At 43.2% G+C, this 243,793-nt stretch overlaps 5 protein-coding genes across 19 annotated transcripts; 3 read left to right on the top strand and 2 right to left on the bottom strand.

Annotated features, from left to right (window-relative positions):
• Positions 1-22,478: 22,478 nt before the first annotated feature.
• Positions 22,479-32,959, top strand: NRSN1 (neurensin 1). Its single transcript, XM_008164472.4, has 4 exons — positions 22,479-22,634; positions 24,567-24,643; positions 29,373-29,570; positions 30,508-32,959. The coding sequence occupies exons 3-4, from the start codon at positions 29,382-29,384 to the stop codon at positions 30,904-30,906; spliced, it is 588 nt and encodes a 195-aa protein (XP_008162694.1). The 5' UTR covers positions 22,479-22,634; positions 24,567-24,643; positions 29,373-29,381; the 3' UTR covers positions 30,907-32,959.
• A 13,707-nt stretch (positions 32,960-46,666) lies between these two features.
• Positions 46,667-183,051, bottom strand: DCDC2 (doublecortin domain containing 2). 14 transcript variants are annotated; one of them, XM_024102148.3, is made up of 13 exons: positions 182,348-182,417; positions 174,327-174,393; positions 164,268-164,628; positions 155,730-155,781; positions 141,663-141,677; positions 128,413-128,489; positions 128,169-128,300; positions 122,505-122,651; positions 120,308-120,362; positions 117,206-117,389; positions 77,635-77,735; positions 55,969-56,295; positions 46,667-54,533 (listed from the first exon to the last, which is right to left on the bottom strand). In XM_024102148.3, the coding sequence occupies exons 3-13, from the start codon at positions 164,558-164,560 to the stop codon at positions 54,429-54,431; spliced, it is 1,488 nt and encodes a 495-aa protein (XP_023957916.2). In that variant the 5' UTR covers positions 164,561-164,628; positions 174,327-174,393; positions 182,348-182,417; the 3' UTR covers positions 46,667-54,428. The 14 variants fall into 14 exon arrangements, 12 of the variants coding, with proteins under 12 accessions (XP_023957916.2, XP_042716416.2, XP_008162688.2 ...); XR_508289.4 differs by lacking the exons at positions 174,327-174,393; positions 182,348-182,417 and adding an exon at positions 55,179-55,287 and having other exon boundaries at positions 164,268-165,062; XM_042860482.2 differs by lacking the exons at positions 174,327-174,393; positions 182,348-182,417 and adding an exon at positions 182,962-183,051.
• On the top strand, positions 178,561-180,866 carry LOC135981025 (general transcription factor II-I repeat domain-containing protein 2A-like). The gene has a single exon (XM_065581980.1). The coding sequence runs from the start codon at positions 178,796-178,798 to the stop codon at positions 180,602-180,604; it is 1,809 nt and encodes a 602-aa protein (XP_065438052.1). The 5' UTR covers positions 178,561-178,795; the 3' UTR covers positions 180,605-180,866.
• MRS2 (magnesium transporter MRS2) lies at positions 182,399-198,704 on the top strand. The gene is made up of 11 exons (XM_008164464.4): positions 182,399-182,858; positions 184,833-184,906; positions 186,298-186,334; positions 186,961-187,073; positions 187,754-187,927; positions 190,005-190,135; positions 190,751-190,867; positions 193,391-193,543; positions 194,649-194,766; positions 195,665-195,778; positions 196,612-198,704. Exons 1-11 carry the CDS (start codon positions 182,399-182,401, stop codon positions 196,720-196,722), a joined length of 1,602 nt encoding a protein of 533 aa, XP_008162686.3. The 3' UTR covers positions 196,723-198,704.
• A 1,272-nt stretch (positions 198,705-199,976) lies between these two features.
• On the bottom strand, positions 199,977-237,411 carry GPLD1 (glycosylphosphatidylinositol specific phospholipase D1). 2 transcript variants are annotated; one of them, XM_005281397.4, is made up of 25 exons: positions 237,182-237,410; positions 234,018-234,073; positions 231,415-231,493; positions 227,288-227,385; positions 224,358-224,468; positions 224,001-224,049; positions 223,188-223,242; positions 222,044-222,151; positions 220,756-220,783; positions 220,521-220,660; positions 219,642-219,707; positions 217,585-217,705; positions 216,022-216,161; positions 214,620-214,806; positions 212,496-212,606; positions 210,847-210,921; positions 209,774-209,930; positions 208,111-208,252; positions 205,989-206,091; positions 205,799-205,892; positions 205,031-205,207; positions 204,544-204,704; positions 204,193-204,219; positions 204,012-204,062; positions 199,977-202,612 (listed from the first exon to the last, which is right to left on the bottom strand). In XM_005281397.4, exons 1-25 carry the CDS (start codon positions 237,297-237,299, stop codon positions 202,535-202,537), a joined length of 2,532 nt encoding a protein of 843 aa, XP_005281454.3. In that variant the 5' UTR covers positions 237,300-237,410; the 3' UTR covers positions 199,977-202,534. The 2 variants fall into 2 exon arrangements, with proteins under 2 accessions (XP_005281454.3, XP_065438051.1); XM_065581979.1 differs by lacking the exon at positions 199,977-202,612 and having other exon boundaries at positions 202,632-204,062; positions 237,182-237,411.
• Positions 237,412-243,793: the final 6,382 nt, after the last annotated feature.

The raw sequence follows: 243,793 nt of genomic DNA on the forward strand, positions 1-243,793 counted from the left end.
ATCTTGGGGGTTGCAGTGTTTCATTTCATTTGTCAGAAAATATGGAGAGTACAGAGCATCAAATAAAAGGAAAATGCAACAAATGTAGGATAAGAAAAGAATTCCCGTCTAGTTTCAAATACATTTGTTACAATATACAGATATTGGTAAAGAGGTGTAAAATTCTTGTTGGCCTTTTCGTAATGGATTTTGTTCATTAACAGAGTGTAATGTGATTATTGCTCAGTGTCTAACACTCAAGAGAATAAAAGTAATAAAAAGCTGAATGTTGAAGAGAAGAGAGTAGGGACTGTAGTGGGAGAAGATGGACAAGGTTAAAGCAAGAGGAGTTAGTGCTAAAGGTGTTTGAATGCAAGAGTCTTCCCTTGGCATGGACTTCTGGGAAGACTATTCTTTTGGGACTCTGACTATATCTGTAAAATGGTAGCAAGCTCTAGGGTCTTGCATTGCAGGTATTCTTGAGTCATTCTGTTAGCAGTTGTTTGAACCCTGTGTGAAGGTGCAGTTATTATTGCTGACTCATCCTAGTACTATTGTAGGTGGCTACAACTAGCTCCAACAAGGATGGAGAGATTAGAGCCTCTCTCCTAAGCCAAGGGAGGTCAAGGACAGAAGTACAGCAAGGAAATCCCCAGGAACAACTGAACTTGGGGAAAAAATTTGTTAGTCTCTAAGGTGCCACAAGTCCTCCTGTTCTTCTTTGAACTTGGGGAGAAAGCTTAGTCTGAAGTTGATGCTTTGTTTGATTGTTCATTGGAATGGGCAGCTCAAATTCATGCTGGGGAGGACTATTGAATATCATTACTCTCCAGATACAGTTAGAGAAGAAAGGGAAAGTGTTGCCTTGCCAACTCCACCTCCATCCCATCCCAACCCTACTGCTGACTTTGCTAAGTAGAAGCACACCGCAGGCAATAGGTTTAACTAAGTAGCATTATACAGGGCTTCTGAATTTGGGTTTAGATGGCATAATATTTAATACCTATTAACGGAAAGTCAAAGGCTGTAGCAATGTTAATCATCCATTGAAGAGGCCTTGAGCTACCATGGTAGCCTGTTTTAATTGGGTTTTCTATTAAGCCAGTTTTTCCTTTGTGATTTATCATACAGAAATGAAGCATTTATTATTTAGTGTGGTCTTAAGGGGAAAATAAAGTGATACATCCCCGGGAGAAACACTGAAAGCCCTGAAGAAACCCAGCTAACAATATATAAATTACTCTGCCTAAAATGCAAGCTCTGGGATAGCTCTCCACATCATTTATTTACCACTGGCAGCTCTACAAGTACCCTGTGGTAGCCCATCTGGCTGGTAAAGTACCTAGCATCATGCATCAGATGGATTGAGGCGTACTTCTGTGCCAGGTCTGGGAACGCTGAGGATCAGGTGCTGAACGAATCTCACTTCACTCAGCTGCTTTAACTGTGTAAACAAACCCCAGCCCTACAGCAATCTTACAGAGAGCTGAACCTTTAACCACATCATTTTTAGCCCCTCATGAGTAATTTGTCTTCAGGCAAAAGTAAACTCAGCTCTTATTCCACACAATTACCTTAGTATAACAAGCAGTTACCATTGAGGCAGTGGATGCAATTGTGGCCTTATTGACGCCAATGGGTGTTTTGTCATTGACTTCACTGGAGCCAGGATTTCACATAGAATGAAAGAGTTTTAGGTTTTAAGGCCAGGAAGAACCATTATAATAACATCATCTGACCTCCTGCATGACACAGGCCAGAGAACCCCAGCTCGTAACTTCTGCATCAAGCCCATAACTTATCTGAGCTAGAGCATATCTTCTAGGAAAAAAGCAATAGGGTGGAATTCACAAAGGGACTTGTAATTCTGCTATGCTGTGTCTCACAGCACTGACCTTTTAGGCACCTAAAAAACAAAATCACCACAGGAACAGCACTGTGATCCACAAAGCCAAGTTAGGTGCCTATTTCTCCCCACTCAATGTAAGGAGCCCCAGTGCCTGAGAACATGATCCATAAAAGGCACAGTGCTAGGTAGGGAGCCACCTCAGCTAGCCAATGGGAGAGGCTGACCAGAGGGTGTGTGCTAAGTCCCTCCCCTCTCTCAGAAATAGACACCTAAGTCCAGGCTGCAGAGAGGCACTTATTTCTGCTAGAGAGACACTAATGGGAACCAGCTACAGTGCTTCTAGCAGGAAAGAGTTAGGTGCCTGCCTTGCTTCATGCAAAACAGCTGAAAAAGGAGCCCACATCATTACTTCTAGCCCAGTGGGTTGAGCACTCACCTGAAATGTGGGAGAAAGGAGGCTGGGAGAGAGGATTTGAACAGAGGTCTTCCACACCCAGGTGAGTGCTCTACACACTGGACTGAGAGTCATTGGGCCAGAGGAGGGAGAGAGAATTATTCTGTAGTCCAGTGATTAGGGCACCCACCTAGAAGGTGGGTGACTCTGGGTCCAGTCACCCTGCTCCAGCAATTCTTCCATTATTCATCCAGAGTGGAACAGCATGAATGGGAGCGACTGAAAAAGCCCCATTGGAATGCCTCTTAGCTCTGTGGTTAGAGAAGTGGGATGCAATCTGGTAGGCAGCCTCTGAGCACATCTACCAGATCGGGCCCAGCACACGACTGAGGCGGACAAACATTTATCTTCCCTGGGTCTTTAACGGCTCTGGAGCTTCAGAAGGAGAGGGGCACCTGGGCATCTAGAGGCAGGCAACAGCATGCATGCCCCATCTCTAAAATATAATCACCTAGGGAATTTTTATAGTGGAAAGTTAAGCACTGAGTGAGTTTAGGCACCTATAAGCCAAGTGAGAGTCTCATAGATTGCAGTGGCCACACACAGGGGCTTAGGCACCTAGCTCTGGAGATGAGACACCCAAGTTGCTTTTTGGATCACACCCATAGTCTTGATTAAAAGACTTCAAGCAGAAGTAGTTCTAGTGGTTAGTTACCCTGGATTAAAAATGTGTGCCTTATGTGTAGCCTTCACTTCCAGCCATTGGACTTCTGTTATGGTGTGCACTCACCTCAGAGTACTCCCTGGAGTCCAGATACAACACTGAAGGGGTCTTCCACTCTAGCACCTCATTGCCCATCCTGGTTTGGGGGAAGTAAGCCACTTGTGGCCTACCTTTCTAGCAAGGTCACCTCTCAGTCCACTCCCCTTCCAGGGTTAACAGTAAAGTCCACAAACAGGAAAACCCAAAGTCTATTGGTCTTTGGCTCCCATCTGGGATTCATCATTCTTGGCCTCTTTCCCTCTTGAAACCAATACCTCCCCTTCGGATTGATCTTGTGGGGAGGCAGGGAACCTAGGCTCACCTTTACCTCTGGGTTCCAGCCCAGAGACCCTGTTTTAGGTGGCTAAGGACTCCTGCATCAATCCCTTTCCACTTCCATGGGCTGCTCCTACCTCTCCCCACTTGTCAGCATTTTCACTGGGTCTCTACAGACTCAGCTATTCCCACCCTAGGTTTGTGGCTCCTTCCCAGCTAGCTTCTGAAGAGCTCCTCGGAGACACTCCAAACCTCTATGGCAGCAGCTGGGCTGTATTTCAAGCAGTCCTTCTAGTTTCCCTCCTTAAGACGGGGTCTGTCCCAACCCTCTTTCTGGAGCTGTGGATGGATTTCAAACAGTCTGTCTCCTCCTTAAGGCAGGAGCCCCACACCCCTTCTTGGAGCTGGAGTTGTAACTTAGGCTAGCTGTAGGGCCTTAACCAGCTTCGCCTTCAGCTGGCCCTCCCTGCCATTAAACCCTTGAGGGTTCAGCAAGTCACACTTCTCTTGATGGCTACCTTGCTATGAGGGAGGAGTAGGCATATATGCTTGTCCCCTTCCTAAAACTCATCCCTGAGGGGGGGACAGGAGGAGGGACCTTGTCCCACCAACTCTGAGAGGTTCCTGTCCTAATCCCAGGCCCTTAAGGAAACCATAATGGGATTCCCCCCTTCCCCAAGCACTACTTACTCCCTGGACGGTTTCCTCTTTCCCAATGCTTCATAGGTCCTGGTATATTAGGCATTCCAAAATCTTAAAATGGCCACACCACAGGATGGGGTGGGCTGACCCGTAGGCATCATTACCATTAAAATATACATGCTCCAAGTCCTTCACTTAAAGTCCAACAGAAAATAGGGGGAAAAAACAACTGAATCTTCAGCCCAGCTGGTAGCCATCTTCCTTGCAGGCTAGCCCCAGCTTCACACTGGGTCCTAGGCTGCACAACACCTCCCTCCATCCTGAGTCTGTCAGACTTCCCAGGGTTTCAGGCAGGTTAAATGTCCTGATCAGCCCCACTCTCCCATCAGGCTCCCAGGGTTCTCTCAGCTCCCAGCCCCAGGGGCAAAGCTCCAAGCTATCTCTCACCGGAGTCTCCTCCCTGGCCCTCTTCTAGGGCCTGTGGTAGCTGCTGCTTGCAGGCTTCTCCCTTTCAGTAAGGGCTTCTGCTATGCCCTTACTCAGGCATTCTCGCATGCAATAGGTCAGTCTTCCCCTTCTGAGCTGTCTGGCTCCCTTTTAGGCTCCTCTTCCAAGAAGAGCAGCTTCTGCAGGTGCAGTGGGGTGGAGTCAGCTGGGCCCAGAATGGCTCCATAACCCTTCTGTCCCAGTGTGGAGTTTATACACTGCATTATAGGTGCCTAGAGAATGTAGGTACCTATGGGGTTAGGCAGAAGCTGAACAGTTTTGTGAATGCCATTGGTGCCTAAATGTTGGACTTAGCCACCGAAAGGGGCTGTTAGGCACCAAAGTCCCCCTTGTGAGTCCAGTCCTTGGTCTTTAGCCTCATGACTCAGAAAATCTGAGCTAAGTAGAACTCATGAGATAACCTCAACGTAGTGCTGCTAAACAGGTATGTGAATAAGGAATTACTCTCCAAGTCCAAAGCAAGATCTGTGGTGACACAAAGAACCTGATTCTCCTCACACTTATATTAATGTAAAATTAGTTATTCCACCACTGACTTCAATAGAGTTACTCCTGATTCACATCAGCATAAGTGAGATGAGAAACTGGTTCATAATACCCTGTGGATGAGGGAAAGGAAAAGCAGCAAAGAACCAGAGATTTTATTTGGGAGGGCAGTCTCCAGATGAGGCCTGTATGCATCCATTACATTTCTCAATCCAAAGACATTTTTAGTGTTGCATACCTTAGCAGTAAATGAAAAAAATATCATTCAGGCTAAACTGGAGAAAACTCATCTTCTGGGAGCAATATGGAGAAATCAATGATATTTTCTTTCTTCAAGAGGATTTAAAGAAAACATCAGAAAAGAATCTCCAGTGAATTTAGCTCTGTTGACTGTGCCAGTCATTTGACATATGGTTAAGGACAAACCTCAAAAGGGAGATTTTTAACCTCTGCAGGCACAGGCATAAGATTCACATCAGCCAGTTCATCCCCATGACATCTTCTCAAAAAAGTGAGCAATGTTTTAAATGGCAACCGGAGACAATGTCAGCAGGATGATAGTCTAATTGGAATCTCACTGTTTAATAAGCCAGACAGTGTGTGGGGGGAGGGGGAGATGGAAGGAGGACTTGTGCCCATTTACTGTATGAATGAAATGATACAGCTTATAATTGCTATGTGTTTGTCTTTGAACAGCATCAATTAATTAAGGGTGATAATTCTAGTACAGAACTTCAGTTATTGTTTTAATTCAGAAATAAGATATTAAATTCTCCTCTGCTTACTTGTATCGGTGTGCAATCCCATTGGGCCAATGCCTTCAGAAAGTCTATTGGGATAAAGGCTGAACAAAATTTTTACTATGCAGAATAAAAAGAAATATTGTTTCTCTCATCTCTTTGTTCAGACACCAGAGAGACATTTATTTTGTCATAACATCTATAAATCACATGAACTATTGGCATGTGCTTTCTTCAGCTGACAATACTTTTGAACAGAGGTTAAGTTCAAAAAAGTCCCTTAATGCTACCTGCACTGTCTTTTTTGTTTGTAATTTGACATGTTCTCTAGGAAGTAACCCGGTGTGTTGCGTCAAGGACTCATGCACTTTGTTCTGAGAGGAATTTTTCAAAAAACAAGAAGGAAAGAGACAAAAACAATCACACACTCAGCTACAGAAATTCAGTGGTATTATTGAACATGGTGTGTGTAATTAACAAAGGACTAATCAGTTATGGTACTGCAATTATACTGTAGTTGATATTACAATTGTAGTAATCATTACATCAATATGGCTATGCTTTTTAATCACTAAATACCAATAATTTGAACTAGCAGGCACTCTTTGGAGCAGGGACTGGCATTCTATAGATTTGTACAGAACCTAACATAATGGGACCCCAGCCTGGTTAGCCTATAGATGCTATCACAACATAAATGTTGATAATAATGACAGAACTGGAGTGCATTATTTTGTATTACCTTTTTGGTTTCATAATTAAGATATGTTTTTTAGAATCCATTAACATTAATTAAATTGTATTTGCACTGTATTTCACTCAGTTATGGAGGTAACCTTCTAGTTATAGGTAACTATAGGTATGAAAAAGCATAACCACAATATAATTACATTGCAGTTGCACTGTATTATAAAGTGTGGCCAGTTATCAAAAGTTGCTAGGTAATAGCATGCTGACTTCTGGAATGCTGATTAGCCAAAGAGTGTTCCGATTATGTAACATTTTGATGATTGTCACTAATGGCCAGGCTCTCAGCATTCACAGTTGGGACCAAATTTTCAAGAGCTCAGCTACCATTTAGGCACCAAAATAAGTGGACAGATTTTCAAGAGTTCTCAGCACATTATGTGTTGAGCTCCTTTGAAAATCCCACCTGAGAGCTACAGTGGCAGTTGCTGAGTACTTTTGAAGATCTGGCCCTAATTAGGTGCCTAAAGGGGAGCTGAGCTCTTTTGAAAATCCAGTGCTCATTGTATCCCTTATTGGGGGGAGGGGGACTTGCCGAGGCACACAACTCTGAAGACATTGTCACTGTGAAGCTGACCTGGAAAAACAAAAAGGGTCTCGTTTGACTGATTATCTTCTGCCTGAATTCAGCAAACCCAAGGGCCATGACTAACCAGCCGCTGTGCACAGTCACATCACTGAAATACTTCTTGTGCTCCTTTCTCAAGGCCCATTTGCATCAAGTCTAGCTCTCAGATGCTAACTCTCCGCCTTTCACAGGAGCTTACTGCTGTCCTAGATTTTGTTGTTTTTGTTTTTGTTATTAAATGAAACAGCTCAGCTGTGCAAGTTCTCTATCAATTTCTTAGATTGGTTATGCCACAAAATATTGCATAGGATCATGTTGCCTGCCCTAAGGGGCTCGAGGGGACAACAATGGTCCGTCGCCTGGTGTGCTTGGCACCAATAAAGACACCGAGGGGAGAAAGCAAGCCAAGTTTATTTCAGAGCTCTGAAATGGCACTAGGAGACCAGCATGTCTCAAATCCAGTGCCACAAATACAACAACTTTTACCTTTTATACTCCAAACTGTTTACATACATCTCTTTGTTTGGCTGTTCCCCCTTACCCCTCCCTTCCAGACAACTGTTACAATAAGCTCTACATAAGCTTGTGAGAAAACTTTCTCAGTCTTTGCGACCTTGAGTTAGACGCCTGCAAACTAACTACCCCGCTTCTTATCTCTATTATTTCTGCTAGTGTGAGTGAAACTGCGGCCATCTGCTAAAAAGCTGACATTACATTTCTGCTTCAACCTACTTCAGAGCATGTAAACAGTTAGCATAGAAGTAGGTGAGAGTTCCCAAGATGGAGTTTGGGGGTTCAGATAGGCCCAGAGCAAAAGAGCTTCATCGGCACTTGTGGCCTTCCACTCTCCCGAGTTACCTGGTAGCTATGCCTAGTGGACCCCAACAATCCCTCCTTTGAGAACACTCAACAAACCTTTGTCAGAGTTTTCTCATACTCTAAAGACAAAATGTGATTAAGCTCCATGCAATCAGGATTATCAATGAGAGGGTATAAGGGAACTTCTGGGGTATGGGAGGTACAAATCTTACGTATGAGCACTTTACAGCAAATGAGCAAAAGAACAAGAACAAAACATACCACAACACCTGTGAGCAAAATGCGAACAATGTTTCCCCCTATATCCCCTAGTTCTCCTAAACCAGGTATCCAACCCCAAAGGGAATCCAAAATAGTGGGTTCTCCTTCCTGGGCCTTCCACTGATTAAAGGCCCGTTCAGCTGACAAGATGTGCTTGTTAATGTCCTGTGAAAACTCTGGGACATAGTTACAACACTCTTCTCCAATAAGGGCACAGACAATTACAACAACCCAAATGCCCAGAAGATAAGAAGAATTGTTGACACTAAACAAGTCAAAAAATAACAAGACCAAATACATAGGCCAGGTCGGCCTTCTGTGAGAAAATAAAACCAATGCTCAGGGTTCTCGCGGGGAGTATGCTGTGACTGTTCAGAAAGATCACAACGCATTCCCAGTGACCCTTACTGTCTTTTGAATAACAGCTTAAGTCCCAAATCGTCGTTAGCAGTCTTCTCCGCAGGCTGGACAGTCCACTGTTCAGGAGTGGGCACTGCTTTCAGTCGAGAGTGATGAATCCAGTTCTTGTGTCCTTTGACCTTTGCCGCTGTATGGGTGACAAGCAGGACGGTGTGGGGTCCTTTCCACTTCTCTTGGAGAGGCTCGTCCTTCCAGGTTCGCACGAGAACGGAGTCACCAGGCTGCAGGGAGTGGACCAGAGTATCCAGCAGAAGAGGCTGTGAATCTTTGGTATACCTGTGAAGAGAAGAAAGAACAGCAGACAGAGAGCACATGTACTGAGACAAGAAACCACACCCCATTTCCCATTCCCCTGCCAGAACTGGGGTACCATTCATAGGCCATGCTCTTCCAAACATAATCTCGAAGGGACTAAGCCCTATCCTACCCTTAGGGAGAGCACGAATGCGAAGTAACACAAGGGGCAAGGCATCAGGCCACTTAAGAGAGGCCTCCTGACAGACCTTTGAGAGGTGTCGCTTGAGTGTCTGATTTGTGCGTTCCACTACTCCACTGGCTTGTGGTCGCCAGGGTGTGTGGAGCTTCCAGGGGATTTGCAGAGCACTTGATATCTTTTGAACAATTTGAGATGTGAAGTGTGTTCCATTATCAGATTCCATCCACTGAGGAAGGCCGAAGCGAGGAATGATTTCCTTGACAAACTTAAGAGCCACTGTTTTGGCAGTGTTGTTGCGACATGGGAAGGCCTCAGGCCATCCGCTGAATCGATCCACTAAGACGAGAAGGTACCTGTACCCTTGGGTCCTGGGAAACTCAGTAAAGTCTATTTGTCACACCAATCCTGGGCCTGGGGTAGGTTCCAGGGTGGCTGGTGGCACTGCTACTCCTGGTCGAGGGTTATTCTTTTGGCAGATTAAACATTCAGCTTGTACCTGTGATGCTAGGGGTTTAAGTCCGGAGGTTAGAAAATATTTATTCATGAGCTGGGTAAGAGCCTCTCTGCCTGCGTGTGTGGTCTGATGCAGTTTCTGCAACACTGGTCGAATCAAGCCCTTGGGCAGGAGGATTTTTCCCTCTGTGGAATAAAGCCATCCCTCTTTTTCCTGGAGACCGAGACTGTCAGCCAGGTTTCTGTCCTCTTGGGAGTACTGAGGGGCTGCAAGCTCACCCACTGATGGGATGAGGGCATGCATTTGGGCATTCTCCTCAGTTGCTGATTTCAGGGTAGCAGCTCGCTTAGCTTCCCTGTCTGCTCTGGCATTACCCTTGGTTACATCTTGATCTTCCCTTTGATGGGCTTTGCAATGCACCACTGCTACTGCTGAGGGGAGTTGTACTGCTTCTAACAGCCGGAGAATTTGAGCCCCATGCTTGACCGGGGAGCCTTGGGCTGTTAGCATTCCCCTTTGCTTCCACAGACCAGCGTGAGCATGCAATACCCCAAAAGCATACTTCGAGTCAGTAAAGATATTAACCCGTTTGTCTTTTGCCAGCTCGAGTGCACGAGTCAGGGCCACTAGTTCAGCAAGCTGGGCAGATATTCCTGCCGGTAAACTCTCAGCTTCCACGGTATCATGAAGAGACACAATAGCATAACCAGCCCTCCTTTGCCCATACACAACAGTACTACTTCCATCTGTATACCATTCCAAGTCAGCATTTGGGAGTGGCTGATCTTTCAGATCTGGGCGGCTAGAATACTGAACATCTATGATTTCTAGACAGTCATGTTCCTGCTTTTCTGTCTCTGGTAGCAGTGTAGCTGGATTAAGGGAGGGACAGGTCTCCAGGGTGACTTCAGGATTCTCTAACAGCTTCGCCTGGTACCGAGCAACCCGAGCCTGTGTGAGCCAAAGACCACCCTTAGTGTCCAGCAAGGCTTGGACCATATGGGGAACATACACTTGCACAGTTCCTCCCAGTGTCAGTTTTTCAGCTTCCCGAAGCACTAGAGCAGTAGCTGCGACCGCCCTCAAACAGGCTGGCCATCCCTTTGAAACTTGATCCAGTTGTTTAGAAAAGTATGCCACAGGACGTTTCCAGGCACCTAATAGCTGGGTAAGCATTCCCAAAGCTACCCCTTTTCGTTCATGCACATACAGTTGGAACGGCTTAGATATATCGGGCAAACCCAGGGCTGGAGCTTCCATAAGCTTCCTTTTCAAGATTTTAAATGCCCTGTCCGCTTCTGGGGACCAGTGAAAGGGGTCATGATCCGCTCCCTTAACACATTCATACAGAGGTTTAGCCCACAGTCCAAACTCTGGAATCCATATTCTGCAAAAACCTGCCATGCTCAGGAATGCCCTAAGCCGTTTACGGTTGCTCGGGATGGGAACTTGGCAGATAGCCTCCTTCCTTTCGTTTGAGAGCTGTCTCTCTCCCTGCCTGATGTGAAATCCCAGATATTGAACCTCTGAAAGAGCAATTTGGGCTTTGCTTTGAGATACCCTGTATCCTCGCAGTCCAATAAAGCTTAGGAGACTCACAGTAGCTCTGAGACAAGGGATTAGACCCACAGCAGCAATCAACAAGTCATCTACATATTGCAGCAGGAGGGCTCTGTCTGAATTATCCCACTCCTCCAAGTCTCTGGCCAAAGCCTGTCCAAACAGAGTGGGGGAATTTTTAAATCCTTGAGCCAATACTGTCCAACAAAGCTGCTTTTTAACCCTTCGTTTGTCTTCCTTATGCCTTGCAGTATTTTGCAGATCTCACAGTTGCTTGGGCACATTCAGGCCCCCCTTTCTCTTGGTTGTCAGCAAAGTCTTGGCTGTGAACAATGTCCTTGGATGGCCTGCTAGCTGTATTTTCCTCTCAGTTAACTCATTCTGTTCTCTTTCCTTCTCCCTTTCTCGTCTTCTTCTAACTTCCAAAGGAACCTTCCACTCTTCACTCATACACCTCTTCTCCAACCATTAACACATACTCATTGCCATCATACACCTTTCCCGTAACATAACTTCTGTACAGAGCTTTGAAGCAACAAACCAGGACGAGCACACTCACTTCTGAGGATTCCACTCGGTACAACTTCTGGTGTCCAATAGCTTTCCCTTTAAACCTTAAATGCCTTCTCTGTCTTCATCCTTAGATTCCGCTCCACTTCAGACAACAGGGTTCTCATAAGCATATTACAATCATCCCAGTCAGGCTTATGGCTAGCTAGACATCCTTCAAAGATAGAAATGAACTTGCTTGGATTCGTTGAGAATTCTCCTGCCTCTGCCTTAAAAGCAGCTAGATGTACAGGGTTAAAAGGTACATGCGAGTAGACAGATACTATCTGTGCTGGCCGTTCTTGAGTTTCTGGACGGGCTACCACACTCTCAGTAATCAACGGATACAATCCCACGGGGGGGGGGGTGTACTCTCTGAAGCCTGTGGGGGTGGAGGAGCCGAAGGGGACACCGATTCTGGCATTACAACAGTGGGAGGGTTCTGGGGTTTAGCAGCCATCACTACTGAGCCTGTCGGAGTCAAATGGCACTTGAGCAAAATATCAGTCCTATTTCTTAACACCATAAACGTATACGCATAGAGATGTTCATTCCATTTACCGGTTCTCTGACAAAACAAAAGCAATTGAAGGATCGTGTTGTAATTAAGTGATCCTTCCGGTGGCCACCTTTCTTGGCACTCTAGCTGGTACTGAGGCCAATCAACTGTACAGAACCTTTTCAATTTACTTTTAATCAACTGATCAGATCCAAACACCTTCCAGTTCACCAGAATGCATTCTAAAGGTGTACACTGTACCCTGCCGGCTGTACTCTGTCCCTGCCCCATACCAAGGGAGACTCTGGGCGTCCCCAGGTCACAACAGGCAGACTCTGGGCGTCCCCAGGTCACAACAGACAAGTCCCCACTGGACTGTTCCTACCTTATCCAAGGGTCCGGTTCTGCACCGTCACCGTCGCCCTATCAACGGGACCGGTTCCCCACCGTCGCCCTATCAACGGGACCGGTTCCTCACCGTCGCCCGCAGCTGCTTCTCCACTGTCTGTGTGCGTTGCACCGTTGTGCCCTCCGGGGTCGAGCAAACCACGTCTCCGCCGAGGCCCCCGATGAAGTCACCGGTGCGCGCTGGGCGTCGGTCGTTGCTGTAATCCGTCGGCCACCAGGAGGGATCCGGGCAAGGCTAAATTTCAGCCTCGAGCCCACCCAGGGACGCCAAAACTGTTGCCTGCCCTAAGGGGCTCGAGGGGACAACAATGGTCCGTCGCCCGGTGTGCTTGGCACCAATAAAGACACCGAGGGGAGAAAGCAAGCCAAGTTTATTTCAGAGCTCTGAAATGGCACTAGGAGACCAGCATGTCTCAAATCCAGTGCCACAAATACAACAACTTTTACCTTTTATACTCCAAACTGTTTACATACATCTCTTTGTTTGGCTGTTCCCCCTTACCCCTCCCTTCCAGACAACTGTTACAATAAGCTCTACATAAGCTTGTGAGAAAACTTTCTCAGTCTTTGCGACCTTGAGTTAGACGCCTGCAAACTAACTACCCCGCTTCTTATCTCTATTATTTCTGCTAGTGTGAGTGAAACTGCGGCCATCTGCTAAAAAGCTGACATTACATTTCTGCTTCAACCTACTTCAGAGCATGTAAACAGTTAGCATAGAAGTAGGTGAGAGTTCCCAAGATGGAGTTTGGGGGTTCAGATAGGCCCAGAGCAAAAGAGCTTCATCGGCACTTGTGGCCTTCCACTCTCCCGAGTTACCTGGTAGCTATGCCTAGTGGACCCCAACAATCAGAATAGTTCAAATCCATTAGCACCAACAACGGTTTCTGAAAGGACTTGAACCTAGCCATCTTTATAATGCATAAAATGGATTCAGAGAATATGGGAAACCAATGATTCCTACTCCGTATACTTTCAAGGCAGGATGGAAAAATGCTTGAACTTAGGATTTTGAATTGGCAGGAAAGAAAAGGCCGACTGTACTCTTAGCTCAGGAGTCACTATACACAGTGAAAAAGATGCCATGGTACTACAAATTATTGTACTAAGTACAAAGCTAAGTCATGTTTAACTTAATTTTTGCTAGCTAGAAATTTGTCAAGAAAGTGCCAACAGTCTCAGTGATATTTAAATAACATGCAGCCAAACTCAGATTTTAGTTAAAACTGCAGCTTATGCTATCAGTGATAGACTAGCAAGGGAGTCATTGGCAGTAATGCTCCCAGAGTTTGAGAAAATATCCTCCATTCATAAGTCACCTTTCATCCCAAAATGCTTTATAAACTAAATACTCTAAAGAAGACTAATTTAATGCCCTGAAGTGAAACCACCATTGGAGTAGAACACTGACTGTCCAATGAAAGCTCTGCACTTTCCTTAGGAAAAGGAGGTTGATACAGTCCTGGCACCATGAAGTCAGACAGATACAACCTTAACATTGCAGGTCATATGCAACCCAAGAATATGCAGGCCCACATAGATGGGAAGTGATGTGCAACCACTGGCACATATATATTGTATAAACAGTATCATTCAAAACCATCTACAGAGGTGCACAATAACAAAAGGAGCCTCACAACACCAATGAAACAGAAATATTGTGGTTACTATGCAGGACTAGACCCCCATATCTAAATAGAGTGGATCAGATTCTCCTTTGTATGGCAGCTTGTATAGTGATTTTACCTAGGCAAACTTGAGGGCAAAGTGGGTGTAAAGTGCAGCTACTGATGTCAGGGAATGGAGAATTCTGATTTGGTAGCATTCTACAGCCCCACCCCCACCCAGCATTCACTTAGCCCAGCTGTAAAATAACTACACAAAGTACAACGCAGTGGCAAATCAGGCCATTACAGTATGAAAAGATTTAGTGTAGCAAAAATGCAGAAGAGGGGATCACTTTGCAAAAGTCAGCATTGTGGATCTGAACCAAACGAAGTTACTCATATTACTGACCACCACATATCAAACACAAATATCTCTGCGACTACAAAGAGGGACGTGATATATTAGGGCAATGGTCAGAGATGTCATGTGGAAGACAAGCACATGTTGATACTTTCTCATGTTGACACCCGCACACACCTGGTCAAGCTCCTCCTACTGTACTCTCATCAGGCTGCTAGGCTCAGATTGGGCATGCTTTTGATCTCAGCTGGGTCTCAGCAGACTTTAGCCACAGTCTCTGGCCTCTCAGGCACAACTTCCTGGGAACAGACTCTCTTGTAGCACTTCTAGGGAATGGAACCCTGTGGTCCAACTGCATTAGTCCCCCAGGTCCAGTGTTGACTTCCCTCCCGCCACCCCAAGACACCACTGTCAGTCAAGGACACCCTCCCCAGAGCTCCTCCGGCTTATGTTTAACCCTTCAGGGACACCTGACAGTTGAAGCAGGAACTTTGCAAAAGAAATTTTAAACAGATCACTCTTTACTCACAGCCAGCACAAGCTATAAACAGATCTATGGAAAAATAATAAAACCTGTACTCAACTCCCTGCTGCTGGTTTCTCACCAGGCCAAGAATCCTTCGGGATTTGGTCAACGTCTGTTCAGGAAGCCCAGGATTCTATTATATCTCTTTCCTCTTTCATTCCTTCTGCCTTGCCTTTGTTTCCTGATCAATGACAGACAGCAATGCAGACAGGCCTTGTCCTTTCTCAATGTGCAGTCCCCTCTCTCAGGTGACCTCTCTGGTTAGCCCAAGCCCCTTTCAGGTGATCAAAATCTCCCATCAGGAGATCCATTGCTTGGTTACTAGCTACCTGGGAGAGATGGTTTCCTTGAACAGCAGCCAGCTCTTTGTCCAAGGGTGCATTGAATGATAGGTCATCAGGGTTTAACAACCCTCCATTGTTAGCCTTCTGCTAAGTGCAAGAATGTCTCCTGACACATCCTGAGTGTTCCAGCTCAATTTGGAGCGTACAAAGCCAAGGTGAAGGTGCAGAACAAGTTTACAATCAAAATGTCCTTCACAAAACAAAATGGAGTTTGATGGATTAATATATGTCTGCATGTCTCTCTATCACAGACATTTCAGTTAGGAAGCTGGAACAAATAAAGCTAGTATCAGAACGTGCAGTCCCAGCATGTTCTAAAACCAGCTTATAAAAATCTAATGGAGCAACAAGTGACTACAAAGGTTTACAATGTGGAGTGCTTGATCAAACTGGAGTGGCTGACAAAAAAATACCACACTGATCTGAGAATCTTGGGAATGCTCAGATGCCATTGCTAAGGGCTCAGACAAGTTTCACCAGCATTTCAGGTCTCAAGAAAGCCACCAGGCATATAGAAATGGGCCATCCAGCTGACCACACACTCTTGGACTGTAGAATACCTCTCAGCAAGGTAGCCAGCTCAAGCTATTGTTATTTAATATTACAATAGCAGCACCCAGAAAGCCCCAGTCAGATTTAGGACTCCATTGTGCTGAGGTCTCTACAAGCACATAGTAAAAGACAGTCCATCCCCCTCACCCCCAACGCACACACACACCTTGAAGACCTTGTGATCCAAAGAGATAAAGACACACAGGATTGGAAAGGAAGAGTGACAGATAAGCAAAGTGGTCCAAGTTGTTAGGTCCACTTCTTAGTTCTAGGTTGTTGTTTTGCTTTGTTTTAACTATTCCCCCGGCCCCTTCCTCATGCTCAGCAAGGTTGGCAGTGTCCACTTCATCCACCTACATTTCTTCTTCCTCCAAAACCTACTTCCTTACCATGGCCAAGGAGCAGGGAATGAGGGAGGTAGAGGCCAGAATGATCAATAAAAAACCATCCTCAAAATATTGAAAAGAAAATCAAAACCAAACATTTCTCCCCTACTTGGAGTTCTCCATTCCAGTGGGTGGGACTGTAGTGGTGGAGGTCTCCTGCATAGCCACCCTGCCTCCACTGGGTCTAAATAAATCCCCACTTTGAAGGAGGATAGAGCTCTCATTTCTGGTTGCAGGGGACAGGGAGAAGCTTTCTGTATAACTGCCCACCAGTTCTGAACAATTTCTGCTGCTTCTCCCCTGCTTGTGTGAGGAAGCCACTCAATTTCAGCTGGGGAAATGGATGGGGAGGACTCGGAGCTCAGAGAGTGCTCAGAGTCCTGCACAAAGGGAGCTGAACCCTACACCAAGCTACCTCTGTGTTAGACTAGTCAAAATGTAGACCATATTCTGCTAGGTATTTGAGAACTTAAAGCATTTCCGTTCATTTTTCTTTTGTAAAGGGATCCTCTGAGAACATGCTGGAATTTTTCAGAAAGCTGGACTATTATGGGCCGAATGTATTTCTACATTCACCTTCACCTAGAGAGCAAGGCGCATCAGAAAATCAAACATCAGTGCCAAAAATATTATTATGGCTGAACTGCTAATCCCTGGTGTGCCTGTTGAAATGGGATAATGGTCATTGGAAGCTTGCCATTGTCATTAAGCAGCAAATACTGACAGACATCTGCAATTCAGTGAACATGAATTTCATACCAATTGCAGCCTCTTGCTTAAGAAAGAAAGATGTTTTCAGGACCTGATGCTCCTGCTTATTGAACACAAGAAGGAACATAGGTTCACAGAAGTTAATAGGCTTCATTCACCAAGCCAGCAGTTGCAATCCCGTCACCTCTCAATACCAGAGATAGGCTTGTAAATGCCAAAACAGCAAATGCCAGTGGATCTAGCAGCAGTAGCTGCAGGGAAAACACTGCCTATAGATTTCTAAAGCCTTGACTACACTTGGGATTTACCCCAGTACAAACATTGGTGGCCAGGGCAAATCCCTAGTGAAGACAGGCAAAATTGCTATAAGCTGCAAGTTGCACTGGTGTAGTTTACTCCAGTTTCAAGCAAGGGAAAATTGAAGTGATGATAATTGTAGCCTGTTTGTAGTAGGGATTTGCATCTGTTCAGCTACACCATTGATGGGTGAATTCCCCAGTGTAACCAAGGTCTAAGCCTCAATGCTCAGTTAAAACTGAAGCCAGGAAAGGCTTGGCATTATAAAGTATTTTGTATAGCAATCAGCTTCCTTAAGTCATATCATGAATCAGACCATGGGTTTGGTTCTCATCTCCCGTTAGTTTTACACTGGGGTACTCCACTGAGTTCACTTTGTAAACAGTAAGGATATGTGGAGTTGCTTCTGAATTATACTGGTGTTACTGAAAGCTGAAATTGACCTTGTATGTACCTACGCTTAATAATAATAGCTGATTTTATAATTCTCCCATTTGATACAATACCAATAGCTGTCTTGGTTCACTGAGTGTTATTCATGTGTCAGAAAACAAATTAGTACTGCTAGTGACATAAGAATGGCCATAATGGGTCAGACCAATGGTCCAACTAGCCAATATCCAGTCTACCAACCATGGCTAATGTCAGGTGCTTTAAAGGGAATGAACAGAACAGGGCAATCATCAAGAGATCCATCGCTGTCACTCAGTCACAGGATCTGGCAGTCAGAGGCTTAGGGACACTCAGAGCATGGGGTTGCATCCCTGATCATCTTGGCTAATAGCCATTGATGGACCTATCCTCCATGAACTGACCTAATTCTTTTTTGAATCCAGTGATAGTTTCACTCTTCACAGTATCCCCAGCAATGAGTTCCACAGGTTGACGCTGCATTGTGTGAAGAAGTACTTCCTTTTGTTTGTTTTAAACCTAAAACCTATTAATTTCATTGGGTGACCCCTAGTTCTTGTGTTATGTGAAGGGGTTAATAACATTCCTAATTCACTTTCTCCACACCATTCATCATTTTATAGACTTGTATCAGAACCCCTCTGTAGCAGGTTGCAGACTCACTCCTGCAGCACCTCCTGCTGGTCGCTCCGAGAATTAGCTCTGTCCTAGCTGCAGAGCGCCCGCTGCAGGTGGTGTCCCACCCATTGCCTGCTCAGCTGTGCTGTCTGAGACCTGCATTGCTCCCTAGCTTGCAGTGTCCTCTTCTGGACACACCCCTTTCCAGGGGTAACGGCAGCCCTTCGGCTTGTACCTGCCTCAGTGGCCAACCACAACTGAAAGTCTAGCCCCTCACTTCAGGGCAAGTTGCAGTCTGTATCAGTCACACTCCTCCATGTCAGGTGCAGTACAAGGGGAACCCAGGCCCACCCACTACTCTGGGTCCTGGCCCAGGGACCTTCTGGCAGCAGCCATGTCCTGCCCTCCTTCTCTCCCCTCTACTGCTCATGCTCCCTGGGCCACTTCCATTTGGCCCTTACACCTTCTCAGCCCTTTCTTTCAGGAGCATCACCCTGACAGGTATCAGGCTGGAGCTTTCCCTCTACTCCCCTAAGCCTGCCCAACACTGCTCTATCTAAGGTGCTATCCCTGGGAGCCAGTCCTCCTCCCTTGCTTGTCAAGGAGAGACTCCTATCTCTTCTGCTTTGCAGCCTTTATATAGAGCCAAGCCTGGCCCTGACTGGCTGCCTTTCTGCCCTTCGCTGATTGGCTGGGTTGTGCATAGCCGCTCCAAGGGCTGCTATTAACCCCTCTTCTGCCAAAGTGGGGCAACTGCCCCACTACACCCTCTTAGCGGTCTCTCTTCCAAGCTGAAAAGTCCCAGTCTTTTTAATCTCTCCTCATATGGAAGCTGTTCCATACCCCTTAATCATTTTTGTAGACCTTCTCTGTACCTTTGCCTTTTCTAATATATCTTTTTTGAGGCGGGATGACCAGAACTCCATGCAATATTCAAGGTGTGGGCATATTATGTATTTATATAGTGACATTATGATTGTTGATGTGCAGTCACAGGTATTTCATATTTTCTTCTATTTATTCCCTTTTGTCAATAAAGTGAATGAGCAGAAATAGCTTGTTTTGTGAAAGTAGCATATGTACTTATTTATAGAGGACTAGATGACTCATAAGGTTGGGAATGGAATAGAACATCTTTCATTCCTAGGTCCAGAAAGGTTGGTAGTGAATGAAAGTCAGATTTTAGACCTACAGGACAAATAACCAGGAACTCTCTTCTTCTCTTATTTTGAAGATTAGTACTCTATTTCCTTTTCTCCTATTTGCCACCTTCCCAGATCTCCATGATTTTTCACAAATAATTGTCAACGGTGCAGAAATTTCATTAGGTAATTCTCTTAGGGTCAGATTGTGATACCATTACTCATGCCGAGTAGCACCTTGTTCTACCTGTAGCCCTGTTGTCTTCAATGTAACCATGAAAGGCATCACACTAATTTACAACTCATGACATCTAGGCCAGCTCATTTTTATACATTCAAATGTTCATTCCCTTATTTTCACATAATCAATAGCTATTTTAACAAGGACTTCCTTATTTCCAAACTATCCAAACTTCTTTTATCTTTCTTTGCGAAGACAGATTTTTAGAAAAGGAGTTTGGTGTCCCAGCTATTTTAAACTCATCATTAATCTCATTTTATTTCTCATTTATTAAAAGTGCTTAAATATTTATAAAATCTTCCTGCTTTCCCCTTGGCTAGCATTAATTCATTCTGTTTTAGTGTCCTTATATTTTTCCTAAAAGCCTTGGCTCACGCTCTGCATTCTTGTTTGGTTGACTACTCCCCCATTTTTCTGTTTCAGTATAGGTGGGCTTTTATAAACCTCAGATCCTTTAGCAGTCTTTTGTGACACTATATTGTCTGTTCTTTTTCTTTACGTTCTCATTTTTTCCCAGAGTAATGGTTAGTTGTATCTTAATTATGGCACATTTTTAAAATCCCTGGCTACCCATGGGTTTTAATGCTTCCTCTCTAACAGCTCGTTCACTAGATTACTTAATCCCCCCAGATTTCCTCTCCTGAAATCCTTTTGCTGTCAGATAATCCACTTCTTTTTGGGGTCACAGGTGCAAAGCTTCCCACATATTTTCACAGCCTCATTCCTTTTCTCCTTATCTGTAAGATAGTTATTTCAGAATGGATTCTCCATTAGTTGCAGTCTTCTTTTTCTGACTCTCAAAGCTATCTGCAATGTAATTTAGGAACCACAATGATGCTGCCCTTCTAGTGTTCTAGAAAAATGTTGTAAGGCATCAAGTTACAGCACTTTTAAAATATTACATTTGTGTTTTAAGTGCAGACTGTACATTCTCAGACAGGACTAAAGAACGTAGACCTTGCACATTCAGGCTGAGACAGCAGTACCTCCATTTAAACCAGAGACTGCTTCCCCATCCACATCACATGGTGACAGACCAACAGAAACACCAGAGACAAGATCTTCAGCAGGTGTAAACTGGTGTCATGCCCCCGAAATCAATGGACTTGTGCTATTTGCACTGATGGAGGGAGCAAGCAGAGGCCAAAAAGGATTATCAGGTATGAAAGGTGCTGTACAGGTGGTGAACTGGCACACTACTGTTCTCCTTTGCATTGTCAATGTCATTCTACAGAAGTTATCTGCCAACCAACCTGAAGACATGAAATCCAGACTAGGATTCTAATTAGTTGCCCCTGACAAATTCATTGCCACTATGGCACTACTAAGTCCTACGTCTGAGGTAGTGGCAGCTGGTGAACTTTGGGGCAAGTGGGGTGTAGCAGACAATAAAAATCATGGCCACTTACCCCTATGGCACCACCTCCAACCCTAGAGAAAGGGAGGATCAGCCCTAGGAAAGTTGCCTTCCTATGCTGGCTAGGGCCCTGGCTTAGCTGGGCCAGTCCTGGGACTGCCTGGACCTCCTTCGTGGGAACCTCCTCCTCTTCTCCCTCTTGTCACATCCCCCCTCTCCACTGCTGCCTCCTCCTACCCTGCCTGGTGAAGCCTCCTTCAGCAGCATCTCCACCTTCATTGCAGGGTCAAGGCCTCCCTCCAGTAGCTCTGCTGCCTTCAGTGCAGCAGTGAGCCACACAACCCCAGCCAGCAGATCCTGAGAGAATGAGCAAGAACCTACCACCAGAGCCAGTCCTAGCACACAGTGCTTCCCTGACACACCACTGTGGGGGTGGGAGCACTCTACAGTCATTGCAGCCTGTGGCTTGGATGGTGAAGCCAGAGGCCGAAATCCCAATACAGATTGCCACAGCTTTGCCTCCTATCAGGCCTTGACGGCATGTGCCACAGGGGTTGTGGAGAAGAATGCCCTACTACTACATATGATTCACACACAGCAAATCTATAGCAAGCTGTGATTCATACTTAAACACACACAGGTGGGGCAGTGCCCCAGCGCCCTGTATACACGAGATACCATTGGTCTGGGATCATTATTATAAAGACACATGATACAATTTCCTCTTGCTCACAAAATGGAAGCAGCCCTGCAAGCTTGGGCGTTGCTGAGCGTGGATTCCTTTGGGTTTAACACACCATAAGTGGACAATGAGATGGACAGATACACAACTTAATCATTTATTATTTATATTGCAGCAGTGCCTAGATATCCCCCCTCCCCGACGGGGACCCCATTGTTGTAGGCAGGCTATAAACTATAAGATCGTGAGAGCTAGTCCTGGCCCTGCAGATTTTACAGTCTAAGAAGACCGGCGGGACAAAGGAAGTGAAATAGGTGCACAAAAGGGAAGTGACTGGGCCAACATCACACAGTGGGGTAGAGACAGAAGCCAGGATTGGAACTCAAGTCTGCTGATTCCCAGTCCACCAAGGAGCAGGCCCCTGATCTTGCATTTCCCACTGAGCCCTAGCGGCTGGCTGGTGGCACAGGATGCTGAGTGACAGAGTTTGTCGGCGAGGGCTCCAGGCGAGCAGCCCCTCTTCTCCAGGCCCGGGGAGCACCTTTAAGGGCCCTAGCCAAAGCCAGACATCTTGTGTTTCAAATCCATGACCTGTGATCCTTCTGCACGGGAGGGAGAAGGGGGGAATCTCTGGCTTAGTGCCCCTCGTGCACCCTACCAGGGGACGGGGCTTTGCCCGGTTAGTTCTCACGCCTGCCGGGTTGTGAGGCGCTGTGAACAATGGGAAAGGAAGTTACAGCGCCTGTGGGGCAATGGCAGGGATGGGGAGGGGAGCGCCCACGCGCCGGGGAGCGGGTCTCCAGCAGCGGGCTAGGTTAAGCGAGCCGCTCGCTCAGCCCCGGCTGCGCCCGCCCTCTCCGCCGCGGCAGCGCCCGGGAGCGGCGGCTGAGTGCGCAGGCCCAGGGCGAGCCGGGCTCGGCGGGAGGGGACACATGAGACGCGGTGTCTGAGCGCGGAGCGGCTCAGAGCGGAGATGGGAGCCGCGCGAGAGATCTGCAGCTAGCCCAGCTGCACTTGCTCAGCCGGCAGCAGGGAGGCTCAGGTAACCAGCGCCGAGCGCGGGCAGTGCTGGGGGGCCGGGGGTGTGGAATGGGGGGGACCTCTGTGCCCAGGCTCTGTTGGGCCGGGCTTGTGCGGACGCACTTGCCCCTGGCAGTTTTGCAAGGGGGGAGGCTGAGCCGAGGAGGCGGCACGTTTCTGTGCTAGTAACCGGCGGGTCAGACCGCAGATCCCGCCGCCGGCTTTTACAGGACGGTATTGAACTTCCAGATTAGCCCCCTTCTCCCTGCCCCCAGAGAGAGGGCAGCTGCAAAACGCTTCGGCGTCGTTGCTAACCTAGGCGCTACGGCAGCCCTGCAATGGGAAAGGGGCTCTTGGGTTGGTTCCACAGCTGGGACTGGAGACCGCGCCGGCTAAAGTGCAGGACAAGCCCAGGGCGTTTTCGTTTCATATTTTGGTCTTTGGGAGCAGACCGTATTGGTCTGGCTGGGCGAAGGGTGCGTCGGTAAATTACCCCCCGCAGAACAAAGTGAAAACGAATCACCAGTTGCTGGGAGCCGGCTGCTTCGCGAGATGCTTTGGAAGCGCTTGACAGCAAATGGTGAGGCCGGCTCGCCTCCCGGGAGTCGCTGCTGGGTTTCAGCACCATGGAGAGCGCGCTCCAGGCAGCAGTGAAGGGCACTGAAGGCCACTTCCTCCTGCAGATCCGAAGCGTGCAAGGAAACCAGTTGCTCTGGGGGTTGCACTGCTTCCCTCCTTGTTGGTGCCATCGGTGGCACTGGGAGATTTACTCCTCTCCCTGCTCCAAAAACAAGTAGTAATTCAGGCGTTGTTTATGTCTTCTGTAGATTAACCTGAAGAGGAAAATATGGTCTTCTCCATTGTTGGAGGGCGTTCTGCAGCTGGAATGTTTATCAGCTAATCAAAATAAAACTAAGCCTCAGCCATCTCTGAGATTCTGCTGATACCTTAGTGAATATAATTATGGAAGGTGGAGAAAGTAGTAACTGAAATGTAAACAAATCTCTTTAAAGAGGGGCTAACCTGCCTTCCTGGGGCAGAGGAAGGGTAATGAGTGGGGATTGTTGATGTGATTAGAATGGGGGGTTGAATTCCTTTGCAACAGATATTCACAGGAGCTATACTATACAGTAAGTACATTGGACGTTTATCTGGGGGGATGCCATCGACCTTGTTTAACAAAGAAAAAGTAAAAAAATAGCCTTCCTTACTTGTTCCTAAAGGCGTGTAAGTATAGGAAACTTGAAATCATGATTACTTTCATTTACAGTATGGTGCATCATATTGTAATTACTCACCCGGATAAAATAGATTTAACCTGTTGCAAGAAGCATTATTTAAAAGTTGTGATGCACTAAGTGTGAGACTGTGGCATTACCATGAGCCCTTAGTAAAGAATACTGCCTAGTTGCACTGATCTCAGAGCAGACCAGGGGCCTCACATAATCACAATATGGTCTTTGCTTCCCCCTTCTTGACTAAGGGAAGTAATTTGTGCCATTTCTCTCGCTGGTGTAGTTTACTTCCTCCTTTGTGCTGCCTTAGCTGAAGTCAGGCTCCACCCACCTGCACAGACTGGGGAATAGCAGCTGTTCAATACCCTGAACACAAAAGGGTGTAGCCCATGCAGGAAATTAATGGGGTGCCTTATGTCCACATTCCTCTCTGTATGGCTGTGTGACAGAGCTCACAATTGACTCCTCAACAAGAAAAGAGGCTTGTACATAAAAGGCATGATGCAAAGCCCACTAAAGTCAATGGAAAGACTCCCACTGATTTCAATGAACTTTGGATCAGGCCCAGCCTGCCTTGCTTTGGTTTCTATCCTAAGGGAACATTAGGTATGGATATTAGATTTTGTAAGCATCAAGATTATCCCATGAATTATTATCCAGTATCTATGTTATTTACTCCAGAATTCACTATTTCTAGGGGGGGTCTCTTTTTCCTGTAGGTAAAGATTGGAAAGATGAGCCTTTAAACAGAAAGATCAGAGTGTCTAACATCAGAAAGAAGAGAAGGACTTAAAACGTAAGAACCCATTTTAATTTGTGTTTTACATTTGCAGGGTCATTTTCTTCAGTTTTAGCATAGCTTTCAAATTCAGTTTTCTAAAAGGTAAACATTTAATACTTAAAACAATTAATTTATCATGAAGCAGTTTGAAAATTCATTCAGTAGTTTCTCCTGAAATATGCTCAATGTTTTACCCATCTATTCACAAAACTGATCACTACCCTCATACCCCCTCGCCTGCTGTATCCGTGCAATGTAATAAAGTGCAAAATAAACACAGGATAGTCTTTCCCCATGGAATAAAGTTGCTAGGGGATTGCTACACTGCAGTTGCATGTTCTGAAGTTCTGATTGTAACTTCTCTGTATTTCTAGAGATGGATAATGATTACACTGGTCTGCTGTTATGCTGTGAATAATTCTAAATATGAACAGCTGTCCCTTGGCTTTATACAAGCTCTAAGCTCAGACCAAAACACTGATATAGGGTAACAATGTTTACCCCACTTTTGGGCCAAAGATCCCCAAGCATAGGCTTTTAGGCCCAGACCCTTCAGGGTATTTAGGCACCTCAATGGGAGTGAGGTGCCCAAGTACCTTTAAGGATCTGGCCCTTCATACCCACATCCACAAAAGTGAAGCCTATGCCAATACATTCAACACCCCAACACAGTAACTGTCATTTACATGGATCTGGTACAAATGGGTGCTTTTGAACACTCCCCCACCTATTTATTGTGGACTCCTTTACCTCACCTCCCTTCAGCACTCTGTTCAATTCCACTGCCTCATTCTCATATAGCAAGAGCCACATTCATGTTGCAGCTCAGAAGACAGACTACACCACTCCAAATCACCATTGGGGACTGAAAATTTCTGCAACCTCTCCTTCCTCTGTCTAGGAACTGATAGTATCTCTACATGAAGAACCAGAGGCCAGGATAGATTTGCCCACATGTAACAGCTTATTTGTCTGTGTGTTTGAGCAGTGATTAGGGTGAGTGGGGGGGAGGGGCAGGGGTTATAAAGGTGTTCATGAAAGCATCCAGTAGCACTGGCTAAATTGAATCAGATGTTTATTTCTTTTCATTCTAAAAAAAGATCATGATTTGATGAACTAGCTGTCACAACAGTAACACTATGCTCCACTCTTTTGACTAAAATTTTCTTTTTTTGTCTGCTACCCTTCATTCTGTGATACACTTATCTACATTTTAACTCATAAATAATCAAATGCAATTATAAACATTCTAGATTTCCACTCTAAACTTGTTTTAGTATAGAAAACAATCTACATATAAAATAAGTAATCCCAGATTGTGTGGTTATCATGGGTTAATCCCACAGTGAGGAATTAGATTTTACAACATATCTCCTGATACACAATGTGGTTAGTGCAAAATAACTATACAGTACCTTTTTTAATGTGGTACATAGTTAATTTATGCTGATCTTTACAAATTAGTCAATCTGTGCCATATTACCTTATGTTTTCTTGAATTAATTACAGTAAATTACAGAGGAGAATGAAGAGCACTAGAGATATTGGGCCAGATTCACTGATATGCTCCAGTTGCTTTGCATGATTCTGCTGATGCAAAGCAATTATCAGCCTAGCTTAACTTCCCCAGGAGACTGCTGTGCACAACCAGAGCAACACAAAGCAGCCAGACACACTAATCAAACTGACCCATTAGGCCTCATTCTCCCCTACCACTGACCTTGTGTTGTCCTTTACATCTGTGTAAAGTGCAAGTAAAATACTTCCATTCTGATCTCACTATGCACAAATTAAAAATGGTTGTACAAGTTGCAAGTCAGTGGAGACTCACACATACAGTTTATATGAGGATATAGTTTTGTCCTGCGATATATGGGACTTGACTGGGAATCAGGAAATTATTTGGTATTGGAGGGATGGCAATCTACTTCCTGCTCTGCCAGTGATGCTCTATATTGACCTTAGTCAATCCCTTAATTTGTGTGTGTGCACTTCAATTCTTTTGGCACACCCTCAGGTGAGCTCAAGACACTTTACAAATACTAATTAAGCCTCATAATAATTTGCGCATGCCTCGATTTTCCACATCTGATAATTGGGGATAATAATGCTTACCCCTCATTGCAAGGCAGTTTGAGGTATATTATAAGATATTATTGTGTCATATCTTTGAAGGAATATATCACAGTATGAATCTAGCTATGAAAGGGCTGTGCAGATAAGGAAGCTATGGTAATTCATACAGCCACTTTATAGTCTAGTGCGGTACACAGTCAAGTGCAGAGGATTAGAGGCCATGATTCCTGGGTCCATGTTGGATTCTACCATTAACTTATTCCTGCCCATTCTGGCTAATAGCCATTGAGGGACCTATCTTCCATGAATCTATCTAGCTCCCTTGTGAACCCCGTTATAGTATTGGCCTTCACAACACCCTCTGGCAAGGAGTTCCAGAGGTTGACAGTGCATTGCGTGAAAAAATTATCCTATTTGCAATGCCTGTCTAATAATGCTTTGCAGTTGCCCAAAAGGTTTGTAAGAAGACATCTTGATATCCTTGTAACTCTATCACCAGGGAAAGGCATGTACCTGTGTACCAGCTAATTTGCTTTCTGTGTTTCAGATGTGTAGTTCTCCCTTAAATCAGACAGGCAGGATAATGACCAATAATCATATAGAATTGTCTTGCTTTCTGGGGGCTGCCTCCAGCTTTATTATGTCTGATTTAAAGACATCTACCTTCCTCTTTAACTAAAGGGAGTCTCTTGTTGAAGACCGTTAGGCTGGGAGTCTGTACCATCTCAACCAATCAACAGAAAGAAAATCAGTCAGAAAAATGAGAATATTATTTCTGTGAGGAAACACCCTAGGGAGGAAGAACAAGAGTCTTGAGGCTGAAGGGGAAAAAAAGAGAATGGGAATCTTTGGACTCCCATCCCACTCCCCACAGGGAGAGCTTCTCACAGAAGCGCTGCTCTAAGCACTCTGAAGTCAAGGGCTGCATCTGCAGACATCTGGATGCTTAACAGAGAGGATCTAGGAATGCTGGGTGGCAGCTTTGCAAAGCTTGTTCACCAGCACCTCCACTCTCCAGTGCAGGAGGTGGTCATGGAGTGGGCTCCAAATCTCATTGGACAAAGAACTTCCACATGCTTCCAGGCCTCCTGGATACTGGATTTGATCCATTTGGCCTTGATATATCAGAATGCTTTGAGGCCTTTCCACAGAAATTCTTATGAAACTAGAATGGCAGGAATACATTAATACCCGGGGAATAGAAAAGCTACTACAATCAGAGAAAAGTGCATAAGATTCCTCAACACTGAGTCATGAAAACAACCAGGGATGAAAGCAACCAGTGGATTACAGGATTAGTGTCATAGCGATGCCAATTTCTGTACCTACCAAGAGCCGAATTCTGCCATTGGTTTTAATTAGCATGCTCCAGATTTTTACATAATTTCAGTGAGTGATGCAGTATTTGTCCATCTCATTTAACATAGAGGGAGCTGGTATTCTATAGTGAGTGAAATCATGTGCATTTGGGATATTGCACTAGTTACTGAAGGGGATAGAAGCCTATAAAATGCAAGAAAAGGGGGCTGGAGTGGGAGAACCTTGTTAAAACAAACAAGTTAGGTATGCTTGCATTGCACTGTTTTAAGAAGTCAGGTGTGTTACTTGAAGCTGATGTTAGGTCTCATTCATACCTTTTGGTTCATATAATCCTACTAAATCCATAACAAAAGCATTATAATACTTCTAAAATACTCATCTACAGATGTCATATTAAAGTGGCATACACATTTTTAAAAGGCCCGATTGATTTCACTTACACTCATTTTACACTACTGCAACTCTGCTGAATTCAGTGGAGTTACACCTGTATAAGTGAGGTCAGAGTCAGGCCCTGGATATTTAAAACAGAAAATCTTTGTTTTACTAGTACTTTATTACAATGGAAAGAATTTAGAACACTGCATTTACTTTTTGCAGTGGGTGAAATCCTAATCCTTGTGCAGTCAATGGGGCCAGACTTTACTTCACAAATTTACTATCTGCATCTAGTAAATTAAAATAGGCTTGTTAGTTTGTAATAATTTTTATTTTCTGATTTATAGATAATAGAACAAATGTTCCATCCTTGAGTGTATTTTTATTCAGAAAAACTAATTTTAAGGCTAGTCTTCATGACCAGGTCCCCCGTGGCTATTTATGTCACAGTTATATATAATCCCACCGTTATGTCTCTGTTTTACAGGCTTAAGAAAAAATGAAGCCATCGAGAAGAGTTTGTGAAATGTTCCAAATTAGCAGATAAAGCTAGCAAGCGATGCCTAACATGACTAATAGTAATGGCATTTGTATCAGAGATCGAGGCACTCAGCCCCGCAGTCATGCAATGTCTCTAAATTTACATGAAATTAAATGATGTTCCATCATGAATTATGGCACTGGAAATGCTACGTGTAAAAAACAACTTTGTTGAGTGTTCACGGATCCATCTTTAGGGTGTAATCCTGCAAGGTGTCAAGGGCTCTCAGCGCCTACTGACTTCAATAGGAGTTGAGGGCCCCCCACACCTGCCAGGAGTGCTCAGCACTTAGCAGGATTGAGCCCTTAGTTTGGAAGTGTGGGATGGAGATAACTCTACAGGGCTTCTTCTCTTTCTAGAGCTCATATCAAGGGATTATTTGCAGCCCATTTTGATTGAGTCTGTCTTGTGTGAAATCTCTCATTGCAGGTGAGAAGGATGAGCTCATATGCGGATATCTGCAGCTCCAAGCAAGCGCAGAGCGGCACGGAGGGAAGTTATCAACGCTATGGAGTTCGATCCTATCTGCATCAATTTTATGAGGACTGCACAGCTTCAATTTGGGAGCATGAGGAGGATTTTCAGATCCAGAGGTCACCTAGCAGGTGGAGCTCTGCATTCTGGAAGGTACAACTCATCACTCTACAGAAACTATTATTTGGTACAGGCCCAGTTTTCAGTAATTGCTGAGCATCCACCCTTTGAAAATGAGGCCCTTTTAACATATATATCCCGTTAAGCATCAAAAATTGAAGCACACAAAATCAAGTCACTTTTGAAATCTTAGCTGTAATTTGTAAAAGTGTGGAGAAATGACTCTCTCAGCACATTCACACATAGCTTTCATTGACATTCATAAAAGCATAGGTGCGTGTATGATCAAACTATCAGGGAAACAATAAGGGCTTGGTTTACTAAAAAGTTAGGGATCCTGTGGAAATCAATCTTTGCACTTATTATTTAAACTGGGAAGGAAATGCAACATTGTGACTTATTTCTACCACACCATCCTTTTAACCTCTGCAAGATAAAACATTTCATGGACAGAAAACAGGAGGTGGTCATACGTAATGACCCCACCATGGGTCCTCAGCAGGGTTTGAATCCAAGACTTTCAGTGCCAAAGCTCAGACCTCCACTACCTGCGCTAAAGAAGGAGCTTTGTCACCTAGTAGCAGTAATAGGTTAAGAACATAAGAACGCCCCTACTGGGTCAGACCAATGGTCCATCTAGCCCCGTATCCGGTCTTCAGACAGTGGCCAATGCCAGGTGTTTATTCCCTGTAAAACAGAACGGGTAATCATCCAGTGATGATACATGCTTACAGCCTCTACCCATGCTTATTTCTTTTTCCTGAAAGCTCCCATATATATGTTGATTTAAACAAAGATCAGTTGTAGAAACGATTCCAACATAGCAATTCATCCACATATTTGAATTCTATGAATCAGGGCTCAGAAGACAACGTCTGCTTCCTGGTAGGATTGACAAATATTTGTGTAGACAATGAAAATGTTACAAACGATGAGGCCACATTCATTTTTAACCCTGTTTGTTTTCCAGGTCGGACTCATCTCTGGGGTGGTTTTTATGCTGATCGGGTTAACAGTTCTTGTAGTAGGTTTTCTTGTGCCACCGAAAATCGAAGCCCTTGAAGAAGATGATTTCGTTGTTGTGGATAACCATGCCATTCAGTTTAACGGAGCCCTTGATATATGTAAGCTGGCAGGAGCGATCTTATTTTGTATTGGCGGGACCACAATGGCAGCATGCCTGTTGATGTCTGCTTTTGCTAAAAGCTACTCCAAAGAAGAAAAGTATCTTCAGCAAAGGTTTAAAGAGAGAATAGCAGACATAAAAGCCCATGCACACCCAGTCACAAAAGCACCAGCACCAGGAGAATCGAAGATACCTGTCACTTTGTCCAAAGTTCAAAACGTCCAACCTTTATCAGAAACCTGACATTTCCCTTTTTAATTTATACATCATTTAATTTGAAAAGGTCAGCCTTTGTGAGCATATGAATTTGTATTTACAGTACAGCTTCAAGTACTCTGCTCTGTAAGAGGGGAACTGATTGGAAACCTTATCTAGCAGAATTTAAATGTTGGCAAATGAGGGAAGTTTAGGTGATTAGTGCTTTGAATAATGTATACACATTCAAATATATGAATTGTGTAAACGAGTGCTCACCTATGTTGATCTAGGTCAACCTACGAACATGGTTACAACAACACTGGAGGGGGGGGAAAAAAGATTTTTAATTTCTTATCAGTTTGTGTCATTTGAGAAAAATGGGCATTTTTATACCAATTGTATCATGGCTATCCAAAATTATGCTCTGTTTAAAGTAAATGTGGTGTGTTTTTTTTTAGCTATGGTAGTTTTTAAAACTTTTTTTAGACTTGGTGTTCTTTCACTTTCCAGTCCTGCTGTACATGGGGTAATATCCTGCCCTCTTTACCCATGTTTGTAGTCCTGTCATTTTCAATAGTCTCTATAAAAATAAGAGTGTACATGTACACATTCTAGGTCTCTCACACAGAAGAAACTGTGCTGCCCCGATTTTGATTAAGGCACATCAGCCAACAGCGTTTCCATATGGGAAACAAACATAATTTTAGGCCCAAATTTGTCACCATCCCTCCTTTTTAAAATCACCAAATTTTATTAACAAATACAAAATAAGGAAAGCAAGATTATGAAACATCCTATTTTAATTAAGAAAAAGAACTCCACATTTCCCCATTGGTTGTTTGGTGTGGTATCCCTCATCATGAGTCTTTGCCAAACATTCTTAAAACTCATCACGCACATTTGGGCCTTGGCAGGATGGGAATTAGACTATGGTTTAAAGCAGTGGTCACCAACTGGTCGATCGCGATTTCCGGTGGCAGCACAGTATGGCTGCTTAAGGCTACCCTGCCCCCACACCTCTCCTGGAAGCGGCCACTGTGGCCCCGGGGGTGGGAGGGCAGGGGTCTCCCTCCCTGTGTGCTGCTTCTGCCTGCGAGCACCGCCCTTGCAGCTCCCATTAGCTGGGAGAGCTGTGGGGGGCAGTGCTTGCAGAGAAGGGCAGGGCGCGGAGCCACATGTCCTCTGCCCTCCCCACCCCAGGGGCAGCAGGGGCGCATTGGCCCCTTCCGGGAGCAGCGTGGGGGCAGGGTACGCATGGAGCCTGCCTTAGCTTCGCTGCGCCCACTGCTGACTGGGAGCCACTGGAGGCAAGTGCTGCCCGGCGGGAGGCCACACCCCAACCCCCATCCCTGAGCCCCCTTCCAGAGCCAGCACCCTGTACCCTCTCCTGCACCCCAACACTCTGCCCCAGCCTGGAGCCCCCTCCTGCACCCAAACTCCCTCCTGGAGCCTGCACCCCAACACTCCCTCCTAGAGTTTGGACCCCTCACACCCTCCTCCTCCACCCCAACCCCCTGCCCCAGGCTCAGCTCAGAGCCCCCTCTCACACCACAAACCGCTCAGCCCCAGCCTAGAGCCCACATCCCCTCCTGAATCCCAACCCCCTGCCCCAGCCTGGTGAAAGTGAGTAAGGATTGGGGAGAGTGAGCGACAGGGAGAGGGGGGAATGGAGTGGGGTAGATCTTGAGTTGTCCTTAGATTCAAAAAAGTGATCTTGGGGGTAAAAAGGTTGGAGACCACTGGTTTAAAGTGAAATTACTAGCCTGCTGTGTCCTGTCTCTACATAATCCCATTAGTTGACCTTAAAGAATCTATCTAAAGAAATTTTAAAATGTTGTTCTATTTTTATAGATAGTAGAGTAAGCTCTCCTTAACCGGAATACATTTGTCTGGCTGCTTACCTGAATATTTGTCCTTTCACTAAAGAAACTTAATTTTGTTCTCATATGAGGTAAATAGCTCATCCTCTTAATCTATGGATTTAAATTAATGATGTGTAAAGAATGATGTGACCTTTGTATTCTCTGACAATTCATTCCACCTTATAGTTCTGTTTATTTTTTGAATGGATTCAGTAAAGTTATATGAACAAGCCAAACATGAATTTTGTGGCGAGTCCTTTCAAGTAACTATTTTCCTTTCAAAACATAAAATATCAGTTTCAAAGATGAATCAGCAAATGAAGTCATATAGCTGCATAGCACAAGCGAACCTGTTTGTGTTGATGCCCTTTGTGCATGAAGCGCATTGCCAGTTTCATGCATAGTGTGGAAATTGGTGACAATGACATTGAATCAGATTCAGGATGGAAAACTCTGGCTATCCAGATTAAGTCTGGAGGTGGCTGTGCTCCATGCCTTGCTCATTCAAAAGTTCTGGATCTGCAAAGCCTTTCATGGACTTTGGAGGTGCAGAAACCAGAAGGAGGGTTTTGTGGGGTTTTCTTTGAGTTGAAACTGGAATAATTGTTATGAATGGTGATAGAAGTAAGAAAATTGTACTTGATGATGCTAAGAAAAATTTCAGCCAGACACAGCAAGGTAGATTACCATAGCAACACATATTTGAAATGCCTAAGGACCAACACTATGTAAGATGGACAATGATGACACCATCACAAACAAGAAATTGCACAGACTGAAACAGAATAAAATTCTGTGTATAACTGGCAATTTATTGGCACCCACAACTTAGAGTGCAAAAGCACATAGCAACCCATGTTCAAAACAAGAGTAGTTCACAGGGAGGAGAGGATGAGTGGGTAATAGGTGTGGGACACAAGGGCAGGAATCAGATGTATGTACCAGATGCAGTTTGGGTGCCACACTTTAAGAAAGATGTGGTCAAACTGAGAAGATTCCGGAGGAGAGCAAAAAAAAGATAAAATATTTAGAAAACCTGACCTATGAGGAAAGGTTTGTTTACTCTTGAAAAAGACGACTGAGTCTTCATGTATGTTAATGGCTGCTATAAAGAGAAGATTAACAATTTTCCATGCCCACGAAAGGTAAGATGAGAAATAATGGGCTTAATCTGCAGCAAGGGAGATTTAGGTTAATATTAGGAAAAAAACTTTAACTATAAGGCATGTTAAGCACTGGAATAGGCTTCCAAGGAGATTGGGGAATCTCTGTTAGGTTTTTAAGAACAGGTCACAAACACATGTCGGGATTATCTAGGTATACTTGGTGCTGCCTCAGCACAAGGGGCTGGACTAGAAAACCTTGAGGTCCCTTCCAGCTCTATGTTTCTATGATTATATAAAACAAGCAAAGACTGCAAGTGTTTCGTGGGGGTGGGAGGGGAGAGTTCTGATGATTGCTTATATGGTGTGTGATAAACACCACCAAAACACATCATTCACAGTTGCTTGTTCTTTATTCTATGCATTATAGCCAAGAGGTAGAACAGCAGCATAAGTCCTTATCTAGCTCTTTTCATGTCAGAAGGAGGCTTGTTTACTACGCCATTCCTTCACTGCTGTCAGGTTGTTAGTGTGTGGGCAGCAGGGAGACAGGACACTAACTTTTTCAACTTGAAGTTTAATTAAAGATTGTGAATAGTGAAAATGTGACATTTCAGGTCTTACAGTATAGCTCACTACAGGAGATTAAAATGATGGTTCTAATATCTATTAGCTACTCCTATCTCTACACTAACCTTTATCAGAATGAAAATCCAACTTTCAAATGAATTCTAGTTTTTCCAACAAGGGCTGAATGGACACAGAATGTTCTTAAACATGCACTTTTATCATCTTCTAACATTTTTGACTGGGAGGAGAGGTGATCAGCAGGCAATGAGCTCCATTCAAGATGGGTTGGTACAAACACTGAGCATTCTAGCATATTGCCCAGACCCCTTCTTGGGTTAATACATTTTGACACTTTAAGGATGAGTCACTGCAGCAACCATATGTTAGAAAAAAGCAGGCCTTACGGATATTACTGAAGCCTGCCATGCTGAGAAGCATGATTGGTACCCAGGAGGTGAAGGATATTCATAGATTCATATATTCTAGGACTGGAAGGGACCTCGAGAGGTCATCGAGTCCAGTCCCCTGCCCGCATGGCAGGACCAAATACTGTATAGACCATCCCTGATAGACATTTATCTAACCTACTCTTAAATATCTCCAGTGATGGAGATTCCACAACCTCCCTAGGCAATTTATTCCAGTGTTTAACCACCCTGACAGGAACTTTTTCCTAATGTCCAACCTAAACCTCCCTTGCTGCAGTTTAAGCCCAGTGCTTCTTGTTCGATCCTTAGAGGCTAAGGTGAACAAGTTTTCTCCCACCTCCTTATGACACCCTTTTAGATACCTGAAAACTGCTATCATGTCCCCTCTCAGTCTTCTCTTTTCCAAACTAAACAAACCCAATTCTTTCAGCCTTCCTTCATAGGTCATGTTCTCAAGACCTTTAATCATTCTTGTTGCTCTTCTCTGGACCCTCTCCAATTTCTCCACCTCTGTGGAGCTGGGGGTAGGGATAGCTCAGTGGTTTGAGCATTGGCCTCCTAAACCCAGGGTTGTGAGTTCAGCCCTTGAGGGGGGCCACTTAGGGATCTGGGGCAAAATTAGTACTTGGTCCTGCTAGTGACAGCAGGGGGCTGGACTTGATGACCTTTCAAGGTCCCTTCTAGTTCTAGGAGAGAGGATATCTCCATTAATTTATTTATCTTTCTTGAAATGTGGTGCCCAGAACTGGACACAATACTCCAGTTGAAGCCTAACCAGCACAGAGTAGAGCAGAAGAATGACTTCTCATGTATTGCTCACAACACACCTGTTGATGCATCCCAGAATCACATTTGCTTTTTTTGCAACAGCATCACACTGTTGACTCATATTTAGCTTGTGGTCCACTATAACCCCTAGATCCCTTTCTGCCGTACTCCTTCCTAGACAGTCTCTTCCTATTCTGTATGTGGGAAACTGATTTTTTCTTCCTAAGTGGAGCACTTTGCATTTGTCTTTGTTAAACTTCATCCTGTTTACCTCAGACCATTTCTCCAATTTGTCCAGATCATTTTGAATTATGACCCTGTCCTCCAAAGCAGTTGCAATCCCTCCCAGTTTGGTATAATCTGCAAACTTAATAAGCATACTTTCTTTGCCAATATCTAAGTCATTGATGAAGATATTGAACAGAGCTGGTCCCAAAACAAACCCCTGGGGAACCCCACTTGTTATACCTTTCTAGCAGGATTGGGAACCATTAATAACAACTCTCTGAGTACGGTTATCCAGCCAGTTATGCACCCACCTTATAGTAGCTCCATCTAAATTGTATTTGCCTAGTTTATCGATAAGAATATCATGCGAGACTGTATCAAATGCCTTACTAAAGTCTAGGTATACCACATCCACCGCTTCTCCCTTATCCACAATACTCGTTATCCTATCAAAGAAAGCTATCAGATTGGTTTGACACGATTTGTTTTTTACAAATCCATGCTGGCTATTCCCTATCACCTTCCAAGTGTTTGCAGAGGATTTCCTTAATTACTTGCTCCATTATCTTCCCTGGCACAGAAGTTAAACTAACTGGTCTGTAGTTTCCTGGGTTGTTTTTATTTTCCTTTTTATAGATGGGCACTATATTTGCCCTTTTCCTGTCTTCTGGAATCTCTCCCGTCTCCCATGATTTTCCAAAGATAATAGCTAGAGGCTCAGATACCTCCTCTATTAGCTCCTTGAGTATTCTGGGATGCATTTCATCAGGCCCTGGTGACTTGCAGACATCTAACTTTTCTAAGTGATTTTTTAACTTGTTCTTTTTTTATTTTATCTGCTAAACCTACCCCCTTCCCATTAGCATTCACTAGGTTAGGCATTCCTTCAGACTTCTCGGTGAGGACCGAAACAAAGAAGTCATTAAGCATCTCTGCCATTTCCAAGTTTCCTGTTACTGCTTCTCCCTCTTCACTGAGCAGCAGGCCTACCCTGTCCTTGGTCTTCCTCTTGCTTCTAATGTATTGATAAAAAAGTCTTCTTGTTTCCCTTTATTCCCGTAGCTAGTTTGAGCTCATTTTGTGCCTTTGTCTTTCTAATCTTGCCCCTGCATTCCTGTGTTTGCCTATATTCATCCTTTGTAATCTGTCCTAGTTTCCATTTTTTAGATGACTCCTTTTTATTTTTTAGATCATGCAAGATCTCGTGGTTAAGCCAAGGTGGTCTTTTGCCACATTTTCTATCTTTCCTAACCAGCGGAATAGCTTGCTTTGGGGCCCTTAATAGTGTCCCTTTGAAAAACTGTCAACTCTCCTCAGTTGTTTTTCCCCTCAGTCTTGATTCCTGTAGGACCTTACCTATCAGCTCTCTGAGCTTACTAAAATCTGCCTTCCTGAAATCCATTGTCTCTATTTTGCTGTAGTCCCTTCTGCCCTTCCTTAGAATTGCAAACTCTATAATTTCATGATCACTTTCACCCAAGATGCCTTCTACTTTCAAATTCTCAACGAGTTCCTCCGTATTTGTTAAAATCAAGTCTAGAACAGCTTCCCCCCCAGTAGCTTTTTCAACCTTCTGAAATAAAAAGTTGTCTGCAATGCAGTCCAAGAATTTATTGGATAGTCTGTGCCCTGCTGTGTTATTTTCCCAACATATATTTGGATAGTTGAAGTCCCCCATCACCACCAAATCTTGGGCTTTGGATGATTTTGTTAATTGTTTAAAAAAAGCCTCATCCATCTCTTCCACCTGGTTAGGTGGCCTGTAGTAGACTCCTAGCATGACATCACCCTTGTTTTTTACCCCTTTTTGCCTAACCCAGAGACTCTCAACACTTCTGTCCTCTATGTCCATCTCCACCTCAGTCCAAGTGTGTACATTTTTAATATACAAGGGAACACCTCCTCCCTTTTTCCCCCTGTCTATCCTTCCTGAGCAAGCTGTACCCATCCACACCAACATTCCAATCATGTGTATTATCCCACCAAGTTTCAGTGATGCCAACAATGTCATAGTTGAATTTATTTATTAGCACTTCCAGTTCTTCCTGCTTATTACCCATACTTCTTGCATTTGTATATAGGCATCTTAGATACTGGTTTGATCTTGCCTCCCAGTTTTGCCCTGACCCTCCTTTCTCTCTGCCATTATAGCCCACGCTCCATCTTGTTTCCGACCCATCTCCCAGGTCTCCATGTTCCCCACTTACCTGTGGGCTTTGCTCACCTGTCCCCGTTGAACCTAGTTTAAAGCCCTCCTCACTAGGTTAGCCAGTCTGTGTCCAAATAGGGTCTTTCCCCTCCTCGAAAGGTGAACGCTATCTCTGCCTAGCAGTCCTTCCTTGAATAGCATCCCGTGGTCAAGGAAGCCAAAGCCCTCCTGGCAACACCATCTTCGCAGCCAGGCATTCACCTCCATGACACATCTGTCTCTGCCCGGGCCCCTACCTTTGACAGGAAGAATTGAAGAGAATACCACCTGCGCTACAAACTCCTTCACCCGTACTTCCAGAGCCCTGTAGTCACTCTTGATCCGCTCAGTGTCAGACCTCACAGTATCATTTGTGCCCACATGGATGAGTAGCATGGGGTAGTAGTCAGAGGGCTGGATAATCCTCGACAATGCCTCCGTAACATTTTGGATACAGGCCCCCGGCAGGCAGCATACCTCCCGAGACAAAATGTCAGGGCGACAGACGGGCACCTCCGTCCCCCTCAGCAGAGGGGCTCCAACCACCACTACCCAACATTTCCTATTCGCAGTGGTGGCAACAGACCTCCCAGCCTTAGGGGTATGAGGCTTCTCCTCCTTTACTGTAGGGGGTGATTCCTTCTCTCCTGTATCAAGAAGAGAATAATGGTTACCTATTACCACGGTGGGAGGGTTCGGAGCAGGGGTGGAGCACTTCCTGCTGCCAGAAGTAACCAGCTGCCAGCATCCGCCCTGAGCCATCTCCTCCACCAGTGGTGTGTCAGCAGTCCTGTGTACTGGGACAGCTACCTCAGCTGTCTCCACATGGACACTGTCCAGGAATTGCTCATGGATTCGGATGCTCCTCAATCTAGCCACCTCCTCCTGTAGCTCTCCCACCTGCTGCCTGAGAGATTCCACCAGCAGGCACCTTTCACGTTGGATGCCCCCCCTCAGCCTGGATATCAGTAAGTGGAAATTGCAAGTTACAGTCCCTGCAAAACCACACCAGGATCTGGGTAGAAGCATCCATGCTCAGGAGCTCTGTCTGGCTACAGGCGCAGGTGGAGGAGACAAAAGCAGTGCTGGCACAGGTGTTGTGGGCCTTCCTAACCATCGTAAGCCTCCCACTGTCAAACTCCCCTGTCCGCTCTGCAGCCCCCTGGTTGCTCTGCCTCTGGCTTTTAAAGCCTGCTTGCCTAGGTCAGTCCCACCCCCTCATGAGTCTCACTGCGGAAGGCCAATCGAAGGAAATCAAGGGAACAAGGTCAGGCACTCAGTCCCAGCTGCCTCAAAGCTGTAACTGAAACTGAAGTCACCTGAAATCAGAATCACAATTAAAATTCAAACAGTTGAGCAAACTCACTCACACCAACAGCTAGTACTCTCACCTGGTAGCCTGTTTGGCAGTGGGATCTCTCGCTCTCCCTCTCAAACTCCCCTGTCTGCAGCACCCTCTCCGCTCATATTGAAGGGGGAAGTGGGTAACACTACCTCTAGCTAAGGTTGAACACTTTCCACGGTAAGACCTTATTTTCAGTCACTTAAAACTTTGCCAAAATTAAAAACTGTTCAAGCAGACATTTTCCATGACAGATGCTTGTCTCAGGTGGAATTTTTTGGAAAGTTTCAGCAAAAACAGTTCTGTCATTTCCAAGAACCAGTTTATGGCATATCATTTTGCTTGTGTTAAATAATTCTTACAGTCATTTCATTGTGGAACTCTAAGTCTTTCCATACTCGACTTTGGTAAAGGGATAGCACTGGTTCTAGGGGTGTACTATTTGCCATCCTTGAGAAAAATCTACCTATGTATGGCCAAGTTATAAGCCTCAATAAAGCTCAGTTCACACATTCTCAGTAGAGGATGGTTAGATTTTGGCAGCTAAATTCTCTGAATTTCACATCTGCACTGAGCATGCTCCATCCTCTCACTGCTCTTATGTGCTGACCAGACTGCACATGCGCCATATCCACAGAGCAGCTGAGCGGGCTGCGGGAGCTGCAGTTGCTCTTTCCTGGCAGCCTGCAGTGGCTCCAAGCACTGGAACTGGGGACAGATAAATAGTCAGTCCTGTGCTCTGAATGCTTCCTCTGCTGGCATCCAGACAGTGTGAAAGGAAAACAGCATGACTAATACAGAGGGTTGAGGAGTATAGGACATTGATGAGTGGTTCAGAGGGATAGGTTGAGAGTGATAGGAGCTGTGAAGGGGAGTAGAAATAGGAACAAAGACAGAATGGACAGGAGTGATGGCAGGGAACAGGAGAAGAGAGGGACAGGTTATGAGAGCAGGGGCAGAACGGTCTAGAACCACTAGAGCACACTCACTTCCAAAACCTGGAATTAGGCTATGTCTACACTATGGACCCTATGCAGGCATAGCCACCCTAGCACAGCCCTCTAGTGTAAATGCAGCCTACACCTACAGGAACACCACCTCCCCAAAACAATCTTGGCCACATTGACAGAAGCCCTCATCTGTCAACATAGCTGTGTCTACAATGAGGGCTCTGTAGGTATAGCTATATAGGTCAGAGATGGGTTTTTTCTACAGCCCTGAGCAGCATAGCTATGCCAATAGAACCTTTAAGTGTAATCCATGTTTTAAACACAGGATTCTAGAGTCTCAACATTCCGCTGCTAATGGGCAAAGAGTTGGGAAACGAGCATTTCTTCCCTCCACTGTGGTTAGTCCACATGGGGATAACGCCTACCACTTGAGCTAGGGATCTAATCCAAATTCCATCCATAAGTCCCATAGCAAACAAAGGATCCCAAATAACTAAACACAGTTCTCACTGCTCTCCACTGCTTCCTTGAGCTCTACAGTCCCCATTGCAAACCCCATCAATGTCTGACACTGCCCCTCTTCTGCCCAAGTATGGGCCTTGGATTCAGCCTTCCTGGGTCCTGGAAAACTTCCCAGCTCAAGGACTGGATAACATCACGTTCACAAGTAGAATGGAATCTACAACGCAGGTAAGGGCCATCTTACCAGCAGAAATATTCCCTGCCTTTCCTGCTCCCCACCCAATTGCCTTCTATCAAATTCTTATGCATATTTGACTATTTTCATTTTTTTATTCTATCCTTCTTAGAGTTAGGAATTACAAGACCTCCTTTACCATAAGAGTACTCATGCCGCAATCTGCATGGAGGAAATCGAATTTTGCAGTTTGATTGGTTGCTTTTATTGTGTTAATTTGGATAAACACACACACGATGGTTGGGTCTGTTTTCCCTACTGCATCACACAGTGACTTCGCTGCAGCATCTGTGTTTTCTCCCTGCAGGCTCTATTGACCCCTTTATCTGCCTTTCATTCCCACTGTGATGACTCACTGGCTAAAGACAGGGAAACAAATGCTCTCATCCTCAGCTGAATGTCAGCAGATTCATTGAGAATTTATGGTGCAGCCCCAACATGACATTTTTAATTGTGTGTTTGCAAACAAATGGCTATTCGTGGAAATAGCAGTGATAAGAGATCAAGAGGATGGACCCTACCACTTCATGACTGTTTGGCCTAAGAAGTTGCAGAAAGGCAGAAGTGTATGAACAAGGGGGAGGAACTTTATCCTGGGTAATGTAAAGGAGAGAAAGCCTATAGCAAATTTCAAGAATCTAAGCTGTAAGCATTTCAAGAGCTCCTCTTTATCGGTGGTCTAATAGCCAAAGCAGCAATTTTAATAAAATGAAGGTATTGGGGTGTAGGCCCACTCAATGTTAGCAGGTCACCCTGACATTATACACCAGGACGCCAGATAAACTTACATCTCGCAATCAGAGTTACATCGACTATGATAGAATATGATGCCCTTGATCTCCGGGGTAGGCCTTGAAGGCTCTCTCTACTCCTCCCACTTCATTAGTGAGCTAAGAGCCGTGGCACATTTATAGAGTACATCCTCTTCAGAGGTTCTGGGGGTTAAGCTACTTTAGAAGGCCACATACTGTTTGAGGTAATTATGTTTTGAGTTCTGCCGGTTTGCTCTTGTAGTACAGCTTGTCTCTTGGTGACATTGACACAAATGGGAATGCACGGTGTGTGCCTATGGTAATCTCCCATTTCAGACATTTTGAGACTACTAATGCTTCTTATGGGTCTCTCAGATGCCTGTGTAAACAGCCATCTGTCTTCATTTTCAGGTTTGATTTGGGAGAGAGATTGATTATATTAATATACTAAACACGCTAAGGCTCAGTTTAGCTGTCAGGTAAGTTATAAGGAGACTTTCTTTTCCAAAATGAACTCAACACCAACTTGGGTACATATTTGTAACATAAATGCAAAGAGAGAATCAAATATAAGGAACAAAACTGCTGCAAATATTGCAAATTTTTAAATGGCCCAGTCTTTCCATAACATACACTGGTGGATTTTTTGCAAATAAAGAGGGACTTTTATTTAAACACTGCCTATGAGTTAGCCAAATTATTTGAGATATGTTACTCTAAGAATTAGATTCTAGATTAGATGCTTCCAGCCTGATATCACCCGGAGCATCTATTCTGATGGAAGGGGCCAGGTTGGAATTGGAGTGTTTGCCTATGCCAGCTCTCAGAACTTCTTTGGAATCTGCTGCTCCTACTCACTATGTCTTTTTCGGGAGCTCCACATTTCCTGCTTGAACTTCTGTGACCCCAGAGATTCTGACCTTCTTTTAATAAGGGTCACAGATAGTGGAGCAGAACTAGTTGCAGCTGCTATAAAACCCAGGGTCAGCACAGTGGAAGCAAAAAGAGGGGTTCTGGCTGACAGCCGTAGGAGGGTAGACGTAGGCTTTTTAAATAAGCCAGACATTTCAGTCTAGTGGCCATGGACAATGGAGCGTGCATGTTTGGGAGCTGAGTTCTTTCTACTTAAATGGTTTTGCTGGCACTTGCCTCGGGACCATTTATTCTCACTTAGAACAAATGAGAAAGAAGAATTTCTTCATGAAGGTGAAGTCTTCTCTGCTGGCCCTAACACAGGTATTGCTCAGCCAAGGCTAGTAAAAGTGCTGCTCTCCCTTCTCTCCTTTTGGTGAGGCATTCCTCCTGAGGCTGGAGGTGGGCAAGTATTAAACACTTTGTTTGCTGCCCAGGTGAATGTTCCTTGGGTTCTAAATAATGCAGGGCTCTTTTCAGTATCCCCAAGAAGCACATATTGGTAGAGTATTCTTATCAGATCTATCCTGGCAGGCTCACTTCATGAATTTATCTCCTGTAAACAAACAAACCAGGCAATAACACCATGTGTCACTAAACAATTTAGGCTGGGATTTTCAAAGGAGCCCAAAGGATTTAGGTGCCCAATTGCCATAGAAATTCAATAGGAGTTGGGCAACTAAGTCTCTTGAACTCCTTTGAAAATCCCAGCTTTATTCTCCCTCCAGCAGAATCATTGTGTTCCTGTGTTCAAGGTGTCCTAAAGTGGTTCATACCACTACGGGTTTAGCAGCAGAATCCAAAAGTATTTAGCTAGACCAGTGGTCGCCAAAGTGGGGTGCGCAAGAGGATCCTTGGGGGTGGGCAGCAGGAGGAGCTTTTGGGGGGGGGGCACTTCGTAAGTTCGGGCGGGAGTCCGAGTGGCTTTTTTGTTTTTTTGCACTTCTGCAAAAATGGTAGAGCTGGTGCGGTAGGGGTTGCATGCTCAAATTTTTTACTGATAGGGGTGCGCGATCAAAAAAGTTTGGAGACCACTGAGCTAGACAGTGATGATCCCCCCCCCCATTCCTACTCTCCTGCTTTTCTCCAGTGACAATACTGCTTAGGATTCCTGTAGGTGTCCCTCCTACATTCTGCATCCATGCTCTGTCATCAGTCCCTAATAGAGTGGAGAAGCCAAAGATGTCAAAGAATCCAGCGTTCACCTCCATCTCTGGCTGTGTGCACGGTGGAATGAAAACACTCAGTAGAGGCAGGCAAGCTGTGCAAGAACAGAGGCAGAACCAGTAGGAGAGAGATCAAGCTAATGATGGCAATATATGCACCAGTGAAAACAGCTAGAGGAGAGGAGCCACAAGGTTGAGAGGATACCTTCACATGCACAGAGATGAGGTGTGCTCCCATGTGTGTTTGTGCTAAGTGCAGCCATCAAAAGTTGCCAAAGTTCCAGTTTCTGATTTGTGGTGAAGCTTTATGATGTCAGTGTGGTGAAGCTTTGAGTGATGCACTAGAGAAAGAAGGATCCTCTGCCACACACTTGCTCCATTTGCATAGGAGGTAAATGGGCTTTCAGAAAGCTAAAAATCACCTGAAAGAAGTTTTAAACAGGATTTTCTACCTAACCAACCATCATCTTTTTAAAACAAAATAAACAACTTGGCTGTGTAGTGCTACACCGTGGCTGGTATGAAGAGTATTGAAGAACAGTAGTGGCCTTGAACAATTTCTGTTTCTCCACCGGTCAGAAATTGTTTTCATAGCAGGACTCCCATGTAGACCGTTAGTAGGAAAGTAGCCCAGTGAGTTAGAACTAGCACATTGCACTGATTTGAGAAACAAGTACTACAGGAAGAAGAACAGGCCTCTAATTTCACAAGTTGAGTGGTGGTCTAATGCTTGAAAGAAATTAAGTGCTTGGATGTCAGGGAGGGATGAAATCTTCCATCTAGGAAGCCCCAACTTTGATGAAATATGGAGCAGCCTGGGCATCATGCTCCAGTACAGAACTGGGAGAACAGTTGCAGAGATGCGTAGGGGGTTATATGGGAGTGAAGTTGTGCCCCTGGATAATGGGGTAAACCTGAGTGAAACTTTACAACCAGCTTTTGATTAGGGGAGAGCAAATGTCACTAGAGAAAGCCCTTGCTGACATATGAAAAGGTACGAATAAATTTTAAACATTTGGTAGTGAGTTAATAAGGCTTCACAAACCTGGGTACTCTGATCAGGAGGGGGAGCGGGTTTTACTTACCCCTATGACATTAGCTGCATGGCCATACTTTTATTTCCTTGCTGTATCTCAGTTTCCCTCCTTTGGAGACTTCCCCAAACTGGTAGGGTAATTTAATATCACCCTCTGGTCAAGTTAAAGTCCATCTCATCTGGGCCAAACAGTCTAAAGTCCCACCTCTTTCTTGTCTCCATGCTGGGGCTCTGCAGAGAATCTTCCTCCCCTCAGGTGCAGAACTTGCTTCTTTCAGGAAGCTCAGGTACATGTCCCCCCTCTGCTCAGGGCTCCAGGCCTGAGGTACTAACAAAGGCATCTGCTCCAGCCTCAGACATACACTTCACTATTCCCTCAGAGCTACTTCCTGGTTTGCATACTTCTTAGGCCTTAACCCTGGCCCTTGCACACATTACTTCAGCTTATCCTACAGAGCCTCACCAGCAGGCTCTTATTCTAATTTTCCTTCCTAACCTATTCAGCCAAGCCTCACCTGAGCTCTAGCCCCAGTCCCCTCACAGAGGGGCAACAAGAATCCCAGGGAGCATCCCCAAGACCATTTCCAGCTGAGGTGAAGGGCGCTCTTTTTATAGTTCTGCCCCCCCTTCCCCAACAGGCCTTGCTGTAGCTTGCAATCACCTGATCTGTGAGGAAAACCATACCCTGAGCTCCTCTTAATGATTCAGCTCGACCTGTAACAGGGAGGTGAATCAAATTAGGGGTTGAGGCACAAATAGGTGATTTTGCACTACAACTAAACCAAGGATGCTGACCTGGTTACAATAGGATTAAAATTTGTTGTGTGACTGGGATTCAATTGTATCCAGCGTAAAGCCAAGGCCCATTAATGGTAACAGTCAGAACCTATCACATTACAGATTTGATTTTGTTCCACATGCTGGAACACCAGACAGTGGTGGTATAACCAGGTCCTCTGACTAGGTCATAGTTATTTAACATGAGTTTGTCTGGTTTTTTTAAATTACTTGCTTTTATACAGGAAAAAAGTGTTTATTAACCTTGATTATTATTTTTTTTAGAAGTGTAGTGAGTGTTGTTTTAGTATCCTGTCCTGATCTACCCTAGTACAGTTTCTACACACAGGTGAAGGTATTAAATTCCAACACTTTTTATTTCAACAAAGGGGAATTGTTTCTGAAAGAGGAATAATGCTTATTTTCACATGTGAAACTGAAGTGCTCTTATATTGTATATTATGTAGCTTTAGAGAACTGCAAAAAATCCCCCTATGCTATGAAGAGTTGAAAGTCATGCCACGTGTCTTAGGAAATGTAATTGTCCTTAGAATTTTGAAAGCCTTTGGCTTGACCTCTGATCTCTATGTCTCAAAGTCATGACAATGTGAATCGATTCTGAAGGACTGCAGAGTCAGACTGGAACTCCTCAACTATTAGTGTCAAAGGTCACTGGAAAGATAACTATTTCTCAATTTGCTGATGTGACCTATGACGTCCTCGTCAATTTTGGTACTCTTCATCTATTTCCAGTCTTCAGATGGTTACCTCAAATAGGGTTCAATCTTATGAACCATGACACATGCAAACTATCCCATTGACTTCAATGTATCAGGGTTCACCCCTTTGTTTATATTCAGGCAACTTTCAGATGTATTTCATTGAGCTGTTAAAATATGATAGACTTCAAGAAGTCAAACTTTTGAGCAAATTTCACGCTTCCAGGTTGCCTCACGTACCTCTGGTTTCCCTCACAATGTTGGGTCTACAACAGGATAAGGGGGAAAAAAACCACACACAACTGAATGAAGGCATAGAATTCTCTTTATAAATAAATAGGTGTTTTCTGTTAACAAAAGCATTCTACCATTTTACAATATAATATTTGATTTATATATTTGTTTTGCAAAGTATGTTTTATTTAATGCCTGTTAAATAAAAAAAATATATAGGGGTTTGGAGCCTCTCTCTTTAGAAAAGAGGGAAGTTCACATTAAACCCCTGTGATTGTTTTACACTTACTGAAGTAATTTAAACAACTGATCCAAGCATACTCCACATCCCTGCAAGCATACACCAAAGGACAACTGATGAAAATTAAGGCCTGGGGCCCATTAAGCACCTTCTTAACTTTTTGCACTGACTTCCATGGGGGTACCCAGTGTGCCCAGTTATGCATGTGCATGTGCATAAATTGTTGCAGGATTAAGGCCTAAGAGTAAAATGAGGGAGGGAGTTCTTGGGCCTGTGACAAGGCCACATCATACCACTGATCTGAAACCAGTGGGGAGCTCTTCAGTGCTTAATTTGTAATGAAAGAGGTACTGGGGCTCAAGCAATTTTTTTACATTCATAAAGGGGAGGAATATCTCAGTGGTTTGAGCATCAGCCGGTTAAACCCAAGGTTGTGAGTTCAATCCTTGAGGGGGCAATTTGGGGATTGGTCCTGCTTTGAGCATCAGCCTGTTAAACCCAAGGTTGTGAGTTCAATCCTTGAGGGGGCAATTTGGGGATTGGTCCTGCTTTGAGCAGGGGTTGGATTAGATAATCTCCTAAAATCCCTTCCAACCCTGATATTCTATGATAACTGATGCAGCAAGCCCAGATGTGCCAGCTCGATGAACTGCCAAGCCTAGAGGTGCCAGGGCTCAGCCCTAGCACAAAATAAGCACTGGAGCTGTGCCGTAACAACAACAGTACAAGATATGCCAAGAGTTGGCTTCAATCAGTTTAAAAGAGCTACACCCTATAGTTGTAAAGGCTTTAATTATTTCCCAGAATTTTCCAGCCCCATACCATCTCTTTCTGAGCTCCTCATCCATTGACAGCTTCTCTGCCAGGTCCAGGCTGTTCTCTTCCTCTGCATTCAGGGCTCAATTTTTCAAGAGTTCTGATCTCAATCCAGCAAAGCACTGAAGCATGTGCTTAAAACTTTAAATATATGTATAATCCCTTTTCAGTAGGTAAGCTATAATAGGAAATACCATTAGAACCAGTACTAAGTATAAGGAATAGCACCTGAAACCAGAAGCGTCTTACCTTCCATTAACAAAATAACAGAAAGCTTCAATCATACATTATGTATACACCTGTACATAATTTGATGCATACACTGATATGCCCATAAACAATAACCCATAAGCAGGTGAATGATTTTACTGTATACTGGCATGTCTAGAGTGCTGTTTGGCTAGAGGCTACATAGCGGGATTTCAATCACCCAAAATGATATATCTATGAACAGTATTCCTATTTAATTGCTCCTCTTGTGATTATTTAACAGTTCTATTGCAGTAGTGCCCAGAGTCCTCACCCATTGTTCTAGCAGCTGTACAAACACCGTAAGTGACAGCCCCATCCCTAAACAGCCTACAATCAGACATGTTGGGGAGAAAATGAGTAATAAAAATGTGATATTTAGCACAGGCTAGCTGTGTGTGGAGTTCTTAGCCAGCCACTAGCAGGATATCACCAATCCTCCTGGGCACTAGACTGCTGTTGTGGTGTATGAAATAAGTAATTTCTATAGTAAAATAATTGTAATAAAATTTCTCAAGCTACTTTATTTAGTATCTGACTTATTTTAAAGGCCATCTTAATGGGTGTTTGAGCCAGACATTAAGATACCCATGGCCGACACTCTTTTTCAGTATTTTGTACAGACTGCCATTTGGGGGGAGGGGTAATTTCTTTTCTGCTAACAGACAAGAAGTATTGATTTAGCTTTATTTTAGATGGGATTTTTTTTTAAATTGTCTTCACTTTCATACATTGAAATTGGGGAGGCATTTCCATTTCCTTATATGAACTTACTTTATTTAGACCTGTTTCATCATAAGACTTAGGCATGTGATTAACTTTGAGAGCATGCTGCAGTTCCATGGGACTTAAGCACATGCTTAAATCCTTTGCTGCATTGGTGGCTTCATCTCCTCCTTTAATTGCCTAGAATGTGTACCGATTAGGAAGGCACCACTGATTTGAAAATTTCCTGGGCTATCCCTGGTGAACAGCTATTATTTGTTGAATGCCAATTGTGCAGAACAAAAATAAAGTCCTGTCCTGACCTGTGCATTTATAAGCATACTAATGAGATGCCTCTTTTCCTAATAGCTAAGCTTTTCAAAAGTGATCAGTGATATCTAAATGTTGGTGTCCAAAGGAAATATCTTCAGTAGTGTGGTCGAGGGAAAACAGAGTTTCCCCAATTCTCATTTGGGGAACATGGAATTTAGTTTAGCTACTTCTGTAATCCCTACACCACTGAATATTTTAAAGGGAAAACTCTTAATAAGGCCACACACTCAAGGATTCAGTGATATAAAATCTATCACTTTTACTGAGATGTCATCAGAACTACCTGTTACAGACTATGCTTATCCTTTCTCCGCAAATTAAAGAATACCTGGTACAACATTCATGTTCTGAATGATACTATATATCATTGCAGGAGATGACATACTGAAAATGCCTATATTTTTATTTTATAAAGAGTCTTATTTGCTATCCTGAAGAAATGTATGCTTAGATGTTTTGTAGGTGAGCAACAGAGAGAAATTTATAAGAATGAATGAAAATTGCCTGCTGTCAGACAATAAATGAAATAATCTTACATTAGAGTTAACTATATACTGTCAACTTGAACTTTTTAAAACAGACTAATTTGAAAACAAAATTAAAAAAAAATTAAATTGTCCTGAAATTAAAAAAAAACCCTGAAAAAATATGAAGGTTTATGTTCTCCCACTGATGTTTATAAACATATTTTAAGCAAGGGAGGCACTGACTGTACAGTGAAACAATGCCACTGACTATACAGCGTGCTGCCAAATACACAAAATAAACGAACTAGAAGAAGAGAAAATATTGTTATCGGGATCTCCATGTACCTACTGTTAGATACAAAGTTTTCACAGAAATATGTTTTTCAAGTTGTAGCTGTCCCTTTAAAGTTTTCAGGTTTGCTATCTATTTGTTGATCCTAGGAATACTAGGAAAAATCACAGGTACTGAAGATGGAAAGTACCTATTAAGTGATCTAGACCTTAATCCTGTAACAAGCGGTGCACCTCCACACCACATGGATCCCATTGACTTCTGTGGGGCTCAACATAGGTACAACAGTCCCATGATCAGTGCCCTAGTTCCCAATTCAGCAAAGCACTTAGGCATGTGCTTAATACTTACTAGGCACCTGAACGATCAAATTCTGACTGAGCAAAGCATGCTACAACAGCCATTTATTTGCTAGGGTTTTTACAGAAAGTTGAGCATATGTACCCAGAGAAGATACAGATGTTTTTTGGTAGCTGATACACTGGTTGAATTTAGTCAATTTGCTCCTGTTTAACTATTGGAAGATTAATTGTCAGGGTGCCTAGAACTCTTCTACAGGTCTTTTTTACCGTTGCTTAAAATGTAAATAAAATAATTTAAGCAAGTGCTTAACTTTAAACACGTGCTTATGTCCCACTGAAGTCATTGGGACTTCAGCAAAGCACTTAAGGACATGCCTATGTGCTTTGCTGAATAAAGGTGGTCTTAAGCAAATAGTAAGGACTTTGCTGAATTGGGGACCCAAGTGCTAGCAACATGAACATACTTTGTTCCTCGGGTTTTTAATGTCACCTTTTATATATCTATATTGCTAATACTGTGAGATATATTGGAGGGTCAACATACATTACTTTTCCATTGGGGGAAAATATCAAAATATCTGCTAGAGAAAATATAGCAGTTTAGGTGGTTTTCAATTACTGTGAATGCTTTTTTACATTTTTTTTAAGTTTGTTTCAGCAGCTTAGAATGAACTTTAAAAAATTAACTGCATGATAACCACAAAAAGTGAGTGTTTAGTAGTAATTTGCTAGCATTAACAAAAAAAAACCCCTCAAAATCAAAACCAAGACACCTCTATCACATATCTATAGTTAGCTAAAATATGGTTAAGATCAGAGAAATGTTCATTTCTATGACTTGCAACATAGTGGCATTATCTGTTGAAGTTTAGAAAAGAAATAAAGACAGTGGGAATCCACGTAATAAAGACAACCAATATTCTGGATTATACTCTTACGTACTAGTGCAAATGAAACCTCAGCTTATCTGGAACCATCTTACTACAACCGGTGAAGTAACATTTTTAAACTTTAAGAACTATGTTCAGGATTAAAACATAGAGCACATATAGCAGAGTTTTGTGCAAAAAAACCTAATGGGCCAGATCATCAAGTGGTGTAAACAGAGATGGCTCCGTTGACATCGGTGGAGCTAAACGGAGTTATGGTAGCGGAGGATCTGGGCCAGTGTTTTCATTTATAAATTAGTTTCTCATTGGCTGATGAATCAGCCGCAATCCAATTTTTCAAAACTAAAACAGAAGTTAAATTTTCTTCCATTAATCTATTAATCTGCTACAGAGATTTAAAATCTCTTAATATTTGTTGTAAAAAGTTAGTTAAAATTTAACATTGTGACTGGGTAAACTTTCCAGTTTTGAAAAATGAACATATTAGCTTATGGGTTTATATCTGAATGAAGTTGTCTTACTTTATAGTAAAGCTGGGTGAATAACTGATTTTTTGTTTTGCTGGCAGTTCAAAGAAAAAGGATTCAGTTCAAGCTAAACCAAAACTGATGAAAACTTCAGGTGAATCAAAAGTTGACAGAAATTTTGTTTTGTTTCCACTAGGACTGTCAAGCAATTAAAAAAATTAATCACAATTAATTGTGCGATTAAAAGAATTAATCGTGATTAATTGCGTAATTAATCGCACTGTTAAACAATAACAGAATACAATTTATTTAAATATTTTTGGATGTTTTCTACATTTTCAAATATATTGATTTCAATTACAACACAGAATACAAAATGTACAATGCTCACTTTATATTTATTTTTGATTACAAGTATTTGCACTGTAAAAAAATAAAAGAAATAGTATTTTTCAATTCACCTAATACAAGTACTGTAGTGCAGTCTCTATCATGAAAGTTGAACTTACAAATGTAGAATTATGTACAAAAAAAACTGCATTCAAAAATAAAACAATGTAAAATTTTAAAACCTGCAAGTCCACTCAGTCCTGTTCAGCCAATTGCTCAGACAAAAATGTTTGTTTACATTTGCAGGAGTTTACATTTCAGAAGCTGCCCGCTTCTTGTTTACAATGTCACCCAAAAGTGAGAACCAGCGTTCTCATGGTACTGTTGTAGCTGGCGTCACAAGATATTTACGTGCCAGATGCGCTAAAGATTCATATGTCCCTTCATGCTTCAACCATCAGTTTAGGAGACATGCATCCATGCTGATGATGGGTTCTGCTCAATAACAATCCAAAGCAGTGTGGACAGACATGTTCATTTTCATTATCTGAGTCAGATGCCACCAGCAGAAGGTTGATTTTCTTTTTTGGTGGTTCGGGTTCTGTAGTTTCCACATCACAGTGTTGCTCTTTTAAGGCTTCTGAAAGCATGCTCCACACCTCGTCCCTCTCAGATTTTGGAAGGCACTTCAGATTCTTAAACTTTGGATCAAGTGCTGTAGCTATCTTTGGAAATCTCACATTGGTATCTTCTTTGCATTTTTTGAAATCTGCAGTGAAAGTGTTCTTAAAATGAACAATATGTGCTGGGTCATCATCCGAGACTGCTATAACATGAAATATATGGCAGAATGCGGGTAAAACAGAGCAGGGGACATACAATTCTCCCCCAAGGAGTTCAGTCACATATTTAATTAATGCATTATTTTTTAACGAGCGTCATCAGCATGGAAGCACGTCCTCTGGAATGGTGGCCAAAGCATGAAGGGGTATATGAATGTATAGCACATCTGGCACGTAAATATCTTGCAATGCCAGCTACAAAAGTGCCATGCAAATGCCTGTTCTCACTTTCTGGTGACATTGTAACTAAGAAGAAGGCAGCATTATCTCCTGTAAATGTGAACAAAATTGTTTGTCTTAGCGATTGGCTGAACAAGAAGTAGGACTGAGTGGACTTGTAGGCGCTGAAGTTTTACTTTGTTTTGGTTTTGAGTGCAGTTATGTACAAACCCTACATTTGTTAGTTGCACTTTCACGACAAAGAGATTGCACTATAATACTTGTATGAGGTGAACTGAAAAATACTATTTCTTTTGTTTATCATTTTTAAAGTGCAAATATTTGTAATAAAAAATAATATACACTTTGATTTCAATTATAACACAGAATACAATATATATGAAAATGTAGAGAAACATCCCAAAAATTTAATAAATTTCAATTGGTATTCTATTGTATAACAGTGTGATTAAAACTGTGATTAATTGCGATTAAGTTTTTGAGTTAATCGTGTGAATTAACTGTGATTAATCGACAGCCCTAGTTTCCACTAGTCACTTTTGGAAGCAAAGGAAATGAAGGGCTAGGTACACAGAAGAGCTAGAGGAGGAAGCGGTGGTGTTTGTTCTCTTATAACCTTCAGCCCAGTGGCTCGGGCACCCTCCTGCGATGTGGGAGACTGATTTCAAATCCCTGCTCCACAACAGGCAGAGGCAGGAATTGAAGACAGGCCTCCCATGTCACAGGTAAGTGCTCTAGTCAACATCACCTCCTCCAGCCATTTTGTGAATGGTCCTAAGTCAGCCAAAAAAAAATTTGGCTGAAACTATTCAGCAAATCCATGCCAGATTCTTGACTAGTTTGCGGTCAAGCAAAACTGCATTTTTCGGCAAATAAATTATGCGTCTGAAAAATGTTGCCCAATTCTACTCTATAGCCCAAATCCTGCAAAAGGTTCTATGTGCATGCAGACTTCCTACATCTCTGCAGAGTTCTACTGAAGTCAGTGGGTCTTTCTGCAGCAGCAGGGATCTGAGTACATGGATCAGGTTGCAGTACTGAAGTCTCTCTCTCTCCCCCGCTCTATTCAGGGTGCTATATATGTGCTTTTTATTAACAGAACCACCACAAACGCTGCTGCTTTACTGGAAAGCCACTATCCAGTTTTGTACATCTAATTAGGATTGATTCTCAACTCCAGTTTTATGTGGGTGAACTCCACCAAGAGGAGAATCTGGCACATTACCTCTAAATTATAAGCCTGGAAATTAAGTATACCTCATATTTCTAGCTGTTTATTATTCTAAGAAAAACATTATACATTTTTCCATTAGAAGTCACAAAAATATTCTTTTCTAAACAAAATTGCTGAAAAACTCTGATGTCTAACAAATGCTTTTTTGGAGCACATTGGAAGACTAACAAATGGGGTTGATTCTAGTACTATCATCTGAGAACAAAGAAGGAATAGCTCACTTATTTATAGTATTTCTAAACAAAACCCCCTAAATTTCCCCCCTAAAATCTCATCAGTAAGCCACATATTGTGAAAATAATTCAGTCTTCCTTTTAATAGGATGTTCATTATCTCTGTCAATCCATATGGCATTATCATTTCAAGACTCAATAGGTGGTACTCAACTGTATCTTCACATTATAAATTATCAATCACAGATAACAACATGCTTTAAATGTCAAATATTACAATCCTTCATTTTCTGCTAATCTACTTTTTAAAAAGTCTATGCTACAGCAGCATACTCATTGGTTTGGTCATTTTTTTCACTTTCTTGTGGGCTGGTGATAGTTACTCTTGGATTTGATGTTTTTTCCAGATGAGAGTCAATCTAGAGAAAAAAGGAACCAAAAATCGATATTTTAAGGTTGGCAGGTAATAGACTTCATTGCATGTCAACCAATATATAATTAAGTAGTCCACACTAGAATTTCTACTAAGAATTCTTCAAGTGAAAAAATATATACGAGCTAGTCACCAATATAACATTCTTGGGTAGCTTATACATGGGGTCCTCCCATTAGGTACGGATAAGTAGGAAAAAAGGTGAAAGTAGCGGAACCTTTGCTCAAATTAGAATATTTTTCCTGTTTATACCCCCATCTGAGCAAACATCCATTCTAAATTGAGCCTCCCAAAGATGTAGTCTCACTTTGTGACATAAACCCTCTCATAGTCTCAACACTGTTCCATCAACATATGAAGCACAGAAAATAATAAATCCTACTTCTGATGAGAATGTTGTTGCATATCTGTCTGGTAATCTTTATTTGAAAATGTCCTTGTGTGTCATACAAATGGCTCAGAATAAATCCCAAATTTAGAAATATGGCAGAGACTATCCTGAGCATCAATGGAGGTATAGGACCTTTCACTTCTTAATGGTATGCAATCAGAGAGCTGGCCCCAGTTGTCCTATCCCTGACACTGGGGAATCCAGTCAGGGAGTGCCATGTTAAGTTTACAATCCACGCACCGTGTAATCTCAGGAAATCTATCCACTGCTCAGGTTACCGAACACTTGGGGTAGTTCACACGTGACACAGACATTTCTGATTCCATTTCCTGCTGTTGAAGACCCTCTCCTATCAGCAAATGGAGGATACAGCATCAGGCACCTCTCCCTAAATTTGTGGCATGCCCCTCCTTGTCCTAAGGGACAAGACTTCTGTTTTAAAATCCCATGAAGAGAAATCCCCTGCCTTTAAGATTCTTGTTTATTTTAACAGTCCTTTTCTATCTGAAAATATAAATATTAAATAAATCAATAAGACTTCCATGAAATGAGGGCAGCAACACTTATTAAATACAACCTCTGTGCAGGGCAACTCAGCCAAACAAACAAGGCACTGGTTTCCTAAACCAGTCGACATGCTTGTGCACATCCCACTGTCCCCCTGCTATGTCCGACAGAGGAAGTGAAGAATGAAATATACAATCACCCATCTTTTCTCCTGAGAGTGCAGGAGTCTTGTATTTCTAGTACCCTGCCTACCCACAAAGGCAGGACAAAGACCTGTCAAAGTGAAGGAGCAACAAATACATTATTTGCCAGTTGGAAAAAGAATTCTGCAGTTGTAGCCAGAAGATGAGAGGGGTTGTAAATGAGGGGAAATAGCTTTCCTGAAAGTTGAAACTCCATGAGACTCCAAGGACATCATCGTGTTTGAGTTGGACTACATTTGCAGTACAGAAAGCTAGTGCTGGAATGAATGAGGCGATATCTATTTTTTTAAAAACAAAAAATTGAAAAAATAAGCTGTTACCTGGCTTTGATTGTCAAAGTTCTCTGGTGCTTTTGTTTCTTCTTCAGGATGAAGATCATTGTGGTCATTAAACTGCTCCATTTCCTCACCATTTTCTTCATTAGTTTCACCGTTTAAGTGGAAAGGCCCCTCTTCCTCCAGCTGTCCAAAATTCTCTTCTTCTTGCTCTTCATAATTCTCATTTATTTTCTCTTCATTTTCTTCTATCTCATTCTGGAGAACATTTCCATTAACGGCCTCCCCCATTTCCTCTCCCTGATCTCCATTCATTTCTCCCTCATCTCCCTCTTCTTCATTTTCTTCCTCATCTACTGTTTCTGCTGGCCTCTGATGAAAGCAAGAGCAGAGTTATGTCATTTTCAAACATCTTTAATCAAAACATCCCAAGCAATGTAATAATATGGTGGACCCCTTAGTCATAATTGTATCATCATAAAGGGATAGCTGTACTATTTTACACCAAGGAAATTATTTATATACATGGTCTATATATATTAGACAGATATAATGGATATAAATGGTCTAAATATATTATCAGCCCAAGAATCATGTGTCCCAGCCACTTCTCTCTAACTAAGGGCTAGACCAGTAGTTCTCAAACTTTTGTACTGGTGACCCCTTTCACATAGCAAGCCTCTGTGTGTGACCCCCCTTATAAATTAAAAACACTTTTTAACATATTTAACATCGTTATAAATGCTGGAGGCAAAGCGCGGTTTGGGGTGGAGGCTGACAGTTCGCGACCCCCCGTGTAATAACCTTGTGACCCCCTGAGAGGTCCTGACCCCCAGTTTGAGAACTCCTGGGCTAGACAATGCCACAGAGATCAGCAGGGGGAAGAAGGGGAAAAGTTCAGTTTGTTCACACCATGAGGAAGATGGCAGAAGGTATTGTGGGGGTGGGAAGGTATGAGGGACCAACCATTCCACAATCCCATATTCCCCGTTCTAGAGGGCTGAGGATTGGGATTTGCATGGTGAGAAGGAACAGTGAGTGGGACAGGCAGGGGCTGGGAAGCATACACATCACCCTCTCCTCAGCCTGTAGAGATTACTGAGGAAACAAAAACAGTCCGTGGCTGTGCTACCTCTTCCATGGCTCCACTTCCATTAAGGAGATAAGGAGGTAGACAGGAGTCCCAGAGCCATTGTGAAGGGACAGGGCCTCTGAACAGATGAGATCTACCTACTGCAGATGCCCCAGAGAACCTGAAAACAGAGGTACCATATAGCCTGTCCCAGACTGCTGGCAGATCTGGTTATGGTAACCACTGTACTGCACAGCTTTAAGTGGGGAACACTTAGTGTTTAATAGAGAGCATTCATTTACCTACATTTTCAAGATTTCATAAGAAATCTACTTCCAATTCACATGCTCCAAATTTGAAAACCAAAGGGCCCGATTTTCAGAAGTGCCCAGCACCCAACCACTCACACTGAGAATGGTGGGAGCTACTGGGTGCTAAGCACTGCTAAAAAGTCAATTTAGGTGCCTACACAGGAGCCGAGTTCTTCTGAAAACCCTGGCTCCAATTGTTCGTATTGAGAACTTTGGAAAAATCTGGTCCCACTGTTTTAAGTGTTATTTTGGCATAAACAAAATATAATTTTGTGCATATCAAATAAATTCTTCATTTAAACAAACACTCCCAATTTAGTAAGGGAGGATTGTGACACTCTGCACCACATATTCACCATAGTAATATGATTATGATATAATTATGTTGCATCTTGTACAATATATGTCATGTGAGGTGTCTATGGAAAAGTTATGGTTTGCTGAATATGATTATCTTATTTGTATTTGTATGACTATCGTTTTTGTATCTGGAGTTATGAATATTGACTATGTATTTGTATTTCAAATGTGTTTGCTCCTGGGTAAGACCCAAAAGTTCGTTTGCATTCAGGCTAGCCAGCACATCATGAATGGGCTATTCAAGTTGAATGGCCCATCAACAAAGACAATGGGCCATGGGGACGCTTCAGTCAGCCTATCGATAATAGCTGCCATGACTCATCGGAGCATGCAAGGGCTTGTCAATAAATCACATTATACTGAACTCCTTTTTGGTACCTGTATTTTTTCCATAAACTGAACTGGGAACTTGGCTTGGAACAAAGGGGTTCCCGCCCTATGGAAGAAGCTATAAAAGGGGAACAGGACATCACCAATGGGTCTCACTCCCCTCACAACAGAAAACCTGGAAACACCTTAGAAAAAGACTGAATTGGGGAAATGCTGGTCCCAGGCTGGAAAAAAGGATTCCTGCCTGTGTATGCAAAACCTAATCTACTTATACTAACTAACAGGGTGAGACACTGCTTGATTCAAATCCTATCTAGTGTATAAGACTTAGATTGTGATTTTGTTTATTTCTTAGGTAATCTTCTTTAATCTGTACGCTATTACATATAATCACTTAAAATCTAACTTTCTGTAGTTAATAAATCTGTTTTATATTTTTACCTAACAGAGTGTACTTTGGTTGAAGTGCAAAGGGAAATCTGCTCAGGAACAGGGGGCTGGTGCATTGTCCTCTTTACATTGAGGAAGGGGCGGATTGGGTAATAAATTCATATTGGTCAGGCTCAGAACGTTATAGCTCTGGGATCCTAGGCTGGGGAGCTGGGGGGTATTTTGGCTGGAGCCTTGCTATTGTTGGTTCATGAAAGTAGCTGGTAGAGCATTCATGAACATGGCTGGGTGTGGCCCCTGTCTATGGATGTTTGTGTGAGGGCAAGCTTGGAGGGCTTCTCAGCTTGTCACAATGTCACAATGTGAAAGGGAACCCAGATTGGTAAAACAGAGGGCTCAGTGGTACCCCAGTTCCAGGTTGCACCCCGGGGGAAAACCCATGACAGGGGTTTCTTATCAGGAGATGTCATGACCTGCCAGGTGGTCATGAAAGGAACAGGCAATCTGATTCATTGCAAGGACACTGGTTTCATGGGTCTTATTTATAATTCTTTGCATTGTATCACCTATAAAAAAGTCACCTTTCACCCTTTCCCACCAATACAAAAACCACTTTAAAGCAAAGCTCTCTCTTCCCTGACCCTTTCTGTGTTTGTGTGTAAACACACACAGGTCTCGTTTATATTCAGTATTAGCAATAGTGGGAAATTTCCCCAAAATGTTTCTTGTGTAGAAAGGTCACAAGGCAGAAGAACAGCACCTTGCCCTGGGCCCGAAGGAAGGACAAGCAAGTCCTCATTACTGATAAAGTAACACCATTTAATAAAAGAGTTTTAAAGATTGTATTTGCATCACCTTGCCATTCAATGAACTACAATGTTCCCACTGCAGAGCTGGCTTAGATATTTTTGTTTAGATTTTCATCCTTTATTTCCATTCAGATCTAGAGATGAGTGAAAGGGGTGACTGCCTCCCACTTCTTCCATTGAGCTTCATCAGAATCTAAAGCCAACTAGCACATTTCAAAAGATTCTCACTCAGCCAAGAATTTTTGGAATGTTATGGCCATTAGTGAATTGTTGAGATAAGATGATAACTGCCGCAGAATCTATTTTTAAAAAGCCATAGAAAAATCTATTAACCTTGCTGCTGACAACACTAACATGCCAAAAAAATGCTAAGCATGTATTAATAAAAGGCATTATAAGAATGTTATTAAATGATCAGTGGTCTCCTGATCCAAATGTTTTGCCTTTATATAGCTCCATAATACAATTATATTCCATTGACACCATATCATATAGGACATATCATTTTACTGCAATGAGCCACAGAATCTCTGGTAGCTGGTGATATTATATTGTAGCCTGACTAGCTAGACAAATATCAGAGGGGTAGCCGTGTTAGTCTGAATCTGTAAAAAGCAACAGAGGGTTCTGTTAGTCTTAAAGGTGCCACAGGACCCTCTGTTGCTTTTTAGCTAGACAAAGACTCAAAAGGGTGGCTTTTAAAGCACAATGATCTCAACATGTTCCTTACTCATATGTTCATGACTCTATTTTATCTGATAGCATCAAATTGTCCCTATAACTGCTAGCCATCCTACAGCAAAAAATCTTCGGGACCAGACTTCAGAGAGAAACTGCTGAACTTCAGTTCATTTGCAAATTTGACACCATCAGCTCAGGATTAAGCAAAGACTGTGAATGGCTAGCCAACTACAAAAGCAGTTTCTCCTCCCTTGGTGTTCACACCTCAACTGCTAGAAGAGGGCCTCACCCTCCCTGATTGAACTAACCTCGTTATCTCCAGACTGATTCTTGCCTGCATATTTATACCTGCCTCTGGAAGTTTCCATTACATGCGTCTGATGAAGTGGGTATTCACCCATGAAAGCTTATGCTCCAATACATCTGTTAGTCTATAAGGTGCCACAGGACTCTTTGTTGATTTTAACCAGTGGATCTCTAAATGATTTAGATCTTAGTCTACTTTAAACACTGTCTCTTCATAGGATATTGAGTGCATCTAACCGTTACAACTGCAGCAGTATCCTAGAGAGAGGATCCTAACAGACTAGGATGTAAATCATTTAGAGGCCCAGAGGTTAAAACTATTTAGGAGTTTAGAGGCTAAAGCAACACCTTGAACTCTGCCCAGAAACTTACTGAATGCCAGTGCAACACTCTCAGATACTTTCAATAGGTAACATTCAGGTGACATCTCATTTAGCCTGAACTATATTAGACATCTGAACTATATTGGTTAAGCATTGGAATGCTCCAAAACAAGGTAAGAAAAAACAAATCCCATCATTGTGAACAAAATATTTTAACAGTGACTGAAAGAATCTTAGGATATTTTTTAAAACTTAAGTACATTGCAGCATTCACTGTTACTACGAAGGACAAAAATATAGTTAGCCATGTTTACAGCAAACAACTGAAAAGTGATGTGCATTTATCATTTTTCAAGCTGGCAATACCTAATTAAGGATGTTTATAGTGTACATTTAATTTATTATCCCCAAAGGAAAGGGCCTTTTTTCTCATGCACTATTTATGCAAACTGACCTTAGTTCCATGCAAAGATGTACATAAGTCTAAAAAAGTGGTCCCCAAACTTTTTACCTCACACCCTCCCTTACCCCTGTCCGCCCCCCGCCCCCAGAGCCAAGGCCAGGAGTGGGGGACGTGGACTGGGATAAGGGGGCAGAGGCTAGGGCCACAGCTGGGGGCAGGAGAAGAGCTGGGTGGCACACTTTCCTGCCCCTCATGGGAGCTGGCCCAGGACCGAACCATTCCCCCCAAAATGTTCTTTGGCACCACCACCACCCCCAAGGAGGCGCACCCCACCTTTCGGGGACTTCTGCTGTAAAATATAAAGAACTACATATAAAATAGCTCTTACAGTACACAATAAGTCTGTGACAGTAGAACCTCAGAGTTACAAACACCTCAGGAATGGAGACTGTTCGTAACTCTAACTCCCCTTTTTAAAAAAAATAGTTTATGTTTAACAACAGTGCTGTGGTGTGTGTGTGGGTGTGGTGCTACCTGATTGTGTACTTCTGGTTCCAAATGAGGTCAGTTTGTAACTCTGATGTTCGTAACTCTGAGGTTTACTGTAGATGGCTGTAGGCAGGAAACTGAAGGCGAAGTTACCCACCCAGTTAGACATTATTCCTGATATACTATGTGTGATATTCTCTACCAAGAAATCATTTCAATCAATTAACCAATGGCGATAGAGGTGGTTGCTGGGTTTGGCTCTGGATAGCCTCACTTCTGATCTTGTCCTGCCACTAAGTATGGAGCAGCTGATGCAGACAATGAGAATTGAAAACATCAATCCAATGTTATTCAGTCTTCCTCAATGCCCACTGTAGCGGGGTGGTGACCCGCTCCAGCCCTGATAGGGTTGGAACCAGCCCTGGGAGAGGGCTGGCAGGCTGTGAAAGAAAGACCTGGGCTGATTGGGGAAGCAGCTGCAGCTGGGCCATGCCCCAATCAGGGCCCAGCTGGCCCTATAAAGGCTGGGAGCCAGGACTCAGTCTCACTCTGCATTCAGAGAGAGAAGTGCCTGGCTACAGGAAGCTAGAGACAGGATACCTGAGTGGAGCAGGGCTGGGGAAAGGCAGAGGAGCTGGGGAGCTCCAGCCTGAAAGCCCCAGGCTGCGGCCTAGCATTGGGCTCAAAGATACTGGGGGTTGCAGAGGGCAGACTGGGGTAGGCCAAGGCAGCAGGTCCAAACCCAACCTTGCCAATGATGAGTAGGCTGATACTGCAGTCTGCTCCAGGGTGTGGGGCTAGATGATGACTGGCAGTAGCCTTATACTGAGGTGAGGTGGGGTTAGTGGGTGGGGGTTCCCTGGGGAGAGGAGACCCTAAGACTGAAGGGTTACTGCTAGGGGGCAGCACCCCAGGTATAAGGGCACCAGGGTCCAGGGAGGGACACGGGGACCAGAGGAGAGGCAGATCACTGGCCTGCAGAGGGTGCTCCGGAGCTGGAATGAGCTAATTCCTGGAAGTCACCAGCAGGAGGCACCACAGGGGTGAGTCCGCTCCTCTACACCCACATTTCACTTTTTCATTTAAAAGAGTTGGTCTAACAGCAGTTCTATGTATCTGCAGCTTCATAGCAAGCTTGATGCCATTAAATATGCCCATGAAGCAAACTTGATACCCAAAACATGGCAGCAGCTGCTGCTGTACAAGTGCCCACATCTTTCAAGCATTCTCCAGCACTGTCTGACACTACCCAAATATTTGACAGAGGTCACCTGCTCCATGTCCCATTCAGATAGGTTAATAGTGAGCTGGTTGTAATCTGGAGCTGCTTGATGGCAATGGCCAGGGAGTTAGTTTTATCTGGATTAACGACCGACCAATGTACACTGCTTTTTCCCCCGACAGATCAGCCATCAGATGCAGCGGTTCTCCAAACTGAGCCAACATCAGCGAATTAGTAAACTTTAACACATGTGGGAATGCAGGCAGGATCAGGCCTCGATCTAAAGCCTATTAAAGTCAATTGGAGTCTTTCAACAGAGTTTAATGGGCTCTGGAGCAGGTCCTTAGTGCATAGGTGTACGTGAGTGTTCATTGTGTACCTATGGAAGACATTACAACCCATAATTCTCAGCTGGATTAAAATCAGCATCGCTCAATTCATTTCAAGGGAGCAATGCTGATTCACACCAGCTGAGAATATGTCTACTACGTCCTAACAAAGTATAGATTCATTTGCGAAAGTTAGCCATGGTCTTGATAACACTGGAAGTGCCAGAAACATCTTATGTTTTTGTCAAGGTTCCTTCCCCACTCTGAACTTTAGAGTACAGATATGGGAACCTGCATGTGAACCTCTAAACTGAATTACCATCTTAGATCTGCTTTTGCTGCCACCACCCAAATAGTTTGAGTCATTTGGGAAACTCTGTCGCTCCCCCCCCCCCCCCCCAAAAAATCTTTCCCTCCCTGGGTAGCCTTGAGAGACTCCTCCACCAATTCCCTGGTGAACACCAATCCAAACCCCTTGGATCTTAAAACAAGGAGGAATTAATCATTCTCCCCCCCCCCCCGCCCCTTTCCCCCTACCAATTCCTGGTGAGTCCAGATCCAATCCCCTTGGATCTTAAAACAAGGAAAAATCAATCCGGTTCTTAAAAAGAAGGCTTTTAATTAAAGAAAAAGGTAAAAAATCATCTCTGTAAAATCAGGATGGAAAATAACTTTACAGGGTAATCAGATTCAAAGAGCCCAGAGGAACCCCCTCTAGCCTTAAGTTCAAAGTTACAGCAAACAGAGGTAAACCCTCTAGCAAAAGGTACATTTTCAAGTTGAGAAAACAAAGATAAACCTAACACGCCTTGCCTGGCTGTTACTTACAAGTTTGAAATATGAGAAACTTATTCAGAAGATTTGGAGAGCATGGAGTGATGTCTGGTCCCTCTTAGTCCCAAGAGCGAACAACCCCCAAAACAAAGAGCACAAACAAAAGCCTTCTCCCCACCAAGATTTGAAAGTTCTTGTCCCCTTATTGGTCCTTTGGGTCAGGTGTCAGCCAGGTTACCGGAGCTTCTTAACTCTTTACAGATAAAAGGATTTTTGTGTCTCTGGCCAGGAGGGATTTTATAGTAGTGTACACAGGAGGGCTGTTACCCTTCCCTTTATAGTTATGACAGTTTTATTGTGTAGTTGCTTCTTTGGTGCATTTATTTTCTGGCTTTGAGATGTCTTGTGCCTTCCACACCTACCTTAGAATTCTCCCCTGAGCCTGCTCACTTAGTTTTACCTGCCAGCCTCTCACTGGTGATTAGCTCCAATCTTCAAAATAACCAGCATATAGCATTTCCATGGACCGTTTTTGTGGACAAAGTGATGCCTCAGCGCCACAACGCTGGGCCATCAATATTGGTGTTTGCACAATGTGTGATGCTGCATCAATGTGAAACCAAGTTGCAACGAGACGCAATGCTACCCCTGTCAAAATGCTGCAATGCTATGTCTGGGAGCCCAACATTTATTGAGGACTTTAACTTTGGCACAGATGAGGGCCCTAATCCTGCCACTGGACGTGGGCAGGCAGGCAGACCCTTTCATCTGAGTGGAACACAATGGGGCTTACAGTTGGTACCTTGGCTTGCTGGAAGCAGCACAGAGCCATTAAAATTGGGACTATCCGACCCACATCAGAAAGAGTGGCAATCCTTTCACTTAGTGGAAGCTGTGTCAATAAGTACAATGCATGGTTAAGAGGGGCAAAGTAGTTCCACAGACTCCACAAGGGTTCAATACACTTCAAATCCAGACAGTCAATTAGTTGTCCTAACCTGTAATGAGTGACTGAGCCAGAAGCATGACTTACTTGCTAGTGTATATCACAGATGAACAGGACGCTCAGTACTGGCTCTACCAGTGCTTAAGGGTCGGTCTACACGGCAGCTGGAGGTGTAATTTCCAGCTCAGGGAGATGCACAGATGCTACCTTTGACTGACCTAGCACACTAAAAATAGCAGTGTAGCTGTGATAGTCTTCGTGGTGGCACAGGCTAGCCACCACAGTACAATCCTGCCCAGGACCATAGGTAAGTACTCTGGCAGCTAGTCTGCCTGCAGTGTGGCAGTTACATGGCTATTTTTAGCATACTAGCTCAAACACAGCTAGCATGTGCACGTCTATCCAAGCTGGAAATTTCAACTCCCAGCTGCAGCGTAGACGTACCCCAAGAGACAATTGAGTAAAACCAGTGTTACACAGCAAAAAGGACAAAAGGGCTGCCTCACCCCTCATGAGAATGCAAGCAGAGTCAGCTGTGATCAACAGTGGCTAAGAGTGAATACCAACTGGTAGCCGAGCAGTGGCCTATGCAAAATGAGTTTGCTGGTGTTGTTTTCCCCGTGGACAGGCGTCCACATCACAAAATAACACAAGCACAACTGGCACCCTTCTTGACCTTTGCTGAAACTGCCAAGGATTGAACACGTATGGAGACAACTACCCTCTAGTCCCTTCAGGTGAGAATTAGAGCATATTGATAGAGCATCTTGGGGAAACTTTCACTGCTACTCCCCATAAGGTACCTGTTTGAGGTACCTTGATAAGCAGAGGAACTGAGCCTCCAGAGATGTCAATACAGTATCTTTAACAAGCACCAAACCCACACCAAAAAAAGTTAGAAAGGGGTGGGGAAAGAGGACTGAATAACATACTTAAGGTGTTGAAGGGACTGACGTGAAAGGGATAGGGCTCTGCCTTTTATAGTGGGTATAGCTGACCTTTCTTTTGCCTCCTAGAGTCATAGCAACTCACAGTAAGGAGTTTTCCTTTTGTCTGATGGCAAGAAAGAGGAAAGATGTATCACAAATAGTGCAGAAATTTTAAAATTCAGTGGGCTTATGCTTTCGTGAGTAAAAACCTCACTTCTTGTGAGGTTTTTACTCACGAAAGCTTATGCCCAAATAAATCTGTTAGTCTTTAAGGTGCCACCAGACTCTGTTGTTTTTGTAGATACAGACTAACACGGCTACCCCCTGATACTTCACATAGTGGGCTTATCTGTTTTTAAAAAGTAACATTTTCACAATTCACTAGTTTTATTGCACATAGCTTAGAGAATTACAAGGCCTGATTTTCAGACCAGGCTTCCATTTTTGTGGGCACAATTCTACGCTCTTAATGAATTGTCAATGAAAAACTGTGCCTACCAAAAAAGACTTAAGGCCAGATTCTCATCTGGTCTGAAACAATGTAGATCCACTGACGTTAACAGTGCTATGTCAGTTTACACTGGCTGAAGATCTGGCCCCTGGTTTACAAATCAGGCCCATGGTGGTCTAACAGCAGCTTAATGTAGCGCAGGAGTAAATTTCAGTTCACATTCAAGAAGTACGATTGCTTGGTAGTATTCTGAATGTTGGCAAAGGAGCTTAAAAAGGAGGAGGTATTCTAACTGCATTCATTATGCTACCATTCATTAAGAGCTATGGTTACCAAGTGCCATCAAAATTCCAAAAAGCAATAAATCACAAAGACAGTGAGGCATTTTACTTCCAATCATTTGGTTAGTGCACGGCTGCTATTAATATATTACAGAGACCAACATCATAGAAATTCTTTTCAAGGTAGATATTTTATATGGGAAAAATACATTTTTAAATACCAAGTAGAATCCATTTTAATGTCAACTGTAATTTTGCTTTGCTGAAACCATTTCCAAATGTTTACTCAGACAATGGTCACAGACAATGAAGTAGGCAACAAAATCTTAGTGGTCATAAATAGCATGGCATGCAGATCTCATGACTACAACATCAGGCTCACTTAGCTTTGAGACAACAACCACCTTTAAAATATAACTACTATTACCCAATGAATAGTGCTTTATAGATATGTTGCATATATTCCAAAAGCAAAAACACTTTGTTCCAAATCCAGTTAGGGTTGCTAAGTGACAACATCACTTACAAAACCCAAGCACTTAAACGCAAGGAAATAAACATTAAGGACTCTGTCTTACACTTCCCACATAATAAGTGCCGTTCTTACTCAGTATAAAAATATGTGTTTACCATCATGAAGCCAATAACTTGAAACACTGAGCCATTTGGGTGTGTTTTTATATATTATTTTGTTAGACTGACATCAGTATCTAAGCATTTAGGGCTGGATTTTCATAAATGCTCAGCACCCACAAGTCCAATTGCAGTTAGCAGGAGCAGTAGTGCTCAGCACCACTGCAAAAAAATCAGGCTTTCAAGCTCTTTTCCTCAGTTACATGGAAAAGGGATCTCTGCACATCCCCCCCTAAGCCAATAGGCCATTTTGGTAAGGAATGGAGGAAGAATCATTTTACCAGATCCTGGAGTTCTTTCACATTTGAGAAGTAGCCACATTAGTACACAAGTCAACGACATTTTTTCCTCCATCTGTTTCACTGACAGAGAATCACGTCTGTTTTTAATTAGTGACCGTTTGAGTCAGTGTTTAAAACATCTACATTTCAGATTTTGTGAATCGATGTGATTTATTGGGCAGAAGAAGGGACAATGAAACGTTAGACAGCTGGCAAACAATTCAAAAGGAGCTATTTTGAAGTCTCAACAAATATTTGTTTGACATTAATCATACAGTTTTCAAAAAGTATTCAACAGGCAATGAAAATTAAACCTAAAAATTTGAAAGTCTGAGGATTTTTCTGGATTTTTTTCGGGGGGGGGGGGGTTGGGAGCACACTAGAAAGGAGAAATCAAAATCAATTTTATAATAGGACTGTAGTTGCGATCTTAACTTTGGAGAAGTTACCACCCCTCGATAATAAAATCACATGCACACATAAATCCAGGGCTGGAATCCTTGTCAAACAGCTTTAAAAAAAAAAAAAAAAAAAAAAAAAATCACAGGCCTCTACCACCTGAGCCAAAAGAAAATCTGTTCTCTTTCTAAGCAGCAACCAACCAAAAGACAGTTACATGTTCTCTCTCTCTCTCTCACACACACAATAGTCCTGAGGGTATAAGTCAATGGATCTGAAAAAAACAAAAACAGCAAGCGAAGAAAGAACCCTTTATTTGATACTGACCTGCCCAGTAATCAGTAAACTGAAGATCTAAGTGGTGGTTTTTATTTGAACACATCATCGCTTGTTCTAATTAATTTTGAGGCTCGTGCATGATCTCTTGCCTGTAATCTTTCTAAATGCCATTTTGAGAAGCTTGCTGATTTTATAGGACAGGGAGGAACTGATGTAATATGAATTTTTTTCTCATGAAAAGGTCTGGCCTTTATAATCGAGGGATGTCTCAGAGCTGCCAACCTGTTTTAAGACTGAATCAACGCAAATGTAACTGTTTTTGCCTTTGGCAACGGGGAGAGAAATTTTGCATACTCTTCACTGGGGTGAAATTCAGGTCTTCATCCCAAAACTTCTGCTTTATATCTAAAACAGTGAATGAAAGGTGCAATGCTTCTATTACTTATGACATACTCTGACTACACAAGCGATACTTCAGTGAGTTAAAACTTTCAGGTCCCATCACATCTCCAGGAAATGTAAAGTCATCGGTGGCATCAAGAGAGCATTAATGAAAAGCCAAATCTGTATTTACAAAGCAGGTTGGTTGGGTAGCAAAGATTCCAACTCTGTGAGCATCCAACATAGTCACCTCATGAAACCTTTACAATGATGTGCAAAGGAAGAATCATAGAATCATAGAATATCAGAGTTGGAAGGGACCTCAAGAGGTCATCTAGTCCAACTCCCTGCTCAAAGCAGGACCAATTCCCAGCTAAATCATCCCAGCCAGGGCTTTGTCAAGCCGGGCCTTAAAAACCTCCAAGGAAGGAGACTCCACCACCTCCCTAGGTAACGCATTCCAGTGTTTCACCACCCTCCTAGTGAAATAGTTTTTCCTGATATCCAACCTGGACCTCCCCCACTGCAACTTGAGACCATTGCTCCTTGTTCTGTCATCTGCCACCACTGAGAACAGCCGAGCTCCATCCTCTTTGGAACCCCCCTTCAGGTAGTTGAAGGCTGCTATCAAATCCCCCCTCATTCTTCTCTTCTGGAGACTAAACAATCCCAGTTCCCTCAGCCTCTCCTCATAAGTCATGTGCTCCAGACCCCTAATCATTTTTGTTGCCCTCCGCTGGACTCTTTCCAATTTTTCCACATCCTTCTTGTAGTGTGGGGCCCAAAACTGGACACAGTATTCCAGATGAGGCCTCACCAATGTCGAATAAAGGGGAACGATCACGTCCCTCGATCTGCTGGAAATGCCCCTACTTATACAGCCCAAAATGCCGTTAGCCTTCTTGGCAACAAGAGCACACTGTTGACTCATATCCAGCTTCTCGTCCACTGTGACCCCTAGGTCCTTTTCTGCAGAACTGCTACCTAGCCATTCGGTCCCTAGTCTGTAGCAGTGCATGGGATTCTTCCGTCCTAAGTGCAGGACTCTGCACTTGTCCTTGTTGAACCTCATCAGGTTTTTTTCGGCCCAATCCTCTAATTTGTCTAGGTCCCTCTGTATCCGATCCCTACCCTCTAGTGTATCTACCACGCCTCCCAGTTTAGTGTCATCTGCAAACTTGCTGAGAGTGCAGTCCACACCATCCTCCAGATCATTAATAAAGATATTAAACAAAACCGGCCCCAGGACCGACCCTTGGGGCACTCCGCTTGAAACCGGCTGCCAACTAGACATGGAGCCATTGATCACTACCCGTTGAGCCCGACGATCTAGCCAGCTTTTTATCCACCTTACAGTCCATTCGTCCAGCCCATACTTCTTTAACTTGGCGGCAAGAATACTGTGGGAGACCGTATCAAAAGCTTTGCTAAAGTCAAGGAATAACACATCCACTGCTTTCCCCTTATCCACAGAGCCAGTTATCTCATCATAGAAGGCAATTAGGTTAGTCAGGCACGACTACCCCTTCGTGAATCCATGCTGACTGTTCCTGATCACTTTCCTCTCCTCTAAATGTTTCATAATTGATTCCTTGAGGACTTGCTCCATGATTTTTCCAGGGACTGAGGTGAGGCTGACTGGCCTGTAGTTCCCCGGATCCTCCTTCTTCCCTTTTTTAAAGATGGGCACTACATTAGCCTTTTTCCAGTCATCTGGGACCTCCCCTGATCGCCATGAGTTTTCAAAAATAATGGCTAATGGCTCTGCAATCTCACCCGCCAACTCCTTTAGCACCCTCGGATGCAGCGCATCCGGCCCCATGGACTTGTGCACGTCCAGTTTTTCTAAATAGTCCCGAACCACTTCTTTCTCCACAGAGGGTTGGTCACCTTCTCCCCATGCTGTACTGCCCAGTGCAGCAATCTGGGAGCTGACCTTGTGCGTGAAGACAGAGGCAAAAAAGTCATTGAGTACATTAGCTTTTTCCACATCCTCGGTCACTAGGTTGCCTCCCTCATTCAGTAAGGGGCCCACACTGTCCTTGATTTTCTTCTTGTTGCTAACATACCTGAAGAAACCCTTCTTGTTACTCTTAACATCTCTTGCTAACTGCAACTCCAAGTGTGATTTGGCCTTCCTGATTTCACTCCTGCACGCCTGAGCAATATTTTTATACTCCTCCCTGGTCATTTGTCCAATCTTCCACTTCTTGTAAGCTTCTTTTTTGCGTTTAAGATCAGCAAGGATTTCACTGTTTAGCCAAGCTGGTCGCCTGCCATATTTACTATTCTTTCTACACATCGGGATGGTTTGTTCCTGCAACCTCAATAAGGATTCTTTAAAATACAGCCAGCTCTCCTGGACCCCTTTGCCCTTCATGTTATTCTCCCAGGGGATCCTGCCCATCTGTTCCCTGAGGGAGTCAATGGGTGATGACGTGGGAGGAGTAGGGGAGAACAAAGTGCACACACATCAAGGAAATCTTTTGGATGTGTTCCCAATTATTTACATTTAAATTAAGCCACTGTCTGTATCACCGCTACCACATTTTACACATAGGAGCTACCAAAAAACTGTAACCTCCCAATCAGATTTTTTTATATTATTTTTAAAGTGCAGGTAGAGTCTCCCAGGCCCATATCCTCCTAGGTCTTTAGACATCTAAGACCCATTGATTTCAATAGGAGTTCAGCACCTAAATACATTTGAGTATCTGGTCCCCAGCTCCTACTTCCACTTCCTGGCTTAAAACTGGAGCTGGAGCCACTTGCTGGGGACACTGCTTAATTTACGAGAGCACAGAAGAGTAACTGGCAGCATCTCCTGGTTCCTATCTTGGGACACTACAACAGTTAATTTGATATACTGCCTAGTTCCCACTGTTTTACCTGCTCTAAGAGTCCAGTGTGGGAGACAGACAGAAGAGCCAGATTCTTTCTGCTTATGGAAAGGAAAAAAAATAGGGGAGTTTTCCTTTACTGTTTTTAACAAAACATATATTAAATAATAGCAGCATTAAAATATGAAGAGGGTTTATCTAAACTCTTCTGTCAGAAAAAGTTAACAGTAATAATAATAGGGACATTTAAAACACCACCCTCGTGCTCACACATTAGATTAGTATTTCAAGTTTACCTGACGAAGCCCCTACTGTTTTGTTCCCCATCACTGGGAAGTGAAAACACTATAAACTGTTTTTCCCACCCCTTTGTCCAACTGATTTCATAGCATGTCCCCAACTCCCACTGACATTGGCACAGTGATGCAAACAGAGAAGTGTGAAGCTGGAGAAAGACTATATTACACACAAAACCACCGTGCATTTTGTATTTGGAACCTCCACTCTTGGCTTCGAATGTAAAACAGAGGAGATTTGCCGTTTAAGGGAAACACTGTTTTTTCCTACTTGATTTTCAATTACCACTGGCATCTAGCCTACAATAAAATAAAGGCAGCCATTTTAATGCACTCATCTGGAAGTCAACATTTTGCAGCACAGTATATAAGCGTGCATCTAGCTGATCTCACACTACATTTAGTCAATGGCTAATCTGACATTTGTTCAACTGTATGCTATAAATGGTAAAACAGAGAAGAAGGCTCAAGTAAAAAGCATCTTAACCACTTCATTTCTGGTGGCTGGAGAACATGGTGGCGTTATCTGAAGTGCCAGCATTCTAATGAAAAGTTGGTGCATATATAGTAGCGTCCCACGCATAAAGGACAGTACTGGTGGTGCATTTTGTCCCATATTCCTGGTACATAAGGCAACAGTGCAGCAGCCAAGGTGAACAGAAAAGCTTTCCAGCGCAAAGTTTAAAACTGTTGAAGATGATCAATAAGGGTCTAACCCTGCAAGGTGATGAGTGCTTCCAAGTGGTGCTGAATGCCTTGGTTTGGGAGCATTGGGGTCTGAGACGTACCTAGTCCCTTGCAATATTGGGCCCTAAGAGAATATACATATTGTTTTAAATTTACAAATACATCCACTGACGTTTGATCAGAGGCGAAGAGTGGGGAGTGTGAATTTTGGCTTTTTCCTTGGAAAGTATGGAATCAGAAGATTCTTCATGGGTGGTGTATGTGTGCGGGGGAAGGGAATGGGGGGGGAAGGATACTAGTTATCAAATGTGATGCCAATTTCCAGCCCAAGTTGGTAGTGACTGAAAGGTGTTAGCATCTGATGGCTGTACGGTGACCTTTGCAAAGGTCTCAAACAGGTTCCTTGTGTTACAAAAGTCATCAGCATGATTAACACTTGTTGGCAACCTCAGCAGACAGACTAAACTGGCAATGGAGAATAAACTATTCTCTCATCCCTAAAGAAGGGCCCCATCAGGTTGTGCTGAGGCACACTGGCAGGACTGTATGCAAAAGCTTGCAGAGCTGCTGTTTGTGCTGTACCAGTATAGGGGATAAGTAAGATTTCAATCTTCAGTGCTGTCAAGTTGGCACCTTTCACAAACAATAAATTCAACATGAACATTAGAACAAGACAGTTCCTGATGACTGAATGCATTGCTGTCAAACACTCCAAAATGCCCATAGGAAGCCTCTGTGGAAGTCAGTAAATGGAATGATGATCTCACTAATTTACTAGTAGCAAGCCAAGACCAAGACAGGATAATTCAGGCTGCCACAAGAAACACAGATGAACTAGACGGGACATGAGGCGTTGTTCTATCCTAACAGTAGTATTCACAGCGGCCTAACTCTATCACAAAGGCTGCTTCTCTCTCAACAATGATAGATACAACTAACAGGGAGGCTGATGGTGGCCCAGGTGAAACTCTCGAGGCTGTGGCAGGGTATTTTCAGTGGAAGGACCTTGGCTGTGGAATTCCTTACATCAGACAGCAGGATGAAGCAAACTCTTGCTACTTTTAGAGCATAATATAGAATTCATGCCTCTCAGAGACCTTTCCTCAGTAACAATGGCAGCAGGATAGTCCAGCAATGCTTCCACCAGAAAATCACCAGGAGTGACCCCACTTACAAAAGCAGCACAAAACAAAGGAGGTGTGGCGAGTCTGTTCCTTTTTCTGATAGAAACAATGCTGTTCTTAATATTCTCTGTGGCAGCTAGGTATTTTGGTATACTAGCAATGCCTATACTGAAATTACTACACTGTATAACATAAATCCTCCATTTATCTTCCCCAAAATACCTTTACCTTTTTGTACACTGTGTTTGAGAATTAATCAAAAAGCCTAGTGTTCTTTTATCTGAGTCAAACAAAATTTAGAAAATTAGCCTCTAGATAAGTAAGCACAAAAAAGGACAACCAGACCAGGCTTTCTGGCAGAGCTGGTTACATAATGATAACAATAAAGATTCACAAATATGTGTTAATAAGTGGTTTGATTTCACTCCTCTACTGTTTGTAGGTTCATACTAATCATTATTCTTGGGCATTGAAATGACAATCAGATATTATTAAAAATGGTTGACTCCCAAAACATGCAGAGATAATTGTTAGTCTGAAACCCCTACCAAGTCAATGTTATTCATTATTCTCCAGCAAAGATTAGAAATACTATGTTAGGTGGCTAATCAAAGGAGGGCAAACATATCAAAGACAAACAGTCCCTTATGCTAAAAACTACAGATGTTGATTAATCGCGGTTAACTCACATGATTAACTAAAAAAAATTATTTGTGATTAATCGCAGTTTTAATCGCACTGTTAAACAATAGAATACCAATTGAAATTTATTAAATATTGTGGACGTTTTTCTACATTTTCAAATATATTGATTTCAATTTTACAACGATACAAAATGTGCAGTACTCACTTTATATTATTTTTATTACAAATATTTGCACTGTACAAATGATAAACAAAAGAAATTGTATTTTTTAATTCACCTCATACCAGTACCATAGTACAATCTCTTTATCGTGAAAGCGCAACTTACTAATGTACATTTTTTAACATAACTGAACTCAAAACCAAAACCATGTAAAACTTCAGAACCTACAGGTCCACTCAGTCTTGCTTCTTGTTCAGCCAATCACTAAAAGAAACAAGTTTGTTTACATTTACGGGAGATAATGCTGCCCGCTTCTTATTTACGTCACCTGAAAGTGAGAACAGACGTTTGCATGGCACTTTTGTAGCTGGAATTGCAAGGTATTTACGTGCCAGATATTCTAAACATTTGTATGCCCCTTCATGCTTTGTCCACCATTCCAGAGAACATGCTTCCATGCTGATGACGCTCATTAAAAAAATAATGCGTTAATTAAATTTGTGACTGAACTTCTTGGGGGAGAATAGTATGTCCCCTGCTCTGTTTTACCCATATTCTGCCATATATTTCATGTTCTAGCAGTCTCAGATGATGACCCAACACATGTTATTCGTTTTAAGAACACTTTCACTGAAAATTTGATAACACAAAGAAGGTACTAATTTATTAGTAAATTTTCTAAATTTTGTTTGACTCAGATAAAAGAACACTAGGCTTTTTGATTAATTCTCAAACACAGTGTACAAAAAGGTAAAGGTATTTTGGGGAAGATAAATGGAGGATTTAGTGAGATTTCTAAAAATAGCTACAGCACTCAACCAAAGATTTTAGAATCTGAAGTGCCTTCCAAAATCTGATCAGGACAGGGTGTGGAGCATGCTTTCAGAAGTCTTAAAAGAGCAACACTCCGATGCGGAAACTACAGAACCTGAACTACCAAAAAAGGAAATCAATCTTCTGCCAGTGACATCTGACTCAAACGATGAAAATGAACATGCGTCAGTCTGCACTGCTTTGGATCGTTATCAAGCAGAACCCATCATCAGCATGAATGCATGTCCTCTGAAATGGTGGTTGAAGCATGAGGGGACATGAATCTTTAGCGCATCTGGCACGTAAATATCTTGCGACGCCAGCTACAACAGTGCCATGAGAATGCCTGTTTTCATTTTCAGGTGACATTGTAAACCATAAGTGGGCAGCATTATCTCCTGTAAATGTAAACAAACTTGTTTGTCTCAGTGATTGGCTGAACAAAAAGTAGGTCTGAGTGGACTTGTGGGCTCTAAAGTTTTACATTGTTTTATTTTTGAATGCAGGTTTTTTTGTACGTAATTCTACATTTGTAAGTTCAACTTTTATGATAAAGAGATTCACTACAGTACTTTTATTAGGGGAACTGAAAAATTTCTTTTATTTACTGTACAAATATTTATAATAAAAATAAATATAAAGTGAGCACTGTACACTTTGTATTCTGTGTTGTAATTGAAATCAATATATTTGAAAATGTGGAAAACATCCTAATATTTATATAAATAATATTCTATTGTTTAACAGCGTTATTAATCGCGATTAATTTTTTTAATCGCTTGACAGCCCTACTAAAAAAGTATTTGTCCACACTTTTGGCAAATACTTCTATACACATGAGAAGTAAATCAGGATTGGCTCATGAGCAATTCATAAACAGGAAAGGGATATGTTTGCAGCAAAGAGTTTGGCCAGGTCTATTCTCTACCTCAGGGACATAAAGATCTACTTAATTGAAGAGCTGTCTCAAGACATAAAATTTTACTTTTTAAAAAAAACACAATGAGGTGGATACCTCTCTTTTCCAAACTAGGTAAAAGGAAATAGTGCCTATAAACATAACAAGCTCTGCCAATTTCATACAACTCTACTGAGGAAACAGTGGGACAACTAAATATCATGTTAGCCACTTCAGTTCCAGCACTGTGCGTACAGATTTATCAAAATCAAATAGACATGAGCCTATTTTGCCATTCAGAGGCAATCTAATGTGGTACAAGACTGCAAGAATCCTGGCCCTGATTCTGGGCAGTGGTCTAGCCCCTTTACACTGCTCCACTGGCACAGAGGGACCAGAACCCAGGTGGATATATGCACTAAGGAATCCTTCTGACAGAGCAGGGCTCCACCTGCTAGCATAAGGCTGGAACAGCCCAATTCTGCCTTTCTTCAGCAATATGGCGAAAAGCATTATGGCTAGAACATACTGTGGTCTGGATAGTCTAGGCTAGTGGTCCATAGGTGTCTTAATCAAGATCGCTGTAACGTAGAACAACCTCTGTAGTTTTTGTGGGTGAGCCAGAGGAATAGATTTGGGAGTTTAGGGAAGGATTGAAGTGTTATATTAAGAGAGTAATAGTGGGAGAGTTGAGGGCTTAAGAAAGGGGGAGGGGAGAGAGACTGAAAACATGGAGGAAGAGAACACAATGCAGGGAAAAATGAAGATGAAGGAAGAAAAAAAGGATACCCAAGACATGCAAGAGAAAGAAAAGTAGGGCTAAGGAAGGGAAAGGAGGAAGAACAAATGCAAGGGAGACATAAATTACAGTTTAAAAAAATGTTGAATGTCAAAATATTACACAGGAGTGATTGTTTTGTCTTTTGAAATATACCAGATGGTATCAAATGGCAGGTACTTACCAAGAAGCTTTCCGGAGTGGGTGGGTGGGTGGAGACTAGCAGATCCCCTTTATTCACCCTTCCTCAGTCTTAGTAAACTACTGAAGTTTTCTAGGCATCTTGAGGGATGGTCTACACTTTAAAACTCTTTTTTGCTGGTACAGCTTATTCCCTTTGGGAACTAGTTTAAGCTATGCCAGCGGAATAACCCCTTTCCAGTATCAGCTGCTTCTCCACTAGTGGGGTTGCTTGTAAAACTCTACCAGTACAGCTCTACTGGCAAACCTTTTCAAATGTAGACAAGGTGCAAATAAGGGGATTGGGGGCACAGTTTCTGGAAACAATACTGTGATACTTCACCTCAGGACAGTAAACATCATCTGAAGACTCAGGGGGTATTTGAGTAGATTTTGGGAGTGCAAGGACTTTGCACTGACACAAAGGAAACTATGATGGGGTCGTGTGCCCTCTTAAGGGCAGTGGTGCCTAGTGGTCAACCCATCCCACCATGTTATTTGGCCCATTAAGGTTTTAAAGGGCCTATTTTTATAGGGATGCAGACTGGGGTGACCAGGGTAACTAACAAAGTACATCACCTTTTACAGAAAGATTTAATAAATCAGACCCCACAAAGAGGTCTAATCTAAGTCTGGTAATTGGTTAAAAGAACATGTGCAGGCAGGGCCACAAGGGAACATGCTGGAGAGGCTCATCTCTTGACAGGAACAAATAACTGGGACTCAAAAAGCATTCAAGAAAAGGGAATGTATTCAAAAGCAGTGCAACCTTGTATACAATGCTGTACCAATGAACGTTACAAATGAACCCTGTAAAAAAAAATGCAGCAGGCATCAAGGGAAGCAGCAAAAGAAAAACACAAGATTTGTTTTCCACATTAGTCATTTGTTCAAAGCTTAAAGATTACCTGATCTACTGGAACCTCTACTTGAGTGTCTTCATCTTCCTGGATTTCCGCTGCCCCCCACGTTTCAGACCGTTTTTCACCAGCTTTGTAAATACCTTCATCTACAACCAGAAAGAAAGACGTAAAGACCAACTGTGACACTGTGTGGAACAACAACTGAACTGCACCTAAATTCTGCTTCTAAGAATAGCTTTCAAAGCTCACATACCATTTCCAGTGCAGACCTTTTAATGGATTTTAAATGTCTCATTATGTTCAATTTTGTTTCCTTTGTTTCTAATTACAGTTAAACACAAGCTACATTATGTAGGGGAGGAAGGATAAAGAGAGAGAGATCTGAACAAACACCCTGCATCTGAACTCCCCTCAACTCTGGGGAAGCTCAGATGTGAACCTGATCTTCACAACACAGAGCTATCACATTACATATAAACAATAGAATATGCATATAGATTCAAAATTATGATATTAGCTCATGATAAATGAGCTAATAAAATTTCCAGTGCTAAGAAAACATCACAAGCTCAGAAGAAAAAATAAATGTGGTGAGTTGTTGCAGCTGTGATATTACAATTTAGAATTTACAAAGATAACCAGGGGAATCAACTGCAGTTCCCCGTTCATAGCCTGAACAATAGAAGAAACTCTACAGTTCTGTTATGCAAAGGCACTGAGAGAGCCTGCCCAGGACCGTGGAGAGGGTTGTTTTAGGTCAGCAAGACTAATAGGTCCACAAGCAGATAGTCGATTCCCAACCTCATTCTAGTTCACATCCGTTTTACACTAGTCTTCATTTTATTTGATTCATTTGTTATTGTACTCTGCAAGAAACTTCCAAATGCCTTAGCCAGGCAAATTTTTTGTACCAGAAAACTGGGAAGTAAAAACTTGAATGACAGTTATAGTTTGTAGCCTCAAAGAGTAATAAGGGTTTAAAAACAGAAAAAGCAGTTACTTACCTTTCATAACTGTTGTTCTTCGAGATGTGTTGCTCATGTCCATTCCGTGCTAGGTGTGTGCATGCCACATGCACTGTTGCCAGAGATTTTTCCCTTAGTGGTATCTGTTGGGCTGGCTCTGGCACCCTCTAGAGCCGCATGCGTATGCACCGATATAAGAAGCACCAATGGCCCTATGCCATCTCAGTTCCTTCTTGCCAGTAACTCTGACAGAGGGGGAGGAGAGTGGGTCATGAAACAGACAGGACCAACACATCTCAAAGAACAAGAGTTTTGAAAGGTAGGTAACTGTTTTTTCTTCTTCAAGTGCTTGCTCATGTCCATTTCAAGAAGTACCCCAGGAAGTGGGCTCAAAGTTCATGAATGTGCTGACTGCAACACTCTTCTCCCAAAATTGGCATCGTCTTGGGCCAGGGGCACCAGAATGGGGGAGGCCAGGGGACCATGGCCCTCCCACTTTTGAAAGTGGACGGGCCTGGCTCATCCACTTTTCATCATGGGCCTGGCCCCCAGTGCCTCCTCTTCCTCCCCAAAGCTGGAACCTGGCCCGGGGAGCTATGGGGAGCTGCAGGCCCTCCATCTGCCCAGGGCAGGGGGGACGAGAGCAGCCCCCAGCCTGTGTCCCCACCACTCAGGCCCCCCGTCCAGGGCAGGTATAGGGTCCGTGACTCCCCACAGCTGCTCAGGCAGCTCTTACCATGGCCCAGCTGTGGATCTTCAGCCTCTGAGGACCCACCTCCAGGCTAGGCTGGAAGCCGGAGCCGGGTCAGAGTAACATCCTCATGGGCAACTGTGGAAAGCTATGGACCCTCCACCTGCCCTGGGTGGTAGGCGTGGAGGCTGGAGACACTGGCCGGGAGCTGCTCTTGGGCCTCCCCACCCTGGGCAGGTGAAGGGGCCCGAGAGACCTTGTGCCTCCCCCCACTTTTAGGAAGAATCCGTCGCCCTTATCTTGGGCCTGTTGGGTGATGGTGTAGTGGGACGTGAAGGTATGAACTAACAACCAGGTTGGGGGCTCTGCAGATGTCCTGAATTGGTACCTGTGCGAGGAATGCTGCTGATGGAGCCTGGGCTCTTGTGGAATGAATGGTCACGATGGCTGGAGGTGGGATGGTCACCTGCTCATAGCAAGCCTGAATACAGGCAGTTATCCAGGACGAGAAATGTTTTGGGTTGACACAAGTAGCCCTCACATCGTTTCCGCTATTGCTACAAAGAGCTGTGTGGATTTCTGGATGGGCTTAGTCCTCTCAATACAAAAGGCAAGGGCCTGCCTAATGTCCAACATATGAAGCCATTGTTCCTAAGAGCTTTTGGGAAGAAGACACCTTGTTGTTGTGGAATTGTGCCATCACCCTGGGCAGGAAGCTGAATGGGGGCGCAGTTGAACCTTGTCCTTGGAGAACAATGTGTAAGGTGATTCTGACATAAGGGTCTTGATCTGAGTGACCCTTCTGGCCAAGGTGATCGCCACCAGGAAGGCGACCTTCCAGGAGAGAAGTAGTAGGAAGCATGATGCTAACAGCTTGAAGGAGGGCCCATAAGTCTCAACAGGACCAGGTTTAAGTCCCGTGGGGGGGGGGAGGTTAGTTGGTTTGTGAACCTGAGGATAGAGTCTTTCCAACACCTTGAGAAACTGGGGTGTCATTTCATGGGAGAACACTGATCTGCCATTCTCTGGAGAGTGGAAGGCTGAGATGGCTACCAAATGAACCTTAATAGATGAGAGTGCCAGACCCTGGTGCTTTAGGTGGAGCAAACAGTCCAAAATAGACTGAAGAGAAGATAGAGATGGAGAGAGATTCTGTTCGGAGCCCACCAAGTGAAACGTTTCAACTTGGCCAAGTAGGTAGCCCTGGTGGAAGGCTTTCTACTACCTAGAAAGACTTGTCAAACCTGTTCCAAGCAGGCCTGTTCTTCAGGGTTCAGCTATGCAGCATCCATGCAGTTAGGTGCAGGAAGGCAAGGTTTGGGTGAAGCAATCGGCTGTGGTCTTGTGAAATCAAGTCTGGGCGGAATGGAGCTGCCACCGAGAGGTCCAGAATTGTGCCAAATCAATGCTGGCATGGTCATGCTGGTGCTATCCAGATAATTCTTGCCTTGTCCCATTTGATTTTCAGAAGAACCTTGTGAAACAAGAGGATCGGAGGAAAGGCATACAGTAGGCAGCAGTGGCATTGGAATTGGGAGAGGGAGGGCCAGGGTCCTCCCACTTTTAGAAAGTAGGGGGCCTAGCTCGTCTACTTTTCGCAGGGGCGGACCCTGCCCCCTTCCCCTCCTCCTCTTCTCCCCAAGGCCCCGGGGCTGGCCAGCATAAAGCCCAGCCGGGGAACTCAGCTCCACCCAGGGCAGGTGGAAGATCCACAACGGCTCCCCACATCTGCCCACATGGTTCTTACCATGGCGGGGCTGCGGCTCTGAGCCCCTCCCCCACCTCGCCCCAGCCGGAGCCGGATCAGGGAGAGTTGCATGCGCAGCTGTGGGGGGTCTTGGGTCTCTCCACCTGCCCTGGGTGGGGAGCTAAGGGGAGGTTGGGTAGACGATTGCTTTCAGGCCCTTCGCCGGCCCTGCTCCAGCTTCCAGCAGGGAATGGAGCTTCCAGCTTGGCCAGGGCCTGGGGAGGCGGGGGGGGCCCAGCCCCCACACTTTTGGTAGGGCTCTGGCGCCCTTGGTAGGTAGTCTGCCCACAAGAGCAGGAAGGCATCGGAGAGGGATCCCAGGCTGTGCCCAAGCAGTGAACAGAACTAATGGCATTTTCTGTTCTGCCTGGTGGCAAACAGGTCCACCTAGGGAGGCCCCACTTTTGGAAGATGACACTGACAACCTCCAGATGAAGAGACAAGTCATGGTGAGAGGAGAAGGACCTGCTGAGGTAATCCGCCAATACGTTCCAGGCTCCCAGGCAATGAGACGCCTGGAGTCTCTCACACAGAAAGACAGGCTGCTGGGGCTTGAAGTTCACTGCAGACACCACCAGGGACCCCCAGGGTGGGGTAAGGGAGCGAGTACAGGTAATCAAATCCGCTTGGCTGGCACATAATACTTTCTCTGCCCTCTTTGAAGTGGGGATCAGAGAAGAAGAGGTTTGCCATAGGGCCTTAACTGGCCCCATCACCACCTCATTGATGAGCAGGGCCACCTTGGATGGAGCTGCTGCAGCCAAGATATCAATAAGGCTGTATGATGTCTCTTTGAGCTCCTCAATCTCCAAGCCCAGGTTTGAAGCAATCTGCTTCAGAAGGTCCTGATGGGCCCTGAAATCATCCTGGGCTAGGACCCGCAACAGCCTCATCTGGGGAGGATGAGGAGGCGGCTTGCACCAGAGGAGCGGTTCCTTCCTTTTCCTCGACTATGTCCCCTAGAGGCACTGGGGTTGGTACCAGAGTTGGGATCCAGTGCTGAGCAAGAAGGAGCAGTAGCCCATTTCTCAGAGACCACCAAGTGGGAGGAAGGCCTCGGTACTGGGAGAAACTCCCAGGGATTCCAGTAGGGCCATTGCATTGCCCAGTGACCCGCTGGCCAGGTACCTGCTGGGGGACCGGCACTGAAGCTCTGGGGGGGCGTAGGCTGGGTACTGATGGTGGGCTTTTGGTGGTACATAGGGTTCCCTTTCGGACTCTGAAGAGGATTCCTCTCTTGGCAACCATGGTGGAGCGGTACCTACTTCCACCTCTATATGGTGCCAGAATTATGGGGAACTGTGGCGTGCCAGGGATTGGGATGCTGGGATCATGTGGGGCTTGCCCCTGGATGATGCCAGGGGGCCTGGTGCCGGGAAGGCACCTGATGCCCTCTGTTCCCTCCTGCTTCCAGACACCGGAGCTGGTAGGTGCCCCATTGGGGTTGGAGGGACCAGAAGAGAGATGCTTCAGAGTTGATGGCACCGTCAGTCCGCTGATACCGTGGTGGCTTCGTGGTCTGAAGTCCCGACAGATTTGTCAGAGCAAGAAAGGGTCATTCCAGCAACAATCCCAGGCGGTACGAAGGAACTGAGAGGGTGCGGGCTGGTGGCACCCCTTATACTGGTGCATATGCGCGCAGCTCCACAGGGTGCTAGAGCCGACCCAAGAGATACCACTAAGGGGAAAAAACTCCGGCAACGGAGCACACACATCTAGCATGGAATGGACATGAGCAAACACTTGAAGAATGATGGGTACCAGCACTAAAAACCAATGGGGAAAGGTTTGCTCTGCAACTTTCTGATGAGCTACGCAAGACTGATGGGTATGTCAGAAATGGATATCTAAGTGCTGACTGTACCAGCACTGAGCATTGATATCACATGTAGGAAGAATTTACCCTGATCATGTAGTAGCAGCATGTGCACCAGTGGAGCACAAGTATAGAGATGCTGTGATAATGGACTGAAATCAAAAACATGTGTGTAAAGAGCATGCTTGTAGTAATGAGAGATTTTAACTAGGCAGGCATAAAGTAGGGCACACTAAGTTAAGAGAATACATCAATAAATATTGAGTGAAATCCAATAGATCTACTGGAGAAATGTAAAGTGTGTATAGGTACCTACATCACCAACCAATAAATAAAAAAAAAACTAAAACCAGTGGAGTATGTCAGGTACAAATATCAGTTAGAAAGGAAAATGAAAGTGTTAGAGAATAAAAGTTTTAGATGTGCACATGCACTCTACAGAAGGCTGCCTATTGATACACTAAAGGTACCTTTGACACAACCTAAAAGTGCCCCTATGCAAAACAACATTCCAACCTAACTCTAGTGCAGCAATGCCATTCAATATGGCCTGTAACCAGCAACCCAAGTAAATAAAAAGCTAAAACCACCCTTCTTCTCCAACAAGTCACCACCCTTACTATTCAGCTCCATTGTCAAGTGCCGGGGGTGGGAGGGTAAGATGAGCTTTGCAGCATGCCCTGAAGGTCATCAGATTCAGACCCTTTTTGGACGAAGGTGTGGCAAAGAGCAAATTTCAAAGCAATAGGGCCCTCACAGAGAACATCCTTTCAGCAGTCTTATTTATACCAACTGGGCTTCTGTGCAAGTGTCTCTGTTGATCTCAACTGTGATAGCACGGCATGTGGAGAGAGTATAATATAAAAAGGAAACCATAGTTGGAGAGTGAAAAAGAAATGTTCTGCATATGGGGATCACCAGCTGGAAAGGGCTGCTCCATCTCATTGCCTAGCTACAAGCAGCTCTGCTGCCAAAGGATTTGTGCTTAGCTCTCTGGTCTTGCAATCCACCTTCTAACCCAGGCGACAGCTTCCTTAGCAGGTACTTCCAAACTAAATTGATTCATCTCTGAAAGTACAGCTTAGACATAATACCTCAGGTGGGTCTTCTAGATTCATATAGAATGACCCATAATTTCCACACCAACAAAAATTGCTAGCCTGAGCTCCCATTCCCATATAACATCTGCTAGGTTAGCTTAGCAGTTAAGCGACTGATCTTAATTGGCAGAGGGTGCTATTTCACCCAGTTCTTTAGTGCTGCTACTTCTTGAGCTAACCTTGTGCTCCTGGTGCTCCTTTGCTTGTTGATGTAAGAGACTACAGTCATGTTGTCTAGATGAATTGGGAAATATAATATCTGTTTCTTGAAGGCTAGTTGGGTGACCCTCTCAGCTCAGAGCTTTCCTGAAGGGCTGTCCCTTAAGTAGACTGATGAAGTAACTTCACTTGCTTGGACCAGGTTTCTTGAACTACAAAGTCACTCCCCATCTCAGAGGCTGATATTTAGTGTAAACGTTATTCCTTACAGGTCCTGCAATAACATCCCTCTCTTCTGGCACACAGTCTTCCAATCAAAACACACATTGTCTGGCTTCTGGAGACAGAAGGATTCTTGCTTGTAAGTCACTGTCCCTCAGCTTCCACTGAGCCAACAGAAGATGCAGAAAGGGGATGTACATGTTCCTGTCCAGTGCTCCAGTCTTAAAAAAAGAAGTGCCAGTACACACTTCTGGCACCAGCACTCTGTGAAGGTATGGGAGGTCACCCCAGCACACATCCCTCTGGTCAATCACAGCACCACAGAGTCCTGCCTTGATCTCCCTCCACCTGGAGTGTAAACAAGCACAGACCAGTTTCAGATATTAGACAGCACCCTCCACGGAGGGTCTCCTTTATTTACCAGAAAGTCTTTAACTGAACAACCTCACACAGACATACACAACACCTTTCTACCTCAGCTTCCTGGTTGAGGGGCTCAGTCAGTCCCAGTCTATCTGTCATTTGTCTTGGGTTTAGTATTTGCCTCTGTCCAGGAGCTCTGTCTGGTTGCTGTTGCCTCAGAACTCCTGATGCTTTCTGGATGGAGTTTTCCTCCGACGTCCAGGTCCGTGAAGGTCTCTCAAAAGGCTGTTCCAAACATCAGACAGGGCTCTCTGGCCTCTCAGACCATTGTGAATTCTCTGCTCCCTTGAAGCATTTTTCCAGGCTCCCTGCCCTGGTAAGCTCACCAGGAAGCTTTCTGTTTCCAAGATTCCCCCTTTAGGTTCTCTGCCCTAGAAGCATAATTTCTGTTTGGCTCACATTCCATCTACCTCCATCTCCTTACATTGGGAGCACAGCTTCCACTTAAGTGAAGTGCGCTGTCTCTCTCTCTTCTAACAGCACAGCTTTTGTCTGGTTCGGGCTCTCTGGGAGCTCCAATCTGCTGGAACTTCCTTTCTCTTCTGAAGTCTCTCTCTCTCTCTCTCTCTCTCTAATGGAGGCCCTTAGCCTTTTATCATGCTCAGATGCTTCCCTGCCTAATTAAATGCAGCCAGTTACTCAAGTGATTTAACTACTCCCAGGTGAACCTGAGCTGTCCCAATCTCTCTTGTGGAGCCTGTCTGAGGTAGGCTGGGCCTCTGACCCCTTCAGAGGCAGCTACCCTCTGACATACTCGTAAGTGATGGTACCACAAGTACCACAATGCTATTAAAAGTGACTGAATGGCATTCCCGAGCGTTCTGGCACAACTTTAACTCTGTTTCTGGCTAAGGGAACCATATCTATGAAAGTTGTAATTCTCCCCAGGAGCTGAAGAATCTGCTGGATTGAATGGGCTTAATCCCATCCAAAGCTGCCAGACCTCTTGATGACTGACCTATAGTAGCATTACCACCATAGCTACCAGTAGTAGAACTGTATGACTCATTGCAACAAAGGGACATTTTAGATTAAAAAAAAAAAAAGTAGTGTAAAAACTTCGGAGGAGTTGTGGCACTCAGTACATCTGAAAACCAGACCCATAGGACAGTGATTCTCAACCTTTCCAGATTACTGTACCCCTTTCAGGAGCCTGATTTGTCTTGCCTACCCCAAGTTTCACCTCACTTAAAATCTATTTGCTTACAAAATCAGAGATAAAAATACAAAAGTGTCACAGCACACTACTGCTGAAAAATTGCTTACTTTCTCATTTTTATCATATAATAATAAAATGAATTGCAGCCCCCAGGTTGAGAAACACTGATATAATCTATAGAGCAGGCCATTGTCTGTATGAAATTTTAGTTTGTACTGACTTCGCTAATGCTTTTTATGTTGCCTGTTATAAAACTAGGCAAATATCTAGATGAGTTGATGTACCACATGGAAGACTTCCAGAGGTAGGCATACCCCTGGTTGAGAACCACTGCCATAGGACCCAGGATCACTGCTATTGAAGAAAAAGACACATTAGATCATGTCTATCCCCCTACAATGACTAGTTCCCATTAAGGACATATCAGATATTAGAATGATACTGCACTTGGTTATGTATATTTCATAAAATTCAGTGGGGCTCAACCCTCAGGCAGGACAAGTGTACACTCAGTGCAGATGAGAAGCAAAGGTGGGGGGGGGAGGGGTGTGAATGCATCTTTCCACAACCTCCATCCTCAGCCAGTTGGAGCTGAAATGAACACCAGTGAAACTTACGCAGCTTCAGGACTGCTTTAAATCGCACTGCCTGCAGCCAGCAGCCAGCAGCCACAGTAGCCCAGGATCTGTCAGAGAGTCTACCCTGTCCCTCCCTGCACTCTGCTGGCTTTGCACCACCTGAGGATTCACCATGACAAGGGGAACCCTCAACTACCCCTACAGGGACACTCCAACTGCTTTGGGCTGCCAACTAAACCCCAAAGAGGGAAAATGTAGATAAATTAGTAACAAATGTCCTAGAAAAACTATAGATATCTCAAAATATTCTGAGAGACACAATTCACCAAGGATATTTTTCCACTGTCTAAACAATGTTCATAACCCTGTGCAGATATGCCATGTAATAAATGGGGACACCTTTATCCTGTAGAAAGAACCACAGAAACTGCATATTTGGAACTTCTGAGCAAAACAGAAGAGCTGAAATGCTAAGACCCTTTCCTGTTCGATGCCGTTCAGTATTTCAGTTTAGCCTGACTGGAATCCTTTTGTACACTTTGCTAAACAAGAACATTACATGGATGTATTAAATGGTAAATGAGTTACACATTCAAATAACTGGTAAGAAATCTATATATTTTAAATAATTAAGCACAGCAATTAATGCCTCTTGTATAAGCTCCTTTCCTAACTAGCACTAACTATAAAAAATTTATTGTAGCACAAATTATAACATTATACACAGCCATTTAATGCATTTCAGATTTGAAACTGATTGAAGTTTAGCAGTAGGGATAAAAGAAAGTCATTGTAACAATGGCCTGCCCTGAATATTTTATGGAAATCAGAGGCATTTATTAACCGTAAGCTCTGTATGTAAGCAAAAAATTAATATGACTATAAAAATATTAATGTGAATTACCAGACTCTGCCTCATAAAATGCTACGTCAAATAAACAAAATGTAAAAAAATCTGTGGTTCATTAAATCTCATAGATTGCTATGAGGGACGGGGGCGACCTAGGAGTTTATGCCTGTCTATGCTCATTTTCTTTTTGAAAAAATCTCCAGGCTGCATTGTGGTGGAAGATCCATGATTTTTCCTTTAAATGGGTTTGGTGGTAGTTCATTATGTGTGGAGAGAGAAGGAATTAAACAGAAATTGGTGGCAGGGAACCTGAATATGAAAAATACTTTTCTTCATCTGATGCTAATATGGTCGACAGGATCAAGCTTTTAAACATTTAGTTGCTTGCTTCAGAATGTACTGAATTCCTAATAAGAATTCACTCAGCTATAGATTGCTGACATCAGACTATCTCAATGGAAATTGCAAAAGGTGCTTCCAGAAGGTTGACCTTGTATGAAGCAGTCTCCTTTATTGATAGGAATGCTGTAAATGCTAGAGCAGAGAAAAGGGTGCTTCACTTGTATGCAGTAGTTCGTTCTGAAAGGATTATGTTATTTATCTTACAGTTCGCTGTTACAAAAAAGAATGGGTATGATATTTTGGGATTTGTTTTCCCCCCCACTTTCTTTGAACATTCCCATATTTATTTTCTCTCTCTGCTTCTAGGTGTTTAATGTATTTATTTATTGCTCAAATGACAGTTATAGACCATTAAAGACTATGTGTATGTTACAATAATAAAGTATCGCCTGTTTTGTCTAGATCTGTTTTGATTTCTTGTCAGTTTTAAAATACACAACTCTCTTAGGTCCCTAGTGTAACTCATCTCTCATAATGGCAAAACTTTTGTACAGGACCAGATGAAGCACTGCAACTTATATTCTATTTTACTCTATATGGGGTCTTATTCTGCATTCATCACTGGAGTATCTGAGTGCCTTCCAGTACTGCATTAAGCAATGTGACTAATCTGTCACATGTGATTTGTTCTCTCATCCTCTCCCCCAGGCAGAAATGTGTGTACAGTGGAGTGTTTTATTTTGATAGGGAGAATTTTTCTTTTTTATGTACATGTTTCTGTGTTTATATTAGAGAAGGCAAAGTTGAAAAAGTGTGCCTTGCACTAGGAAAGGAAGGTGGTGAGGTTTGTGGCAGATGGAAGACTACATTCAGTGAAGAAGTGAGGTTTTAACTCACGAAAGCTTATGCCCAAATAAATCTGTTAGTCTTTAAGGTGCCACCAGACTCCTTGTTGTTTTTGTCACATGACTGTTACTAATGAAGCATTGTGATATAGACTAATTGTAAAACAATGATCTTATTTCCTTCATCAGTTGTAATTACCGCCAATAATAAACCTCCAAGTCCAGGGAAATCTCTGCAAATAAATAGGATTATGATTTCTCTCTCACGAACAATAAATCAATAAATAAACAAACATGACTTTCTTCTTTACTGAGTTATTGTCAACACTTCCCTTTCTTTAGCATAGTTTCATATGCATGGTAACTTCTCAATGAGCTGGTCATATTACTATGTTTGAACTACAGATTTTTATAAAACAACTAAGAGTCAACATCATGTAAACATGGTCATTAACATTTTTAACTCTGAATATCAGCCATGCACTCAACTATCCCCATGTTTACATTATGCTAACTTCACATTCTCTTGGTATTAGTGGCACTCATTCTTAATGAAGAGTGAAAATAAAATGCACTTCAATGGAAGAGATGTGTTTATGGAGATACAAATGTAAAGATGATGCATACTGTATGCCTACACAGTATTGATCTAATACCTACCAGATCTCACTTTCTTTTTTAGCCAACTCCTAATCCTCGCAAAATAAAATTCACTAAGATCTCAGGCTGAAGGAATCACTTTCATTCTTGAGAGGAAAAATTGAGATTGTGGTTTCTGTTTTGTAATCAATGATGGTTCAAATGTACTCAGCTTGTGATTTTGAAATTAAATTCCTGTAGTTGCGAAAAAAATCTATAAGAGACATTAGTGATTATGAAAGGCAAAAAATAACATGACAGTAAGACAGGTCACCTCTCTAGGAGGACCCAACACCTTAAAATATCATTCAGTGAGAAAAACCAACCCGCATATAGAGTAGATACTTGCAAAATATGTGTGGGAAACCACCACAGATGTGTGTAATATATGACAAGGAGTTTATTTTAGGGGGAGATTTTCAAAGGCATAAATATGAGTTAGGTGCTCAGAAGTTTGAACATTAGTAAATAGTACTAGAAGATTATACTAAAACTATCACACCCTACAAAAACTCTAAACTGATGCTACAATCTACTAAAATATGGTATCAGAAAATAATCTTCTAGGTATGATATTGAGCTTGTAGTAATAAATTGGCTCCAATGGGGCTTTCATCAATTTTATTAGGATCACATGGATGTCTCAAACATCTGGCTTTTAAAAGAGATGGGTTTTGCATATTTTTCTTTTAACTAGCCCCTCGATGCCAGCATTTTGGATGTCTCCATATGACACACTAATGCAAAATGTTCTGAATAATTCCTATCGGGCTGAGACTGGTATCCTTTTTCTAATGTTTCAGAATTGAACTGGGCTGTGAGGAAATGGATGCCTCTGAAGGTGATGATGAAGCCTAACACAATAAAGAGTGTGCTTTGGCCTTTTAAAGATGGTTTTATGGGATGAAAGATTGCTCACCACGTTGGCATTGAACAACATAAATGTGAGGGATGTATACCTGAACAGCTTGCACAGTTCTTTTCATTTTCCAATCACATTATACAACTGAAGTATTTTAAATTGGCTCTTGTTTCCTAAGGCTAAAGTAGGATTTTACTGTCTAGAATTGGGCTAAACTACTATTTGCACAATAGGTGCCAACCAAATAAACAGTGGGGTAAAATATCTAATGGATGGAGGAGATATCACAACAACATATGCTTTTGGTATCACTTTAATAAACCCAATTATTGCTGAGGCACAGCTGCAGTAATCTATGGCGCTAAAACCTCACTGACATTTCCAGTTGCAGCCACCGTAAGAAAAAACATGTTCAGTATTGCTTATGCTATTACCAGTGTGACACAAATCCAATCATACCATTATTATGTCTAATAGGTTAGAAAAACTGAAATGCTAGCTTGCAGTCTACCAGATTTGTCATAAACATGAAGGGAGTTAAACATAAAAAAATAAGTAATTCTTCAATCATCTTGATTTTATGGGATTGTGACATGTATGGGTTATGATATGTATGGCATACCGGTGAAACAGTTTCTAGTATGTGCATTTAAAAAAAAAGCAAATTCAAAAATAACGTATGGCTAACCTTGCAGTCTGAACTGTGCTGGAAGATTTAGGTTAAGCCTTTAAGTATTATATGGACATAATTCTTGATTAATTAAATCCTGGAATCAACCTCCTTAAAACATTTGGCACTTATGTACTCAAACAACAGAAAATAAGATTCTAAGCTTGAGGAGCAAAAACACATTGTCTCCAAAGAATATTTAGTTTTTATCCACTTCAGTATACTCCAAAGAGTGCACATTTCAATTCTGTGTATAGTTTATTTGGTCCTAATTAAAATGAATCCAATAGCAACTTCTAATGTATATAGCACATAAAATATGAAGATCCTTAAAGCACTGTACATAGGAAACAAAAATCAGGAACAATACCCAAGATGTGGCAGATGAGCGGATGTGGTGCTATTTTCAAATATGCTGTTAAAAGTAGATATATTTGTAATTTGTAAATCTATAACTGCTGTCTATTCTGTTCATTATTTGGATTCCTGAACATTTATATTACTTTATAAAAGCTTTACGGTTCACATTTAAAGTTGTTAGTGTTCATGAGATGTGCCTGATTGGTCTAAGTGAAATGTGAAATCCTGTATTTATTTACAGTACAGGTAATAACAATACAAATAGAGCAAGGACGTAATTCTAATACATAGGTTTTCTTAATGGTAGCCTCTTTACTATGATTCAGTGGAAGGTCTCTCTCCAGCTCCCACCCTTTAAAAAATATATTTTGAACAGCATAATCAAGGAGTAGTGAATTTCTTGGAGATATGCGATAGAAAAATAATTTGAATGAGTCAGACTAAGAACTCTTTAGAATAGGGGTAAGAGGACAACTTGAAGGGAGATCAGTGGACTGATCTCTACGAAAACTAGAGTTAACTTTGGAGGAAAACTAGGTACCAAGCAGATGGATACTTTGACCTGGTGTAAGATCAGGAAAGAACCTATAAGAAAAGAACTGCTAATTCTCTCATCCTCCACACAGCGGAAATGACCAACAACATGGCCATCTCAACTGAAAGTCACCCACCCAAATAGGACCCTAAACTTATGAAGAGCTTATGCAAAAGTATTTTTAGAATCCAAACAGTGGACCTAGAAGAGAGATTCTTGTCTACTCTCATGAATCTGGTGACTAGACCCTGGTGCTAAACTGTATTATACTGTTCAGCTACTAGACACCATGTGTAACATATTTAAATGAAGCTCATATCAGCCATTCCTGGAAGTTCATTAAAGGATCTTCTTGTGGAAGACACATCTCTGGTATGTCTCTCTGAGAAGGAGGCTCTGTAGCCAGTCTACATCTGGTACAGGAATCTCAGCTGCTAGCAGCATGCCCATCACCTATCTTGTAGAAAGTATACATGACTGTGAGGTCCCAATGGCAAAACAGGCTATGTTTGCTTCCCAGTGGACATATTCAGGTAGAGAGATGGCAATATGCAGGAAGGTGACTGCTAGAGCTATGGACGATAGGAATTCTCCAGGTCCCACCACAGGTATAATTTTGTCCAGGGTGAATCCATATTGATTTTTCTGTATTCTACACTGGAACTAAACCTCTTCAAATTTAAGACTGGATGCAGAAGATCATAACCCTCCCCCCAAGCTTTTTGTCATCACAAACAACAGAGCACAGATCCCTGCAAAGCAATCCTTGATTGGCACCTGAAGATGGTTCTGCTGTAGGTCCAGCCACACAGTTTCTTGCTTCTCTGGCTGATAAGAGATGGCAAAAATCAGTGAGAATTTGGAAAAGACTATAAATCCACAAATATCCGAATGAGATCACAGATAGCACCCAGCTATCTTTGGTAATCTGCCCTCACTGCTTATAGGAAATGGAGATTTCCTCTCACTGGAAGCAGGGATGGGCCTTGCTTCCCTGACATTAAAAACTCTCCTTCACCAGCATTGTGCACTCCTGCTGCCACAGGTCTATTCCTCAGGACTCTTGCCCAGTCGGACCTTGGGGCCTATGACCTCTACCAACACTTAAATGGGAATCGGAGGGGCTGGATGATCCTGGCACAGAAAAGATAATCAGCTTCTTGGGCTCCAAAAGGATGTTTCCCAGAAAACTTCTCACCTTTAACAGGAGTAGCTATGAGCGTCTGCTTGGTCTGAATCTCCTGGAACTGTAGCCTTAAGAGGATTCTCCTCTCTTGAGCCTGTTTATAAGTATCCAGGTGACCACTTTCAAGGGGACACCATTCATGTAGTTGGAATTGAAGTGGAGGCTAGACCAGGCTTCCTTCACCTACTTGTGACCCAATGAGAATCCTGATCCACAGCCTGCTGCTAAATTGCTATAGGAATTGCTCCAAAGAACATTGAAGTTGAAGGGAGTCTTTTCAGAGCATAACGTTCTGGCTGAATCCACCAAAATAGTAGTTGTGTTCAGTTCATGCTTTCTTTTGTATTCCAGCTTCCTGTCAAAAGGATCTTTCAGAGAAAATTCCCTCCTCTATGTGAGAGCAGGTATCTTCAAGTGAGGAGTTAACTCAGTGTCTATATCCATGAGAGACTTGGGATTTCCTATGCTTCTTGAGCAGGTGGTCCATTAGGATAGGATGAGAATTTAGCACATCCCAGGATTCATTGACACTTTCTTAGATGTCCTTGTGGGAAAAGAAACAGCCAAAGGGTTCTTCCCACATAAACAGCCTCTTTTAGGGGGCTTTTGTTCTTGGGAGATATCCTGGGGGAAATCCAGTATGGAGGATGCCACTTCCTCAGTGATGTTGAAGACCCAATCTCTAAGGAGCACTTACCCTCTTCCTCTGGCTTTTCCAGTACCCTGGGACGGACAGCCAGATGGCAAGAGACTGCTTCCCCTGGCATCTGCTTTGAGATGAATTTGGTAGGTACCAGGGCAGTGATCCCCAACCTTTTCGTGGCCAGTAGCACATTCATGTTTTCAGAAGTGTGACGGGCGCCAACAATTTTTCAAGGCTTATTTTGTATTTGTACATTAAATAATATGAAAAATATCATATTTAATATTACATAATATATGAATCCAGCGAGAAGAGAGAAGCCGCGAGGACAGAACACCGGCGCCCGCAGCCCCGGAGTACTCTGTCCCCAGCAGGTGCGGGGCCCCGGCTTCTTTCCCTTGCTGGGCACTAGGTGGGCCCCGCGCCTGCTGAGGACAGAGAACACCGGCGCCCACAGCCTGCAGCCCCAGAGTTCTCTGTCCCCGGCAGGCATTGGGCTGCGGCTTCTCTCCGGCTTAAGTCATGGCCCCGCATCTGCCAGGGACCGAGAACACTGGCGCCCGCTGCCTGCAGCCCCGGAGTTCTCTGTCCCCAGCAGGCGCGGGGCCGCAGCTTCTCTCTCCTGCTGGGCACTAGGCGGGCCCCGCGCTTGCCGGGAATAGAGAACACCGTGCCCGCAGCCTGAGTTCTCTGTCCCTGTCAGGCACGGGGCCGCAGCTTGTCTCCCCTGCTGGGCACTAGGCGGGTGCACATAAATGCCCCGGCGGGTGCCATGGCGCCCGCAGGCACCGCGTTGGGGACCACTGCACTAGGGAAATCAAAGTGGAAGAATGCCTCCAGACTAGGATTGCCACCTCCATGACACCGAAAACTCATCCACTGGCCACCCACCCCACCAACAAAAATGGTCCTACTGCCAACTATAGCTAATTATTACTGAAATGTTTGAGAGAAAGAACCATTTCACATGGAGTCTCAGTGCCACTCAGGTTTGTCCCAGCCACTAAATCTGAGTGCTGCTGTGACCTCATATGCCAGATCGCAATGCCTGGCGTGGAGAGCCAGGCCCAGCCCCACAGGACAGGAGCCACCACTGCAAGGTGAATGTGGGACAGGTTCATTCTCCAATCCCTCTGCACTAGGGCAGGATTAGGGTTTCAAAATAAGACAAATTGCAGTTGGTGGGTCACGTTAGTAAAACATTTGGGAACCGCTCTCATGTATCCCAAGTAGGGAGAAAACGGCACATTAAATCTTTTAACCAGGAAGGCAGGACAAAAACCACCCAGATCCATTAGAAACCAGCCTTGTGGCAACCCTAGTTCAAACTATGATGATTGGGACCCTCCCCAACATTGTGGCTGACTGCAACCCTGGGGAACGGGGGCAGGGCACCAGTCATCTAACAGAGATCCTGCTGGAGGAGGAACAGGCTAGCTATCTGTCTTAGAGTCACTACAGCTTAGAGCTTGTGGACTGGGTGATAGAGAGTCAGAAAGTGGCCTGCTCACCTCTCCCATCTTTCTCAAACACAGAATTGAGGCAGATCACAAAGGCAGAGAGAAGCTGGAAGGAAAGCAGGAACATGGAGTCCATTTACCTGAACTCATACTCCTCCAGATCTGTGCCTTGGCCCCATCGCTTGCCATGAGACATGCTGCTTGTCTGATGTCTACTTAGCAGGGTAACTGCAACTTATTAAGCCTCCTATCCCTCTGGTGAAGGGTCCCATGAGTTACCAGGATTGAAAGATGCCTGTCACAAAATGGCCCTGGGTCCCTCTGTAGTCACTGCAGTACCTTATGAGCCACTACAATCCCGCTGCTCACACCACAACTGCAGGACCCTGCAGCAGGAGTTCCTATCTCACCATAAGATAGGAGACTGGGACTGAGAGAGAGATGGTGTTAGTGGAGGGGCTTTTCTGAGCTCCGAAAGCACAGCATCCAGCTAGGGGAATTGGAATTGCATAGAATGATGTCACAGACAGCAACAGTCTAGATTCCAGACTGAGGAGCTTTCAAAGTCAGTGACCAATTTGACTTTGAAAGCTCCTCAGTCTGGAATCTGGACTGTTGCTGTCTGTGACTGTTTTTCACTCTTAGTGTTTTATTGTTATACGTTCTTTGTTACTTAAAAACCTGCGTTAAACCAAAACTGGATTTTGGTTTAATGCAGGTTTTTAAGTAACAAAGAACGTGTAACAATAAAACACTAAGAGTGAAAAACAGTCCCCCTGGAAAAGGAATCCATTGCACTATTGTTAATTTTGCCCAATTCTCAGTTATACACGGGCCTCATTTACACTATTCTGGCAGGATAAGGCTCCTCTTCACTGTCAGAGCAGAGTAAATGAAAACAAATCTAAATATCTTTAAACACTGACCCCAGAGACACTGCATTTTAAAATGCAATGCAGACCAGTGTACACCTCCTGGGGTTTTTTGTAACTGAGTTAAAGATTCTTGTCCTTTAGTCATAGAACAGCCTTTGCATTAACTTGTAATGAATACTTAAAAGAAAAAAAAAACAATATTCTTTGTTCTTGTGAGTTCTTGTCACACTTTTAATATAACTTATCTAGTAATTGCACGTAAATTAGTTTTTGCTTTAAAAATCATAATCTACAAATCAAACATCAAAACCACAGTTAGAGCTTTTGAAGGAGCATTTAGACATATATTTTACTGATCTGGCCAAAATAATAACTTCCAACTCATAAAAAAAGTTATATTTCACATTACTGTCATGATTGGAGAGCTATGTTTCACTAAAAGCAACTACAGAGACAAGAAATATGACTTTAATAAGGTGTAAAAACTCAAACAATGTTTTAGCTACTAAGTTTTCCTGGTAGTGTGTTCTAATTTAAATGCCTAGCACAACCTTTTGGCAAGGCAAAGGTGCTGCAGTCTGTAAAGGGTTAACAGGTCCCCTGCCTGTCCCATGGGCTAAGTACAAAAGGAAAGGGACGCCTATCAAAGAGGAATGGTATGTCCTCTCCCCTCCTAGCTGTCAGGGAAAGCCTATGGGAATTATTGCCCAGCATTTTTCAAGAAGTGGTTACTACATGCCTCCTTGATTTTTTACCCCCTGGCCTAGTTCACCAGCCAAATATTTATTTATCTGCCGATCTGACAGAGAAAGCTTCTGTGCTAAACTGCTGCCCACTCTATGGGTGCACTGCTCAGATATGCTAGCTCACACAAAAAACCTGTCTGCTCAGCCCTTCCTTTTGCTCAGCAACTCCAAGCAGGCCTTGACTCCCACATTAAGAGACAGGGGAGTATTTCTCTGTTGGGTGCTCTACTCTGTGCAGACAATAAGAGGTGCAAAATGAAGAGACTCTGAAATTCTAAATCGGACCCGCTGAACAAGTTGGACTGGTTCCCTGGGAGCTGCCAGAAGAAGCCTTCTCCGTCAGTGACTGGAAGAGAGACTGTGGTGATTGCCAGAGGAATAGGAGACAAAGAGAATACAGCACCAGAGGAGATGAGAATGGTGTGGGAACCGTGGAATAAGGAAGAGCAGAAAAACAAAAGCAACACTTTGCACTTCTATAACACTTTCCATCTAATGACCTTTTTAAATGGAGATATCCCATCTCCTAGAACTGGAAGGGACCTTGAAAGGTCATCGAGTCCAGCCCCCTGCCTTCACTAGCAGGACCAAGTACTGATTTTGCCCCAGATCCCCAAGTGGCCCCCTCAAGGATTGAACTCACAACCCTGGGTTTAGCAGGCCAATGCTCAAACCACTGAGCTATCCCTCCCCCCTCAAAGTGCTCTGCAAACATCAGTGAACTGACTCTCTCAACGCTGATATGAGATGAGTATTTTTATACACATGCTTATGCTATGGTATTGTAAAATGGGAAAACCAAGGTATGGAAGTTAAATGACTTGTCCAAAGTCACACAAGAAGTCTGTGACAGAGCTGGAAGATCTCTTGCATCCTAGTCCTAATGAGAGGAGGAGAGAACAGAGAGCAAGGAAGGGTATGGAGAGAGGCAACGGAAAGTGAGAAAGCAAGTGTGTTGGTGTCACTAGGCATAGCTACCAGGTAACTCAGGGGAGTGGAAGGCCAGAAGAGCCGATGAAACTCCTTTGCTCTGGGTCTAAGTGAGTCACAGTGACTCCATCTTGAGAACTTTCACCTACTTCTGTACTAACTGCTTACATGCTGAAGCAGAAATGTAAGGGTCAGCTTTTCTAGCAGATAGCTGCTGTTTCGTTCATAACAAGGTCAAAGATAAGCAGACGAATGGGAATTTTTCTAACTGTAACTGCTCGAGAAGGGTGGGGTGGGAGGGGTAAGAGGGAGTAACAGACAAAGGTTTACACAGAAACTGCTTGGAATATAAAATGGAACATGTGCTAATATGTGCTGCGCTTGATTTGAGACGTGTTGGTCTCCTAGTGCCTATTCAGAGCTCTTGAATAAAGTTGGTTTTGCTTCTCCACATCTGGTGTGTTTATTAGTGCGAAGCACACTGGGCAACGAACCCTGCTGTTAACATCCTCGGGACCATCTGGGCCAGCAACAAGTGGATCAAAAATCGTGGATCACAGAAAATGGGGGAGGAATGGAGAGGTTAGAAGAGAACAGAACAGGACGGACAGTAAGGAGGGGATAAGAAGATATAAAATAATAGTTAAATGGATGGAAAGAGAACTAGAGAAAGAAGTTGTGAGGCTAAATTCATTATAATCCTGGTGAACTCAGATACCATTGCGTTAAGTACTATAGAAAAAAAAACAATAATTAAAACAAAAAGCAAACAAAAACCTACCCACAAATACACAAGAATATCCTGCCTTAATATCAGGCACAGAAGATAACTACAGGTGTGAACTGTTGCAGATCTCATAACTTTAGGGCCTTCAGGGCCATTTTTTGCTGCATTTAGCAATGGTCAGCTAATATAGATGGTACCATAAAAAAACATTTACTGCTCGTAGCAGCTATATATTTGTTGTATTTCCTGTTTTGATTATAGGGAATATCATAAGTACTGTCAATTACTGCTGCATGTAAAAAAAAAATTTCTCTCTCCAAGCAAATGGTAGCAACTGCAGGATTGGGAGCCCAACTCTGAACTATCCGAGTCCCCTCAATGAGGTGTGAATTATACCACACACACACCAATCAAATTCATCTCAGTGAGATGTGAACTCTAGTCTAGTTAAGGCTATCTAAATGCCAACCTTATTAACCACAGTCACATTTTAAAATTATTTATTTTTAAAAAGAAGGAAATTAAATGCAGAAGATTACCACATTAATGTAACATTTAAGCTTTCATCAATATAAAATGACAGGATAGTTTCTGCAGCAATATTAAATCAACTATATGTACATCTTGTATTTTTGGAGTATACATTTTATAATGGACAGAAACATATATAAACTACATTTTTAACCAGCAAAACAGGAATAGGAAATAATACATATATAAAATATGTCCAAGTTAATGTTGCTGTAGGAACTAGAGCTTTTTATTTCTTGGTTTATATTTTCTCTCAACTGTGCTATAACTTGAACATTTGCATTAATAGATTTTTTCTGTTTAATGTACTAAACAAACACACACAGAGAACATATACTCAAATATATGCTGAATAATTGATATGAAGCTGAAAAGTCTCTGTGAAAGACATCCCAACCACAAACAATTGATGTGCTCAAGGATGATATACTTTCTTGGATTTATTGACTTTCATTCCAAGAGTAGAGATTATAAATTATTTTATATCAAATATGAACTGTTTATTCCACACTGTTTAATGATGATGCAGAGAGTGGCATATGTGAGAAAACTGCCATTAAATGTTAAATAACAGCACTTAATGAAGCTCCATGTTTTCCAGATGACTTGTGTAGTAATTTATATATTTCAGTTTTGGAATAAAATTTAATCTCTGAAGACACAATATATTAGGCCCTGATCCTCCAAACTCGTATTCACATGCTTAACTTTAAACGTGAAATCAGTTTCACTGAAGACAATGTATGCATGTGTGTGATTGTAGGATCGGGGCCTATTCACGACAGCATTTAATCACATGTTTCACTTTAAGCAAACATGCACTTGAAGTCTTGTCCACATACAGAAATTGTACCAAGTACACTAAAGTGGTTTATAAATTGATTTAATTAAATCAGTGCATCTCTCGTGTGGGGACACTTAAATCAATTTAGGAGTGCCTGGCACTGATTTAACTTAAGTTTATTTTTTATCAACTTAAGCTAAAATCAGTTTAAGGTAGTCTTAAATCAATGTACAACCTGTGTGAGTAGACAAAGGCAGAGTCCCATTGATGTTCCATTTAAAAAGATAATCATGTGCTGTCCTGAATAGGAATGGGGTTAAACACATGCTTGAGTGCTTTACTAAACTGGGGCTTTAAACTGGTAACCCTTGCGCACACACACACACACACACACCACTGGCCCTCACTGCTTCCCTCCCCCTGTAGCTTCTCATACTTCCTCCTGTGAAAACCTTCCGTGTAGCCCTTTCACCACAGACTTCTCAGCGGCCAGGTGTGCTGATGCAAGTGGCCATGTTATGTGCCACCAGCTCCTTATTCCAGCTACAAACTGACAGAAAGCATAATTTGATAAGCCAATTTGGTCACTGGTGGAAAAGATGTGGGGATGAGCCTGAAACACAGGCCAGATACCCTGTCAGAAATGGGCTGTAGGGATGTTCATGCACTGACCCGCCCATTCAATAAATCCATCTCTTCCTTCCAACCCCGTATCATCTCCCACTTCCAGTGCACAAAAGGGAGAATCTGACTTAACATATTTGGAAGTTTCCTTCAGGATAAGAGTCCTATAATGTAATATATTTTTTTTAAATTCACATTTTAGCACAAAAAGATTATCCAAGTACCTGTTTAAAAAAGTTAGATTCATCAGTGTGTTTAAACTGATTTACAATTCCCACTCTGGGAGCAATATCTCTGGAGACTAATATAAGTTAAATAATTGTCTTGAGGTAAGCCAGAAGGGGATAAAAAAAGACTACTTTTTATTTCACTGTCCCATTCAACCTCAAAAAGGCTATCGATTTACCAATATTCTTCACTAACAAATGCATGCTACACTTCAAATGTCTGTTCTCCTAAGTTACTGCCAGAATCCCTATAAATATGAATCTCCTACAATTTACCTTTCACGAGAACACCTATCAGCTGCTTCACAGCATGAAAAGCACAAAAAAAGGCATTAGGAAAACATTTCTATAGCAAACCAGACTGATACTGCGTTTACATAGCAAAAGAAAACTATTACACTGCAGGCAGTAAAAGCCTCATTTTAGAGATCTTGGGGGGAAAATAACTTAATTCACTTCTGCCCATGCCATTTGAGAACTTTTACATTTTTTCCTGTCAGAAATAAAATGAACATTTCACCGCCTACTGCTTAAAATCGCCAATTAAAGCTATTTAAAATAAAAGTCTATATTATTCAGAAAGTCAATGTGTAAATAGGAACATAGAAACTGCTTTACTGGGTCAGATTCATAGTCAAGCTAGTCCAATATCTTGTCCCTGACAGAGGTCAGCACCAGATGTCTTAAGGCTTAGAGGAAAATGCAAGAAACCCCTCAGTAGGCTGATGTAGAATAATCTGCCCCCATGATGCTCTCATCCTAATCCCTAACAGTTAGAGACTGGTTTATGCTCTGAAAAATGAGGTTTTATATACCTTCCAAAATTTGTTAGCATTAACCACTTGTTAGCATTAACTAGTATAACTCTGGATATTCTTAATATCCATATAAATGTCTGATCCATTTTTGAATCTTGCTAAATTTTTGGCCCCAACAAAATCCAATGGCAATGAGTTCCACAGTCGTGTAAAAGAAAGCATTTCCCTTTATTAATTTTGAATTTGCCACTTTTAAATTTCACTCACTATCCCCTTGTTCTTTTGTTATGAGACTGGGGGAACAAAAGTGCCTAATCTATCTTCTCCACACCATTCGTTATTTTATATACTTTTATCATGTCTCCTCTTTTCTAAGGTAAACAATCCCAATTTTTTCAGTCTCTTCATATGTATTTTTCCATGTCCCTAATCACATTCTTTTTCCTTCTTGGAATCTCCTCTAAATCCGTAATATCCTTTCTGATATGGGGTGACTGGTAGTGCACACAGTATACCAGCACCAACAAAACCAGGTCATACCACTGACTTACATAATGACATTATATTTTCCATATTATTCTCCATCCTGCTTTTTTGACCACAGATGCACAATGCAAAGAGGTCTCTATTGAGCTGGGTACAGTGATTCCCAAGTATCCTTCCTGAGCTGATACAGTTAACTTAGAAGTCTCTAAGGTATCTGAGTTGCACAACCTTTTCCCACCAATCTGCATCCCCTTGTATCAATACTGAACTTCATCTACCATTACATTGCCCATGCACATATCTTGGTTAGGTCCCTCTGATGTTCCTTACAGACTTCTCTTCACTTGACTAACCTAAAAACTTTATCATCTGCAAATGTTACAACCTGACTGCTCTTCTCCCTTTCCAAATCATTAATAAATATATTAATCAACATCAGAACTAATATCCTGCTGTTAACTTCTGCCATGGTGAAAACTGACCATCCAATCCTGTTTCTGCCAGTTTTTGATACATGACAATAGCTTGCCTCTCACCTCATGATTACTTAGTTTTTTCAGTAGACTTTGTTACAGTTCAGGGCAGCTGCACCTGTATTTCACCTCAGTGGTCCAGCAAGGCCACCAACTCTCAACTTCCAGCTCCCCATCTGTTGCCTTTCTTGAGTCAAAAACCACATCTCACTCCCTTCTGACTGGCATATTTCCCAACTGCACAGTGTTATTCCCAGCAGAGACAGGCTCCCAAAGCACACCTACTTGCTTTCTCTGCAGAGACAGATACCTGTAATTGCTACAATTCTAAGTTACCCACACAGCATATTTTTATGCAAGCCAATTTATAAGGTAAAAGCACTACAGAGAAAACATTTTTAAAACAATAAAGAACCTACACACAAGCTAAAAAGCTTACCAGAGATCACCCCAACTCTAACACGGGCTCTGGCAGGAGCAGTCCTTCAAAACCCCACCCACCCAAGGGGTTTCCTTTGTGTAGGGTTACCATACGTCCAGATTTTCCCGGACATGTCCGGCTTTTGGGGGTTCAAATCCCCGTCCGGGGGGAAATCCCCAAAAGCCGGGCATGTCCGGGAAAATCGGGAGGGAGGGATGGAGGGCTCGGCCGGGGCCTCTTTGGCCGGGGCCGGGGTCGCGGGCATGGTGCGGGGCCGGGCGGGGAGCCGGGCCATGGGCCGGGGTAGCGGGGGGGTGCGCCGGGCTGCGGGGCCGCGAGCCGGGCCGGTTTAGCTGGGGGGGGGGGTGCGCCGGGCCGCGGGGCCGGGCGGGGTAGATGCGCCGGGCCGCGGGGCCGGGCGGGGAGCGGTCCGGGGTAGCGGGGGGGGTTCGCCGGGCTGCGGGGCCGCGAGCCGGGCCGGTTTAGCTGGGGGGGGGGTGCGCCGGGCCGCGGGGCCGGGCGGGGAGCCGGTCGGGGTAGCGGGGGGGATGCGCCGGGCCGCGCGGGGAGCCGGTCCGGGGTAGGGGGGGGGATGCGCCGGGCCGCGGGGCCGGGCGGGGAGCCGGGGGTGCGCGGGGCCGCGGGCCGGTCCGGGGTAGCGGGGGGGGGTGCGCGGGGCCGCGGGCCGGTCCGGGGTAGCGGGGGGGTGGGTGCGCGGGGCCGCGGGCCGGTCCGGGGTAGCGGGGGGAGGGTGCGCGGGGCCGCGGGCCGGTCCGGGGTAGCGGGGGGAGGGTGCGCGGGGCCGCGGGCCGGTCCGGGGTAGCGGGGGGAGGGTGCGCGGGGAGCCGGTCCGGGGTAGCGGGGGGAGGGTGCGCGGGGAGCCGGTCCGGGGTAGCGGGGGGGGGGATGCGCCGGGCTGCGGGGCCGGGCGGGGAGCCGGTCCGGGGTAGCGGGGGGGATGCGCCGGGCCGCGGGGCCGGGCGGGGAGCCGGGGGTGCGCGGGGCCGCGGGCCGGTCCGGGGTAGCGGGGGGGGGTTCGCGGGGCCGCGGGGCCGGTCCGGGGTAGCGGGGGGGGTGCGCCGGGCCGCGCGGGGAGCCGGTCCGGGGTAGCGGGGGGGGGGGGATGCGCCGGGCTGCGGGGCCGGGCGGGGAGCCGGTCCAGGGTAGCGGGGGGGATGCGCTGGGCCGCGGGGCCGGGCGGGGAGCCGGGGGTGCGCGGGGCCGCGGGCCGGTCCGGGGTAGCGGGGGGGTGCGCTGGGCCGCGGGGCCGCGAGCCAGTCCGGGGTAGCGGGGGGGGTGCGCTGGGTCGCGGAGCCGGGTGCCGGTCCGGGGTCGCGGGGCCGGGCCGCCGGGGGGTGCGCTGGGCCGCGGGGCAGGGAGCCGATCCGGGATAGCGGGGGTGCGCTGGGCCGCCGGGGGCCGGCAGTGCTGGGCGGGCCGGGGGTGGTCGGCCGGGGTCGCGCCTCCCCCCCCCTTACCTGCTTCAGGCTTCCCGCGAATCAAATGTTTGCGGGAAGCAGGGGAGGGGGCGGAGACTTTGGGGGGGCGGAGTTGGGGCGGGGCTGGGGGCGGGGCCGGGGCCCCGTGGAGTGTCCTCCATTTGGAGGCACAAAATATGGTAACCCTACCTTTGTGGGCACAAGTTCATCACAGCCTCAGCTCAGAACTAGCACCCAGTCTTATGGGGCCTCAGTAGGTCATGTCTTTCCAATCCTTTCATAAGGACCGGGGTCCTCTGTGGACCAGGGGTACTGTCCTTTTGCTGGATCAGGAAGAAGGCCTTGAGCCAGTTTAAAACCAGACTATTTATCCAAAAATCCTTTCTTTGTCTGTTGGTCCCTAAAGTATCCACCTCGCAAGGGGGATGGCTTCAAAGGACAGATGACAGAGGAAGTACGTCAGCATCCCCTCCTACTAGAGAAAGTACACACGCCATAATAACACATACACAATTGCATTTTTAATACAATGGACCCCAAAGGTATTAACCCTAACTCCATAAGGTTTATCTTAAGTCCATAACATTTGTTCATGATATTACAGGATACTGTCAGTCTGTCACAGCCTCTTCTGAGGGTATGTCTACGCTGCAGCTGGGAGTGTGCCTCCAGCCGGGGGAGACAAACACACACTTGCTTCGCTCCAAGTAACGCACTAAAAACCGAAGTGTGGACGTTGCACCATGGGCAGCGGCACGGGCTAGCCAGCTGAGCTCAGGCTCAGACTCTGGCAGCTAGCCCATACCGCTGCCTGCGCTATGTTACACTGCTAACTTTAGCACAGTAGCTCACACAGAGCTCACAAGCGTCTGTCTACGGACTGCAAGGCACGCTGCCAGCTGCAGTGCAGACACATACCCTGCGGGATCTTGTCAGAGGCCTTTTGAATTTATAAACCAATTCTCTTTTATCCACTACTTTATCATCATCACTATTTATGTGTACGTATTACCACACTGACACGTCCAAAGAATTCTAGCAGATTAGTGAGATACATTTTTCCTTTGCAGCAACCACGTTGGTTAGACCCTATTTAACTATCTACAAGCTGGGTGCAGACATTACCCCAGTAAATCTAAAACCTTTCTGCAAACCCTTGTAATAAAAACAGAGCCTGAAAGTCTCCATGATAGAACAGCCACAATGGATTTTAATTTAGTTCTTTAGCAAACAAAACACAAGAATATTTTCTATGAACACCTTCAGTGCACAGAAACACAGATAAGCAATTGGAGACTAGGAAAGATATGTCATATATTCAGATCAAGATGACATAGAGTTTATGGTAACTTACTACTTACAGCTTTTACGGTGTAATGCCTATTGCTTGTTGTTAGTATTGTGTTAATAGCCCCTAATCCTGTGTAGGCCCCAGAGCCCGCACGAAGCCCTATTGAAATCAAATAGTGTTTTACCCTTACTTTGAACTAGGATTGCCAACTTTCTAATCCCACAAAACTGAACACCCTAGCCCCGTCCCTTCTCGGGGCCATGGCCCCAGGGCCAGCTACAGGCACCAGCCCAACAAACAGGTGCTTGGGGCGGCCAACGGAGAGGGGCGGCACTTCTGGGTCTTTGGCAGCAATTCGGCAGCGGGTCCCTCACTCCCTCTCGGAGCGAAGGACCTGCCGCCGAATTGCCGCCAAAGACTGAAGCGGTGGCGGTAGAGCTGATCGCGATTGCGGCTTTTTTTTTTTTTTCTGCTTGGGGCAGCAAAAACCCTGGAGCCGGCCCTGCATGGCCCCTGCCCCGCCCCTTCTCCGAGGCTCTGCCCCCACCCCCCACTCACTACATTCCCCCTCCCTCGGTAGCTCACTCTCCCCCCACCCTCAGTCACTTTCACTGGGCTGGGGCAGGGGGTTGTGGTGTGGGAGGGGGTGAGGGCTCTAACTGGGGGTGCAGGCTCTAGGATGGGGCCGGAAATGAGGGGTTCAGTGTGCGGGAGGGGGCTCCGAGCTGGGGCAGGGGGTTGGAGTTCGGGAGGGGGTGAGGGCTCCGACTGAGGGTGCGGGCTCTGGGGTGGGGTCGGGGATGAGGGGTTTGGGGTGCAGGAGGGGGCTCCAGGCTGGGGGGTGGGCAGAGGGGTTCAGGGTGCAGAAGGGGGCTCTGGGCTGGGGCACGGGTTGGGGTTCAGGAGGGGGTGAGGGCTCTGTCTGGGGGTGCAGACTCTGGGGTGGGGCTGGGGATGAGGGGTCCAGGGTGTGGGAGGCGCCTCCGGGTTTGGGTGGGGCTCAGGTCTGGAGCAGTGGGTTGCAGGGTGGGCTTACCTCTGGCAGCTCCCAGTCAGCGGCGCAGCTGGGGGGGCTAAGGTAGGCTTCCTGCCTGTCCTGACTCCATGCTGTGCCCTGGAAGCAGTCAGCAAGTCTGGCTCCTAGGTAGAGGTGTGGCAGGCGGCTCTGTCTGCACATTGGGGGAGGGATAGCTCAGTGGTTTGAGCATTGGCCTGCTAAACCCAGGGTTGTGAGTTCAATCCTTGAGGAGGCCACTTGGGGATCTAGGGCAAAATCAGTACTTGGTCCTGCTAGTGAAGGCAGGGGGCTGGACTCGATGACCTTTCAAGGTCCCTTCCAGTTCCAGGAGATACGTATATCTCAATTAATTTAATTGCTCTCACCTGCAGGCACCGCCTCTGCCGGTGCCCAGCCAATGGGAGTGCAGAGCCAGTGTTCGGGATGGGGGCAGCACGCGGAGCCCCGTGGCCCCCCCACCTAGGAGCTGGATCTGCTGGCCGTTTCCAGGGCGCAGCACAGAGCCAGGACAAGTAGGGACTACCCTGCCTTAGCTTCGCAGCACCACCGACCAGACTTTTAATGGCCCGGTCGGCGGTGCTGACTGGAGCTGCCAGGGTCCCTTTTTGACCGGGTGTTCCGGTCGAAAACCAGACATCTGGTCACCCTACTTTGAACTGGTATAAATGAATATAAAACATGCAGAGCACCAGTGAATCAGGCCCATTACATTTAATGGCAAAAGGTACATTATGGGGCAGAAGAACTTATATCTGCTCTGAAGTGTGGATCAAGGTTTGTCTTGGTTTTAATAGGTTATCACTACTAGACTATAAGAATTTATATAAAACACTATGATAATCATGATATCATAATGTTCTATATTTAATCTTTTAGAGAATTCTGATTGTCAGAAGCTCTCCCGGATTGTACCAGCAATTGTACCAGCAACCTGAATCACATGTACAAATGGTTGCATGCTAAAAATGTTGTGAGTGCAATTTATTACACTTTATTTTAAAGGATTTTTGTTTCCTGGTGCACTTGAATTTCCAAGAAGCAGCTTGCCTTTCATTTCTATGAAAAGATTTAAATTATCATCTTGGCTTTGGCCATGACTTGGCATATTGTGTTACACTGGAATAATGTGTTATACAATGGAAACAAATTAGTATGCTGCTCAGGTATACACTCCAGCAGAAATATTTTCATCATACTTTTTTTTTTAAATGACTCCCCCTCCCATGACAAGAAACAGAATGTTTCAAACTTAGCTAAATAATTGTATCTGTAACTTCAGGTAATTTCTATCTCCTTGAAATCCACTATTTTATCCAGGGAAAATATTCACTGAATACATCATCACACTTAATTTCAAATATGACTGCAAGCGAATATTTGTTATATGCCACAGGCCATCTTAAAGTCTCAATGTTGATGACGAAATAGATTAAATTGTCTATAGCAATTAATTCATTATATGTCAAAAATATATTTTGATGCGCCATGTTCATACAATCAGCATACTCAAGCAGTACTGTGAAGGATTTATTTAGAGGACATGCAACAAAATGAATGCACCAAGTCTAAATTAAACATACACTGCAATGTTTACCTATGCGGCTGTAGTATAGTTAATGCTATCTTCTCTAAGTGCTGCCACGGTCTCCTCTAAGTTTGATTGTGTATTTTATGCCTCTGTGGGAAAAGAGGATTTTCTTTATTTTCCAGATAATATGGGAATATTTCTCTAAAATCAGCATGTGAGCAGATACCTTTCCTAACCTGCTTTAAAACAAAAGCTACACACAGTGTAGGGTCAAAAAGTCACCCCCTTCCTGGAGTTTAGCTTTATTAATAATAAAGTAGTTACCAATAACAAAGTTTGGCTTCAGCCTTCTCCCCAGGTTTGGTGGTGACAGCTGCTGCTGTCACCCAAACTTCCTGCCTCAAAACTTCTAAGATATGGTCTCTCTAGAGTGGGTCTTCTACTTCCCTTATATTTAAATAGGAAAATGAGGCACCTGCCTCAGTGAGTCAGTAGAATCCACTGAACCTTTTCCCAACAGGATCAACTCCTGGTAACAGGAAGGGGCTTTTCAAACAAACACAGCCAGACTATTACATCGTCAGAGGATCTAGGAAACAAATGGGCAGGGAAACTGAATTAACCTCTCTCTTACAGAGACAGGTGCCCCAGAACTTGGTTTAAGCACATGTGGTGCTGCAGTCACTGCTGTACCTCTTCTGTGGATTGCATAGAGGCCTTTAAGTTTTCAGGACTCTCAGGCACTTTTATCATCATTACAATCAAAAGAAAATAAAAAGGACACAAAACTTACTACAAAACGTCTGCTCAGAATCCTGTGTAATGTCAAAGCAACTTCTACATGACAAGAACAACCTTTTATTTAGAAAAATGCCATGGTTAACAATGCAAACCTTCTAATTGAAAGAATACCTGCCATCAGCTCCTCAAATAAAATTATATGTCTGGGACCATAACTAGCAGCTGATCTTAAATCAAAATCTAGCAGTGCTGGCATTCTATCTGACTGCTCTTGACAGCAGAAAAGATCATACGTCAAGATGGGGGACAAGTACCAAGGAAAGCTGAAGAAAAGAAGCCATAGATAGCATCATGAAGTGACCAAAATGAAATCTGAATCTTCTAACTAAAAAGTAGAGTTAAGCTTAATTGAAAAATAAGTGTAAAAATATATAATGGAATAATAATGTCATCCTTGTTAAAATACATGACATAACTAGAAATTATTTTGAAATAGCAGAATCATGCAGCTGCTTCCTGGCTATTCTTTCATTTGATCTGGTTGAACAACTATCAGAGCATTCAGTAATGAAAACATAATTCCATGGCTGGTGGCAAGAGGGAAGTCTGCAACTGCTTCTGAACAGTCCTTAACCAAAGACTCACCAGAAAGAGAAATGTGTTTTTACAGTCTTAGGACCCATTCCAGCAAGTCAATGGGGACCTATGCGAGTGCAGAGGTTTCTAGGAAGGGGACCTTAGAGACACTGCTTTTTCTGTTAGCACAGCACTACTGTACTTTCAGTGTGGGTTATCTAGTGTCATTTAACCACAGGCAAAGTCCCATCTTTACTGTAATGGCTATTAGAAAGGATTCAGTTTGAACTCTGAATGGCACTACTGTCTGCAAGCTGTGTGTCTGATCATAACATTTATTATTATTTAATTAAATATTAGATTTTAATTTCAGCATGAAAAAAATGATAACAGGATATTTTGAAAAATGGCGAGTCATTTTTACCCTGCACAGGCCTCTTAAGAAGCCTACATTTTATGGATCATTTTGCACATGGGCCAGTTTTTGAGGTGTGGCTTGCCATCTCAAATTGTCCTGCAGTCTGCATGACCTATCAGGACAGAGTCAAGATAGCCAGCAGGCGGGGAGAATGATCAGGAGGGTGGGCATCGGTGGCTGCATGTGTGCCTCCACCAGCAGCTACCTGCAGGGCCGACCGTGAAGATGCCTCCTCCCTAGCTGCAGGAGCTCAGTTGCAGTCATTTCCCACAGCAGCTGCTTTCAGGGCCCAGCTAAGCCCAACCTACAGACAGGCACATCTCCTTCCTCCCAGTCTCCTACCAGCAGCAAAGCCTTGGACTTCTCTGTCTTCACACTTGGCCCTGTGTGCCTTCACACTAGGGTTAAAGTAAGGGAAACAGAGAGGGAAGCACAGTCCTCCCTCCTTCATCTAAAATTAGAGAAAGACCTGCCCTCTCCTCAGTATAGGAAGCTCAGCTCCTTCAGAGCTCGCCCTTCTCTTTGGCTGATGCAAGTCACCAGACAGGGAAATCTGACATGAAAGCAGCGTGGAGCCAGCTGATGCCTAGCGGCGGAGTTTCTGGGGCTCCCAGCCTTTCCTGCCAGTGGGTGGAACAGCAATAGCAACCAGTACAGAAAGAGAGATGTCCCGGGGGGGAATCCTATGTTTGTTTCCTATCCTCTAAAAGAGGCTCTGGCTTCCAGCCAGCACCCAATGTGCTAAAAGGCGAGAGAGGGAAATAGGGAGGCTGCCCCTCTTCCTCCCCTTCCCTATCTGGGAGAGGAGAAGAAGGCCATAAGAAGCCCCTGCCTCTTGAAGCCAGATGCCCCAGCCTAAGAGTGGAGTCTTCCTTATGATCGTGATACGGTGTAGTCATTAAGGCCCCAAAATTATGAGTTATCACTTTAAGAATATTTCAGGCATCAAGGCCTTTTAGAGAAAACAGAACAGAGGGCTAAGAGAATAAAAATCCAATGGCTAGATTTTTTCAATAGTCTGAAAAAACTCAGACTTGATGCAGACTTTTGCAATGAGACTTCCCCTTTTTCCCTGACTTAAATTAATGTCAAACTAAGATATTATATGATGTGCCAAATACAGAAGTAAAATGGGGAACTTGATGGAACCTATTAGCCAGGGTGGGCAGAGATGGTGTCCCTAGCCTATGTTTGTCAGAAGCTGGGACAGGGGATGGATGACTCGATGATTACCTGTTCTGTTCATTCCCTCTGGGGCACCTGGCATTGGCCACTATCGGAAGACAGGCTACTGGGTTAGATGGACCTTTGGTCTGACCCAGTATGGTCGTTCTTATGTTCTTAACCTAAAATTATAATTAAAATGAGTATAAAAGCGAATGTAACAATAAATTATAAAGTTTGGGGCAAAATATTGTAAATTAATGACAGGATTTACCTCCCGGGCAATCCTGTTTGGAAAGAAAGGAGTTGCATTTATATTGATTTTTTTTAGTTAACGTGATAAAGTGAAGAAGTAAGGCTGTTTGCAATGAGAAATGCTTGTGATATCAAGTTAGTATATTATACCTGTGCCGAAAGAGGCAGTAAATAAAAGGAACTAAAACCAAACAGTGTGGTAAGAAGGACACTTGACCACAAAGTGGACTAGTCAGAAATGAACTGTTTGGTAATAACACAGAGACTCAGCTCAGCCATACATACCAAGGTTCCACCATTGTTGTTAGAACAAGAATAGAAATGGTAGATTCATACAGCTATTCCTGCCTGCTGGAGAACAATAGTTCTTGAAGTGACTTTGCATTGTATAATGGACTGTCAAAACAAGTTTAAAGAGACTCAAAGAGTATGGAGGGACTGGCTAATTTGCTCTGATTAGCAAAGGGGCCCACAGAAAGCGAGTTGTGGAGGGAAGTTGCTAACTAGAGCAAATTAGCCAGTGTTCAAGGTATGTTCCAAGATGGCTGTCCCAACAGTTATGCTCTATCTTGTCTTATACAAGCTAGTGTGACAAAATGTGTAGCACAAAGAGACTGGAAAATTCCAGTCCCAGTTGTAAGAACCCAAAAGCTGATGTCTCATTCCCTGATTGGATGGTGAGACAGGATGACTCATTTTGGTTGGACATTTTGAATCTTCAGAAGAAATATAGGTCACCAGCTGATTGGTCCACACCATCATCTCCAAGAAGAGAGACCAAGTGAAACCACACAGCAAAAACAGGATAAAACAGCCTTCAGTACGTCGTTTCCCAAAAGCCAAAGACAACGAGAGGAGAGAAGACAGAGGTCCTAGCCTGGCCACCTGGGTGTCCTCCTGATGATATCGAGTGCCTATCTTGGATAGGCACTTTCTATTTTCCAACAATTCAGGTTGCCTGCTAGTGTACCAGAAAAAGCCTATGGTCATGTCTGTCCTTTGCATTGCCTGTGTTCGCAGTGTCAAATCCCGCTGTGAATGATAACTGAACTGAAAGCTGATGACTGAGCAAAGATCTGGTGATAGTAACATAGCCTTTCTCTTGGATGATGACCCAAATCAGTCAACTGATCAATTCTTGAAAATGTGTACTTAATTAGTAAAGAAGGGTACCTGCTTGTGTATGTGATCTAAAGAACATAAAAACGGCCATACTGGGTCAGACCAAAGGTCCATCTAGCCCATTATCCTGTCTTCCGACAGTGGCCAATGCCAGGTGCCCCAGAGGGAATAAACAGAACAGGTAATCATCAAGTGATCCACCCCCTATTGCCCATTCCCAGCTTCTGGCAAACAGGATGAGAACACCATCCCTGCCCATCCTGGCTAATAGCCATTGATGGACCTATCCTCCATGAACTTTTCTAGTTCTTTTTTGAATCCTGTTATAGCCTTGGCCTTCACAACATCCTCTGGCAAGGCGTTCCACTGGTTGACTGCTTTGTGTGAAAAAGCAACAAAGAGTCCTGTGGCACCTTATAGACTAACAGACATATTTGAGCATAAGCTTTCGTGAGTGAATACCCACTTCGTCAGACGCATGTGGGTATTCACCCACAAAAGCTTGTGCTCCAATACATCTGTTAGTCTATAAGGTGCCACAGGACACTTTGTTGCTTTTTACAGATCCAGACTAACATGGCTACCCCTCTGATTGTGTGAAAAAATACTTCCTTTTGTTTGTTTTAAAGCTGCTGCCTATTAATTTCATTTGGTGACCCCTAGTCCTTGTGTTATGAGAAAGAGTACATAACACTTCTTCATGTACTTTCTCCACACCAGTCATGATTTTATAGAGCTCTATCATGTCACCCCGCTCCTGCCCTGAAGGGCTTAAAACAGCCCTGGGAGAGGGCTCTGGCAGGGGAAAAGCTGGGCTGATTGGGGGAAGCAGCCACAGATGGGGCCACGCCCCAATCAGACCAGAGCTGGCGCTATAAGAGGGCTGAGGGCCAGAGCCTGAGACAGACACTCTCTCTAGCTGTGGAAAAAGAAGGACCTGGCTGCCTGGGAAGCTGAGGAGGGTACCTAGGGTGGAGCAGTGCTGGGGAAGGGCAGAGGGAGCTTGGGAGCTCCAGCCTAGCAAAGCCCCAGGCTGCAGGCCAAGTTAAGGGCCCACAAAAGGGTACTAGGGCTGCAGAGGGGCAGCCCAGATATAGGCAGAGGCAGCTGGTCCAACCCCCCTTGCCAATGATGAGTGGTTTATAGACTGCAGTCTGCCCCAGGGAGCGGGGGCTAGATGATGACTGGCAGTAGCCACTGAGGCAAGGTGGGGATAGGGAGTTGGGGGTTGCCCTGAGAGGGGAGACCCAGAGTGAGTGGATACTGTGGTGGGCAGAACCCCTGGGCAAAGGGCACCGGGGTCTGGGAAGGACATGGGGCCAGCAGCAGGCGAGACACTGGCCCGCAGAGGGCACTCTGGGCTGGAAGAGCTAATTCCCTGGACAACCAGCAGGAGGTGCCACACCGGTGAGTCGTCGCCCCACCACACCCCCCTTAATCGTCTCTTTTCCAAGCTGAAAAGTCCCATTCTTATTAATCGCTCCTCATACGGAAGCCATGCCATAGCCCTAATCATTTTAGTTGTCCTTTTCTGAACCTTTTCCAATTCCAATATATCTTTTTTGTGATGGGGAGGCCACATCTGCACGCAGTATTCCAGATGTGAGCATACCATGGATTTAAAGACTATCATAGAGTTACTGTGTGTGTCTTTGTTTTGTAACAGGTGCCAATCAAGACTATTGTAAAGTAGCCTTAAAACGGAACAAGTTAGTGTTGTTAACTAAGATTGTAGAACACTGTATATGGACGTGTGTCTACCACAGTTAATGATTTCATACTGCCTTTCAAGTTCTAGGTATAAACATACATAAATGAAACCAAGTGTGCAAGCTTCTTGAACTGCACTCAGTCTATACAGTCTGTTATAAATGTGGTAATTTATTCTAGATAGTTAATCAGATCCTGGGACTAATATGATTAATTGGAAAATAGGTTAAAAGGGTTGACTACTATAGATCCATTGGGAAGGAGACCTTGGTGAATTGGCATGTAAATAATTGATTAAATTGTCTTGTGATCTAGCTTTGGATTGTTCTTACTCTTGTTAGCAAACCGGAGCTGATAACCAACTAGCAGAAAGTGAGGCCCTATTTTGAGGGACTCTTATTCAAAAATCCAAACAAAGTCATCTTCCCAAGATAGTAATTGAGTATAATTGTTGTTTTCTATTGTGGTCATGTGATTTTATTCTGAAAATCTGAATGGTTATTTTGACCAGTTTTCTAGTCTGTTAGTCAAATCAGAGTCCAATACTATTTTTGCGTTCTTGTATCCTATACTATTAGTTGCTATTATTAAGGATATTTAATAAATTGTATAAAACTACATTCAACTCTCAAGTCCTTTTTCTTTAGTTAAGCAATCGAAATTAAAAGGACCCTAAGAAAGGTTGTACAGATAATCAGTTAAGCAGTTGCTTAATTAAGGTTTTGTTTTATACCTTATCTTTCTTACAATGGGTGTCTACGTGAATTCAGGAACCCACCTAAAGAAATATCTCCAGAACCCAGAACCCTTACTTATGAAAATCCTCACTCCAAACAAACTGACACTATCAAATCACTGGGTCAGAGTTACCTGGATCAGAGAAGACCGTGTACACTGACTCCTTAACTTGGAATCAGGAACATCTCGTCCCAGAGGTTCAGGTTCAATATACCAAACAGGAGAGTGGATCAATACACCTGGATTTTGAGAGCTACTTTAAGACCTCTGCATCAAGAGACTCTCAACACTACTGAGTGCTTCTTTTCTAAGGAGAAGAAAAAGGTTCCAAGGCCTCAAGTTAACCAGGTTGGAACTGTCTGAACAGAAGATAATTCCTGTATTCTTGGAGACTGATATGAGGATTTTGAATTAGAGGTCTCCGAGCCCTTAAAAACTGTAAGCCAAACAGACAAAGCCTTCTCCAAGAGCATGGCCTCTCTTCTTGCTTTTAACACCAAGGGCAAAAAATACAAAAGTAAGAGACTCCTTGCAAGGTATACCCTTCCGCAGGGCATTCCAGGTTCTTAACATCCTAGTCTGTGGCAAATACTATTTCATTAAGTGCAGTGCTTCAAGGCTTCTCCAGATCTACCATAATTAAGGCTACAATTTTGTCATGGATATTTTTAGTAAAAGTCAGGGACAGGTCACAGGCAATAAACAAAAATTCACAGAAGCTATGACCTGTCCCTGACTTTTACTAAATATGTCCCTGACAAAATGGGGAGGGAGGAGGGTCCAGCACCCTCCCCCTTCCTCCCCATCGCACACACACACACACACACACACACCACGCCGTCAGCAGCTGGGAGCTACAGAGTCCCCATTGCCCTGTGGGACTGGAACTGGGGGGGTCCCCAGGCCACCTCTGCTGGCGGCTGGGGAGTTGTTGGGGCCCCTTCCAGCGGCCGCTGAGTAGCTCCGGGATCCCTCTGCTGCTGGCGGCGGCAGCTGGGCATCTCTGGGGTCCCCAGAGGCGGCTGGTCAGTTGCGAGGGGTTCTGCCACCTGTTGGGCTGCTGCAGGGGTCCCCTGCTGTTCGTGTGAGCATGCTCAGTACACCCTAAGTAACACATTCAGTCAGATAGCAGTTTTTCACACCGCACGGCAGCTGGTCAGCTGCAGGGCCCCCAGTGTCATGGAGGTCACTGGAAGTCATGGATTCCGTGACTTCTGCGACCTCCATGACATAATCGTATCCTCAACCATAATTAAATCCTTATCATCATCTAATTTAAGCACTTTAACTACTACCTACTGAATAACTAGTAGTATTAAACTAAATGACATAATCAGGGATAAGAGAATTGTTTAAGAAACTCCTTTAGCAGTGAAAAGCCAGGACCTGAGAACAGGTAGGAGGCAGAGCCTTTGATAACTGCAGCTGGAACTTCAGAATGGTGCATCCAAGGATGACTACCCTCTATCAGTTAAACCAAGTTGCAGATTGCAAGTCATTGCATATAGCTTTTAAGAGAGGAATTTGCAGAGGCAATTTCAAGAAAGGGAACCTATGAAGATGGCCAGTTCTAAAAGGCAGACAGTAAAATTGCCCTTGGTCACTTTTAGTATAATAAGAAAATTATCTCTCTGTCAAGAAACAAACATAGTTTGAACATGACCCATAAACAGCTGGATAATGATGTCAACCTATAGTAACATCAGTACTACAATTCAAGGGCATTAGATTCACAACAAAAATAAAGCAGCAATTCTACAACCTTCTTCTAAGAAAGATACCATTATACTACAAAGTGATTCAGAGTAAAGGGCTTCATTGATCTTTCAATGCCAATTTTCAAATCTACTCCTCAGAATCAGGAAGTACAATTTGTAAATCCTGTACCATTGCAGATGCACTATTGGATCCAATACACGAAAGTTATAAAGCATGATGCATAATTATAGCACATTTAAACAGCAGTTTGGGGAAACATCAGAAGTTATGAAAAGTGTAATTTATTTTTCGTGACAGATATTAATTGCTCCATGTTAACAATTTTTGAACCATTATTAAGAAAAAAAATAGCACACTAATGTCTCAATAGCATCTGTCCAGAGTAGATATTCTGCTAGACATAAAACAAATTCTTACACCGTAAGGGGAGGAAAGCAATTTCCCAAAGAGAACATTTATTATTAAATTTCTAAATTGCTGCCATAACACAGTGGGGAAGCAAATCAGAAGTTGCCTCCAGCAAGTCTGAAGTGTGATTAGTCTCTGCAGCTATTGGATAATTGGAGTTCTACATTTGATCTATTCCCTCTGGGTCTAAATCATTTTGTTTTATCAGAACCAGGCAGCCAGCAGGGATCCTCTGGGACATTGTAATGTCCTTGGAGCAGGCCAGCTTTGTTTTTCTTTTTCTTTTTTTTTTTTCAATGCAGAACAATGACAAAGGGATTCTGACAGTGTTTTTCCATTGGTTATGCCTGTACCAAAAGCATAAAAGGTTGGGCAACCCTAAGTTATTTAGCTTACATTATATATGGTATATACCAGGTTAGTCTGTCTTTTATAAATTGGGCTGTGGCTGTGAATGCTGCATACAGATACATATGACACGTGATGATTTGATCTGGAAATTAATGTGGCAGACAAAGTACACTGAAAATCTGATGACCTCATTGGGATTTACACCAATGTGTAATTCCAAATTTTCACTGGTATAACCAAGACCGGAATCTGGCCCTGAGTGTTCAGGAACCTACATGATGTTATACTTCACCTAAATACTCACCATTATCTTGAAGGATATAAGTTGTTGCTCTTATATTTTGCTTCACTTTTGTGGGTTTGTTAGAAAAACTGATCTTCTCTTGAGTCTGTTCTCTCTTTTCCTTTCTCTTTGGAGGCTGAGGAGATGACACCATGTCTCCTGTGTCACGGGAGCCAACAGTAGATTTAGATTGGCGATCATTTCCCTAAGAGAAAAAATTCAGAATTTTCATTGATGAATATAGGATAGATTTTTTTTTTTAAGTTTCACTGTAAGCTACCTAAGTCATAGTTTATACAGACAACATGTATACAAACAGATATATTCATTAGCTACAAGTGCTTTTAGATGCTATCTAAAATAATCCAAGAAACCATAACCTTTCATCAACTTGTCAACTCAAAAAAAGAAAAAAAAGTCAGTTCATTTAACTCAATTAATGCTGTGAATTCCCTCAGGAAAATCAGGCATGCCCTCTTTGACACAAGATTCCTTAATGTGAAATAATACATGCATATACATATATAAAGTCATTGGATGTTCATAACCAATGTGATTGGTAAATAATTGATCACATGGCCAAAACTACATTTGTATGTTGTTCTCCTAAGTAGGAACAGCAGATGGCAGAGGCACTGGCAGACATCTGGCATTCGCACTGATGTTCTTCATTGTAGACACCTTGAAAGAGGCCAGCCACCCTGCTGCTTCTGAATCACTTCCCCATTTTGCATCTAGAAACTGAGCAATGGATCTGGACCCACGTCTCTTTATGGAGACTTACTATGGCAAATTCAGAAGACATATTTGAAAGTCATCTTTGAAGGAAGGCAAAATGACACGATATCCTTTTAATGCATATTAAAAGGATATCTAGAAGCTGATTTTCATAGGAGCCCAGTCCTTCACAGCGCCCACTGACTTCATTTGGAGTTGTCAACCTAATAATGTTCTCTAATTAAGCATCATGCACTTTTTCCCTTTAATTGACCACATTTAAGTTTAACACAATCTTTAGCTTGAAAAAAAATGTGACTTCCACATGTTTTTTCCTCAGTTTAAACCAGTTCACAATAATTTTTATAAAAGTTATTTCATAAATATGTATGCAGAGTAGATTACATATCTCAGACACGTATAATGCCATTTAGTTAAATCACAAAGGACAAGTAAATTCCACTTGGTACTTTCACTGGGTGCAGCTGTTTGAACAATTCAAACTATTCAAATCTTGGACACTAGAGGGCCCTGTAATTCTACAAAGTGTCAACATGGGCAGAATAGACAAGGACAGCATGGTTTTCCCCCGCTGCTGAAGTTGAGAGGAAATACCTATCTTTAACCAAAGGTCTCAGGACTGACTTCACTACAATAACCTTTGCTTTAACAAAATCCTGTATATATTATGCACTGGCATTTTTTAATAAAAACAACATGTTCATTGTGGTTCTTCTGATTTTTATTTAGTCAATAGAAATGTCACCTTGTTTCATTTAAAGATGGCTTTTTTGTTTATTGAAAAATGAGGATATAGCCACATTTCACCTTTTCTTTCAATGCCTACAAATTCCAAAATTCATAACATATCAAAGTGCTGGTCCAAATCAGCAACAGCAGTAAAACCGTAGGTGCCCATTAAGGCCAATGGAATTCCAATGATTTACACTAGCTGAGAATCTTGCCCCAGATAGTTAATATCAATATTGCACATTCCTAAAAAGTCTACATATATTAAAATGTCTACTATGCATCAGTGTGTCAATTGTGCATTTTTTATCTTGTCTGTGTTACTTCTCTACATGGGATACAACCATAAAGCAGATAAAATCTGAATGTTAGCCATTATTCTTGTTAGCTTCTCGCTTCTTTTTTCCAGACTTGTCATGGTTAAATGAGACTAATAAAAAAAATGCTAGCATGCTGAAATTCACATACAGTGACCAAAGCAAGGAAACTGCACTTTATACTGGTGTTTGTATCTTCTATTGAATTTAAACTGAATTGAGTGGAGGCTTTTTTTTCCAATAGTTTCATATTTTCTTGGTGTTTTGTTAGTTGTGGGGTTTTGGGGGGGGGGGGGGGGGAGGAGGTGTTCCTTGGGGCAGTGGGGTGGGTGGGATAGACTACAGGGTTTATACTTATAGACTGTGGGCCTGATTTTCCACTCCCTTCAACTTCTGTGGTCATTTACCTCTGTGCACAGTGAATGCAAGCAGGGAATAAAATACTACCATTCTGATCTGGCAGCATTTTATACCCACTCTGCACAGGTGTATAGGTCAGACTAGGTGATCATGATGGTCCCTTCTGGCCTTAAAGTTTATGTGTTTGAGCCCTGGTCTACACTGGGGGAGGGGGGTCAACCTAAGATACGCAACTTCAGCTATGTGAATAGTGTAGCTGAAGTCGGCGTATCTTAGGTCAACTTACCTGGCCATGAGGATGGCAGCGAGTCGATCGCTGCCGCTCCCCCGTCGACTCCACTTCCGCCTCTCGCGAACCGGAGTTCCGAAGTCGACGGGGAGCGTTTTCGGGGATCGATTTATCCGTGTCTACCCAAGACACAATAAATCAATCCCCGATAGATAGATCATTACCCGCCGGATCGGCGGGTAGTGAAGACCTGCCATGAGGTGTAAATGGCTTACAGGGTGTAAGGCAGTAAAGAATCAGGCTGTAAAGGATTCCTAGAGCATGGGATTCGAAGGCCTGATTCAAAGACCATGAAAAGACTCCCACTGTCTTCCCTGGCCTTTGTATGAAGTCTTGATTGTGTATTTTCCTTAGTTGCATAAACTGAATTAAAAAATGAGTGAAAACTTACAAGGATAGTTTACCAGAATTATAAGAAATATCTCAAAGCAACAGTTGGTCTTTGGCTGTGTTTCAGAGATGTTGTAAAAAATAAATAGACCATTACAGCAACAATATTTTCTGATATTTCTTTTGTCTAATTGACATGGGAATAGTTCCATATTCTTCAAGCTGTAATAAACATACCACCAGGTGGCTCTGGGTTTTATTATCACACGTTTAATTGAAACCCAAAGGATAGTGACTTTCTATCTATTGGAATTAAGCAGAGTTAGCAGCAAAAATCTTATTGTTACATTTGCTACTTACACTCCCTTTCGATTTTCGGGATCCCACAACAGGAGGCAGTGAAGAGGCTTTGGAACTGCAGAAACAAATAATACCTTAGGATTCTAAACACGGTCTATAATGTAAACGCTATATGTGCCTTTATTATAATAAACAATGGTTTGTTTTCCTAACTATGGCAATGTAGTTAATTATTTTATCCAATCTACTATTTTACTAAGAAATCCCACTGATACGCATGTCAAATTCCTATTTACTAGGTTGCAGATAAATGCCTAATCCTTATTTTATGAAAATAAATGTATTGTAATTCCCATAATGTATACTTCAGTGGTTCTCAACCAGGGGTACATGTAGCCCAGTGGGTCTTCCAGGGGGTACATCAACTCATTTAGATATCTGCCTAGTTTTACAACAGGCTACATAAAAAGCACTAGCAAAGTCAGTACAAACTAAAATTTCATACAATGACTTGTTTATACTGCTCTATTTACTATACACTGAAATGTAAGTACAGTATTTATATTCCAATTGATTTATTTTATAATTATACAGTAAAATGAGAAAGTCAGCAATTTTTCAGTAACAGTGTGCGGTGACACCTTTGTATTTTTATGTCTGATTTTGTAAGCAAGTAGTTTTTAAGTGAGGTGAAACTTGGGGGTACACAGGACAAATCAGACTCCTGAAAGGGGTACAGTAGTTTTGAAAGATTGAGAATCACTTGTATATTTTATATACTGAAAAATGTGAGGAGGTATTCTGTTAATCTGTGCAAGAGCGCCCCCAACACCTATAATTCAAAGTATCTCCATTGACTTCAGTGGAGCAATGCCGATTTATACCAACTGAGGATCTAGCTCAATATCCCTTAGGCTATAGCTACACAATGAGCTAGGGGTGCAATTCCCCTGCTCGTGTACACATACTCCCGCTAGCTCTCATTAGTGGGTAGGTACTTGGCACAGTTCAGCAGTGCCTCCACTACCGCTACTCATGCTACCACAACTACGCTGCTATTTATACTCATGGCAGCTCGATGAGAACTAGCACAAGTATATGTAGACAAACAGCAAAAATCACACTCCTAGCTCGTAGCATAGACATAGCCTTAGGTTATGCTTTGCACTACTATTCCATTCGTGCCTCAAAAATGTTTTTCTCAGAATATTTTGCGTTACTACTTCTCTCTGTATACAGTTCACAAAAGTCAGTATGTATTGCACTGGAGTTAATTTGCAAAATACGAGACAAATTTTGATCTCACATCAGTTTCTCACTGACATATCTCCACTGATCTCAGTGGAATTATTCCTGATCTACACCAGAGAAAGTGAGAGAATTTGGCCCACATTTTTCTAAAGAATTTAAAAGATCGGTCCAATTTTTAAATGACAGTGATCCAGCAGATACCCATTATGAGCTCAATCTTGCAAACATTACCAGTGTAGTGCTTATTACCATGTATAGTCCCATGGAACTCAATGGGACTACTAATGGTAGTTTTGCAACAAGCCACACAGTGTTCATAGGATCAGTCCCTAAAAGAATATTCGTGTGACAGAGGCAGTGTCTGGTCCTTGGTGTTTGCTCCTTACACAGGTAGTCAGGGGAAGGGCTGGAAGAGTGTGCAGTTGGGAAACAGTGTGTGTGGGGGGTGGGGGAGAGAATACCTTTAAGGAAGGTCACGCTCCACTCCTGGGTCATAGAACTGGCTTACAGCACCTTTTGAAAGAATGCATGCTCCGCACACCATACAAAATATAGTGGGCCTCAGCCACTGTAAATCAGCATAGTTCCATTGAAGACCATAGAGCTATGTGGATTAACACCAGTAGAGGAAAAATCTAGATGGGGAGGGCTGAGCTACAGAATCTCTCTCACGGTGTTCATGTTGTGATACATAATCTCTCACTTTAATGGTACTTTTATGAGAGAAACACATCTTCCCTTCCTCTCAGTTTCCTTCCTCTCTCTGCTAATATTCTTTGTCCTCTTCTTTCTCATGGACATCAACACAGGTTTTTCAAAAAATATATATACAGGTCTGCTTCTGTGTTACATTTTGTGTGTCTCAAATAATGATTTTGTGTTTTATTATGTTTGGTTTGTAAACACAATGACTAACACACAAGGACACGAGTAATATGAAAATACACACACACACACACACACACAGAAACACACACACACACACACGTGTATAAAGAGAGCTTACCCCTGAGGTCTTCTTATTGTAGACTTGCTAAACAGTAGATCACCATAAGGCAACTTCTTAAACTTGTCTCTGCCCACTGCGACATAGAACTGCCCATTCTCCAGATCTGACCCACTCTGAACAAGTTTTCCATCTAAAGTATAAAGCCTGGCAAAACATTAAATGGGGTTTCAATTAGATTTCCTAAGTGCATTGAAAAGCTAGAGTAACCTATCCACTTAAAAATCATGACTGATTCTTTTCGTCCTTAATTTACTGGACTTCAAAAGCAGAGCTATAACAGTTGTCATACAAATATATATACCGCTATACCCCCAAAGAATCAAATACAAGGAAAGAAATATCAAACTATCCATCCACATCACAACTTGGATCAAGCCGCATGGTACTTGGGATTCAAGCAGGTGAGCAGAGAAATCTAATTTGGGAATGATCTCTCATTGTCATGGGTGAACTGTGTCAGCTAATGAAACGAGAACTATTGGGAGACAGATAGAGGGTTTCCTCTATCCGGTAACTGGAATAAATATAAGAACTACTGGATTTCTGTACTCAGAGAAACTTTATTCTCTAGAGCTAAATGTGATCTGTTCCACTGGCTCTCAACCTTTTTCATTCTAGGACCCTCTTTTCCATATCAGGATTCACTTCCCGTCCAGCTGTATGGAAAAGGCAGGTAGGTCATCACCCCAAGATTCAGAACCCATCTTCTATTCATTTCAAATGTGAACATAATTATGCATAGTACTTTTATTCACACAGGGTATCTATGCTGGATTGGGCTTTTTTTGTTGTGGTGGGTATTGTTAATATATTATCAGGTCACTTTTACTTTATAGTAGCGTTTCTCAAACTGGGGACACCTGGAGGTCCCCGAGAGTGCCCCAGGGGTCCGCAGGCCCCGTTGATCAACTCCTCCCCCTCTCTCCCAGCGCCTCCTGAACGCTAAAGTCTGGAGGCACATCAGGGCTACGGCAGGCTTCCTTCCTGCCCTGGCAGGGGGCCTCTGTGCACTGCCCACTACCCAGGTGCCGATTCCGCAGCTCTCATTGGCCGGGAACTGCAGCCAATGGGTGCTGTGGGGGCGGTGCCTGCGGACATGGGCAGTGCACAGAACCCCCTTGGTCCCCCCGCCTAGGAACTGCTGCCAGAGAGATGTGTCAGTCGCTTTCTGGAGCCACCTGAGGTCCCAGAGTCCCTCCCGGGGTCCACAGCCTGCACCCCAATCCCCTACACTAGCCTGGTGAAAGTGAGTGAGGGTGGGGGAGAGCGAGTGACAGAGGGAGGGGGGATAGACTGAGTGGGGCTAGGGCCTCGGAGAAGGGGCAGGGAAGGGGCGTGGCCTCAGAGAAGGAGGCAGGGCAAGGGCGGCACGGGGGGCCTTGGGGATCCCCGAAAAATTTTAAATCAAAATAGGGGTCCTTGAGTTGCTAAAGTTTGAGAACCGCTGCATTATAGCAAGGAACAGTATGTATAAAACAATTAAAATACCAAGAGCTAATGTCTGCGTTGTACCAGAGAGATCTTTACCATAATAATCTCGGTATATAGAGTAACAGACTATTGTGTGTACACATGCATTTACTGAGGGTGAAGGAAGAAACTTGTTGCTTGGGGATTTCTATTTCTCTTCTGTCAGAATCAGCTCATTTCCAAATCTCTGAATTTATACAAGAAAGATCACAAGGGGGTGGAGGGAATCCCTCTACACTGAACGGGTTCTACCCTGTGCAGCACGTTCCACAACTCAACAACAGGAGCATGTTTACATAATTAAATTTAACATTCAAACATCTGTATTTGAGAAGCCTTCTAGAGGGCGTGTGCATATTATCCACAAAGTGCACATACAGCAAATGGATGCACACTATACTGACATAAACAAATATTAATTTCTCAACAAGTCCACCTCAACAAGCTTTTTTCCCAACGGATATATACAGATATGTGCAAGATGAGAGAGCTGAGCTAAGTCAGAAAATTCTGTATTTTATAAAAAAGAAAAAGCTACTTTTCCCCATAATTCTTTTTACACTAACTTCCGACAGTCAGTATTAGTCAGATGAATCCATTGCCCTTTGAAGCCAGACATACACTTGGTTTAATCTTGCATGAAATAACATAAAAAAGCACAATTTGCAAAAATACTCTGACATATTTTTGTAACCCATAATGCATCATTAATCCCCCAGATGTGGAAGTTCTTCAGTTTTCTAGGTGCAACAAATTGTATACTAACATAGGTAACTTTTTTGTTCTTATTTTATATTAATACCAATCTCCACTTTTAAACTTTGCTGTTTCCTTGCATATCTAGTATGTCATCCCAAATGCACTTCCACTACTACAAAGTATACCTAGTAGTTCTTTTTTAAATACAAACATTTCATGGTAATGGCTGCACTTGAAAAAACACTTATGCTTCATTGCCACATAAAAGCCACCAGTAATGATGAAACAATATTAATAAGCAAACAAGCCCATAAAGACAAGGAAACCTAAAATCAATAAGGAAACTCATTTCTGAATTCACCTCATTGTGTTTGTTAGACCACACACTGTTTGGAGAACCCTGGAAAACATCCTTCCTGTGCCTGCCCCCACTCTTGGGGAGCTTGGCAGGGAGAATCAGTGACTTGATAAATGTCATGCATGAAACCACAAAACTTGGCAGCTATGTTGTTAATGATGAGGAAAAGAAAAACACCACACATGTAGTGTCATTCTCGTAATTCTGTTTTTTCTTGTTTAATAAGAAGTACTATCTTTCTGGCATCAATGGTCTCACAGGATGACAACACAGTGACTATAAACCACAGCAATTAATTTGTAACTTATTAAGGAACAATGATCACTTTACTAACTTATTTAGTATGTATTCCTAGCATTTTAAGGAACAGAATATGAAAACTAGGTTAATAGGAAACCAGAAAAGGAAAACACTGAATGGTTCAAATGCCATACATAGACACCGACTCTGTGGGTGCTGAGCACCCACCGGCAACCTCCCTATCAGCTCTCCCCCACCCCACCCGCAACGCCTCCTGCCCACTGATGGGCCCTGCAGATCAGCACCTCCTCCTCCCTCCCCGTGCCTCCCACCTGCCGTGATCAGCTGTTTTGCAGCGTGCAGGAGGCTTTGGGGAGGAGGGGAGAGGAGTGAAGACACAGCGCGCTCAGGGGAGGTGGAGGATCTAGGCGGGAAGAGGAGGGGCAGGAGTGGAGCGGGCAGGGCCGGCTCTAGGTTTTTTGACGACCCAAGCAAAAAATTTTATGGCTGCCCTCCACCCCAGCCCTGGGCTCTCCCACGCACCCGCACCCCTTGCCGCCCCAGCGCTGGCCTCTCCCCCCCACCCCACCCGCACTGCCTGCCGCCCCAGCGCTGGGCTTCCCCCCACCAGCGCTGACGCCGCCCGCTTCCCCCCTCGCCTCCAGCCGGTCCAGCGCTGGCAGGGTCAGGGTAAGCAGCGGGGCTCCCGGGGCGCGCCTCAGCCCAGGGTCCCTCCAGCCAGGGCTCCCGCCTCCAGGACTGGCCAGGACCAGGGAGGACAGAGCTGGGGGACCACCCCGGCAAGGGGCTGAGGAGCTGGGGTAGGGCAGCCCCAGAGGGAGCAGAGCCCCAGAGAGCGGGACGCGTGCCCCGCATGGCAGCGCCCCATCCTCTATGGCCCCGCTTCTGCTGCTGCTCCTGGCCGCCCTGCCGCAGTCCCTGGGCGGCTCTGGCCACTTCGCCCAGCCCCGGCTGCGGCGCTGGGGGGTGGCTGCCCTGCGGCAAATGCAGGCGGCCCCCAGATGGAGTGTCCCGTGCTCGGAGCCCGCCCGGCCATAAGGTGTGGGCGCTGTTCCCCAATGTGAACCGCTGCGGCCCCAGGGTGCCCCCGGTGCAGGACGCGCTGCTTCTGCCAGGGCCGGCTCTAGGCTTTTGCTGCCCAAGTGCCAAAAAAAAAAAATGCTGCCCCTGAAAATGTGCTGCCCAACCACCTGCTTGGTTTGCTGGTGCCTAGAGCCGGCCCTGGGAGCGGGGGTGGGAAGTGGGAGGGTGGGGCCTTGAGGGAAGGGGTGGGGTGGGGTGGGGGGCGGAGCCTAGGGCAGAGCTGGGGGTCCAGTATCCTCCGGCACTTTGGAAAGTCGGCGCTTGCGATGTCATGTGCATTTTTAGCATCAAAAATAACACAAAACACTGAACTGCAACCATAGTTACCTAAAGAATAATTTATACCTTTCTGTACATAATTTGGTTATTTCTTACACCAAGTAGTGACATCAAACTGTGAGAGCAAACCTCTAATTGTTTATTAATTTCAAAACAATCTGGAGATGAAAACAGAGGTCCTGATCTTCAGATGGTAAAAAGTGACATCACTTCACTGGAGCTACAATTTCTACCTGCTGAGGATCTGACCGAAAGAGTTGTCATGTATGTTTACATCTATTTTACTGTATATAACATCTTAGATGTCCCAAAAAATACTGTGTTTTGTGAGTCTAGTGATGTTGATAGAAACATGGAGCTGGGGATGAGGGAACTGGATGGAAGCTAGCTGGCAGAGAGTCAACCCACACAAGACTGAGGTTATACAGCGGGGGAGATTTTTTCATCTCTTATTATTTGGGGGGAGTTTCTCTTTTTGTGATACAGCTTTACAACCTGGAGGTCTTACTGACTCCCACCTGCTCCAGAATAGCTTAGTAAGCAACAGTTGCAAAGAGTGCTTCACTGGTACAGGGCTGTGACCTTTTCTCTCGGATGCAGACCTTACCTAAGTTAACCATGCCTTTCCCATCTGCAAAGTGGATTACTGTAATGTGCCCTACACATGGGGATGTACTGGAAGGCCACAAATTTTGTTAGTACAGGATTTGGCAGCCTGCTTACTTCAGTGTTTCCCACAGAGAGCACATTTAATCTGTGCTCAAGGACTTGAACTGGCTCCCAAATAATTTCCAGGTACAATTAAAGGGGCTGATTTTAAGTTTTAAAGCCCTAAATGATTTGGGAACTACCTACCTGAGAGATCATCTCTCCTCTAATCGATACTGTATCAACTGAGATGAGATGAGATGCTTGTATAACTTTGGAACCAGCTTCCCACCTTGGTCTGACAGAGATTGAGCTGGTTGACTTTCTGAGCATGCTGCAGGGCCCAAGTCATCAGAAAATGGTGGGCTGTGGATAGAGCTGGTTGAAAGAAATTAGATGGGCCAGTTTCCCATTGAAAAATGCAGGGTTTTTATAACTGAACTATTTTGTGGGAACATGTTAATTTTGATAAAACGCTTCATGACAAAAGTCAAAACGTTTCATTTCAATAATGTTAAAACATTATATTTTGACTTTATTGTTTTTATTTTGTTTTTATTTTGTTACATTAAATATTAATGTCAATGTTGTATTGTCCTTATATATTATATTTAAAATTATATATGTCAGAACTATAAAGCCAAAATAAAACATTTCAACTGTACTGAATCAACTTTTTTGGAACTTCCATTTAAGTGGAAATGCAAAATTTCAGATTTTCATTCTGATTAGGAACAATTTTTTTCAAAATGTCAGAATTTCCTGTGGAATAGAAATTCAGTTCCCAACCAGCTCTATTTATAGAGATTTAAAGATATGTGAATATGTAAAGTATAGGTTATAAATATACAACTTCCCCATACCTGTGCACAGCTCCACTTCGGAGGGTTACTTTTTCTGTCACCATTTCAAGAACATGATCCCACTGATTTAGTGTTTTTCTAGGGATGAAGAGGCGCACTGCTGGATTTATAAGGTCTCCATTAGCAATCAGACTGGAAGAATAAAGGAAAGTTAAATAATGTGTAGCTGTGTTTAAATAAAACTCAATAAAAACAAGAAAAAGACGATGGTGGATTACCTCCCCTAACAGAAAATCCTACTTACAAAATAGTGCATGGCTCTTGAAGTGGTTTTCGAAACCGTGCTGACACATTGATTCTACGGTGAGTAACTGGCTTCACCTGGAAGGACAAAAGTATAAAGTCATTTATTCTGTCTTTATCTTAGGACAGGACTTTTTAAAAAAATTATTCCATTTTACTTTTACCTCACTCCTCTTTTTCCAGCAGTAAGTTTAAACTTCACACTACTGCCATCTGGCACTAAGCACTCTCTGGTATAACAGCATACTATAATGACTGGGGCCCTTCTTGGGGGAATTATATTAGGTTATAAAATTTGGACCTTGACCTTTTGCCTTCATGAAGACCTTCCTTCCCACCCCCTTATAAAGCTTTCCTCTATCCCTCCCAATATGCAGGAGTTATGTCGCCATAAACATACACCTGCCACAAAACCTGCACTGAACTTCAGAGCTCTGCAGATGCCATTACTGACTTGCCAGTAAGTGCTGTTGAGTCACACAAGGGTCAACCTCCCAAACTTCACCCCTGACTTCTGACGGTGTTTCTGTCTTAGTTCATGCCTACTGGTTCGGAAAGTCAAACCTGCATCTTCAATTCGGTATAATAGCTAAGTACCTCTAGGCCTTAGAGTTTAACAAATATTTTGCTCTTAAAAAGCCCTTTTCATCCAGCTCTTTTTATTATCAAAGCACTTTACAAAAGAGGGTAAGTACAAGTCTCATTTTACAGATGGGAAAAGGCGCACAGGTAGAAGTTTGTGGCATTCCAAATAGAACATAGGCTGCCTGATCCCCAGACACGGGCATTCATCACTAGACCATACTGCCTCCCTTTTTAATAAACACGGTGTTCAGAGTGCTCAGTAGTCATGACATTAATATTTAATAGACAGTTATCCAATGCTATCAAGCTAGGCTTCCACATGGCATTCATCACATTCTTTCAAATTTTCAAGTAAAAAAATAAACACATAAAAGGTAAACACATCTTCTTCCCCTCACTTCCCCCCGCAAAAATCAATTAAAGGGAAGACTTTTCATCTACTATAATTCACAAATCATTGAGCCAGGTGGGCTGACCAAATCCCGAACAAACATCCAAAAATAAAGGAAAATGTATTTACAATCTCACAATACTCCAAGAAAGGGTCACAGGTTTGAAGGATTCAACACACCATACTCACAAATAGAAACATGCTTCGCAATACTTATATAGTTAGCGCAAGTTACATGCCCAATCGTAGGATGAAAAATAGCCCATGCTTTAGTCCCTTATAAGCTTTATCAGTCCTCGTCCACACATAAAGTTAATTAATAAGCCTCATTTCAACTTGGGGAAAACTACCATTTATATCTTCAAATGGCTTTACAAACAAACAAATTAATTCAACCTGAAAACACCCTGTAAGTATTATCATCTGCCTTGTACAGATTGGAAAACTGACAAAGAGGTTAAGGGATTTGCCAGATAGTCACAAATTTTAGGGTCAGGAGAGATTATTATGACCATCTAGTCTGATGTCCTGCACAACACAGGCCAGATAACCTCATCCAGTTATCCCTGCATCAAGACGATATTTAGAATCATAGAAGCATATAACTGGAAGGGACCTCGAGAGGTCAAGTAGTTCAGTCCCCTGCACTCAAGGCAGGACTAAGTATTGTCTAGACCATCCCTAACAGGTGTTTGTCCAACCTGCTCTTAAAAATCCCCAATGATGGAGATTCCACAACCTCCCTAGGCAATTTATTCCAGTGCTTAACCACTCTGACAGTTAGGAAGCTTTTCCTAAGGTCCAACCTAAACCACCCTTGCTGCAATTTAAGCCCATTGCTTCTTGTCTTATCCTCAGAGGTTAAGAAGAACAATTTTTCTCTGTCCTCCTTGTAACAGCCTTTTATGTACTTGAAAACTGTTATCATGTCCTCTCTCAGTCTTCTCTTCTCCAAACTAAACAAACCCAATTTTTTCAATCTTCCCTCATAGGTCATGTTTTCTAGACCTTTAATCATTGTTGTTGCTCTTCTCTGGACTTTCTCCAATTTGTCCACATCTTTCCTGAAATGTGGCACAATACTCCAGTTGAGGCCTAATCAGCGGGGAGTAGAGCAGAAGAATTACTTCTCATGTCTTGCTTACATCCCAGAATGATGTTTGCTTTTTTTGCAACAGTGTTACACTGTTGGCTCATATTTAGCTTGTGATCCACTATGACACCCAGATCCCTTTCCGCAGTACTCCTTCCTAGGCACATTTCCCGTTTTGTAGGTGTTCCTTCCTAAGTAGAGTACTTTGCATTTGTCCTTATTGAATTTCATCCACTTTACTTCAAACCATTTCTCCAGTTTGTCCAGATCATTTTGAATTTTAATCCTATCCTCCAAAGCACTTGCAACTCCTCCCAGCATGGTATCGTCCGCAACCTTTATAAGTGAACTCTCTATCCCATTATCTCAATCATTGATGATGATATTGAACAGAACCGGAACCAGAACCAATCCCTGCTGGACCCCACTTGTTATGCCTTCCACCATGACTGTGAACCACTGATAACTACTCTCTGGGAATGATTTCCCAACCAGTTATGCACCCACCTTATTGTAGCTCCATCTAGGTTGCATTTCCCTAGTTTGTTTATGAGAAGGTCATGTGAAACAGTATCAAAAGCCTTACTAAAGTCAAGATATACCACATCTACCACTTCTCCCCTATCCACAAGGCTTGTTAACCTATCAAAAAAAGCTGTCAGGTTGGTTTGACACAATTTGTTTTTGACAAATCCATGCTGACTGTTCCGTATCACCTCATTATCTTCTGTGATACAATAGTGTCTGCAAATTGATTTCTAAATTATTTTCTCCATTATCTTTCTGGTATAGAAGGTAAGCTTACTGGTCTGTAATTCCCCGGGTTGTCCTTATTTCCCTTTTTATAGATGGGCACTATATTTGCCATCTTCCAGTCTTCTGGAATGTCTCCTGTCTTCCATGACTTTTCAAAGATAATTGCTAATGGCTCAGATATCTCCTCAGTCAGCTCCTTGAGTATTCTAGGATGCATTTCATCAGGCCCTGGTGACTTGAAGACGTCTAAGTAATTTTTGACTTATTCTTTCCCTATTTTTGCCTCTGATCCTACCTCATTTTCATTGGCATTCACTATGTTAGATGTCCAATCACCACCAACCTTCTGGGGGAAAACCGAAACAAAGAAGTCATTAAGCACCTCTGTCATTTCCACTTTTTCTGTTATTGTCTTTCCCCTCACATTGAGTACCGGGCCTAGTCTATCCTTGGTCTTTCTCTTGCTTCTAAGGTATTTGTAGAATGTTTTCTTGTTACCGTTTATGTCCCTAGCTAGTTTGATCTCGTTTTGTGCCTTGGCCTTTCTAATTTTGTCCCTACATACTTGTGTTATTTGTTTTTATTCATCCTTTGTAATTTGACCGAGTTTCCACTTTTTGTAGGACTCTTTTTTGAGTTTTAGATCATTAAAGATCTCCTGGTTAAGCCACTTGCTTAGGTCTCTTGCCATACTGCCTATCTTTCCTACACAGTGGAATAGTTTGCTCTTGTGCCCTTAATAATGTCTCTTTGAAAAACTGCCAACTGTCTTCCATTGTTTTTCCCCTTAGACTTGCTTCCCATGGGATTTTACCTACCAACTCCCTGAGTTTGCTAAAGTCTGCCTTCTCGAAATCCATTGTCTTTATTGTGCTGTTCTCCCTCCTACCATTCCTTAGAATCATGAACGCTACCGTTTCATGATCACTTTCACCCAAGTTGCCTTCCACTTTCAAATTCTCAACCAGTTCCTCCCTATTTGTCAAACTCAAATCTAGAACAGCCTCCCCCCTAATTTTCTGGTTTATCTACCACATATATTTTAGAAAGACATCCAGTGTTGATTTAAAGACTTCCAGAGATGGAGAATCCACCACATAGCTAGGTAAATTGTTCCAATGGCTAGTTACCCTGACTTTAAAATGTGCATCTTGTTTTTACTCTGAGTTTCTCTAGCTTCACCTTCCAGTCATTGGCTCTTGTTATGTATTTGTCTGCTAAATTAAAGATCCTTCTCTATCAGAAATGTTCTCCCCACATAGGCATTTATAGAACGTGATCAAGTCACCTCTTAACCTTCTCTTGGATAAACTAGAATAAGCTATTTTGTCTCTCCCAGTAAGGCAGGTTTTCCAAAGTGTGGACACCAGAACCGGACACAGTATTCCAGTAACGGTCTCATTAAGGCAGTATACATTATACATCTCCCTGCTTCTACTTGATATTCCCCTTAGACATCCAAATATCACATTTTCTCTCTTAATCACCACATCACACTGTTGAATTCATTCAGGGTCAATAAATGGACCCAAGTCAAAGGTTTTAACATGATCCTGTAACTGTCCAACACTAAGCAGTTTTAAACAAGATTCTGGGTTTGGTACACAGAGACTTCAGTCTGCTTTCGTACCATGGCAAACATACCGTTACAAATCTTGTAACCCTTTATTAAAAATACAAAAAAGAAGGAAAAACAGTTATAGCGTTTGAAATGTTAAGTAAGGTTTTCATTTAAGCACCTCTCATTCCCTATCACTTTAACTGTCAAGAGCCTTTAAAAAGGGGGGGAAAAGGGAAACCTTGCTTGACAGTCTATCACAGTAGGAAGATATATATATATATATACACACACAGAGAACATGAAAAAATGGGCATTGCCATACCAATTCTAACGAGACGAATCAATTAAGGTGGGCTATTATCAGCAGGAGAACTCGTTAGAGTTGGTATGGCAACACCCATTTTTTCATGTTCTCTGTATATACATATATATCTTCCTACTGTATTTTCCACTCCATGCATCTGATGAAGTGGGCTTTAGCCCATGAAAGCTTATGCCCAAATAAATTTGTTAGTCTCTAAGGTGCCACAAGTACTCCTCATTCTTTTTGCTAATACAGACTAACATGGCTACCACTCTGAAATCTTTCTATTCGCAGTCTTAAAGCAAGTTGTGAAATACGCAGTCTTGGCTGGCTAAGCCAGACTTATTAAGACAGAAGGCAAAAGGGGAGTGATAATAAAAGAGAAGAAATAAGGCAGGGAAGGAAAAGAACACGTGGGATGGGGGAGGAGGGAGGTGACAAAATCTCACATCCCAGGTTGTGTTTGGGATTTAGTCAGAGCTGGTGGAGGTGGCAATGTCATCTGGTACCTCTCTCTGGCCTACTCTGGTCAGAACATCTCTCAGGATTAGGGTGAAGGTGGTACAGGGTCCCAGGAGAAAGTGGGAGTGGCAGTCATGATGGTAAAACTCACTCTTCTCCTTCTCTCCTCCCTCAGTCAGCCAGTGGCATGGTAGGCCCTCTGCTTCACCTCCACCCAGCCATCCATATTTTCCCCCCAAAGTCTCTTTTTGAGGATCCCAAAAAGGAGTGATGGGTGGAAAGTCCCATCCCCTCATTATTTTGTCCACCAATTAGGCCTAATATCTGCCACACTAATTTTGGTTGATTGATTTCTGGTTCCACACTTTTCTTCTTTTCCAGGCATAATCTTAACACAGTCCTTTAGTTATAACAGTAGGCCTTTTGGTTTAGGCTAATTCAGTCTGCCTCGCTTTTTCACCTTTTCCACATCAACATGTGTTGTTGTAGGTTATTGTGACACTTTATAAACGATCTCACAGCTTTTACAGTTGCGCTCATGATTAAGATAAATGTGTAGGCCCAATTATCACAACAGCGCTTATGGCAGATAGTTATTGATTCTGATCCACAAATTGCTTTCAGAGTCACTACTTTCCAAAATACAGTCCCATCATCCTATATCTGTGACCTACACCCTTTGTTCCCAGATGTATGACCTTGCATTTGGCTGTACTAAAACACAAATTGTTCAAGTAAGCCTACTTTACCAAGCAACCCAGATAATTCTGTAGAACTGACTTGGCCATACCATTACCGCTGCACCAATTATTGTGTCATCTGCAAACTTTACCAGCAATGATTTTATATTTTCCTCCAGATTATTGATAAAGATTTTGAATGAGGCCAAGTAGAGATCCTTGAGGAAGGAACCTCACTAGAAGCACCCCCTATAGATGATGATTCCCCATTTACAATCACTTTTTGGGATCTATCAGTTAGCCAGTTTTTAATCCATATAATGTGTGCTTCATTGACATTGTATGTTTGTATGTTCTATGTATACAGGTACCTTTGTCAGCCAAATTAATCAATAGTAGAGCTAGGATTAGAACTCAGAAATTCTTGACTCGATGTTTAATCTACCAGTTCAGTACTGTCACTCAATCTCTGCACATTTTCAGGTAGCCCATTGCTTAGAATTGCATGTTTTGCTATGAAAGGAAGGAGACTTGGGGTGCTAGTTACCAAAGGTCATTTCTTGAGAGATTCTAAGCATGTGTAACCCATTGATTTTTTGCATTGGGGGTGGGGAGAGGGAGGCAGGATTTGCCTCTCCATAGCAGGGGTCTGAGCGCTCAAAGATTCCATTTCCCAAACCTGCAGGACTCTTGGGATGCACCACAGATGAGGTAATCTGTGTAATGATCACTCTCCTTCAAAAACTTCCTGCCCCCTTCAGCCCATTTGACACTGACTGCTCATCACAACCACGACTGCCCCAGAAATTCCCTAAAGCAGTGGTTTTCAAACTATGGGGAAGGCCTCCCAAGGGTGGCATGAGCTGTGTGCTTTATTTATTGTTGTTGTTATGAGCTCTAGTTGTCAGCCTCAGGTGGCTGGGGCTCATGCAGAAGGGCTATGCACACCTGAGAGGCAGGGATAAAGGGGACAGCCAGAGCTCTGCCACGTGGGCTCTCTTGCTCCTCCCCAATCCCTCACCAGAAATAAGGGTTCAATGGGGCGCTAAGGCTGCTGTGAAAAATGGTGGGTGGCGAATGTGTACTGGGCCGGGGACGGATGTGTAAATGACTACAGACACAAAGAAGGGGAGCCCAATCAAAAAAGTTTCAGAACCACTACCCTAGAGGGGCATGTCCACACCTTGGAGGAGTAAGCAGTGTAAATGACCTCAAACTGTCTGCAGTAATTGATGCTACTTTGGCGTGGGAGAATGGGAGAGGCTGAGGTAGAATTTAACAGACTGCAAAATGCTGCCCATTTAGAATAGCATTCCCCCCACTTCAAATGTGCATGAAATGACTTATCTGTACACAACAGAAGATGGAATGTGGGCAGGAATGCCTGCCCTTAACAGAGCATAAGTAAGGGTTGAACGTTTTAGTTTTTCCTTTTCACTGTGGTCTTAAAAAGTATTATTCTGTTGTTGTGCCTAAAGTTCCAAATGTATTTACAGTCACTGAATATATTTTTGTGTAAAACCTATTTATGATGTCTTTCTGTATTCCAATCTTCTATCTTTTTTTCTAACATGATGATTTTTTCCCCCCTTTGGCAGTGATGCATGTCAAAGAATTCAGTTGGTGGAGGCGTGTGGCAACCCCCTAAAGATATTCCCAGGGTTTACACAGTAACTACCATCAAAGAAGAGTGGCAACATTTACCATTGGTAACATTTCAAGTGAGCTATAATATAAAAGGCAAATATGTATGTTAAAAAAGGACTTAGAGCTGGCATTGTAGTAACTAAGCACCAAAAGCAGGGGGGATAAAAATACGTTTAAAAAAATGAAAGCAATTTTAAAAATTAAATCAATTAAAAAGAGAGATGAAACTTAAAAACAAATTAGAATCTACAGCCCCCTATTGTAGTCACTTACATGGTAAAAAAAAGTTTAATACCGTATAATAGACTATACTAAAATGCTATACATTCAATAGCCATGCAAATATTAAGCACAGTAGATTCATCACAGGTCCCGTTCAGCCTACAATCTATTTTATTTAATACTATTAATGGAACCGAACTAAAGAGATGTTGTAGCCTGGGACTGCCAGATGACTATTGGTCAAGGGGCAGATCCTGCCAACACTACTGAGATTAGCGCTTGCTACTGTGAGCAGGCCCATTGAAGTAGTTCACAGTAGTGAGTACTAAACTCACTAGTGACTGTGCATTTTCAGGATCAAACATACTCCCTGTCCACTCAAGCAAAGCAGGCCCACTACACAGGTCTGGCAGGATTTTGGGATTCCACGAGATGGGCCGGCATTCCTTTGGCACAGGGTAGCTGCAATCTGTGGGGACTAGCTGAGCCCCAGTGTGCGGGAAGCTTTTGGCTACACCCTCAGCAGGGAGACAGATGGAATGGCAGAGGAGGTTAATGCAGCCCTAGACTCGAGAAGTGCCTGTGGAGGGAGCTGGATTCCTGGAACTCCTGTGGATCTCCTCTTCACTAAAGCCATTTCCTGAGGTGGTCGAGGATATCTCTTTGGAGTCTGTTTTGTTCGCCTGTACTATCTGTCTGTAAACCAGTGTGTTCCTTAATGTCTGATCTAAATCCCATTGAAGTCAGTGAGAGCAAGGGTTGCCACATGTCCCAGTTTTCCCAGGGTTTTCCCTTTTTTGAGATAGCTGTCCTGGGAAATCTGTAACGGTGTTCAGGGTACACTGCCAGCTGTTTTTTTAAAGATGTTCCTGTAGCTGCTGTCAGTGTCAAAGGATCATTTACCAATGTAACCTGTGTAGCAAAGAGCTTCAAAGCCAAGAAGCCAGGAAACATTTTGAAAAGCATGCTGCTGAGGGCTATGATGACAATAATCATACTTTAGTAGTCACTAGTCTGAATATTTAGACCCAGATCTTGGGCTGTGTTCAAAGAACAACTGATGCAGAGTATATTCCCCTCCCAACCAATGCTGGGGCTCTCAGTCCAATCTGCAGCATAAAGCAGACTGGCTTCAGTACTTAACAGTATTTGTCTATCTAAAAGACTGATTTGATCCTTTGGTTCCAGATTCTCCAAACCTGATCCTTACGTCACTACTAATATCCTAAACATCAACATCCCAGGGTGCTCGGGAACAGAGAAAGATGTTCCACACGAAGGGGCTTTTTTGTAGGATTTCCCTCCTTCCCCAGTAATGTGGCCCTTCAACACCCTACTTGTTATATTTCCTTTTAGATTCTGGAACAGATTTCCCCCACTGAACACAAGGCCAGCAAGAAATGCATTTCAAGAATCTTCAAAAGCACCAGAAGAAGCAGATGGAGAGGCAACCACTTTTCAGACATAATAAAATAATAATAATACTTTTATATAGGACTTCTCATCAATATTCCTCAAAGCGCTTTATAAAGGAGGGCTGTATCATTATCCCCATTTTATAAACTGAGGCACAGATAGGTGAAGTGATTTGCCCAATACCATCCAGTACACCTCTGACAGAGCCAGGAACAGAATCCAAGTCTCCTGAGTCCCAGTCCAGTGCTCTATCCACTAACCCATACTGCCTCCTGGAAGTGGCTACCTCCCCCAGGCACATCAGCATGAACAGACTCGCCGATGTGTAGTTCTCTGGCCTTATATTATGAAATCATTCACTTTTGGTATCGGCTGTCCACTGCCTCTACAACCCAAAACATGGATGCATATGAAAGTTTCTTCTTTCTTTTTAATTAAATTAACCCAGTGATCCCATTTGACCTTCAGATAGAAGTTCAAAACTACAAAGGTACAAAAAACAGCACAGAAAGTACTTAAGCTTTCTGAAGTGCGTATATTTAAAAAAAATCTTTACAGACTGCTTCCTTTCAATGAACATTAGAGGTCATTTTTTCAAAGGCCCTAGGCATTGCACCTATAAGCCTTTTGACTTTCTAACAATGGGGTAATTATACTTTTACCCTATTTCTGAACATAAATGAGAACTGTGTGCATGCACAACCATTTTGCAGGTGCAAATTTGTAAGCCAACTTTGAAAACATTTCCCCAAGGTTACAATCCCAACTGGACATTTAAGGCTCTAGCAGCATAATTCCTTGACCATTAATGAGAGCTGAGTGGCTAACATGTCATGCATCAAGTTTAAAGATTTAACCTTAAAAGCTTCAAAAACTTATCAGTGAATGCTTTTAACAGTTAATACTACTTATGATGAGATGCAAGCTAAGCACAGGTGTAGCCTATTCACTTGCTAAAAAGCTGAAACTATTTAAGAATATATATTTATTATTTAGATATTAAGAAACAAAAAACTGGGTGTAGCCACTTCCATCAGCTTGTTTCCCCTCATCACACCAAACCCCTCCCATCATTTAACACCTACACACCTTTTCTAATGGCTGTTCAACATTTTCAGGGCTGACTCCTGCATCTGACATGCACTCACAGCCTCCCGTCTACCTTAACGAAAGTTTCTGCAGGCAAGAACTATATGATTGGGCCCATTAACATCATATATATACTGCAAACATTAAATAACCTATCAAACTACATTCTTCAATATACTTTGTTGCACCCAGATTTCAGTGACCCACACTTCATTGGAGAGCTAGTTAAAGAAGTGCTCTCTAATCACAAAGAACAAACCATTTAGGTTATTCCCTGGCGTGTCCAATTAATTACTGTAGTTGTTTCTGCAAGCTGATGAAACCATAAATTTCTAGCCAAGTTCCTCAGTAGGCCACTATGTTGTTGCACTTGGCCCCTGAGGACAGATACAGTGTGAGAGCGGCTAAGGGCTCATTTATTATTGAAAGGTTTGTATTTCTGCCAATAATAGACACTATGGCTTCAGCCTGCAAGTCTGTCTTTTGGGTTACCCTCTAAACAAAGAGCCATTTTATTCCCAGCAGCCTTCTCTGGTCTATCTAGAAAACAAGATAGCCCCATTTTTAAATGAGCAAATCATTAGGGAATGCAAGATGGGAACAGTTTGGGTAAAGCCATTATATTTTTCCCTTTTACTCCAAACGTGGCACAAGTAAGAACAAAATAAAACCCTACACAGTTCTGCATGTTTGTTAAAATCAAACATGCCTTATATTAAAGGCAAAAAAGCTACATTAGCACAACATTAAAGGTTGCCAGTTTAAGTCCACACACAAAAATCAGAAAGTAGAAAATGTTAAGGTTCCCAGAGCAACATTAACCCACTCTAACTGCACATAAATATTTGCCATAGTACACAGAGTAGAAGCTTTAGTAATTGACAATACTGCACACAGTGGCCCAGATTGTGTCTAACACGCACTGGACCTTTTGGGGGGTAGAACAGAACTGCACTGCTCTATAGGAAGTCCTTTTGGCATTCCCCGCTGTACAATGGGAACAGACCTGCTGCATTGCTCCTAGGATTCTCTCTCACCCTTGTGTGGACAGTTATGCTGCATTGGCAGGTCTGAAAGGGGCAGGTCTTCCCCTACCCTCTTTGGGGTGGCTACCCCTTCAAGGTCACCACTACAATTATGCCTGACCCTGGTTCAGGTGGCAAAAGGCAGGAAAGACTCTTTGCACCCATCTCTACACTGTGCACATGCCCAAAGACCGAGCACAATCTGGCCCTGTATATGTGGAATAGGTACAGGAGAAAGATAGGAGAAAAGAATAAACCACAAAAAGAAACACTAGCTGAAATACTATGGAGTTCTGCAACTGAGTTTTGCACACCATAAGTTTTCAAATCAGTAAGTATGTAGCCACACAAGCATGCTCACTACAGTGCTACCATTTTAAACAAAGCACAGTGTATATAGCATTACAGACACTTAAAGCCTCATAACCACATTTCTCTCATTTACACATTGCTTTTCTGTTTCACATTTCCCTAACAGCACAGTCTTAACAGCTATCAGTTCACACATTAGACCGACTTCTGCCTAGCCATTGCTAAGCTACCTCTAGGTATGAAAAGAGCTGTATTTTCTAAGACAGCAATATATTTTAAATACACAAAACACATAAATAAGAGTAGGGTGACCAGATGTCCCGATTTTATAGGGACAGTCCCGATTTTTGGGTCTTTTTCTTATATAGCTCCTATTACCCCCGACCCCCTGTCCCGATTTTTCACACTTGCTGTCTGGTCACCCTAAATAATAGGCTGGGTGCTCAGCTGGTGTAAAACAATGCAGTTCCATTGAAGTCAATGGAGCTATGCCAATTTACACCAGCTGAATATCTGGCTCAGTGTTTGTTTAAGGCATACATTGATGTGCTCATATTTCCTTTGTAGGAGAGACCACAATGGCATAGTGTCTGGAATAGTCTGACCCCTCCGGGGCTACAAAGTTACATATTAACCCAAGTGAAGCCTTGGGTAAATATTTGCACTTATGTTAAGAAGCCAGCACCACTAGAACCTAAATCCTCTAATGCACGGTAGTTTAATTTCACTTTAATCAGCATAGTTTTATTGACTTCCATGAGAATCTGGCCCCCTTATGCTTTCATATCTAAGCTCCCTCAATTTCTTTCAAATGGGCCATTTCAAGGCAGTTTCCATCTACCACCTGGTGAAAATTGCCTAGGTAATAATTTCTTATTTGTGTGAGGTCCCAGTTTATCATGTTAAATGATAGCACACAGCAGGACTGTACAATTTTAAGAAAGGAAGCGAAGAGCACTGTATCCAACTTAAACTTCAGGGCAATTTTATGTTATTACTTACATTAGAATTTGTCAGTCTATAGGAGCCAACCCCAGTAGTCTTGTGAAATACAGCATGGTATCTCTAACGCTTACAACCATCATGGATGTCTCTGTTATATTTCATCTAAAAAGATGGCATCTCCAACACTGCTGTTCTGTTCTCGCTAATGCCATATTTGTTCATTATTGACTCAGCAATAAAACAGCAAAATGACTTTTTACAGCACACTGAGATTTTCTTGGAGGTCTCCCATACAACTACTAACTAAACTCAACTCAGCTTAGCTTCTGAAATCTGATGAGATCACAGCCTCAGGTGGTCATGGCTTCTGAAATTCAAGCATTCACAGAACACTGATTCTGAGGCCTCTAAAGTGTGTATCTTTAAGCCAAACTTTCATCCTCACTTTTTGCAGCATGACTGAGGCTCATAGCAAAACCTAGGGTACTAAAGCTGGGATTTCTATGCGAGGAAGTGCCTAAATCCCATTCATTTTAATGGAGTAGGGTGCCTAACTCTCTTAAGCCCCTTTGAAAATCCCAACCAGAATGTGCATTAAACTTCTAATAAAAGCATGATATGTAAAAATTATCGTCATTCTATAACAAACACTCCATACGTCATTTATCCTTATACTATAGTCCTTACAGGTATTTATTAAATATTCATAAAATTTGGCAATAATATACACATACACACACTGCTAGCTAATACTTGTACTTACATCTTCCACTGTTAACTGTTGGCAAAAAAAAAAAAAAACAATATGTTTAGCAATTAAATAATTAACATATATACAATCAAATTATCCATAATAAACATACACAAGTTTCTATCTATCAGACAAAAATTCAGCATAAAACACTTTCTAAGTCTATTTTTCAAGTTTTAATAGAGAGTGATCTTGTGCTCTTGAAGGTGAGCGACTGAAGCATTAGTTTAACGCTAGCATTAGAACTATGTTAACGATGAATTTATTGCTCATGAAAATGAGAAATTGTCAACACTGTGGGTACGTCTTCACTACCCGCCGTATCGGCGGGTAGCAATCGATTTATCCGGGATTGATATATTGCGTCTCGTTAAGACGCGATATATTGATCCCCAAACGCGCTCACCATCAACTCCGGAACTCCACCAGAGCGAGCGGCGGTAGCGCAGTCGACGGGGGAGCCGCGGCCGATCCCGCACCATGTGGACCCCAGGTAATTCGATCCAAGATACTTCGAATTCAGCTACGCTATTCGCGTAGCTGAAGTTGCGTACCTTGGAACCATTCCCCGCCCCCCGCAGTGTAGACCAGCCCCCAGGGTTAAGCACCACTTGTGAAAGTGAAGTCTGCAATAGCACCACATTGGTCAGGCAACCCGAGCAGTATGCAATTCAATGCTTCAAGCTGAAATCACAATTAAGTACAGTTACTGGTATGAAGACTTTCAGCAACACTGCAGGGGCACAGGCTATATTGGCTTGGGACTCAGAGACACATTCCAAGACTTTCATGAGTGTATTAACCATTAACAGGTAAAGAAAAAAGTATCTAAGAGTGACATTTGAATCAACAGAAGACCCTGTCTACACTGGGATCAGAACTATGCTTGCTACAACTGCGTCTCTCACAGCCAGAGCCATAAAACCAAAGATGTAGCAAATGGTATATTTCTCTTTGGGCTAATTAACATGTAAGCTTATTTGTTGATTATCATATTTATAGTTTTAGAATCTATGAATGGTACGTTATATGACTTCACTTTCCTCCTTCTCCTCTCCCCTTTCCCACACAAAGAGAGGACAGTCTAGTTACAAATAAGAAACTTAGACCCCAGTCTAGCAAAGTACTTAAACTTCTACTGGGCTGAGCGTATACAGGACTTTGCAGAAGGTGCTCAACACTTTGCAGAATTAAGCTCTTAATACTTGAAAATTACATAGTTGATTACATACTATTATCATTGTATTCTGTGGTGGCACACACCAATATTTAATCAGACATGAGAAGCAGTGGATTGCTGTGAGGGAAGGGGGGGAACTGCATCTGGTACATTAGGAAGATTGATTTAGACTAAAATCAAGGCAATTTTCGTCACCTTGAAGAGAGTTAAAAATAGAATGAAAGCATTCATCTTAGCTTGTCTTCTCCTTCCGGCAAGCAACAAACATGACTGCACATCTGCGATCTGAAATCCGTGCCAAAGGATGAAAGTCTGGAGGCACCTGCACTGATTGCTACACTGATGGAATTCATTTAATCTCTAGCTAAAACATGACATGACTAAACTGATCTGCTGCCTTGTCCTGTTCAAAACAAACACCCTAGCAAAGGGGCTCACCTGAACAGCTTCAAGCCTTCCCTCACATACCCGCATGTATGTATAAAGCCATTCTTTGGGCCAGATTCTCAGCAGGTGTAAATCAGTGTAGCTTCATTAAAGTTGATAGCCCTATTCCAATTTATAGCAGCAAAGGATATGGCCCACTGCTACTGCAGTAAGTATTATTATATGTCTATGGCAAAACTAGTGTCTATCACATTACTCATGTTACTATATAGCTAAACCTTTTGAAATTTGAAAGATTTCAACTCAGTGTTGCATACCAAACTTATCAGCTCATATAATGAGCCATGGCTTGGCCAGTTTGTTACAATGGCCAGTTTGTTAACCCCAGGAAAATTGAGAACAAATGTTTGCTTTCCCTAAGGGCAGAGCTGGGGTCAAAAGAACTGAAACCCCATTAACATACATCATCCTGGATGTTCAAAGCTTGTGATGCAAATGAAAGTAGGTTCACGGTTCAATGGTCAAAAGCAAAGAAAAAAAGATAAACGTCACCTTTATTTTATTTTATTTTAAAAGCTATCACAGCACATGAAACAATTTTATCCACCACATAAATATAAAATTTTTATTACTGGTGTTCTTTATGTATGCTTCTTAAAGATATAGGACCAGATTCACCAGCATGTTCTAAATGTTTTGTACCATTCCATTGACCCAAAGCAGTGACCGACCAATTATAGATTCATAAATTACTCTAGGTTTATGGCTGTATTACATCACTGAATGGTGCAAAGCAACCACAATGTATCAGTGGACCTGGCCACAGTTTCTTTATCTTTAGCTAGAGGCCTACCTCTATTGGCGTGGAAATAAAGTACTCCTAGAGATGTCTAGAGCTGCTAGCTCTACAAAGACACATTTAACATCCATGGGCCATATTAACTCACTGGGTTCTCTCAGCTTCCATGGATAGTCTGGCATTTGGCAGTTTACACACAATCTTCTCTCCTGTCAACCAGCACAATCCCTATTGAGCATAACTGAGCAGGAAAGAGGCAGTGCCAGGCCAATATGTATTTGCTGATTCAGCAAATCTTCCAGGCAGCCTCTGACAGCAAGGCTCCTAGAGAGCCCCCACAAGCATTTAAAGCTGCCCTCTTCCACTGAAAACCATAAAGAAGGCTCCCGCTCACCTCCAGAGTAAATCTTACTCCACAGCAGCTATCTATGTCAATAGAAGAGCATTGTCGTTTGTACCCTCTGTGCCTATGTGCGCATATCTGGCCCCATGTATGCAAGTTCTGGAGGGAAAATTCTATTATATTCAACATGTATCACTGTAAACTCCTCAAAGCAGAGATTACAGGCCAGCTCCTCAGTTGGCATAAACCAGAGTAGCTTCATTGGTTTCAACATAGTTATACAGATTTACATCAACTGAGGATCTGATTTCATGTCTCTGTCTTGTCCAGCATCAAGTTCACTGTGGATACTTAAATAATAATCTAGATAATCATCTGGAGAAACCTCATCAGAAACTAAATACATGGGGAGGGTCTGTTATGAGGAAGGGGCAGAAGGGGCTCAGCAACTTCACTCAGATTTTTCTCCTCATTCAAAATGAATGGACAGACTGGGGGTGCCTTCTACACAGCGTATTTGCTGTCTCACCCTTTTCACCTCTGACACCCTCAGGTTTGAGCTTCATTTAAGATAAAATAAAAGGTCTTTACCCCCCAAGGCTGCAGAGAAAAGCTTGAAGATGTGGACCATAAAGGTTCAAAAACAAGAAATCAAATTTTTACAAAAGTATTATTTTTGAAAATCTCTTGATTTTTAATCCACTGTCATTTGTGTGTGTGTGTGTGTGTGTGTGTGTGTGTGTGATTTATGATTTTTGAACACTTGGGGAAGGCAATGCTGCTTACAGAAAATGCCAGTATTTATACTTACATGGAGTTGTACCTCATTAAAGACTGCAGAACTGGACCCAAAAAAATGAAATTATAGTTCGCTTCCTTGAAAACATCAGCCATATTAATTACCTAGAAGAGACTAATTAGCTACCCTTATGTTAAATCCAATACAAAACTTAAAATCTCCATGCGCTTGATCCAAAGCCCATTTAAGTCAGTGGGAGTCTTTCTGTTGACTTCAGAGGGCTTTGAACCAGTCCATAAATAGGCTCATTACAAAGGTACATGGAATTATAAAAATTAAGATAATCTATTCCATATACATTGCTAATGCAGATAGCAGCAGAATGATTAGCTTTCCAAAATACATAATCCCAATTAGCAGTATGTACAAACCAAAAGATACCGTCTGGTCAATTCCATACTGATTCCTACTGGTATTAGTTTGATTATGAACACGCGGAATAGTAGCTATGTTTGTATGTCTTGTTGTGCTAATTACGTTACCAGGATACTAACTACCAAACAATGCCATGCAAAATTTAACTTATAAAGATGTTGCTCCAGAGGTTTAAAAAACATATCAAATGTTTCATTTGCAAGCTTTACACAATCATGGATAGAAAACTAAATCAAAACTTTGGCATCTGTACCCTATATTTTGACAATTTCATGCTGTATGTTATACCAGCAGCAATATTTTTAATACAGTTAATTATATCCCACTTCAGAAAATGAGGAATTCCATACTCAGCCCCTGAAGCAAATTGCGAAAGAAATCAAGTTTTTAAGATGGGGAGCAATAAAGAACACTTAAGGGGTCTTTATCAGGCATATTTGTATGGCAGTATGAATGGACATCATGCATACAATTCAATTGCTTCCAAGCATAAAGCAATATTTTGTGTATGCTATTTTTATAACAGGAGCTGTGATTGCTTATTGCTAAAAATCAGGAAAAATTTGCTTCTGTGAGGATTAGTTTGGCCTGGCAAAGCTGATCCCATCTTCAGCTGCATTCTGAGAGCACTGAAAAATGGGATAGTTCAATCATTTTTCAACTGTTTTCAGAAGTACCTCACGACATTTTTCCTCTACTGAAGAAATGGGAATTAATTTTCAGTGATCAATGGCTAAAAATCTAAGAACCGAATCAACAGTCCACTCACAGTGTCTACATAACAGCAACTTTTTCTCAGTGGTTAGGTGTAGGAACTATTTGTCAGGTAACCCTAAATACAAAACTTCCAATAAGTACAAAAAGCATAAATACTGGAATTAATTCCAAGTATTTTTCATATCGATTTACACGATATGTCATAACAAAAAGTCTACCCAGCGTTAAGGATTTAATCATATGATACACTGAGCTCCAAATATCAGCTCCCCAAATCAAATTATTACAAATTCATCCAGTTACAAACACTACTTACAGACCAGTGCAGACCAGGAAGACATATTGTACCATCACTACTGTCTATTCTGAAAGAGGCATCAAAAAGGCTCAAACAGGTAGATCCAGAGATTTAACTGTCAAACTTTATGTAGCCCTTACTGATTCTGAAATAATTAAGTCACAACATATAAATGAAAAACGGGAAGCAGAATTCCAGGATATGACAGAGAATGGCAGACATCCTCCAAAATACCTATACACATACCTCCTCACTGTGCTTTGGAGAAAATTCCAGTGGAAAGATATCAAATGCTTCTTCTACATTCTAGCAATTACTAACCTCTGCTGGAGAAGATGTGGGCATATTGGCCACCACACACTCACCTTCTGGACCTGCCCACAGACCCACACATTCTGGTCACACACATGAAAACTCACAGAAATCCTTTGACATATATTTCAAACAAAACCTCAAACTATTATGTCCTGATGGACACACCTCCAAATATCCATAATGACAAAGAGTGATACTTGCTCAAAATATTAACAGCTACTGAAAGAAAATGCATCATTATACTATGGCTGGCAAAACGAGAACCTACAAGCTGTGCAGCATGGGGCACGGGTCACTTGTCAGTTTGAACTAGAGTAAATGGTGGATTCTCTGTAATTTGAAGTCTTTAAATCAAGATCTGAGGACTTCAGTAACTCAGCCAGAGGTTATGGGCCTATCACAGGTGTGAGTGGGTGAGGTTCTATGGTGTGTGATGTGCAGGAGGTCAGACTAGATGGTCCTTTCTGGCCTTAAAATCTATGAGTCTATGAAATACAAGAAATTAAAGGGATGAAATAAATCCCAGACAGAATCTGAAAATCCTAGGGACTGTTTGAAGATCACTGGGCTCTAGCCAGTACTCTACTTTTAACATATAAGAGACAAGGACAAATGGTAACAGCCCAGAATTAAAACCACATTACCTCACCCAGATAGGACATGCCCATCCATCCACCCACATAATAATACAGAAAGATTTTTCCCCAACCTACTACACATCTGCCTACACTATACACAAACCCTACAATACGAGTTTGTGTACCTCTCTCTCTCTATGCTCCAATATATATTGACATGACATTTTCTTATGTGCCTGTGAATGTCTTTTTAAAATACACACAACAAAAAGAAGCTATTATAATACAAATAATAATGATAATAATAAACAGTCTCACAGCTTGCCATGTGGTCACCTTGTTCCAGAAATCCATGTCAAAAACTGATCAGTGGATAAGACAACTGAAAGATGTTGCTGTTTAGAAAAAAATCTGTCTATTAGCTCTTAAGGACAAATATAACAATATGATCAGCAAAGGGCCTTAACACAGGACCACCTAAAAACTCTGGAGAATAGATGTCATTCCATATGAGCACGTACAATCTTCATTTGCACGTCTCAGTAAGGGCAAACTAGTTCTTTAATATTATAGTACATACTCTCATTCAAATAAGGGCTTGTGACTCTCTGTTTTCACAGTAACGTGATGTTTACTTCAGTATGTTCAAATCTCTGTCCTCCATAAAATATCTTTTCTTTTTCAATTGAGTATATTTTTCTGAATCAAATAAAGCTTAAAAGAACTTAAAAGAGTTGCAAATACTGCATACAGTTCTGGTCACCCCATCTCAAAAACGATATATCATAATTAAAAAAGGTACAGAGAAAGGCAACAAAAATGATTAGGGGTATGGAACAGCTTCCATATGAGGAGAGGTTAAAACAACGGGGACTGTTCAGCTTAGAAAAGAGATGACTAAGGGGGAATATGATAGAAGTCTATAAAAGCATGAATGGTGTAGAGAAAGTGAATAGGGAGTGTTACTTACCCCTTCACATAACAAAAGAAGCAGGGGTCACCCAATGAAATTAATAGGCAGCAGGCTTAAAACAAAAATAAGAAAGCACTTCTTCACAAAACACACAGTCAGCCTGTGGAATTCATTGCCTGAGGATATTATTAAGGCCAAAAGTATAACTGGGTTCAAAAAAGAATTAGATATGTTCATGGAGGTTAGGTCTGTCAATGGCTATTAGCCAAGGTGGTCATGGATGCAACCCCATGCTCTGGGTGTCCCTAAGCCTCTACCAGAAGCTGAGATGGATGACAGGTATGGGAATGGATCACTTGATGATTGCCCTGTTTGTTCATTACAAACAATTAGGCTTTATTCATAATAATCAAACGGTAAGTATGTTGACCCACCTTCCCTCCAGAGATTAGACAGTTTAACAACATTTGAGATACACCTGTACTGTAGATCAGTGGTTCTCAAAGCCAGTCCGCCGCTTATTCAGGGAAAGCCCCTGGCGGGCTGGGCCGGTTTGTTTACCGGCCGCGTCCGCAGGTTCGGCCGATCGTGGCTCCCATTGGCTGCGGTTCACCGCTCCAGGTCAATGGGGGCTGCAGGAAGCGGCGCGGGCCGAGGGATGTGCCGGCTGGTCTTCCCGCAGCCCCCACTGGCCTGGAGCAGCGAACTGCGGCCAGTGGGAGCCGCCATCGGCCGAACCTGCAGACGCGGCAGGTAAACAAACCGACTCGGCCCGCCAGGGGCTTTCCCTGAACAAGTGGCAGACTGGCTTTGAGAACCGCTGCTGAAGATCATTTTAACTACAAACGGAACGTATTCCTTCAAAATGAATTCTACTGCCAAAAGACTGGAGGACAGAAAGAGACCTGGGAAATATGTTGCATCAAGGTTGTAGCCTGAGTCAGGGTAAATGTTTTTACACTACAGTATTTTTCCCATCAGTACTGCAGTAACAGGAATGAAGGTATATTTGTTTGTGTTGGAATAAAAGCCCATAAGGGGCCTGCCAGTGTAATTTACAGCAGCCCTGAGGCTGGCATACAATTTGCCCCAGAATCAGGGAGCTGCAGCTGGCTCCTTTGCATTCTCCTTCACCTCCACTACTGAGTCTAGCTAATACTGGGCATAGTTGAGAATCTGATGCCATAAAACTGTTCTTCAGACTTTTTTCCCCAAACTTCCCAGGAAAACCTCCATGTGACAATTCTGGGGGTCTGCCTTGTTATTGGGGAAATTAAGGGATGTTGAAAATTTGATTTTTGATAGGAAGCTAGCTTCACCCTTAAGCACAGAGGAGCTACCACAATGCTGGGATATGGCAGATGTCTTGTTATTTATCTATCGGGATAAATGAGAAAATGGTGGGGAAGGAGAAGGAGGGAGACAGCAGTTGGTGCATGAATAGGAATTCTGATCCACATAAAAAACTTCTGACCCCGTCATTTTCACCAAATTTTCACCAACAAAATTCATCAACTGGAAATTTGGAATATTTCGACCAGTTCTAGAGGTACCCTTGTCACTGCAAGGATACAACAGGAAATACTGTCATGTTTCTGGTCTATTTTAAAAAACTGAATTTAGTTCTAAAGAGAAAGCCCTGTCAATCACCCCCAATGAGCACTCTCCTGCTGACATAGCCTGTGCACACTACTACTTAAGCTGGCGTAATTTATGTCACTCAGCGGGGTGTTTTTTCACACCCTTGAGCGACAAGTTTTGCTGACATAAGCGGTAGTGTAGACATGGCTCAAGGCTGACTGCAAAGAGTTACAGAGGGGTCTCACAAAAGTGGGTGACTGGGCAACAAAATGGCAGATGAAATTCAACACTGATTAGTGCAAAGTAATGAACATTAGAAAAAATAATCCCAACTACACATATATAATGATGTATTCTAAATTAGCTGTTACCACTCAAGAAAGAGATCTTGGTGTCACTTTGGATAGTTCTCTGAAAACTTCCACTCAATACACAGCAGAGATCAAAAAGGCTAGGAGAATGTTAGGAACTATTACGAAAGGGATAGAAAATAAGACAGAAAATATCATAATGCCACTATATAAATCCAGGGTGCACCCATACTTTGAATACTGTGTCCACTTTTAGTCGCCCCATCTCAAAAAGGATATAGTGGAACTGGAAAAGGTTAGGAGGAGGGCAACAAAGAAGATCCAAAATATAGAGCAGCTTCCATATGAGGAGAGACTAAAAAGATTAGAGCTGTTCAGTTAAGAAAAGGGACAACTAAAGGGAGGTATGATAGAGGTCAATAAAATCATGACTAGTGTGGAAAAAATGAATAGAGAAGTGTTATTTTCCTCTTCCCACAATACAAAAACCAAGGATCACTCAATGAAATTAATAGGCAGCAGGTTTAATACAAAGTAAACAAGAGGAAGTATGTTAACCTGTGGAACTCGTTGTCATGGGATGTTGTGATGGCCAAAAGTATAACTGGGTTCAAAAAAGAACTAAATAAATTCATGGAGGATACGTCCTCGGCTATTAGCCAAGATGGTCAGGGATTCAACCCCATGCATAGGGGCTAGCCTAAACTCTTGACTACCAAAAGTCAAGAAGAGAAGACAGGCTTGGAGCACTCCAGCTGCCCTGTTCTGTATACTTCCCCTGAAGCTTTGGTACTGCCCACTGTAGCAGGCAAGATACTGGGCTACATGGACCACTGGTCAGACCCAATATGGCCGCTCTTGTGTTTCTTTTGTGCTGAGGGATAAGGTGCCTGGCCAGTTCCATCTTCTTTCTAAGAAGGCTTAGGAAGAGGCAGAACTGATGGGGAGGGCAGATGTTTTCTCACCCTCCTCAGCACATCAAGAAGAGGCAAGGCAGTGGCAGTTGTCTTTAGAAAAAGAGCTTCCCTTACCCTGATGGTAGCCAGGAGCTGCTTGTGAAGCCACCAATAAGCTCCTTGGTCAACATTTAGCACTAGGCAGCTCTGATCTGGATGGGTGCTCTAGTGGCTAGTGGAATACAATTAATTAATTAATTAATTAAACAAAATATAAAATAGCTTCCTCTGCTTTTTTCCTTAAGCTCTCAGAAAACTGAAAAGGTAGGCTCTGATGAGTGCATTTGCAGGAGCTGAGCCATAAATATCTTTCCTTACCAATTTTGTTCCTTTCCCTTAGGCAAGTACTGATTTTTTTAAATGAAACAAACTAGGAAGGTTTTATTTATGAAATTCTATTTAAATTAATGCCTTATCATACCAAAGCATCTTTGTGGAACAGCATCAAAAAATCCCACACAGTGCTAGGAATAAAAATGCATAGGAAACAGGGAGAATAAAAACAAAATATTGGTTTTTGGTCCCGTACCGCCTCCCAAAATGTATGATTTATTTTTAATTCCATAACAATGAAGTGGTATATTAGCAAAAAGTAAAACAGGACTTGCTTCATCAAAAAGCTATTTTACACAAATAAATCTGGAGATTAAAGTTCTTGGCAGTAACCCTTTAAAGGAGATTTTCTAATGAAATGTTAATGCATTAAAAACAGTTGGTGCCATGTAGCTGCTCTTCATATCCCTAGATGAACATTTACAGATTATTTGGTTTAATTTTATTTTTAGACTCCTATACTCAAATACATTAATTACACAGAATTAAACAGCTAGCTATGTCTGCATTAGATACTCTGAAGATAACAAATAGAATCCAAAGTGCAAGTAAAATGCAAATTGAGATATGGGAAAATACTTGAAATATTATGTGAAAGCAGTTTATTTTAAAAATGTAATGTAGTCAAAAACCCAACTATCTATCCAAAGACAGTTTGATGGAAAATTTTCAGCCAGCCCCAACCATAGCATCCAAGCTCACCTGTACCTTTTGAACAGTGACAATATAATATCAAGTAGGGTAGGGTATTCAGTCTTTACCACTTCCAATATTGTGCAGAACCTAATGTGTTTTGCAATGGTATGATCCTGTGGGATGAGAGTCCATGTCACTCGGATATAGAAATAACTATTTTTTTTATATCTCAGCGACATTTCTTTTTACAACTCCTGGCTGATGAAGAGCATCAATCCCAAAAACTATCCTTTCAGAAGTATAAAGCACTCTTAGTAGTGCAAATAGGGGTTTAATGTATGTAACCTGGGGTAACAGACACTTAATAATGAGAGATCCTCAAAGTTGAGCAGTATTAGCACCCGACAGACATTTGGTGTGATGCTGTGATATTCTTCATTATCCAAAGGATGTAAAATGTGACACATTCTGTCTGCTAAAAAACTATTTTAAATGTTGTATGTGAAAATCTGTGAGTCTTTTACCTATTATTACTACAAGTAACATCTAGGAGTACTATACATGAAATATTTTTTCAGTTAATTTACATTGCACATTGAGCAGCCCTTTATAGGAAAGTATTTTCACTATCTCCCTGTATAGTCAGTTAGTTCTTTTTCCCTGTTATTTGTTAGTCTTAATATAATGGAGTAGCACCCATGAGCACCCTTTCTGATTGGGTGTGTCTGCAGTCTTTAAACAATCCTGGACCATATCCCCAGGGTTTCTTCCCTGGAGGCAATGGTTTCACACTCTTGGTCTCTTCAGGCCCCAGCTCTCCAGCTGGGCCTCTTAACTGTTCAGTTCCCCTTCTGGGGATTTATTGCTGTATGATTATAGGCCACTTTCCCAGTGGCCTATGTGTGGGGGACCTGCCCCCCCCCACTACTCCAGGTCCTGGCCCAGGGACCCTAAGAATAGCAGCCACATGCTGCCACGTCCCTTTAATGAAACTATTTCAGTTCCCTGGACCACTTCCCTGCAGCCCCAGCCTTCACCGATGTGTCACCCTTTCTGTAGGGCTGAAGTCTTGTATTCAGTCCCAGCAGCCCTCCAGAAGTTCCTTCTTGCTCCCCTGGTCACTGCCAGTACTGAGCTGTCCATGGTGCTGCATTTCCCTTTGGTCAGCCAGAAGCACGAGCTGCACTTCTCTGGCTCTAGCAAGGAACTGACTCTGGGCTGCACTGCAGCTCCTTTTATACTAGCCTGCAACCCTCTGATTGACTAGGCCTTCACAGTCTCTCTAGGCCACTCAGAGGACTTAGCTCTATTGCTCCTTTCCTGGGATAGGTGTGGCAGGATCCTGAGGCATCCAGCAAGGGGTTTCTGGGCTTAGTCCACCCCGTCACACCTTTACACAGCAAAAGGGAGAGAGAAGCAATTTTTAAAATAAAAAAAAATGAAATTAAATACTGACTTGACCTATGCCGAGGACCTATATTGTGTCCCTGGGGTGCATACATAATTCTTAGTAACTTTGAACAAGAAAGAAGTTGCCACAGTGCAAACATTGACTGTGCAAGCTTTCCCACACCATTTGTCAATGAAGCCTGTTCCTGACCTGCGATATCTTTATTATTCCAGTGAAAGGTTTCTTCTGAGCAAAGTCTGTGAATCTGGCTGAAATTAGTTGATTTGTTTGCGGTTCGGTAAGGTGGACAAACGGAAACTACGATGAAGCCATCCCACTGATTCTCAGCTGTGATCCAAGTCAGAATGTAAAATCCTTCTTAAAGGGTAAAAGGCTTATGCACTTACCCACTGGGGCACTTGTCTTAACCTCCAACTCGCGCACACAACACAATGGTGCAGAGTAAGGTGAGCTGAAATTGTTGTTTTTCAAAACAGTTAAGCATCTATCTGATGCCATATTTACATTGGGGCACTGCAAGGAACAAAGAAGAATTCCTCCCACATCTCAAGGGCGAGCTATGCATTGCTGGATCAGAGAAAGTAATTTGAAATTTTTTCTGTAAATATATTTTCACTGTGATGTATGACTCCTGTTAATTATTGAAAGCATTGCATGCCTAATTCCCATTGTACATCACTGAAAAGGTGCCTAAAGATGCCCTTCTTAGGCTATGTATACACTACAGCTTAAGTCAGTATAACTTACTCACTCACAGGTGTGTGAATAAGCCACCCCTCTGAGTGACATAAGTTACACCATCCTAAGCGCTGGTGTGGACAGTGCTAATGTCGGTGGAAGAGCTTCTCCTGCCGACTCAGCTACCAGCCGCTCGTGGGGGCTGGAGTAATTAAATTGATGGGAGAGCTCTCTGCTGTCAGCTTAGAGCATCTGCAGTAGCAGCACTACAGTGGCGCAGCTGCAAGTGCTGTAGTGTAGCCATAGCTAGTCTGTGGATGGCCCTTGGCCATGGAATACACTACCACTAGATATCAGGATGATTACAAGTTTCTCTACTCTTAATGCCGGTGCAAGATACACCCCCTTTAAGCAGGGCTTTTCCCAGTAGTGAATTAGTGTAACAGCCTTTGCAGACTGGAACCAGGTGAGTAGGAAGCTCAAAAAAGGGAGGAGCATTAGGTTCATTTTAGGGCATATTCTGGTGTGATATAATGCTTACTCCTGTATCTAGGGTGAAATCCTGGCTCCATTGAAGTCAATGGCAAAACTCCCACTGACTTCAGTGGGGCCAGGATTTGACATCTAGTGCCTAGAAGCAAAGGTGCTGTGTGCATTAGAAATGCAGATAGATATAAAAACTGGTGAAGCAGCATTATTTTCTCACTGATGCAATTATTGTTTACTTTCTGTTACAGATTTGATAAGAAAGACCTTTACTGATTCCTCTTGGAGTTTGTTTCATTTCCTTGTTAGGTTAAAACGCCTATTCCCAGCAGTCACATGTCTCTGACATAAGCCTTAGAGGTCAGTGTAGGACTATAGGGCTCTCCGGAAAATGAGAATTCTGCTTTGCAAAACAACAACAACAACAACAACAACCAAAAAACACCAAAGGTTTTGGAATTTGGTTTCATTCTCTTGGTCTCTCTTTGGTTTTGACCAGAAATTCCATTATGGACCTGAGAAATCTTCCAGACAAAAAGTTTTGGTTTCCCGAGCAGCTCAAGAAGGCTGTCCATATTTTTTTCTAAAATTTGTCAGCCAGAACATGGAAAACTGATTTTTTTTTCAACAAAACTTTTTTCATTTTCATCAAAATCTTCCACAGCAAAGAGCTTCATTTTCTAATCACAACTAATGATAACAGCAATAAAATGTTTGTACTGATGCTTTATTTTATTGCTAGACCTGCCAGCTGTCAGAGCTGAAAGGAAGACAACCAGTTCATCACAGTCAGAATTAAAATGTGGGAAGTGTGGATGGGGCTAACGGTCACATCAATAACATCTTCATAATGTTGAACAACTTGGTTTTGATCATTTCTGAACATGAGATACCAAAGCACAAACCGAAATTTTCAATAAGAAATGTAGAGATGACACTAGTATTAATGTTAGATTTTTTAAAAAATAGTTGAGTCTCATTACCTCATTATTGACTTCTGCAGGCTTTTTCTTTGCCTCTCCTATGTCCAAATAGCTTGGGGAAGAGAAAAGAATGGTATAGGTTACTTATAGCTGCATTTAATCTCAACAACAAATATTTTTGCTTATATTTAATTAAATTAGCATGAGTAAAATAAGATGTAGAGAGTTTTCACTTATATAATTATAACCAAAGTTTTATACTGAAACAAACTGACCACTTGCAGCACTGAAAAGAAACCATGCCACAATAGCATAAAGTGCTCTTAATTCAGGTTTCTAATTAAAAAGTTTACCAGATGCCTACCAGTCAGAGACCGATACAAAAGACAGAGGAGGAGTCACCAGCTAGAGTCAGGAACCCAGTTCTTGTAAAAAGCACAGCCCCTCACTAATCCAGTTCTTAGAAAGAGGCTCAGTTACTACTGTGATGAGGGACAGTAAATAGATTAGATGTATAGGTGTTGTGCTAGGATTCCTGTCAGGGTGCTAACTCTGGCCCCTGCTCAAGGATTCCATCTTCCTGATCAGCCTCTAGTACAGAGGTGGGCAAACTACGGCCTGTGGGCAACATCCGGCCTGCGGGACCGTCCTGCCAGGCCTTTGAGCTCCCAGCCGGGGATGCTAGCCCCCAGCCCCTTCCCTGCTGTCCTCCCTCTCCCGCAGCCTCAGCTCACCATGCAACCAGCGTTCTGGGCAGCAGGGCTGCGAGCTCCTGCCAGGCGGCGGGGCTGTGAGCTCCTGCCGGGCAGCACGGCTGCGAGAGCTGCCGGCCTGCCTCGGTGCTCTAGACTGCACGGCGGTGTGGCTGGCTCCGGCCGGATGGTGCGGCTGCCAGGCCTGGTGCTCTGAGCAGTAAGGGGACAGGGAGCAGGGACTTGGATAAGGGGCAGGAGGTCCCACGGGGCAGTCAGGGGACAGGGAGCAGGGGGGTTGGATAGGCATGGGAGTCCAAGTACTGTAGTGCAATCTCTTTATCATGAAAGTTGAACGTACAAATGTAGAATTATGTACAAAAAAAACTGCATTCAAAAATAAAACAATGTAAAACTTTAGAGCCTACAAGTCCACTCAGTCCTACTTCTTGGTCAGCAAATCACTCAGACTAACAAGGTTGGTTACAATTTGCAGGAGATAATGCTGCCCGCTTCTTGTTTACAATGTCACCTGAAAGTGAGAACAGGCATTCACATGGCATGGTTGGAGCTGGCTATTTACATGCCAGATGCGCTAAAGATTCATATGTCCCTTCATGCTTCAACCACCATTCCAGAGGACATGCTTCCATGCTGATGATGGGTTCTGCTTGATAACGATCCAAAGCAGTGCAGACCTGACGCATGTTCATTTTCATCATCTGACTCAGATGCCACTAGCAGATGGTTGATTTTTTTTTTTTTTTTTGGTGGTTTGGGTTCTGTAGTTTCCGCATGTGTTGCTCTTTTAAGACTTGTAAAAGCATGCTCCACATCTCGTCCCTCTCAGATTTTGGACGACACTTCAGATTCTTAAACCTTGGGTTGAGTGCTGTAGCTATTTTTAGAAATCTCATATCGGTCACTTCTTTGCATTTTGTCAAATCTGCTGTGAAAGTGTTCTTAAAACAAACGTGCTGGGTCATCATCTGAGACTGCTATAACTTGAAATATATGCAGAATGCAAGTAAAACCAAGCAGGAGACATACAATTCTCTCCCGAAGGAGTACAGTCCCAAATTTAATTGACGCATTATTTTTTTTTAACGAGCATCATCAGCATGGAAGCATGTCTTCTGGAATGGTGGCCAAAGCATGGAAGGGACATACAAATGTTTAGCATATCTGGCATGTAAATACCTTGCAACGCCAGCTACAAAATTGCGATGCGAACGCCTGTTCTCACTTTCAGGTGACATTGTAAATAAGAAGCAGGCAGCAGTATCTTCCATCAATGTAAACAAACTTGTTTGTTTTAGCAACTGGCAGAATAAGAATTGGGCCTAAGTGGACTTGTAGGCTCTAAAGTTTTACACTGTTTTGTTTTTGAGTGCAGTTATGTAACCAAAAAAAAATCTGCATTTGTAAGCTACACTTTCAGAATAAAGAGATAGAATATCAAGATTGGAAGGAACCTCAGAAGGCCATCTAGTCCAACCCCCTGTTCAAAGCAGGACCAATCCCAAGACAGATTTTTGCCCCAGATCCCTAAATGTCGCCCTCAAGGATTGAACTCACAACCCTGGGTTTAGCAGGCCAATGCTCAAACCACTGAGCTATCCCTCCCCCCTACACTTCAGTACTTGTACGTGGTGAATTGAAAAATACTATTTCTTTTATCATTTTTACAATGCATATATGTGTAATAAAAAAAAATAATATAAAGTGAGCACTGTGCACTTTTGTATTGTGTTGTAATTGAAATCAATATTGAAAATGTAGAAAAACATCCAAAAATATTTAATAAATTTCAATTGGTATTCTATTGTTATAAGTGCGATTAATAGCAATTAATTTTTTGAGTTAATCGCGTGAGTTAACTGCGATGAATTGACAGCCCTAATTAAAACCTATATTCCCACACAAAAAAACTTTGATAAGGTGACGTTTGAACTGCAGTACGCATTGGTTGTTTGACTGTGTGAAAGTAGAATTAATTATATTGTTAAAATAGAATGGATTAAAGAAATGCTGTATGTTCCTTTAAGCAGGAATAAGGAATGTTGAAATATAGTTGTCAGGAAGAGAAACATTAAGGTATGAAACAATGGGTCCACTTAAGCTGATGGTGGGATATTAACAGGAGATCGGTAACAGATAGTAAGGAAATAAGATATGTATTTCTAACCCCAGGTAAACTTATCAGTTCTGCTTCCTTTTGTTATCTTGTTAAGTTCGCGCCCTTTTATCTGTATAAATAAGATAGTTTGAGTCTTGCATGGTACTCACATTATCTGAGTGTATTAGCAGAGCGCTTTGCTAATAAACAGAGTGGTCTGACAAATTGTGAGTCCTGAGTCTGACTTTGACAACTGCATATTGCCTTTCAAGAAAATTAGAGTTAAAAAAAAAAAAACACCTCATGCTTAGGAACTTGGGGTTGGACTCCTTGAACAAAGCACCCTAAGTAACTTAACTCTGCCCACATAGTTATACGCTGAAAAACTAAGAAAAATATAGGTCTCCTATGTGTGCCAGGCACCAGGCACAGCGATTTTGGCTGTAACTCTGTGCAGGAACATGCAATGGGGCATGTGCTGGAGCCCAGGATGCTGCAGTGGGTAGTTGTATCTCAACACAGTGCTTCATTTTGGCACTTCCTACAGAAGTTAAAGATGAACTGGCAGATGGCTGGAGTTCAAGTGTCTCCTTTAAGCTGTCTTTGCCAGAAGCATCAGATTCATTGGCAGCTGGTCAGTGTTCAATACAGGGTTTTCCCCATTAGCACTTCCAGTTGGAAGACACACATGCATCTGCAGGCAATCATCATTCAGTGCAGGGTCCGCACAGTGGCATTTTCTGCTGGGAGTTCCACATGCATCTGCAGGTGAGCAGAGTTGGGTAGAGGGTCTCCTCAACAGATTTTCTTGAAAGCAGCCACAAAAGTATTGGTAGATGAGCAGAGTTTGATACACATCTCCCATTAGCACTTTCTGCTGGGAATCCAGGATGCAAGCATAGTCTCCCAGAAGCATTATTGCTCTGTGGTCAGCAGCTGGGATCTGATGTGTCTGTGAGTCAAAAAACTTCTTGTGGCAAAATTTCAAATTAAGGAGGCCTGCATAAAAATGACGTTGCAATGAAAAAACACCATTAACCTGGAAATAGCGATGCCAAAGCACCAAGGCTCTAGAGCAGGGGTCGGCAACCTATGGCACGCATGCCAAACACGACACACGAGCCGATTTTGAGTGGCACGCAGCCCCCTGCCGCGGTCCCGGCCCCCCGCCCCACTCAGCCCCCCTCGCCCACCGCTCTCCCCTGCGGGGGCAGGAGGCAGAAGCTTGGTTCTGCGGCAGCCAAGCTTCTCCCCTCCCCGACTTCTTCCCCCAGCGGTGCTTTCCTGCCCCGCCCCCTCTCCGTCAGCTGATGGCCCGAGCGAGGGGGAGGGGGAAGAGCAGCAGCGTGCACACAGCTCCATAGAGCAGGCAGAGAGAGGTAGGGATGGAGCCTGGGGGAAGGGGGTTGAACAGGGCATATCCCTTCCAGCCCCCTGCCATGAGCCGCTCAGGTCGAGCACCACAGCCTTCTGCCCTGCACCCCCAGCCCTCTGTTCTGAACTCCCCACACCCCAACACACACCCAGCCTTCTGCCTTGCACCCCCACACACCCCCAGCCCTCTGCCCTGAACCCCCCACACCCCCCACAGCCCTCTGCCCTGATCACTGAACCCCTGCCACACACACACCAGCCTTCTGCCCTGAACCTCCTCCCCCAGCCCTCTGTCCTGACCCCTGAAACACACCCCCACCAGGTCTGGAGTCCCGGCCGCAGGCCCTGATCTGCCAGCCTAGGTGAACAGAACCCCAGGCTGATGGCGTAAGATCAGCATTTTAATTTAATTTTAAATGACGCTTCTTAAACATTTTGAAAACCTTGTTTACTTTACATACAATAGTTTAGTTATATTATATATAGACTTATAGAAAAAGACCTTCTAAAAAAGTTAAAATGTATTACCAGCACACGAAACCTTAAATTAGAGTGAATAAATAAAGACTCGGCACACCACTTCTGAAAAGTTGCCAACCCCTGCTCTAGAGTATTGAACTGAAGTCTTCAGAGTGCTGAAGTATCAAGATACAACAAGGCTTCAAGGCAACACGTCCAACACCAAGGCAAAGCACTGAAACACCAGAGATGAAAATGCAGAGACTCTTCAGTATAAGGGTCAAGGTTCCAAAGTAAAGTGCCCAACTGCTGCGGCTTCTCCGGGTATAAAGATGCCAAGGCTTAATGGGGCGGGGGGGAGGTGGCAACCTAAAATTTACAATGCTAAAAAAGACAAAGGTGTCATAAGGAATAGATACCTCACAAGAAAAAGTGTCAAAGGCCGAGAACAAATCACCAAAGCACTAAAGGCTTGTCCACATGGCAAATTAGTGCACAGAATCCACAGCGCATTCATCGACCATGCACTAAGTCACAGTGTGACTCCTGCTACCGCACCACAGAACTTTTAGTGGGTGCATACAGCTATTTAGTGTGCGATAGGCTACAGCACTATAGCTTTACACCCCAGCTTGCCACTCACTATTAATCTCTGTGTGGACAAGCCCTAAGATCAAGCTCTATACATACGTACACGCACAGCATACATTCACTTAGCACAGTTGTAAATGACTACACAAGCTGGAAGGCAGTAGAGGATCAGGTCTGGTATGTTTAGAAAAGTAATGTTATATAATTAGGAACTTTTCCTCTTCTTGGACAGTGGCTTTACAGTAGAGTGGGATTTTTCAAAAGTGCTCAGCAATGGCTTATCCCGCTTTCAGTGAAGATAGTGGTAAAATTCCCATTGACTTCAATAGGAGCAAGATTAGGCCAGTGCAGAGTGCTTTTGAAGATCCCAATCTATATCTATTGCACCATTTTAAAAAAGAATGTATACTGTCAGAAGAGACAGACATAAAGATGACATAATACTGGGGGAACTCTGCACCACTGCGTAAGTGCAGAATTCATGTCTCCCAGAGATTTCTTTGCTTCCCCACAGAAAAATAACTTTCAACGGGGAAGCAAAGGGAAGCCTCAAAACCAGTCACATACCCCTCCCCAGGGCGTGTTTTTCAGGCACTCAGAGCAGCCGGCAGAGAGGTACATCACCGCTTGGGATGCCCAGACCTGTGGCTCCTACCCTATGTCAGGCTCAGCTGCTAGTCCCAGCTGGGCTGGGGGTGGGGGAGGACAGGACTGCCTTGTCTCCTGCAAGAAGCAGCCTGGGCCAGATCAGACACACCCCAGAAACTTTCCCCAGCTGCAGGAAGCGTCGCACATACCCCCAGCCTCTTGCCCCCATCACTCCTCAGCTGCACCGGGGAGGGGTCTCTGTACAGGGAGCTGCTCCCCCATCCACCCAACCCCCGTTCATCCAGACCCCCCCATACCCAGACCCCGCTGCCGAGCCTCACCCCCCCACACACCTGAACCTCCACCTGCTGAGCCTCACCCCCTGCATCTGGAGCCCACCCTTCACTCAGACCCCCCCCCGCCAAGCCCCCGCCCCACATCCAGATCTGCACCCCTACACCCATGCTACCCCCACTGAGCCCCTTGCACTCAAACCCACACCCTGATGAGCTCCACACCCCCCTTCACCTGGACCACCGCGGCATACCACCTGGACCCCCACCCTAACCCCCCAACAAGCCCCTGTACATCCAGATCCTCCCCACTGAGCTGCCTGCAATCAGATTGTCCACCCAGAACCCTCACACCCCACACTTGGATCCCCCCACACTAAGCTCCTCCACACTTGGATTCTGCCGGGCTGAGCCTGCCTGCCCATACCTGGTTGCCTGGCATAGAGAGGCAGGGCCCTGGAGTATTTCTGGGGCAGGCCTGGCTCTTGCACTGTGTCAGGGTCAGGTGCAGCCTCACCACCGAGTCAGTGTACAGGGGTGGGGGGGCTGCAGGGCAATCCTCTACCTCCGTCCAGCTAGTGGCCTGTGCTCCCCACTGCCATGCTGGAGCCTCCACATTTATTTATTGACAAATAAAATTTGCAACATTTTAAAATATTGTGTGCAGAATTTTTATTTGTTTTGGTGCAGAATTCCCTCAGGAGTAAGTTACGGGGTCTAAACAGGGTTTGGGGGGTTGAAGTTCAAGTTCTAAAGATGGGAAATAGCCACTTAACCTTAAATATATAATTCTGCAATTATTGAAAGCGCAATTCCTTTCCCAGTCCCAGTTGTTCACGTGCTCCCTGTCCCCCAGATTTCTGCTAGGATTCGCACCAGAATGTCAGAACCATCTAGTGAGGGTTGTTGCCCTCGTTACCTTTGCCATGCCCATAAGGTGATCAGATGTCCCGATTTTATAGGGACAGTTCCGATACTCGGGGCTTTGTCTTATGTAGGCTCCTATTACCACCATTCCAATTTTTCACACTTGCTATCTGGTCACCCTACTTGCCCAGGAGCTGCCCCGGCCCATGTCTTTGCAGAGCTCATCTCTTCCCCGCTCCCCACCGCTGCGGCTGGCAGCAGTTCCTGTCCCTTCCCACTCGCACAGCACCAAGGGCAGCTAACACCTCCAGGCTGCTGCTGGCCACCGATATAATCCAGCCGCTTCCTCTCCCCTAGCTGCAGCGCAGGCAGGAAGTGGTTAAGGAGGCATTGTGCACTGTGGGGCCCTCAGGAACCTGCAGGGGTGGTTGGGATCTGGCAGAGGGGAGGAGGAGGAGATGACACGGCACCCAACCCGAGCCCAGGGAGAGAGTGGTGAGGGGTGCCCAGAGCAGCCTGGCTACATCCCTTCCCTGCCAGTGCGCAGTAATGCCATCCTGGGCTGGAGGCGACTCCTGCCATCGCCTGCCCTTCCACACAGACAGCAGCAGCAGCCTGGTAGAGCTGCAGGAGCTGAGGGGCACAGGGCACAGGGGCTCAGCCCACTCCGGACAGCCAAGCTACCTGCCGAAGGTGGGGGAGGGATTGCACTGAAGAAGGCACAGTGAGTGACTGTGAGGCCATGCAGCTTATGCCCCCCCCCCCACGTCATCACTGCGGACAGGGTTCACACCAGAACCTTTAAATTGTGGGGGGGGGGCACCAATATCAACAGTTATGTGTCGCCTCTGTTAAAAAACCCAAGATTATGGAACTCACTGTCAGACGAAATAAGAACAATAAGCCCACCACTTTGCCAAGGCTTTCCCACAATATTCTCATAACGATTCATTAACAAAAAAATAACGCTAAGCCTGCTTTTTGGTGGCAGGGCAGAGAAGGGAGAGAGCAAAAACACTGTTGTCTTTTCAATAACAGGAGGTGTTCAGCTACTGTGGTTATATAGAGAGCCATGTACCTACCTGGAATGAGCAGAATATTTTAAACATTTAAAAAAACAAGCAAGAAACAAAATTGTTTGGAAGGTCTAATCTGCAAGGCTCATCCAACTTTACCATACACACTTCTGCACTCTGCTCTCCCCAAATATTACTGAGCACCATATATTCCTCCCAAATGCAGGCAGTTACCATGCAGAGAAAATAATACATTATGCTGCAAAGATAGTGCATCTCTTGGTGTTAGGGTCTGTTTCTTTTATTTTTGTAAAGTACCAAGCAGAGATACTAGAATGCTAATTCTATGTTAAGCCTTAAAGAGGGAACCCTTCCCCCACCCCACAAAGCTGTATTAAATTTCCTCTGTCACATTTACTTAGATTTTAAACTCTTTGGGGCAGAGACTGTCTTTCTGTTCTGTATTTGTACAGCGCCTGGCACAGTGGGAGCCTAGTCCATGACTGGGGCTCCACAGCACTGCTGTGATACAAATAATAAAGGTTTAGATGCAAATGTTTCATTACATTTTCTAATTATTTTTTTCATTCATCACTCACTTGAGTTTCTTGAAGGCCTCCCTGCCACCAGCCACGTAGTGCTCTCCACTCTGGAGCTCCTCCAGCTGACGGACGCGATGCCCGCCCCGGGGGGTGTAGATGCTACGCACAGCCCCAAAAGGCGCCTTCACCCCACCGGTCACCTCTTTCAGGAAGACCTCGAAGTTGGACACCTTCTTCTCATGGACGACTACCCGGTGCCCCGGAAAGAACGGATCCCCGTTGCGATACACCAGCACACTCTTCACCATTGGCTGGGACAGGCAGGTCGGCTTCGTGGTGGGGCTACTCATGTTCACCTCCTCTCGCTGCTGTTGCTGCGGCCAGACAGTCAGTGCTGCCCTCCAGGCACTGTCTGCACCTGTTTATTCAACAAGAATGTTCCTCTCTCACACACACTGTCAAATACCTGTGATGCATGAACTGTGTACACACATGCACACAATACCTGCACCAAGCACCACCTCCAATAGGCAAATCCCTGTCTAAAACAACCAGGGAGGGATGAGAGCCTCCCTAAGGTTTCCAGTACAATTCTGTTCAGCCTTTCAAGAGCAACCTCTGCTAGGCAACCGATTCTTGCTGCTCCCTGGAGCCTGGTGTGGCTAACACAGATTACACTAAGCCATACCCCAAAAAACGTATATACAGATCTAAAGGAGGAGAAAAAGTAACTGAGCATAGTAAGGAACCCATAGTCCTGCCGGATCTTCACAGCCTCACTTTGCACTTGCAGCTCTCTTCTTTCGCAAGTGGTTTTACTCTGTTGCTCAGGAAACTTTATCTTCCCTCCCCTTCCCACCTCAAAAGAAAGGAAAAAAAAAAGAAAGAAACTCAGCCAAGTGAGGAGGGCTGCCAGACTGCAACAAACCGGAGAGATTAAGCCTAAACACACCAACCAAATCAGAGCTGGGCGAGTAATGAGACAAGGAGGGGAAGGGGGCTGAGTCACAAATATTTTATTTGGAAAAAATTGCATGAAATTTGTGACTATTTCAGAATTATTCACCATGGTGGAAATGTTTTAGAAAACTCGCAGAAAACTCACAGAATAAGTTATCTGGTGCCTTTCATTTGCCCATCTCTGTATCAACATAATTATATGGGAACAGTCAGCACCTCCTAGGAGTGCAGGATGAATGGGCCCCTTAGGCCCCCATGTGATCAGCAGTAGGTGCATCATTCAAACACCAATAGCCTGGCAGAGGGAAGAGAAGCAGAAACCCCAGTGCACACAGGGGACAAAGGTAATTCAAGTCAGGAGTGACAGGAGGTAAGGAATGGGAGCAGGGAGCAGCACCTGGCCTGGGGAGGCCCAGTACACTCTCTCTCTCTCTCTCTCTCTCTCTCTCTCACACACACACACACACACACACACACACACACACACACACTCGGTGTATGCGTGTGTGTGTCTCTCTCTCGCTCTCTCTCCACCTAGCACTCAGCTTTGAGCCACCTGGCACATCACACTGCTGCACACTGGACACTGTTGCTGAGTGTGTGTCTCATGCTCCTCTCTGGGGCTCCCAAAGGTGGGGAGAGAAGGAGGCACCAGCCGTGGCAGTTGGTTCTTGCTGTTGCTCAAGGAGCTTCTCCTGGGGGCGGGGGGTAGGGGGGAGAATGTTGTTAGTTGCCACAGTTTCCATAGTGACCCAGGTAGCTCAAGAGCAGGGGGAGCATCAATCCACTGCAGAGAAAGAAAAGCGCACTGCTGCAGCCCCCAGGGGGGAGGGAACCAGTGTGAGCCTGAAGGGGTGGAGGAAAGCTTGTGAGAACCCAAAAGAGGGGAGCGGGGAGAAGAGAGCTTGTGTGCACTTGAGGCGGGGAGGGGGGAGGGCGGAAGAAAGAGATGAACTCTAAGGGCTAAACTTCAGGGAGAATTTAAAGTCACCACACCTCTGGCAAAAAGAAGAACAGGAGGACTTGTGGCACCTTAGAGACTAACAAATTTATTAGAGCATAAGCATAAATTTGTTAGTCTCTAAGGTGCCACAAGTCCTCCTGTTCTTCTTTTTGCGGATACAGACTAACACGGCTGCTACTCTGACACCTCTGGCAGGACACTATGCAATGCCACAATTCCCAACAACTCTCATGGCCTATGTCTACACAGCAACAGGAAGCAGTTGTAGAGACTGAGACAGAGAATACAGCCATGCTGTGTTACAGCAGATCAGTACTGGGTTTATTGTCTTCATTATCGTCTTCTTGTTATTTAAATAAATTATGTTTTCTCCTCTGTAACAGACTCCCCCGGAGCAGAGACTGTGACTGTCCCCCCTCATCATACAAGGTGTACAAGAGAGGGGTGAAGGCGCCGTCTTCCCTCCTCACATATCTGCACACAAGGGCCGGATCTATCTATCCATTCATCCATCCATCCCTCTTTTTGAATGTTATCCATATGAGAGAAATTCTTTGGAATTAAAGTATTTCTGCCACTATGAATAATAGTTCAAAAAGCCAAGATACATTGCACAAGGGAAACCTCAGACTGCATTTTAACTTATTAATGTGCTTCAAACTTATTCAGACAATTTACCTGCAGATATTCTGGTGTAATGTTATGCTTACTCCTGTATCTGGGGTGAAATCCTGCCTCCCTTGAAATCAAAGGCAAAACTCCCACTCATCTCAGTGGGGCCAGGATCTGACCTCCAGTGTCTAGAAGCAACAGTGTTGACTGCATTAGAACTGTGGATGGATACAGCAACTGGTGAAGCACTATCTTCTCATTGGTGCTATTATTCTTTACTTATGGTTACAGATCTGATAAGAAAGGCCTTTACTGATTCCTCTTGTTTGTTCTACAAGGAAATAATGTTAAAATGCCTACTCTGTTTTGAGATATGTCCCTTAATTAACATTGTTTGCACAGAATCGGTTTCAGTGTCTTCAAAATAAGAGACACTCAGTTACATAAAATATTGCTGGGAGGACACAATTCAAAAGAAGAAGGGCTTGGTCCTCAGCGTATCTTCACTGCTATGGGTTCCTGGTCCAGGACTAGGTGCCATGGTAATACAAATAAATAAATAAAATAATAATAATGATGGGAGGATTCACTAGTTAGTAATCAGTTCTGCAGCCTTTACTTGCACAAGCAATTCTCCTGATGTTACTGGAACTACTTTCCTAGGTAAGGACTGGGCCTTAGAGTTTTTTCAGTGATTCAAAGATATAAAGTGCCATGTAATTGCTAAGCATTATTATTAGACTTTAAAAGGGGCAAAGGAAATTCCCTGCACCATGGAGACTTGGCTCTCTCTTTTAAAAAAATCTATATAATGGGGAAAGGTTTTGCTGGAATAAGAAACATCTGAAAAACAGCCCCTTCATTTTGCACTTGGCATCTCTTCCTGGACTCCTTTTTTATAGGGATTAGTTTACTCACTCTCAAGAATAAAATAGACTTTTATTGGATTCCTTTAAGACCAGATTCACTAAAAACTCCATTGACACATCACCGAAGCAAGGACAAGCCACAACAAATGAAGAATGGGGTGGGGTGCTCCTGGGGTATGAAAGAGTAACAGAAGTAGGGGGTTTGGTTTGTTTGTTTTTACCGACTCTGATCTGTGAGTTCTTAATTAGGGCTATATTTATTTGGTGTCAACATTTGTCTTTTTGTTTGTTACTGGCATCTGATAGTTTCTCTTTATATGACATGGACAGTCCATGTATAAAGCAACTGACACACTGAAAACCATTCTGTATTTATATAACATATATTTTCTGATTTTTTTTTCCTTTTCTGGTCTTCAATTATTAAGAACTTTCAAATGACAACTGGATTGGATTTTTGTATCTTTTTGCTCCTTATTCCTCACTTCAATTCAAAAACGTGACTGGGCCATAATCAAGATATCAGTATGGCTGAGATCAAGTTCTCTGAATATACAAATTAAAAAATCAGAGTGTGCATTGGTTTGTTGCCTAGATCAGCAATACACATAAACACATATTTCGTAGGGGGATGCTCTCCATATGGCTATATAGGTCTTTCCAATTAAATTATACATATAGTGTTGTTGCTTTTTTTTGCCTTCTATTGTCCTTCTACTGCCTGAATGGGCAAGGTCTGTTGATAACACAAAGTGAAAGTCCGCTCCTACAATGATCAAGCAAGGCAGGAGTAAGCTCATTCCTGCAAAGTGAATTCACTTTGGGTAGATCGTGTTCCCTAAAAGTGTGGAGCTTTTTAACCACTCCTGCACTAGGACACAGTTGCCCTAAACACCAGAAATAACCCATTCCATGGCGAGAGGTCAGTTGGATCCTGTAAGAATCTAAATGGCTTCTGTTGAGCTGGAGACTGACCTCCTGTGGGATAACATCAGCCAATCAGAAACACAGAAGAAACGATGTGACTTGCCCAATGTAGCCTGTCCTTCTGAACCAGGATTGAATTCAAAACACTACATGAATAATAGCCTGATAAAGTCTGTGGATATCCTAAGGCCAATAAAGCTTTGATACATTTGGACACATTTTGATGACAAACAGCAAAATTTGTATCTTGAAAATAGTGTGTGCTAGCAATGCATGATTTTCTACTACATTTTTAACACTGTATGTGTTACTCTATCCAGACCACTGCACAATGAAACACTGTATAAGCCAGTTAAGACTTTGACCCCACTGGACCTTCCACAAATCCTGGCTAGTAGGAACTGTAAAGCCTGACAGAGATTAACAGAAAATATATTACATTTCATCTAATTTCTTTTTTGGCTTGTTTTTCCCATTGATTGTTGCAAGATCAAAACGGCTCTGTTCCTTCACACCTGGAGATTGTTCAACATAATCATCATTTTCTAAACTGATTTCAACACGCATGATGATCAAAACATACAGGAATTTTTCTCTTGCTTTTTATCTTAATTTTTATAAAGGAAAAATCACCCCCTGCTGTGAATTGCCAGGAAGGCAGTTAATCATTACAAAAGAGTAATTTCAGGCTGAGTGATGTCAGACATACTATTGCTATTGGTTAACAGTTCTATTCCTCCACTCATTTGCAAATTCTGATCTAATTTATAAAGGGGAAAACTGCATAGTAATATTACTGTCCTCCTATCCAGTGCTCTCTGGTAATCAGACAGTTCAGTCAGATATGAAAAAACCTGTAAGAAACATTAGTATTTTGTGTGTAAAAGGCAAAAGGGTGATGACCTTGATACTGTCCCAGAGTCAGGCAATGAGGTATAATCTGTCAACCAGTTCATCAGCTATTCAGTGCCAGATTCAGCCATCCCTGTTGACCTTAGGCCCAATTCTCACAGTCACACAATATTGTTTTCCAATGCACTGGCAAAATGGAGGAGCAGGAACGTCCTTAAGAATACGCTTTCTGCAGGGGGATATCCCAGCTGGCACAGAGTTGACATAAGGGACGAGATGCTCATCTACTCCAGCCTCCTTACATCAGATAAAGGATCTAGAGTTGCATAAAGGGGCCCAGGATGGAGGAGATTTCCCAGGGCAGGCTCTGCAGAAGCCAACTATAAGGCTGCCTTCCAACACAAATCTGGCATACCAAGCATGATCGTGGTAGCTGGGGGAGGTGAGACATGTTATGGATGTGTTGCAGAGATTCTGGGCACTGCTGCAGCCCATAGGCCAGTGGTTCCTAAACTGTGGGGTGTGCCCCTGGCGGGGGGGGCACAGCAGGACCCAGGGGGCAGGGCAGTGGCGTAGCCAGGTGGAGGGAACAGGGGGAGCAATAAGAAAAAAAAGGCACCACCCGCTGCGGCACTTTTACTTACCTGGCAGCGCTCCGGGTCTTCGGCGGCAGGCCCTTCACTTGCTCCGGGTTTCTTCGGCGCCACTGAAGGTCCCGCCGCTGAAGATCCGGAGGGTCTGGGAGGCAGGAGCTGTGGGGGGCACTTTTGGGGGCCCGCAGGCCCAGAGTGGCCCAGGGGATTAGCGGGAGACAGGGAGCAGCCTGCTCCGCTTCCAGGGCCAGCTCCAGGCACCAGCCAGGCAAGCTCGTGCTTGGGGTGGCAGATTCTAAGGGGCGGCATTCCCTCCAATCCTAAGGGGGCACGGCTGCCCTATTTTTTTTTTTTTTTTGCATTGCCTCCGGGTCCAGCCGCCCTGCGCCATGTGGTTTATTTTATTTTATTTTTGGCTTTGCATCCGGGTCCAGCCGCCCTGCGCCCTGGGGTTCTTTTTTTTTTTTGTTTGGTTGGTTGGTTTTTTTGGCTTTGCCTCCGGATCCGGCCGCCCTGCGCCCTGGGTTTTGTTTTGTTTTTTGGCTTGGAGCGGCAAAAAAGTCAGAGTCGGCCCTGTCTGCTTCCCTCGCTCCAGCCCCAGCCGTGTCGCTCGGGGAGGGAGCTTGGGGGAAGGGATCCCCCCCTGCACTCACCGGCAGAGGCAGAAGCAGAGCAACCCGGCCCCAGCCAGCTCTACTCTGACAGCTCCCAGCTGCAGCGCTCCACTTCCCGCCACCGGTGAGTGCAGGGGAGGGGGGACCTTTCCCCAGGCCCCCCCCAAGCAACACGGATGGGGTAGGGGCAGGGGCAAAGGAAGCGGAACGGGCTGGGGCTGCATCACTCCCACTTCCCACTGCCGATGAGTGCAGGGGGGCATCCTTTCCCCAACCTCCCCACACTCACCAGCAGCGGGAAGCGGAACGACGCGGCTGGGAGTTGGCAGAGTGGAGTGGGCTGGGGCCGGGCTCCTCCGCTGCTAGGCACCATGGGAACACCCCCTCCCGCCCAGTTTAAAGGGACATGCGCGCCCGCTGCGCCGCGAACTGACAGCCGCGAGCAAAGAGGCACTTCCAAGGTCTCACCCCGCAATGTCGTCCCCACGCCAGTGTAAAAATTAAAAAGGCGCCACTTTTGGGGAATGTGCTCAGTGGGGGGAGAGGCCGCTCCCCCACAGCTATGCAACTGGGGCAGGGAGGGAGCACCACCCAGCCCTGCTCTGCCTCCAGCTCCACTCTGGCCCCGGCCTCAGCCACCAGCTCCCAGCCCCACTCCTGGCCACGGCCCCAGCTCCAGTACTGACTCTGACCGCAGCCCCGCTCCCAGCTGCGGCCCCATCCCAAGTCCCGCCAGGGCCCCCAACTCCAACCGGGGCCCCACTCCAGGCCACAGCCCTGCTCACACTTTTAATCGCACTGTTATACAATAACACAATACCAATTTAAATGCATTATACATATTCTGGATGCTTTTCTACATTTTCAAATATATTGATTTCAATTATAACACAGAATACAAAGTGCAGAGTGCTCACTTTATATTACTTTGATTACAAATATTTGCACTGTAAAAAAGATAAACAAAAGAAATAGCATTTTTCAATTCACCTCATACGAGCACTGTAGTGCAATCTCTTTATCATGAAAGTGCAACTTACAAATGTAGAAATTAATTTTTTTACATAACTGCACTCAAAAACAAAACTGTAAAACTTTAGAGTCTACAAGTCCACGCAGTCCCACTTCTTGTTGAGCCAATTGCTAAGACAAAGAAGCTTGTTTACATTTACAGGAGATAATGCTGCCTGCTACTTATTTGCAATGTCACCTGAAAGTGAAAAGAGGCGTTCGCATGGTACTGTTGTAGCCAGCATTGCAAGGTATTTACATGCCAGATATGCTAAACATTCATGCCTCAACTTTTTACAGTGTCAATATTTGTAATAAAAAATAATATGTTGTATTCTGCATTGTAACTAAAATCAATATATAAATGCAGAAAAACATCCAAAAATATTTTATATTTATATATAAATAGTTTTCCTTCATCAGCCAAATTCTGCCCTGATGTACACCCAGTTCTCTAACGGAGGACAGAATCTGTCTCCATGTGCATAATTAAGATAAACACAGAACAGATCATCCTTTTTAGATAAATAATATTTGAAAAAATAATTGGATGCTCCATGGCATATTTGTGTGCACTGTGAAATGATTATTGAATGTTGGGAATCATTAAGAAAGGAATAGATAATAAGACAGAAAATATCATATTGCTTCAATATAAATCCATGGTACGCCCACATCTTGAATACTGCATGCAGATGTGGTCACCACATCTCAAAAAAAATATACAGTAACTCCTAGCTTAACACTGTAGTTACGTTCCTGAAAAATGCTACTTTATGTGAAACGATATTAAGCGAATTCAATTTCCCCATAAGAATTAATGTAAATGGGGGGGGGGGTAGGGTCCAGGCAAATTCACCAGACAAAGGACATTATATACATATACAGTACAAGTTTTAAATATTTTAAACAAACAATTCAATACTATACTCACCAATGATTGTGAAGCTTGGTTGAGGCAGGGGCATAGCGGGGTCGGGGTGTGGGGGCTTGCCCCGTTTCGCCCACCCCGTGCTCCTGCTGGGGAGTGGGGGCGGGGGCTTGCCGGCTCCTCGGCTGGAACGCCGGGTGGGCGGAGTGGGGCAAGCCCCCGTGCTCTGACCCTGCTCCCCATCAGGAGCGCCCGGTGGGTGGGAGGAGAGGGGCGAGCCAAACAACCTTACAACGGAACATTGCGCGACTTTAAACGAGTATGTTCTCTAATAGATCAGCAACCTAATAACAAAACAATGTTAACCGGGATGACTTTAAGTAAGGAGTTACTGTACTGGAAATGGAAAAGGTTCAGAAAAGGGCAACAAAATGATTAGGGGGATGGACCAGCTTCCATATGAGGAAAGATTAATAAAATTGGGACTTTTCAGCTAGAAAAAGAGATGAGAGAGGTCTATAAAATTATGACTGGTGTGAAGAAAGTAAATAAGGAAGTGTTATTTACTCCGTCTTGTAACACAAGAACTAGGGGTCACCAAATGAAATTAATAGGCAGCAGGTTTAAAACAAACAAAAGGCAGTATTTCTTCACACAATGCACAATCAACTAGTGGAATTTTTTGCCAGAGGATGTTGTGAAGACCAAGACTATAACAGGGTTCAAAAAAGAACTAGATAAATTCATGGAGGATAGGTCGATCAATGGCTATTAGCCAGGATGGACAGGGATGGTGTCCCTAGCCTCTGTTTGCCAGAAGCTGGCAATGGGTGACAGGGGATGGATCACTTGATGATTACCTGTTCTGTTCATTCCCTCTGGGGCACCTGGCATCAGAGCCGGCTCCAGGGTTCTGGCCACCCCAAGCAGCCAAAACAAAAACAAAACTAACAAAAAAAGCCGCGATCGCGATCTGCGGCAGCAATTCAGCGGGAGGTCCTTCACTCCCAGGCAGACTGAGGGACCGTCCGCCGAATTGCCACCGAATACCTGGACGCGCCGCCCCTCTCCGGAGCGGCCGCCCCAAGCACCTGCTTGAGAAGCTGGTGCCTGGAGCCGGCCCTGCCTGGCATTGGCCACTGTCAGAAGACAGGCTACTGGGCTAGATGGACCTTTGGTCTGACCCAGTATATCTGTTCTTATGAATGATGGGAATCTAAATTTTACATTACTGTCATTTAACTATGATGTGTTTCTCAGACAGTAGCATGTTGCATAGGATAAATCAGGTTGTAAAAGCCATTTAGTCTTGATGCAAAGGGTGTAAATCAATTAATACAAATAAACAAGTGAAGTCAGTGCACAGTATCCGCTTACATCAACTCTGAGCTTGGTCCTAATAATGAAAATGAACAACAACAAAATGTACTGAGAGGGTTAGTGTAAAGTTTCCAACAGAGGAGAATTTAATTTCAGTGCACTCGATTTTGCTAACTGGAACGCCCACAATCCTTTCTTAGACTCACATTGCTCTGTGCAATGTATCTAAAAAGCAGTCTGAGGAATATCAGCCGGTTATGTACAGCTGTAATTCTGCAGTAATTGGACTGCCTTCATTGACAGTTTGAAGTACACATTATGGGGCACTTTGACTCACTCACACTAATTGGAAGAAATAAAACACTGATGCAGTTGTAAATTTTAAAATCTACGCCACAGCAATTTCACTCACTTATACAGTTCCCAAACCAAAAACTCCATTAAAATATAATTAATGTTGTAAACACATAGCGACTATTTTTTCCCAAAAATCCTCATTGAAATGTTGCAGTTTAAGCCATACCTGTTGCTGATTCCACTTGTCAGCAACATGGTTTTTTTTTAGTGCACTCAAGACTCCTGAGAGATACCTGAGGGAGTAAGCAGGAGAAATTTCATAAACTTTTAGGCAAAAACCCCAGATGGACAGCTTAGGTGGGAAAGAAGATGAAAGAAAACCTCTTTCATCCAGTTCTGAGGAGTAGCAGAAACAGGAATGGAGCCAATTTGATCAAGGCTTCTGAGGCAATGTCAGTAGTTTCTGATTTTTTCACATAACAGAAGCAAGTCTCAATTAAATGTGAATTTTATGTGTTTTTAATTTTCTACAGAGTTGATTCTCTCTCTCGCTCTCTTTCTCTCTGTGGCTATTTCCTTGCAGGGCATGAATTCTGTGCTCGTCCACTAGGCCCTCATCCTGCAAGCTAGAGGCAACCATATTTATTATATTTTGGGGGCAGCTTTGAGCTGGACCCTTACTTATTTGACAGAATATGGTGCATTCAATTTTTTTAAAAACCCAATACAATAGACCTGCCCAAATGCATAACCATTGCCCTAGATCAATGGTTCTCAAAGCCGGTCCACCGCTTGTTCAGGGAAATTGGGTTTGTTTAGTTTGGAAAAGAGAAGACTGAGAGGGGACATGATAGCAGTTTTCAGGTATCTAAAAGGGTATCATAAGGAGGAGGGAGAAAAGTTGTTCACCTTAGCCTCTAAGGATAGAACAAGAAGCAATGGGCTTAAACTGCAGCAAGGGAGGTTTAGGTTGGACATTAGGAAAAAGTTCCTAACTGTCAGGGTGGTTAAACACTGGAATAAATTGCCTAGGGAGGTTGTGGAATCTCCATCTCTGGAGATATTTAAGAGTAGGTTAGATAAATGTCTATCAGGGATTGTCTAGACAGTATTTGGTCCTGCCATGAGGGCAGGGGACTGGACTCGATGACCTCTCGAGGTCCCTTCCAGTCCTAGAATCTATGAATCTATGAGTCTGAACATTCCTCTGGTGTTAGCAAATACCTGGGAAACTCACAGGCAAGGTGTGTATCTCGCTCCCTCTACTCAGTGGCTCCTCCACAGAGGGGATGACAACTCACACTACAGCTGTCAGTTATTCCCTTGCTTCAAGTGGCAGAGGTCTGTGCTGTGGATCTAAAGGCTCCAACCCTGCTGATGATCCATGGGGGTATCAGTTTCGTTTTTATGCTGATATTTGCAGCAACATAGGGACTTAGCCACTAAAAACTGGGTTAAAAGGCCATTTAGGTTACAAACTCAAGCATTCAAAAACTAGGAGATGCCAGAATTAAGGTTGCCAGTGCAACTTCATTCAGCTCCCTTGTGTATATGCATTAGGGATGTCTTTAATCACCTGACCACCCACTACTTTTTGCAGACAACCCCGCCTCATACTCTGCACAGGATGGATTGTGTTCCAGCAATGAATCGAGGCTGTGTAGTGAAGAGGGTGTTATCTCTATGACCCCTGCCTCATTTGTTGCAGGAGGTGGAAATTGTGTACCTATATATGAGCCTGGGAGGTGGTGGGAACTAAGCTCACTGAGGGGAAGGGGCCAATGGACCCCAGACAAGTAATTACAGGGGACAACAAATGAAAACACAGGGATGGCAGTGAGGGTCATAAGGTAAAAATAAAGCAACTGGAAGAGGACATTGAGGTGGGAAGTGTGTAATAAATGAGGCAGCGGGTTGCAAGAAGAGAAAGGATGGTCTCATGCCACCCTAGAGAACTGGCTTCTATCCCTGCCTCTGCCACAGCATTCCTACGTGATGCTGGGCAAATCATATAAACCAGACTTTTCACATATGGTCCCTAATTGTATACCTAATTTCTAGGCACCCAACTTGAGACCCTGGGGTCTGATTAGCAGAAGTGTTGAGCATTCACACTACAACTGGAGTCTCTGGGAGCTGTCCTCTGAGCATATAAAGTGCTATAAAAAGCTAAATATTCTGAAAACTCCGGCATCTAAAATTGGGCACCCTAAATCAGTGGATACTTGTGACCTCTATCACGCTCTGCCTCTGTTCTCCGTGTTTAAAATGGGGATAATACCACCTCTCACCTCATGGGTCATTGTACAAACGAATGAATTAATGTTTGTAAAGCCCTCAGATATTATAGTGACAAGCACCACAGAAATGCCCAGGAGGAAATTAATAATTCTGTGTTCAGAGCAGAGTGTGAATTGTCTGCAGCAAACAAGGCCAATGGAAACATATTGAACAAAACAAAATATGATCTAGCTGCTCATTCAGTGAGCACTGTCTGTCCTGTGCACTGAATAAAGCGAGGGTCTATGAAAGAACAAGTATTTGATCATATAATTAAAGACTGCATCAGAATGCATATGCAGAGTGCAGGGGGGGGAGGCAAATGAAGGTTGCATGGGCAACTTTAAGCACCCTGGTGGGCTGGGCCGGGCTGTTTACCTGCCACGTCCACAGGTTCGGCTGATCGCGGCTCCCACTTGCCACGGTTCGCCGCTCCAGACCAATGGGGGCTGTGGGAAGTGGCAGCCAGCACATCCCTCGGCCCGCGCCGCTTCCCGCAGCCCCCATTGGCCTGTAGCGGCAAACCAGTGGGAGCCGCAATCGTCCAAACCTGTGGACGAGGCAGGTAAAAAAACCGGCCCGGCCCGCCAGGGCTTTCCCTGAACAAGCGGCGGACCGGCTTTGAGAAGCACTGCCCTAGATGCACACCACCTCACAGGTCTGCATACAGTTCTGAATACTAAAAAAGCAGCTGTAATCAACACATCAGTAAGCTAAGCTGACAGTTCATGCCTATCTTGAAAATATCAAGGCTGCATCTAGAGCTCCATATATCTCTATTACGCAGCAACATTTCATTACATCATTATATTACACATTACAACAATGCTCAACTGGCTATTATTGAGTTCAAGGTGTTGGCTTCACCCTAAAACTATATATGTGTCCTGTTTATCTGAAAAGACACCTCTCCAGGCAAGACTGCCATAGTTGCAATCAGTGTAGGTGCTTGAGCCATGTCTACCCCTGTTTAGGCCTGATTCTTCAATTCATTCTTTGTGGGAAGACCTCTGTGTCCATGGAGAACCCATTCAAGATAATGGGGTACCTCATGAGCACCAGAGTCCACCAGCATGGAACAAGTTGCAAAATCCGAGCCTCAAAGGAGAGAGAGATGCTAAGCATTCCCCCTGACTCTAGATTTACTTGGTCTACTAGAACCCAGATTTGTTAACCTTGTAGACCAGGGGTGGCCAACCTGTGGCTCCGGAGCCAAATGCGGCTCTTCAGAGGTTAATATACGTCTCCTTGCATAGGCGCTGATTCAGAGGCTGGAGCTACAGATGCTAACTTTCCAGTGTGCTGTGGGGTGTTCACTGCTCAACCCCTTGCTCTGACCAGGTCCTGCCACCACTTCACCCTTTCCAAGGCCCCTGCCCCTTCCCCTAAGCATGCCGTGCCCGCGCTCCTCCCCCCTCCCCACCAGAGCCTCCTGCAAAACAACTGATTGCGGCGGGCAGGAGAGGGGTAGCGGATGGGGGGGGCTGCCGGTGGGCAGAAGGCACTGGAGGCTGGAGAGGGGTAGCGGATGGGGGGGCTGCCGGTGGGCAGAAGGCACTGGAGGCTGGAGAGGGGTAGCGGATGGGGGGCTGCTGACGTATTACTGTGGCTCTTTGGCAATGTTAATTGGTAAATTCTGGCTCCTTCTCAGGCTCAGGTTGGCCACCCTTGTTGTAGACACTCTGTAAAGCTTGTCTTTTTCCATAGGTATTAGGAGAAGGAGGTGCTGGAGTCATCGGTGAGACATGTGGATCTTACAATTAATATAATTGTGATGAGCAACTATTTTGTATGAAATCATGTGAACTAATGATATTTTTGCTATTGATTTTAGTTCTGACAGTCTATTTTTATTTATTATGAAAGCATCCAGGGGAATGGATGGATAAAAGAAAAAACAAACCCGATATTTTTCCCTTTTGTCCTCATGCAAATTAAAGAACATAAGCTTTCCTTTTATAATTGCCAAGGATTTCTTTCAAATTTGCTAAATATAATTTCCAATATAAACTCTTTAAATACTCCCCCAGTGTTTTCATTCTACTTATTCAGGTGCTTCTCTATAGCTCCTACATGAGTAGCAGTCACTTCCAAGAAATGGTGCATGTTAACTTACTTTCCCACTCTCTTGCGTTATCTTCTACAGTGCCTGGTATTGCCATGTTTTGTTTTGTTTAAAGCACATGTGTCAAACTCAAGGCCCGCGGGCCACATCCGGCCCGCCATACAATTATATCCGGCCCGCGAAATCGTTTTATATATCTGTTTTTAATGGCCCTGTGATATGACGCCCCAATAACACACACTACAAATCCCATGATGCAGTGCAATTGCCGCCAACGGCAAGCCGCGGTTCAAGTTCGCGGTCTGTTGATGTATACAACGCTAATATCAAATCAAAGCTAGACCCCAACAATGGCCAAGAGAAAAATTGATTCTGAAAACCGAGGCTTTCAAAGCCGGTGGGAGAATGAGTATATGTTTACTGAAATTGCAGGTAAACCAGTGTGTCTCCTTTGCGGGAGTAATATCGCTGTAATGAAGGAGTATAACCTAAGACGGCACTACGAGACGAAACATGAGAACAAATTCAAAAACCTGAGCGCAGGACAGAAGCTACAAAAGGTAGAGGAGTTGAAGAAGAATTTGACATCCCAGCAGACGTTTTTCACCAAAGCAAAATCACAAAGTGAAGCTGCTGTGAAAGCAAGTTTCATTGTGGCCGAAGAGATCGCCAAATCAGGACGGCCGTTTACCGAGGGGGAATTCGTAAAGAATTGTATGATGAAAGTGTGCGACGTCCTTTGTCCAGATAAAACGCGAGCGTTTGCAAATGTAAGCCTCAGCAGAAACACTGTTGCTAATCGGGTTTGTGAGATGGCGACTGATTTGAAAACACAGTTGATTGAAAGAGCAAAAGATTTTGTTGCATACTCCCTTGCCGTGGATGAAACTACTGACGCGACTGACACTGCACAGCTGGCGATATTTATCCGTGGTGTGGATTCCAATTTGTGCGTAACAGAGGAAATACTGGACATTAAATCGATGCACGGGACAACGAAAGGAGAAGACATCTTTGGAAATGTATTTCAAAGTGTAACCGACATGAAACTGCCGTGGGAAAAACTCGTTGGACTTACAACAGATGGCGCACCTGCTATGTGTGGTGAAAAAAATGGACTGGTGGGAAGGATGCGCTCAAAGATGCGGGAGGAGAACTGTGCCGGTGAGTTGACAGTGTATCACTGCATCATACACCAGGAATCGCTGAGTGCTAAAGTCCTAAAAATGGATCATGTGATGAACACTGTAACACAAACCGTCAACTTTATCAGAGCCCACGGTTTAAATCACCGCCAATTCCAGTCTTTTCTGCGGGAAATAGATAGCGAGTTTGGCGATATGCCATATCATACGGAGGTCCGGTGGCTAAGTCGGGGAAAAGTTCTCAAAAGACACTTTGAGCTGCGAGAGGAAATCTGCCAGTTCATGGACAGTAAGGGGAAAGACTGCACAGTTCTGCGGGATGAAAAGTGGAAATGTGAGTTGGCGTTCCTGGCTGACATAACGTCGCATCTTAGCGCTTTAAACCTTCAACTCCAGGGACGGGAGCACATAATAACCGATATGCATGATGCAGTGAAGGCATTTCAAGTGAAGCTGCGCTTATGGGAGACACAAATGCACCAATGCAACTTGTCTCACTTTCCCTGTTGCCAAGTAATACGGAACCAAGAAAGTGCCACAGTTTTCCCAAATGCCACCTTTGCTGAAAAACTCAGCGCGCTGCGCACTGAGTTCGCACGGCGCTTCAGTGACTTTGAGGCACAGAAAAGTAACTTTGAGCTGCTTCGCAACCCATTTGCAGTCGATGTGGAAACCGCACCTGTAGAAATGCAGATGGAGCTGATAGAACTGCAATGTAACGGGACACTGAAGGCAAAGTACGACACTGCGGGGCCAGCACAGTTCACTCGCTTCATTCCTGAAGCGATGCCGCAGCTCCGCCAACATGCGGCTCGAATCCTGTCCATGTTTGGCAGCACATATCTGTGCGAGCAGCTGTTCTCTGTGATGAAAATTAACAAAACGTCACACAGGAGTCGCCTCACTGATGAACACCTGCAATCGATCCTGAGAATCTTCACAACACAGAACCTAACCCCAAACATAAACGAACTTGTTGCAAAGAAAAGACTCCAAGTATCAGGCTCTGACTAAATAGGACAAGAAAATGGAATGTTATGATTTGTTATGATTATACTTTTGCTTTAAATTCAATTTTTTATTTATATTTTCAGATTTTTTAATATTCCAGCATGTACAGATTTTGAATGTATTGTATTGACAGGATATTTTTTTATGAAGAGCAAAATATTTTAAGTTGAAATGTATTTATTTTGGAATGATATCCTGTATTTTGGTTCATATTAATGGTTAAAAAACATAAATATTTAGTCTGTTAAATAAATGGTTATACTGTTCGGCCCGCGAGTTTTGAGTTTTGGCCCCCTGTGCAATTGAGTTTGACACCCCTGGTTTAAAGTATCCTTGGCATCCAAGATTATTAAATCCAATACTGTTGCACATACTGCCACCTACTGTGACCCAACAAAATTAAGACTAAAAGACAGCCATTTGTTTCAGTGGGCTTTGGATCAAGCCCTAAACCAGCAGCCAAATTCTGCTTTCAAATGCATTTGAGTTCAAGCTGGAATAACTCCCTTGACTTCAGTATATAGGAACTGAAGTATCACTATACAGGAACTGAAGATTGTGAACCTGCTTCATCATGACCATGCACCTTGTGAAGTCATTTACACTTGTGCATAGTGACTGTAAAACATTATCACCGTAAATGTCTTCAAAAAGGGGCGGTTGCAGGAGAAGTGGGAGCTGGCTGGGGCCAAATTCTGCTCTCAATTGAGTTACGTTAAACGCACACAGGTGTAACGGAAAGCAGAATTTGGCTCCAGTTCTCTTACCTCAAAAGTTTCAGGGCCTGATTCAGTAAAGCACTTAATGCATGTCCTTATGTCCATCTCTATTCAGGATAACACTTAAGCAACTAAGCATATGCTTAAAGTTAAGCACATGCTTAGGCACCCTTGCTGAACAAAGGTCACAGTTCCTAAGGGGATCACAGCTCAGGATATTTGCAGTTCTTGGTTCTAAGAAATATAGTATAATAACCATAAGCAATAGCTAGTCAACCGAGGCTCATATTTAATTAGTAATCTAAATTTCCAGCTTGGCTCCACTTTCTCCATTGAATACTACAGTACAGGAATTTCTAAGTGCAACATTGATGATAGAATATTGCTAAAGGGTTTGGTTTGGGTGGGAGCGTTTCATTAATTCCAATCTATGTGGTTTGAGTGCAGATGAAAGAAAGGGAATTCCTTTGCAGTATTTTCATTAGAGCTTCATATTAGAACAGAATATTTTAAAAGTAGTATTTGGTGATGGGAGTGGAGGGGTAAATTACTGAGAGCCTCTCCACACAGAGTTGTTCCTGTTCAGCTGTTAGTGTCCCCAAAGCTGGAGTCACTCAGGAACAGCTTTAAATTCACACCCTAACCTAATCCTTCCTAACTTTCAAGTGCAGCTAAATCCTAGTTTAATTTGAGCCTCAATTGACCAGTTAATCTTGGTGCTTAGATGTACGTTCAAAATGTATTTGGTTGATATGCTTACAAGATGTTTGGTTAGGGCAAAACAGCTGTGCCGAACTCAAACTGGGAAAAAAAATAAGAACATCCCATTTCATTGTCAGGTGCTCCCCCTCCCGCCCCCCAGATCCCAGTCCTGCTGGAGAGAGCACAAGAGCGAGATGCGAACAGCTGGGATCTCTCCAGCCCAGCGGGCCGATTAACTTTCACCGTGTGACCTTGTGCAAGTCATTCAACTTCTCCATGCCTGGGTTTCCTCGCCTGGCCAAGAGGGTTCCAGTCAGCCCCTTACCTTTAGGAGCGGTCAGGCCCGAGGGTGCTGCCTGGGGCTAAGGACTAGGAAATGATCAGCGCGGAGAAGGCAGTGGGGCGCTTTCCCCTGCAGGGCGCCCCGCGCGGGGACCTGGGGCTCGGCATTGCAAGTCAGCGGGCTGCCTCCGCCCACGGCTGGGGCTCTGCAGCACGAGACCCCGCCCCTAGGCAGGGGCTAATCTGCGCAGCTCCTCCTCTGCCCGGCTCCCGCGTGTGTGCAACCGGGCGGGCGCCTCTGGGGCCTGCAAGTGGCCGGGAGCCGGGGCCCGCTCGCCCCCCGCGGAGCGTGCCCATGTTCAGCTGCTGGCTCCTCCCCGCCTCGCTGGGCCGCTACGGGCGCGGGGGCTGCTGCTGCCGCCTGCTCGCCGCAGCGGGGTGGGCTCGTCGGCTGAGCGGCGGCGGGGGGCCCTGCTGCGCTGCGCACGGGCCTGGGCAGCGCCGGCCGCGGCTGGGGGCCGCAGCTCCCCGCGGGCAGCCGTGGCGCTGGGCAAGTAAGTCGTGCCCTGGGAGTGGGGGCACTGCACACGGCCGAGCCGGCCCTCGTTGCTGCCCGGCCGGGGGGCAGGCGGATCGGCTGTGGAGTGAAAGCCCCACCTTTGATTTAGCCTCTCACGTCATCCCCGGTGCCTCCCCTGGGCGTTTTTCCTACTCCTCGCCCCGGGACTTGGCTGCTCTGGCGTAGGGAGAGCTGGCTGCAGGGTAGGGGCTGGCACCACCGCGGGCAGAGGCTTTTATAGAACCCACAGCGGCGCTAATCCTGCAGCCAAGCGCTCATCCTATGAGCAAGCCTTAAATCCCCGGGCACAGGTCTCCACTTCCTAGGGTGACCGGGTGCCCTGATATTTGGGGCTTTGTCTTCTATAGGTCGCTATTACCGCCCACCCCCCTGCCCCGATTTTTCACACTTGCTATCCGGTTACCCTATGGGGTGCACAGTTAGTGTTCCACCCTGTTCAGGCCTGGAAATGGCTCCAGGGAATAGGTAGTTAGTTATAAGTCTATCAGTGTGTGTTTTAGGGGGACCAGATAGCAAGTGTGGAAAAATCAAGACGGGGGAGGAGGGAATAAGTACCTATATAAGACAAAGCCCCAAACATCAGGACTGTGTCTCTAAAATTGGGGTACTAGTTAGTTTCTGCATCCGTTTAGCGCTTACAAATGTTGTTATATCTTCCTGAAGTATTAGGCCAGAATTTCATCGCTAGGTGCCTAAACCTTAAATAAATGGCCTGAATTTTGGAGTTGTGGGTGCCCAGCTCCTTTGAAAAGCAGGCAGCTTTTATTTAGGTGCCTAATTGTAAAGAGTGGACCTGATCCTGCAGTTGACTGGTTGGGAGCTGTGTCGTGGGGCCAATTAAGGCATGGGGTGGCCCCCACATAGTCAGTGGCAGCATTAAGACCATTGCTATGATTTCCAAACTCTGTTCCAGTAACACCCAACTAAAAGACAAATGGGCTTATGTCTACATATTTAACAGTTAACTAAGGAAATGGACACACTGCTCCTCTGAAGTTCTGGCTGAGCCTGTCAGTCGTTTACCAGCAGCCCATGCAGTATGAAACGCGCATTAAGGCCTCCATCCTGCAAACACTTACTCACTTTTTACATTCAGACAAATGGTAGTCTCGCTGAAGTCAGTGGGACTACTATGCACAAAGCATGTGAATGTTTGCAGGGCCTTTCTGTTAGATAAGGAGGGGAGGTGGCCTAGCAGATAGACCATTGGCCTGGCTCAGGAGACCTCCATTTCATACCCTACTCTGCCACAGGCCTGCTGGGTGACCTTGGACAAGTCACTTCACTTCTCTGTGCTTCCATTTTCCCATCTGTAAAATGACATAATGATACTGACCTGCTTTGTAAAGCACTATATAAGAACTAGGTATTATTATTCATTACCACAGTGCACAAATAACTCATTTGCTCAACAAATGTAGGCCCCAGTCCCTGCAGTCAACTTCATGCAGGCAGACTTGTTTAGCTGCACAGAGCTCATTGTAGGACTGGAGTGTTATTGCAACTGCTTTGTGTTCTTAAAGGATACTCCAATTTAATCTAATTTCTATTTTTTTTACCTATGATTGTTGCAAGTAAAACAAGATTACCACAAACAGGTGGAAAGGAAATCTGTTTACTTTGCAGACTTGATGGTATTTTAGGCATAGTCAGTTTTTCCTGTTTGTATGGGTCTTTCACACAATAATGAGGAGAAACATTCTGAATAAGAAAACTGGTCATAAAGCCACAAACATTGGCTCAAGGAATTTTATTTCTATTAGATTTTAAGTTGACGGTGCCTCTTAAATCAGTTGGGTTTTTTGTTTTTAAGCAAATTTGTATCTGTTAACTGGATTCTTTATGACCATTTTCCACCTAGTGTACAAGAGAAGGAAAAAAGTATGTATCTATCAAAAGACCGTGTGCTGGTAATAGAAAATTATAACTGCTGTGGGTCTTTCTGCAGATGAACTGGGTCGACACTCAACTACAGAGGCCTCTCAAGCCACCTTAGCCAGCGTAGTCCCTGTGTTTGCAGTGGTAAGTGTATTGAAAGGTTTCAACAAAGGACAGTTTTTCCAAGCTAATCAGCATGTGTTTTTTCTCAAACTATTATTTGACAGAACTGGTTGTTCTCCATGATGTGTTCATAATGTGTGGATATTACTAAATAACTGTTTTAAAAACCCTAATTTGAGGGAAAGTTATGTTTGTCGATATATTTGCAACAGGACTATTATAATGTGCTAGCAAAATACCAACATGCTTTTTTTATGAGAAGATCATTTTTGTTAACTCACAATTTAATCATGAAGACACAGTTTAACTCTTGAAGAATTGTTGTAAAATGCATGCTTTTGCTATTAAAAATACACTATTTTTGCCTTTTTTTTGTTATTAATGTCACGGAATGTGGTAGCTGCAATGCAGGACAGCCAATGGTTGAAGGAAGAATATCTTTTTTTAGGTATGCAGCTGAGAGAACTAGGCTAGCCATTCATAGCGAACAATCTGTTCACAACCTCCTTGTTTGCCACTGGAAGATGATGTGATCACACGTGAAAGCAGACTGTTGAGAGCATTGGTACACATACAGGCCCTGATCCTGCAATGAGGACCACATAATTGTTTCCTCTTATATACAACTACTAGCTTTAAAAAAAACTTATGAATGGCTCTTGAATAAGCAACATCTCTCAAAGCAAGAGTGCAAAAGCTTTGATCAAATCAATTCTTGCAGTTTTTCCAATAAAATGACTTTAAGTTTACAGAAAATACTCATGTTATGTTAATACTTTGGAATATAAATGAAAAGTAAATAAAATGTTAGAAACAAATTATTCCTTGCTTCGTTACATTAGCATGCTATCTATTCTTTCACTTACACGTAGTGGAATTACACAGTAAATACCGTTCAAAAATCAGGGAGTGAATAGCCCCCTACTATTGTTGCTTTTTGCCTTGTAAATTGTTCAGCTAAAACAACACAAGATGAAACAACAAAACCTGAAACACAAAATGTAAAGAGCCCTTCTTGTGCCAACACAAAAATCTCATTCTCTTTTAAAAAAAAAAAAAAATCCTCCTGGGAAGTAGATATCAGTGTGAGCCAAAGATATAGTTATGAACTTAATTGGTGTATGTCTGAAAAATATTTTAATAAGTGCTGCTTTCCAGGTACTATGTGTAACTTCCACATGTTCAAATGACCTGAAATATGTTGTCTAAGGCATTCATAATTACTTGAGGAGTATTAGCAGAGATGACAGGATAGCATACCTTGCCCCTCCTTAATAAGTGGACTGAGTCACCCACTAAAATTCAAAGCAACTATAAGCAATTTCACACATCTCTTTTCCTGTATGTATAGCAGCTTTGTGAGAACAAAATACCTACTTCTTGTGTTTTCTTTTCTCTTTTCCTCCCTTTAGATGAAATTTGACAAAGAAGGAAATCTTACCTCTTTTGGTAGGTAGAGTTTTCATTTTCTTTTCCTATTTGCTCTTTTGTACAATATAGAATTTTCTAAGTGGAAGTTTATACTGGACAGAGAGTTCAATTCAAGAAGCTTTCATGGGTTTAGATAACTGTCGGTGTTGCAGCATTTCCCTTGGTTTTGCTCGTCTATTCTACACAAATTCTTATACTGTATTAATCACAGTAGTATCTGAGCACCTTCCGATAGTGCATTAAGCAATATGACTACCATCTGTCATGTGTGGTTCCGTTTTGCTTTCATCCTTTTCCTCTTTGTCCCAGTCCATCACCAGTATATTTTTCCTTCCTGGGATACCTTTGTGACATGACACGTGCTTGACATGAGCTTTGCTAATGTGTTCTAACATGAAACATACTGTCTTTGCCTGTTAATTTGGTTACTTTTAGACTTTTCTTTATTAGTAAACAAAGGGAGTTCTCTTTCACCCAAGTTATGACTATTTTGCTGTGTTAGACAGAATTATATTGGATGATCAAGGGGGGAAAGCACTATCGAGTTAGTTTCTTTCTGGGACTGCAAAACAGACTAATCCATAATTATAAAACATGTTACTTTTCCCAGATAAGATTTTTCTTTTTAAATGTCTTCTTGGTAGAAAGAAAGAAAACAGAATTGTACCAGGAACTGGGTCTTCAAGCTCGAGATCTACGATTTCAGCATCTAATGAGCATTGCAACTAGAAACAACAGGATTATCATTAGAATGGAGGTAAAGTGATATTTTTATTTTCATTAACTTCAGTGGGTCTTAAATCTCTTTATAGGTGTCAATAGACATTAAAATACACTTGAACTATGTCTCGATTGCCAATACAGTCATGTTCTAGTGAGATCCAGGGGCCCTTTTAATACTGGCTATCTATGGCCTTGCATATATTATTATCCATCTGTCCTTAACCCTGGCACTGAATATCTAGCAAACAGAAGCACTTCATGTTGCACTTCATAATAATGAGCTCCTTGTCTTTTGTAGAATGGCCGTCTCTATTCAGGAGGGCCAAAATTTTTCCCTTTGTGGGCATGATGAGAATTTTTAGAGGCACAGGATGAGCACAGCTAAAAATGTGGAGAATCTTTCTTTCTTCCTGTCCCTCCAGTAACACCAGAGGCCTCCTCAAGTACACTAAAGAAAGTGCTTCCGATGTCACTCCGGTCCATATACTTCAGGGGTTGGGGGGAATGACAGTGGAAGATAGACACTTGGGTACCCTGGACACGAGTGTGGCAAAACAAATCTAGGTAAATAAAAAACAAAGCTTATCATAACAGTCCCCTTATGGGAAGTGGGTTTATTGAAAACCGAATTCTGAAATGCATTAAGTGGCAGTGAGAAAATTGGAAACCTTCATAAAGTATTAGCTGGCTGCCTAACTGCATTCTCTCTTTCAGTTTTTGAAGGCTGTGGTAACACCAGAGTTTCTTCTGATACTAGATTATCGCAATTTAAACATGGAGCACTGGCTGTTCCAAGAACTTGCATCTCAGCTGTCTGGAGAAGGTCAGCTAGTTACATATTCCTTGCCCTTTGAATTTAGAGCCATAGAAGCAATACTGCAATATTGGGTGAGCTTCTGGTTACTTTAGCTACTTTTGAAAATGTTGTTTCATGGGAATGACAGTTTAATTTTCTGTTCTGGAAATATTTAGGAATATTTTTAGGAATATTTTGGGTTTGCTTTAGGCTTGTTTTGTTGTTGTTTCTTTCGGTTATGGGGGATCTGTACAAACATTTAGCAGTGAGGAGAATTAACTATTGAAAGAACTTACCAAGGGACATGATGGATTCTTCATCACTTGGAGTTTTTAAATCAAGATTGACAGATATATGCTGAAACATAAAAGTTATGTTTGCTGCCGAAATTACTGGGGGAGGTTCTCTGGCCTGTGTTATTTAGTAGGTCAGACTAGATCAGCATTTCTCAAATGCGACCCCCAGGGGCTTTTCTTGTGGCCACAGCCTCCTGGGCAGTGACCGGGGGGCCGGGAGGAGGCGGGGAAAGCAGTGGTTTGTCCCCCAGGGCCATCAGCAGGGGTTGGATCCTGTCCCCCCCTGGATCCATGAATACTGGAAGAGCAGACAGCCAGTGACTTCCCTCCCTTCCCAGGAGTTGGGGGGCTCAGGCTTCAGCCTTGGGATGGCGGGCGGCAGGCTCCAACTGTGGGGCTTCAGGCTTTGGTCTAAGTTCCCTCTAAGCTGTGCAGCAGGCTATCAAGGCTGCACAGGTGGGGAGAGGCGCCTCTTCTGCGGCCCCGCCCCAGCCAGGGAAAGGCATCTCTCCCCTGGCCCCAGCCCCGGAGCTGCTTCGGTGAGGAGAGGCACTGTCCTGGCTGCTATGACAAGAGAGGGCTGGGGGAAGTCCTCTCTCCCTGCCACAGCCCCAGGCAGCCTGCATCCCAAACCTCTCATGCTGCCCCACCCCAGAGCCCACACACCCCATCCCCCAATCCTCTGCCCCAGCCCTGAGCCCCCTCCCGCACCCCAAATCCTTCATCCCCGGCCCCAGCCCAGAGCCCGCACCCCCCCATTCCCCAATCCTCTGCCCGAGTCCCCTCCCGCACCACAAACCCCTCATCCCCAGCCCCACCCCAGAGCCCAGACCCCCAGTCAGAGCCCCCAACTCCAACCCTCTGCCCCAACCCCCCCACACATCATCTCCATATTGGGGCACATCATAAAATTCATTCCACACAGATCTAAAAAAATTAGAGGGAACATTTGGCTCTATCCCTGGACCCCAGCCGCACTGCGGCAGATGCTAGCCTTGGGCTCACCACCACCCTGTATCGCCTCTGGCCCCCATTGCCTCCCTACCCACCTCCCCATCCAGGACTTTATTTGTCTCCTGGCTTGCCAGGACTGAGTAAGTCTGCTGTGAAAATTGATATTTGTGTGTTTGTTAATATCACTTTTCACTCCCTCCCAGCTAGTTAGTAAGTCTGGTGTGAAAAGTGATATTAACAAACACACAAATATCACTTTTCACAGCAGCAGACTTACTAGGTAGCAAATCTTTTAGAAACTATAACCAAAAAAAAGACAAGAATGTGCAAAGCCACTTTATTTGTGTTTCTATTCTGTGTAGGTCCAGTAAAGAATAGCGACAACTGTATAGTATTTTTATTATTGAGTCTGAAAAAATACCCTATAAATTATGATTTGGATACGTATAGGTGCATATTTATTTGTTTTTCATAAAGTTAATTAAATATTTTAGGAAAAATTGTCAGAGCGGCCACCAGCAAGAATTAGTGGCCGCACTTTGAGGCCACCAAAAAAATTGTTGAGACCCCCTGGACTAGATGATCATGATAGTCCCTTCTGGCTTTAAAGACTATGAATGTTAATGGAAATATGACACCACCTAAGGTTGACCAAATTTCAGACACATGAACCTCATATCACGTTTATTCAGTAATTGGCGTAATGTTTCAGTTTTATGTAAATTTTGTTCAAAAACTATTGCGGTGGGTATATGATCTTGTCAAGGCTAGCTGTATTCCAGATAACACCTATGTATTGAAAAAGTAGACTGCATACCTGATTGTAACAGTGAATTCTGTGCTCAGTGAGAGAGTCAGTTGCCCAAACCGTTCTAAAAGGATGATTTTAATTCTTATGAAGGATCATGTTATTATCTAGATCAGCAATCTGCAAGGGAGACTTAACATTTTGCAGCCTCAGATCATTGAGACGCTGGAAGCTCTAGTGGACCCCAAGCTACTGTCTGTGGATAGAAGTAAAGTACACATTTTGCTACAAAATGGCAAGAGGTAAATAAGAGTAAGCAATGGAGAGCATAGCTGAACTTCAGAAAATAGTGTACAATATACATTTTCTAGAAAACTTTGCTTTTGAGCTGTGCAACTTATTTGTCATTGTAAATTCAAATGTATGAACTATCTAGTTGGGAAAAATGAAATCCCACTTTGGGATTTGTAGTTTACCTTCTAAAACTGTGTATAATGCAAAAAAAATAATACTAGGCAATTTAATATGTTCATTGTAATGTAAAATCAAGAGTTCAAACCACTCTTCAAACCATTTGAGTACACGTGAACTTATTGGGCTATGCTATGCGTCAATACAACAGACGATACAATTGTCTGAATCAAATTACTTGTTTCTCAGAGTGCTCATGAACCCTTGAAATATGCCCAGAATACACCGCTAAATCCTTTTCAGTTAAGGTTTTGGTGATTTGGGGGCAGTTGGTCCCAGACTGGACCAGTACCGTGGCTAAATGCAAAATGGGGATTTACATTTTCTAAGAAACTCTTCCCCATTGACTCATTCTGGCAAGATCCAGGGAAAATGAAAATATTACCTCTCTACAAAAATGCAAATGGGATTGCCTGATTGTTTATGCCTGTTTGTTTTTTCTTTAGTTTGTCAGAATTAGAAACAGATCTTAAAGTTTTCAAAGAAACAATCCTGGAAATTTTAGATGAAGAGGAATTAATAGAAGAGCTCTGTCTAACTAAATGGACAGATCCACAAGTATTGTAAGTAAAGTTGGGTAATTCAGAACACTTTTTAAAATGTCTTGTCCAAAGTCAATCTGAATACCAGATTAGATTGCTTCTCTCCTCTCCCCTCAAAAAAAAAAATCTATACAATGTTTTTAAACCATAATGCTTTACCTCTTTTTAAAAGGTGTTGTACCCCATCATCGCAGTGTGAGCATAGTGTTAGCAGCATTACTGATACTAGGGTGGAAGCATCGAAGATGCTGCTTCATCCGCTGTTTGACTTAGCTAGCCAGCCTTGGTGAACAGGAGATGGAAAGGGGAGGAAAAGACAACCATCACTGAATGGGGAAACAGAAGGAGAAATGGAAATGTCAGTTTCCAATTCAGACAAAACTTTTAAGATAGGTTTTTAGGGAGGAAAAAAACAATATTTCACAAATGAAATAAAGAACCCCACTTACAATTTGTCTGCGGTGGATCAGTTGCCCTACCTCCGTATATAAAAGCTGGCATGCTATCCTTGAAGTTTACTTTGCCCACTAGCAGAGCTCCCCTGATGGACATATAACGCCACAGTAGTAGCACTGTTTTCATAGCCACTATAAGTACATAAATTAGCATCCCAAGAGAACCGTACATGTCTGAAATAGCCACATGACATCGCTCCTGTGTCCTGATACAATATCATGCGCACATCAGTGGCCACTCTAACAACAAAAATAACCAACCATATGTCCCATATTGATGACAAGCTGCTAGTCTGACCCTTACTTAAAAATCCAGGGCATATTGACTGACTGGTATATCTGACTTGAAGCTAAGAGCAAACTGGCTTCCTGCCTCAGTTCCCATGTAAATAATGCCAAATGATAGTTACACCCCACACTTCATGGCAAGTTAGTATTATTTATACAACACCAAGTGCATGATATAGCTCCCCGCCCTGCACAGCTTCAAATCTAAATAGACCATAATTATCCAAAAGGTGGGGTGTGAAGGGATGCATTGTGTAAAATCAAGAAGTGTACCTAAGAAGGCGTGGAAGGAGCCGGACGTGAGGTGTATTGATGCCATCAATGTACTCTCGTACGTTGACTCCAGCATTGGTGCTTGTAGACAGAAAGCTATGTTAATCATATCTTCACGCGGAGATGCAGCCAAATGTCAAAGACTTGTAGGACAGAGGGAGTGTTTTTTGGAGAGGTGGTAGAGACTAATTCATGAAAGCAAAGGTGTTGGAAGCTACTTTTTAAATCCTTTGGGTCTGTTGGTCAGTCTTCCTGTTTCTACAGCTATAGAGGAATGTAAAGGCATTCACCATCAAGCCAACTAGAACTGGATTTGGGGTGCTTGGTACAGACCATGTCAAAGCACTTTGTGCCTCTGCCACCAGAAACTGAAGACGTCTAAGACCATAGCCACCCCCTTAGGTCATGCAACTGAAACCTCTAGGTTTGGAAAGTTCTGAAGTGAACAGCCAGTCTGCCTCAAAGGGACCCTCTCTTTAGTAGAGAGATTAGGGTCCTTTTATCACTTCCAGTGGCCTAGTTACCTCAGACACATGAGTCCTTAGGCACGGGTCTAGTTTATGGAAAAACCGCTTCAGAGAGACTTCTTTGAATTGCTCCTTGATCAGGTAAGCAAGTTCAACAGTATCCACATGAGACATTGGAGGGTATCCAGTTCCTCCTGGCAAATAGTGCAGTTAAGGTCGTGTCACTGGGTGAAGAGAGGGGTGGGGGTTTATTCCAAGTTCTCCTTGACATCTTAAAAATACAAGAGGCTATCGTGGCTCTCAAAGACCTCACTGTTTGCCTAGTCAAAAGAAAGATCCAAAAAGATAACTCCGGAAACCTGTATGCCTGTTGTAGAGAAGGTGACTGGCTAGGTGCTCTGGGCCTTGTGGATGCTACCAGGCACCTATGATTCATCCAGTAGGACTGAGATCTCTCAAACTTCAGGAAGGGGGATAGTGGCAGCAGTTTCACATACTGACTGTTGGGCTGCTGTCATCAGTTCCTGTGTCCACAAAATGCTGCAACTAAAATGCTTCAGTTATTGTCGATGTGCAACTAAAAACCACGTGTAAGTGCCAAGTAGATTTCAATTTTATGTATATAACTTAGACCTCACTGTATGGGGGAACAGAAGGGAGTGTTAACAGCATCACTGTCAACTTCCACCGTTTGAGGGCACCAGAAAATTAACAATCTCCCTTAAAAATGTCACAATGTGATGCTGGGACACTAATATTTATACCTTGCCTGTGCATGTTTATAGCAGGGCAAATATTACCCATTTTACTGACCAAAGTAACTGACTTTTGCTCTTCAGCTAATAGAAATTGGAAAAGCATGTACCTTCTTTTCCATGACACTCTTTTTGTAACAGCAGAATCCATGTGCCTAATTGGATTTTGCAGCATTGTTGTCAAACAGGACTTGTGGAGAGTTTTTCCCTTGTCACTTCATTCTGGGCCCATGCTTCAGAACATGTAAACATGTTGATAAGTGCATTGCTGATCCCTAACTAGAAAATATAAATTGTTGCTCACAGTGAGGAGAGCATGTCTGGAATTGACCATGCAGAGGAAATGGAGCTGCTGCTGGAGAATTATTACAGACAAGCCGAAGATCTCGCTAATGAAGCACGTGAACTCAGAGTATTGATTGATGATTCCGAAAGTATCATCTTCATCAACCTGGACAGGTTAACTATCCTTATGACACATACTACTTGTTATACTGTCAGAAGCTTTGCAGAAATTTATGCTGTTTTACCCTTTTTTGAATTGGAGTCTGAGAGCAGACATTGGGAACCAAGACTGGGAGGCTCTTATTCCTTGTGGTTCTGGGAAGGTAATAGTTAAAAGAAATACCCAGATGTTCATGGGGAAAATATAACTTATTTATGAAGAATTGCTATGTAATGCAGCAAAACTGACACTTGAATTGACTCTTAAATGTAGGTTGCACTTAAGTGTTGGTGTCTACCGTCAAGAGTATGCCCCTGATTTTTCTGGATCACATCTTCTGCTATCCAATAAATGTTGCATCCACACTAAGCATGATGATACAGTAATCAGCTTAGTTTGCATCAAATATTTAGCTTTTATTAAGACTAAACTATTGTAAATAAAAAGGCTGAAATTTATTACGCACTAATCAACTTTTTCAGTTTTCTGTATTTAAAAATAATTTATACAGTCTTAACATCTTGAAGTGTATCAGATAAGCCACTGTTGAAAAGCAGTGTATGATATTCTCTCCTCCTCCTTAAATGGGGAGTTACCACAAGAAGCATTCAGAGTGGACACTCCCATCAGGAGGCCAGCAAAAGTTGAGAAGAGGTGGATGTGGAATGCCCCAGAGTAGACTCTGCTTTACAGTCCACAGTATTTTCTGACCCTCTGCTTCTTTGTAAGTATACTTGCAAGGTAACAGTAAATGTTTCTTTTAAATAGTCATTTACAAATTCCTATAGTTAACGGTAAGAAAACAAAAAGAAACAAAAGTTTCCATAAACTTTTACTGTTACTTTACACACACATTTATAACAGGTGTGACCAGATGTCCTAGATCCTGCTGATTGCAAAGCAGAGTCTGCTTCCTGAGAGGTGCATTGCTGCTGCAGTTTCAAAACATCTCTTTGGAGAAAAATCACCTGATACACTAGCTCTTGTTTCTGTGTTGCTTAATACCGGTGTGAGTTGCTCCGTCAATTGTTCTGATGTAGTGCATGCTGCGTAAAACTTTATTACTAGACAGCAAGTAAACATCTGTGTTCATCTCATAAATCTTTCTCCCTTCTTCAGCCACCGTAATGTGATGATGAGACTGAACTTACAGCTGACCATGGGGACTTTTTCTCTCTCTCTTTTTGGACTGATTGGAGTAGCTTTTGGTATGAACTTGGAATCCTCCTTTGAAGAGGTGAGAACCAGTGCTGCTTTAGAATTGATTTTATAACTACTGACAGACAACATGGGTACCAATGCACTGACTTAACCCAGGTTTTCTGTTAAGTATAACACTCTTCACTGATAAGACTTCAGTTTTATACTGGTGTAAAGCGAGAGAATTGGGCCCACTGATTCCAGCTTTAGTGCAATGACTTTCTTTTGTCGTGAATTAGTTCATGGCTTGTTCAGTTATGACTCTGCTGCAGGATATTCTTCTGGATGATCAGGAAGAGTAATACTCCAGGAGGAAAAGGGAGGACAATACTGTACTTGGTGGCTGACAATAGGCATGGTAATGTTCAGCCATTCATACTTCTGAAAGGTCTTGGAGTTTGTATTAGAGTCACTTTCATATGCAAAGGTGTAAATCAGTTAAATAATTTTCTAGACTTCATGGTGGAGCCATGACTCTACTGTAAATTAAATAATTACACTTACATTGCTGGTAGCTGTCACACTTACATGCATTACCTTAAAAAGGAAGAGATTTCTTCTTTCTCCTTCCTTTCCTCATCGCCGCCTTCACACACAAAAAATGAGGTGGGGGGAAATCTCTAAATTCTTGGTAAAAACAAGAGCTATCTTCGAAAGGAACCGTGCATGTGGGTTAGTGTGGTAGTGAGGAACACTAAAGTGCAGAGACCAGCACACCAGTGCTCTGGAAATGATGGTGTATCAAGTGGATCACTTTGCCTTGCAATAACCCAGAGTCTCAGCCAACCTTCCCCAGCCAAGGAAGTTCACCATACTGTGGAGCCTTTGGAGGGGATGGAGAGGGGTTTAAATTAGAGGTGTGGGAGGGAATCCACTGAGGACCCTTCTTCCACAGAAAGAGCTGCATGATTAATGGCTATTTTTTCCATTGTTAGGACCACCGAGCATTTTGGCTGGTGACAGGGATTATGTTTTTGGGAAGCGGCCTTATCTGGCGGCGTTTACTTTCATTCCTTGGACGGCATCTAGAACCTTCACTACCTCCTCAAGTACGTATGGTTGGCTAAAGAGGTCCACTGCGTTCTGTGTGCACAGTACCACTGCTACTTCCTGTGTTCAGTGTGTACTGTGGAATTTGTAATGGATGTGATCAAGGGGGGGTGGACGGGGATACAACTTCCACTTTTATGGAAGTAATTGGTGAAATCCATATCCCCCAACTTGGGAAGGTAGTGTAGGGTAGGCTTCCCTAAGCAGGCATTGGGGGAGCACAGGACAGGGCAAAGGAAAGTTGTGACACCTAAGATGCACTGCTTCACCCTGCAAGTATTTGCTGCTGCCAGAAGTGACGAGGCAGGCAATCCCTTGAAAGCTGCCCCTAGTGTAACTGGTAACAGGAGCGGCTCACATGTACATGGCCACAGCCATCCTTTCTCTGCTTCTATGGCACTCAATTCAGCCATGCTGCTGTTACACTCCCCCCATCCCACCCACTCGTCCCTACCCCTCACCCAGATGTAGTTTGGTGCTGGAGAGGGGGAGCTATAAACAAGTCCCAGATAGAAAAGATCACAGGGGGGAGCTGGGTGGGAAACAAGAACAAAAGACTAGACTAAAGAGCAAAGAAAAAGAGAGGGTGGCACTTGTGCTGGGGCCAGGGGAGCAGCCTGACCCTCCAGGTACTTGCAGCTGTTCCTCCTCCGATGCACCCCAGAATCCTTTGTGCTGACTTTCATAGCTTTTCAAAGCTTGATGACACTTCAAAGGAGGCTTCCTGAGAACTGGCCAGCACTTGTATGCTCCATGGCCCTTTTTTTTTTTTTTTTTTTTAATTTTTTTTTTTTTTTTTTAATAATCATTGGCTATTATGTGACTTGCCTAGGTGCCCACGTTGCTGAAAAAAACTCATCCAACAGCTGGAAGAATTGAAGTAAAAAATGACCTTAAAACAGAAGCCTTTATGTCAAACAGAAGCACGCTGACCAATCGATAGAACCGGAGAAAGCAACTGGCTTTTTTTTGTTGTTACGTGGCGAACTGTACACACACTTGCACACCTGTTTTCCCTATAGTAAAAATTAAGAATTTTTAGTCATAGAATGTCAATCTATCTCTTATGCACAAAAATGTTTTTAAAGTTGATATTTTAATGGCACAAAAGTCAGTAAATGCAGAGAGAAGATTCCCAGAGGATACTTAATTTTTTTCTCATGTGTTACAGTAGAGGATTTCGCTAGACTACAGCATGATGCACAGCTTGCAATTTCAGGCTCTTACAGTTTGAGGTCTTCCATCCAAGGACTGCTCAGGCCCAGCCTTCATTAGTTAGGCATTGACAAGATTTCAGCCTAGGGCAGTAGTGCTAAAGATAGAGGCTAACATTAAAAACAAAAACTGCTATACTTGTCCTCAATAGCAGCTGGTTTGATTTTTGAAAATCAGGCTACTCATTCAGGAGCTGAGAGATGGAATTAGGAGCCAAACTTTAGGCTTTTAATATAGGGTGGTTGGTTTTTTCCTTTTTAGTTTTTCAAGGTTGTATTCACTCTCTAGAGAATAGGATACCAGAAGCAGGAATCAAACTCACATTTCTTGCAGAGCACTAAACGGGCACAGCCAGACCAACAAATACAGAAAACTGCTTTATTTCTATTAAATGAAAAATAAACAAGTTTTGAATGTCCAGTGCTCACCTCTTCAAAGACTAATCAGGCCCAAATGGGTTTTTAAAATCAGAACAGCACGCCCTTTCAGACTGGTAACAGATGCACATTTCAAGCATGAAATCACTGCCCTTTCGGTTGTAACTGACTAGATGTATTTACATGTGTAGTATATCAGTTCCTTAGTCGATTAGTAAGAACTTACCTTAGGGCCTGATCCAACTCTCATTTAAAAAAGAAAAGTCAGACTTTTTTCCTGACCTGACTTGTTTCCTTTCATCTCTTTCTGAAGACATAGATGACCAGGATCATGAAGTATACTGCAGTTGTCTTGCAGCTGGTTTTATTACTACACAGGTGGGTGAGATTAGGGGCAAATGTGGGGTGAAAATTGTCTGCAGGTCAGGGGAATGGGAGGTAGTAGCAAAGTTACGTAACTAAGGGATACAAAGATCAGGTCTGACTATCAAAAAAGTGCTGATTTGCTTCCTGCAATGGTGGAAGAGAGTTAAATGCCTGCTACTTCCACCCACCTGCTATTTGCCTCTCTTGAGGGCCTTACCCCACTGTGCAGAGTGACTGTAAAACCCTTCTAGATCAGAATGGGAACACAGACAGCTGTGCCAAGTACAGGAAGGTAGCTCTTTAGCCAGCAACTTAAACATTGTGTAAACCACTGCCCACCAGACAGGCTGAAAAATGTATTGTAGCAGCAACAGCATAATTAAGTGCTCAGGTGAACAGAAAATGGAAACTAAAGAGTTCAGAAATTGTTATACTTCTGCAAGCCTGTGGTCTTTCAAAGTAAAATCCTGTGTGGCATCTAATGATTATCAACTAATTGATTTAACTTTGTGTATCTTTACACTTTCAAAGCATAGCATCTTACAAGATAATGCATTGTTCTTTCTCTATATTTTACTTTAAAGGTAGCAGGGGATTGGATGGCAGTTGAAATCCCCAGTGGCCAAGTCATTACCATTTACTGGTTGTCAAGTAACTTTTAGGAAGTGGTTTGGTCTTGGCCCAGCTCCTAGTGGGGAAACTGTTCACAATATGCAAACACCCATGAGGCTGAGGACTAGTGTTGGCATACCCAGAGAGGGCAAGAAGTGAATGGGTATGGATACTGAGGTTCTGACTTAGGAAATGATCCCTTCAGGTCATGGTTTTGAAATACATTGACAGGGCTATTGGGAAAGCTTGCATTGTTGCTTCCCCACCTGTATTTTCTCTGCAGCTACAGGGCATTATTTTGACTCCTTTCATCTGTACTTAATTGACTTATGTACATTAAAAGCATTTAAAATAAGACCACTAGTTCTTTTACAGGGCTGCACCATGTCATAGGAGTTCCCCAAGTCCAGAAAACCATTGTAAGTTTAACACCTGGCTCATTCACACTGCAAAATGTAGGTGTGGTAACAGAATTCTGAGCTCAGAAGTGAGAAACTGAAGCCCACTGTGGCTGATAAGGTTTTGAGTGAAATTGCCACTGAACCAGACCTGTAAACCCCAGTAGCAACTGATTCAGCGTTTACATTATGTGTAGTTGACAAAGCTGCACTTCATTTGTAATACGCAGGACTCTCAAATAAAACGCCAACTGGTTTTATCCTTGTGTTTGGCAAATTGACTTCTTTGGTTTTGCTGACTAAACGGTATGAAGAGTCTGTTCAGCTTGCATAGACTTCACTCATTTTCTTTACAACACAATTGACCAAAAAAAGCCTAGTGTTTTCTAGGGCTGAGGGGGAAGAACCTAAATAAGGCAATTCCCAGCTTGTCAGTCTGCCTCCTACAATCATTTGGGCTCTCCTACACCTGAATGGCAAGTGCAGGATGGTTCGGCATCCTAACAGGGAAGGTGTTAAGAGCAAGAGTCAAGAAGGAAAAAGCGAAAATAATGGCCTAGGGGAGGGAAAGTGCACTGCATTCAGCTCATCTACCCTGATGCCTTCTAATTCTCCAGCTACTCCTTGATTTCCATCACTTATCCAGAGAGCATTTTAAAGTGGGGGTGTCCTTTTCTTTTCCTATTTTATCAAAACAAATTCCAAACAGTTACAGGTTGAAATGTTCAGCACAACATGCTCTCTTCTTATTTATCTCCACAGAGCCCTTGTTTAAGTACTTTCTCCTCCTCTCCCTCCCTCCCCATCTCTTCATTTATGCTGTCCAGCTATCAGGTTCTTGCTAGCTCTGATGTTTATTGCTTTATTTAGGCAGGTTAAAACAATTATGCCCAGTATGGATGCCATGGCAAATGATGATGTAGTAAAAAAAAAAAAAAGGCATAAATGTAAAATTCAGCTTTTAATCTTCTGTTTTAATGCTAGAATTATCAAGAACTGGAAGAGTCTTTAAAACTGCTTCCTGAAAACATTGAGAAAGTAGGAAAGATTTTTTGACTTTGGAAAATATACATAAGAGGATGATTACTGTTTAAAATTCTCCAGTACTTTGCTACTTGCTTGTAACACACACAAAAAGTTAATCATAGTGTCATAACTTCTGACCCCTCCCCCACATATACACCCCCCAATGGTTGTGGACCCAACCCACAAACAACGAGATCATATGCTGTTGCTTAAGTATGTTGTTTAATTGTATATGGATACATGCTCAGCATTAACCAACCCCTTCAAAACCACAATACTCATGAGTAGAACACATAATATAATTAACAATAAGAGCAGGATTTTAACTTACCAGAGTCATTGAGTTCTACATAAAAACATAAGGAACAGTCACCAGTAGAGTCCAACCTTGAGCTCCTTGCCCTTCTCTTCCCCTTGAAGCAGATATCCTGCTTCCTTAACACATACCTGCCCTGAGACTCTCAACAGGCAAGTGCTATCCTTAAGGATGCCCTAGGCCTGTGCTCTACCACCCAGGTGCTGCTAACCCTTTGCAACTGCCCACCATCAATCTATCAGGCATACCTTTCTAGCACAACTTCAGCTGTAGTGAAGTCAACACCAAGTATCAATGTAACATTCTAGGCAGGTAGCATACTTTCTTTCAGATAAACAACATACTGTCCTGGCTTTGTGAATGGGGTACTCCTATCTGAGCTGTGTAGAGTGGATGGGACAAAAATGAATGTGTGGATTGTTGCCCAGAGTTGGAGTCTCTCGCGTGTCTCAGGCGGTTGAATACAGGAAGTACAATGGGATTTCTGGTTCCTAGCAGAAGGGGAGGGTGGATGGAGTAGATTATATTTTGGCTTCAGGATTGGTGATTTCTGGACTGCAGTTGGAAAATAAAATGCAAGGTTGTGGGATAAGGAGCAAAGCTGAGGAACTGTCTTTCCATGGAGGATAAAGCAGCAAGACAGCAGATGATCTGGTCCAGCAGAGCCACTTAGTGCAATGCTGTTGGCAGACAATCACTGCAGTGCCAATCTATCCAGACCAGAGAGCATTACCCTAACACAAGAGGGTTGCACGTGTGATGTTCAGAGTCCTATGCCAAGTCCTTATCCCTGCTGCTGGCACAGAGCTTGTAGCCAGGGTGCTGCTATGTTGGTCCTTGGATGTGGTTTAGTCCTTTGGGGCATTAAGCAGCCAGTATAAGGCTGCTGGAAGGCAAGGAGCAAAATGTGGTGCAAAGATGAGCTTAGTTACCTATGCACCCCCTTTGTACCTGCTCTGTCTGCAGCGTGCCTGGACCACCACATCTGACCCAAGCTTCTAGTGTGGCTGGATGATAAGTGGGTGAGCTGGAGAGCAGTGGGTGCTGATTGGAGAGCTTGTTGGTTGTATTAGAAATGTCCATAATGTAAGGTAGAGGGTATACGGGGAGTGCTGATGTACAGGAGTTTGGGCAGGCATACAACGGCAGAGTTAAAGGTGTTTGTACACATAAGAACGTAAGAATGGCCATATTGGGTCAGACCAAAGGTCCATCCAGCCCAGTATCCTGTCTGCCGACAATGACCAATGCCAGGTGCCCCAGAGGGCGTGAACATAACAGGTAATGATCAAGTGATCTCTCTCCTGAAATCCATCTCCACCCTCTGACAAACAGAGGCTAGAGATACCATTCCTTACCCATCCTGGCTAATAGCCATTAATGGACTTAACCTCCATGAATGTATCTAGTTCTCTTTTAAACCCTGTTATAGTCCTAGCCTTCACAACCTCCTCAGGCAAGGAGTTCCACAGGTTGACTGTGTGCTCTGTGAAGAAGAACGTCCTTTTATTTGTTTTAAAACTGCTGCCTATTAATTTCATTTAGTGGCCCCTGGTTCTTATATTATGGGAACAAGTAAATAACTTTTCCTTATTCACTTTCTCCAAACCACACATGATTTTATATACCTCTATCATATCCCCCTTTAGTCTCCTCTTCCAAGCTGAAAAGTCCTAGTCTCTTTAATCTCTCCTCATATGGGACCTGTTCCAAACCCTTAATCATTTTAGTTGCCCTTCTCTGAACCTCTTCTAATGCCAGTATATCTTTTTTGAGATGAGGAGACCACACCTGTACGCAGTATTCAAGATGTGGGCATACAATGGATTTATATAAGGGCAATAAGATATTTTCCATCTTATTCTCTATCCCTTTTTTAATGATTCCTAACATCCTGTTTGCTTTTTTGACTGCCGCTGCATACTGCGTGGACGTCTTCAGAGAACTATCCACGATGACTCCAAGATCTCTTTCCTGATTAGTTTTAACTAAATTAGGCCCCATCATATTGCACATATTTAAGTGATTGTATCAACTAGGAGTGCTGCACTTTTCCTTACACAGCCAAATATGTCTGCTGGAACCAGCCTCCCTCATAAGTTGAAGTGATGCTAGGTTAATGATGGTTTGGCTCCCTTCATGCTACTTTGTCTGTGGCTGGGTTATCTAGCCTTCTGACTTATATGGATAGAGGTTTTTAATTGGTTTTCAACTCTAAAGCTGTATGGATGGACCATGACAGTTAGTATTCCCCGTCTGTTTATTTTTCCAATCAACCCCAATTCCCTCTCTGCTGCTTCCGTCCTCTTTTTAGCTACATCCTGTTTGAGCATCTAGTTTGTTAGCATGGCATGGGGAGGCGTGAAGGAGAACACCATAGATCCTGGGGGATCCACCACTGAAAACAGGCATGTACCCAAACTCAAGAAAAGAACATTTAAACATTTAAAGGGTATACATAAAAAGCCTTCCACTAAGTCTAGCTTTCACCGAACTTCTCTCAGCAGCTACTACAACTTCTCTCTGCAAAGATACAAAACAGAGGTTAACAAAATTCAACTGCATCACTGAGGAGACACTTTGCCAGCATAGCTATGTCAGGAGCGGCAGGGGGAGGAGACTCCCTCCCCACAACCAATATAGCTATGCCCTGCAAAAGCCCTAGCACAGACATAGTTGTACCAACAAAGTCCTTTTGCTGGTATAGCATATTTATTCAGGGAACTAATATAAGCTATACTGGCAAAAGCACTCTTGCTATAGGCTGCATCTCTGATACAAGGGTTAGCCAGTATGCCTCTGGCAGCAAACCCTTTCTAGTGTAGACAAGGCCTGAAAAAGAAAAGGGAAACGTTTGCTTGTAGACCAGCCTTCTCTAATGAAAGCCAGGAATGGTGCTTGTTTCATAAGGTGTTTGTCATATGAAAAATGGCCCTTTCTCTTAGGCTGGAAGCAGTTAAGATTCCAGCTGCTTTTTCCTAAAGGCTGTTTGGTGGGTGAGGTCAACCAACATTTGGGCAGGGATCACTGCAGAGATGAGCAATCATCTCCTCAAATGATTACTGATAATGAGGAAAATGGGCAGGACCCCAAAGTTCTGGAGTCCATTTATATGAGCAGCCACTGGACCAACCGCAAAGTACAGAGTAACGGCAAATGAAAAAACAAACATTTGTGTCACACAGCTGCAGGCATAGTACTGTAACTAGGGGTACACGGGTGCTGCAGCACCCCCTGGCTTGAAGTGGTTTCCATCATATACAGGGTTTACAGTTTGGTTCAGTGGCTCTCAGCCACCCCCACTATACAAATTGTTCCAGCACCTCTGGATGCAGGCAGAGACTTTGTCTCCCTCCAAAGGCTCATATCTTCATCCAGAGAGGAGTGGGGCATATGAAGCCCTCCAAGATTATCAGGGCAAGGACTGGGCCTTGCCTTTGGGTAGTGCTACTGGAAACAAGCACTAAAATAGAAGACTACATATATACTGACCATAGTCATTTGCCCAGTAGCCAATTTTACAGTATGTCATGAGCATCAACATTGCTTATAACGGGCTGTTGGAGTGTAGTCTAGTGGTTAAAACACATGATTGAGTCACGTCTGCAGCCGACTTGCAGACACGTTTTCCAAGCTGACTTGGGCAAGTTGCTAAGAGCAAGTTTGGGGTTTTTTTAAGTGGATTCCTTTTCAGGTGCCGAAATTCAGACAGCTGTGGCCTCTTTGCCTCATTTTACCCATTCTAAAAAGGGGGTTAATATTGGCCCAGAGGGTGACTTAATGGGGAAGCTTGATTAGCTTCTGTAAAGCACTTTGGGATCTGCAGAGGAATGGTGCCATTCTAAGTAATATATGCAAACGACACAGACAAGTGTTGGCAAGAAATAAGCTGGCAGACAAGAGTGATGTTTGTTTCTCTCACCTTTCCTTGAGATTTCACAGTGATGATGGAGCTTCCAAACTTTGATCTTTCCTGTAAAATGAGATTGCTCATTATGCTCTGAGAATGTTAAAGAATGTTTTAAATTGTTTTTTTGTTGTTGGTTTTTTTTTTTTTTTTTTTTGGTTTTTTTGCTCTCAGCCATTGATTTTCAGTTACTCACTTCAGGAGAAATTAGTACATATTGTGCCTGAAACAAAAGAAAGAAGGGGAGAAGCTGTTAGTAGAACCACCTTCTTAGAGTGTATTTCACTTGCAGACTAAAGGCCTCATGCATTAAAACTGCCTTACTCCCACATTGCAGAACTTTGTGCAAGGTTGCTCATGAACCCAAAAAAGGGGCCAAATTACCTCGATTTAAGAACCTGAGCAAGTTGCTGTGTGATGAAGGCAACAAGATGGAGTTTTTACTGAAACTTGACTCCGGACACCAGTCTATTATTTTCTTTTCAGTGGATGTAATTAATTAGTTGTCATTATGTTGTCTCCTGGTTTTACTGGTAAGTTTTCTTACCCAGTCCTCAGGACAAGGAGAAGTCCATGATTTGCAGTTGTCTGTCACATGACCGGAGGTGGTCTGGTTTCCATTGTAGATGTACACACGTCCAGCCTCCCCTCCAAACAGTACAGATGTGATGTCGTCAGTTCTCAGAGGAGATGTCACAATAATTTCATCTGTAAATAATCAGAAAGAGGATATATGATGTCAAGATGAAATAGTACTAGACCAAAAGACAAGAGCTGGCATTTACCCTGGTCTGTATACAGTAATTCCTATGAACATTAATGACTAACTGTCCATAGTGTAAAGATAAAGTTAAGAAGTTTTCTGACTTACGACTGAATTGTTTGATTTTCTGCTGTAAAGCATCTTGGGATGTTTAAATCCATCTATAAAGTGGGATGTGTTTTGAGTTTCTATGACAATGTAGGAGGCAAGTCTACTCTTGCTCAAAGTAAAAATCTCTTCACCCACACCATCTAAATCCCCTTTGTTTTACCTAGTCCGTCATTGTCCAGGTCATTTAAGTGTACATCTCCTCCAAAGCGAGAGAACCTCCTGTCCCCACTGAAAGTGCTGAGCAAAGACGGTTTGGCACCATCTGTCAAGTCATACATCAGAACAGTTCCAGCTTGGTGCAGTACTGAGGATATAAATGCAATCCTAGACGTGCTGTCTGAAAGAAGCCAGGGTGACAGAATTAGACCCTCAGATGTGTACACTCACAGGAATAGGCTTAGTACATGCAGTGTACTAACAGTAGGTAATACTGGCATTATCAAATATATGAACAAAATGAAAACATACTGACTGGACAAAAAACTATCAAATACTTCATTATTTCTACTCCAGTTACAATGTTAGTTCTACATTGAAAAAAATCGGTGTTCAAGAACACGTATCAAGTGTGTGCTCCTAAGTTATATAGTGACTCTTGACCATTTAATTATGCTGTCATTGGTGCCAAGGAATTTATGGCCTAATAATGAATCAGTTACATAAATAATGTGTTGAGAACGCACTTAACAAAAGTCTGTTCCATACAAAAATCTTGCCCTAAACTAATCTGAGGCTCTAGCAGATGGGACTGTGCAAAGTATACCAGGCACTTTAGGATACCCATAGGGAGAGCATCATATATAGCACTCATAAATTCAATGTGACTATTAAGTCCATTTTCTAGCTTGCTGTAATTAGCTTAGTTTACCAATCACTTGAGACATAGATAATGCCTCGCTAAAGGGTTTCAGTTTCCAGAACAACATACCAGAGGTAGGTGCACCCACCACCAACACTTCTCTTGGAATTCCAGCCACAGACATGAAGCCACTGGCCAATGACGAACCCAGTTTGCCCCTGTCCTGTTGATTGTTAAACACATCAGTTGCACAGAATACCATTTTGCTTCACATAGTTCATACCTGTAAATTCCCAGCATACTAAAGAAAACGTCCTACCATGTCTCCAGTTACGGAAAACCAGCTTAGTGTGCTTGGTGGGTTATATCCATACACCTTTCCAACACTCTGTTTGGTATCCAATGAGCTGTAGCAACCTAGACTGGAACACACAATATTATTTTCAGTCAAAGTAATAACTTGAAATGTATTTTGTAGATACATACAGCATTGCGTGTATGCAGAATATTGTTTTCTTTCATTGTGTGCAAAATGCTGTTCTGGTAATTATTCTCATTCTTGTTTCTAATTAGAATTACAGTAGAACCTCAAAGTTATGACCTCAGGAATGGAGGTTGTTCTTGTGACGTTGCACTCTATATGATTTTATGAAAATATGCTGATGAGTGTGAATATAATGTAACTAAAATATGCTTTATGCAAAAGGTCTCGTGTAAGGTATCATTACAAAGCTTATAATCTACTGAGTGTGGTCATCCTATTTGTATGAATGTATCTGTATCTGAAACTAGAAATATGAAATATAACTCATATATTTATGAGTGGGCCATTAATGGTGGTTTGGAATCTTGATGGGTCCCATTAACCAGGACAATTGACTGTAGATGTCTCTGTTTTACTTGTCAGTCTTCCTGGATACATGTGTGCTGGCAAGTGGGTAATGAAGTCTTACAGTGACATGTGATCGTGTCACCTGAACTGGAATCCATCTTTAACCTGGTGCTTTTTCAGTGAGAAGGAGGGGTGGGAACCCAGAGAGGGACAAAGGATTCCCGCCTTATGCAAAAGATATATAAGTGGGTGGAACAGAACAAAGGGGGCGGCCATCATGAGAAATCCCCTAGCTACCACCTGAGCTGTACCAAGGGAAAGGATTGTGCCCAGACTAGGAAGGTGTCCAGTTTGTGAAAGAAACTTATTGAAACATCTCTGAGGATGAGATTTTATCTGTATTCAGTTTTATTACTGTACTAGGCTTAGACATGCGTGTTTTATTTTATTTTGCTTAGTAATTCACTTCGTTCTGTCCGCTATTACTTGGAACCACTTAAATCCTACTTTCTGTATTTAATAAAATAACTTTTTACTTATTAATTAACCCAGAGTATGTATTAATACTGGGGGGGGGGCAAACAGCTGTGCATATCTCTCTATCAGTGTTATAGAGGGCGAACAATTTATGAGTTTACCCTGTATAAGCTTTATACAGGGTAAAACAGATTTATTTGGGGGTTTGGGCCCCATTGGGCATTGGGCATCTGAGTGTCAAAGACAGGAACACTTCTTAACCTGCTTTTAGTTAAGTCTGCAGCTTTGGGGCATGTGGTTCAGACCCTGGGTCTGTGTTGGAGCAGACTGGTGTGGCTGGCTCAACAAGACAGGGTGCTGGAGTCCCAAGCTGGCAGGGAAAGCAGGGGCAGAAGTAGTCTTGGCACATCAGTTGGCAGCCCCAAGGGAGTTTCTGTGATCCAGCCCGTCACAGTTGTCAACTCTGAACAAAACACTGTGGTGGTTCTTTCAAAAGTTTTCAACTGAACATTGACTTAATTCAGCTTTGAAACTTTACTATGCAGAAGTAAAATGCTGCTTTCCCTTTTTTTTTTTTTAGTAGTTTATGTTTAACACAGCACTGTACTGTATTTGCTGTCTCTGCTGCTGCCTGACTATGACTTCCAGTTCCAAATGAGGTGTGTGGTTGATTAGTCCGTTCATAACTCTGGTGTTCATAACTCTGAAGTTCTATTGTAAGATCTTTCAGAAAAGAGACTTTGTCCACCTTTATATTTGTACATCACTTAGCACAATGGGGCCCCGGTCATGAGGCTTGTAGGTATTACTCGGTATAGTTAATTACCATTGTAGGATTGTTTAGGACTGCCTCTATGCTGGCACTTTTAAAAATTATAAAAAGACCCCGAAGAATTTGTTTTTGATGAAGAGTCATAATAAAGACCAACTGCTTTGAAAAAGGAGTTAAAAATTTTGAATTTACTAATCTAAATATGACTATTATTGTCCCCAAAGAGTGGAGTTCCACAGGTAAACTTACTGAAACAATTTTATTCTACTGTAGATTTTAAAGACTATAGAAAAAAAATACAGGTTGTGAAAGGAACTGTGTTATGATCATGTACAACTCCCAAATAAAAGAGAAACACACCCAATACAGCTCTTCCAGGTAGGGCTTCCAATCAGCAGTAAGGTTTTGTTCTTCAACTGGTGACTAACAAGTGAATATCCAAACCAGGCATAGTTCTTTTCCCCCTTCACCATCCAGTTGGCATCCTCTACTGACAGCAGCTCTGACAGATAGGATCAAACCAGGCAAAGGTTAAGTCGGGATGTTCACCAAGGATAGAACATTGATTATCAGTTTCTGGAACATACCACATTTCAATCTAGCAATAGACACGTTTGTTTTGATTGGGTTACTCTTCCCAGGGTATGGTACCAGTTATTACTAATTTCATCATACACTGTGTTTGGTGGCAAAGCAGTACTCAGCAGCTGTGTTTGTGGTGAAATCTTGGCTCTAAGTCACCCCAACACGACCTATGGGATGCTTTCAACTTCTAAAGGCAGGTATACAGGAGATATCGAACCAGTTTGAATGGAACTGAAATGTCTTCACTAGGATGGAGATAAAACTGAAGCCATTTATCTGAATCCAAAGTTCAAATAAATGAGATCTTAATTCAAGTCACTGCTGGGTTTTGGTTTTTCGCAGACTTCAGCTGACAAGTTTTGTGAATTCAAAATCATTGCCCAGTTGCTTCCATCCTTATATGAAATAGATATGGGTCAAATTTAGTACAATTTAGCTGAAAGCCTTCCCCATCTACAAACACCGGTTTTGAAAACAATGGGACTCTGATCTAAATTTAATTATGCAAAAACCAAACCTCAGCTGATGAAGTTTTGCACCCCTACATATTCACACTGACTTTCTCCAGCTCTAGGCTTCAACCTTTTTCTAGCTCACATCTCTTCCCGTCCCACAATAATCCAGTTTGACCCATACCCTTTAGTTACAGTGCTCACTTGCAGCATTCCCCTTTTGCCACATGAAGGAGCTCTTAGCACGAATGATCTTGTGGTACTCTCAGGCCCTTGCCAATTTGAGAGAAAATCCAGTTAGACCCCTCCTGATGCAAGGGGCTACCATCACTACCTGGCAGCACTGGTTGATAAGCATTCCTTCCACACTGTCGGCCATTCATTTCTGTTTCACAGCCAAGTTCTGTAGTTTTCTTCAAGCATTAAACAGCTCTTGCTGTTGACTTTAATAGCACTACTACTCATCTAAGTAAAGTTATACACATGCTCAAGTGTTTGCAGGTCCAGGGCCTAAATTCTTAGGAGACTGTTTTCTCCTACCCCCATTCTTATGATGTACACTTCTGTTTGCCTTGAGTTGGGAATTATGTGCACTAACCTTGGAATTAATACTTATACAATTAGGCTGAGGTGCAAAATTACCTACTTAACATACAAGGCGCTTACAATATTATTGCATTACTAGGCTGACTTTTGTTAATCAATCATCAAATACTCAGAAATACAGGAATAAATTCATTTTAAATTTTCTTCAGCTGGGACAGTAGAAATCCAGGTAAGGCAATATAAATACCAGAAACCTATTTTTACGTATTTATTTCTTTACTTCTAGAGTGCACATAAACCTTTCAAGAATCTGTGACAATTAATAGATTGCTCAGGTTTCACATAACAAAGGATTCAAATTAAAACAAAAGTGTCAAATTAAAACCACAAGTATAGCCACGTAAAATATGGAAATGTCAATTTTACTCAGTAAATATTACCTTTGTCACTCCTGTTGAAGTGAGAATAAAATGCAACTACAAATCCTCTCTGCTTCCCACCGCCAGGTGCATAAGGAGAACCGGCAACCAGATCAGACTTTCCATCCCCATCAATATCAGCAGCCAGCAGTGACCAGCCAAGGTTACAGAATGTGTGCTGCAAGAGACAATGTCTCAATCAAAACTTTAAAGTGGAAAGCAGAATTGTAATTGCCAACTTGCTTTGTTATGTTACTTTAGATCTCTTCTAAAGAGTTAATTTTGAATATACCTGATCAATCACCTTCCCATCTTGTAACCAAGTTGTTTGGGTTTTTTTAAAAAATAATTGGAGAATAGGGAGTCCATTTCCTGGAGTACATGCACTCAAAGAGACATGACCATTCGACAAAGAGACAAGGCAGAAGTACAATGAGGCATTTGTTTTTAATGTGTGGCCTCTGACAAATGCACAAATATATATTCCCTTGCAATTACAGGGGTTGATTTTGACATCCTTTCTCACGGTGAGTAGTAAGGGGATAGCAATGCCCCAGATCCTTAAAGGTATTTAGGCACCTAACTCCCACTGATTTCAATAGAAGTTAGGTGTTTAAATACCTTTGAGGATCTGGGCCAACATCTCTACAGTATCCCCAGAAATGGAGGCTTGAGAATAGCAGTGTGGACAGACTGTTCCCCCCCTCTGCCTCCACCTGCCATTTGACTTCAGGGATACTGTCCTGAAGCACGTGGTAGTAAAATTGAACCTCTGGTCCTGGACAATTGAAGGTCTGCAGAATGTAGACAGCTCATCTGAACAGAAGCCTTATGAAAAAGGCTCTAAACAGCAGTTATTGCACCTGACTTTCCATGTCATATGAACTGTGTCATGTTTCCTTTCTACTGCCACTGATAACCTTGGGGTCCCTGTGTAACTGTAAAAATTAGTTTGCCTGTCTCATATGCATCCCCCAGATAACAGCCTGAAAGGATAGGACAATACTGAATAAAATGGTACCGTGATCTGCCCCCCTCCTTCAGTCCCCAATTGCAGTTTTGGATTATCCTTCTTACTGTTAAATGTACTGTACCTGGCAAATTATGGTAATGTTTGGCCAAGGTGACAAGCCTCTTCCTGTAGTGCCCAGATATACATACACAGCACCCTAAACAGTGGGGGGAGGAAACCTTTGAGAATGTATACACCAATGCCAAATATGGACTTAATAATACAAGTTAGAGAAACTACTAATTCTGGGAAGACCATTAGTTAGGCTGCATTTTTCTTACCATCAGAGCCCACATAGTATAGTGTGTCTTCCACCCCAAACCTAAGAATTAAATGTGATGACCAAATCATCCATCTAGAGTTTCAGGTGGGGAGGGGAGGGGAAGGAGAATCAACATGCTCGTTTCAACAGATAAGGGAGTTTTCATTATGTTACTTGATAAGGACAATAGGCAATATCATTAATATAAATAAACCATGCATGCAGCTTGCAGTGTAGTTCTCAGGAACTTAAGGCAATGGTACAAACTGTAGGCCACAAGAGATGTGTAGTATCAAATTTTCCGAACTTGAAGGCTAATGTAAGCACTTAAATCCATATTTAGGCAGCTAATAAGCACCACCTGATTTTCCAGAAGTGCTGAGCAGCTCGAACACCCACTGACTTATATGGGGGCTGCTCGGGGCATTTCTGAAAAATCAGACCACTTATTTAGGCACCGAAATATAGCTCTTCATCCCTAAGTTGAGGCAGTCAAGTTTGAGAATTTGGGCTGTAGTTTGTATTAGGCAATTTGATAAAGCAATACTGGCAACCAAGGTACATGTAAGCATAGCAGCCATTATCCCACTGCAAGATGACACTGACTGGAAGAATATAGGAAAGATCTGATGCAGTATGTCAGTTCTATGAATGGTGGGTGAAGATTACCTATACATATAGCTGGCTACATAGGTCAAGTATAAGTATTGACTGAGGCTGTAACACAAGTAGAGAATCAACAGGCTTAGGGCCTGTAATGTAAAACAGCTTAGCATAACAAATCAAGGCCTATGGTTTTGCTTGACATAAATAACTGACAGGCAAGTGACTTTAAGTCACAAGATGAAACACAGCAATAAATAAAAGTAAGTCAGTTGACATGTGTGAAGTGAGAAACCACATAAGTTACTGATTTTTTAAGAAGGTATGTTTAAGCAATATGTATAATCTGTTTAACTGAAACTCACAAGGTTTGACAGCAGTAATATTATGGCAACCAATTGACGTAAATGCTCATGAATATGATGTACCCAGTTAATTAACCTATAGAAACTGGGAACTCCAACATAAGTAGGGCATGGAAGTTCAGATAAGGAAAAGGGGCTGAACCCCATATGAATATTTCTCCTGGGGGGATTCTGCGGCCATGTGGGGGTGCAGAATTCATATGGCCCACATTTTTCTGTCTCCCATCAACATAGCATAGTGTGGACCCCACAGTAAGCAGAGCTAAGTACGTCGACTTCAGCTACGTTATTCATGTAGCTGAAGTTGCGTAACTTAGATCGAGCTCTCCCCATAGACAAGGCCTCCGCGTTTACAAAACAAGATCCAGTTTGGGAACCACCAGCAAGCTGCCAGCTTATTCACCCTGAGTAATGTGAGAGGTTCGCTCTTTAATGCTGTTATTTGTAACATAAACAAACAAACAAACAAACCAGATGTTGTTTTAAATGAAGGGCTCTTACTGTATAAGTGAGATTCTGTGATCCTACAGAAGGTGCTCCCACCGCTAAGTCTGGTACTCCATCCTCATTGAAGTCCAGTACTGCTATGGCAGAACCGAACCTGCCTGAAGGCTGAGAAGACACATGTCACACTCATGCAGCTAAGTAACATTTAAAAACAATAAAACTAAATCTTGGTGTCTGCCTCCTCGAGAATTTTTTGTAGAACAAACATCCTATGAAACAGCTGGAAATCCAGAACTGACAAAAAACCATCTCACAGTTCTTAGATTGTCAGTATTATTTACTCTTAAAAGAGCAGCTGAATAAACAGATTGTCCTGTACAGATGTACAGTACCAATATCTGAAGTGAGTACATGTGAGAGTGGTTTGTTTTGTTTTGACAGAGAGGGAGAATTGAAAAAAAAACATAACATGTTTGGTCTCAGCTCGTTAATCTCATTATGACACTGTTGTGCTATAGCCTCTTTGCAGGTTTTGTTTATCATTTAGGTGATGCTTAGACTACCCACTGTTACTATCATTGTGTCTGTGAACCAATAACATTTATGTTAAAAAAGCAGAAGACACCTCACGACTCAAACATATTTGCTTTAGACACTATTGTACTTAAAGGGTGTGTGTGTGTGTGTGTGTCTTTCTGTTTCTTAGTAAGATGCTTACAACAAAGCATGATCTTTCTATTACTCAATATATCATCATCTAGTCCTACTGTTCAATCTCAAGCCAAAGTCACTCCCCACCCTCTGTCACATCACAGCATAGCATTTCACAGAAACCATTTGCATTATTAGTAAACTGCCTAATAGAAACTGATTTCAGAGTGGTAGCCATGTTAGTCTGTATCAGCAAAAACCACGAGGAGTCCTTGTGGCACCTTAGAGACTAACAAATTTATTTGGGCATAAGCTTTCGTGGGCTAGAACCCACTTCATCAGATGCATGGAGTGGAAAATACAGTAGCAGGTATATTTATATATAGTACATGAAAAGATGGGAGTTGCCTTACCAGGTGGGGGATCAGTCTAACGAGACAATTCAATTAACGGTAGAATACCAAGGGAGGAAAAATCACTTTTGTAGTGGTAATGAGGGTGGCCCATTTCAAACAGTTGACAAGAAGGTGTGAGTAACAGCAGGGGAAAATTAGTATGGTAAAATTAGGTTTTGTAAGGACTCATCCACTCCCAGTCTTTATTCAAGCCTAATTTGATGGTGTCCAGTTTGCAAATTAATTCCAGTTCTGCAGTTTCACGTTGTTTTTGAAGTTTTTTGTTGAAAATTGCCACTTTTAAGTCTGTTATTGACTTCCACTCCATGCATCTGATGAAGTGGGTTCTAGCCCACGAAAGCTTATGCCCAAATAAATTTGCTAGTCTCTAAGGTGCCACAAGGCCTCCTCGTTGTTTTTGCTAATAGAAACTGAGTAATTTATGTGACTTCCTGTTCTGTTTTGTATCCTGAGGAGATGTGAATCCACAAAGAACACCTCCAATAGGTAGGTGGGAGATTCCTAAACATGTATAGCACCTAAACAATGCGCCTCATCCTCCCCAAGCCCAGTGGAAATAGGTACTGAGCTCTCAAGACTCAAATTCGTAAGTTGTGGGGTTCCCAGCTCCTCCAATGGCCTAAGCAGTATTATAGCTACTAAGCAGTAGCAGTATTATAGCTATTATACCTAAGCAGTATTATAGCTACTACAATCAGAGGCACTATAGAAAAACTAAGATAAATAGCCCCGCGTATGCAAAAAGAAGCCAAGGGCAGTTTTCGGCCCAACTATGCAGTGGCCCAGTAGCCATGTATAGATTCCTCCACCTCAGTGTCAGTTAAGGGTCCCAGTTTGTTTTAGTGTTACTTTGCCTGGTGGAGAGAAGAGTAAACAGATCATTTTTAATTCAGCCACAAGGATCTTTCCTAATAACAGGGATTGTTTTTCTTTAAATGCACATAACGTCCTGGTTTACAGGAGAGACATTTCAGAAACCATGACAACTCTTTGTGAGAAAAAAATTCACAGCACCACTGATCAGTCAAGGGAAGGATAAGGAGCACTGACCTTTTAATAAAAAATAAAGGCAAATTGTTTTAAATGACAAATATCTGACTTGATACCCCACCTGACAACCCTCCAGCACTTGATCTGCTTCCTTGTCTAGATCCATGTTTACTGGAGGCAAACCTGACCGATTACTGTAGATTATGTACACCTGTCCTATCTGAACACGGCCCAATCTGCTGTATCCTGGTGCTCCAACCACTAGATCCTCATAACCATCTCGGTTTAAGTCACCTGAGGCCATTGCCCTGTATACCAAAGGAGAAAACAAAAGCATAGCATCAATTACCACATTGGTTCAGCAAATGTAAACATTCACATTTCAAAGCTAACTGGTCACTTTCACCATTTCTTAATCCTAAGAGTCTGTAAAGCCATTTTCCAAGTGATTTAAACTTATTGACTCTCAGACCTATTCTGTTGAACTAAACAGATTAGAGTCTCTGAGGTGCAGCTTCCATTAACATTGCTGTGATCTGCCTGGATTGCCATCAGATAGTGTTCTTATTTACTGAACTGTACCACTTAGCAGCCACCAAGCAGCATCAAACAAAGAACCATGACAGAGTGCTGCTCACATCTGCCATGATTTCTGCCTCAATTTCTGATCTGTTCATTTGACTTGGTTTGGTGAGGCTCAGTTACTTGATGGAGCTCACAGAGGTTGACAGAGAAAGAACAAACTGGCATTTATATAGTAATTTTTTTGTATTAAATACTGATGAAGGGTGCCAGATTAACAGCCCTGGAGCCTAAAGTCTCCAGTTTTTGTCCCAGAGCAGATACAGCAAGATTAGCACCATTGCAAACTTCCTCCATCTCTCTTCTCCATTGCGTGTCTGCCATAATCAGGATGGAGGAGAAGAGAGAGGGTAGGTATCATTCTCCATGCTGAATCAGTCCTTCATTTCTCTACTAAAAATGCTACCAAGAATACCAATTAGTATCAACTGGGACAACCCATTCATGTCACATAAGCTATTAAATGGTCATCAGATGGTAATGATGGTCCCAAGTCATGTTGTTCAGATCCAGACCCAAATCTGGATCCAAGCTTTCCCAAAGTTTGTACATAATCAGATTTAGTTTTGGTCTTATTCATTAGACTGGGCTAGCCACAAAGTTTGGATCTAGATCTGAACATTTCCAAGCACTGGGGTTATCTGGAACCAGGGTTTTGCTTTGGATCAAACTTTGATCATGACTTTCAACCAGTACGGATGTGGTCAGCAGTAAACCAGTGCCCCCAAATCAAAAAGGTTCCATATCTCAATACCTCACAGCAATGTCAAGCTAAAGTAAGTTGTTCTGCAGCTGACAGCATTTGCATCCTGGTTAACATGGCCCATAAGTGTATCTTTAAAATCTCTTCAAGGAATAAAGATTTAATACTTTAACTGCTACTTAAAATATTCACAAATGAGGAGAGAGGGAAAGGAAAAAGAAGAGAAATCTGCACCAACCATCCAAGCCTGGCATAGGGTGATTTCAGAAAGTATGAGGCTGTGGGCTTGAAGACGTGGTTAGAGGATTGCTGATGCGTGACTGCAAACGCTCTCCTGACAGTCTTTCCAAAAGCACTATTAATAAAGTGAAGAGATTCCTGAAAGAAAGTAATATTTCAAGAAATATGGGAATAATAATATAACATAAACAAACACCCACAGTGTATTTTCCTTACCAATAGGAACTCTGAACAAATAAGGACCTGATCCAAACCCCATGCAGGTCAGTGGGAGTCTTTACATTGATCTCAGTTACTCCTGGGGGAATTCTGTGCCAAAAAATTAAAAATTCTGCACACACTATTTTAAAATTCTGCAAAATTCTGCATATTTTATTTGTCAAAATAACAATATAATCACACTGGTTTCTATTATTTTGGTAATTTATTTAAACTACAATATAATGGATGAAGAATGGGAGTGGGGAGCATTGGAGGAAATCCTCCAAACCCCTTGCCTAATAGTAATGTAGCTAGGTTTGACCCTATATTTCTAGTTGGTAGTCAACAAATATATGCAGCCATATGCTTGGGGTTACATTATAGGCAACTGAAGAGCAAGTGAGGGCTGGGGAATCAAACTCACAATTTATATTGGCTACTGACCATCTCCAGAAAGGTAAGTAGCAAACAGTTCATGGAGCACATTTTGATAGGAAATTTTTTCAGTCCAAATATTTAGACCAGTTGTAATCACTAAAGCACAATAAGCATTTATAAGGCCATACTGTCCTTTACACCACTGTGGCAAAGTAAAGGAGCCTTAAGACTTTTACACCTGTTTTATATTCCTGGGGGAATGGGAACAATTCACTAAGCAGGCAAGCTGCTACATTCTGCTCTGCCTGAGGGAACAGAGCATGTCCCATACTGACTTCCTCAGAAACACCCTGAAGCCCTGCCCCTCCACATTGAGCATGCTGCAATAGCAAGTGAGAGGGATAAAGTGTGTCTCTCTCACTCTCTCACATGCACGACTGCCAAGGCAGTCTCCCTTGGCAGTGATTTACGTTACAACCGGCTGCTCCAGGCACCCAAACCAACCTGCCTGCGCTGCTGGAGAGGGGCGTGTGACTGCTCTTGCAGCTTGCCTTTGCTTCCCTGTCAGAAGTCATTTTTCTGCAGGGAAGCAAAGAAATCTGCAGGGGACATGAATTCTAGGCACATGCAGTGACACAACATTCCCCCAGGAGTATGACTCAGTGGACTTTGGATCAGGCCCTTAGTGCTGCTTCAGAAAGAGGCAGAACCCTAACAAATCCAAAGCACAACTGGCCAAGAATGCACTAAGAGTAGGATTCCTTCTTGACCTGTGAGGGTGACCAGCTGCTGCTATGAAGCATGAATATTAAAGACATACTGTAATATCATTATATACAACAATATAACGGCTGTTCACCATCTGGAGACTCTCTTCCATCCTGCAATGTACCAGACTGAGGAACTAAAACAATTTATGGCAGATCCAAATTTTGCATGGCCCATCTATCTCCCCTTGCACTATTGATCTAAAAAGACTTACGGTTGCCCAGGACTGCATATTGAAATAAACTCCTTTCTCCGTATAATTTATATTCTTTTCAATTGTTTTTGTGAGTGAAGAAGTCATGCTCTTATGCTGTTCCTTTTTGGACTCTCTAATTCTGTTGAGATAAAGAGGCAGTAATAATTAGAAATGTTGCTGAGGGGACTGTTAACAAGATAAACCCATTAAATGGAATTTAATGACTGGACTGAAGATTTTATGCCATGATTATATAATGAGAAAAGGTGAAGATCATGCCATATGCTATTCAGATGGCCATTTAGCCAAATTTATAATAAAAAGATCTTAGAACCAGGTTCACTACTGAGTTACATCAGTTTAACTTCATTGAAGTTAGTGGAACTATGCCAGTTAACAGCAGCTGAGAATCTAGTATTACCTATTACATCAGTATCATTAGGTGTTTTCCCCTCATTACCAGTATTATTTTTGCTGGTACACTATAAATGTGTAAGAACAACATTCAAACTATGTTGTCTACAGATGGATTTGAATTGTGATATTGTACACTAGTCACTTGAATCTGAGTATTGAAATTCTTTTCTTTTAAAGCCATAAGCATACAAATTCTTTTATGAGTTATTAATGATCTCTACAGCAGTAATACATAGACAAGCAAATAAATGATTTGTTAATGTTATTACTAGAGTATATTTCTAAAATACTCACTTGCCTTTCCTCAGACTAGTAAATCCATTGCCATACACATATTAGACCAAATCCTACTCCAATTTGTACTCTATTGAAGTCAATGGAGTTGCAAGGAATGTAAGTTAGGATTACAGAACATTTAATTGTCTCCCTTGACTAAGACTGGAAGCAACCAAGGGAAACAAATAAAATAAAAAGCGAATCTCTTCTCACTTGAAATCCAAAATAAGAAAGTGATAAGATAAAGGTAGGGCAGCTCTCAGACCTCCAGGCTTCCCCAAAATGTGAGATTTATAACCATATCTACCTGTCAAGCAAAAATCCCTAGTCTTTTTCAGTTTGTGCATGGGGCATTGGTTGTTTGTTTACTAGTGAGGGTGAAGAGGTTTATGCACAAATGGGAAGCACAGCCCTCAAAGGAAACTCCTACTCCTCTGCCATCTTGCTTTCTCTCTTTCTCTCGCTACTTCTATTTGCTGATCCTCTTCCCTATCTCTATCAATTTTCTTTTTCTCTCCCCACTACTTGTTATCTCTCTGTGACCCTTTCTCTATGCTGTGCTGCCCCATACCACTCCATTGCCTCGATACCAGTTAGATGCAAACTGAAGTGAATTACATATGAAAGCTTCAGATATACAGGCTGAGAAAACTCTGAATCTTTTTGTTATCTAAACTGAATATGTGATCATGGATTTTAGATGTATCCTGAATGTAATTCCCAGGATTAATTATGAATTCTTGGAATAAAAATATACCCCTTAGAGTGTGGATTTTTGTGGAATGATCTGAATTCTTATGATCAAAGTTTGACTAACTCCTGTGTCTCTGATGTACTTTCTGACTCATTGCAGTTTCAGTTCAATGAGAATTCACCAGTAGTGTAGAGGCCTCAGGCCATACACAACACAAGCAGGAAGTTAGCTGTGGAATGGGTGTGCAGGTGACTACACATCCTGTGTACTACAGAGCTGGACTCCATATGCACATAGACCAGCACAGTAGGACTTTTTGATGTAATCTGTGTGAGAGACAGGGGTATGGCCAATGAGCCACCAGACCTCATTCATGGGTGTGCAGATGTTGCACTCCTACTCCAATCCAGGTGCTGGAACAACAGTTCCAAGGGGCAGAATGTTTACTCCAGACCCTATCCACTGGCAACAAGATTATTTGGGTTGGGGAGGGCCTAAGTTTCACCCAAAGGAAAGATCAAACAAGTATCTCTCTTCATACATGAAAAAATTTCTCCCCTGGAGTAGAGTTTTTCCAAAAAGGAGAAGTGAGGGACCTTGATAGGTTACCCATGTAATTGGATTTCCACACAAATGGACATTTCTTCTTTCAGAGGTAAATCTTTGCAGCTTTCAGGATTATACTTACATGTCGCTGTTCTTGTGCTCCCCATTGCACTCTATAAACAGAGGGTTCTCAGGTATGAAGCAGCCACTGAAAAAATATTGAAAACACACAGTTTTTTATTTATTCTAATGGAAGTTAAACTAAATAGAACTTTCATCCATACAGATTCCTCCTCTGGGAAGTGAGGTCATCTCCCTCAGTAGCCTCGGCTTATTCAAAATTAGGGCATTGTTATATTCCTGAGAAATTCCTTTTGTATTTTTTTAAGTTGTTGATGAATTATTTAGAATCCATAAGAATGTCATGTGTGATTATGTAACAACTTACTTTGGCACTAATAACCTGCTAATCCTAGTAAAGGTAAGTGGTTTTGGGTAGGTAAAATGTTTTTCATTAAAGTGACATTTTTCAAGCATGCAACACAATAGATTATATGATTTGATGTTTCCAACACCATTTTCCAATATATGTGCAGTAATATTATTATAAAGACGAACAGTACAATTGTTTGAGGTCTGCTCTCCACAGCAAGGATTGTAAACCTATCAGGGCAAAGGTGAAATATTTGTGTAAATGGTATTATAGTGATAAAGTTCTCTATGAAAATAATACCAGCCAAATACGAGCCTGAACTTGCAACTCTTAGACAATTAAGGTTCATTCTAACTCTCTGAACTCAATGAGAATCTTCTCACTTCACTGGGAGTTGGATTGGGCCCTTAGTCTGACTGAATTCTAAGTAAGCAAAGTCTTCAGTTTCAGGCTCCAATTCTGGGACTGGGCCTGCTTCCTTGAGAACAATTAAACAGACTTCATAAATTGAATATAGCAAAGGTAATTTATCTGACTTTACTGTAGTCTCATAAGAGGTGCATCCTAACACATAAAACAACATCTCACCTAGTCCCATTTTCTAACATGTGGCTTGCTAGCTGAAAAATATTATTTGACCAAAATGCCATGTCATCCAGTCCTCCAAGGAAATACTCCTGGAACCTCTCCACCAAAAATGGAGATTTGCTAGCATATGATGGGAAAAGCTACGAAACAAAACACAGTATAATTAGTGGAATGGTTCAGTGTATCTTAACATTAATATGTACCTAGTTGCTAACAAGAAAAAAAAATAAGTTACCTTGGCAACAGCAAGCATTTCTCCATGCCTGCAAAAATAAATAATCTTCAGATAAATGTGCTTCATTAACAAATAATATGAAAATAACCCATTTCAAAGCCTTTGTGGGCCCCTATATAATAACCCAGTATTTATCCGACTTTAAGGACGGTAATGTTGAGATATTTCCTTGTTTGTTACTATATCATAATAAGATCTGTAACATCAGAGATTGTGATCTTTATTGCGCTTCTTAATAGTTGTGCCTTCTACACTGCTCTGCAACTCAGCACAACAATAGGTACACCTACACTGCCTGCAGCACAGGTATAAATAGCAGTGTAGATGGTGAGGCACTCCTTAGGCCAATAAAGTAAAGATATACCTGAAGGCTGTGGGTAAGTACATGGCTCTCTACTTGCCAAAGCATTGCCTCCCCAGTCCCCAACTACACTGCTATTTTTAGCAGTATACTGTCCCACTGCCTCCCCACAGCTAACGCCTTTCCCCGCTTCAGGAAAAGACTATCAGTGGGGAAAGACTCAGCAGCAGCCGGCTCATTCTTTCTCCACTGCCTTTTCCTGGCAGAGTCTTTACTCGCTGCAGTGAAAGTCTCTGGCAGTGGGGGAGCTGCTGAACCCTTTCTCCACTGCCAGAGCCTTTCACTGACAAATGTAGCTATACACAGCATCGTGGATGCAGCTTGTTTTCATTGTGGCTACATATACCCCATATATTACCCTGTTGGATAGTGTAGACATAGCCAATTAGTAAATAATTGAATTAATGAACATAGCTATGAGACTCAAAATATTCTAAAGTAGTCATTACCACAGTTCAGGTTCTCTGAGCTAAGAGGGACAACTTCCCTACCTATCCTTCAGACCTGTAGTATTCTGGAAGTGTCTGCATTGGTGTAAATGTCTGTGGGCAAGTGAGCTAGCTATAGCTACGCAGCTATATTGCGCTCTTCATTGAAGAAGATCAGAGTTTTACTGCTGAAGTGTCACAACATGGCCATGCTTCAAAACATTGCTGTTACCTCACAACACAGGCCTATTTACGTTGTTAAGACATACAGCCCAACTATTGTATTCATCTATTTATAAAATGTACCGAATGTGAAACTTGGATACAGATCCAAACCTTCATTCCAAATTTCCCCAAAGCTCAAGAGTTTGTGGGAGAGAAGTTTGAGTTTGGCTCATCTCTAACGTAGAGATGCAGGTTCAGTGATTTACTATGAAAGTTGTTATAATTTTTCCCCATATGTTTTGTGAAATAAGAAGTTCACAACTCAGTGACTTACAATTCGAGAAACAGCAGGTAAGTGCAGTCAATAATTGTGCCTTCAGTTATTACTTCTTGGCCATAATATTCCTTATAGATAGCTAGCAGGTCTTTGACTGGTACATACCTAAAAACAATACTGAAGTGTTAGAACTAATATTTTCCATTTAATCCAATAAAACACAATACATTTTATATAACTCCCTCCATGGGATTCTTGTCTAGTAGATATGCCTAGTCTTGGATTGTGTCCTCTCCTCTGGCCTGTCCCCAGCCTACCCCTCACTCTTCTGGGATCAGTCTATTCAGAGCTAGCATAAACGTTCCTACCCCACCTTCAGCACAGACCTATGACAGGGCTTAAACAGGGACAAGGATCTTCTGCACTGGGATGAACTTCACCCTAGTCACACAAAATACGACATAACCAATGTTTCAATGTAATTGTTAAATAAATATATTGTACCTGAAAGTTGTAAGTTACAAGAAAATGTCTAAAACTGTTTTTTAAATGTACCTGATGATGATGTATTACTCTTGATTTACAATGTTTAATTGAAGCAAGTGTCCATTTGATATGAATTTCAATTTTTCTCTTAGTGATGTTCAATTTATAGGACATCAAATAACCAATAGGACCACTTTATGATTCATTATGCAATGAAAAATATTTAAATACTGACACCCACAAATTTTTATTTCTACAAAAACTAGTAAGATTTTGCATAAAAACACCAAAAAATAGCTAAACTAAACAGAGGTATCCCATATAAAGATATTGCCATTGAGTTATATAAAGAACGGCTAGGACTTTCCAGCAAACTATTTTTGTAGTTGTTGGTTTCCTGTGTGACCAGTGTGAATATCTTCATCTGTGTGTGTCAGTTTTCTCATGTGTAAAATGGGGATACTACTACTTCCTTTCTCCCTCCCCTTTGTCTGCTCTTCAGGGCAGGGACTATCTCTTACTCTGCGTGTGTACTGTGCCTAGCACAATGACTTTCTGATCTCAGTTGGGGCCACTTGGTGCTACAATAATACAAATAAATATTATTGTATTAGAACATCCTGAAATTATCGTCTACAGTATGTGTTATGTGTGCAGCAAAAATTAATGAGAGTATTTCTTCAAAACATTGACAGCTTAAGCACAATGCTCTTACCAGTCTGCTTTCAGGTAACTAAAATCAAGCTCAAACTGGCTCAATACGTCACCTCCTACATTTAGAGAGAGGGGTTAAAAATCAGCTTTACTATATTAGCACAAAACATCAATTTCTTTTTTAAAAAGGTATCTATCACTGGGCCTTGGCAGTACTCCATATGGCTCCTGTGTGTGTTAATACTGTAGAGTTCCATTTCAGGTATGTAAATATTCTGACTTGGAATATGTTGATGGTACAGTTGAAAGAGAGAGAGCGGATAAGCATTCTGCATTTCCAGAACATGATAAAAGCATTATCATATTTAAAGTCAGAGCAGTGACTCAGTTTAACTTTGAAGTCCTCCTGCTTACATTTTGGCTTTAAGTAGGAATGGCCAGGTTCTGCAGCCTATCTTCTGAGAGATGCACAGCAGCTGCAGCACCAGGGTCGGAGGGCAAAGGTGATTTTACGCAGAATCTGGCCATCCATCCAAGGAGAGCCAAAATGACATAGGAAGGGGTGGGGAGGGAGAAGTGGCACTACTTTAATTTAAAACACCTGCATTGCAGCACAGACTCTACATAGTGCTGAACAGTTTAGCAATCACCCTTCCCATTCCCAGCCACCATCCATATGGGTCCTACGCCAGGGCTTGCGGAGTGGGGGAAGGGAAACAGGACAGGGTCCTTGTGGCTCATTTCTGACTCCTGTACACCATCAGATCAGCATACGCGGGGGCAGAATCATCCCCATAATTTGACTATGCACTACACTGGTATTCACAGAGGGACTGGGATCTCATTGGTTCATATCAGTAAAAATAAAAATTACCAAAATCACCAGTATGATGAGCATCTGAGTATGAGCCATGAAAATCAATCTGGGGGGAAATAAAAAAGAAGAATATTTCATGTATAAAACCAATTACAATAAGCCAATTTTGATCATCCTTCAGTACAAACAGAAAAGGATAAGTAAAGCGACACTAAAGTTGATAGGCTCAAAATTTGGCCAACTTTGTTCTGCAAATGTTTGTCACATCAGTGTGTGAAGTTAAGCATTGCGTGTAAGTCTTTCCAAGGTCAGAGACCTAGATTTTTCCCCTGGGTTAAAAGCCTATTTGTAAATACAAGTTATCAATACCAATATCTACAGGTTTGATTAACCAACAAAATGATGTACACTTACTTCTCCCATGGTCCTTAGAAATCCTTGATCAATGCCCAAGCTATGCCAGCTCACATCTGCCACCATATGTGAGGCAATTCCAAACAGGAAAGCCACCAGTTTCTCTGTAGCCTAAACAACAATAATATGCATGTAGTAATGCCCAATCACTTTACTACAGCCCCATTATCTTTAAAAAAAGTTATTAGCATTTCATCTGCTCAGTGCATTAAATAAGGATACAATTCAGCAACCCTTTCTCACTAAGGGCTCTATATTGCAAGGTGCTGAGAACTATGGCCCAGATCCTCAAAGGTATTTAGGTGCCTAACTCCCATTGATTTCATTGGAAGTTAGGAGCCTAAATACCTTCAAGGATCTGGGGTCTTTGTTCCTGATCCTGCAAAGCATTTAGTTACATGCCTAACATTAAGTACTGTATTAGGTCCAAGACTACGGAGTTACATACTTGACTTTATTGACTTCAGTCGGCCTACTCATCTCCTTTGAGTTAAGCATATCAGTGCTATGCTGGATCAGAGACAGAATATTCAGCACGACAGCATCCTTCAAGACTGAGCCTACTTAGCCATACTTATGCTAATAGTCTCATAGACTAGACAATGGAGTACCTGTGTGAGCACTACTCAACATAAAGGTAGAAGTATAAAGCACTGAATAATTTCAGAGAGATTCCTTTGTCACTTAGGAATAGATATATCCACTTCTAATACAATATGATATGAAATCCCACCTTATGTCTAATTAGAAGTTTATTTCAAGCTTTCATGGGCAAAAAGTAGAGAAGTCATTTGTGAACACATTCCTCAGCAGTGTTGGTTGAGTTTCTTCAAGAATCAGTGGTCTTCCCTAAACCATGATCACTTTTAGAGATTTTTTAAAATATGGAACTGATACATTTTCCCCCTCAACAACTTTACAGCTCATGAAAGTTAAACAGTCCATGAACAGTACTGTTCAGACCTAGGGAAAATGCTGGCAGCCTCTGTGCAAACTCTTCCCAAACCTCCCAGGTTTAGGAATGCACTTCAGAGCTGACCTATAAAATGCCTTGAATTGCTATTGCAATTATTGGATTCTCCGGAGCAAAGGCTGGCAAAATTCTACAAAACTGGCAAACTCTCCAGGGGGCAGGGACTAGGATATGACCCCCAAGGATATGATCCAGCCGCGGCTGGAAAAAAACAACAACCCTGACTGTGATGCATGGCCAGAAAGGGTTAAACATCCTGCAAAATAAATTACTCAAATTCAACCCTTAAAGACATGTGGGGAGATAACGTTTGTGTTTTTGTGTATTTACATATGTATGGGCAGTGGTCAACAATGTAATTAACAGCCCCTGTCTATGCTGTATTCTGATCATTTAAATGCTAGGATGTTCTTTTGATCTTTGAATGAAGTGTAAACACGGGATAGCTCTGTATTCATCTCTCTTTGAAATGTATAGCAAATCATCAGTGAATGGTGGAGGAACAGGCGATTGTCTTATGTTAATTCGTATAGCTAAGTATCGATGATGGACCCACTTCAAAGACGCCCTGATTACCTATTGTTCCCCAAAGGACTCCGACTTATCAAAGAAGACCTGAAATTGTATAAAAGTTCCTTGGGTCCTGATCCTTTTTATCTCAGATCTGCTTAAGCTTCATCCGGGGAAGTTTGAGTCACAGGATGAGATCCCAGTTAAGCTGGTACACCCTGGATATGATATTGGACACTGGACTATAACCTATTAACTAAATTTTAAAGGAACTCTGCAACTACAAAACTCACCATCTCTGCTATGTATCTGAACCTCAAGAATTGAACTCATGTCTGTATGTATATTAATCTTTTATCCATATTCTCTCCCTTTACTTTTTAAATAAATTTTAGTTTAGTTAATAAGAATTGACTCTAGTGTGTATTTGGGTAAGATCTGGAATATTCATTAACCTGGGAGGTAATGTTTCTGATCCTTTGAGATTGGTAGAACCTTTTCTTTTATATGAGGAAATAAGATTTTCAGAAATCTTCATCATATTTGACATGGGTACCTGGATGGAGGTCTGAGGCTGGGTTACTTTAAGGGAACTGTGTTGTTGGTATCTGGGCAACCAGTGAGGTAATAAAGAAGCTGTTTTATGCTGGCTTGGTAAATCTAAGTATTAAAAATATCCACCAGCTTTGGGGATTATCTGCCCCATTCTTTGCAGTTCATTCTAACTGAGTGACCTCAGCTGGCCCCCATTGGGACCCCAGTCACACTGACATCTGAGAGTTCTATCCCGAGTTCATGAGTGAGACTTAATTTTGCTTTGAAATTGCTGTCAGCCCCGGGCGACCAGGCTCCAACTGACAGCCTGGGAAGTGGGAGAGGGGACCCCATTGCAGTCTCGCCAGGCCTGGGGAGGGCAAAGAATCCTAAAAGGAGCAGAAGTGAGGCTGGGAGAGCTGAACTATTGCCTGGAGGCAGCTGGAGGGGTGAGGTGAGGAAGGTGGGGGCTGATGGGGCTGTATTGATGGTGGGTTCTGAGCAGATGGGAGTGAGTGCTGGGAGGGTGAACTGAGGGCGGTGGGGGTTGATGGGGATGGGGCGCTGAACTGAAGGGGTGGTGATGATAGAACTGTTGGGGGGTTGGGGAACAGGATTAATTGCTGGGCAGGAGACAAGCAGATGTGGGGGTTAGAGTATTTGTAGCGGGGCCAAAATCACCTTATCTAGTACATGTTGGAGAGTGGGCAACATGCACATACCCTGGGGATGGGCAGGGGAGTTCAAATATCAAGAGACCGACCTAAAAAACATAATTTATTTTTTAATCTTGTGATTTTTGGGGGTCCGACTCATGATTTTTAATCTTTTGAAGTTGGCAATACTGTTTAGGTGAAAAAGATGGTTGGTGGAGGCTCTAAGAAATCCATGTAAATTCAAGGGGTTTTCCTACCTCCTCCCAAGGCTGAGGGTACTTCTTCCTGATGTAATGGATACTAGTCTTGAGAAATGGTGCCCAGTGAGTGTCTTCAGAAACATAATGGAATATTCCTGCAACATCAAAAAACAAAATTATACCTTGATTTGAACTGCTCCACACGTTAGATTTCTGCTCAATTGCACATTCAAAGAATGTTACTTTTGAAACGTTTTATTGTACCAAGAGTCACTGAAAAGCACTTGTGCATATTTTATATTGTCAAAACAGATACTACATTTACCTGCCGTATTTTTGATGGAAACATGTGAAACCCTTATCCCAACCCCCCCTCTGCCCTCATGGTTTATGAGTAAGTGAGATACGGAAAAGTATTTTGCACCTTAAGGGGAGAAGTCTAGCAGAGTGAAGAGAGAGGCTGGTGGCCAAATGAATGCACTGGATTTTATGGTAAGACAAGCTAGTGGGGAATCCAGGCAAATCAAAATCCCATGCTTCAGGGCATGAGCTGACTGCCACAGGGGTCTGGAAGGAAACAGCCATCATCTCTGTGTACAAGATTGCAAAACTGATTAGGTATATTATCGGTTTGTGTGGGGAGATTAGGTCTTCGTCTGAAGTACCAATAGGGTGACCAGATAGCAAGTGTGAAAAATAGGGACAGAGAGTGGGGGGTAATAGGAGCCTATATAAGAAAAAGCCCCAAATATCGGGATTGTCCCTATAAAATCGGGACATCTGGTCACACTAAGTATCAATCTCTGGCCTCGCTTGGACTTGGACAATTCAGATCTGGTCTCAGAGGTAAAAGTAAGCCGGTATGCCCCGGTACAGCGTACCGGCAAGAGCCGGTTTGTGGTACCGGAGTGGCCCGGCTTTCCCAGGCGGCAATTTAAAGGGCCTGGGGCTCCCAGCAGCAGCTGGAGCCCCAGGCCCTTTAAATTGCCGCCAGAGCCCCACTGCTGGAGCCCTAGGGTAGCGGCAACGGGGCTCCGGGGATTATTTAAAGGGCCGGGGCTCCTGCTGCCTCTACTGCCCTGGGCCCTTTAAATAGCCGCCGTAGCCCCACCGCCGCTACCCCAGGGCTCTGGGGGCTATTTAAAGGGCTGGGGTGGTAGAAACAGGGGAGTCCTGGGCCCTTTAAATAGCCCCCAGAGCCCTGGAATAGCGGTGGGACTCCGGGGACTATTTAAAAGGCCCAGGGCAGTAGAGGCAGTGAGAGCCCCGGCCCTTTAAATAACCCCCGGAGCCCCGCTGCCGCTACCCCACAGCTCCAGCAGCAGGGGTCCGGCAGCTCTTTAAAGGGCCTGGGGAGAAAGAGGCAGGGGAGCCCCGGGCCCTTTAAGTAGCCCCCTGAGTCCTGCTGCCAGAGCCCTGGGGTAGCAGCAGCAGCTGAGGGCTCCAGCAGCGGTTTAAAGGGCCCGGGGCAGTAGCGGCAGTCGAGCCCTGGGCTCTTTAAACTGCTGCCGGAGCCCCCGGCTGCAGCTGCTACCCCAGTGGGGTAGCAGCAGGAGGAGGGCACTTACTGGTACAGAGCGGGCCGGGGCTGGCTCTGACCCCTCCATCCCCGCCCCTTCCACCTGAGGTCCCGCCCCTTCCGGGGCCCAGAGCCGGCCCCAACCCAGCCCCGTACTGGTAAGTCCCTATTTCTACTTTCACCCCTGTCTGGTCTCATCTGATACTGAGCCAGGAGAGCAAATTCAGTGTGCCTATGTAATGCTTTGGGAGTTAATTTTACAGTGCCTAGTAGTGTAACTTTGAATTCTATCCAAGTGCAGCTCTTTTATTGGGGGAGGAAGAGAGCAAATAGATTTTCCGGAAAGATGATGGATGAAAAGAACATGATTTTATGTATAAATGCTAACAAAATCGACAGGGTCTCCTGGATGCTTTCACTGCCTACTATTTTCCTTTCACTTTTAAGGGGAGATGAATTGGAAACATGGGAAGACTTAGCTATTGGTACCAATAATGCCAGTTGTAGTCGTAATTTTTTTATATGGACTTTCGTTCTCCAAAAAAAAAAAAGGATTAGGATTCAAATTTATTTCAGATAGGCCCCCAAACAGTCATGAGATAAGCTATGTCTACACTGCAGCTGTGCCACTGTAGGGCTTCTGGTGAAGACACTGGAAGTCAGCGGGACAGAGCTCTTCTGTCAGCTTAACTCCACCTCTGTGAGAGGTGGCAGCTATGTTGGCGGAAGAAGCTCTCCAGCTGGCATAGCACTGTCCATTCTGGTGCTTAGGTTGGTGTAACTTACATCTCTCAGGGGTGTGGATTATTCACCCTCCCCTGAGCAACGTAAGTTATACTGAAGTAATGTGTAGACCTAACTTAGCGGGCACCATGCCAGCCCCCGGGCTCCGCTCCCAGGGCCGGCTTTAGCAAGAGCGGGGCCCGATTCCTGGGAGCGTGGCTTGCTGCAAGCCCCGCCCCCAGGAATCGGGCCCCGCTCCGGCCGGAGTTCCAGCCGTGGTCGTGGGGCTTGGGTCTGGGCCGGAGCCGCTCAGCCAGGGCCGGGCCGGAGCTGAGCCGCGGGGGCCGGGCCGGACCCGGAGCCGCTCAGCCGGACCCGGGCTCGAGCCGCGGGGGCCGGGCTGGACCCGGAGCCGAGCCGAGCCACGGGGGCCGGGCCGGACCTGGAGCTGAGCCGCGGGGGCTGGGCCCGAGCCGCTCAGCCGGGGCCGGGCTGGAGTTGAGCCAGGGGGCCGGGCTGGAGCCGGAGCCGCTCAGCCGGACCCGGGCTCGAGCTGCAGGGGCCGGGCCGGACCCGGAGCCGCTCAGCCGGACCCGGGCTCGAGCCACGGGGGCCGGGCCGGACCCGGAGCCAAGCCAAGCCGCGGGGGCCGGGCCGGACCCGGAGCCGAGCCGCGGGAGCCGGGCCCGAGCCGCTCAGCCAGGGCCGGGCTGGAGTTGAGCCGGGGGGCCAGAGCCGAGCCGAGCCGCGGGGGCCGGGACGGAACCGAGCTGGGGGGCCGGACATGGGCCGGGCCCGAACCGGGTCGCGGGGCCTGGGCCAGAGCCGAGCCGAGCAGGCCGGACCGGCGCCCCGGGGCCGGAGCTGCTGGGGCCGGAGGTGCTCGGCCGGGGCTGGACTGGGCTGGGCCGTGCCGCGCCTCCCCGGAGCCCTTCTCACACCCCCCACCACCCCAGCTTACCCGGTGCTGCCTGCCCGCCCCTGCTTCTTTTCAGACTTCCCGCGAACCTCTGATTCGCGGGAAGCAGGGGCAGGGGAGGAGCAGGGGGCGGAGCGTTCAGGGAAGGGGAGGAGGGGGAAGTGAGCTGGGGGCGGGGTGGAGAGCTGCAGCGCGGGGCCCTCTTCGCGCAGGGCCCAATTCAGCCGAATCGGCTGAATCGGCCTAAAGCCAGCCCTGCTTAGGAGAAGACTAGTATGTGTCTGTGACAGGGTGCTGAGTGAGAAGCACTTAATCAGCCCCTGCCACTCCAGCCCCAATCTAGGGGAATGGATTGGGGCTGGCTGGATAGCCCTGCGTCTGCCTGGTAATGGGCAGCATCTGACAGCCTCATTAGCCAGGGCTATAAAGGCTGGGAGTAAACCAGAGGAGTGGGGGGGGGGAAGAGAAAGGGACACAGGCACAGAGGGAGCTGGGAGCCTTCTGGTCTGTTGCTGGCCAGGCCTGCACTTGGCAAAGTTAGGTGCGAAACTCATAAGTAGTTGGAAAGTGGTAGCGGGAAAACAACTATAAATAAAGAACACTGGTGTCGCATCAAGCCAAGAAATTCCTGACTGATTGGAGAGGGCAACGGGCCAAAACTAGACAGGCCCAGCATGCACCTAATACAGTGTCTCTCCCCCCACCTCTGCCACCATTTCCAGCTCACCCTCCCTTTCGTATCCCATTACACCAGGAGAAATTTAGAAGCCAGGCGTGCCCAAAAAGTTAGTAGAATCTGTGAATCTTAAGAGCTGATTCTTTCAGAGGATTGTGTCGCAGGAACCCCTTGTTCAAATAACCCCAAATGTGGATTACTATCCCTACCCAGAGCTCCAGGAAGCCACAAAATTTCAAAGCAATCCAAGTAACCACACAGATTTTAGAGCATTTAGAAGTCTATCTTTAAACAGAAATTGTTCTTAACCTTAACTACCGCTCCACTATAATAAACCCTCTTCTTACCATTCCTGCAGATAACAGGATAAAAGGCATCAGGATAAAGGCTCCCAGCCTGAAATGCATCCTGGTGGTTTAGTAACAACTGGGAGAGGAAAGGATGAGGGAACAAGAAATCAGAATACAATTAACGACGACAGAAAAAGGTTATAGTGAATACTTAAGGTGCAATGAGTCAAAGACAACATTTACACTTCAGCACGATATTGCCAAAGTAAAACTAATAGTCAAATACATTACTTCAGTTTACAAGATTAGGGGTGGGGCAGGGGAAAAAAAGAGTCTAAACTAACTGGTTTATATTGTAGTGATTTCAAAAACAAACACACAAAACAAAATAAAAAAATCTTCACATTATACAACAAAAAATAAAATAGTGGGCAGACACTTAAGTAAAACCAGTACTCTGAGAAAAGACCAAATAATATAAATAGGGCTATTGATTAATCGCAGTTAACTCACATGATTAACTCAAAAAAATTAAATTGTGATTAAAAAATTAATCGTGATTAATTGCACTGTTAAACAATAGAATACCAATGGAAATTTTTAAACTATTTTTGGATGTTTTTCTACATTTTCAAATATATTGATTTCTATTACAACACAGAATATAAAGTGCTCACTTTATATTATTATTTTTTATTACAAATATTTGCACTGTAAAAATGATAAAAGAAATAGTATTTTTCAATTCACCTCATACAAGTACTGTAGTGCAATCTCTTTATCATGAAAGTGTAACTTACAAATGTAGAATTTTTTTTGTTACATAACTGCACTCAAAAACAAAAACAATGTAAAACATTAGAGCCTGCAAGTTCACTCAGTCCCACTTCTTGTTCAGCCAATCTCTCAGACAAACAAATTTGTTTACAATTTGCAGGTGATAATGCTGCCCGCTTCTTGTTTACAATGTCACCTGAAAGCAAGAACAGGTGTTTGCATGGCACTTTTGTAGCCGAGTCACAAGATGTTTATGTGCCAGATGCGCTAAAAATTCATATGTCCCTTCATGTTTCAACCACCATTCCAGGGGACATGCGTCCATGGTGATGATGGGTTCTGCTCGATAACGATCCACAGCAGTGCGGACCGACACATGTTCATTGTCATCATCTGAATCAGATGCCACCAGCAGGCTGATTTTCTTTTTTGATGGTTCTGGGTTTTTACAGTGCAAATATTTGTAATAAAAATAAATATAAAGCGAGCACTGTACATTTTGTATTCTGTGTTGTAACTGAAATCAATATATTTGAAAATGTAGAAAATGTCCAAAAATATTTAAATAAATGGTATTCTATTATTGTTTAACCGTGCGATTAATCGCGCGATTAATTTTTTTAATCACTTGACAGCCCTAAATATAAATAATAAAATTTATATTGCATTGAAGGATACCAAAAGCACTTTAAATGCACTACAGTAAAAGCTGTGTTATCCGGCACTTTTATCAATCAGAAAGCTCTATTAACCGGCATTACTGATATCTACCAATACAAATCTTCAATCTAGTAAGCGGGACTAGTATACTGCCCAGGAGGTTATGCAGTTGCACATTCTGCACTCTACTCATATGCAAAAGAGGCAGAAGACAAGTAAGCAAGCTGATATCAGGGATTTATTCAAAAAAACAGGTTCCAGAGTGTGTCATAAGGTCATTACAGATTCAGCCCAACCTTCTACATCTACAATGATAACTGATGTTGATAATGATGATCCTGAAGTGCCTTCTGAATCATCAAAGAAAGATTAAATAATGTTCAGTATAGTTTTAGTGCTAAGTGTGTTTTTAGTGATCTGGGTGTACGCCATGTGCTGCCCATAGTGATATGTAGTGTCATAAGATAACTTACTGTATAGAAAACTTTACTTGAATGCACCTAAGTGCGTCAAGAAACCAACCACTCTGCAGTGCAGTACTACTACTGGATTGGTGAGTATCTGTTTACTATTTTCTACTTTATTCATTTTATTGTATTCTAATTCTTTGAAAATTGGTATTCCATTGGTAAGTATAACTCTTAGTTAACGGGGAGTGCCAGTTAATCAAAAATTCCAATTTCCCCAACATGCCAGATAACAAAGCTTTTACTGTATATACAAGTATGTATGCACACATTCAATGTGATTACTCAGACATACTTAAAGAGAAGCACATGCTTAAAGTGTTTTTTCTGGCTGCGGTAAGGCTTAGAAGTGTGCTATAATTACACAAACCTTTTCTCTCATCTGAAGTGATATTACACGTGGCTGATGAAAACACAAACATGACTCTTGTTGTTACTTGTTTTTGTTGTTAAATCTCCATTCCAGGAGTCATTGATTAATTCCTCCAGACATCTACCTCAAGAGGAATGCTAATTAATTTAAGACAGTTGGCAAGAATACAAGCAGAAAAATTTCTGTACAGCTACACAGTGTATACCTAATGGTAGTTATTATGTATTTATTTCCGGTTGCGTGCAGCATAGGCAAAGCACTTTCCACACCGAAAAGGCGGGAATCTGATGACCTCACTGTCTGAAGATTGACAAATAGACAAAAAGTGGGCAGAGGAAATTGTCACAACATATATGCAATTAAACAATAATATGCTTCCTTACCTTTCTATAGTTAACATTCCCTTCATGTTTACTGAAAAATTCCAGAGCTTGGTGTGCTGAAAAACAACATATAACATTAAAAACTAACTTAAAAGTATTGTGGCTAGGCCAGCTTTTGTTAGAAGTACTGTCAAAATATAGGTGCTAGAATGAATTGAAGTGTACTTATAACACAACTGGCATTGGCATACAGCACATCACTCCTCTTGACATTTCCCATGTGGTAAATTACATGTTCTCTTCTCATAGCAAATAGATGGTACTCGGTTTTAATAAATGCAAAGATGATATTTCTTTGATGCTTTTGGACACAGACTGAGACCTTGTTCTCCTTGACTCTCCAGTTCCCAGAAACCACAAGCTGCATTGGCCAGCCTAGTACTGTAACACAACAAAGGGTCTTCTTACATCCCAGCCCAGACTATCACAATTAAGGAATGGAATGCTCATTCACACAGCTTTGATATGGTATGTTCCACAAAATTCTAGGTACCACTAGATAGGCTACTTGGAATTTGAGTTTGAAAGTAATTCTTGTAATTTTAATTAATTTTTATTATAGACATACCATTTAAGTTTCTTTGTTCTCCTAAGGTATTGAATCAGATATAACCTGTGACCCATCGTTAATGTTTAACTACTTGATTAATTTTTATCATACATGAAAAACAAAAATCTGCAGTCAGCAAAGTAAAGACAGTGTTTACTCATTGATCAGTTAGGCATGCACATTGCCAAGCAGTACTTACTAGGCAAGCATCACACTATAGAATAAAATAAATGGGCATCACTATTTTAAAGTGAAATATTGTTCAAACTTTGATTACATTTGACTTGTGTTAATGTGACAATCCCTGGAGACAATTTATTTACATATATTCTCTCCGTAAAAGGATTTGGTTCAAACTGCAAACCCACCAGCTATTCAATTCTTGCTATGAATACTGGTTTCATTTTGACTATTAATGTAGCTTGGACCATTTAAAACTATAGTATATAAAGCACACACAGATACTTTAGGGAACAATTTCTCATCAGCAAGGGAATAGACAAGATGACTTAATAGGCCTTTCCACCTTCTTAGTTCTATATTTTAAACAGAGAAGAGATATAATTTCCAGTGCTTGGAATTCTTGGATTGGCAATTTATTTCCTCTATTCCTCCATACACACTATTAATCAAACATATTGATTCTGCAAGTTGATCTACGCCGTAGCAGGCAGATCTTTACAATGGTAGAGCCTCAGGAACGGACGTCAATGGAGCTCCACTCAGATGTATATGTTTGTCCATGCACATGTTTTTGTATGGCCATAGCAAGTAGAGTGCAAGGAAGCATTGCTACCTACACCAAACTTAGTCAACATTTTGACTATATAATTAATTTTAAAGTCCTTTGAGAAATGTGAATATGAAAAGTGTTATATGAAATCAAATTCTATTCCATTTCTGCCAGGTTTGGTTTCTATAAAGTGTAACTCATGGATCTGTAAACTAGAAATGGCTTAGGAAATGAAATGTCTTTACCTGCATTAGCACTGGATATCTTTATTAACTATGGATCCAGTCCTGACACCACTTAAGTGAATGGCAGAACTGCAGTTTGCTTCAGTGATAAAAGGCTTGACTTCAGTGAGAGAAAGATTGGGTCCAATGAGTGGTATTTTCAGACAAATAACTAAAATATGGTTATAAATTGTGACCCAATAGCAAATTATAAGGAGCATTACTCAGGTAATCATGATCAACGGGTTAAATAAATGTAGCCTTTTTTTAATTTGGAAAATCAAGTTTGCCCTTGATTAGAGTGGATTATTTTGGAATAAATCTGTCAAATTTTGTCTCTGAATTTTCTGCAAGCAGATTGGAATTATCTCAGTTTTGCAGATTCTGCCATCCTTATTCACAGTAAGCACCTTTAGCCTAAATCCTGCAAAGACGTATGCACCTACTTAACTTTATGCTCTATGAGTTGTCCCATTAATTTCAATGGGACTACTCATGGTGTACAAAGTTAAGCATCTGCATATGTCTTTGCAGGATCCAGCCTACAGTACTACACACTGTAAGAGGGCACAACCTGGCTCTGAATAAATTCTGTGCATAATCTTAGTCTGTAACTTGTTCACAATTGCAAATATTCAATATTTGAAATTTGAGAAGTTTGATTGGCCAAAGGCCACATGCTATGTTTTTATTCCGTATTTGGTTAAGATGAATACTAAGAGTCAGGATTTCTGGTGCAAGTACTCACAAATTATGAATTAAAAATTTGTTGTGAGTGAACATTCCACAACATTCACTTAAAATTCACTGTTTCCATTAATATTCTTGCCAGTAAACTCATTTGGTAGAATATTTACAGAAAGCAGATGCAATAAAATAAATTTATTTAAAAATTCAAACAAAAATATTTATGATTCCTCTTCCCTGCCCTCCACCCCAGTTTGCCCCATCTCTCCTTGATTCTGTGTTGCATAATGTTATTTGGCATTAGCTTAACTGGATATTTACCTACCTCAAATAAAAGTACAACAGAGACTTTGACACTTTTATTTTTATATGACAAATTCAGCATCATACTTCACTACCTATTTTACAAAGAAGTTAATATACAGTGCTTTGAAAATGTACAATATTATTAAAAACAATCTGAACAGAGAAAGCTGATATAATTAAGACACCCATGGAGCAACAAAGAACATTTAGAAATATAAATAAGCCATAAATTATTTCCTAGAAAATCAGTTGTAATTTAAATATCCCATATTTGTGATCAGAAAGGTGATAGTATTGGTGAAGTTAAGCATTAGGCTAATTCTTCTCTTCTTTCTGCCAACCAGGCCATTTTTGTATAAGATCCATAGACACAAATACAAACATTCCAATTACATGATGCCACATTTTAGAAGATAAAAGAATTCACACTGATTTAAACACCTAACATAAAAATAAACAGGAAAACTAGTGCTACAGCACAAGTTCCAGACAGGATATATACTCAGACATTCATATCTGCTATTTAGTCTAAGAAAGATGGAATTTGCATGATCACTGTCCTTCACTTTCCAGTGATCCAATTTTCTAGCCAATCCTGTATTCACTTTCCTTTGCAAGTAATTTAAAATATTATGCTAAAATGCATATTTTGTATGTATCTTACCTATTTCAATATGTGTTGAAATACCACACGGCATACATCTTTGGGACAGGCTGTAAACTATAATCAGCAGAACAGACCAAACCTTGAAACCATCCATATTGCTAATATACTGGCACATAAATCATGGCTTTGAAAATGCTTGGGGCAGTATTACTGTGACCTTTGAAATCTAGGTTACAGTATATTTCTCTCCTTTCAAGCATGTCGCTGACACAGAGGCTAAACTGTCAGGTTATTTGAAATGCCCCCGTTTTCCAGTTTGATGTTAATCATTATCAGCACTTATCTTTTACATCAGAGTGGATGTTTTTTATGACCAAAGGCAAAAGAAATCTGTACTACAGGATGTTTCCCTCCTGAAATCTGTGGCATTTCTAGACTATGGGAGGGTAACTTCTATTACTTGATCTTCTACACTTCTGTATTTTAAATAGAGATATCGTTGTAAGATAAAAAGGGTCATTCAAAAATATTTGTAGTATGGCATACAGCTATCTTGTATCTCATAAACTATTATAGAAGACTAACACAATATTACAAAGTGGTATTTTTTAGCTGAAATCAACATAAATACCAGTTTTACAAGTTTCACGAGGCTTGAGGTGAGAAACCACAGAACTTATTAACACCCCTCCCAACAACTGGCATGTATGTTTCTGTGGTTTAGGTCCCATAACCCAGTGAAGTTTGTAAAACTGGTATTTAGGTTGTTTTCCACTAAGAGTTGAGTGGGCTCTTGTAATACAGCTTGTAAAAGTGTTTGCTGGGTTTTTTCAGTTTCTGGTGTCTGCATGGAGTCCAGTAGGACTGGGGCTCAGGTTTGTCAAAAGTTTCACAAGACTTTGAGCAAAGTTGGTCGCATTTTAAAATCTGTCACAAAGCCGCAAACCTAAGAAAAAGTCACTTCGGCCCAGATCTTGCAGAGACTTATACGAATGGAGTTAAGTCTAGGGGTGAGGTACTGCCAGTGGGTGGCAGAGGGCAAAACCCCGGCAAAAGGAGGGGCAGAGGGGGTAACAGTTACCCCGGTGGACTGAGACACCAGTGTTTGGCCAAAAAAATAGGGTGGTTGGGCAGAGGGGCCTTTTTATTTGATCAGAGGGGCTTTTTTGCATGTTTACACAAACTGAGCATGATCAGTAACATCTGCTGAAGCCATTGCCCTTCAGCCTGCCCTTATTAGCCATAAGATTCTGCTGACTGCTTTTTACAGGAGTTAAAGGGGCAAAAGGGGGAAATTGGAGGAGGGAGGTGGCCAGGGTCTGATCAGGGGTTGAAAATTGACTGGCCGGGGGATCAAGCAGCTGGAAGCAGGGTTAGGATAGGGGCTGAAAGCAAAATCAGAGATGGGGGGAGGGGAAGGAGACAGAGTTAAGCCTAGGGTGAGGCACTGCCAGAGGGTGGCAGAGGGCAAAACCCCGGCACAGGGAGGGGCAGAGGGGGTAAGAGTTACCCCGGTGGACTGAGACACCAGTGTTCGGTCAAAAAAATAGGGTGGGTGGGGGGAGCAGAGGGTTTTTTTTATTTCCCCTCCCACAGACCACACCTCTCAGCATGGGCTTCCCAGGGCTGAGTTCTTAAAGGCACAGGCATCCAAATGCCTAGTCACTGCAGTTCCTCTTTGATGTAACCTACTCAGGTGCTGCAGCAGGAGACTTAATTCAGTGAAACCGGGCCTTCCCTACATCCCCCCAGGGGGCTGTACACCCCCCTCCCCTGAATTTCCCCAACACCCCCCAGTGGTCAACTAGTTACAACAGTGTTACCAATTTTGTCATTGGTTAGAAATTTGAATTGAAATTGAAACATTAATACACACTTTAAAAGCATATACAATGTATGATAAAATACTTGTACCTGAAAAAGTATAATAGGTTTGAAAAGTATGAACAAAGACTAGCTTCCTCACACAGCTATTGTTATTTCTGACAATGTTGGCACATTCGTTTCAGCAATGTTAGCCAACCTTATAATTTAAAATTATGATTTGTAAGCAAGGTCTGAATGAGCTCTTCCCTGACAGATAATGATGAGCCAGGGTTGGGGGGAAGGCTTCAGAACCAGACTGTATTTACATGAACTCACCTACTCTGCCTAGGTATTCAGCAGACAAAGCTGTGTTGCCCAAGTGATCAATTTTGGCTGGTGTTTTGGGAGTTTCTGTACTAATCATTATTATATTATAATTAATTTTTATATAAGAATGGCCATATTGGGTCATACCAATGGTCCATCTAGCCCAGTACTCTGTCTTCCGACAGTGGCCAATGCCAGGTGCTTCAAAGGGAATTAACAGAACAAGGCAATTATTGACTGATCCATTCCCTGTCGTCCACTTCCAGCTTCGGGCAAACAGACTCCCAGAGCATGGTGTTGCGTCCCTGCCCATCCTGGCTAATAACCATTGATAGACATATCCTCCATGAACTTACCTAGTTCTTTTTTGAATTCTGTTCTAGCTTTGGCCTTCACAATAAAAAGTTCCACAGGTTGACTGTATGTTGTGTGAAGAAGTATTTCCTTTTGTTTGTTTTAAATCCGCTGCCAATTAATGTCATTGAGTGACCCCTAGTTCTTGTGTTACGTGAGGGAGCTTTTCACTTTCTCCACACCAGTCAAGATTTTATAGACACCCCCCCCCCAACAGCCTCTTTTCCAAGCTGGAAAGTTCCCCAGTCTTTTTAATCTCTCCTCATATGGAAACTGTTCCATATGCCTAATCCTTTTAGTTGCCCTTCTCTGTACCTTTTCCAACTCCAATATATCTTTTTTAAGATGGGGTGACCAGGACTGCACACAGTATTCAAGATGTGAGCATACCATGATTTATATAGTAAAAGTGGAGGAGCTTGGTTTGCCAGACTGATCAGCAAAGCCACTGCTGACAAACTATGTGAAAAGGCTGAAAAACACCAATCCTCTGGACTGCATCAACATGCAGAAAGCCTTATAAGCCAGTCATTGTCAAAGCCAATTTTAGCAGTACTTAATGAGGCTGTTAAGAATGCTGGAAACACAACACAGTTTATGCAAACAAACATGGCTGTCACATCATACTTTCTCTTTAAGCAAGAGATACCACACACTACAGACTGGAGGCCAATGTTAAGTGCATTGTCATTTGTTAATCCAGAAGTTGGACACTGGTTATGACCAAGACCAGCAAATGCTCATTATCTTTCTGCAAGAAACTCAACTGACTGGTTAGAAGCATGCAGTGCAACAGTGAAAGACTCAGCAGTTGAAAAAGTGAAGAACTCTCTCACCGCATTCAGAAAATGTGCATACATGGCTGATGAATGCACCAACGCAAATGGGTGTCAAGTATTAAGTCACTGCCTATCTTATCTTGATATCAGTGGGAGATCAGTAGATGAATTTTTAGATGTTCAGTTTATAGAAGACACATCGGCTGCATCTCTGACAACCACATCTTAGAAGAGTTAAATGCTTGTCAATTGACCCCCAAACAGATGGCTGCGTGTGTATTTGATGGAGCTTGCAAACTTCTCTGGAAGACATAGTGGGGTACAAGCTTTGCTCAGAGAAAAGTGTAACTCTAATCTCTCCAATACACACTGCAGAGGTCATCTACTACTACTAGTACAAGCTGCAGAATCTTCAAAAGGCATCTCGGAAAATATAGAAGATACATTGGGACAGAAGTTCAAATTAGTCCATCCTGGGAAAATCCACTGGCTTTCTCATGAGTGATCCTTGGCTGTTGTCTTAAAATTACGGCAACCATTATTATTGGCTTTGGAAAGTATCTACCGAGATGGGATGGATCTAATTAGTGAGGCTGGTGGATTACTTTCGCTACTAAGTTCAGAGAACACAATCGCCATTCTCTTTTGTAAGTCAACTGTTGAAACCACTTGGGTCATTATACAATGCCATCCAGGCATCTGCTACAACAGTAATAGATCTCTGTCCAGCAATGGAAGCTACACTTGGATCAATCAGAGAGATATCCATCAAAAACATACTGGAAGAAGCAAAGACCTCAGTTCAGAAGTTGACTAATTAGGACACTTATATTAACTCCTTAAATGAAGAAGACTAAGGGTACATCTATACTACCCGGATCGGCAGGTAGTGTTCGATGTATCGGGGATCGATTTATCACATCTCGTCTAGACGCGATAAATCGATCCCCGAATCGACGCCCGTACTCCACCTCGGCAGGAGTAGTAAGCAGATTTGACGGGGGAGCCACAGCGGTCGATTCACCGCTGTGAGGATGGCCAGGTAAGTCGAACTAAGATACTTCGAATTCAGCTACGCAAATAGCGTAGCTGTAGTTGCATATCTTAGTTCGAACCCCCGCTCTAGTGTAGCCCAGGCCAAGAAGTGTTTGTTAAGCCAGCTGAAAAAGTAAAGTACACGGACTCAATTCTTACATCTCTACAACAACTTTTGGATTCCATCAACCTCTACGTAGCTTTTACAGATGCCTGTCTTATAAAACACCGACAGTTGAGTGGAGTGAGGCACTACCAGCAATGGGGCTGCCATGTGATCAGGACAGAACAGAGAATTTGAACACAGAGTGGAATATCATATGATGAATGAATGTATATTTGATTTCAACTTTTTCTTTATCATCACTAATGGTTCAACCCAATTTTTGTGCTGTGTTTCCTGGGATGAAAGAAGTACGAATTCATCTCTTTCTACTTCCAGTCACAACAGCTACAGTCGAGCGTTCTTTTTCCTCATTGAATAGAATTTTGTGTTCTGAAAGAGGTCGCCTTCTGCCTGATCATGAGCATATCATGAAGGACTGGAAGTATCTAACACATGAGAAGCCACCAAAGATGAATGCACTGCATTTGAGAAGTTAATTAACAGAGTTGTGAAAAATTACAAGAAAGATGTAGATATAGTGCTTCATAGTAGGCTTGCATAGCCTACTCTAATTTGTGTGATGATTTAAAAACATGAGTTAAATCTAATAAAATGATCGTGAAACATTTTTCAGTTTTTACTATGGTGCCGTCCCAGGCCAATGGGGGCGGCGGGAAGCCGCGGTCAGCACATCCCTCACCTGCGCCGCTTCTCGCTGCCCCCATTGGCCCGGGACGGCGAACCGTGGCAAGTAGGGGCTGCAATCGGCCGAACCTGCCACGTCAGCAGGTAAATAAACTGGCCCGGCCCGCCAGGGTGCTTACCCTGGCAAGCCGCGTACCAAACATTGCCGACCCCTGCTATAGGGTGTGTGAAACTGCTATCTGTAGGAATTAGCTACATCAGATAGCAGTTTTTAGGAAAGTAGGAACTGTCCACCGCTATAAGTAGCAAATTCCTACAGATAGCAGTTTCACACACCCTATAGTGTAAGAAACGGCTATCTGTAGGAATTAGCTACATCATATAGCAGTTTTTAACAAATTAGGACAAGTCAGCAAATAAGAACAACCTTATGTTCTTGGTAGTGATGGGGGACTTCAACTATCCAGACATCTGTTGGGAAAATAATACAGCAGGGCACAGATTATCCAACAAATTCTTGGAATGTATTGGAGACAATTTTTTATTTCAGAAGGTGGAGAAAGCTACTAGGGGAGAGGCTGTTCTAGATTTGATTTTGACAAATAGGGAGGAACTGGTTAAGAATTTGAAAGTGGAAGGCAGCTTTGGTGGAAGTGATCATGAAATGATAGAGTTCATGATTTTAAGGACTGGGAGGAGGGAGAACAGCAAAATAAAGATAATGGATTTCAAGAAGACAGACTGTAGCAAACTCAGGGAGCTGGCAGGTAAGAATCCATGGGAAGCAAGTCTAAGGGGAAAAATAATTGAAGACAGTTGGCAGTTTTTCAAAGAGACATTATTAAGGGCACAAGAGCAAACTATCCCACTGCATAGAAAAGATAGGAAGTATGGCAAGAGACCACCTTGGCTTAACCAGGAGATCTTCAATGATCTAAAACTCAAAAAAGAGCCCTACAAAAAGTGGAAACTAGGTCAAATTACAAAGGATGAATATAAACAAATAACACAAGTATGAAGGGACAAAATTAGAAAGGCTAAGGCACAAAATGAGATTGAACTAGCTAGAGACACAAAGGGTAACAAGAAAACATTCTACAAATACATTAGAAGCAAGAGGAAGACCAAGGACAGGGTAGGCCCATTACTCAACAAGGGGGGAACAATAACTGAAAATATGGAAATGGAAGAGGTGCTTAATGACTTCCTTGTTTCAGTTTTCCCCAAGAAGGTTGGTGGTGATTGGACATCTAACACAGTGAACGCCAATGAAAATGAGGTAGTATTAGAGGCAAAAATAGGAAAAGAACAAGTTAAAAATTACTGAGACAAATTAGATGTCTTTAAGTCACCAGGATCTGATGAAATACGTCCTCGAGTACTCAAGGAGCTGACTGAGGAGATATCTGAGCCATTAGCAATTATCTTTGAAAAGTCATGGAAGACAGGAGAGATTCCAGAAGACTGGAAAAGGGCAAATATAGTGCCCATCTATAAAAAGGGAAATAAGGACAACCTGGGGAAATACAGACCACTCAGCTTAACTTGTGTACCCAGAAAGATAATGGAGCAAATAGTTAAGCAATTAGTTTGCAAACATCTAGAAGAAAATAAGGT

Source organism: Chrysemys picta, chromosome 2, assembly GCF_011386835.1.
Source record: "Chrysemys picta bellii isolate R12L10 chromosome 2, ASM1138683v2, whole genome shotgun sequence".
Classification (NCBI taxonomy): Eukaryota; Metazoa; Chordata; order Testudines; family Emydidae; genus Chrysemys; species Chrysemys picta.

What these genes read in the sequence shown, in the direction of transcription:
- GPLD1 (XM_065581979.1), bottom strand. Translation starts at nt 237,299, where the DNA reads ATGTGCCAGTATATTAGCAATATGGATGGTTTCAAGGTTTGGTCTGTT. An exon ending in TCCTGTTATCTGCAGGAATG is followed by an intron (nt 227,386 to 231,414) that starts GTAAGAAGAGGG and finishes TTGATGTTGCAG; the next exon opens with GAATATTCCATTATGTTTCT. An exon ending in TCATCATACTGGTGATTTTG is followed by an intron (nt 223,243 to 224,000) that starts GTAATTTTTATT and finishes CTCTAAATGTAG; the next exon opens with GAGGTGACGTATTGAGCCAG.
- MRS2 (XM_008164464.4), top strand. Translation starts at nt 182,399, where the DNA reads ATGATCAGCGCGGAGAAGGCAGTGGGGCGCTTTCCCCTGCAGGGCGCC. An exon ending in TTGCTACAAAATGGCAAGAG is followed by an intron (nt 190,136 to 190,750) that starts GTAAATAAGAGT and finishes TTTTTTCTTTAG; the next exon opens with TTTGTCAGAATTAGAAACAG. An exon ending in TGGACAGATCCACAAGTATT is followed by an intron (nt 190,868 to 193,390) that starts GTAAGTAAAGTT and finishes TGTTGCTCACAG; the next exon opens with TGAGGAGAGCATGTCTGGAA.
- NRSN1 (XM_008164472.4), top strand. Translation starts at nt 29,382, where the DNA reads ATGAGCTCATATGCGGATATCTGCAGCTCCAAGCAAGCGCAGAGCGGC. An exon ending in GGAGCTCTGCATTCTGGAAG is followed by an intron (nt 29,571 to 30,507) that starts GTACAACTCATC and finishes TTTGTTTTCCAG; the next exon opens with GTCGGACTCATCTCTGGGGT.
- LOC135981025 (XM_065581980.1), top strand. Translation starts at nt 178,796, where the DNA reads ATGGCCAAGAGAAAAATTGATTCTGAAAACCGAGGCTTTCAAAGCCGG.
- DCDC2 (XM_042860482.2), bottom strand. Translation starts at nt 164,560, where the DNA reads ATGAGTAGCCCCACCACGAAGCCGACCTGCCTGTCCCAGCCAATGGTG. An exon ending in CGAAGTGGAGCTGTGCACAG is followed by an intron (nt 122,652 to 128,168) that starts GTATGGGGAAGT and finishes ATGTTTTGCCAG; the next exon opens with GCTTTATACTTTAGATGGAA. An exon ending in ACTTTGACAATCAAAGCCAG is followed by an intron (nt 54,534 to 55,968) that starts GTAACAGCTTAT and finishes TTTTTTCTCTAG; the next exon opens with ATTGACTCTCATCTGGAAAA.